We start from the raw sequence: 288,358 nt of genomic DNA, 5'->3' as shown, positions 1-288,358 counted from the left end.
ATTCTCTTCATGAATTCACTTTGGGTTTACATTTAAAATACTCACTAACATATAATGCAGTCTTCCAGATGAGAAGGATTCATAGCAAGTAGAAAAAGATGCATTTCAGGAAGGTAAAAAAAAAAATGCTATAAATATTCAACAAATTTGGTATATAAGAACAATTTTTGCAAATTTTGTCTCTTTTATATATATATATATGCATCTTATTGTATCTCTTATATATCTCCTATATCTCTTATCATAACTCTTTGCACCTGCTAGGTCGATTGGGTAATAAAACTGTATGTGAAGAGAGGGCTGATTTTTATAACATAACTGTTAAATACTTGAAGAATACTCAGAAATATCTGCTTACATCACCTCTCTTTGAACAGGCAGTTTGTTTGTAATTCTATTCCTTTCAGCATCATAATATGCACTAAACTGCACAACATACTGGGGCTGGTTTATGATGTCTTACATTTCTTTTGCAGCATATTTGTTACTAGGAAGAATTAATAATGCAAGTGATATTTTTCCTGTCTAATAGAACTCTTTTTTCTTTCCCTATTCCTCACCTGCATCTCAGGTTTGTACATCATCTTATTGCTTTACATTCTGTCATTTTTTAAAGACATGGAAACCTGAAGTATACAATTCAAACTGTGATTTTAAAACCAAAAATATTTCTTTCTTTTGGTCTTTCTCTTTCTTCCATTTTTATTTTTTCTCTCTCTTTCTCTCTTTTTCTTTGTTTATTTTATTAGGAGGATTGGAGCACTGTATAATCTCTACAAATATGAATCCACCCTCTTAATATGAATAATAATAGAGAGCTTTAGAAAAGAGAATGAGCTGTTATGAAGCTAAGACTGACCATTTCTATATGATAGATTGTTCTATGAGCTGTTTTTCAGAGAAATACTGCTACAAAATGACATGTCCAAGCAAATGTCACATTTTCCCAGTGCTTTTACTGTGAAGGTTTGTCAGTTTCAGTTACATAGAGAAAGCTGTGGGCAGAGTTATCTCCAAATAGTTTCTAAATTATGAACTAGGGTGTTGTCAAAGTATTCTTTGGATTAAAAAAAAATGCCTTCAGTGTTTTGTTGCAGACCCATCATTATTTTCATTTTTATTTATCTTTTTTGTGTCCTTAGCATATTTTGAAAAGTATAGAGGGATTTGTGAAATGTCAAAAGGACATTCTGTAGTATGTAAAACCACGTAGTTTTATGTGTGCATCATAGTTTCTTCTGCTTAGATAATTCAAATATTCACTCCTTGAAAATCTGCTGTTTAATACCAAAGTCAGCAGTAAACAACAGAAGTAGTAAATAAAAAATATGTATTTTTCAAGCTGTATATTTGTTTAGCAGTGTTTCAAAAGACTAACTTATTGGTGAGAAAGTTCAAAGAGGTTCAAAGAAGATGAAAAATAAAAAAAACCCTGAAGCTAAACTGGGAAGATGTGAATGAATTTTCATCAGTGAAGAAGCCTGAAATAATTCAGTGATTAGAAATCAGTACCACTGAGCTAAAAGATAGGTAAATATGAGCTGATAACTTGTGCTGAAATTATTATTTTACAAGATACCTGTGGCTAAGGAGATTTTGGGGAAATATTAGAGAGTTTAAAGCTATCACTGTTTGTTTATTACTACCTCTGTTTCTAAATTTAGTTTGTAATTTTCTTTTTCAAAAGGGAAACAAAATAGGATTTAAAAATTTAAACTCTGAAAAGGAAAAGTTACTATACAGTGAATTTATTATTTAGGGAATTCCAAGTCTGCTGCCACAATTCTCTTGAGAGAATTGGAACAGTTCTTATTTTTGGTGTGTTTCAATGTCTCCAGCTACAAAATTAACAACGTACTTCAGTAATGAGGGTAATATACAAGCTTGTGTGTTATTTCAGATAGGAAGAAACTTTGTGGAATAATGGATAACATACAGCCATTAAGAGATAGTTTTGTCTTTTAGTTATTTGTCGTACAGTATCAACAAAACAGAAAATAGAATACATTAAATTATTTTCCTGCAGAATATAGAGATACATAATTTGTACTCAGTTATGCAATATTTCAAAAGTACTCTTCAAAAAGTCGATTTGACCTACTACAGATTTGGAAAAATTACCAGAGAGAAGTTGACTTATTTTATGAAACTCATTTCAAACTAAAAAAAAAACCAAACAAAAAAAAAAACCCCAAACCTCAATCTGAATTTTAATATCAGATTATTTTATTGAACAAATTATTAGGCATCAGTGGCTTGCTCTTAGCTTGCAGTAATTCATAAACATTTTAAGTGTGAGGGTAAATAAAACGTTGTGACTGATCATTAAAATTATGGAAGATTTCTAAGACTTGGTGAAGTATAAAACAATAATTTTCCATCTTAAAAGATGAGAGAAAGATCTCCTTGCATGATATGATTGTATATTAGAATGTATATCATAGTTCTTATTTTCAAAACGAACTGGTCTTGACATCTGCCAGGACAACATGTTAATAAGGGCTGCAATGGTAAATTCCTGTGTATTGACAGGAGAGAAACCAAAGTAGTGGATTGATTTATCCAGGCCATGAACTCCAGATGACAACCTGTCGTTGTTTTTATGGCAGATGAAGTTGCTAAGTCACTATTCATCCTATTTGAAAAGTCATAGCAGACTGGTGAAGTTCCCAGTGACTTGAAAAAATGAAACATAGCCCCCATTTTTAAAAAGAAAGAAGGAACAGCCAGAGAAATACAGGCCACTCAGTCTCACCTCTGGTTTTGGGAAAATGATGGAGCAGATCCTCCTGAAAACTATGCTAAGGCACATGGAAAAGAGAGAAGTGACTGGTGACAGCTGTCATGGCTTCAGTAAGGGCAAATTGTGCCTGGTAAATTTGGTGGCCTTCTATGATGCGTTACAGTATTTGTGGATAGTGGACTTATGCATACCATTCAATACTGTCTTGCAACACCATCCTTGTCTCAAAAAAAGAAAGACATGGAATTTGATGGGTGACCCACTCACTAGATAAGGAATTGGCTGGATGGTTGCATCCAAAGAGTTGCAGTCAGTGACTCACTGTCTGGGTGGAGATCAGTGAAAAGTGATGTCCTTCAGGGTTCTGTATTTGGACCAGTACTGTTTAACATCTTTGAGGGACTGAGTGCACTCTCAGCCAATCTGTGAATGACACCAGGCTGATATTCTAAAGGGAAGGGATGGCATCCAGAGGGACCATGACAGACTAGAGGGTGATGAGTGCATTGAGAGTAGCCCTGCAGAGAAGTATTTGGGGGTATTGGTGGATGAAAACTGAGTATAAGCTGGCAATATAAGCTCACAGCACAGAAAGCCAACTTGCCATCAGAAGAAGCAGGTGTTTATTGCCCTTTTACGTAGCTCTCATGAGACCCCACCTTGAGAACTCTGTTGAGCTCTGGGGCCCCAGAATAAGAAAGACATGGACCTGTTGGAACACATCCAAAGGAAGTCCACAAAGATGATCAGGGAGATGGAACACCTCCCCTTAGAGGACAGGTTGAGAGACTTGAGCTTGTTTAGCCTAGAGAAAACAGGAAGACTTTATAGAGGCCTTTCAGTACTTAAAAGGGGCTTACAGGAAAGAACTGAAAGGGCTCTATCAAGGAATGTAGGGGTTATGATTTTAAACTGAAAGAAGGCAGATTTAGAATAGCTTTTAGGAAGAGATTCTGCACTATGAAGGTTTTGAGAGACTGGAATGGAACAAGTTCCCCAGAGAAGTTGTGGATGCCATATCTCTGGAAGTGTTCAAGGCCAGGCTGGCTGAAGCTTAAAGCAACCGCATGTAGTGGAAGGTGTCCCTGCCCATGGGAGGAGGGCTGGAACTATACGATCTTTAGAGGTCCATTCCAACACAAACCATTCCAGGATTTTGTGTTCCTTATCAGTCTGATGTAGATGATGGACATCATCTACATGGACCTGTGAAAAGCATTCAACACTGTTCCACATGACATCCTTATCTATAAATTGGAGAGACATCAGTTTGATAGATGGACCACTTGGTGGATAAAGAGCTGGCTGGATGGCTGCATGCAGAGTTGTGCTCAATGGTTCAGTGTCCAGCTGGAGACCAGTAATGAGTGGTGTCCTTCAGGGATTGGTGTTGGGACTGGTTTTCTTCAACGTCTTTGTTGGTGACATGGACAGTGGGATTGAGTGTGCCCTCAGCAAGTTTGTCGATGACACCAAGCTGTGTGGTTTTGGTTGATATTTTATGGAGGGAAAGAATGCCATCCAGAGGGATCTTGACATGCTTGTGAGGTGGGCTGATGCCAACCTTATGGAATTTAACCTTGCCAAGTGCAAGGTCCTACACCTGGGTCAGAGCAATCCCAGGCACAGCTACAGGTTGAGCAGAGAAGAGATTCAGAGCAGACCTGCAGAGAAGGACTTGGGAATGATGGTCAATGAGAAAATGAACAAGAGCCAGCAGTGTGTGCTCACAGTGCAGAAAGCCAACTATATCCTGGGCTGCATCAAAAGGAGTGTGACCAGCAGGTCAAAGGAGGTGATCCTGCCCCTCTACTCTGCTCTCGTGACACCTCACTTGCAGTACTGTGCACACGTCTGGTGTCCTCAACATAAAAAGGACATGGAACTGTGGGAACAAGTCCAGAGGAGGGCCACGAGAATGATCAGGGGACTGGAGCACCTCCTGTATGAAGACAGGCTGAGAAAGCTGGGGCTGTTCAGCCTGGAGAAGAGAAGGCTGCGTGGAGACCTCATAGCAGCCTTCCAGTATTTGAAGGGGGCCTACAGGGATGCTGGGGAGGGACTATTCATTAGGGACTGTAGTGATAGGACAAGGGGTAATGGGTTGAAACTTAAACAGCAGAGGTTTAGATTGGATATAAGGAAGAAATTCTTTGCTGTTAGGGTGGTGAGGTACTGGAATGGGCTGCCCAGGGAATTTGTGAATGCTCCATCCCTGGCGGTGTTCAAGGCCAGTTTGGACAGAGCCTTGGCTGACATGATTTAGTCCATCAGTTCCGTAGCCCTATCATAGAAGGCCACCAAATTGGTCAGGCAGGATTTCCCCTTAGTGAAGCCATGCTGGCTGTCACCAAGAACCTTGTTTTTCATGTGTCTTAGCATGCCTTCCAGGAGAATCTGCTCCCAAATTTTGCCAGGCACAGAGGTGAGACTGACTGGTCTCTAATTTCCTAGGTCATCCATTTTCCCCTTCTTGAAAATGGGGGTTATATTTCCCTTTTTCCAGTGTCATGGTTTGAGCATGTTTTGAGGGTGTTTTTGTTCAAGGTTTTTTCCAGCCAGGTGGAGGAGGGGAGTCCGGGAGGAAGGAGAGACAGGACACCTGACCCAGGCTAGTCAATGAGGTATTCCATACCATAGCACGTGATGCCTAGGATGCATACTGGGAAGGAGAGAGCTGGAGGGAGAGAGCTCTGGAGGAAAATGGAGGAGGGAGCACGCGGTGCTCAGCCGGGCAGGGTGGAGTGAGTTATGGGTCGGTGGCTGGTGGGGTGTTGTATTCTTTTCACTTGCTGTTTGCTGTATCATTATTATTTGTAGTAGTAAATGGCAGTAGGGGTTTTGTGTTATGCCTTAGCAATTAAACCGTTCTTATCTCAATCTGTGGGGGCTACATTCTTTGGATTCTCCTTCCTAACTCTCCGGGAGTAGGGGTACTTGGTTTAAACCACGACATCCAGTCATCGGGATCATCACCTGACTGCCATGATTTTTCAAATATGATGGCCAGTGGCTTTGCAACTTCATTCACCAGCTCCTTCAGGACCCACGAACGGATTTCATCAGGTCCCGTGGGCTTGTGTACATTCATGTTCTTAAGATTGTTTCGAACCAGATCCTCTCCTACAGTGGGCCTGGGGTCATCATTTTCACAGTCCTTGTGTCTGCCTTCCATGACTTGTATGGTGTGGTCAGAGCATTTGCCAGTGAAGACTGAGGCAAAGAAGTCATTAAGAACCTCAGCTTTCTCCAAGTCCAGGGTAGCCAGTTCTTTTGACAACTTCTGGAGAGGGCCCACATTGTCCCTAGTTCGTCTTTTATTTGTAATGTAACTTTGTAAAGTCTTATTAAAGATTAATTAAGTTGTTGAAAGTAGGAAAAAAACCCCAAAATCTTCATACTAAAAATTTACCAAAACCAGCAAGTAGACTATCCTGTTCAAATATACCTTTTGCTTATCTTCTTTTTAATGGCAAAATAATAAGTAATGCTTTTCTAGTTGTCTACCATTTCTGCCTCTACTTGCGTTGCAGGATAAAGTCTAAAATACAAAATAATACTTTAAGCAAACAAAATAAAAAAAATATAAACTTTGAAACCTTTGAAATTGGTAACTGGAAATAGATTCTGTTTGAATACTGGATGGTAGAAGAAAAGAGATTAAAAATTATTTAAGATTTTAATATTTTACCACTGCAGCTAGATCAATATTGGGGGTCATGGGGTGGTAGGAAGACTTTGGGATAAGCAAATGCTTATTTCCATCCGAGCAGTTCCAGAAGCTATCTGTTAAGGAAAAATAAGATCTGTACCTAACCTGGTGTAAAGGAAAGAATGTTTTATAAAACGTAAAAAATTAAGTCACATGGAAATACACACTGGAAACATTTTTTCTCACTGTTAATAGAAGGAAAAAGTACTGTATTTCTGCAAATTAAAACAGTAACAATTGTCATATTGCTAACTAGGTTAGAAATGTTTTCAATATGCTGTTTCTCTGGGTGGAAAAGAAGTTTGTTAAGATTCTGTGTTGCTCTCTGTGCTTTTGTTATTTACTATGCACAGAGATGTATTTTCTGATTGGGAAAAAGAGACACACATGAAACAAATACCTGGAGAATTGCAGCACTGCCGTTCTCTTAATAGTCTCTTTAAAATCCACCCCAAATGAAAATATATATTCTTATCTGTTTTGTCATTAGTAATAAAACACCTCAACAATATTTCTGCTTGTGTCTTCTTAAAACAGGCCAGTTTTAATAACAGATTCAATATATAGCAACTTAAAATCTGTATGAATCTTTTATTAGCCCTTGTGAATTATATAAAATTGTGTTTAACTGTGTTGTAGACTTAGAATTTTGTAAATTCTGCATTTTTTGAAACATAATTAATACCTTGCATATATATTGATCCAAATTTCTAAATCGAGATGTTGGTTAAAAACCTACACCACTAATTTCCATCTTACAGAGATAATGGTGGTTGCAGATGAGGACCCATAACCTGCAATGGAAACCCTCACTGCATTTTGGTCGTTTTGTTATCTCAAATGATATTAAAATCTTTGGTACAAAAATGAGTATTGTTAGGTCATGAAAAGTGCTGTGATCAGTGAAGAAGCTAGATGAGCAAAAAGGCAGTTTCTGAAGCACTCTCTCTCAACCTTCCCCTCTTCCCCCCATATTGATGCTGAAATAATTTCTAAATCAAGGAAAATGACAAAAAATCTTGCAGGTGTGTCCATCTCAGATGTATTAAGCTTGTTTTTCTTGAATTTGGTTGTGTACTTGGCTGATAGCTTCTTTCTGTTCTGTTTGTATAAGGCCTGTTTTTTCCTTAAGCTTTTGCTCAAATAAGTAATTTAAGCAATATTCAATGCTCCATGTTGTGGCTCTAAGTCAAGAATGCTCTGGTGAAAACCAGTGTATTACATTTGTGTGTTGGAGAGCTGAATGCTGAAACTTTTGAATAGATTTGCTAATTAGACTTATCAGAAGTAATGCCTAAGGGATGTAGAAGGGAGGGAAGGTCAGTTTGGACATTGTCACAGGTAGAAATTTCAACTGCTTTGTAAATTTAGAATTGCCATATAAGATTTTTTTCTGACCAGGAGAAGAATTACATGTTTGATATAGGTTTGACATTAAAAAGAACATCCAATCTTCTGCAGGATTTAATTTTGTTAGGAAGTTAACATTGCTGCTATGTCCAGATTCTCTCTCATTCATGCAGAAGGATTTTACTTCAGGCAAAATGAATGAAGGCTCAAACTGTTAAAGTTCTTAGACCACTGGTCAAACTGAAAGTTGGAATTATTCCACAAGACAGGTTGCACTGAAATCTCTCCTTCTTCAAAATCTCAAAATTCGTAATTCCGTTCAGTCTAAAATTTAATTCTGCTTTCAAGAAAACTGTCAGAAAATCTTCTCTTACATTAGGCAGTGAAGCTTTCAAAGTAGCTATTCAGAATATTAGTATAAAATACCTATTGAACTGAACTAAAACTCAGCTATTGACATATTGGAGTCCATTTTTCTTAACAAATATATGCATGAACTATCAAATTACCTCAACCCCAAATCAATGTTTAACTGGGGAAATAAAAATGAGCCACATTTTTCCTGAATTCTGAAACACTGCAGTGTTCTCACTTTAGAAAATGGCTAAGTCACTATCCTGTAGCAATGAGGGGGGTGGCTTGAGAAAGGACGCCTGTGACACTGGAGCGGAGCCGGGGGAGATCAGCATCCAGAAACCTCACCACAGAGCGACAAGAGCCACTGAGGAGGGAGCCTCAAGTCCTTGACAGGACTTGCAAAGAGCTCAGCTACCGCGAGGAGGTGACTCACCGGGGGCGGAGACAGGAGGCTCGGTGGAAGATTCAAACCGGCCATCAGCGGCCATTGTTAGTCACTTGTTGAGGGGGGTGGCTTGAGAAAGGACGCCTGTGGCACCGGAGCGGAGCCGGGGGAGATCAGCGTCCAAGAGCCTCACCACAGAGCGACAAGAGCCACTGAGGAGGGAGCCTCAAGCCCTTGACAGGACTTGCAAAGAGCTCAGCTACCACGAGGAGCTGACTCACCGGGGGCGGAGACAGGAGGAGGGGCACCAACTGTGAGTGGTTAAAAATCTACCCAAGGAGCGCGGCGACAAGGAGCGCAGCGAACAGAGCAGGCAAACAGAGCAGGTCGAGGCAGTTTGCGCGGCAGCAAACAGAGCAGGTCGAGGCAGTTTGCGCAGCAGTTCGCGTGGGCAGGCGAGTGGGATGGTGAGCACTCGCTGTATGACCAGGGTCTGGTCTGGGAGCTCTGCCCTGGCCACCCCGGTGGTGGCCAGTGTAGGCACCCAGACAGAGCCGGTAAGTGGGGAGGTTGCGGTGCAGAGCTTGGAGTGTAGAGAGTGCCTGCACTGGTCTGGTGAGGGAAAGGTGCAGAATGGGCAGGCTGCGCTCGCTGCTCCCTGATGGAGGTCCTTCTCCAGCAGGTGGCTGAGCTACGGGATGCTGTCAGTAAGCTGCAAGATGTCAGGGAAGCTGAGAGGAAGCAGGACTGCTTGCTCCAGGACCAAACAGCACAGGGGCCTCAAGATTCCCCTCTAACTCATGGAGGAGAGGAGGCTGTTGATCAGGGAAGCTGGGAATTAGTAACAAAAAAAAAAAAAAAACCAACAAAAGGAGGAAGAGAGCAATTAAAAGCAAGGGGCTTCCTCCTAAATCTGCTGTACCCACCCAGAACCGCTTTGCTGTCCTGCAGGGGGCTGATGAGGAAATGCACTTGCATCAGAAACAGTCGGCTGGTGTACTGGTACAGAAGATCTCTACTGGTGCCGCCAGGAAAAAGTGGCGGGTTGTAGTAGTAGGGGACTCTGCCTAGAAAGGGACAGAAGCGCTCATCTGTCGGCCTGACCCGGTCGCAAGGGAGGTGTGTTGCCTACCTGGGGCATGGATCAGGGATGTTGTGGAGAGGCTGCCTCCTCTAGTAAGTCCCAAGGACTATTACCTGCTTCTAGTGATACATGTGGGTGCTAAGGATATAGATAGTAGTAGCCTGAGGAGTATAAAGAAGGACTACAGAGCTCTGGGAGAGGTGGTCAGGGGTTCTGGAGCTCAGATAGTCTTTTCGACAATTCTCCAAGACACAGGGGAGGACCTTCCAAAGGCAAGGAGGATTGGACAGATTAATAAATGGTTAAAAGGGTGGTGTCATAGTCAAGGGTTTGGGTGTCTTGGACATGGGACCCACATTTGTAGGCCAGGCCTACTGGGGGCTGGTGGAACTGCTCTGATAAAGAAAGGGAAGAGTGGCTTTGCTGGGAGGCTTGCCAGACTAGTCAAGGATGCTTTAAACTAGTTGTGTTGGGGGAGCAGAGCATCATTCCATCCCAACACACCCAGGCAGTTGCCAGCACCTATAATAAATACTCTGAGCAATGTAGTAATATTCTAGCCGCTCCAGCCACTGAGCTGGCTTCATTTGGAGCTCGGAACAGATGCCTCTATACAAATGCCCGTAGCATGGGGAATAAACAAGAGGAATTAGAGATGTGGGCACATCTACGGGGCTATGATATAATAGGCATCACTGAAACATGGTGGGATGGCTCCTTTGACTGGAGTGTTGGAATGGAGGGTTATAGGGTTTTTAGAAAAGACAGGCCTGGTAGGAGGGGAGGGGGAGTTGCCCTTTATGTTAGGGATAGGCTAGAGAGTATGGAACTCTGTCTGGGGACAGGTGATCAGTTAACAGAAAGTTTGTGGGTCAGGGTTAAGGGGAAATCGGTGATGGGACACATTACTGTGGGGATCTGTTACAGACCACCTGATCAAGAGGAACCTGTGGATGAAGAATTCTACAGACAAATAGAAAAAGTCTCACGCTCACAGGCCCTTGTTCTCATGGGGGACTTCAACCACCCTGACATCTGTTGGGGCAACGGTACGGCCTGGCACAAGCAATCCAGGAGGTTTCTCGATTGTGTGGAAGACAACTTCCTTCTGCAAGCAATAAAGGAGCTAATGAGGAGAGGTGCCCTGCTTGACCTCATGCTCACCAACAAGGAAGGGCTAGTTGGAAATGTGACTCTCCAGGGAAGTCTTGGATGCAGTGATCACGAGATGGTCGAATTTGAGGTCCTCAAGACAGTGAGAAGAGCGTGCAGTAAGCTCACTGCCCTGGACTTCAAGAGAGCAGACTTTGGGCTCTTCAGGAACCTGCTTAGCAAGGTTCCATGGGATATAGCCCTAGAGGGCAAGGGGGCCCAAGACTCTTGGTTAATACTCAAGGATCACCTGCTACAAGCTCAGGAGTGTTGCATCCCGACCAGAAGGAAGAGCAGCAGGAGGGCCAGGAGACCTCCTTGGATAGATAAGGAGCTGCTGAGAAAAATTCACAAGAAAAAAGAGGCTTATAAAAGGTGGAAACAAGGACAGGTGGCCTGGGATGAATACAGGGATGTTGTCAGGGTAGTTAGGGACCAAGTTAGGAAAGCTAAGGCCCAATTGGAGCTAAACTTGGCAAGGGATGTTAAAGATAATAGGAAGGGATTTTATAGGTATGTAGCGGCTAAAAAACAGACTAAGGACAATGTAGGCCCCCTCTGGAAACTTTCAGGAGAACTGGCTACACAGGACTTGGAGAAGGCTGAGGTTCTGAATGGCTTCTTTGCCTCAGTCTTCACTGGCAAAGACTCTGACCACAGCACCCAAGTCTTGGAAGTCAGACGCAGGGACTGTGAAAACCTAGGCCTTGGGACCACTGTACATGAGGATCTGGTTCGAGACCATCTTAAGAACCTGAACGTACACAAGCCCATGGGACCTGATGAAATCCACCCACGGGTCCTGAAGGAGCTGGCGAATGTAGTTGCAAAGCCACTGGCCATCATATTTGAAAAATCATGGCAGTCAGGTGAAGTTCCTGATGACTGGAAAAAGGGAAATATAACCCCCATTTTCAAGAAGGGGAAAATGGATGACCCGGGGAATTACAGACCAGTCAGTCTCACCTCTGTGCCTGGCAAAATCTGGGAGCAGATTCTCCTGGAAGGCATGCTAGGGCACATGAAAAAGAGAAATGTGCTTGGTGACAGCCAGCATGGCTTTACTAGGGGAAAATCCTGCCTGACCAATTTGGTGGCCTTCTATGACAGGGCTACAAAAGTGATGGACAGGGGTGGAGCAGTTGATGTCATCTACCTGGACTTGTGCAAAGCGTTCGACACTGTCCCACACGACATCCTTGTCTCTAAATTGGAGAGATGTCAATTTGATAGGTGGACCACTCGGTGGATAAAGAGCTGGCTGGATGGTCGCACTCAAAGAGTTGTGGTCAACGGTTCAATGTCCAGCTGGAAACCAGTAACAAGTGGTGTTCCTCAGGGATCAGTGTTGGGACCGTTCTTGTTTAATATTTTTGTCGCTGACATGGACAATATAATTGAGTGTGCCCTCAGCAAGTTTGCTGATGACACCAAGCTGTGTGGTTCAGTTGATATGCTAGAGGGAAGGAATGCCATTCAGAGGGACCTTGACACACTTGTGAGGTGGGTTGATGCGAACCTCATGAAGTTTAACCATGCCAAGTGCAAGGTCCTACACCTGGGTCAGAGCAATCCCAGGCACAGCTACAGGTTGGGCAAAAAGGAAATTCATGGTAGTCCTGCGGAGAAGGACTTGGGGGTGTTAGTCTATGAGAAAATGAACATGAGCCAGCAGTGTGCACTCACAGCCCAGAAAGCCAAGCGTATCCTGGGCTGCATCAAGAGGAGCGTGACCAGCAGGTCAAAGGAGGTGATCCTGCCCCTCTACTCTGCTCTCGTGAGACCTCACTTGGAGCATTGTGTTCAGTTCTGGTGTCCTCAACATAAAAAGGACATGGTACTGTTAAAACAAGTCCAGAGGAGGGCCACGAGGATGATCAGAGGACTGGAGCACCTCCCATATGAAGACAGGCTGAGAAAGTTGGGGCTGTTCAGCCTGGAGAAAAGAAGGCTGCCTGAATACCTCTTAGCAGCCTTCCAGTATTTGAAGGCGGCCTACAGGGATGCTGGGGAGGGACTCTTCATTAGGGACTGTAGTGATAGGACAAGGGGTAATGGGTTGAAACTTAAATAGTGGAGGTTTAGACTTGATATTAGGAAGAAATTCTTTACTGTTAGGGTGGTGAGGTACTGGAATGGGTTGCCCAGGGAGGTTGTGAATGCTCCATCCCTGTCAGTGTTCAAGACCAGGTTGGATGAAGCCTTGGGTGATATGGTTTAGTGTGAGGTGTCCCTGCCCATGGCAGGGGGTTTGGAACTAGATGATCTTGAGGTCCTTTCCAATCTTAACTATTCTATGATTCTATGATTCTATTTCTGCAGTTACTGTGGGAACACCTTATTTTATCCGTTGATGATTGATTGACGGCTTGGCTTCGCAAATGAAGATTTGGAAAGGGCTCTACCCATGCTTACTGCAAGTACGATGATGACCAAAAGGGCAATGTTGGATAGGCAAATCCAGTTGGAAAAAAAAGGCTGTTTGGTCATTCACGATGTTTCCAAACAAGACTGTCATCTCCTGGGTCAATCTCAAGTGACTAATGTCTTGAACCACCTGCATGCATGGTTGAGTCTGTGGCTTCCATTGCATATATCACCTGCTGTTTTTTCCCTTGCCTGTTGCTACAGGTTTTTGCAAGTGTGAGTAAACCCTTTGGGCCTGCACAGTGGATTTTTTAGGTGAGGCACAGCATGCATGGAACTGGGCCCACCCTTTACATTTTAGGTTTATCTGCCAGGGCCTAGCTAGGACGGTGACAGCAAAGTCCTCAGGTCGTAGGTTTGGTTAGAGTGTCGTTCTCTTAGATGGAAGACCTTACAAGGCTAGATGAGCTCCATCTGCCTGGGTTTGAAGTTAGAGTTTTTCTTTTCCTAAGATGGTTGCCTGAAGGCTAGTGAGCAGGATTGATTGATGATGGCTTGGCTTCATGAACGAAGATTTGGGAAGGGCTTTACCCACACTTACTACAAGCACGATGATGACTAAAAGTGCAATGTGGGACAGGCAAATCCGGTGGGAAAAAAAGGCTGCTTGGTCATTCAGGATGTTTCCAAACAAGACTGTCATCTCCTGGGTCAATCTCGAGCGACCAATGTCCTGAACCACCTCCATGCAGGGTTGAGTCTGCGGCTTCCAGTGCATGAGCAGGTTTACTATTGCAACAAAACGTCATCAGTAGGATTTTACCCATTACTCACTTATTCATATGTAGTAACACCCACTAACGAAATCAAGACATTCTCCTTTTGAACTATATCAAACAATGCTTAGGTATGCTTCTGTCAGATGAGGATCTGTAATTTAATCACTGTCATCTTATTTCAGTATTTCTCTTGAGACTAAAACACTTGCTTTTCTGAAATATAAGTTCCTCATTCTCCCATGGGCTTCTCTTCAGCCTATTAGCCTAAACTATCTGAGAGCCAATACAGCTTTGCCCTGTCTGCAGTGTCTGTCAGCTTCAGCTAAAGCAGTGTTAGGCCAATGCTTAGTGGTTTTGAAAATCCCTTTTGAAGAGAATTTCATTCCACCCAGTTGATCAGCTTTATGACAAAGAACCAGCTTCAAATGCCATATTTAGCCCTCTTGAGTTGTACACATGACCACTGAAACAATAAGAAGCATTAAACATTATGTTTTGATGTAGACAAAGCATTTGACTCCATCGAATGGTTTTACATTTTTTTCCTGCTTTAAAGGTTCTGTTTGAAAAGTATAAGAAGGATAAAGTTCCAGTATATTTGAAAAAAAAGTTTAGATCACCTATACCTTATTTTGATTCAACTGCTAGCGAGTTTCTTTCTGAGTATCTGTCAGAACAAGAGATATAAAGGGCTTCAGTCTGCTGGCACTGCCAACCATACTTTTCTCCAAACTGATAATCCACTCAGCTACTATCCCAGCAAACTCTGACCTTTCACAAATGCATCTAACTTGTCTGTAGAATGATTTGTTAACTGGTGCAATACACAAAACCCAATTATTGCTTGCTTTTCTCCTAAATTAAGCAGATTTTGTAGGTAGGATATATTAATAGCAATTTTATTGATAGATAGCTATGCTATCTGAGGTTTCTTTGTAAAAACTGTCATTAGAGAACACATTCTTCCACTAGCAATTTTTGTAATGCTTCTCTTAAGTCTTTGTTTACCTAAAAAGAGAGGCTATGGAGTATGGACATAGAAAAAAATTTTGTCTGATGTGGGAGGAATGGTACAGAATATGGAGGATGAAAAGTCATGATGAACATGAGGGGAAAACGGAAGGCACAGAATGATCATCCAAAAGAAAATCAAAAGCGTGAGGCATTATGCTACGTGAATATCACTGCCATAGAAGCTTGAAATAATGTAGAAAGGAACAGTTTATGCTAGTAGAGGCCACAGCAGCAATGAGGAAAGCTCAAGTGTTTGGTGGAAAAAAAACTTTTAACCATCTGGTGAAGACTTGAAGACAGAGCTGTCTTTTATCACTGTTGAGAAGTACTTCTTTCCAAATTTGTCAGCAAAATTTTTGGTGACTGCCACTGTAATTTGCTGCTCTAACACCATATAATGGGTAGGGGACAGGGCCATTAATCTTGTGCACTGAAAAAAAAAATATTTTTTTTCTGATGTCTATATGAATCATTCGTTTTTTCTTTTTCACAACATTAAGGATGATTTTTTTTTTTTCTTCTGAAGGAGCTGGCAACAACTTTTGCCATATAAGGATAAAACAGAAAAAATAAACTCTTAAAATAAACAATCTGCTCATGAGTTAAAACTGCAATTTCTTTAAAATTTAATTATTTTTTTAATGTATTGTTATATTTTGTCACAACAGCAAGGGTATACATAATTTATATCTTGTTTATAAGCCTAACAAATGTGTTTTCCAGAGATAAGGGGTCTGTTTCTAATACCAGTTATTCTTTGCAAAGCAGCACTTTCCTGAAAGGTTTATGAACATTACTTGTCATTATTTGTTGATGGTGCTTCTTTTTTTAATTGTAGCCCCTGCCTTGCTTGCCAGAAATCCCAGTGCTTATTCACTTCATTTGATGACCAGCGAAGATCAGCTTCCCTTCAGATAATTTCACAGACAAGCAGGGGAATTCAGCATCCTGACACTGCCCTGTAGATGTATAACTCTGTTAAGTAAAAAATTCTAATACTTAATTACTGTTAGCAGGTATTTAGCTATCAAAAACCTGGGTACAAGATACTTGTCACTGAATTTACCCAGATATTTTTACCTTTGTATCCCAGTAGTTTACAAACTAATCTATTACAAAGCCCAGTGCCAAAAATCTTTATTTCATTGAACTATGGTGACTATTTTACCTAGGTTTTCTAAATGGCTTAATTTTTCCTTAAGCATTGTCATAAAGTGCCATATCTTAAAGAGAACCAGCACTGAGAGCTCAGCTGTTGAAAAAAAAAAACCACATACTAGTGTTTGTTCTGTAATTAAACTGGTGAAACCATGGGTAAAACCTTGGCCTCACTGAATTGGGTGGCAGAAATTCTCTTGATTTCAGTGAAGTTAGGATTTCACTCATCAGAATGGAAGGATTTTTAAAAACTCTGGAGTTCAGTCTCTGCCTCTTATGGGGAGAAACAAATTGCTGATTATTATAGTCTTATCCTTTCTTCTTTCGTTCTCTGCTCTGCAGTGAAATAACACTCACTGGTGGCAAAATAGGTTTTAGAATTATCACTCAGGGAGATGAATGGAGGACTTGGGTACTTTACTCCTAGATCTACTTTTGTTGCCGTTGAGCTGTCCGCTCTCACAGGCACCACGGTGTGTTTCCTTTTGCGGTATTTTCTTCACCGTGATAGATTCCACTGCTGGGAACTATGTTGAAGTGACCCCAGCTTGGGAGATACCCTCTTGGTAATCTGCAAAATTAAACCTCTAAAGAGCCAAGTGGCCTCAAGAACAGATATGAAGTGTGTTGTTTCTTATCTTTCAGGTTTCTGCACACAGAGCTAGTTTAGCGATCTTCCTCCTGGTCCCTGATGGTTATGAACAAGCCTATATATGTGCCTCCAGGTGATTTTTCCTTGAACAGAGCTGATACCAGTATAACAAGATATGCTTTATGGCTGAGAGAGTGGGGTATTGGATTTGGACCAAGACAGGGAGAAAAGAGTTACTTTGCCTTTTCTGTCATTGATCTCCTTTGGGAAAATTGGTTTGCCTAAATAATTTCCCCTGTGTGTAGAAGGAGAATAATGCTTCTTTAGAAAAAGGACTGTTTGTTCTTAAGTTATCTCAGGTAGGGCTGTGACAGAACATATCCTGGCTGAAACACAGAAGTACATGGGAGGAGAAGTGACAGTTCTTGGAGACAGCAGTAGCAGAGGAGACATAGAGGTAGCAGTTCTTGTCCTTGTCACTGACTCTACAGATAACCTTGAGAAAAGTCACACATTCTCTTTGTGCTTCAGTTTCCAGGAGCTTTCCTCTATTAAACGATGATGTTCTGAGGACAAATTAATTAACTTTTGTGATGCATTCATCTACTACAGAGATTGGAAGTAGATTTCTCTTTCACTTTCACAAAGCAGAGGTACTTCACAGGAGAATGCATGTGCAGCACAAGTGAGAAGCAGGGCAAAGGGTCTCTTGTCATCCTTGCGCTCTTAGTGAGTGGTCCACAGTATGCTAAAGTTCCTTCAGAAATTATAGCTGGAAATGAACTGCCCAATAAATATGAGTTTGCTATTTAGGATAGAAGAATACATATCTAAGCTCTTTTTGAGCTCTTTTTTGAGCTTTGTTTTTAAAATAGTCTTAAGTTATATAAAGATCCAATATGCATGAAAAATCTGCAGCCAGTCAGATATTATAATGGAAAATAAAAGTATATTTCCAATGAAAAGCTAATGATCGCCAAAACAAGAAGTAATGAAAATTCAAGCAAATAATTGAAATACATAAATAATAGATCGCAAAGATTAGCTAGGGAGCTAGTATTTCTATGATGTAATTATATTTTTGAATCAATTGCCAAAATTTGTGTCATGTTATTTGTTTCATTTAACTCAATAAATCCATGATGCAAATATTGTATGTGTACAAAAAAAGGGTACATATTTGTGGGATTTTGTACACACCAGTAATTAAATAGCAGCAGAAATATTTTTGTTTAAAATTGCAAATGTCTTTTATCTAGTCAGGCCACTCTTTCACAAACTTGGTTTGCCTGTCTGCACCACTCACTGAATGTCAGTTTCTTTTCGTGTTTCTGCTGTTTCTCACCTATTGCACTGTCCTGGTTTCATCTGTAACAGGTTTTTTTTTTTTTTCTCCTTCCTAGTAGCTGATACAGTGTTGTGTTTTGGCTTTAGTCAGATAAAATGCTGATAGCATACCATGTGTGTTTTCATGATGTTTTAGTTGTTGCTAAGTAATGCTCACCCTGATCAAGAACTTTTCAGTCTCTCATGCTCTGCCAGTGAGATGGGGCAGAAGAAGCTCTGAGGAAGCGGAAACAGGACATCTGACCCAAACTAGCCAAATGGGTACTCTATACCACAGCACATCATGCCCAGTGTATAAACTGGGGGGAAATCACCTAGATCACTGCTGGGGTCAGGCTTGATATTGGTCAGTGGGTGGCAAGCAATTGTATTGTGCATCACTTGTGTTTATTGGGTTTTGCCCCCTTTTTCCTTTTAGTTGTATATTCTCTCTCTCTGTTATTACCCTTATTATTATTAGTAGTAGTATATATTTTACTTTAACTTTTAAACTGTTCTTACCTCAGCCTGTGAGGTTTACATTCTTCTGATTCTCCTCCTCATCCTGCCCAGAAGGGGGAAACAGGAAATGGGAGTGTGGGGTAAAAGGGAGAGTGGAGTGGGTGAGTGAATGGCTGTGTGGTTCTGACTTACCAACTGGGTTTAAACCATGACATGCATGACTGTAACATTGCCATACAGTTATTTACCCACCTAGGATCTTATTAATACCTAACTATTAAGGCATTATTAGTATGTTAGGAACCCCACCACTCAAGTCTGCACTGTGGCTGTCCTCTCAGTGGCCTGCTAGTGTATGCTACGATATGAAGAGCATATGAAAGGATCTGGACATTATGAGCTGTATTTTCCATATGGACTACTTGTAGGCTGTTTTAATTCAAGCATAGGACAGTATGCATCTAAAGCCTGTCTTCAGGATGGGGGCTGGATGGGATACTAGAAATGTTCAAGGCTAGGCTAGATGAAACTTTGAACAACCTGATCTAGTGGAGAGAGTTCCTGCCTTTGGCAGGGGTGTTAGAACTAGGTGATCTTTAATGTCCCTTCCAACCCAAGCCATTCTATGACTCTATGATTTGTTTGTTTAATGCATTAAGCCTCCATGAGCCAGTGATCCTGCTGCATCATGCTTCAGATCATGTGTACCACACACATCTGAATGTGTGGTGGTGCATTAACAGTGTTTATGATTGGTGAATTTGGACTTGAGAAGGGACCTTGGTAGTCTGTTTAAATGGATATTTAGACTAACCTTGTCCTGTTACAAATCACATTGCTTAGATGCTGATGCTGCAGCAAAACATTGCATGTATACAGTCTGTCAGCAGAAGATGACTTGTGCCAGATTACCCTGTTCTCTGAGAGCTGGTCAGAGCTGTGCTGCCTGCAGACAATCCCTCCTTATCCAAGCAGCCCTGATGACAGCATGAAGGGCTGAGGCCGTGAGCATTGCAGCAGGGCTGGGTGCTGGGGGCTGTCTGTCTTCTGGTCAGCAATGGCTGGCCCCTGGCACAGCCATATTTCTTCAGTTATCACTGCAGGAAGGACCATCTAAGCACTACCTCATTTAACCAAGGAAGACCGTCATGTTCAAAAGCTTCTCTAAATACCAGAACAATCCAGGGTAGAAATACTTCAATGCTGCAATGTGCAAAATGAAAGTATTATTTACCCTTTTATTTTTCCAGGTTTATGTGAAAAAGTTGTGTGGCTGCAGCAGTTTCTCAAATGACTCGATTTAGCAACAGTAAATTGCTGATGTTTGGCTAAAAGGTTTTTTTTTTTTTAAAAAAAATAGTGGAGGATTTTAGATATTCTGTTAATTTCTTAGCATTACAGCAGTCACCGCCATAAATCTTCTGTTAAGACTGCCTGTGCTTTTCCCTGGCTGCAGGTGGTTGCTTAGCAACCTCCTTGGTTTAGTCATGTGATAAAAGTACTGGGATGACAAAAAAAGTTCACGTTAAAATTATATATATTGAAAAAAGAGGGAATACTTTTCACTTCTAGAGCATACTTTTCAAAATGACCGGCTAGGTAAAAAGAAAACTAGATTTGAACAACCTAAAAATTTGTTTTCATTGTGCTCAGATACTTGAGGTGTAAACATTCACTGAACCGCAAATTCCAAGCAATTTGTTTTGAAACTTTACAGACAAATCCACTCCAGACTTTCAGTGTTCAGAAAAACACTTCACTGGTTACACTGTAGTGCAATCCCCTTGATAACAGGATAAAATTGCATGTATCTGCAGAGAGAATGAATGGCATTATGACATTTACTGAACACATAAAGTACTTTAAAGTACTTAAACACATCAGAAAATATGTGTCTTTGTAAAGGACTTCAATTTTTAAATGTTAAACTCTCTTTAAAGCAGATTTTTGAAAGCCTATTTGGAGGCCTAATACAAAGCTTGGTACAATCACTACCTTTTCTTAAATGAATGGTTTTGGTGTTTTGTTTTTTTTTTTTTCATAGAGTCTTGGTGGAGCCTCCATCACAGAAATTTTGATCTGGTGCTATTGCCTTTCAGAATTTCAGAGGGCAAGTGTGTAATGAGGTAAGTTTTGAGTTTTCAAGCTCACATCACATGACAGAATTCTTGATGCTTTTTTCTTTTGATTATGTCAAATATTCAACTTATTTTTTTTTACAGAATGTTGAATTGACATGTTTATAAAGAACTTGACTAAAAATTCTCATGTTAGTGTAGATGGAGACAAAGAAAGGAAAGCATATTAACATAAAAGGACCGATTCAAACTTCTTTTGCTGAAAACCTAAATTCTGATGGAGATGTTATCTAGAAGGTGATTGAAGAGGTATTAAATATGTAGTTTCAGAAATCAGATTACTATTAGAGGATTACTGGTTTTCTTTTTGTAGTATATTTTGGCTAGGTTCACCCATATTGTGACTTCTTGTTTTGGGGAAAATTCCTTCCCCATTTTGAGGTATCAGTGAAATAAAGAAGACTCTGATGGATATGTTGATTTGCTGTTACAGCTTTATGAACTTTTAAAATGGAAAATTGTGTTGCTAGGCTGGTGCCTCCATTTCCTTATAAAACTTCATTGTTAATTTAGAGATGTTATCTCATTCTCTTCCGTTTTCTAACCCCACTCACCAAGCTGTTTGTCAGTGCTTCTGGCTTGTGCTGATACCTGTCCTGTTAGTAGCAGACCACAGCCATTGTCTTGTTCTGACTGGTGGGAATGTTTTTGCTTTCCTTACCTTCATTACTCTCAGTTAGTGAGTCAGTCCCCTTTGTCCTTGGTTCTGCCACATCTCTGTTTGAACAAGAATATATTTTCCTGGCTGGTGAAATGATATCTTGCATCTGCCTGCTGAGCCTACCCTTGATTTCCAAATAGAGCTGTATTTTCCACATACATTTGATCCCTTATTTCATGGGATATTACAGCATCGATATTTGCTCCTTGCATATATCTGCAAATGTACATTTGTGTTTTTTAAAAAAATAATATCAAGAGCTCCTTTTGCAAAATGACTAATATCTGAAATCTGAGTGGCAGCTCTGACAAACAGAAAGACAAAGTAAAGGCTGACAGCCAGGTTTTATAGATATATGCATTTATTTGTTATTTGAAGGAAGGATGAATAGTTACAAGGGAGGAGTATCCTAGCAGCTTTATATATCTGATGCCCTCAACATAAAAAGGACATGGAACTGTTGGAACAAGTCCAGAGGAGGGCCATGAGGATGATCAGGGGACTGCAGAACCTCCCATATGAAGACAGGCTGAGAAAGCTGGGGCTGTTCAGCCTGGAGAAGAGAAGGCTGCGTGGAGACCTCATAGCAGCCTTCCAGTATTTGAAGGGGGCCTATAGGAATGCTGGGGAGGGACTATTCATTAGGGACTGTAGTGATAGGACAAGGGGTAATGGGTTGAAACTTAAACAGCAGAGGTTTAGATTGGATATAAGGAAGAAATTCTTTCCTGTTAGGGTGGTGAGGTGCTGGAATGGGTTGCCCAGGGAGGTTGTGAACGCTCCATCCCTGGCAGTGTTCAAGGCCAGGTTGGATGAAGCCTTGCGTGATATGATTCAGTGTGAGGTGTCCCTGCCCAAGGTAGGGGTTTTGGAACTAGATGATCTTAAGGTCCTTTCCAACCCTAACTATTCTATGATTCTGTGAGATACTGCTTTCTTTTTGCTTCTTGTGGTCAAGGACAACAGTCCAATTAGATGAACAGAGGTCAAAATAATTGACAGAAAAAAATACTGTTGAAAAACCCCTCTGAGTTGTTTTGCAGGATCAGACATGGTAACTCCCCTGACTTCTCATTTCTTTTTCATACTTTAAATACACAAGGCATGGCAGGGATAGTAAGATGATTATCTGTGATTTAAGAACACTGAGAAAAAAATACATTACTTACAAGCTTTATTCCTCCTGAGATTCAACCAATACATTTTGTCTAGTTAGCATAATATTGATAACTGGAGTAAGATTGGCATAAGACTATTAATTTGCCAGTGTGTGCATTTTAGTGGTCTTCAGAACATGTTTTATTAAGACTGCCTATAGATATAATGTTCACCTTTATCCTTCAGATAAAAATTCAGGAGATCTGAATGAGTGTTTAAAAGGGCAGGACTTGTTTGTTCTCTCACAGTCCACTGAAGACTGTGAGGAAATTACGTGAGATCAGACCCAGCTTTTCAATTTATGAAGTTAAAGAGAGCTGTGTCAGAACAGTGTGGAATTTCATGACACTCTATTGGTTATATTGGAAGGGGCTGGAGGGGAGAGTAGGAAGAGCATATAATTCACTGACATACTTCATCACTTCACATACAGACATCACATTCAATTAACTTGACACATGCATCTAGGGAATGTCACAACCCCCCAAAATCAACATTCATGTTATGATGGGCTAACAGCTTACCAACTTAGCGAATGTCCCCTGATTTTACCTATTCTTGTTTCAGAACAGTGCAATGTCCTTGCAGCATGAACAAACTTAATTAATTGAGGGATATAGCTGAGCACAAACCAAGAGTCAACAATTCATGCAGCGTTTAAAAAAAAAAGAAAGAAAAAGCTGCATAAGGAAATTCAGATCATCAAGAAACTAAAATATAGTGCTATTAAGGAATCTGAAAATACCAGTTCTCAGTATCCAAGGAAGATAAAGTTGTGTTTGTATATAAGTTATCCAGACAAATGCAACTTTCCATCTGGAATTAAATCACAATAGACCTAGGGAAGAGGTTATGAGTGCTACCATGTTATTACCATTTTTTCTTCTTCTGATACATAAGAACATAAAGTCACTATGCTACCCCATAGCAAAAAAGAACAATGGGGTATCTAGCTTGCAAACTGCATCTTTGACAGTGACCAATACTATATGAATGAGAGATAAAGGTTAAACATGCTTCTTCTAAAACACTACTCTTTATAGTAGCTCAGTAGGTGTACAGTACATCTGTGAAAGAAGAAGAATATGTAGGTTATCTATAGTGTTAATTCTACCACTGTTTAAGAATCTTTTAAGGGATGACAGCCTTATGCTCAGGACTCTTCGTACTGTGTGAGTAGTCTAATGGCAGGATGTGCATAGTGGCCTTGTTTATGCTGAACAGAATAAACTGGTCTCTAAAAATTGGACATCTTTTTGTGAAGATAAGCTTCAGAACGAGTTTGTCCTTTTGGATCTTTATTTTGGCAACTTGGTTCTACTTAAAAATACACATCTGAAATAGCAATAATTTTGCTTTGGTAAGTCTGAAAATGCAATATTGGCTATTTCTGATGTCATATAACTGGCCCATTCAACAGAAGCTTTAGTATTTAAATACCATTTCAAAGTGCTCATAAGAGATGCAGTAAAGAGCACAAAAGCATTCTTATGCAGTGCACAAAAAGGTCGGATATGTTATTTATCATTTGTACACTGCAAATGGCTCAGGTATAATACCTGCTGCCTTAAAAATATTGCCTTGTAAAAGGGCTATTCACAAAATTACTGAATGGAAGTATTTTAGTCTAAACCTCCCTCCTCAAGATAGAGCTGGTTGCTCAGAAACATGCCCAGATGGCTTTTGAATATCTTCACAGATGGAGACATCACAACTTCTTTGAGCAACCTGTCCCGGTGTTTGATCACCCTCACAGTAAAAAAGGGTTTTCTTCTGTTCAGATTGATTTTCAGGTTTTTTTTTAATTTGTGCTGTCAACGAACATTACCAAGAAGAGTCTGGCTCAGTCATCTTCATTCCTTCCCATGAGATTTTTGTGCACATTGATAAGATCCCTCTGAGCCTTCAGTTCTCCAGTCCCAAATACTTCATAAGACATGCTCCAGTCTCTTAACCACCTTAGTGGTCCTTCATTGGACTCTCTTTAGCATGTCCGTATCAGAACTGGACACAGCACTCCAGCTCCACTTCCTTGCTGATACTCCCCCACTAGATGTAGGTCTTCCTAGAACCAGACTTTCCCTTTCCATTTTATTTGTCAGCTGTTCCCTTGCTTCATTCAGCAACAGGCTCATGTTTTCCCTTGACTCCCTTTTGCTATTTATGTAATCACAAAATCATTTCCTTTGCTAGATTCTACTTCAAGTCAACTTTTCCTTTTCTAACCTCATCCAAGTACAATGGGACATCAACTCTATGTACTCTTTCTGGGTTACCTGCTCCTGCTTCCTTTACACACTTCCTTTTGTGTCTGAGCTCTAGTAAGATATCTTTGCTATCCATGCAGGCCTCCTGATGCCTTTGACTGGTTTCCTACTTGTTGGGATGATATCTCAAGGTTTCCTACTTGGAGGATGATATCTCTTGCAGCCTTCTTTACTTCCAGGGCTGTATCCCTTAGGATCCTTCCAGCAGATCTCTGAAGAGGCTGTAGTCTCTTCTCTTGAAATCCATGGCCACAGTCCTGCTTTTTGCCTTGCTGTTTCTTAAGATCCTGAACTCCCTCAAGTCACGGTCACTGCAGCCAAGGCTCCCTCAACTTTTATATCCATGAGCAGTTCATCCTTGTATGAGGTCCAGCAAAGAACCATTTCTTAGTAGCTACTCAGTCACCTGTGTCAGAAAATTGTTGTCAATGCATTCTAGAAATATCCTAGATTGGATGAGCCCTGGTGTATTGTCCTTCCAGCAGATATTAGAGTGGTTAAATTCCCTGTGAATTTATAATAAAGAAGCAGGGCTCTTTATTGTGAGTTTTCTTCCAGTTGTTTGAACAAGACCTTATCTGCTTTGCCTTCCTTCTGCAATAAAGCAAACGAAGTGACAATTTATTGATATATTGGCATTTGGTTATTAAGAACTATTTCAAATACTGTGTTTCAACCATATGTCATGTAGAACAGTTTATTATTTTAGTTTAGCTTATGTTGTATTTTAGTAATTCTAATTTCTTGTAACTGTTTGCCATGAACTGGTCAATCTTTATTTTTCACCTTTCTTCATGTATTAAGTAGAATTTTGCTGTCAGTTGTTCCTATACTGTTGACTCAAGACTGCACTTTCTTTCATTAATGCATCATGTTGCCTTTGTTGTTTACATGCACTTAGGATGAAGATCCAAATCTCTATATGTATATACATTATGATATATAGATAATACCTGTATTCATTTTCTAATGTATATTTTAAGGAAAAAATAACACAAAGAAGCATCTGCTTTCCTTAAGTATTATTCTATTTTTTAATAAACTGATGTTTGTTACATTTGTCACCTACAGAGGAATAAAACCTATATTTGATTGTCTCCATGCAAGTCTTTAGAAGATATTTTGCTTGCACTGTTCTAGGATCCTGCTAATTTAACATCCAGAAGGAGCTTTATGGTCTGCAAAATGCAAGCATAGTTGCTAGAGAGTCTTCAGGAGCACAAATTTGCAAGCATTTTGTACTCACTTAAACTTAAAAGGAACAAAGTGTACACTAACAAATAAAGCCTTTAAAAAGTTCACTGAACAGAGCTCCTTTAAATTTTCAATAAGGCTGCTGCTCCAATATAATATTAAAACAAATAGAATAAGTCAGATTTGCTGAGTGCTATTTTAAATTGAGAGCAAAGAGGGGAGACTTTATTTTCTTATTATGAAGTTAAATACAGGCACACAAAAATAACTTTTCAAGGTCAAATAGCAAGTGAATTGCTGATCCGGGCAGGGAGTTCAGATTTCCTGCCATGCGGTCCTGTGTATCGTGTAATAAATCATAGTAAACCTTTTCCCAAGGATGAGCTCATTAGTTTGGAATTATTAGTACTGCACCTTTTGCTAATAAAATCTGCTTCACTTTTGGGTTAAAAAGGTTGATGCTGTGATGGAAGTTTGTTTCAGACCACTTGATTGGGATGCAAAATCATATGAAGCCTTCTGCAAATAGCTTGGAAGGCTCTGGCTCTGAAGGGATAGCTGTGCTGTCTCTGGTGTCTTCGGAAAAGAAACACAGAAAAACTTAAGGAACTCAGAAGATTTCAGAAGGATGTAAGGGCTAACTTCTCAACACAGGTATTGGGTAGTCTAAGGGTGATGCACAGGCAGATCTGCTATTCACAGACAGGGAAAAACTGATTAGGGGTAGAATAAATAATGTTAGCATTGACTATAGTGACCATGAAATAGTGAAATTAAATATCCTGAGGTGAATGAAGAAAACAAGTAGCAGAGAATTTACCCAGAAATCTAGGAAAGCAATTTCAGATCACCCATGGAACTTCCCTTCCAATAGAACTGGTTCCACACCATGAGTGGAGGTAGGAATTATATGGTAGAAGTAAGGCGGGAATACTGGTTACTGAGACAAGCAAATCAGGGAATCTGAGTTTGTGTAGGATACCTTCCAGTCAGTTGTTTTTCAAGATTTGCTTCCTCTGGCACTGTGTTTAGCTTGTCATTTGAAGGTTTTGTCTGGTGAAATGTTGGTTGTCAATATTTAATTTCATTTTTGATATTCTGTTTATTCTGGAGACTTCTATAGACACTCTAATGCACAATTCATTTGACTAATAATGGGTAGATAATTTATGCCTTAAATGCATTTATTTTTATTATTGACTAATGGAAAGCTAATTAATAAACTCAGAATACAGATATTTAATATTAGGTGAGATAAATCCCATCATTATAACATAAAACTAAGCTGGACTCATGTAATATTTTTATGTCTCTGACTGGTATTGTCTATCTTGTAGTTGACAATTTGCATAAAAAAAGGCACTGTATGGAAGTCTTGACACAAAAAAAATCCATTCATTAACATTCAGAATACACCTGCACTCTGCTTGAGTTGCTTTTTTTTTTCTCTCTAATGTTGCACCTGTACATACACCACATTCTTTTATCACACATGGCTTTTTGGCATAAAAGCAAAGCCATGGAAATGTTACCTTTGTTAGAGAAAATGAGTGGACATGCTCTATTTTGTCAAACCAAGAAAATACTTGCCTTGGGGCAGGAGACAAGAAAAAAGAAGTACAACATGGTGAAACAGTAGGTCCCAGCTCACTGGAGCTCACTGTTATGTGCTTGAAAAGCTTTAGGAATACTAAAAATAAGAAACATAACCATGTTTGGGAAACAGAATAGGAGCAGCTGATGTCCTTATCACCTCTCATTTAAATCCCCAAAAGCAGTACTATTTAGTTTCTTGTCAATAAATTTTTTTTCCCAGGCATTTTTATATTCTTGCCCCCCTCCGCCCCCCCCCCCCCCCATGTAGATGTTTCTAAAGAAATATCACTGATAGATGGTAAATGGGTCCCACAGCAATGAGTTTTCAGTCCTTGCTTTTTCATCATGTTTTGTTTAACTAGAGAAACCTAAATGAATCTTCCTGCTGTGAACAAATGTTTCTGCTCATATTGCTTAAATTTTGGCAATGATCGCATGAAAAAGGAGACTGAGGTCAAATACAGAAATGATGCAAGAGACTCTTAGGCTCTCTTTAATGGTTTGGCTTAAAAGCAGCAAGCTCTTACATCCTTTGCCAGTTCCTAAGCATGAAAGTTAGAACAAATAGCACTTCTTTGAGTTCAATTTCTGCAAATGCCTCATTTACATGCAAATTTAGCCATGATGGTTACTGCAACATTTGCTATATTTTGCACCTCTTCTGAACTGTGATTTCACTATTTAAGTGGGATGCCAAAAAATTTCTTCCTTCATCTAAACGATATCAGTAACTTCACTGAAAAGTAAGCGCATATAGTGGTACAGAGAGAAAAAGAGAGGATGTAAGACCATGTTGTTGTAAGAATCCAGAGTAGTTGATGCATTAGAGTGATATCTCAATAAACTATGCATAGGCTGCACAAAAATTAATAGAATATATAGAGAAGTGAATTATATTTGTATGAGAGAAAAGTTAAAGGGAGTCTGACTTACTTGGAAGCAATCATGAAACTTTTCATAGCAGCACTACTACAGGTACAAAATTATATAGTTCATTTAATACAACATTAAACTAAAACTCCAACTAGAGAAGGATGTAGCAGTTCTAATGCATTAACCAAATTGTTTTTTTTTTCCCAAGATATAACAAAGTGAGGATCCATTTGAGTCACAAATAACTTTATTTACATTTAGTTGACTGGTCTCAGGCAATAACTTGACAGAATGGAGGACAGCAACTGATCAAGAAGCTCAGCTATATGCAGTACTGGAAACTTAACTTTTGTTAGCTAAGCACATTCTTCAGTTACAGACATCTTCACTATCTGCCAAAAGAGAAGTCTGTCACATAGGGCTAGCATGGGTTTGGTGGTGCAACCTCACTGGTGAAAGCAGTCGCATAGTGAGGGATTCACTACATAATTACATAAATTATGTAATTTAACAGGGTTTTTTTTAAGACTTGAGGAATCCTTGGTTAAGACTTCTGGCTATTCCAAGTCCATTAGAAACTATTATGTATGAATTAGTGTTGCCATTATTGGTGAACGCAACATAAGACTGTTTACCTGGGAAAAACAGAATTAAGGATAAAAATGTGGCTCTGCGGGGGCAGGGTTAGGCTATGTCCCATACAAATGTTCAAGATGATGTATGGCCTCACCCCATTGAAAGAACTGTAATTGTAAATCAACAAGCTTTGTTTATATTGTGTAGCTTGAAAAAAAAGGTGTGTCATTTGCTGGTTTTCCTTTTGCTGATTTTCTGATAGAATTTGCTGGATTGCTTATAGGAAATACATATCTTTAAAATTATCTCCTTGCCCCCTCCAACCAATTTTTGACACGACCAAAATAAGGTGCTTGCTTTGTATCATGTCTTTACAATGCATTTTGCTAGCAGTGATTTTGAGTGTAATTCAGCTCACACTGAGTAGCAACAATAAACAGGTACCCAACTAGCTAGGAAGAAGCCTACTATGTGTATGTGGGGGACTAGTCTTACAAGGCTGTTTTTAAAGTGAAAGCAGTCAAGGATATTCTGCCTGTGGCAAGGTCATGCAATGGCATTTAATTTCTTTTCTGTGATAAGGGAAGACATCTATTGAGCATTAGAACAAGTGGATGAAGGGTAGAAGAATAGCTTGACAGACACTTTCAGGCATATTTAGATTTCATGCCTGCAAAGATTTGCAATAGCTGGATGATACAACTAGAGAGTATCCATACAGAAACTAAACCACTTACAGTCAAAAGTGGCCAGGTCCCCAGTGTCAAAATATAAGGCAAGAATTCTTGGATACTTGCATGTATTTTAGATTTAGAAATTGTTTAAAACACTGTAAGATTGAAGCTGGTTTATGAAATGACAAAAACCCTTAGAAAAATGGAATAAAATGAAGTTTAGGAAATATACATATTAGGGAAATATAGAGAAAAATGTGGTTATGAGACAACAGTTTCCTTTATGCAATACATTGAAGGAAGGTCAGTATGTTACATATAGGATGGTAATAGGTTATGATATAACACAAGGAATGAGCTTGACTTAGAAAACATTCAGGCTTGTTAAGCATTATTTGATTCTAAAATTACTGTTACACTGGATTTATAAAAGTGAGCTAAGAATACTTCCCTTGCTGTGCAGAGGCTTGTCTTATAGTATCAGCAGTTTCTTCAACACTGAAGAAGCATTCTGACAAGTATCCTTTATCTCTACAGGATGCACAAGGAGAATAAATTTGAGGAAAAGGGAAAGAAGGTTGTCATGATTTTTCTCATGCTGCTGTTGTCATGATCACATTGTAAAGCTGCTGACTATGCGATTACTAAGTGAACTTTCATTATTACTTTCTTCTTTTAAGGCAGACTAAGAATTTGGCCACCATTTGCTCCTATTCTGTCAGCTGTGACATTTGAAGGCCTGATGCAAACATGAATCTGGTTTTGTCAGATGTTCTTGCAGTTGTATTTGTGGAGTTGTTGATTACTGTCTACAGCTGGAGTACAGCAGAAGCATTGCTCCTCATTATAACTACTGATAGTCTGAATTGGGTCAGTCTGAATGCTGCAGGGCTACATGGGCTATTGAGTAAAGTAGAATACTGATAAATGTGATTGGGAAGGGTAGAATAAATAGGTTATGTATTTTTGACTTCTAGACTTCAAGGCCTAAATACAAGCAATGAACTTGTAGCAAACTCTCTTTACACTGACTCTGTAGCCTGTGATATCTCACTGTGTGTCTGGGTTACCTTTATCTCACTAACTTGAAATTTGCTTAGGAATAAGGAAATTAAGAAAAAAGCAAATTTGGTGGAATATTTGTGACTGGATTCATCAAATGATCTAATTGCAGTGATGCTATTTCAGATAAAATCTCAAAACTTAAACACTTTGAGCATCCTGCAGAATGCGCGAATAGAGAGGTAACTGCCTGAGATTTGGATTAAACCAGCCAGTCTTCATAAGGTAGAATAAAAAAGCTAAGTAGGTTTTCTAATAGTAGTCAATCGAAAATGTTGGAAATACAGCTGGATCTGTTTTCTCCAAGGTTCAGACATTTTGTAGAGTCAGGTTTAACTCCATGGCCTTTCCTCACCAAGCAAGCAAAAAAAATTCCAAAACCAAGGCAGGAAATAATTCTTTTGAGTTTATTGCTGATGTTTGGCTAATTCACCTTGTAGAGGATTTGGTTTCTAGAATCTGTTCGTTCATTTCAAAAGATGTTCTTTGTAGTTTGGTTGACTTTATATCCAAGAAGTTATTCAGACATTCAGTCACATTTCTTCTCAGTCTCCCTCCCAATGAATTCTGAATACTTTCATGTGTAATGGAAAGGATTGAATTTTTTTTTTCTTCCATTACAGAAACAGCCTACCACTTTGTTGCTAAGGTGTGGAAGTGGAGTTTAGAATTTGATGTTCCTTGTGAAAGCAATTGGATCTGAGTCTCCCAAAACATACCTTATTCTACAAAGCACAGGACTATGGAAGAAAGGACATGGTTCAGGCTGATTTCAGAGAAAATGACACTTTCTGTCTGTCGTGGTCTAAACCAAGCTGCACAACTCATTCACTCACTCCCCCCTTTCTCCTCCAACTCCCAGATTGTTGGGGAGGAGAATCCAAAGAATGTAGCCCCCACGGCTTGAGATAAGAACAGTTTAATAACTAAGGTATAACACAAATCACTACTGCTACCACAAATAAGAATAATAATGATAAAGGAAATAACAAGTGAAGAGAATACAACACCTCACCACCCGCCGACTGATAACTCACCCCACCCTGCCTGACCAAACACCGACCGATACCTCCACCAACCCCCCAGAGCACCAGCCCTTCCTGGTAACTCTCAGTTACATCCTGGGCATGACGTGCTATGGTATGGAATATCTCTTTGGCTAGCCTGGGTCAGGTGTCCTGTCTCTCCTTCTTCCCGGCCTCCCCTCCTCCCTGGCAGAGCATGAGCTCAGAAAGTCCTTGGACAAACCAAACATTTGAGCAGTAACTCAAAACATACTTGCTATCAGCAACGTTCCCAGCCTGGAAGTCAAAACACTGCACTGCACCAGCTACCAAGAAGGAGAAAATATGACTGCTACTGCTGAACCCAGGACACTGTCACATTTTGGGAATTTCTTTTCAAGGTATGCTGTATTGGCAGGTGTGCTTTGAAAGCCTTTGCTAGGTTATTTTCCTCAGCATTCAGATAGAGGATTATTTAATTTCAGGATGCCAGTATTTTGTTCTATCAGTAATGAAATGGTTCTACATCCAATATGCACAGAAGCAGCAGAGCATCTTCAAGGAAAGTCAAGCAGTACATGCTGTAAAGCTGCAGCTCAGATATCTGTCATGATTCTGATCCTAAATCCTTTGTCAGCATCATAATTGCTGTTATTTTTATGACTATCAGTGAAAATATTATCCCCTAGTTTGTTCTCTGCATTTTTATTTTTTTCAGGCTATCTTCATTTTGGGGAGTTTATGCCTTGTGGCAACCCTAATGTTGTTTAAGGTAAACGCAGATAAAGTAAATTGTTTTGTTATCATTCCTTAATGTTTATCCAATAATAATGAGATGCTGAATCCAGAAAAATATTTGCTTTCATACTATTGAATACAAACGGTTACATCTTCTTTGTTACTGAGCTTGCTGCAAATGTTACCCAAAGGCTGGAGCTGGTATTCTGAATCTAGTGCTTAAAGATTGTGGGCTCTCTTTAAAGTATATTGTACAACATTAAGAAAGTATTCTGATTCTTTTGTTAGCTTGTTTTGGAAGACTGATAGGTATAAAATTGCTGGATGTAGCAAATATTATGTATTTGGATAATTAATTTGGTGTGACTAATTAACAGTCTTCAGAATAAAGTGGGAGCTACATGTCACACACACTCCATAATAAGAAGAAAGCGACAAAGTGTGTTACCACAGTCAAGCTGTTTGTTGCACTTACTTCAAGAAATATAAGTTGGATTAAATTACTTTTGTTACAAGGCAGTATTTTTAACATTGTTTCTCAGACAATGAAAAGGTTAGGTAAGAGAGAGGGTGCCCCATTGACAGATTTCAGCAGGAACCAGGTCTGATCCTAAGATCAGTAAGGTAACTACAACAATAATGGCTAAGAAAAGCGTGATTACTTTCAAAGGCTGAGATATCTACCTTTTCTATGTTTGTTTTGAGTCTTGAAGTTCCCTCATTAACTTGAGTTTTAAAAGTCATTTGTTATTCTACTACTAAAATTTCACTTATCTGTCCTTCTCTAATAGAAACAATCAGAGAAATGTGCCACATAGCTTCAAAAATACTGCTGCAGTTTCCCCATATAAAGTAATTTTATTTTTCTAAATGTTGATCTGTGATCTCTCGTAATACAAGAGTAGAAATCTGTAGGGGAGTGGGATCTTCTTCTTTTGTAATTATATCTCTAGCAAAGAATGTTTATCCCTAATACAGGCTTCTAATACTATCATACTTTAATCAATCTTTGAATACTTACAATATTGGCAGGTTCAAAACCAGAATGGGTTTACTGTGTAAATATGCTGCCTTCTTCTCAGAAATCTGTGAATTAAAAAGCAATAGATCAGATTCCAAACAGGAAGGTGCTAAGAGTAATCTGCCATCAAGATTGCTCAAATTTGTCATTTAATATCTGCAAATGCCTTAATCCATATTAATATATTCCAAATTCTAAAAAGAATGTGAGTTTTAACACATTACAATTGTGTACCTTCAGGTGGATTACACTGATCTAGTGAGTGGAGCATTGGTGCTGTTTATTAGGTCTTATTAGACTGTAGCAGGGAAAAAAAAAAAAGGAAAAAGGTACTTCATAAGCTTAAAAAACCCTTAACAATTTATCAAATTTTGAGAACATACTTAAATTTTTCAATTATTTTGAATCCCATTATTAGGGCTTTCTGAAAGAAATGCAGTGATTAAAACCCCATATTATTCTATCTTCAATATACAACAATTGCACCATGAAAACTTCAGAATTTTAAATGAACATATGGAAAGGATGATACTATTATTAGTAGTTACAGGTTTTTAATATGTGTTGGATTAGGTTCAGCACAGTTAGTAGTTGTATGGTAGTCAAAAACAAGAATTTACACTTCCTTGGTAAATTTTTTCTCCTTTCTGCTACTCATGTAAGCATATCAATATACTCTGTCTGAAGCTAAGAAGCAGATAACAGTTTTAATAGCTGGGCCCTTTCATAGTTATTTATTGCAACAACTGTCCTCAAAAACACTGTTAAGATCCAGCAGGTAGCACACCTGAATTGCTTGTAGGCATTGATATGGTTCATTGCTAAGTTTTTTCAACAGTGTCAAAGAAAAATACAGGGATTTTGTTAAATATTTATACTTGTTCTGCAACATTCATGTGCAAGAGTTAAAAATGCAAATTACCTGCAACTAATATGTTTAAATGAAAACTAAAAGCTAGAAATCATGCCTACAATACTTCAGATAAGTGCTGTGTAAGTTATTCTAGGTTTGTATCTCTCTGTGTTTTCCTTTTTTCTTTTTTTTTTTTTTAACTTTGGAACATGATAAATTAAATCCCTAAGTGGTATATAGGGCATATAATTTATTTACTGGGTATTATGCAGCATCATCACTATTAATTACCATCCACAGTAAATCTGACTAATGCTATTTGTTCTCTCACTCAAGTTCTACTTAACACTTGTTTTCTTAAAAGTTTAAAATATTAGGTCCTAAAATAATTAAAATTGAAGAATGTAACTTTCATGGTTGAACTATTTTTTGAAACGATTCAAACCATATGTTTAGGGTTTTTTTAAAGCCCAATACATGATTAGGATTTGCAGCAATTCTGCAGAAATATGTAGTCTGCTAGCATTTAATTGCACTATGAACAGCAGACAGAAATGACGAATGATGACAACATGTTCTTGCAATTACTCTGAATTTCTATAAAAATTTATTTCCAAATTTGTTACATGTAAAAGTGGCAAAACAAAAGTACTGGAATTTAACTTTATAGGTTTATATTGTTCTTAACATTTGACTATCTCTCTGTCTTCTAAAAGAAAGTCACCTCTCTGATGCCAATATATTACTTTCCTAGCTTTGAAAAAATATTTCAAACCAACAACTGCACATGTTAAGAAGGTAAAATATTCCACACAGTAGCAACTGACTAGACCCAGGAAATATTAAACTCTGCTGAGAGGGCAGGAAAATTTCCTGAAAGAATAGGGTACCTTCTTATTTGTGAGAAAAAGTTTCCTGTGGTTCTGGCTGAGGTATGAGTTTGAACACTTTAATAAGGCTTGTATGCCAATGCCTAGTCAAAGGTTACCTTTTCTTCCACTTCTTGCTATGAAGGGTTCATATACACAGTCCCACAGCTCAGTGGATTTTAAAGGTTTTGTTTGCTTGCTTGTTTGTTTTAATGATTTCTGAGCAGAATAAAGGTAAAGGTCATAGAAAAACAATTTAAAATTCACCTATATGCATATTTCAGTGATCCTTCAAAAGAAAACAGATACCCTGCAAACTGCACCTTTTGAAAATATTGGTTCCTTCCTGGATTTGTCTTTATTTGTTTTTAACTCTCAAACTCCTTATCTTTTAATCATGACTGCTTTCTCTGTTTGTTGTGTCCTTCAGCCTCAGATGGCTGGAAAAGTCCTTGTAATGCTATCTATGACAGTTTTTTTTTCCTACTAATCCCAGGCTGCTTCTTGGCTTGTCTAGAAGCAATTCTCATCATACATACCTGTTACTTCACTTTTTTGTTACTGATTCCAGGATGTTGCTTTCATTATATGCTTTCTGATATGGTTGTTAAAGAACTAATCTGTGTTTTCTGCATAATGCTTTTTTTTAGCACAGCCCTGCTAAATTTTGTCACACACTGGCCACAGAATCTCTCTATTCAGGGGTGGGTAGGAAGGATGACTGAAGTAACAATAGTTATTGAATGAGAACAAAAAGCTAGTTCTCATTGCCACACAGTCTTGAGAAGTTGGCAGAGATATTGATTTACTGGGATAGTAGTAGACTTGAGCAGATCAGAACTGTTGGCAGCATGAAAGATTGACTGGAAGGAGTGATCAGGAACAGGAATTGGAACAGACTTGTGGAACAGGATTGTAACACTGTACGAGTTTGTTATAATAGTCTTCCTAAGAGGACGTCTGCACCCAGAACCATAAACTGGACACAAGAACATTGAAGGGCACTGAAGGAAAAATGGGGTTGTATTTACTGCTATTAATTCCACCCAGCAGGTATCATCTCACTTTAGTTATATAGTTACCCAGAAAATAAAGTTGTTGTTTTGTTTCTTTAGGCCTCAATTCAGCAAACACTTGAGCATATCATTGACTTCAAAAGAATTCTAGTTACATGCACTGGGACTTAGATATGTAATTCATGTTAAGGATATAGTTTAGTGTTTCTAGAATAGACATGGAATTCAGTCTTGTCAAGTTCTTTTCATTTTGGTTCAGTGCATTCAAGGCAATTTATTTCTGTTCCGTTTTATGTTCCCAGCTCCATTTTAATATTATTGCTTCTTTTCTTTCCTATTTCAGAGCTGCCAACCACCCCAAACCATTCAGGGACATCCATATTAAAATAAAAAAGACTAACAATTTTTTCAGGGAATGGAGGATTCTGTGACTCCTTTAGGTCTGTGTGTCTGCAGAAGGCAACTTCTCTATTTTTCAGTATTCTATTTGGTTTCACTATAAATTATCATCGACAGTAAATCTGATTAATGTTATTTGTTCTCTGACTCAAGTTCTGCTTAACACTTATTTTCTTAAAAGAGAGAGAATTTTCAGGCAAAAAGGGTATACCAATTTTCCAGGAATGCTTTTAAAATTAACACTTGGATAATATCCATGATAAAATTATTTTAGTTGTCCTTAAGAATTTTATAAACATGTTAATATTGTCTGGAAATAATCTCCTGAAAATATCAATAAATAAATTGTAAAAAGACAAAATTATATAAGGCTTGCATTAGAAACTATGTAAATAACATAGAAATTCTAATATCTAAAGACTTCTCGAAATAGTAACGGGCTTTTTATGTGTGTTCTAGACCAACATAAAAAGCTTGGTCCTTCATAAACTCTAGTCTTTAACCCAGAATACATACAGTCTACTTCCTGTCATCTGCTAGGTCAGATAATGCCACAGAATCAGTATCTGAAATTGCATATAAACCTCACATATGCAGAAAATATTGGAACTGACTGGACATATAAGTTGGTATCCCTCAAAGATGGATTGTGGCAGTGTGCTTCCCAATGATATTTTTCTTCAAACCCAAGTACCATTTGGGTTTCTGCTAAGATATTAATTGAAAATTAAAAAGCAGATCCAGCTATATAATTACCTAAAATAAATAGACATATTTGAAGATTTTTAATGTGGATTTGTTTTTCTGGCTCAAGTGACAAATCGTTTGCCAGGTTTTCCTTAGAAATCATCAGAAAAACAATTCCCACTGCCATTCTGGCACAGCATAAAACCAATGAATGTTTCAGCAACAGGAAGAGGTGAATTATGTACACAGAAGTTAAACCTTAGTTTGCTGGATTAGAAATTATTTTATCTTAGAGCAAACAAATATTAACCAGCAACTAGCAGAGGAAGTCTCTCATTTTAGAAATACTTTGAAAACTCAGGTTTTTGTGCAAGTATTTGGTCTTATTAATGAGACACAATCACAAATGCATTGCAGTATCTATTAATTTTTTAAAACTGCTTTTAAAACTTTTGATGAGAAAAAGTTATTAAAATTATAAACTAACTTATCAGTTATAAAATTTAATTAAGCTTTGGTAAACATTATGAATGGGTGGAAGTCTTACAAGTTACCAGACAAAGGTTTGTCATTAACTGGAATGACCAAGATCCAGGACTAATCACAGAGAAGACACAAGTATTACAGAGGCTGTTTTTGTAAATGAGAAGAGAGACATAAATATCCTTTCAGGAAAAGAACAGCAGTAAGATTTTTCAATATTTTCTGGTAAGTATGACAGAAAATGTGGGTGCACACAGTCCTTTGGTGGACAGCAAACAAAATAGTTGTGGAGAACAGTAAAAAAGGAAGAACTCTTCAAGGTCATTATCAGGAACAGGTTCACCCTACGGTGATCCCAAGAGATCTGAATGGAGTGTAATGAAGATTCACCTTGCAGGTGGTAAAGTAAAAACAAACAAACCAAATTGTGAATAAAGGGTTAGCTAAATGACAAAGCCATGTGAAAAATTTAGATGATCATAAAGAACAGTTCAACAATCCTCCCTTATGAAATAAAGTTATCCGAATAATTAAAAAATGAATTAATACTATTTCATAAAAAAAGTTGACTCTATTGACAAAGTTTTTTAGGAGCCATTGGGAAAAAAAAGCATATGACAGCTTGATATGCAGTTAGTCTGATGATACAAGGGGTAGGAGAGGCATGCATTTACAAACAAATGACTATTTAAATAGCAACTCTAAGAGCTTTTATAATAACTGCAATGCTTGGAATATTATTTCTTCTATTGCATTTACAATGCACTATCTGTACTAAATGATCTTTTGTGGTGTTAATAAAAGGACTAGTGGATTCATTAAATGCATTTTTTTCATACTTGATAATTACAGCATTACAGCTTAAATACCATCTTAATTCCAAAATATTATTTCTTCATTGCCTCGTTTTCTGCTATTCTTTTAATCTGAACAATTCTTCTTATAAGACCTGGACCAGAATTAAATAAGAGTTGTGTTGTGGTTTTACCCTAGCCAGCAACTAAGTACTGTGCAGCTACTTGCTCAGTTCTCTCTCTATCCCCAGAAGAAGGTGTCTGGGTTCAGCAGTAGCAGTAATTTTTCTCCTTCTTAGTAGCTGGTGCAGTGCTGTGGTTTTGACTTTCAGCCTGGGAACAATGCTAATAACACTGATGATTTTAGTTGTTGCTCAGTAATGTTTACCCTGACCAAGGACTTTCTGAGTTTCATGCTCTGCCAGGGAAGAGGGGAAGGCAGGAGGAAGCAGAGACAGGACACCTGACCCAAACTAACCAAAGGGGTATTCTATACCACAGCACATCATGCCCACTATATAAATTGGAGGCAGCTACCCGGAAGGGCTAGATCACTGCTTGGTCGGGCTGGCTGGTGAGCAGTTGTATTCTCTTCCCTTGTTATTTCCCTTATCGTTATTATTGGTGGTAGCAGCAGTGGTTTTGTGTTATGCCTTAGTTACTGGCCTGTTCTTATCTCAACCCGTAGGAGTTACATTCTTTCGATTCTCCTCCTCATCCCTCTGGGAGCTGGGGGAGGAAGTGGGGGGATGGTAAGGGAGCAGCTGAGTGGTTCTGGTTTGCCAGCTGGGTTTAAACCACAACAGAAGGTAAAATCTGCAGGTTAAGATAAGAACAGTTTAATAACTGAAATAAAATAAAATAGTAATAACGATTAATAATAGGGAAAGAGAGAGAGGAATAAACCCAAAGAAACCCAAGTGATGCACAATACAACTGCTCACCATCTGCTGACCTGTAACCAGCCCGTTCCCAAGCAGCAATCAGCCCCTCCCAGCCAACTCTTCCCCAGTTTATATACCAAGAATGATGCTCTATGGTACGGAATACCCCTTTGGCTAGTTTGGGTTAGCTGTCCTGGCTTTGCTCCCTTACGGCTTCTTGTGCCCTTCCTAATTGGCAGATCATGAGAGTCTGTAAAGTCCTTGTTCAGGACAAGTTAGCAAAACCTGAAATATTCGTGTCTTATCAACATTAGCAACAAGTATACTGTCACCACTGCTATTCTCCTCATGTTTTTAGGAGGTAGGAAAGAAAGGAAAGTCAAGCATTGAAGGGGCACAAAACCAGCAGCCTTGTTATTCAAGACTCACAGTCATATGGAGTAAATAAACTTTCAGAGCATTTCTGAAGCTGCCAAAAGAGCTCTTCCATTCCATGATTATACTTAATTGTAGCAAGTTTTTGTTTTATTTCTTCTGCACCCAGATTGTATAAGATTTTTAGTCTTCTACAAATAGAAAATGACTGTGCTGTCACAAAACATAGCACCCAGGTAAAAAGACAATTACAAAGAAACAAAAGACACCTAAATCTGTCAGTGGAGTTCCTATTTTGTGATGGTATTGTCACTGAATTTGCCTTTGTGGTATATTACACTTGCAAGGTGTAATTTTTAGAAAGTCATTCATTGCTTCCTCTAAGCTTGAAATACTATTTATAGTCTTTGTGACTCTGGACTTTGGCTTTCAGGACTCCTTCTTTCTATAAATTTTAAACTATCTTGGTGATGGGATCAGAGCAGCGTCCACCTTCCATCTCTGCCTAAACTAGGTTAACAGTACCTAAAAGTGGCTGGAAATGGGTGGTCTGGTGAATGCTGAAAATGGGAAATATGCACCCTAGATGAGGATCTAACCTCAGTTTTCTGTTGGTTGGTGGTGGAGGAAGCACATGATCCCCTCCTTTTCTGTTTGCATTCTCACAGCTGCTTGTCTGCTTCCCTCAGTTCCTTGCCTTCTAGATGGGATATGAAGGTTGATTGGTTGCTTGTTCTTTATATAGAATTGTCCTTTCATTGTTATAAGCCAGAATTATGTCTTCTTCCTGATTCTAGCTAAAAAAACAGGTGTGTTGGTTGTGAAAATAAAAGGTATACTCATGAGTGGCTCCCAAGTTACATGAAACTTTTTACTTAGGGAAGCAAAATGTCAGGATAAAAATCCATTGGGAGCAACTGAAAACTTTTCCTACTCTTCAATTGATTTAAAATGCCTTTTTGAGATACTTAGATAAGCAAATGTTTTGTTTTTATTGTTACCCATTACTAAAAATCACAATCCCTGCTTTTGCAAAATTCAGACTGAAACTGTGATGTATTTGAGTTTGCTAAATACATGGCCATTTGTCTTTCTGCACCATCAAGTAATGTCCTTATCATCACAAGTTTTGATGTACAATAAATCAAAATAATTTTGAAAACATCATCTAATAAGAATCTAATGAGCACTTTGAGTAAAGCAAAAGATAAAGTTCCAAATTTCAAAATAAATGTATTTCAGGAAGTTGTGATAAGGTAAAATACCAACTTAGCAGAATGTCACTAATAGATAACTAGAACATGAAAAGAATATAAAACTTGTGTGCCAATAGACCAAAGCTTATCAACTGGAAACCAAAACTTTTTCTACTTTTCTTCTTTGACAAGAAGAAAAAACTTAAAACTACCCAGCAGGAGAACAAAGCTACAAAAGGACTAAAGAACTAAGTTTCTAAAAAAAAAAAAAAAGCAAATAGTTGTTCATGAAACTTGAAACACAAATCAGTGACAACACAGTAGAAAAAGATGACAGTTCAAAAAAAGTTGGGCTACAAATTGCTTTGAGGTGTAGAAATCTCACAGGGAAACAGAAGGACCATTTGTTCCTGTAAATTGACCTAGCAAGCTCTTCTCCAGAAAATCACAACCAGTTAAAAATAGATCAAGGACACAGCTGAATTCAAGAAAAACTATAAACTAAGTATTCCAAAACCTTTTTGGAAAATGAAATAAATTCCACTAAATCCATTTCGTGAAATAGATATTGTTCCCTCTTTGGAAATTAGCATCTTGTGAACTTCTGCTTATTTTCCAAGAAGTTTTGCTTATTTGTTTTGAGATCTTTGGTGTTTTTTTGAGGATTAAAAGTCTGACAGGTCTAGTTCAGGAATACTAACTGTAAGAATCACTAGCCAAGACTGCTGAGCCATGGTTTATTAGACAGACTGCAACTTATAACACTTCATCTTATGTGATTGACAGTTCAAAACTATCTGATCTTAGCACTGGTTTGTAACAGTGACAGACATGCACTCTGTTTTCCAGGAGATACTCTTGTCTTGTTTAGTTACATAACAAGTCTGAAACTAAGAAGCAACTGGGCTAGATATAGTACATCTATGCCTCAAAGAATATGTTAAACTGAAGTCATGTTCAAACTCACACAGCCAAGGACCAAGTGACCTCTTGCACTCATTTAATTGAATTATAATTTTGCCACAGCTTTTAAGGACAGAAAAATCAGGTCAATGGAAGGTACTGCTTGTGCTTTATGCAATGACATTGTTTTTAAATAAATTATGGTGCATGGTTGGCAAAGACAGTGTTGTTACGATTGATGAATGATAAAATGGCTGGTCAAAGGTGGATTAAAGCTTCAAGATTGTGTGGTTGCTTGCATGTCATGCAATCGGGAGCTGTTGCCATTGGAACTGAGTTAGAATCATTACAGGTTGAATAATGTTACATTGTGGATGGAAATGTGTAAGTTCATCATGCCCTCAATAGATCAGACAGAGACATTCAGAACCACGAGTAAAAAATGTCGAAACAACATATGTTTATTAAGAAGACCCTCAATTTATCCCCCCCTTAGTGTATTTTTTTTAAATATCATATTAATGTAATATTATATATTATAAATATATATTTTAAAATATGTATATTTTAAACATATGTTTTAAGTATATATTTTTAACAATCATGTTAGTATAATTTTAAAAGTATCTGTTTTGTTAAATAGGAACAGGGTGCCACAAGTTTTCAAGAGAATTTTAAATTTTGGAAAATTTGAATTGAATGAGTAAATAAAATCTCCTCAGATGTCATTTTACATTAATAGGAATGTAACACAGGGACAGTCCCTGTGAAATGACAAAGATACTTGTGGAAGAGAGGTGTCCTAAAATCTCACAGATTATGTTCATTACTATTATAAATGTGCAAAGCAATTATTATCTCTGTTGTTTCATTTATATTTTTTAAAAGGAGATACTTTGTGTGTATTTGGAGAACAGATGGCTTCTTTGGTATTTAAAACGACAGTAGGAGCATTGATGCTGCCAGTAGAAACTAGGAAAATCAAAACAAGAAACTGAGCTTTTGTACTTGATTGAAATGTCACTCTCAGGTTTTATGTTTTGTTCATTTGGGTTTTTTTGTTGCTTTTAAAAAAGAGAAAAAAGAAGGCAGCATCTTCCAAAAGCTGCTGTAAGCAACAAATAAACAAATGTTTATTCATTGTAAATACCTAATTTTTTAAAATCATCTAAATCTCTACGGCTCAGTCAGGAAAGGGAATAAGGCACCTCAAGTCAGGCTGCAGGAAGTTGAGCGGGAGCAGGCTATGGAGTGCACCCTCAACAAGTCTGCAGGTGACATCAAAGTGGGAGAACCACTGCCATTCATAAAGGTGTAAGAGGCTGGGGGAGTGGGCCAACAGGAACTTCCTAAAATTCATCAAGGCTAAATACCAAATCTTGTACCTGAGAACGAATGATACAGGCTGGAGCCTGACTGTCTGGGGACCAGCTCTGCTGGAAGGACCTGGGGAACTGCTGGTAGATGGAAAGCAGGACAGGAACCAGCAGTGTGCCCTGGTAGTAAAGATCATGAAAGAGCAACCAGGGCTGTGCTAACTGACAGGATCACATCTAGGAGGTCCAAAGGGTTGATTATCCTCCTCTCGACCATACTTGTCAGATCACATCTAGAGTCCTGTAATCTGTGTTTGTTGCTCAGTACAAGAAAGATGTTGATTGGCTGGTTTTCAGACATGGAAAGCATAGCCAATTGAAAGAATAAAAATAATTCTTACAGTTAGAGTAACATTTGTTGTGTCTGTAGATAGAGAATAATGAACTTTGGCATAAATGTGAAACTTCTATAGTTGGTTTTGATACTGATCATGTACCAGTGCCACCAGTATTCATTTTGCTAGACTAAGTAACTAAACTGAGTTGTATCATAATTTTTATGTTTCCAAGCTACCTAAATGAGTAGGGAAGTTGATAGTCAAATGTTCTCAGCATTGAAGTATGATTTAGTAAGGACTGGTTTGGTGAGGTTGCAATGTCTTCTGTTGAAGTTTTTTCACTTATGGAATACAATTCCAGAAACAGCAGTAAAGAAAAAGAGCTAATGTGATTAATTCAAGAATTTTTCAAGAGAAAAGCCTATTGTAGCCACAAAGGTAGTGGCTTATGTAGGATTGTATCCAAATAAGAAGGCAAAGCACATGAAGAGGACTAAACATTCAGAAACCCAGGGCTCCTCTGTTTTAATGATGTTCTGTGCCCTTGGCTTTTCTTATTTCGTAATTAAGCATTTACTGTTTGAATGGTAGAATTGTCTATACAAAATTCTTAGTATTATTGCACATTTACATGTTACACTTTTTATTTTAATTGAAATGTTTAAAAGCCAGGCATATGAAGTAATCTGTAATATATTTGCAACTGGTTTGCAATTTATGAACAGTGTTAGTCTGGTGACTGGGATATTGTACTGTGTAAATAAATTGTTTAATAAGAAGCTTACATAAAAAAACCAGTTTAGGATAAATCATCCTTCAGAAAGTATTTGAGATTTATTGAAAGTAAGCAGGAATAGGAAAAGGTCCTTGGACATAGGAGGTAAAAGAACCTTTCAAAAGAACAGTATCAGAAGTGAAAAGAAGGCAATTGTTAAAGAGAAAGTGACTGAGACACCTGCTGTTTCTACCACAGTAACAGCAGATAATAAACCTTGAGGTAAGATAGAGGGCTGTTTATAGTTTTTACATCCATAGCTCTGAGTATGCCGTTCTTACTGTTGCAATCTCTTTAAGAAGATTGTTTCATCTGGTCACAGACTCAGAATAACAAAACCTCCATAGCCAGTAATTTTTACTGTATCAGCAAAATGAGTGCATTGAGAACTGTACCCTCAGGCTTGGCCTAGGATTCCAAAGTTGTGCAGTTTGTGTTGGTACTTAAAAAGGAACAAGGCCTAAAATTTGTGAATGAGGATAAATTTGTGTGACTGTGGCAAAGTTGAAGCATATATTCAGAGATTTATACATTGTATCTGTGAATCCTTTAAAATCCACACCACTGTATTTATTTCAACAAGCAAAATATTCCAATTAATATTTTGACTTAATAATAGATTAATCCTCTGGGAATTAAAAAAGTCAAAATGGAATTCAGATTTTTTTTTTTTTGTGTGTGTGTCCAATGGTTCTAATTGAATAATTCCTTTTCACAAGGTTTGGGAGGTAATATTTTATAATTTTTTAATTTATTTACTTAATTCATCAGCCAGAATTTCTCACAGGAGTTACTTTTAAAACACACAATGAGAAATATTGATGAAAAAAGGGCTATTGTGCTCTATCCCTGCAGTAGCACTTAATGTAAAGTGACATTAATTGCTTAACAATGACTGTATAAATTGCAGTTGGAGTTTCAAGGAAACAGCAGTATTCCTATTTCTCATAATTCAGAGCTCAATAAATAAGATCAAGTTACAGCCTCTCTGTTTCTGACTAATGCCCAAAATGTGCTGTGTGTTTGTGTGTCCAATTGATGCATCTCTAGTAACATAATTTTAATTTAAAACAATATTAATGCAGGTCCAAGTAGCTCTGCTAGCTTTATGTCTGCCAGCATTTCCATCTTAAATGCCTCTTTTATACAGATTCATAACCAAGCTGTAAATCTGCTCCAGCTTGAAACCTGGCGTGTCTTAAGACGGAGCATTTTTCACAGAATTTCAGACAACCTGTTTTAATCTGAAGAAATGTAATTCAATAGTTCAGACTTTTCAGTACTGTAGAGTCTAGAACACTAGATGCAGTCTGGCAAAACTAATTTTGTCACTATCTTTACAGTTAACAACTGAGCATGATATGTTCCATATATGACAAAGTTTAAAAGGGAGGAGTTTGGTATATTGTGGTCATTAAAGATACCTTTTTTAATAGTAGGCTAAAGTAAGGTAAGGCTTGCAAAGGGGATAAAGTCATTACTAAATAGAAAGCAGCACTTGGAAACAAAGAATCTGGAAGAAGCCTCTGATTTAACAGTTCAACTTTCAGACATTGTGAGAAAACAAGGAAGTAAACATTTAGACCAAAAAGCTTTACAGAATATAGTAATCTGGGTCTTTGGTACTGCCTTAATTTCTTTTTTCTTCTACATACACAATAATAACTTTTTTTTTTCCCCCCCAAAAAGGACCAGTGACAGAATGAGTAAGATAAAAGACATAATCAAAATCTCAGGTCTTTCCATAGATGCTGTGGATTTATTTTTTTTCCTTCCAGAAAGATTGCACAAAATTGCAATTTTAAGAGAAGTGAGCAAAGAAATATGTGGATATTATCATAAAATATATATAGTGTAGGTCTTTCTTCACTTCCCTTGAAGTAGTTTGACTTTCATCTGTAACTTTAAGAAGGGAATACTAGCATTTCAGATAATTTCTGTTAGCATAAAAATTCTAGGCAGGGGTGCCTTTTTGAAGATTTTCTGCACTGGGGGCTTCTAGAGTTGCACCTGTGACATCCTTGAAAGCATGAAGCAATGGTGTGCCTTTCAAACCTGTTTCTTTAGTTTCCATGCTCTAACTTTCACCATTTAAGCTTTAAATGTCAAAAGAAGTGATATGAACTAAAGGAGAAAGCAAGTGCATAGAGAAAAAAGTGAAATATACTGGCAGATAGAGAAGTTAATCCTGAGAAATTCTGTAAGAAACTGTTGTAGTGAATTTAACTCTTACTAGAGTAGTGCTATAGAGTTAAAAGGATATACAACTTTTGCTATCTGTATTTTTACCAATATAATCACAAAAACTGAGAACAACTTCAAAATCACTTGTTAATGCATTTAATTTTAAAATATTTAGTGTTTAGGATTGCATAAAGACTTCATAGATAACTTTAACATTTTTCTGTTTCTGTTGTGAGTTGACCCCAGTGGACAGCTAAGCACCATGCAGTGATTGCTCATTACCCTTTCCCCCAGTGGAATGGCAAAAAGGTAAGAAAGAATGAAAGCAAAAAAACTTTGGAGTCAGGAACTTTTTGACAAGTGAAAGCTAAGTGGAAGAAGGGAGAAGAGAAGAAAACAAAATGAAACAAGTGATCACAAGTAATAGCTCACCACCTCCCATGGTTAATTGATGCCCAGTCAGTTCCCTAGAAAAAGGTGGCTAACATTCCTAAATGCCCTGTTTTCCCTTTCTTGTTGAACATGACATTACGTGGTATGGAATATCACTTTGCTTACTTTAAGTAATCTGTCTGGTTGTGTCCCCTTCCAATATATTGTGTCCTCCCCCCCAGTCTCTTCACTGTGGGGGCAGAGCAACAAAACCATAATGCTATGCAAACACTGCTCAGCAAAAGCTAAAAAGCTAAAACGTGTGTTATCAGTACTGTTTTGGTCAAAAATCTAAAACATGCTGCCATGAAGAAAATTAACTCTGTCCTAGCCAAGACCAGTACAGTTTCCTGTGCTAAAAGATCAATTTTTAGAACAGTATTTGTCTTTTGCAGGAAGTTAATGTTTTCACATTGTGCTTAGAAACTCAAATTGCTTTCATTATATCTGTGAAATGATATTGAAGAGAATTCATTCAGAAGCATTCATGAAGTTAACAAAATTTTACATGGTTTTGATAAACATTTTCAATACTGTACTTATTTTAAAAGAAAGAATCATTTTTGTATTTTCATTGTCAAAAGAAGAGGTTTTCCTATTATGAAACCATTTAACTTCTGAATGATGCATTCATTAGAAAATAATGCTATTTTAATCATTTTAGTTTTCATTAATATGGCATTCTTCATTAATATAACTTCATGGTTTGAAATTTTTTATTCTTTCCACTTTGATTTTAATAAGATGTGCAAGTGCTATGTTAATTTTGTGTTAGAGGCTAAAAAGAGCACTAAAGATTATGCTAGAAGTGATGAGATTTGCAAATTAAACATTTTTGCCACAATGTTAACTTGGAATAATTTCAGTACCTTTTAATTTCACTAATATAAATGTTATTATGAAAAAATATTGATGCAATTAATAAAGCAGGTAGGGTTATTTCTATGTTTTAAAAAAATAAATTAAATGCATTAAGTTGTATATTAATGTCTATTTAAAAAATAGAGTTGACATTAAGCAAACCACCCTAAAAGAAGGATGATTTCTGAATGTAAATTCTTAATTATTTCTTACTTTTTAAAGAAGTCTAAAATTCACATCACAAGTCAATAACTTCAGCAATTCTCACCTCTCCCACAGAATTTATTGGTCTGAGGAAAAATGCTGAAGTCAATTAAAGATTTTCTTTAATGCCCTTTTAGGTGAACACTGAATTTCCAATATATATCTCATTAGCTTAAACATATTTACAAGCCTTCTATTTTGTGTGGTTCCAACTACTCTTCTATGGTGGAGAAATTCTAACTGAATAGTTTAAAGTTAATGTTATATGAATGAGGAGAAAAGTGGTTTTAAGACGCTTCACTCATTTTTCTCAGATTCTGTATTTACCTCAGAAGTCCTTTTGTCTGCATATAGAAACACAGATGGAGAAATGTCACTATCTAATACTATCTACTAAGAGGGCATTGAGCAAAACAAATCTTATATAGACTTCTTGCTTTTCATCTTAATTATTTACCTTTACAAATGAAGAAAATTTATATGAATTTCAAAGAGACTTTGCTAAAATGTATTTTGCTACAACTGTGGTTTTGACTGAAAAAAAGCAAAACACCACAGTATAAATTTATGATACATGATTTATAAAAAAAAACACAACACAGGTGAAAATAAGAACTCTACATTTCATTTCTGAGGAAAGTCTTTGCAAGAAAGATGGCATGTGAGGTGCACCCCAACGCCTTTTGATCATACAGTCAGGAAAAAAAAAAGTTTTAGTAAGGAAAGGTTGGTTTGGTAGTATGAGAGATCTCAGAATTCAAGGTTTTGGAAGGTTTTCTAGCATACAGAATAAGCTCAGATCAAATCTACAACTAAATACCCTGATTTAATAAAAAGAGAATATTCATGTATCGTTATCATTCCAGGTTTTATTAATACGTAAGTCTGAAATGGCAATGCTGACACATGAAGAAATTAATATAAGGTGGTTGTGAATACTAACAGTGAATATTAAAAGAAGTTTTGTGACTCAGATAAAGTATTTCATCCCAAATTAGACATGTCAGATTCTGGAATAGTCATACTGTAGGGAAAAAGATTCTGAATTGGTTTAGCATGAAACTTGGTGAATGTGTAAAATAAATTCTATTATGGAATTATTTTTGCTGGCAAGACATTGCCTTCAGTTGCCCTGCTCAATGTTTTTTCAGTCTTAAATATTGAAGACAGTAAAAGTTTATGCAAATTTCCATGACTGTTTGTCAAGTCTCAGGTTTGGGTTGGAGGTTTTTGGAAGCTAAAAGCACTAAGAAGTGGATAGGCAGAAATCTGAATTAATCCCTAGTAAAAATCATTCGAACTACAGACTTACAAGAAAATAATCAGGTTTCCAAGTGAATTATTTTCTTCATCTTCTGAAGACCTAAGATATGAAAATATACTAATGAAATAACTAACATAACTTTTGGTAATTCTTTTACAGAGCTACTAGTGGATTGTTTGTTTGGGACGTTCACATTGTAATAGAATTTTTTGTGTAATTGTGCTGGAGATAAGAATAAGACAGATTCTCTGCTAAACAGTTGGAAGAATAGTATCTTGGATTGGACAACAGATGGTGAGACAATTATGGCTCTAACTCTGTGTCAGACTACCCTTTGCCAGTTGGACACTATCTGTATTCCAAGTCAATTTAGTTAATTTTTACCAAGTTCTTCACATATTTAAAATCAATATGTCTCTTGATATCACCTTCAATAAGCTTTAATATGAAACTTGATTTCATTTATAATTCAGGGAAATAGTGAGAAGTTGCCAGAAATTTCCTAAATACATGTCATGACCTCTTCCTTGATCCTCTGGAGCTTTCACAATTTAAATGTCAGAAAAGGTGTTGGATGGTGGCATGCACAATTAGTTTTAGTTGATACTATTTTGCTGGGTCAGAGAATCTGGCAGTTGGAAGTTTGTACTTTGCAAATGTAAAAAAATGAAGACAATTTCTCTTTTGTTGTCTGCTTTTTGAGTTGCTGTAGTTTTATGATTTCATGGGTGATATGTCTATATTGCAATTAATAAGGAATCAGACAGTTATATTCAAGCTACTTATAAGTAAGATAAAATTTGTCTTTAGTAGCTTCTTTTAGGTTTGTTAGGGGGGCGAGAGGGTGTCAGTACATTGCAGCTTTTTTTCCTGGCTGCAGGATGTCAGTCCTTGGGATGCTTGTAGACACCAAATGGAACACGAGCTGAACAGCGTGTCCAGAAAGGTTGAGGAGTCTCAGCCTTAGGGAAGAGAAACGTGAATCTCTCAGACATTTTCTAAGTATCATTTTTTTGCTTGTGTAGTGGGGTTATTTTGTTTGGCTTTGTTTGTTTGTTTTGTCTTGTTTTGGGACCATGAAACTTCCTAAGATTAAAAGCAAAACCCAAAACCAAACCAGCAAAACTTTATGTGCCTAATCAGTGTGGCTGGCTTTTCATCTCATTTGTTTTTGGTTTTTTTTGTTGGTTTGTTGTTTTTTTTTTTTCTCCTACTTGTGTATAGAATACGCCATCAAAGGAAACAATGAAAGATAAGCAGTTTCTGAATATTCAACAAATGGATTTCAGGTAGTGATTTTGTTTTCAAGAGGACAAACCTCATTATAGGAAAAGTCCAATTCTTCAGCCCCACTGTAGCAATATTTACAGCTTGTTCCTCAGATGTGCAAGTCTGTGTTGTAACAGTAGTTAAATAAATCTTTAATTATACACACAATTAGTTGCTATTAATTTTAACATAAAATATCCATTCTTTTAAAACTTTAGGTCTTTTAAAACATCAGGTCTGATTCTTATTCATTAAGTTTCACAATTTTCAATTGTTTCACAAGGCAATTCAGTACTGGTTTGATGTGTAAGTAATCTTCAATAACTATCCTAACAAATATGTGACATTAACTTGCAACAGCCTTTATAAGTAGAAATACCCTGCTGCATGCTAATGCCTTCTGTGGATAACAGACAACAGAATTGCTAATTTTTTTTTCTATTTTTTCTCATCTTCCCCTTAAATATTTTTCTTTGGAAATTAATATGACCCTTCAAAGCAGAGCTGGATGTATCCCAGTGTTTAGGTCATACAATACTTCTGAAAGCTGTAAAAATCCAACAAGGGTTTCAGAGTACCACACAACTTTAAGTTATGTGCTCTGTTAAGGAAGTAAAAATTATAATGAAAAGGAAATAAAAATTGACCAAGTTGGTCCCTAATTTTTTAATTTTCTGCTGTTGTTAGAGACTACTACAATGACTTCTCAAAACAATGGCAGGAATAATGAACAATAGTATTTTCCTTATATCTCATGTAAAACTATCTACATTGTATTAAAGTACTGTGTTAAAAAAAACAACAACTGCATGAGAATCATCTTCCCCATTGAACTGTGCTGCTGCCTATTTACAGTGGCAAATAGACAGCTGCCATTAAGTACACCCATTCCCTGGCTATTTCTTTTTACTTTCAGAAGTGTATACATTTGACCTGTACCCTTTCCATCTGATCATATTGAAAGGACATTTCTTAGAGCCATTCTGCCAAATGATGCTGACCTTAATCTTATCCCAGGTTTCTTTAACTTGTATGTCTTATCCTTTTGTGACAACCTTCTTCTGCTTCAGATATCTTTTCAAGACACAACTCTTCCTTAGTATTTGCAGAAAACATGACCTTGCAACTCCCAAGCACACAGCACACTTCTGTCACTGGTTTTGAATATGCTGGGTGAAAAATATTTTCAGGTTTTTCATATGTCTTTACATATTTTTTTCTTCAAAATATTTCATTACCATAATTTCAGTTCAGTTCTTTACTAAGTTTCTGTATTCATCTAAAACAATCTTTTTCTAATAACAATTCCAGGTTTAATGAATCAACATGTTTTAATGTAAAAATATTTGGTAAACAACAGCAACTCATATCTGATTCTGGTTTATCTCATTATGTGTGTTGTCATGTTTCCTTGTTCTTTGTGTTAACATGCATGTTCTGCTCTTCTAATGGCTTTCTCCGGTGTCAGAAGTCTGGAAAAAGGGCTGCTTTTTATTATCTTTGTGCAGCAGCTGCAATAATGGGCCTTACAACAGCTGGATTATTTAGATATTTCAGTAATAAAAAAGATGTAAGTAAATACCAAAATATATGACATCAAAAAACCTAAAAGAGATTTCTGAACCTAAGAATTTCAGAAAACAGGAGCAGTCATCATAATTGTTGATGACTACATCAACAGCAAAGGTAATAAAATTTGTCCTTGTTAACAGGACAGGATGACTGCTAACCTGAAAAATCAGCTTAACAGTAAGATAACCATCATCCCTATCAACTTTTTTTCCTCAAAAAGATAGATAAACTGAAATTGCTCACTCACCTCTGCATCCACATTCTGCAGACTGTTCTATACATAGCACAATGTATAAAAAGATTCAAGTAGAATGTCACTTTACACATTAAGTTTTTAAGAAGCTGTTGCATAAGAGGTGGATCAGATCTGAAGAATCTGTTTTAGTTTTGTAGATATGGGGAGATAATTTGTTTTAGGATTAGAACACTGGAATGCACAATTTACAAATAGATCCTGCTATTAAATCCTCCTCTCTTTGTTTATGTAACAGCATAATCTCTTTCAAAACAGAAGGCTATTGATGCTGACCTACTGCATGTTTTGTAAGTTTATTAATAAAGTTTTCAGAATATAACAAGAGTATATTATTCCAGTTTAAATAATACCTTACAAATCAGTCATCACCAGCTGCAAGAAATTATTTGGGAGGGTAATAGTTTGCACAATAAAGGGAAGTTAATATGCCTAAATCATTGTGATTAAGAACTGGATTAGATGCGATTATTATTACTAATATGCTTGCAGAAAGTGGCTGGTAGAGATTAAGATAAATGTGGGCATTGTTCCAAAAAGAAAAGGAATCACCCATGTTGTTCACCCAGGGATAATGTGAGTGGCACTTTATTTGGCCATATAATGGACTTCTGTTGCTGTACCTCTAAAACTTTTTATGGGCATGGCAAAATTTATACACTTCATCTGTTTTACTGAACTTTGACCAGTTCAGTAAAACTAATCTTACTGCAGTTGTATTTTAAAAACATACTGTGTCAATAGGAATATGAGTTAGTGCTATAACTCATATGTGCAATAACATCAAGGTATTTTTTAACCTATCTTTGGAGTATTCCATCCTGATAATTGTAATTGGCAACATACGGAACACATTACACTCAATCATAAGGAAAATTATTGATGAAAGAATGTTAAGATAAAAAATTCAGTGTTTTACCTGGTGAGAAAGGCAATGTCTCACACTTCAGTGGTATTACCATATGGATGCATCTTTAACAGATATTGAATGCTACATGTGTTGTGGCATCCCCCATAATGGGTAGTGCCAATGTTGTAAGAAATACTCTATGCCCTTACTCAGGTTTAAGATCCCGTCATGCACCTTATGTCAGTCAATTGTCTCCAAAAATCACCCCACTCACAAGATATGTGTTTTCTTTTCACAGATGCCTTAATTTCTTCTATTGTTTCCTTGGACATTTTTCCTATAGCTGTCCTCTGATTTGTTCTTCTTTGCTTCATTGTTAAGCATTTAAGTGCTCTAAACTCCTTCATGTGTCTCACCTTGTTAAAAACTAAGAACACCTGAGACAGCACTTGTGTATTTGTTCACGTGAGTATCAGAATAGTTTTAATCTATCCTAAGAAACCTTTTGCTGACTTTAAATGGCTTGGGAAAAATATCAAGGTGTTTACTGGAAGTATCCAAAAGAACACTGCTATGTTAATATCAGCCACATAACTCTGAACTGGCTTTTGAAACCTCAGATCTTTCCTGGTCACCTTTTTTGTCAGAGAACTTGAGAATGATGAATTGAAAATGTCAGGGATATATTGGCATCTCAGAGTAAAAATCAATATTTTTATAAGGTGGAGATTAATTCAAAGCTTTTATTTGAAAAGTGAACAGTGCTTAGAAAAGCTAAGTGGCATTTATTTAATTATTAGCTGTAATTGTATCTGTTCCATCTGTGTCTTCTTGCAGCTAATGGATTTTTATCGCTGAAGATGTGTCAGCAAAATAAAGGCAAAACAGGAGCAAATGAATGTACATTTTGCACCTAGAAGAGAGGTAACTAAAGTTATGGCCCAAGTGTTTTTTTTTTCCCTTAAAATTTGTATATGGGTAACTATATCTCACTGCAGATGCGTAATTCCTTATGTCTAAGATCTAAAAGAATCATGTTATAGTTTATTTGCATGTTTTTTCTTATTTGCTTAATCTATTATACATGTTTTTTAAACTGTTACATAGAGTTTCTATTGGACTAGATTTTCAGTGTTTAACTCAAAACTTGGTTAATGCCTTATTCTGAAGTCAGTTAGCACACAAAGAACACTGAAAATCTATTTGTCACTTGCCTTATTATGACAATATTTAACAACAATTTGTAGCACATAATATCAGGCATGGATAGGCTTTCAAAACTCTGCAAAGTTACAAGTTAGCTATAAAATAGAATACTATGCAGAAAAACTTGGAACTCTGCATGGATTTCCTGATACAATAGTAGTAGCATATTTTCAGAGAAGTGATTCTGAATTATTTTGTTAAAATAGCTCCTTCCCCCAGTAAATACCTCTGCTTGTCTAATTCAAGACCTGCAGGCTATAACTGTAGAGCATGCACAGGTAATGAGTTTCTAGTGTAGAAAAAGCTTGAGAGCTTGCATAATGAAAACTACTCTTTCTGTGAGATATTTGTTTACGTTAAGAATGATGTAAAATCTGAGGAATAGATTATGAATGAATTCCAAAACTGAAAAAGACTTAAATATCTGATTTTGAAGAACTAAATAGGATATATATGCACCTAAAGATTTGAAAGAGCCTATTGTTCAACATCTTCTTGTAGAACTGCAGAATAATAAAAACATTTAATAAAATACCTTTTGAATTAACTGTTTTCCTTTGTGTGTGTGTGAAATTATTTGTAAATCAAAGACATCATTTTTAAAAATCAATATCAACGTAACCATATGAGTATTTTTAAAGAGACTGAAATAAAATTCTTCAATTTCTTGAAATAGTGTCTTTTTTAAATTTTATTTTATTATAATGATATACAGTATGCTAATACAGGCTTTAGTTCAGTAGTAGTGGTAGCAATTCAGTGGTAGTAATTAAAGAAGTAATGAGTGTTAATCAGTGTAAATGACAGAGGAATTCTTAAATCCCTTTTAAAAGGATTTTAGGGGACTCTTAAAACACAGCTGTACTCTTCAGAAATTAAATTACTCAAAGTAATACCTCAGCTTTTTACTATCTGTTGCACTCAGACTTTTTCTTTATTATGGAGCCTGAGTTTAATTTAAATCCCATTTGATTCCTCTCTTCTACTAAATTGTCAACATTTTTCCAAAAATGTTGTATTATTGCATCATATGCAAGAAAGTATCTGCTGCTGGGGATGGGGGAGCAAGATAGAAACGAACCAAGATACTGAAGAGCTTTAATTATAGAAATAGAATATCATTTGCTTTGGAGGACTTGGACTATATAGAGGATGTCATAGTTTAAACCACAAATATGCCAATGTATTTTTGTATTTCACATTGTCCTAATGACTTCTCCTTTTGAACAGAAGATTTGACAATAACTCTTTTTTTTTCTTAATTTTTTTCTTTGTCTTATTTTTATACTAGACTAAATAGATCTGAATTTTGTTCTTTGTAAGAGCATAATAGAACTAACAGGCCTTATGAGAGAGTCCTCCTGACTAAAATTTTTGCTGTCAGAGACAACTGTTTCTACTCAGATTGCTTCTCAAACATTGTCAGGCCTTTTGCTTGCACTGTTTCTAAGATTTTGAATACATTAATTTTTTTAGACATCAAAAAATCTTTTCCTAGGCGTATCTACCACCTATAATTTTGTTTGTCGAATTACTAAAATCAGTAGAAATTAGGCTTTGAATGCTTTTGGAAAACTTTCCATTACGTATTATAGCAATTTTACAGTAAAATATCTTTCTAACTTAAAAGGCCAGAAATATCAAAATGATCAATAAATACTCCCTTTTTATTTCCTTACTTATCACATCATTGCATTTTGCTTGCATTTCCTTCTACTGAACTCAATAACTTATACACTGGCTCAAACAAATATTTTGAAAAGAACTGCACTGTTCATCTGACTTTATAGTTTATTCCAGCAACAAATGATCATGTGGACAAAATATATCCTAATGGCCATTATGACTTTCCTTATGTATCCCATTATGTTCCCCTTCCAGTCAGGTTATATGTTTTTTTAAATTAATGCCCTTGAAGAACCAAACAGCAATTTTTTTTGTATGGATTTTTTTTTCGTTTTGTCCACTCATAGACACAGCAATGGCATAATCTTCAATAAAGATGTGAAGTATAAATTTAGCTACTATTGGATACATTGTCTTTAAGATTTTGAAAAATATATTTAGATAGAAAAATATATTTAGATATCATTGCTTCAGAATTCATTCATAAATATTTATGCAGTTAAGATTAATATAATAATATTTCCAGTATCCTGTTATTTTATGCAAATTGGAAAAAATCATATTGCCCGCCATTGTTTCTAATTCTGCTTTCTCACCTCTAATCCCAGGTGGAAGTAAGAAAGGAAAAAATGAAGTTAGAATTCACTGTTTGAAACAAAAATCTTTAATGGCTTTTCTCAAGTGCTGGTGGTTCAGTTATGCCTCAAAGTAGTTGTTGATTTTATACATTGAATAGTTTCTGTAAAAAAAATGACATTCTTCCTTGCACAGCAAGTTCATTGAGTCTGAAAACTTTGTGTCTTGTTCAGCACAAGGTAAAAGCTGCAGCAGAGACCAATGTAGCTGCTGTATGCAAGAGATAAAGAGATTATCTGAAAGAATGTAAAAGCCAGCTTAGCTGATTGGGTCTCATCCCATAACTGTTTCATTTCCAATTCTCCATCCCAAATAAAGAAAATATAAAGCTAATGAAAACATAAAAGTAGCTTATAGATAAAGGACTTCGTGTGTTGAAAGTTTTAAGTAAATTTATAGCCAAGAAGGAAGCACACTTTTGTCAAACAAAATTCTGAGGCAAATACATGTATCTCTAGCAAGTATCTCTTAAGTCTGTCAGGATGAAAGCTTTGTTCTCATACTAAAGAAAGCTTATTCTTTTGAACATAATATATTCAGCTATTGGAATGACTGCCTTTTGAAAACAGTTTATTAAAATACATTCCTAATGCATAGAAATATTGATTGATAAAAAACTTGTATAAAAATGCTTTTTTTTTTCTTCACTGGAAATATTGAATATGAACTTCAGTTTTATTCATCTCAAATAAAAATTAGATTTATTAGTCAATACTTCTAAGAGATACCATGTCATTTAACTATTTCATGGTGGATTTTTTTACTGTTTGGGTTTTTTTTACAAACATACAATATTGTAACTGTACTTGTTTGCTGTCCACAAATTCCACTATTGGTGAACTATTCATCTTCTCCGTAAAACTGCCACTGCACTTTTTCTTCAGATATTTTAGACTGTAAGGGTGTTAGTAGTCTCAACCAAAATGAGTTAATTTTCTATGTAGCATTTAGCTTCTGGAAGCAGAATTCAGATGCTTATAGTAGGAATTGGATTCCCTACACAGTGTGAGAGTTAGTACAGGATCAGGAGCAATAATGCTTAGTTCTTCTAGTAAGCAGAGCATAGAACTGCATAGAACTAAATACTAGGAACACTGAAAATGAATCTTTCTGAAATTTCAAGCCCCATTACAGTTTGGATATCTAATTCTTGCCTAGATGAGATTATCTGGTTGGTGAGCCGGAGATAAATGACCTCAAATGATCTTCTCAGAGTAGATGGCTCTCTCTTATTTCAAAGAAACAAGAACGTTCCCTCCATCTTTGTAATATATCCAGTGACAGTGACGGTAGTGATACCATTGTTATATTATTTAATTCCTACATTAATAACTTTATTTAGTATATGGAAACCTGAACAAGATTGTTTCATCTTCAGCTCAGTAGATATAAATGTAGACCAAGTATATCATACTTCAGATGTGAAGATTGTAAAGGGCTTGAAGCATTTGAAAAGTGCAAAAAAGCAGAGAGAGCTCGGCTTGTTTAGCTTGGAGAAGAGAAGGTTCAGGGGAATCTCAGTAATATGTATAAACACCTGATGAAGGTAGTAAATGCATACCATTAAATTACAGGAAATTTCAATTAAACATAAGAAAAAAAAACTTCTTACTGCAAGAGTGATCAAGTACTTGAGCAGATTGTCCAGGGGGGTCATAGATTATCCATCTTTGGAGATATTCAAAAGCCATCTAGATGTGATCTTGAGCAACCAGCTCTAGGTGGCACTGCTTGCACAGGGTAGCTGGACAAAATAATCTATGGAGGTGCCTACCTTAAAATTTTTGTGACTCTGTGGCTCTATGATTAAACAAAATAAAACTGAGCTCAGTAAGCACTCTCAATTTTTGCTTTCTCAGGACTATTGGTGCTTACTTTGTTGTAAAGAAACCATAACTTTTCTTTTGGCATGCTAAGCTTGCAAAGCTACACTGATAACATTTATTTATTGAAGATGTAAAACACAAATTTACTCCAAATCAGACCACTTTCCATTCCCAGGACAGAAATTACATACAACAAATGCTTGGCCTTCCTTAAAAAAATGTTTGTTTAATGTTTTGTCTAAATGCTGGTTTGATGTCTCATCCAACCACATGAACATCAGAGCTTTGTAAATTCACAAAGTATCATGTACTGAGCATACTGAATATTCTTGGCATTTGAAGAACAGAAAAAGCTTATGATTGGAAAAATCTGTAGAGCAAGTGCAATTCTTTTCCTGCCTGTGGACAGAACCAAGGTTTGATCATGCATTACTGTCATGGGTTCAGCCGTAGCAGTCATTTTTCTCCTTCTTGTAGCTGGTGCAGTGCTGTGTTTTGACTTCTGGGCTGGGAACAGTTGCTTGATAGCGAGCATGTTGTGAGGGTGTTTTTGTTCAAGGCTTTTTCTGAGCACATGCTCCAGCCAGGTGGAGGAGGGGAGGCCGGGAGGAAGCAGAGACAGGACACCTGACCCAGGCTAGCCAATGAGGTATTCCATACCATAGCACGTGATGCCCAGGATGCATACTGGGAGAGAGAGAGGAGGAGGGGGGGAGCTCTGGAGGAAAATGGAGGAGGGAGCACGTGGTGCTCGGCCGGGCAGGGTGGAGTGAGTTATGGGTCGGTGGCTGGTGGGGTGTTGTATTCTTTTCGCTTGTTATTGGCTGTATCATTATTATTGTGTTGTGCCTTAGCTATTAAACCGTTCTTATCTCAATCCGTGGGGGCTACATTCCTTGGATTCTCCTTCCTAACTCTCCGGGAGTTGGGGGACTTGGTTTAAACCACGACAATTACAAATGAGAGACTTGATTAGATACATGAATCTTGAATTATCGTTACAGTCAGACTTACATAAAAGATTGAAAACTTTAAAATATTTTTATCAGGATATTGTGGATTCATACTAAATACAAGATATAATGGGTTTACACGCTCACAAGCTGTAGAATACTATTTTCTTAAAAAAAAAAAAATGCCAGCAATACTCTGTAGTTTCCTCTGTTTCAGTTTGCCCATTTAAGTAGATTTAATTCTGTCCTCCTTTGCCATGCTTATGCTTAGCCTGTTGCTCACTGGGACATTAAGGACCTTCATACTTCTGCTTGGATCACTTACTAAATATTTTTGTCATATTTGTAGTCTTCTACAATTCTGTGTTCTGGTACTTCTGTGAGAAGAATTTAGAATTTTTCCCTGGCAACTGAATGATACGACTAGCACTTTTCAACAAACTGCTGCTGTGTTGAACAAACAACCTACTGGTGTGAGAATGCAATTTTCATTAGGAAATTATGTTTCTTGAGAAATATATTGTTCCATTCTGTAACCTTTTTTTAGCCAGACACTTCCTGATGCAGTGCTTCTGGTATGTTTAATTCTCAATTAATTTCCCTTCCACTAATCTTCCTTTAAATATATTTGATGCTTTATCACCCACAATATACTCTAAAGGGGAATTCCACAGCATAGCCAGAAGCTGTATGAGAGAAACCATCTTTGTTTGTTTGTTTTTGTTTTGAAGCTGCCATTTTTCATCGAAGATCTTTTCTTGTACTGGTGAGACAGTGAATGAATAAGGTTTTAACAGTTTATATTTTATGGATGTTTGTCACATCCCACTTTCTCCTAAAGCCTTAACTCTTCTTTAGACTGAAGCACCCTACATTACTCAGCCTTTCTCTGCATGGAATATCCAATACTGTATGCAATATCCAGAAGAAAAACTGAAGTGTTTAGTGAACCTGCATTCTTAGCCAATTTCTTCAGGAGATAATTTGGGGTTTTAAACCAAGTTCTTGGGTATAAAAATGTCAGTTCCTTCTTGATGAAGAACAAGTATGTTCATTAGTGTCTTTTTCTGAAAGTGATTTGAGACATGAATTATACAGTATCTTTTTAGTACATTTGTTAGTTTTGAGGATTCAGTTTCCCTGAATGGTAATTACTGTGGATTTGGTGTATTTGCAGGGAGTGTTAGTGTACACTGAGAAATGAGAGACACAACCTTCTGAAAGGAGACGAAGAATCTGAGATATTCAGTACAAAGAATCATAACAAGAAGAGCACTCATAGGATGTGAGAAACCATCTGAATTCTTGAGAATTGGATAGTGTTCTGAAAATGTTTTCTTCAAATCCTATGAATACTTTCTTCCACTTTTATGTTTAATCTGCCTCAGTGAAGGTATCCCAAAAGCACTTTAATGATAAAGTTATTATCCATATAGAACTTAATTTCTAAATACCAAACATAGGTCTTTATTTTCAGCACAAGGGAAAAATTACCTGAAACAGCTTTTGGTATACTTCCATATGGCACAGACCTTTAGCATTTCTTCCGGCTTTTTTCAGTATATAGAGCATATCTGAGACTCATGCTCCAAAAAATACAAACTGTGTAATAGTTTTAATTTAGACTAGAATAATTTTAAACACTTTTAAGACCAAAATGAACATAGATTTCATCAGGTTAAAAGGATTGAAAACCATCTCTTCATTAGTCAAGTTCCCTCCTATAACAAAGCTTAGACAGGCTTATAGCTTCTGTGTTTTCTTCAGCTGTAATTAGAAACTAAGAAAGACAGATACATTTGCTAGTAGTCCTTTTTGTATACATATATATTGTAAATTAATTTTCTGACAGCTCTTGTTCAGAGATACTAGCTACTACAACAGTGTACCCTTGGTGGACAGAAAAATTACATGTGTTTTTACAAAGTTATGAAAAGAGAACCTAGGACAAGGGGAGGAGAGGTTGTTTTCACTAAAACTGGTATTGTATCACTGGGAAAGCATTTGAGACTGGTATGTGAAGAAAGTGAAATATGGGATACAGAAATAATCAGAAATTATTATTATAATTATGTATTTTAACTTACATGATGTCAGCTTCTTCATAGTAAAATATTTTAACATTTAGTTAAACTAAAATTAGATTAAGAAATGAGCTGCAAATATGCTTTTATGCAAAACAACTGATCAGGAGTGTCCTTTCCAACAAAGCAGATGAAAATTACCTTTTTTCCTCTAGTATATACGACTCCACAGTTTAAGTGTTCCAGTAATATGAAGAGAGAATTGGACTTGGCTTTTCTCAGAGGAACAGCAGTCAGCAAAAGCCTCTTAGTCCTCTTCGCCTGAGGAATATCTGTCTCTAGCAGATTGCCAGGGAAGATTAACTGCTGCAGGTAGCACAGCTGCTGGTTCAAACAATTTTGATCTTTTTATATCTTGTGCTCATTCTGTTTCCACATAGAATTGGTCTGCTTGTTATGGAGAGCCACAGGTAGCACAGCTGCTGGTTCAAAAGACTTCAGTCCCTTATATCTTCTGTGCATTGTTTCTGCATAGAAATGGCCCAGTTGTTTTGGAGAGCCCCAAGGAAACCACTTTACAAAATAGTTTGCTAACCTTTTCAAGGAGTGAAATGTGCTCCTACTTTTTTTTGTCTTCATAGTGGAAAAGCTTGTTCAACAAAACCAGTATTTACTGTTGTTTCTTTGAATAGATTTTCCCAGGAGAATAGAGACACAATTTAAAAAGATTAGTTTAAGGGGGAAAAAATGTATAGAAATAACCATGCTTAACCATTTCCCTGCACTTACAGGGTCTGTGTTCTACATTTCAGGTTTTCAGTAGGGTTCATGGGTGTGATGATGCATTTAACCTAACCAGCCATTTAGAAAGTAGATGACTACAGTAAATTGTAATCTAATGACAAATCAAGAGAAACAAACAGCTGCATAATCAGCTATCTTGAAAAAGATTGATAAGCGGGGTTAATTTTCCCTGTGATGTGCTTATGTCCTTTCTTCTGATGATTTTAAATATCTTGAGGTGAAACGCCTAACTTTTAAATAGCTAAAGTTACATGCGATAAATCACCCTTTAGTAATTCAGAATTATGTTGTTACGGAGACAACCTAAAGATCATAACTGTGCAGTTATTCAAGCTGCGTGTGAGTTTTGGCATATTTAAGTTAATTACCTTGTGAGAACTTTTCATTTAATGACAACAGGTATGCAGTTTCACAGATTTAATTTCCATAGCTTAATCATTTCTATGGGCATGCTACTATTGTTTAGTAGGTGGTAAAAATAAATACAAAAGAGTTATGTTTAAAATAAACTTCGTAAAATAGGCTTTTTTTGAAGAGTAAGGAGAAAATGTCTGGTGAGAAAAATATGCCAGTGATGCTTTCTAAGCTGAAGGAAATTATATTTTGTTTCTCTTCAAGGCAGTTAGTATATCTTTTCTAGTCTTCACTAACTGTGCAGATGCTGATGTCTACTTTTTTCCAGATATCTCTTCCTAATGTTTTTCAGCCATTCTTCAAAATTCCAGAAATGTGAAACATCAGCAAATTATTCCACATACAGACAGAATAACAGTGAAGATGAAAGATAAACTGTAATAAGCATCTGTTACAGACCCTAAAGACTGCAGGGAAAGGAAAACAAACAAAAGAAAATACTGGACCAGGTATTAAAGATCTCAGGACAACAAGATTATTTGCTCAAGGGGGATTACAATGAATGGGACATCTATTGGATAACAAATACAGGGAAGTGCAAAGAAGCAAAGAGATTCTGTAATTAGCTAAAGGATGTCTTCATGATCTGGAAAACAGTGGATCCAGTCATGACCGAAGCCATTCTGTATTTACTTCTTCCCAGCTGGTATGATTTGAAACTGTTAATATAACTGATAACCTGCAGATAAAGGGCCTATTTCTCAAAGAATGAAAAAACAAGATTTAAAAGGCAATAGAATATAAATAGAAATTTATGACTTTAAAGGAAGGTGTTCGGATCCATACAGCTTCTATGAGCTAACAGAAGGTCACTTTCTACATCTTAGTTGGAAGTTTAGGTGTTATCGTGAGTGCATTCCTGTATTCACAGCTCCTTTCTCATCCAAGCATTCTTAGAGTACGTCCTATGCTGATCTACTTTTCTTAGTCTGTGCTCTTTCTCCCAGCAGCTCATTTTTCAGTTTTCTTGTTCAGCATGTCCCTCTTTTTTTCCTAATCCTACCTTTGCTTTAACAGATCTCAAAACTCATTCTCACATTCTCACAGCTGATTCACATCCAAAATTTTATCTTCTTGTCTCTGTCTTCTCTGTATCACTATGAAGTTTCCTTTGTATCGTTAATTAGCCTACTTGTTCTTGTGCATTTTTATAACCCAGCACATTTAAATACCTCTTAGTAATTTCAGCTTAGGACTGGAGCATACTCAATTATTTTTTGAAAAAGTGGAGGCACAGTTTAGCAAATTACAATTTAGTGACTGCCACGATCTGTGAGAACCTTGGACATGCTGAATGATTTTGTAGGCACATCAGCAGGCAAAATCAATTAAAAACCTCATGACTGTACGATCTTTAATATTTTGAGTTCCTATAATTTGGCTGTATTTTTGTCAAATTCATGAAGATGAAAGTAGGAAAATATTTAATACAGAAGGTACCATGCAAAATGTCAACTTTCTGCTCCAAAGTTGAAGGCTTTGCAGTTACACAAAGAAAAGGTTATCAACTTTATTACATTGGCCACACAATGCAATATTTTCTTTCATTTTTTGACTATGTCAAAGATAATTGAACAATTTTAATTGCAGCTTTCCCAAAACACACTCTGTAAGACAATATCAGTCATGAAAAAATCAGCACAAGTGTCAAAATTTGGCAATTTCTGAAGCAGTTTGAAAGAGAGTTCAAAGTAGAATTGACTACTAGCTTGCTTCCAATTAGTAATGATGAGGATTCTGCTTTTCAGAAGACTTATTGCAGTTAAACATTGACTCAACCTGTGAAGATATTAAACAAGGTTTTATGAACCAACAGATTTTATTTGGAAGTGTGAGCATACACACTTCCATATGTACATATACATGCCTGTATATTTTTTAAGAATTTTAATATGCAGTCACTACAGAGGTGACTGCAGCTATAGTGTAGAAAAATCCAAACTACACTTGAAGTATTAGCTGAAGGACATAGCAGTCCAGGTGATAGCACCAGATAATTTAGCAAATAAAGTACTACAACAGACTCCTCTAATAAAAATAACATTAGTGTAAAGTCTTTATTCAAAATTTCCAAATGAAAAAGAGTAACTTAGTGAGAAAGCACTGAAAAAATCACTGAAAAACTGATTCTGAACTGTTCATCTCAGAACATTTTATTTGGACAGGAAGACAGAATATACTCTTTCTCTTTTTATGGATAGATCTTGAGAGGCTCTGATCATTTAGAAACACAGTTTTCTAGAGTTTTGGAGGTAACATTCTGCCAGACTTATTTACAGTGAAGATCCATCTTGTTTCTTTAGAAGTTTCTAAAAATAAATAATCGGAATCACTGCCCATGTAAGAAAATAAGCATTAAAGGCAGACAGAATCTGTCCTTGCTAATTGTTAATTTAAGACTCAATACAAATTTAGTGAAAGCTGTTTATTTAAATAGTACTACTTTATCCAAAACTATATTGCTGATGTTATTAACCTTTCTTAAGACCTTTGATAAAAGAAGAAAATCTGAAGTTGCACAGGAATTTGAAAAGTATGTTATGAACCTCATAAAAGAGATCAGTTTCAACAACTACCTGTCATACACTGCCATAAAAGGAATGAAATTGAAATAGTCCACTAGGAAGGTTTCTGAGGTTCCAGTTAGTCCTCATGTAATTGAAAGCATTTGGCCATGATTGATGATCCATAAATTGTATGGATATTTTTGGTAAGAAGCTTGACAAACTTCTCTGGGAATTAATTCTTCTCTGATGGTTAAAATGACAAAGCTCTGTAGCATATTTCAGGATTCTTACTTCTCTTAGAGAGGCTCTTCTCTCTTACTGCAAAGAAGGAGTAATATATATATCTGTTGTCTGTTGTCAAAAATTCTTTTTTATATATCTGCTGTATGAAAAATTATGACATTACTCATGTAATCCATTTCTTTCACAAAAATAAATTTGTTTTTTTTTAATTATTAGGAGAGTTAAATGTATATTTTAACTATAATATTTCAGATTTTAGGACCTAACAGTCATCCCATGCCCTGAGGAATCATAAAAACTGTTGGGTAAATTCATCTTTGGTATTACAGTGATGATTCTGTACAGTGTTCTGAAAAGGCCATGTATGTCAAAGTATAAAGATGAACAAAATGGCTTTGGCCCTGTGCAGCTGTATTTTTGTCAAATGAAAAGTAACCTTATGGTAAGGTCAGAATAGAAAGCTTCATGTTTGGTTAAATAATTCTGGATGGATGGGATTACCTGTGCTTCCTCTTGCTACCCATTTGTCCTGGGTTCAGCAGTAGCAGTCATTTTTTTCTCCTTCTTAGTAGCTGGTGCAGTGCTGTGTTTTTGACTTTCATCCTGGGAACAGCACTGATAACACCAATGTTTTTAGTTGCTGCTCAGCAATGTTTAGTCTGACCAAGGACTTTCTGAGTCTCATTCTCTGCCAGGGAAGAGAGGAAGCCAGGAGGAAGCAGAAACAGGACACCTGACCCAAACTAGCCAAAGAGGTATTCCATACCACAGCATGTCATGCCCAGGATGTAACCAAGAGTTACCTGGAAGGGCTGGTTCACTGCTTGGTCAGGCTGGTTGTCGACAGGTGTTGAGCAGTTGTGTTCTCTTCCCTTGTTATTTCCCTTATCTTTATTATTATTGATGGTAGCAGTAGTGGGTTTGTGTTATACCTTAGTTACTGTACTGTTCTTATTCCAACCCATGGGAGTTACATTCTTTTGATTCTCCCCCCTATCCCTCCAGGAATGAGTGAGATGACTGCGTGGATGACTTAAGGCCCGGGCTTAAACTGTGACACCATTTTTAAGAGATAAATAATCAGCTACGTGCTACCTTGATTGTTCCCCATTCCAGTTTCATCCATCAAAACTTTTATTCACATCCTTACTCTTCACTTGACGTTTAATCCCACATTGAATTGAGTTACGTTAAATTTTCTTCAGACAACCACACTAAAGCTGATAGAGATAGACTTGTTTTACACTTCACTGAAAACCTTCAATAGGTATGACACAAAGACCTTTTACTGTTAAGAAATTTTACAAGTGAGAGACTATTTGTCATCCCTTCACAAATTTAGTCTAATTTTGATCAACTTAATTGGAGTAACTCTAGATATATTCTAGTATGAATAGAAGTAAGTCAGCATCAGAAGATTTATTTAATAGAGTTAAACTATGCCAAAATGAAGGATGAACATATTTTTCTTAATGGTAGCTCCAAATTTTCCATTATCTTTAGAGAATGTGAATGCAAAAAGTCCCTTCAGTGTTTTTTTTGTGAAAGATACGTTTGAACTCAACTGGAAGTTATAACTTTTAGGGTTGAATTAGGAAGAAAATTCCCATTGAGAATTATATGTAGGTATCAGAACATATAAAGAAGTACCTCTTTCTCAGCATCCTTAAATACCTAAGCATATCTTAAGATACTAAGAATTTTTCAGCATAATAATGAATTATTTGCAGGTTTTTTAAAAATTAGATAACTAGTAGGCTATGATGCAGAAACACAGTGCATACATTGCAATAATTAGAATTATTTTTCTAAGTGTTAATATGTACACTGTATAACTGTATTATGTGCTGCAACTAAAATATGTACTCACATACACTTTATAAAAGCAGTAAATGCTAAATGTGTGATTCTTATTTTTTATTTCTTTCCACTTTTGTGTTTCAAGAAAACAGAATGTGGGTATATCCAACTGTTTGTGTCCATTAATTAGATGAGTATTGCACTAGAGGCACCTAACCATGTATGAAACTTCTGCTGCTTATGTGCCAGACAAGGAACTGGTATCTACATATTCTGTACTGACTGATATCAAACTACTTTTTGGCACAAGGATGCTTGCAGTAGTTGCCAAATATGCTGAGCAAAGGTATTATGAGCCAATATCTGTGAGAGCAATTAATATGCTTTCACATAAAAGTACATTCTTGAAGCTTATTAGAAAATACAAACAGTAAAAATTATATATTTTTGATATATATATACTTTACATATATTTATATGTTCTATATTTATAAATGCATGTTTAGCAACAGGTCAGCTTTTAAAAGTCAGATACTCCACAGGTATTAACACTGAACTGCTTGGGTAATCCTGCTCAAAAAAGGTGTGACTATGAAGTATTGAGAAAGTTTGATAGAATCCGGATAGATTCCACATAGCATTGATAGAGTGTAAATATATTTGTTACTACTAAACAGTTATTAGGAAATACACTGTGTGGCCCGATATATATAGTCTGTATTCCTAGACAGTAGTGGCCATATGAGAATACACAAGAGAGGAAATTATGAAAGTATTGGTAACCAAACACTTTACATTGCAATCTGATATATGATGGGAGATGGTTTCTACCTAATAGTGCTTTAGCCCTCACCCAATCAAAACTACATAATGTTGTAGTAGGAGTGTCTGTTTCATTTGTCCTCATCATCAGGTGTTACAATGGATCTAGTTGAGAGGGTGACACATGGTGTGATTTTTGAAGTTGTACGTGGAGAGTGCTTTCTGAACCCTTATTTCCTCATGTTCTGAATTTATTAAGCAGCTTAAATGCCCCAGGTTTTTAAGAAGGTTGTGACCATTGCAGTATTCCATGATTTAGAAATTGACCCAGTGATGGCTCTTTATGCATGCTTTTATTCAGAAGACACATAGGAGACACTGCCATTTTATATTTTAGAGTAAATCGTACAGCTGATAAATTACTATACCCCACTTTCCATCAGATATCAATAGTGGAAATACCCAAGTAGCAATACAGGTCAGATTTTGTGTGTACTAATCTATAAATATCATATAGAATGGTAAATCATGCCTGAGTCAACAAATTCCAGTATAGAATATAAATTCTGGAACACCTGTAGCTAGGAAATGTTATAATTCCAGGTACTATATAATTTGATATATAGCAGTCCAAAGAGAATTTCCCAGTTGTTACCCACAAGGAGGTTTAAATAAAAATTAATTTTTTAGTAACCATGAAGTAAGAATATAAAGTTAATATTCTGCTTCTTTTTTTTCTTGTTGTTTCTTTAGTATTCCATTCTGACACACTGATGAAAGTACAGCTAGGTTCACAGTGATGAAAAGTCATTTTATTTGCCTTATTTCTCACTTTAATATTCAGAATTTGTTTTTGGTACATTTCTTCTAATTTGAGAACTTAATTTCCACTTTTACAATACCCTTTTCATGAGTTTTTAATTTACATACTTTCATTCTCTGACAAGTAATGGAATGAGTTATTACAGGAATGAAGTTTGTTAGTATCCCTTTCCACACAGACCCACAGTGTGGTGGGTGTTGATCTCTTCTCCCAAGGGACAAGTTATAGGAAAAGGACCTCAGGTTGCACCAAGGGAGCTTAGATATTAGGGAGAAAATCTTCACTGAAAGGGTTGTCAAGTATTAGAACAGGCTGCCCAGGGAAGTGGTTAGGGTTATCATGAGTCATCATGCCTGAATGATCTGTAAATGTGACACTTAAGGGCATGGTTTAGTGGTGGACTTGGCAGTATCAGGTTTACGGCTTGCAGGTTTAAGTCTATTTCAATCTAAACAATTCTATGAATCTATGTGTTGTTTAGAAAGCTTGGTTTCTCGTAAAATCTTGCTTCAAGACATTGGGAAAATCAAACCCTTTTAAAATGATCTAGGTACTGCTTTGTATTGAGAACACTGAAAATTAAAACTGTTGTTCCAGCTCCTCTGACTTGCTCTTCTTATTGTGTCCATTAATTTCTTTTTGTGATATTGCTTCTTCCTCTGCTATGAAGTCTTTCATACAATGAATGGGCCATTAACTTTTTTGCAGGAGTCATTATTACATGGCCACAAATTATAAAGGGAATAATATATAAAAGTCGTGCTGAATACTCATGACTAAGCACTTCTGATTTTGTTACTAAAATACCACAGAATGGGTGAGAATAAGTATTTGGTTTAATACATAAAAGAACAATTTTAGTAAATTTACTACTGAAAATTAGTTCCATTGATGTTTTGCATGTACTCAACAACTTCAAAACATTATGATGGTGGAGTATAATGGGTATTTTTTCTACTGTACTTTAGGTAAATGTTTGTTCTGAAAAGTGGTTTATCAACATGCTCCCCCTAATACTATTTCATGAGGTATCCTCATGAGGTATCCAGTACTCTAACATATTATTTTACTTTTAGTTCCTTTTTTGTGACAAAATATGTATTATTGACCTCTATGTCATGCTGCACTATTTTATTGATGAAGTTCTGAATGATGTTTAGTGAAACTTTGCACATTTTTATCTCCAGAAGACCACTTCAGTTTATGATCTCAAATTAATCAAAAATAAACCCATTTGACCTTTAATTTAACTTTCATTCTAATAATTTCTTTAGGATCCAGAGCTTATAGCTATCCTCAGATAAGGGATATATTACCTGATACATTCTGTGCATTTTTTTTTCCCCCAAGTCAAAACTATACCTCATTGGTGAAAAAATATGGGCAGATATTTGAATTTCTTATATCTTCTTAATTTTATCAGATCTATTTACCAATTTGATATCACAGTCTATCCCAACTTAGTATGAATTATTTTTTTAACATCATTCTTTCTCAGGAAATGGATAGAATTCCTCGGAAATCAGTTTCCTAATGCATCCTGCAGGGTTTCCAGACTCCAGTCTCAAATTCAACCATCCATGTATGACTTTATAAAAGTATTTTTTAATATCTCTGAAGGTGCATTTTGTACCAGATACTTAACTTAGTTATTTAATCTTGGATTAAATCTCTCTACAGTCACTTTTCTGTGAAGTACATTAATTAACATTTTTGTCCCTGTTCTAATATTTCTGGCATTCCTTCTGCTAACAATGGCTAATTTAATTTTTTTTCCTAATGAGATCGTAGAAAATTGCATCTTCATTTACTTACATTCATTTTCCAGTCTCTGAATAGGCCTGTGTAGTTTTCATTGCATTTAGTCTTGTTAAAGTCCATGCTGGTGGAGTGTACAATATTTCCGTTGATACCCTTCAGTTTTGCCTGGTTGTCTGGTTGTTGGTGCTGGTTTGCTTACCTATAATTAGACTCATTTCTGTGAAATGTTTTTTTCTGAAATGAACTACTGCTTCACATTTCATGTCATTGAGGATACATAAAAGCATGAGCATGTGCTTTTTAAATTGAATTACCTCTTTGTACTTAGAAAGAAAGTTGAAATTTAGGATAAAGTTCTAAGGCCTGCTTCCCACTTCCCCCACATGCCTTTAATCTGTTCCTAAGTTTTTCTCTGATAGTGAAACACTGAAGCAAAGAATATGGCCAGGTTTAGAGGTTCTTTGGTGAAAGTCTCCAAGAGCTGTACTGTTGCTATGCTCTGCTGAAAACATCTGTCACTTTGTTTTTCCTTCAGTAATACAGCTGTGTAACTTAAAAAAAAATCAAGGTTCATTTTCCAGTGTCTTTTAACTGTCAAGTTTCTACATAATTGCCATAATTGTCTTTTTAACTTTATACTTTTAGTGCCTTTTAATTCCATTTTAAAAAGACATTTCTTCTTCCAGGAAATACCAGTTTGTAGTGAAAGCCACATGAAAAGGGCATGCAGTGGGATAAGTATCTGTTGGTGAAAATCCTGCTGGGCTTACATTAACCACAAATGGACTGTACTTAAAATTTCATAGTGGATGTTTTTGTCACCCAGTTGGTTTCCTTTCAAGTAAGCAGAAGCAAAGATCAGAGAATCTGTAGTTAGACCCTAAAACCTAGGCAAAAGAAACATTTCACCTAAAAAGAAAATCATGTATGATGGCAAGGCAGATAGTGAGCTGCTCTTCGAGGAAGCTCGGGGAGGAGGTGTAGGGGAGGGGATGCTGCTGCTGCTGCAGAAAGGTAGCTGGCAAAGGCTTTTACTTCTCAAAAATTCTAGCAGTTTTGAATGACCTCTTTCAGCTACTCCAGAAGAACATTGTGCTTTGACCTCTTGCCTTCAGCTGACACCTGATAAGGGAGTGTCAAGTACCCCTTCAGCTGGTGGTATAGAGCAAGTTGTAGAAGGCAAACCTGGAGGAGGGGTGCATGGGAGGGAGCTGGAAACCTGATGAAGGCAGTGTATGAGGGCTCAGCTATGGCTGTGACATGGCACAGGGCAGGTGTTCTGTCACTGACCAAAACAGCTACTCCAGGTACAGCAAAAGCCTCTTTTCAGACAGAGTGAAGGAGCGATAAGGTATAGAAAGTACCTGGCCTCTTCCTGGGGCTAGGCTCAGGGGAGATGAGCCCCTTGCCTGCAGGATGTGTGCACTAGTGGCAGATCTGTAGGACTTGTGGGAGGAGGTAAGCAGCCTGCACAGCATCAGTGAAAATGGTAAAAAACATGTTCATAAAATTGACAGCATGTTCACAGAGACCCTGAAAAGGCAAAAGGTTAAAAGGGAGAGAGAGGAACAGCCAGAATCTCTACTTGATGCACTGGCAAATGGAGAGCCCTGTGATGGGAAAAGCTGGAATCCTGTAACTTTTTGCAACCTGAGTCAGCTTCCTTCTCCCCTGTAGATCTGCCACTACAGATTAAGTTCAGTGATTTTGTAGCGGATGATGGGAAATAATTCTGGCTGAGGAGGCATTACAGCTTGGCCTGAGCTGTATCAGCACCAAGAATAAGTTGCAAGTGATGGCAGAGAGAGGTTTCTTTCTTAGGAAGATAGATGGCTCATCATAAAATTTGCTGTCTAATGAAGTTACTGGTTGACAGGCACCCAGATCCAAGAAGCTGCAGGGACACAGACACAGGTTTGTCTAGTTTTTGGACTATTACCCTCTGCTGTCCCTTCACACAAACTGCCAGGGAAAACTTTAACCATATCAAAACTGACTACTTGACTTTGGAGGTAACTGTGAAGGGCATGCAACCTATCTGATGTTTCCTTCATCCTGCTACTGAAGGAGAAAGGCTGGATTAGAAGTGGCTATATCTGGGAATTCAATAACTGGTTGCACAGCTGATGTTGCTGGCAAGGATTTGCTTATTGTGACCACAAGATCTCTGAGGATCAAAGGTAGCTGAGGAGTGACGGGAATATGGGAATCTGGTTGACACAGTGGGGCAAAACCATTAGAAGCAGGGTGGCCAACATGTCAGGAGTTCTCTAAACCAGTAACATCAAGGGAGAGATATTGCAACCCACAGCTAAGTGAGAAAATGATAGGCAGTTGTACACAGGGAAGGAGGCATGCTGGTGGGAAAAGGAGAACAAGAATGGTAAAAAAGGGTGAAAGACACCCACCCCAGGTATATGCAGCCTGAGAAACAAACAGGAGGAACTAGGGCTCTGTATGAGGTCACAGCACTGAAACATCTCTGGAATAATGGCAGAGGCTGGGAACTGTCTGGCCAGGTAGCATCTTTACTGAAAAGGACCTAAGAGTGCTGGTAGATGGCAATTTGGGAATAAATCAGCACTATGTCCTGCCAGCAAAGCAGGCCATGTATAATAGCAGGAGCACATGTAGAAAGTCCAGGGAAATTACCATCTCCCTGTCTTCAGCACCTGTGAAAACCCACCTAGAGTCCTATATCCATTTTTAGGTCCCCAGACAGAGGAAAGTTACTTATGAACTGCAGTAAGTTCAGGGGATGGTCCCCAGGCTGATAGGGAGTGAAACATGTGCCTTGTGAAAAGAGGCTGAGGGAGGTGAGCTTGTTCAGCCTGGAGAAGAGGTGGCTTCAGGTGAACAGTAGCCCCCAGAACCCATAGCTAGTTATGAAGGAGACAGAGCAGGGCTCTTCATAGTGGTACATGGTGGTGGGGTGAGAAACAACAGGTATAAACTGAAACAATAAGTAGGCAAAAGAAGCAATATTGATCTAAGACAAAAGTGCTTGCATGGAATGAACTGATGCTCAGCATGGGATGTCTGGAGCATAAAACTTAGCTGAGCTCTGAGCTACCTTCCTTTCAGTCAGATAGAACACTGACAATCCTACTGTCACTGAATGTTAGACTTCTGAAAAATCTGGTGTATTTCTGATTTTCATACTTCTATATCTGTTCATAAATGAAAAATTTCTCTTGCAGGGAGGTTGGACTAGATGATCTTTCAAGGTCCCTTCCAACCCTTGGGATTCTGTGAATAGTTCATTTTTGCAGTAGTTTTTGGATCAAGTTTCCAACTGAGTTGAAAAGTAAGAAGAAAAAATATAACAAGGCATTGTAAAAAAAAAAAAAAAAGAAGGAAGAAAACCTTAAAACTTAACTGCATCATATTTACCAGGCCCCTTTGCTATTATGAGTATATTATTAAAATACAGTATATTTGGTGAGAGTCTTTTAATTAGAGAGGTTCTAAAGGATCCAAACAATCACATTGTTTGTTTCAAAGTTAATTCAAAGTTTGAAACAGCCGGATGGTGTTGTTATCTTTAGGGTGTTTTATCTTAGTTATCTTTCTCTTTGTGCATATTACTTGTATTTAAATAAGTTGGAGGAAGAAGTTGTAAGTAAAGAACAAAGGCTGCTCCACTTCATTTGTTTTTTTGAAAGAGTTGCAGTAATGCGAATAAACTGGGCTTTTCCTTTGAGACTAGCTGTATTATAATCCGGATTTCTACTTAAATAGTAACTGAATATTAATTAGAAGTATTTTTTTTCTCCTCTTGAATTTACCAGGGACTTAAGAAAGCCTAACTATTTCCATTAGCACTTTTTCTTCATTTTGTAGTTTAACATGTATTAGAACAGAATCTCTTAGAATATTTAAAGATTAATATGAAGCATTTAAGCACTCTTATTCAATTTTTAAAATTATGCAAGATATTACTTGAACCTTCAAAATGCATTGCAAATGGTACATGGTTGTCCGCAAAGCCATATAACAGAATTATATTTTTTTAACAATTTAAACTGGTAAGAACAAAGCGTCACTTAACTTAACATGGCATAACTCCATGTACTTAACTGAATTATGATTTTTCTACATCATTTTGAATATCTTCTTTGATCAAGGGAAACCAAAATGGATGGTGAATCAACAGTGGTAATGAGAAACAGGTAATCGTACAGTGTCACATTCACCATATAATTTTTATATCTTTGGAGAATGAGTTAAAGCATGTAAAAATCAGTGTTAATCTTTTCAGTATTGTCACTTTGGTATTGCAAGTACTAATGTGATGATGAAATCTGTTGATGATGTAAGACTGTGTGGCATTTTAACAACACAGAGAACTGGAAGAATATTATAAAGGAAGAAATGAAGGAAAATAGTGCTAGTATAAGAAATAATAGAAATTTAGATAATTTAGATAATTATCTATTATTATTATGAAATAAATAATTATCTATTATTCTAAATTAGAAATTTAGAAACAATATCATACAAATGCTTTAAATTAGGTGCTTATTTGGAAGAACAGTGGAAAATATTTTGATCACCACGTGACTGAGACAATATTATAACTCATCATTGAAGAAGGTAATGGAATTCTAATCAATAATCTGTGAAAGATTATTTCAGTTAATATTTTTAATATATTTTTTGCAAAAATTCCTGGTAAGATTGCTTTTTTTTGTTTAAGATAAGACTTGATAAATCTACTATGGAACTACATATAATTCATGTAATTTACTCAACTCATAAGATAATTTAAGAGTTTATGATAATTTTCATAAAATTCTTTAAAAAAAGGCTTGAGATTGAGCTGAAGTATTGTATTACTGTGGAGTATATGAGACACCATGTAGATACCCATGTTTAGTAAAGATTCCTTGACATCTAAACATTTCATGAAGAAAATGTAATTTTTCTGTGCATTCCTTCCTACGGTTGCTGGGAGTCACACAATTTGCTCTTCAAATGTTTATATAATTTAACAGGGTGGTTGTAGAGAATAGTGCTGAAAGCTGACCTTTGAAGCACACTAATTTTCAATGCTGTCTTTTATGTGCAGTTTAGCTCTACCTTGTGATCATGCTGCATATCACTTTATTTTTCAGTTAGCCATGTCACCTTCAATAAGACTATTCTGTGTCTGAAAGCTTATCCAATGTAAATTTAGTATGCCATTTCATTCCTGAGTTTCTTTTCAAAATCTGAAGGGATGTTGCATGTTTTGATTCATTTTATGTTGCATTATTACAAAGACACAGACTACTATTCAGAAACTCTACACCTCCCAGAAATAGGTCTTAAATATATATTTGCAGAACTGGCATAATGGATAAAGATATTTAACCAGATTGATTTAAAAAGTAAATTCAAAACTTTAAAAAAAGCAGTGATTACGAGGAGGTTTTCAGAGTACTCCTCTGCCATAAATCTTATTTCACCCACTTTCATGAAGGATTTAGGAGCAGAATGGTGGCATTATTTCATCCATTAATCTGATTAACTGACTATTATATCATTGTCCTGGGTTCAGCACCAGCAGTGATTTTTCTCCTTCCTAGTAGCCGGTGTAGTGCTGTGCTTTTGACTTTCAGCCTGGGAACAGCACTGATAACATTGATGTTTTTAGTTGCTGCTCAGCAATGTTTAGTCTGACCAAGGACTTTCTGAGTCTCATTCTCTGCCAGGGAAGAGAGGAAGCCAGGAGGAAGCAGAAACAGGACACCTGACCCAAACTAACCAAAGAGGTATTCCATACCACAGCACGTCATGCCCACATATAAACTGGGGGCAGCTACCTGGAAGGGCTAGATCACTGCTCGGGTCAGGCTGGGTATAGGTTGGCGAGTGGTGAGCGGTTGTATTCCCTTCCTTTGCTATTTTTCTTATCATTATTATTATTGGTGGTAGCAGTAGTGATTTGTGTTATACTTTAGCTACTGGATTGCTCTTATCTCATCCCATGGGAGTTACATTCTTTCGATTCTCCTCCCCATCTGTCTGGGAGCAGAGGGAGGAAAGGTGGCGGGGGGGGGGGGAGTGAGCAAACTGCTATGTGGTACTGAATTACTGTCTGGGCTCAAACCACAACAGTCATGCAAATGCAAAATAATGATGCACGTATTTATCCTTTACTAATGCAATCTGAGTAGCTGAGTGGTCTTTTTTCCCCCTCCTTTTTGGTCTTCTCTGCAGTGTTTAAGTACTATTCACTAAGACAGTATTGCAAGTCACAGAATCTGGGTTGTGTCTACATCTATGTTTTGATTGTACAGATTACTACACTCATGGAACTGACTCTCAGATCATTCCAGTTTACCACATACTGGTTTGGCCACCACAAATATTTGGTGTGTGCAAATAATTCTCCTTCTGGAGAAGCTGGAATAGAACACATGTAACATGGGAGCAACAAATACACTTTCACTGTGAAGTCCTCCCAAGTGTAGGGAATGCGAATGTGCCCAGAGAAGGATTTAGAACTGTTGAGTGCACCCTGAGGTGTTTCTTATGCTAAAAAAAAAGTACCAGATGGTGTCTTTGTAGCTTTCTCCTCCACTTTTCATCTGTTTTTTCCCTTTGTCAGTATCCTTTCTCTTCCCCACACTTTGCTGCTGTCCTGCTTTTGCTGAATTCCTTGTCACTTTTTTATGAGGTGTGACTATAAAATTTATATGAATAGAAACAGTGCATTGTTTAGGAATTACACAGAAATGCACACAGTAATTGTTTTTGCAGGCAAACCTTTCCAGTAAAATAAGATATAAACTACTATTGTATGTACTGGGTCTGGCTGGAATGGTTAACTTTCTTTGTAACAGCTCACATACTGCTGTGCTTTGGCTCTGTGGCTAAAATAGTGTTGATAAAACACCAGTGTGTACATTTTTCCCACTCTGCACCCCCTTCCCAGTGTGATTTGACTGGGGGTGGCAAGAAGTTGGTAGCCACACATCTGGGAGAGCTGACCCCAAACTGGATGAAGGGTGGTGCTTGTCCAGAGACTGGCTGAGTATCAGTCTGCTTTGGTAGGTGCTGAGTGATTGCCTTTGTGTCACTTGGTTTTCGTTTCATTCACTTATTAAACTGTCTTTATCTCAACCCTTTCTTCAGCTTTACACTTCTTATTCTATTCCGCATCCCACTGGGGTTGCAGTGGGTGAGCAGTGGTGTGAGTGCTTATGCAAGGGTTAACCTACAACACTTTATCTACTTTTTCACAAAAAGAAGTCTCAGTTTTATGAAGTGGTAGAATTTAGTCCTTACTGGGCAAGAATCCAGAAATGTACTCAACTCCAAGTCTGATTTTGACGATGTTAGTCCAGGTGTGTGGTGGGAAGTAAAAGTGATTGTTTGTATGTTTAAAACTAGGGATGCATAAGTATCTTCCTGAATTTTGTCCCTACTAAATGTTTTTCCAGGACAATTCTGGGAGCAAGATGCTCATTACAGAATCTTTTGTGAACTGCTTTAATGAGTTCCAAAATACACATGCATACATAAATATGCATGAGGAAAAATAATTTAAATCTTACAAATGTTCTGAATATTTGCATGGTCATTAACAAATGAGCTCCAGGCCATCCATTGAAACAAGCATAAAAACAACAGCAGCAATCCAATCCTTCTTTCCTCTCTTATCTGGTAAAGGCGCATACTTCAAGATCATTAAGCTTCCTGTGTGAATATGGGACGTGCTGATCACACTGAGTTCTGTACAGTTTAGAAAGAGAAGTATGAGGTGCCTTTCTCCCATGTACCCATATATAAATACACAAATATCTGATTTTTTATGCATAAAAAGGTGTTTCTGGATGTATAGAAGCTATTTATAATGGTAATATAGGAAATAGAAGACAACATCTCCCTGTGGTAGAAAAAAAATGTAAATTACCTCATAGTATAAAAATAAATCCAATGATTAATCTCTGTTGTTCCCCAACACCTTACTGCAATTACATCTCAAGCAGATTTCTTTAAATAATGCATCTATCTGCTTTCTCTGATGATTTGAGAGCTTTTGGAGCAAAGGCTTAGATAAGCACATTAGAATGGGATCAGTAGATATATAAAAATATAAAACTACTTGTTTTTATAACTTATATTATATTGGAAAGAAAATAAGATAAAGATGACAGTGCTGACATCACAAATCAAATAGTCTCTCTTGTGTTTCTTTAATATAAAAATGTTGCTATCAAAAATTTGAGAAGGTAGTAAATATATTTTAAATCCACCCACAGGTTAATAACTGAAAGTAAAATAAAAGCAGTAACTTAAGATTCTGCAGATCTTGACCCTGCCAACATGACTTGGAAAACCTGGCAAAAAGGTGTCCTCTCATTGAATATTTTGGCTCACATTTTTATTCACAAGCATGCTTTGCTTCAACATTTGGCATGAATGCCTTCCTGTTTCACCTCAGGGACAAATGCATCCAGGGCAACAAGTAAAAAGAACAGAGTCCCACTTTCTGTTACACTTTGAGATAACCTTCATGATACAAGCTACTGTTGCAGGTCAAAATCTTATTTTTATACCTGTCTGCAAAGATTTGTGTTTTTTTAGAGATCCTAATTGAAAGTCCTTTTACAATGGTCTATAACAGTCAGTTGATTTCAGAAGTGCTTCATTATCATCTGTGCTGTGTTTGGAGCTAATTATAGGTTCTTCTTCCTGGCCTGCTGCTGTCTAGATGATGTCTGGCTACACACTCTAATGTGTAGCTTTCAGTCTTGTAACAACTCAGTGAAAATGGTGAAGCATGATTCCACCTAAGTAAGCCTTATCTGCTTTTTAGCATTCAAATGTTTCTGCTGTTGATGGAAATTCTGAACAAATTCACAGTACCCATGTTTCCATCCTCTCCTACAACGTGCTGTGAGCTTGCTTTTCACAGCCTGCAAAAACAAAAGCAAATCACCATTTAAATGCTGGACAGTTTTGGTAGAGGGAAACTGCTGGGAAGGCAGTGGTTGGTTTTCAGGTAGATCAATACCTTTTGGTTTATTGGAGTGGAATAATTATGGTGTTGTAGGCAGTCATATCACTACAGATAGAATGTTAACCTTCATTAATAATACAAAACCTATGAATCTGAATTCCAGACTCCTTCTAATCCTCTGCATACGTATTATAAATGTATGAATAGCTTGAAGGGTTTGAATATGAGCCAGTAAAGCCATATACTTGATCAATGTTTTAAATAATTAAAAAAACAACAAAAACACTATATTATACCATAAGTTAAATATGCAGCATAGCTCCATCACTGATTTTTGCTAGTGTAAGATAGAAATTTTATGTTACCTAAATATTATTCTTGTCAATCTTTTTTCACAGGCAATTCGTAAATCTTCAGTGGAATGCTGTAAGATGCATATAATATACCTGAGATGCTGGAACAACTTTTTAAATGTTATTCAAATCTCTTTGGGAAATATGTATCAGCACACTTTGTTAAAATTAGTATTAAATTACACGGCCCACAGTGCTGTAGTTGTAAATATCAAAAAACAAAACTAACTTGCTATGTTGCATCTTTCACCCTGAAGGGACCAAAAAGACTTTTTCAAATTATTCACACCAGTGTGTAAGCTAGCTTTGAAATATAGATCTCTTTGTAGTTAGAAACCCATGAAAGCAAAATTATAGTAACAAGAGGTGGAGACAATGGGGTAAACCTCTGGCAAAAAGTATTAACTGTATAAGAGATTTGACTGATGGGCTTTTACTGTCAAGAAATTGTGTGAATGTTGGTTTTGAAATTCATCCAAGCTAAATATCTAAAACGTGAATAAGCAATATTGTTCTTGAGTACTCATGTTTGCAAGCTTTATTTTATCTAAGTAATTCTAAGAGATTAATTTATTAGCAACATAGTTGTTACAATGGTGTGGATGCAAACCATATACTGAATATACATAAGATTTGGGGGGGGGGTTTAATATACAAAATGTCACTGTCTCCCAGTATAATCTACTTGGTCTTCATAGTGTGTATTCAAAACTCAAGAAGAATCTGTGCATGATTTCATACCACTACAACATTCCAGTCCCAGCTTACAGGTTTCAATGGGCCAGTATGGAGCACAATGATAAAAGAAGCCAAAAATAAGAATGCGAGCTTGGTATGTACCTGCACAAGACACGATTAATCTGCTACTAGCTTATGAACAGAGAGAAGGAGACATCTAAATAATACATGTAGACAACTTTTTACAACAGAATTATGATGTTTAGGATGTCTGAAGGTCTTCCACATTTGGAGGTCTTTGCCTTTTTCTGCAACCAGAGGAGCTGAGTGGTATTTCCTTCAAGAAATTTCTGCCACATCTTTGTCTTCATGAAAGATTTGGATCATTTTTTTTGGTCAAAAATCCTAAATATTGGATTGTTCCAGAACAGCAGATTAAATATAGGTCACATTTGAAAATATGCAAACAATGTCTCCTCTAAATACTGTAGAATAAGAAATCTTATGACACGTCATATTACATTCTTCAGTGTAGAAATCTGCATCTGTGCAACATATGACTGATATTAATTAATTTTGCAAGATACAGAGTTCTGTCTTAGAAGCCTCTATCTTAGAATACTGTAAAGCAGACTTACTGCTTTAGAGTGTACATGATGCATTACCTTGAAGAATTCCCCAACAAAAACTGTTAGAGTGTCAGACAAATAAATAAATGATGGTGTTGATCTTGAACTTTGCTAACTGATGATAAAATTCATCTGTGATGTTTTAGTGACCTGCTCTGCTGTGTGAAGTATGTTATTCAATTTGCTTTTCCTTTGAATGTGAAGCTTATTGGCACTAACATTAGTTAGTGACTTACCTTTTGTTTTATACACAGGAGGTCAGGTGACAAAAATAGGTTAACACTTTAATTTTTTTGTTTACTAATCATCCTATTAATACTTGTATATAATTATATATATTACATATATATACAATTAATATATTTTCTGTTGTTTGGGAGATAATTGCATTTAAAGAATTCTGTGGTAGACCAAAACTCCATGTCCACTATCATCTCGGATACAGAAAAACTTGTTCCAAGTATGCATTATAGTACAATTACAAATATATCTTTAACTCCCAAGTATATTTGGAAGATGGTGTCTATACAGAATCACAGAATGTCTGAGTTTGGGAGGGATCCCTGGAAATCACCTAGTCCAACTTCCCTGCTTGAAGACAGATTTGGTAAGGCAGGATGCTTGGCTATTTATACACAGAAAGAAGATCCTCCTGAACCTTCTCCAGATAAAACAGTTCCAGCTCTCCCAACTTCTTATTGTATGGAAGATGCCTCAACCCATTAATCATTTCAGTGATTCTTCACTGAGCTTACTCGAGTATGTCCATGTCACTCTCGTACTGGGCATCCCAGACCCGGACACACCCCTCCAGACATGTCTTGCCATGGTTACATTGAAGTGTTTACCTAATTTATAGCTACTGAAAAAGCTTTTCTCATCTGGCAATGAAAATTTTGGCTATTTCACTCCTCTGTAATATCACCTTAGTGCTAAAGATAGTCCTTTAAGAAAATTATTACAGTTTTCTGAGAGAAAAAAGTGAATTTTCTGATCTGAGAGTTTCTCTTTCTGCACAGTTTTGGAGTGTGCCGTATCACTCACAAATTCCTGCATGATCTTTCCACCCACGTAATATGCACTGTTGATCTACTTTCACTTCACACTGATTACAAAATTCTTTATGCTTACATTTGCTTTTTTTTATAAACCCTATTGATATTTAAATTCTATAATTCCCTGGACCTGCTCACAATGCTTTTAACTAACTCAGCCTAGCAAGCTGTTGGCCTGCTTTGCCACAAAGCACATTGTTAACAAAAGAGCACTGTATGTGTTTAACAAAACTACAAGTGTGAATGAAGAATCTAATTCTTCTTAACTATTGTTTGAAATAAAACAGAACAAGAAAAAGTTATCTTTTAACTAATTTAACCAATTCCTTGTCTCTACATAAATTCACTATTTCTCAGTTTGGATTTACTGTGGATCTGCAGAGAATGAGTGTACAAAGTTCATTAATCTCTTTATATAATTTGGTGATGTGAATCAGGGTTTCCATCCATCTATCCAGTTCTTACTTTTCTATAAGCCAAAAACTCTGAATGATGAATCTCTTATCTTTTATCCTTTCTCTTAGGTTCAGTTTCTAATAAAAATATTTATATTTACTAGGTTTGTCCTGGTAGACTCACTCCCACTGACTTTTGTCCAGCTCAACTATTCAAATCAAATAGGCATTGAGTATAGCTATTAAAAGCTTAAACTGTCAACCATCCTTCAGCATCTATTCCATCCTTGAAAAATCAAACATTCATGTGGAAATATTCTGTCCATCCAAAACATATTCAATGTTATTTCAGTGCTTATATGACAGTACAGAACAGAATTACCATGGCTACATATAGTTCAGTGTCAATATAATATAAAAACAGGAAAAAAAAACCAACCCAAAAATACACTGGCTAAATGTCCAGTCTGATTGCATACACTGAAAACATTCTGTATATAACTTTCCTTAAGCTAGAGTTGTGATTAACTGTCATGTTTGATGCAGCTGTACTGTCAAAGAAATGTTTGCCCCAATGAGCTGTAAAAACTATCTCAGTAAGTATATAAGTAAATTCATAAATACAGAATTGTTACACTAGTTGTTCCAATAGAGTAAAGCACAGCTCTAATGATGGGCCATTTTATAAGCAAATTGTCTCATAGTTCTCTCAAGTGATACTAAAACCAGCATAAAGATTTTCTGGTGGAAGACAGACCAGTTTGAAACAAAACAGTATTTCTTGAGCCAGCATATTGAAAAGGCAGTCTAGAAACTAAAGCTGATATTACTATACTCCCGCTCCCCCCAACTTTGCAAACCTGGTGATTGTAGGAGTGACATGTATTTTATGCTTGATGGATGAAAAGAGACAGTGGAAGGCAAGAGGAGCTAATAACAGTAAAGTCTGTATCGAATCAGAAATGTGTTGAGGTACTGAGATGAATGAAGATATGTGCTTCAATTATTAGAGTTTGTCACAAGTGAGGTTTGTTGGTTGATGTGCTGTTAAAGTATTGAGAGAAAACGGTCTTAGAGCAAGCAGGTATGCAGAAAAAGCGGCTTAGGACTCAAAGGACTGAGTATAAATAGAAATTATAAAATGAAAAAGAGTAATAAAGTTGGCATTGAGAGAAAGGCAATATTGATCTAGACTTTAAAAAAAAACATTTCTTTAGACACTTTGAAAAATTATCTTTGTTTATGCTTTCTTAAAATCATTACTTTTTATCATTAGAAGTGTCTTCACCTCTCTTAGAAGAGGAATTGATAATACTTAAGCTGCATATGTCTTTTAACACTATTCTTACCCTACCTGCCTGTTTTTAGAGCATAACATACTATCTTACAATTCCGGATGTAATCTAGTTCTGGATTGGTCTGCATATACATTTTCTTACATATAAACCTAGTTACATTGAAGAGTTTACCTAATTTATAGCTACTGAAAAAGCTTTTCTCATTTGGCAATGAAAATTTTGGCTATTTCACTCCACAGTAATATCAGGTTAGTACTAAAGATAGTCCTTTAAGAAAATTGTTGCCATTTTCTGAGAAAACAAAGTGAATTTTCTGATCTGAGAGTTCATCTTTCTGCAAAGTTTTAGTGTGTAGTATCACTCATAAATTCCTGCATGTTCCTCACATCGCCATAACTAGTAGAGCTAGTGTGTGAATGTTTTCTAAACTCCAGAGTTTGTAGATAGTTCATTTATTACTTTTTGCAGATCAGGCCTTTAAAAATCCTCCTTTTGCTTTCACTCCTCACTGGCAGAAAAAAGGAAGATTCTGTCTTGAAAAAGAGGATTAGGGTACTGTGCTGGTTTTGGCTGGGATGGAATTAATTTTCTCATGTGCAATGTGAAAATCCAGGTTGAACTCCATCTTTAAAACCACTTGGGTCTCCCAAATTCAGAAAAGCACTCCAAGCTCACAGAAAGCCACTCTACATCTTGCATTTTCTGCCAGATACTAATTGTTTGTTTCCTCACTTCATCAGAACTTTAGCAGAAGCTGCAAATAAACAAAGGCAGCTGTGCAGACTTTCCCTCTAAAAGGTGCAATGTGGATGCCTGTTCTGCAGTGTGGTCTCTTCCATGGGTTTCAGGGAAATCTTTACACCAGTGCCTGGAGCATCTCCTCACCTCCTTCTTCTCCAGCCTTGGTGTTCATGGGACTGTTTATCATTTTTTTTTTTCATTCACTTCTCTGTTGTGGAGTGTTAAAATATATTTCCTTGAGGGAGCATAACTTTTGCTGCTGGACTCAGATGTGCTCCATGGTGGGTTCATTGTAGCTTCACAATGGCCTCCCTGCAGCCATCCCCCTGAAAACAGTGCAGGCACCAAAAGACAACGCAATAACAACAGGCAGCTGAAAGAGCTAGCTGAAGAAGTACAGCAAATCAGGTACCAGAATACCAGCTCTTTAAGAATCAAGTGGGACCAGTGCAAGAGGTGCACTGTCAGCCAAGGGTTATGGTGCTGGAAGAAAGAAGAAACATTCAAGTCACCTTTCATGTGGATGCCTAGTTCCTTATAGTAAAAGCTGTCCGAGGTTTGCACGATCTGCTTCCAATCAGGATGAAAACAATGGTCAGAAAATGTGAAATGAGATTGGGCAACTACAAGTATCAGAGTGATAATGTGAGACTTCAGGTATTTCAGTAGACCAAATCGATGCTTTATGGGGGTGTGATGCAGAAATAAAAAATTCAGTCAGTAAATGACTGCTAACTGCAACAACTTGTCTTAGCACTCACAGAAATTCAGCCTATATGGAATATTTGGCCTAAGAGATGCAAAGGGCATAGGACAAGAAGGATCAGTGAGAGAGCTGCTCTGTAATAGAAACTACAGTGCAATTACTTTTAAGAGTGCAGGGGGAGTAAGTGAGACAAATATATCAAGCAAATTGATGTGTGATCTCAAGAAAGGGAACTGTAAAGAAAGAGAAATTTTCAAAGACAAAATACAGGCAAAAAGCCTGCATGCAGCATGAAGGCTGCTATAAATGCCATATTAGAAACCCAGTTAGAATGTGCACCATAACTCAAAAAGAAAACAAAGTGATCCAAAGATCCCTTGTGCGTCTTCCTGGGAAGGTTAAGAAGACTGCTGCAGCTAATAGTTTGACCTCTAAAAAAATCGAAAACTTGTTCAAATAGGAAGAAAAGGAATATGGATAAAAATGACAGGTCAAATGTAAAGAGGAATTTTAAGACCTAAATCAGAATGGTCAGACCTAAGACCTTGCAAAACATGCTCAAAATGACAACCAATCAGTACTTTAAACACATCAAAATCAGGAAGCCAGCTAGGGAATTGGTGGGAATGCTTGGTGTTATCTACAAATTCTTTGTTTCAGACTTGATCCTGGCTCAAATTTGGGGGAGGAATCAACAACTGACTTATTCTTTATTGGTAGCAGAGAGGTCAGAGAAGCTGGATCAGATTGAAACAAATATGCAGGATTTACTGCATACCTAGGCAAGTCAGATGCCAAGAAATCGTCATGAACAGGGGGCGTTCAGTTAAACGTTCTGAAATGTCTCAAATATGAAGCTGCTGGTCTGCTAGCCAAACCTAGCATTACAACCAGCCACCATCAGGAGTTTGAGACTGACAACATTAACTCAAAAACTCCCAAAGATGGGATTCTAGAAACTAGAGATTGGTGACTGAATTTTGTTACTAGTGTCATAGAAGAATCTTTAATAAAAAAATAAGCTTTAGAAGCAGCATGGCTTCTACTAAAGCATGTGGTGTCAACAGGAGGTGTCAGTGAAAAATTTATGAAGGGGATTCAGTAGGCATAAAGTATGTATATTTTCAGAAGCATTTGAGAAAATTCCATAGTGAAAGTTATGAAAGGTACAAATCTGCCAGGGTTTTAGAGAAAGATCCTTCAATGGATCCAAGTTGGTCAAAGGATGGAAAACAAAGGATTAGGTTATAACAGTCTCTCTCTAGGATGGTTCCTTAAGGATGACTGTGAGTACATGTTCTGCTCAATGACCTCACCAGTAACCTGCAGAACAGTCACAGATGCCACAAGGCTCTTTTAAGTGTTCAAATGTTGTGTCAATGTCAAAGAAGTAAAGAAGAAGTCCACAAACTTGGGACAGCAAGTAGAACTGTGGCAGATGAGCTTTATAAAGGTAAACATAAGGGAATCTCTGGGGAAAAAACAACCTGAGCCTTATCCACCCTGAACTTGGAAATGGCAGTACATTTAGGAGATCTTGAAATCCTAATTCACAGCTTTCTGAAATAATTGGCTTGATATGTCAGAGCAAACATACCAAAATTATGGACATCACCATAAAAGATATTGAAACAGAGAGCATCATTTTGTGACTGTGAGTAATCATGGTGCACCACTTCTGAGTAATATCAGCAGTTATCATCTCCACATCTCTGAAATGCTCAAGGGAGTGAGAAGGGAAGCTGCAGAGATGGGTAGCTCAAATGGTTGAAGCAATGCAGTGGCTGCCTGATGAAGTGAGGTTAAGAAGTCTATGACTTTTCTTGGTCTTGGGTAAGTAAAAAAGCTGGAAAAAGCATATAATTGGGGTTTGCAAAATCATGCAGGTAGAGGATCAGGTGAGGACAGAACCTTCATTAAAGGAAGGATGACTAAAGATTCACTAAATACTACAATACCAGAAGCAGGGTCATGCAATAAAACTCACAGGAGCTTAGTTCACAACAAACTTAGTGATGTCCTTTTTTACGCAGCAGGTAGTAAACTTCTGAAACATGCTGACACAAGAGAATGTGGAGACAGAAAATATTAGCAGGCTCAAAAAGAGATTAGACACATTCCTGGGCAAAAGGTTCACAGATGGGAACTAAAAAGACTGTTTAGTGTACCCTCATGTACACTAAATTTGGTTGCCTAAGAAAGAAGAGGGAACAGATTGCAGAGAGCTGTTGGTTTGCAGACATTCTCCAAATAGCATCCCTTCATGCTATTATGAGAGGCAAGTCAGACAGGCCATTGGTTTAAGCAAGAAGAACAAATTTTAGAGAATGAGCAATTAATTTATGAAGTGAGATTTAAGACCTGCAAAAGCAAAAGCACACATTCATTTGAGGCACAAAAAACATTCTAATTAGATTTAGTAACTACCTTTGTGCATAAAACTTTGAACTTCATTTATTTTCCCAGATTTGGTCTGGAATGTTTTAATAGAATAATGGACTAAAACAATCCTCAGCAGGTCATCTTTTCTATATTTGCTGCCTAATACAAAAAAAATTCTTCACCATTACTGGTGGTTGTTTCCTTGATTGCTACCTGTACTACATCGTCTTCTAATTTATTCTCGTGATAAATTATCTTTAAAGTTGCTATTCTTGTTTTCTCATTTTATCTAGTCCATGATGCTACCTTCTATTTAGTCCTTTCCTTATAATTTAAACCTGATTGGACACAAAAATGTAATTATTTTTCTAGCCATTTTTCACTAAATATTTAATTGTTGAACATATTAATGAGAATCTTCCAAACATTTGATGCATTCTTCTTGTCTGGCAATGTATTAATTGATAATGGTTCTTTGCACATGACATATCAATTAATCTTATACTGTCTCACAATATCATGACCATGGTTTTGTGCATCACATGACAACCTCATAAGTAGCTCATTTTTATCATCTCATAGTCAATAAGAGGGCTGGAGTACCTCCTGTATGAAGACAGGCTAACAAAGTTGGAGCTGTTCAGCCTGGAGAAGCGAAGCTCCACAGAGATGTCATAGAGCCTTCCAGTATACAAAGGGGCCTGCAAGGATGCTGGAGAGGGACTCTTCATCAGGGACTGTAGCAATAGGACAGGGCATAAGGAGTTTAAACTTTAACAGGGGAAGTTTAGGTTAGATGTAAGGAAGAAGTTTTTTACTGTGAAGATGGTGAGGCACTGGAAGAGGTTGCCCAGAGAAGTGGTATTTAAGGCCAGGTCAGACAGAGCCTTGGGTGACATGGTCGAGTGGGAGACATCCCTGCTTATGGCAGGGGGCTTGGAACTAGATGATCTGAAGGGCCTTTCCAACCCTAACCATTCTATGATTCTATGATTCTATGACTGCTTCTTCCAGTCCTAAGTCTGTTGTTCTGCTTCTATAAATGAGGATACTTTGATGCTTGTAAGTTGCTTTCAACTGCCCAGTTTATTATCATACATGCGCTTAGAAAGTTTTCTTATTTTCCTCTTTTTCTGCTAAAAAATTAAGTAAAGTGGTTAAGGCTGTAATTCCATAGAACTTTGCCTTAATACAAGGCTGGGGGGCTTGACAGCATTTTGAATTATTTCTTTCTAATTGTATGTCAGTAAAATATTACATAGTTTACTGAAGTCTTTCATTAATTTGATATGTTTCATATACACTGGTCTTGACATCTTTTATTAGAATGAGCTAAAATAACCTGAGATACTTATTACCTTTAAATCATTTATATATGGTATTACTGCTAAGTCTTTTAGAATGAAATAAAATGTATAAGATCACAGCTAGAAAATATGTAACAGAAGATAGAGTTAATACTCCTCAAAAGGTAAATTTTTGCTACCTGTCATCAGTCTTTTATTATAGATGTAAATTCAAACAGATGAGAGAAGTAAATGTATTGATAAAGATCTGGAATTAAATTTTCCTTTCCATTAAATATGTTAGCATATTACGTAGGTTAATGTCTTTATTATAAGACCATGAAATTCTTGGATAACTAATTGAAATACAGCAAATACATTTTTATTTAAAATTACTTACTGTATGGAAAAAAATATTGCATTTAATAGCTTTTTGAAGGAAAAAATATCTAAGCCACATTGTGGTATACTCTTTTTATGAATTTTAAAATGTTTAAATAGAATGTTATTATCAAGATAAATGTTCTATTACCCTACTTCACAGTTGGATAATTGTAGTTGAGAACAGTATCAGCTGCGTAAATAGTGGGTCTATACTGAAAAGTACAATGATATATATTTGCAATCAAGAAATTAAGGGCTTTGATAGAGCATGCCCTGATTCATGTGTAGGTTGTGCTCTTAAGTTTTCTTTCTAAAGAGGATAGAGATTGGTGTGTGCACTGTTCTTATTCTGATACAGTTGAGATAAACTAGGGTACATTTTCCAGATAAAGGAGCTTATAAACTCATCTTAGTTCTCCATTTCAGACCAAGAAATGGTATCTTCTGTTAATATGAAGACAGATAAAAGTACAAAGGTAAAACAAGATTGAAAGGGAGTCAAAATCTTCAGGAAGATAAGTTGGAAAAAAGGTTAAGATTGTTATATGGTGTCAAACTGACAATATTGAGAGGCTTAGGATAAAATTCACTCTTATTGACAATTTAGGTTCAAAGAGGTAATAAGAGTACAACCACTCTATGTCTATTCGAAAGATCATTTCCAGGGCTGAAACAGACTGCTGTTTCTATTCCTGTTGTTTTGTAGCTTTTACTGAGAGTCCTTGTTTTGTTAGTAATCTTATGATGTAGTCTGTCATTTACTAAAATTAATCTGAAATCACCAACTTGTTTTCAAACAAGACATCAAGCAATGTTCTTTAGTTATTGTTGAGTTCTGAGTGTTAAAATTAATGCAGACTGCAATTTAGATGTGTTTGTCAGATCCATCTGTCATTATATGCATCTGCAGTTTTTGTTAATATGAATGTTTTCAAATATTTATGTAGATCTAACAAAAATGTTTATACTCTGAAAGAAAGTGCTTCTGTTGGTTTAGTTATACAGTAGTTACATAACTCAAATAAAGGACTGGAGGATACAGTTCAATACTTCTCTAAAAATGTTTGATGAAATCTTCACTAATATAATGTTTATCATAAAAGAAAATTAGATGGACCTCTTTGTATCTGTTGAGCTCTGTGATGATTACAATTCTGCAAGTGCTAATAAATTTGACACATGTAATGATAGAAGAATAAATATTATACAAATTGTTGCAATGACTTATGCACAGTAAATTCAGTTTGTGGTCTGCAAACTAAAAAAATAGTCTGTTTATGAATAAACACAAAGTAAAAATGACCTAGAAGTACAAATTTTGCTAATAAAAATCAAGTTTTCCTCCACTGCAGAGCTATTCAATGATCGTTTTTGATTCTAAATCAGAGACCAAACAGGAGATTTATCTGAATAATAGTCTAATTTAATCTTCTTCAACAGAATTTGAAAACTGAAATATCAGATTCAATCAATTTGTTTATACCTTGCAGCTGATGTCAATTCAATTGATCTGTTCTGACTTATTTTGTGCAACTCCACTTGATTACCTTCTGAAGCAAAAAAGAAAAAAAATCTGTCACTTCAGCAACAGTAGAAACATCTACTGTTTGCTTGTGTTTGTGAATGACTTTTTGGAATGACTTTAATAAATTGACCAAATATTAAGAAACAAATTGTTTTTTTTAAAAAAAATTTAAATAAATTGCACTTATTTTTATTGGAACTGAAAAATCTTTCAGGAAGGGGACTGTATTAAAAAGTTAAAAATTTGTGTGTAATTTCAGATATGCTGTTTTGAACAGCAAAAGCTTAGTCACTTTAACAATTCTGCAAGAAGGCTCTCAAAATGTTCTCCTGTGTTGCAGTATGAGGACAGTAACCTAGAGACTAATTAGAACAAATAGAATTACAGATCTGAAGAGTATATGTTGAACTTCCCAGTGCACATCCTGAAATACTGCCTCCATCTCTGTGACAGATTACTTTTACCTGAACAAGTTTTCGAACTAAAGTAGCCTGAATTTTCTCTGAATCTGTGATAAGAGCCCAAACTTAACTTTTCTCTATTACATTAGGGAAAAAAATACTAAGGTGGAAGGAGGGAAAACAAAGTGCAAGGTGCTGAAAGACTGGAAAGATGTGTTTGCTGAAAGATGGGGAAACTCGTTGTGGTAAATTGAATACCTTCATTGCTGCTATAAAGTGCAATGAAAAATCTTTTTTGTTTATAGTTGGATGATAAATCAAAAGGATTAGCATTAGGTTGTATTTTTTGTATGCCTTGCCTCTTTATTATGTTTCATCATACTAAAACTGCCATATAGACTTGAGTGGAAGCTGTCTGAGTTGACAGTATATTGTTGGCCATTGTTTTATGAATGTTTTTAATCTCATTTTCTTTTTTCCTGCTGATATCACAAATCAAAAAAGTTCCTCATCTAGCTTTATCTGTGAGATAGCAGCAAGACTGAGAAGCAGGAAACTTACTCATGTTTATGACCTATCCAACCATAGGTATCATTGTAGGGATAGTCCATTTTAGTTTCTAAACCACTAAGAATAAAAAGGACAGTGACAATCACTTAAAAATTTCTTCAGGAAAAAATATTTTCATAATCTCCCATTTTGTGAAGAATGTGCTTGCACCTCAAATTCTGTACATAGTCACCATGGACCAAATATCCATACAGTTACAAGAATCATTGGAAGAAGTCAGCACTGATCCTGGGAGACCCCACGTCAAAGATATTTGTGGTTGTTTTTTCAGTCTCTTTAGTCTGGAATAATGGTAGCCACTGTAATTCACCTTCTTTTCTCTCTCTCCTTCCCCCGCTTTAATTCTATTCACAACATCTTTACACCTTATTCCTCTCTCAAAAGCGAATACTCTACTACATGAAGTAAGCACTTTTCTAAAGGGGTTTATCATTATCTGCATAGGAAAAATGTATCCTCTAAACTCATATACATGTGAAAAATTAGTTTGGGTGTATACTACCCAATTGGATTCTCCATCTAACCAGTGCTAACAGGAGTCCTGAGCCTTCTTCAGAGAAACACCCACATATTTAAGGGCTGCATGTATATAGATAGACTTAAGCATGTGCCAAGCTATTTCCTTTTCACATCATGCAATATTTTGAGATACTCTGCCAGTCACTTGTCTTATTAGGCTTATTTAATTCCTCCATTTCTGGTATAGGTGAATACTTTGCATTCACCAAACCCTCCTTTTCCCTGCTGTCTTGGTGGCTGGATCTACGATTCTAACTCAGCTAAGTTCAGCTTTGTTCTTTTATTTTGCCTTCTCTGGATTCTATTTTCTTCCTTACTCTTTACTCATTGGATCTTTTTTCTCTTGTACCAGTTCACTGCTTCTACCCATTTCTGCTTTCCTGTTACTTTCTCCATTGTTTTCCTGATCTCTGCTTCTTATTCTTTCTGGTCCTTTGCAAAATTTCATTACTTCTGTTCTAATCTAGACTCAGATATCACCTTGCTTCATCCTTCCACTGCAAATCTATCATTTTCCCAGCTCTCTTTCACTGCATACATAGGGATCCAAGTATAATAGTGTATATGATTATATTTGTATCCTAGTGAATCAAACAACTTGAATGTTTTCCTCTGACTACTGATTTAGACTAAAACATCCCTTCTTTAAGTTTACCTTTTTTGTGTGTGAACAAATTGCATATATAGTGGGGGAGGTTTGTCTGCATGACAGAAACAACAACAAAAAATAACAACAAAAAAACTCCAGCTGGGTGCTGCTAGCAAAATGAAAATAGAAAGCTGAAAAATATAGAATATCAGGTGAAAAATGCAATCAAATGTGGATTGCAAGCTTATGATATTCTTTTGTGGTGTAACCTCTATGACTTCAGCAGTGGTAGATACACTTTTATTGCAAATAAATTGCATGCTGCAGACTTGGTGTCTGTGCTCCTAAGTAAAGTTTTTCTTGCTATTTTCATTTAAAATTAGCATTATTATTGAAATACATGCCCTTATTTTTACCACATATTTACATTTGCATGGCCAGTTGGTGCTTACAGTGCTTTTTTGTTCAGTCTGAAACTTGAAGAAAAGAAATTCATGTACAAAATAAAGACTTCACCTTGTCTCCCTGAAGTACCGAAGAGACTTTTAGTTGATGCTATAAACTAACCTCTAGTGAGCATTTTATCTTGTTCTTTGAAAAAAAACAAAAAACAAAAAACAAACAACCCCCCTCCCCAAAAAAAAAAATAAACACCCCCCCCCTCCCCCCTAGCCTGTGTCTAATGGCTTTAAAAAGATAACATGATCAAGTATATTAGAGAAACTGATAAAAATTTTCCAGGATTATTAAGTTGCAGGTTTTGTTTTCAAATATTTAAAAAGGACCTTCTCAAAGGTGATGTGCAAATGTCTGTTTTCACATTAGAAACCCGTTTCACTGTCAGTTTTCTCCACTCATAATGATATCAATAATTCAGAATTAGAAATCTTACAATTTCTATTATTAAACTACAGAGATAGTATCTCATGATATTTAAAATGTACACTTCCATATCTTTGTTACATTTTTTTCCCTTGAAGTATTCAAGCCCATTGTCAAATTTTGAGCTCTAACATTTTTACATTTGAGAATAATCTCATTGCACAGGGAAAAGTTATATTTTCATTATGAAGGTACAAACATCCAGTTTGAGAATAGCAAAAATGATCAAAGTAAAAACTATTTAAAGAGAAAGAACATGAGGGATAATTCAGCTAAATCCCTTAGTATGTTTCCATGTTTCTACTGTATTTTATGAGCTTCTTCAGAGAATCATCTTAACCTCTTTATTACATAGATTAATTGACTGCACAAAGATTTTTGAAAGTTCCATGTATAATGTTGGCACTTTAGCGATACAGAAACAGTAGTAATGCTTTCAATTGTGATTGATTGCAGTTTGCCCATTTCCAAAATTAGGAGTACATCAGCAGGAGATATAATAGCAGGTCTAATGATCTAGAGGACTAAGCTACTACATTCAGTTTAGCTTTTATATAAAATGTGAAGTAAGGGAAATAGTTTGTAGGACTTTTGGTTTTGGTGTTTTGGTTTGTTTGTTTGTTTCTTTTTTCTGTGAGTGATGCAGAGGTAATTAGAAAAAATGGAAATCTCCTCTTTCAAAGGTACGGTATCCCATATTAGCCCAGGTAAGAGGAAAATGTATTTCTAGAAGGAAATATACTTATTTGGGGATTAAATTTAAAACTCTTTTCCTCTAAATCTAAGTTTCTTCTGGTACAAATTGGCACCTCTCTTTAATACCAGTTGCGTTTAAGGTGCTGTTTCTTCTTTTTTAAAAAAATATTTCTGTCATTCTATTTCCTCCAATCTATACTCTGATTTTTCTCAGTCTTCTGCCACTTACCAGAGAGCCTCCATGATCATGTTGCATATATTCCCATGTATTGTCTTCAAAATGGTGAACACTTGGTCTTTACTAAAAATAGACAAGTTTTAAGTGATCTGCTGCATCTTCCCTAAAACATGCCCTAGAAAAAGCCCTATTTCCTCATAGATACCTCACAAACTTTTTTGGGGAGCCTGAAACATGAGATATTAAACCATACTATAATTCAGTTTTGTATTGATTATACAGATATCCTACAGCACCCAATACTTGACCTGCATAACACATAATAATAATAATTTGTACTGTCTTGAACTTGTACTATCTGAGAGAAAAAAGCCCATATAATTCTACTTTAATTTTCTATCATATTTATTTTTTTATGAGACAGGCAGAGAAATAGTATAAAAAAACTGATATTAAGTTTAGAAATTTCTTGGATGGTGGATGATCTAAATGAATGCTTTACCATTATGGATCAGCTTCTGTGCTAACTAGATGGACTTCTGTGCTTCTTCAGATTGCATATTGATGTGTACTTTTTATTGCTGTAAGGTAAAATATTCACAGATAATTTGGAGTCACCCTTGTGCACAATCTGAGCTATCTTCATCACTGGTCTTTTTCATGAAGCCCAGAAAGCACATATAATGCATAGTGAATACAGAGAACCAACATTTTTCTTGAAAAGAGAAGGTGTTGAAAAAGGGGATGAAAAATTAAATGAAAAAAAAGATCCAAAAGGTCATTTTAACAGGCATCGTTAATTATATACGACACAGAAGTAAGCAAAAGATTTTGAATGGAGAAATTTCTTAACCTTCAAGATTCTCACTGAACAATATTGTGTTTATCTACTTTTGGTAGAAAGTTCAATATTCAACGTATGTTTTTGAAAACCCCTATTTTTATCCTTACAACAAGTTTTCTTTTAAAAGCAGTTGTACTGAAAACTAGAATATTAAAAAAAATCCAGATTTTAATCAAAGTCAGACTACTCTATATTACATCCAAAAATAGATTTGCAAAATTAGCAGCCAAGAAAAAAACTAAAGTGAGCTATTTTCTTTTTTAAATCGTAAGATTAAAAGTCTTTGTTTCTCTTCTCAGCTTGTGCTACATCTTCACATCTGGGCAATTATGCAAACCTGTAAATTACTTTTTTCCCCTCTGAGTTAATTGGCATAAAATTATAATGAAAAGAATTCAAAGTCTAGGTGCAAAATTATGGTCTCACAAAATTAAATTGTAAACATACTGATTAGCATGCAAAATTTTAATGAGACTGTATTTTGATAGAAAAATCTTCAAACTGAGGTGTGCAGCAACTTTCAGCAAATATTTTGCTTAATTAATGATTTTCAATAATTGATAGTTTTACCCCAGACTTAAGTACCATTACTGAAATCACCTCTCTTTTCTTATTTTTTTAATAAGACTGCAGTAAAGAAGTGTGAACTTGTTTAAAATATACTCCTTTTCTTCTGAAAAGGCTTGTTACAAGAAACCTGATGTCCTAGTGAAAAACAGAAGTGTCATTAGTAATTTATGTTGATTCTAAAGCAAACTGTGGATGGCGGAAGATCTCAGTTATGATCTCTGAAAAATACAGGCATTGCAATTTTGACCCTGGCAGAGCTTCCTCATTATTGTACAGCTGTGGTCCACTTTCACAGGATTATAGGTGGATGTTCTTGCCTATGCTCAGGGAATTCTACTCTTAAGAATGTCCAAAAAAAAAAATAAATGAAAGTCCAACAAAAATTCTTATGGCTTTCACACAGAGAAAAACCTAACACATATAAGGTATATGTATAAAGGTTAGATTATAAACAATAAGAAATTGACTCTTAGATCTTTTATGCTCAACATGAATTGAATGTAGAAGTTTTTAAACCATTTATGGAGCAGTTTTGTTTTCTTTCATTACCTCAGGTAGCACTTCTGCTGTCACCAAAGGTATCAGTGTTATTGAAAGCCTCATTAGCATCAAGGAGACTGGTGGGATGACTCCTACAATTGGAGTGTTGGAATGGAAGGATACAGATGCTTCAGGAAAGAGGGGCTGGGGAGATGAGGACGGGGTGTCACCCTCAATGTCAACTACCAGCTCAACTGTGCAGAGCTCTGATGGAGAATGGCTGAAGAGCCAAACAAGTACTTATGCATCAAGACTAAAGAGAAACAGGGGACGTTACAGTGGTGGTGTGCTACAGGCTACCAGCCAGGAAGACCAAGTGGATGAGGCCCAGACAGATGGAGGTACAGATAGATATGGACTCACATTCACAAGCTCTGGTCCTCGTGGAGGACTTCAACCACCGAATATCTGTTGGAGGGACAACAGAGCAGGGCACAAGCAATCCAGAAATTTCCTGGAATGTGCTGGTGATAACTTCCTTCTCCAAGTGACAGAGGAACTAGCGAGGAGGGGGCTATGATAGACCTTTTCCTCACCAACAGAGAAGGGCTGGTGGGGAACTTGAAGCTCAAGGACAGCCTTGGCTTCAGTGATCATGAAATAGTAGAGTTTAAGATCAATATTTAAGGATCACCTCCTCCAAGGTGGTGGAGGAGTGATGAATCCTAACAAAAAGGAAGTCAAAGAATGCCAGTAGGCCTGTGTGGATGAATGAGGAGCTGCTAGACAAACTCCAGCATAAGAAGGAGGCCTGCTGAGAGTGGAAGTGGGGATTGGTTAGCCTGGGAAGAATATAGAGAAATTGACTATTTCTCTGAGCAACCAGCCACCAGGTTAGGAAAGCTAAACCTCTGTCAAAATTCAATCTGACCAAGGACATTAAGGGCCACAAGAAAAGCTGCTGTGGATACACTGGGGATAATGAGAAGTCTATGTGAAACACAGGCTGCCCAGTAGCAATTGTTCTACCCAGTGGAATGTAGAATACAGAAGAACATGCACCATATCTGACTTGAGACAGCAGTAGAGATGCTTGAAATAAATCGGCTTTTGGTGAGGTAGGGTTATAAATATTTTGGTGTGGGTCTTTGAATTATAATGTTTATAAGTAGGAATCAATCATGAGGGAATGGAAGCACCATTGAAACATTTTCCTATTACTTCCTTCCTGCTTAACATTTTCACATTAATGCTTTCGTGGGAAAAAAAAAATACAGCTATGTGGCTGAGTGAGTTGATTACCCTAAACTTGAACAGGTTGTGGCATTTTGTGCCATATGGTATGCATGTCAGTGAAGGAAAGGACATGCCTTGTCACATCGTATCCCATAATGACTTTTTGGGGAGTGAAATATCATTTCCAACTGAAGCGAGCCTTTCACTTCACTGATCTGCAAGTTACATGTCTCAAGTAACACAGCTGTTTTTGGAAACTAACCTCCTGTCAAAGCAAAGTCTGACTTGACAGAAAGCCTAGCCTTTGATTTATGAGATCCTAGATCTTAACAACTTATAAAACTTCATGATAGTAATTGTTCAAGATGAAAGTAATTTCATAATGGTCCAGTTGTCTTGATATGTATGTGACAAGAGCTTTCATTCAGAAGGGTGATTTCAAATAGCTAAGATGGGTAGGTATACTCTTAGAAAAAAATAGGCTTGGTTCTTGCCTGACCTAGATGGGTTGCAAAAGTAAGTGGTGAGAAATAGCTTATTTGCTGTTTGTGACTTATATGAGAGTAATTTTTCATTCTCAAAAAAATAAAATAAACATTCTGATTATCTGTAATCTTGTGGAAGATGTCAGCTAGTGAAACGCAAATATAGTCTAGCTCATAGAATCGTAGAACAGTTAGGGTTGGAAAGGACCTTCAGATCATCTCGTTTCAAGCCCCCTGCCACAGGCAGGGATGTCTCCCACTAGACCATGGCACCCAAGGCTCTGTCCAACCTGACCTTGAACACTGCCAGGGATGGAGCTTTTACCACTTCTCTGGGCAACCCATTCCAGTGCCTCACCACACTCACAGTAAAGAACTTCTTTACATCTAACCAAAACTTCCCCTGTTAAAGTTTAAACGTCTTGTCCTATTGCTACAGTCCCTGATGAATAGTCCCTCTCCAGCATCCTTGTAGGCCCCTTCAGATACTGGAAGGCTGCTATGAGGTTACCACGCAGCCTTGTATTCTCCAGGCTGAACTGCTGTAACTTAGTTAGACTGTCTTCATACAGGAGGTGCTTCTGCTCCCTTATCATTCTCGTGGCCCTCCTCTGGTCTTCTTCTCACTGCTCCATGTCCTTCTTATGTTGAGGACACCAGAACTGCACAATCACAGAATCACAGAATCCCAAGGGTTGGAAGGGACCTCAAAAGATCATCTAGTCCAACCCCCCTGCAAGAGCAGGGTAACCTAGAGTACATCACACAGGAACTTGTCCAGGCAGACCTTGAATATCTCCAACGTAGGAGACTCCACAACCTCCCTGGGCAACCTGTTCCAGTGCTCTGTCACTCTCACAGTAAAGAAGTTCTTCCTGATATTCACATGGAATCACTATGCTCCAGTTTGCACCCATTGTCCCTTGTCCTGTCACTGGATATCACTGAAAAAACCTAGCTCCATCATCCTGATACTCACCCTTCACATACTTGTAAACACTGATGAGGTCACCCCTCAGTCTCTTCTCCAAGCTAAAGAGACCCAGCTCTCTCAGCCTCTCCTCATAAGGGAGATGTTCCACTCCCTTAGTCATCTTTGTGGCTCTGCGCTGGACTCTTTCAAGCAATTCCCTGTCCTTCTGAACCATTTCCCTGCCCAGCCTGTAGCTGTGCCTGGGATTGCCAGAACCCATGTGCAGAAACTTGCACTTCACTTTGCTGAACTTCGTGAGGTTGTCATCAGCCCACCTCACAAGCCTGTCAATGTCCCTCTGAATGGCATTCCTTCCCTCCAGCGTATCAACCGAACCACACAGTTTGGTGTCATCAGCAAATTTGCTAAGGGTGCACTCAATCCCACTGTCCATGTCACTGACAAAGATGTTGAAGAAAACCAGTCCCAACACCGATCCCTGAGGGACACCACTTGTTATTGGTCTCCAGCTGGACATTGAGTCATTGACCACAACTCTTTGAGTGTGGCCATCCAGCCAGTTCTTTATCCACCGAGTGGTCCACCTATCAAACTGATGTCTCTCCAATTTAGAGACAAGGATGTTGTGTGGTACAGTGTCAAACACTTTGCACAAGTCCACGCAGATGATACCAACTCCTCTGTCCCTGTCCATCAGTTCCGTAGCCCCATCATAGAAGGCCACCTTGATCAGGCAGGATTTCCCCCTAGTGAAGCCATGCTGGCTGTCACCAAGCACCTTGCTGTTTTTCATGTGCCTTAGCGTGCCTTCCAGGAGAATCTGCTCCATGATCCTGCCAGGCACAGAGGTGAGACTGACTGGACTGTAGTCCCTTGGGTCTTCCATTTTCCCCTTCTTGAAAATGGAGGTTATATTTCTCTTTTTCCAGTAATCGGGAACTTCACCTGACTGCCATGATTTTTCAAATATTATGACCAGTGGCTTAGCAACTTCATTTGCCAGCTCCTTCAGGACAACATGGGTGGATTTCATCAGTTCCTATGTACTTGTGTACGTTCAGGTTCCTAAGCTGATCTCAGACCTTATTCTCATCTTCAGTGAGCCTAAGTTCTTTATTCTCACAGTCCCTGCATTTGTATTCCAAAAGATATTTGTCTTCTATGTTTTATTACATGAAATATCTAGGGCTTTGGCTGGTTAGGGTCTAGGTAGTCCTGAGGAGTCATATTAAACAGCACTAAAAAGGTAAGATGGAAATTTTGGCAGATTTGAAGCTTTTAAAGTTGGTTTATATCAGTTCTGCTCTGGGTAAGAAAACAGGCTGCTGAGTTCTTGGTGAAGGGGCATGTTATTGGCATGACAGTCTTCTACCTCACTGCAGTCTATTGGAACAGTTTTGCTTGGAAGCCACTGTGGTATGGATTGCCCAGATTTAATAATACAAGGAGTTGTATCCCAATTAGCCATAGATGAATAAATTAGTATATAATGATATAAAAAAGAAAACCAGAAACTGATTATAACAAAGGGATCCTAGAGCTGAAGACCAGATGAACAGTTTTATTCAGAGACTTTGACAGGATGCACTGAGATGCTCTGCCAGTGTCCCTCACTGACCCAACAAGGAGAAGCAGTATGAGTGCAGAGGCCCTTTTCAGACCCTGATGAGAATATTTTTATAGTTAATGTACCATGAAAGGTGAAGCTACTGCAATTTTTAAAAAGTATTGACAGGTTTTTAAGGAGTAATTAAAACCAATACACTACACTGGTATCCAGAAGATGAACCAATTCTCTGCTGACAGCAAAAGGCAGCTGATAATTTCTGGCCATTCAAGTAGTAGTCACTCAAAGGTTAGTACTAGTAGCTGGACTATGCAGTTTGCGCTGCTGCTTTTAAGTTTATAGAAATTATGTAGATTTAGTCTACAACCAAAAGAAAATCTAAATTTATACCTTATAAGTAGAGAAAAATAGTATAAACTGAAATGATTCAAATGGATGAAGGCTTTTATTAAAAAAAGCCAAACAACAACAAACTGTAGAAGACTAGGTAGATATTTATGTCAAATCTTAGTAGTTGCCCTGCTTATATCCCTGGCTAAAAGTGAAATGTATTATTATACTGAAACAATATGACAATAAAAATTGTTACGTGTATTTAACTGCATACAGATAATGCTCATAATTTTTGCCAGCCTTGAAATGAAGTACAGCCATTTTTCAACATCTCATAAGATCTGACTTATTAATTAAAGGGTTATTTTTGTTTTCCAGTTCTAATCTTAGGGTAATTAAAGTTCAAGCATAGATTTAACTAAGAGCACTATTTTGGCAGATACTATTGCTCCTGGCACATCACTATAATGAAACTAGATCTTATTGAAACTGAAGACAACTTGGACAGCAGCTCTGCATATGATTTAGAGATTATTTGAAAGTGACTGTAACAAAAATGTTGTGAGCTTAAGCGCTTCCATTTCCTCATTATTTTAACTCTCTGTGGCACTAATAATTTCTTTGATATGGTGCAATGGTGCAGATTCTACCTAATTCCTTCCATGCCAGGAAAAGATGTAACACTTCTTACTAGCACGCTGAGGTATATGACATCCTTCTGTAGTGATAGTTGCAAGATTTAAGGCATAGCAGTGAGGAATAAAATGCCACCATTATGTGACCCAAATGGAAAAAGTGATGCTGTGCAACTCAAAGCAACAGATTTAGCCTCTTCCATTAACATCAAAGTTGCATCTATCTTTGGCCAAGGTTCACTTTTTAAAGAAATAAAGGTCCTGAACATAGTGAAATCAACAGATTAGAGGTATCTTCCTACAACTAGATCCCCATCCACTTCAATTAAGCTTTATTTTTAAAGTAACTGAAAATGTATTGCTTTTTACTAAGAAAAAAAAATGCAGGTTTCTTTGCCGCGGAAAGGACTCAGTCAGAGACCAATATGATCAGACAAAAAGCCATTTATTGCAAAGCATTAACTCCTTATATACTATTGCTTACACACACCTACAGCAATTTGGCATATCATGATTGGATACTTGTCTTGAGGACCCTTAGTGACTAACATATAATTGGTTAAGCACAGGTGTGAGAACTTGTCCTCGAACGCTTGCCAACAGTCCACAGTTCTCATAAGTCAGTGAATTACAGCTTCTTCTTATCTTGCTTGCTTATGCTTCCTCGGGCCTCCCACTGCCTTGCTGTATCCCTTGGAGTTATTCAGAGCTCATGTACCAAATATTCATTTTCCTGTGAGAACACTGTCTCCACATTTCCTGATACTACTTTTTCATATTACAATAGGGTTTCAGTGTGGAAGTGGTTTTAGTTCAACAGCTTGTTAGATTGCAGTGACTGTTCATTAGGAAATGAAGATAAACAGCAAATTTGTACCTCAGAAGTCTGAGAATATCTCACTCAGTTCTGCTGTAATGAGAGCTACTAGGATACAGACTTCAGCATGGCTTGGGTATTTCCTGCGGGCCATTTTATCTGGATTTTGTTCAGTGTTTTACTTAAATTTTCTGTGTAATTTTTATAGTTGCATAAGCTGTCTGTTGAAGACCAGAATTTTAATTTAAGTGCCAATTAATGCATTTCATCTGTAAGTACATGTTACGTATGCAACCTGTCATCTCAGTTATCAGTTAAAATAGACCGGAAGACACACTGTCACACTTCAGCTCTTATCTGGATCACATTCTTTGGTTTTATTTCTGGTCAAAGGGTAGAAGAGAGGTTTTCTGTGGCCAGTTCAGATCCTCACATGAGGACAGAAGCTTATCAAAGCTATCATCAGTTAGACCTTTAAGTAAGGATCTGAAGCTAATTTAGATTTTCCTTCTTTCCCTTTCATGATAAATCTTGTTATATGCACATGTAGTTCTGACGTGACAAGAATGAAAATGGCATTCGTCAAGAAAGCTTGTAAAGAAAGACATTTACTCTCTGTGGGCAAGAGACAAAATATGCCATAAAGAAGCAATTCTGGAAGATCTGTTGGGCTTCCAACCCATAGACTTTGGAACTGGGAAAGATGTTAAAGAAATAATTGTAAGAAGATGTCAGTAGCAATATATCTGAAATAGTAACAAATTCTACAAGAACCTTTATTTGCTGAAAATTTTGAGTCTCATAGCTACCAAATTTGTCCCATGTTGATCATTTTTCATTGAAACTGTGTGACAGATACCTTAAAATATAACTTGAAACTTCTTATCACAGCTCTCTACTGAGTGTAGAAAGACAGAGCAATTAAAAAACATGTTCCATCACTGAAATTTCATGGTTGGAATTTAAATTGGATTTCAAGATCAGGGGAAATAATGTAATAATGAGTGTTAGTATGCAGAAAGTCATAGAAAGTTAATGGACTTTAAAAACTGACATATTGCTCTAGAAGAGTCATTAACACATTCCTTGGCTTCGTAAGAGAGCTAACTAAAGATAGATACATTGAATTAATTAAAATAAGGAACTCCCAGCACAGAGATCCATATGTAAGGAATGCCAGTGATAAACTATTAATTAAAGAAAAAAAAATAGACTTTATTAAATAAGAAAAAAAGATTCTTGGATTCAATGTACTTTGATAAAACTCTTATGAGTTCAGAAGATTTTGACATTAATATTTAAGTCCTTTGAAATTTTCACTTCTGAAATTGCATTACACTGTATTGAAGCATTAAAAGTTTTTCAGTTATCCCTGAACCTTAATTTGAAGGAAAAGGCACTACCATAGTAGCATATCTGCATATTTCATGACAGTGCTGCCCAAACTCAAGAGATTTCAATATTATGCTTGAAAGAGTAAATTACTTAGCTGTAATTTTTCTCTTTTAAAGGTGTCATTATATTAATTCTCATTACGAAAGCTCAGAACTCTACCTGGGGAACTGGAAGGCAAATGGGGAGGAAAACAGAATCTTTAATTCTTCACACTCATGACAAATAAACACAGTCATGTTATAAGCCTAAAGCAATATCTTCATGTAAAAAGAATGTGAAACAGAGAAATAGTTGCATTAAAGTTTTAGTGGTGACTTACTGATAAAACATATGATAACTCACATAAGGTCCAACCTGCAATCTGACATATTATAAAAAGCCGTGAAATATTTTAAAAAGGTCATGTAAAGGTGATACCCTACAAAATTGTATCTCTGGGGAGCTGCAGAAAGTCCTATGCTAAAAACTGAAGATACAAATACACCAGTAACAGGTTTTACACTATTTGTAAAGAAGCTTCTCTCTCACATTATCTGTATGTGGCAAGTATCATGGGATGATATCTCAGTCTTGGACAAAAAGTGTTTCTGATCTTTTACATAGTTTTTCCAATATGTTTTCTCATTCTTCTATTCAGGCTTTCCAACTCTGTTCTTAAGCACCAGGGTCTGGTGTGTACAACTGCCACTACAGCTTTTGTTGCAGTCTAACCCTTACCACATCTGCCTTCACAGGAAGTTTTGTTATGCATTTCAGAGTTTCTACATTCTACAAAACCTAAGCCTGATTAATTTCATTTTATGTCTTTTACTTAGAAGTGTTAAAAGCAGATTTAGAGCTGTAGATTCACCCCTTAAGCAATTAAATTACTCAACATGTGCCTTTCATCCCTGGAAATCAGTTAACATTTTGCATCCATGAGGGATACATACTAACCACAAAGATGTGTTCACTACTTCATAAAGTTAGGCAGGTATTTCTTACCTTTTACAAAATTGTTTTTTCAGCCTTCTGTCTTATATCTACACAAGGATTCTATTTCTCACATTAGCTAAGGATTTAGACATCTTTAAGATGTAATTTTGTGCAGTAAACATAAGGGAAAAGATATGTGAACTAAAAAAGCATACAAAAACTCAAGCAAATGGGAGTTCTTTTTTGTCACAAAAAATATAACTGTACTTTATAATTTTGCAAAACATGCATAATTTGTCAGATTCAGTAATTCTGCTGGAGTTACAGGAATTAAAAGTTCAGATACATATAATTGAAAATATAATTTTCCATGCAAGAACACTCCATAAGTGTAAACCATGACCATCATTCACCCTGCCAAGGAAGGAGCCGAAAGATAATACTGCATTCTGTAGAGCCAGCAATGTTCAGGTCTTCCAGAAACAGAACTACCATATCTAGGGATTATAGAAAAGGAGGTATCACTGGGGGAATGCATTAAGGAGTATTATTTCTCACTCAAATTGTGTGGTTAATTTTTGAGGGTTGGCTGCAATAAAAATTGTCATACAGAAGTTTTTTATCAGTATCCCAAAGAGAAAGAACCGGCCAGATGCACATATTTTATAAGATATGCTAAAAATCTTAATGTTTGTAATACAGAATACTCATTTAAATGTTTCACAGAAAAAAAATAATATAGGAAAACACTGTTAGTGGAATGGCTAGGTATGTATTTCTTTTGAAATGTATAAAAACCTTTTCCATAAATATATTTGACTAATGAAGGCTATTTGATGTCTACAATAACAGAAGTTAGGAAACGAGGTAACCAGTCATATGCCTTTTTTTAAACAGTGTGGGTAATTTTAAAGAAGACTAGACTACATAATTCAGTGTAGCTGCCCATAACTGGGAAAGCTTGGAAACCATATCGGTTGCTTAGAGTTATGCTGGCAATCTATTCACAATGGCCACATTCAGGCCTCACAGCAGGATCCCACTGGAAGGCCAGTCATGCATAAAGAGGAGAAGTATTCTCGCAACAGGAGCACAATCTTTTGGAACAACTGGCAGATCAGCAGATTCTACTTGCTCATATTTCATAAAGAGTCACAGCAGCAACTCTGTTTAACCAGCAGAGTTCAAAATTTGAAACCTCGTTCTCTACAGAAATTGGTCAGAGATTGCTCCCAAAACTGGCCTAACAATACAATAACCGATCAGTCCCCACAATGTTGTGCTATTATTACCTTGATGTTTCATTTAATAACTGGATATTATAAAGTATTTTTTGGCATTTTGTCTGTCAAAGAGGTCAAATTGGAGAGTAATTTGTAACCTTACAGTTTTGGAAACTCATCACTGAAAAGGCTTTCTTAGGTGTATGATATTTTCATGTAAATATAGTCATAAATAAAGGGAAAGAAAAACATTAAAAAAGAAAGTCTTTTGGAGACATTGCAAGGATCTTAAAATCCTTTGTCTGGCATTATTCCATGTAAATATTATCAGTGCATTGTAATTTAAAAATATTTTCAGTGAGAATGTCACTGTTCTTAACTAAAATAAATAAATAAATAAATAAACAAATAAATAAATATGCATATATCTGAAGTGAAATAGTAAGATTCTGGTTTTATTTTTCTCCTCTATTTGCATCAGATTTATGCAATATAAAGCTACAGTTTAAGCCAGGTTCCATTAAGAGCAACCCTGGTACAGAATAAAAAAGAAAAAGAATGGGATCCCTAAAATCCATTGCTACTGCTCGTGGTAGCGTACACCAACTCACTATATTTCCTTTTAATTTCTGACAGAAAACTGACAGTGTGACATAGAATCAGATTTCAGAGACTGTTAAATATAGGAATGGAAACATTTGTTCATGGTTTTCACTATGAATAATTACAATGATTTCACCAGGTGAAATCAAGTCTAAATCATTTTCATTTTACTATTATAAGCAACATATTCAACAGGTTCTATACACCTTCAGAACAGTGTCAACAGCCTAAAGAGATAGTGTCATGGTTTAAGCCCAGATGGCAACTCAGAACCACATAGTCACTCAATCACTCCCCCCCTTTCCTTCCCCTGCTCCCAGAGGGATAGGAAGGAGAATCAAAAGAATGTAACTCCCACAGGCTGAGATAAGAGCAGTCCAGTAACTAAGGTATAACACAAACCACTACCACCAATAATATTAATGATAAAGGAAATAACAAGGGAAGAGAATACAACTGCTCACCACTGCCCAGCCGATACCCAGCCTGACATAAACAGTGATCTAGCCCTTTCAGGTAACTGCCTCCAGTTTATATAGTGGCTTTGGCTAGCTTGGGTCAGGTGTCCTGTGTCTGCTTCCTCCTGGCTTCCCCTCCTCCCTGGCAGAGCATGACACTCAAAAAGTCCTCAGACTAAACATTGCTGAGCAGCAACTAAAACCATCGATTTTATCAGCACTGTTCTCAGGCTGAAAGCCAAAACCACAGAACTGCACCAGCTACTAAGAAGGAGAAAAATGACTGCTACTGCTGAACCCAGGACAGATAGTAAGGCTCTCTTAGCTGCAACAAAGCTGTAAACGGTAAAATTGTAAAAATCTGGTACTAAAAAGGATTGCTGTGAATGCAAAATGGTGATATCAGATGAAGAATGTGCAGTTTCTCTTAGGAGAGTGTTGAAATACATGGTGAGGCAAGCTGGACAAATGAGGCAAGTAGAAAGGATTGTGAAAAGTTACACTTGTTACCTACCACAGTGATCTTGAAAAAATTCAAAGGAGGGAATACACCTGAATGAAATTAAAGAACCTTTGCCCAAAAGAAAATGATTACTTTTATATTAAAGTGATAAATAGAAGGTATGACCCACATGGATAGTGCACTTGGTATGCATTAAAGGTGCTGGGGTTTCATTTTTATTTGTAATCAAGTGAATCTTTATTGCTTGAATTGAATTGAACAGGCAATTACCAATAAAAAGTCTGCCCTACCAAAAATGTTTGGGAGAATGCTAGAGACAAATTGGATAATATTACTACTGATAAATGATTCACCTATGAACATCCTTTCCACATCACTATTATCATATGCAGGAGCTACATTATCAGAAGCAACGCTGAGCAAAGGTGGTGGTTTTGCATATGCAGTACTGTGTGGAGATATTAGCTGCTGCCCTGAAAACAACATAGACAAATATACAGTCAGACTGTGATCATCTGTGTTTGTTTGAGTCCAGTACTCTACTGATGAAACTATTAATTCTTGTGGTCTTCACTAGTATTCACTAATGAAACTAAGATCTATTGTGCAATTCAGGTAAGTCTTTTTCATTCTGGTTGAAGTTGACTAGTTAGTCAAGCTAGAGAGAGATTAGAAATTTTAAGATCCCTCCCCTCTTATTCTCTGAGTTACTTATTGGAAACTATTTAGTTCTGCTGAGATTATTCTGCATTAGAACACAGCAAGTAATATTGGTAAAGACATTACATAAACATTTACATTACAAAGATAAATGTTTCAATTAATATTTACATGTTGTCCAAGTTCAAAACAGTGTCAATATTTGCAAACAACATGCCATGTATGAATAGTACTTTGAAGGCTGTTGTTTGTCTCCATTTTTCTCAGTTGAATATTCAAAGTAAAAAAAAAAAACTCCTGTAGATATAATTGTGTCAATGCACAGAAATCTACACTCCAATAGTCATGTTTAGGCATCTTGACTATACAAAATGACTGAAGATCAAAGTTAAAGCCTGAAAGGTATTAGAATCATCTATAGCTTATCGAGGAGAACATGGACAATTGCCCTGATTCTTTACATGGATTTGTCTGTTTATGTTGCCAGATTTAAGTAATTTCTATGTTTCTTTAGTCAGTTTTTACTAGACCTGCAAGAGATCCATTTTTTTTTTCCCACATGCATTAACCTTAATTTTGCTTTAGCTGTCTAGATTGAAATGCTGTACAGGACATGAAAACCCGCTTGCCACACCTGTAGCTTAAATAATATTGTCTGTGTTTAGGTTCAGAAAGATTTAGCTACATGTAAAACAGACTCTTCTGAGTTTTGTCATGAATGTCAAGCAAAAATCTGGCAGTGACTGCTGAAAAGACTATATTGCATATAAACTTAATTCAAGCTCTGGAACCTGCAGAAATCATCTAATGTCATTGATGATAATGGTAACAGTACATGAGGCATGAAAACATATGACAGGATATATACCATGCAGAAACTATATTTTTTTTGTTTTAAGTGGGAATACTAATTTTTATTTAGACTATTTTTAAAGTACTCATAAGCTTAGGCATTCTTCTGTTGTGGAACAAAGACCAATTTAAAATAACTAAAAGTGAACAAGTGAATCTAAACAAAATAATTCCTTGGTTTGCTGTAATCAATAAAGTATGGAATTCAAGGTATAATTTGTGACTACATTTACAATTTGTAGACTACAACAGGATGAACAGATCATACTTTATAGTGCTGCTGGACTCTTCCATGTTAGCATTAGAAAGTGATAATTTTTTTTATGGCAATATTCAATTTATAGACTTGCTTATCTTCTCACACTTGTGTAAATCAAGAGTTATTTTACTGAAATAAATTGTTATAACACTGTAAACATGTTCAAGTTCAAGAAAAGAAAGTATCTCGGGGTCTATCAGAAAGATTTACAATAAATAAAAATAAGAACATTGAGATGTCAGTAGATAGGAATAAATACAAAATAATCACTTCGCTCACTATCTATGTCTCAAAATTAGAGAGTATAGATTAAAAGTGCAGTCTTACCGTGTTTTCTATAACAGAAAATTGTAGGTAGGAAGAGTTCCAGAGGTCAATCTCCTCAGGAAAAAAAAAATAGTATAATTAAATATCCTAATCAATAGATTGCAAGCTGACTGATGTGAGTAGTGAGAAGTATCTAGGAGAACCAGAGAGAATTTCATTGCTTGTGCAGAATCTTCCTCAGAAGGAGGACAGCAGAAAGGTTTTCCTAAGTATTAAGAAACATTCAGACACTGCAAAACTGCTCTTTTTCTGAATGAAGGTAGACTGAAGGCATTTTTAAGAAAAGGAGAGAGACTTTATAAGAGAGAAAAAATCTGATCTGGGGTATTCTGCTGACATGTAGAAGATATCTTAGAGTTTCAAACTGTTTATTCCTGTTTTGTTTGATTTAAATTTGAATATAGCCTTTTTGCCAGACTACTCTGAATAATTTAGTAATGGCAGAAAACGGAGCTAATAAAGCTTAAGTTAAATTCCACTATCCAGTACATAGTTACTGCCTAGATTGTAAAAGGTTTGGCAGAACTCTGATCTGCAGTAGCCAATTGTCAACCTGGACACCCAGATGGTGAGAAATGTATTACCACAGCCAGGATCTGAACAGTCCCCAAACAGGTATCTTCTGCATGGCTTTTGAATGTTCTGATCCCAGAGCTGTTTTCTGTTGCCTGACACGAAATCTTATTACTGTTGTCTAGACTAACTGAAATGCTATTATCAAGCTGGAAAAACATGCTCAAGGCTCCTACACTAAAGTAGTCTGACTAAAACCTCATTGTTCTTAACACACTCATGTTTAACAGACACTAGTGTTAGGATTGGCTACATTACTTTTTTCAAAACAGTTGTTAAGATTGACATATAGCTAAACAAGACTTGGAAGACTTTGGGGTTTATTTCAATTCACACAAGTTTTCTGTTGTAGACATATATAAGCTAAAGAAATACAACTATTTATGCTAAGAACTATGGTAGTAAAGGTCTCAAGTTTAGCATAAACAGCTCTTATTACTTAGATATAATTGCTTAATATATATCAGATAAGATAATTAAACTAGTATATTGTATTTCTGTGTATTAATTTTCTCTTACAATTGAAACTGTCATTAAATTTATTTTAAAGCCTGTTAATTTTTTTTGCAAGCTTTGCAAATATAGTTTTGCTTGTAATCTAGTAACCTACACTGAGTTTCTTACAACAGATTTCCAGAGGTTTCTGATATGTCTCTAGATTGTAAGTGTAAAGTTTATATATTTGATGGGATTAAGTAATGACTAAATCTGAGGGTCTGTCAATCAAATTGTGACACGACACATCTGCAACTGTGATGCCCTTTCTTGTAGCTATGCAAAGAGAACAGCAAAATCTCTCAGGCACTTAATTTCTTCCTGCAGAACTTAAATATCTGAAGAAATCTTTTCAGTTTCATATTCAGCTGAATCAACTGAGCTTAGTCAAATACATTTGACCATCACTTCTGCTTTAAAGTTAGTGAGCATTTTGAAATGCACAGTCTTTCCCTGTGTGACAGGAAGGTCTCAGTGCATGCAGAGATCTGCAAAACATATGGCTCACAGTTTCTTATTCTTCTTTGCCCTGCATATTATTTTCCGAATTAGGGAAAAGCAGTTAAATGTTCTATCCAACTGTACCTCATGCTTCATGTAGATGTTTTGAACACATCTATATTTGCTGGAGAAATGTGTTCATTACTATAGGGGTAAGAGATTTTTTGATTTTTTTCTATAGTATGTAACATAGCATAGGATAGCAATGTTCTCTTTTCTAAAGGGTACTGTGATGATACTACCGTGCAAAATAGCTTCTAGGAGGAATGTTCATCAGATTGGATGTAGTTTTGCTTTAATACACATACTCTGCCTTGTACGCCTGAAGCTGCACTGTACCACTGGCTGTATGCAAGCTTACTCGGATATAGTAAAAGGATCCAATGTGCAAAGGCCAGACATGCCAAACTAGATGCTGTATGTTAACTCTGCAAATATGCTAATCTCTTTTGAGTCAGGACATGGGTATTCTCATTTGTATAGATAGTGTATAAATTTGTATAGCAGTGTATAAATAAACTATTATAAAAATTAAATTGTACTCAAAAAGTGTGCACACTGAATTCAGGGGTTTGATTTTTTTATGTTTTTATAGTTTCATCCTTTCTTAAAATGAAGGAAAAAACCCCCATAGTTCCAAGAAACATTTCACTATTTTCTTGTCAATCCTGAATCTTACAAAACCATATATTAGATTTTGTGCTAGACTCAAATTTAATTCTTGCCAATGCCATTAACATGCTATTAGCTGTTCTGAAGGTTTACTAACATCACTGTCTTGTCACCACTCTTTTTTTTCTGTATTGAACAGAAAATGGTGGCTGTCACTGCCTTTTATAGGGAATTTCTACTGTTAGGCAAGCTCTGAAAAATATCTGCTAGATTTAATTGTTTGTGTGATACAGGCAGATCTGGTGAAGTGGTGCCACTACTTAATACAAATAGTTTTCTGAAAAAAAGGGGCAAAGATTTTCCTCCTTCCTCTTCCCCTGAGGGTATTCAAAACAGGCTGTTAGTATGGAGCTCAGCCTTTACTATTAGTGGAAGCTGATAAGAGACCCTTAAGTTTATCTACTGAACTTTCTCCAGATTTAGTTATGCAGCTCCAGTCTTGGACAGTGAAATTGTTTGGACGTGGCCTTTGGTGATCCTGATATTCTGACTGGGAAAATAAAGTCACTGCTGTAGATTCAGGAGGCCCTTCTGGCTATCTGGATCTGACCTTTGCTGTGTCTGATGTTATAGCTGCTATCCTTCAGCCAGTGGTAAGAAAAAGCAGTCACATAGCTGTTGAAATGCAGCAGAGAGATTTTGCAAAAGTTTCTCATTTGAGAAAATGTGAGAGGCAAATATCATATGTGATGGTGGAATAAAACTCTCAGCAATGCTGCGGAAGTACAGACCATAACTGATATAAACTGCAGAATAAAGAGTGCAAAGGAGAGGTCAAATTGTTTTCCCTACAGAACTGTGAAGATGAAACATAGATGAAATATTTCAGGAAGCTATGTTTTTCTTCTGTGTCATTGTTAAAACTCTGAGACTCACCGAGATCAGTCTCAAACAGTAATTGTGTTACTGTTACATACTGATCTTGGCAAATTATCTGATAAGGAAAGAGGGCAGGAGTGTTTTTTTTTTTTTAATGGGAAAATACTACAATACTTTCACTCTTGAGCTTCATTTTATTCACTTTCCAGCAGATTTGTATGAACAAGAATTATAAGAGTTAGAGCACAAATTATCATCTCCCTCTTTTTCACTTTTGCTTTGAAAGCTGCCCATAATGAATATGACTAGGTGTGCCTGGTGTTTCTCATTGTCCTTTTTAAACATCAGCTGGCTGTTATGGCTTCCCCGTTCATGTTGTAAGCTGGAATCATGCTTCAATTAACACAAAGCTAGTTTAGTGTGTTAGCTGAGTCTTTCCTACTTTATCTTAAATTAAAAAGTGCATTAAAAACACTGATGATCACACAATTTCTAGCCTAATAAATTTGAGGGCTTACTGGGGCTAGGTTGGCATTCAGTGTGATCCTGGTGGAATAAGCATATCAACAAGAAAGTTAAACTGTTTTATAGAACTGCTGAAGCTGGAATTAAAGGAGCCTCTGATAGAGGCTTTTAACTCAGTATGTGACAAAAATCAGTTATGTAGTGTAAGGACTTCTCTGAGGCAGCAATTTAGAGACAATATCAGGTGAATAGTAATTAGACAACGACAACAAATGCTGGAAAATGGCAAAAAGGGTTTATATGAATTTCCCAGATTAATTCTAAAGGAATCTCATAAAAGGTGAGGTGATCTGCAATGCAAGAAAGAAACAACATTAAACTAAATGTTTCATCAAGAACTATAGGAGAAATCATGGTTGAGGAACACAAGCAGTCTGCAGGTAAAATGTTCATGGCATGTCTGGACCTTGCAAGTTAGATCTTTCCATTACAATCAATCAAGACTATATATATAAGCAAGTAAGCCAATGCCACTTCAAGCAATATAAAATTATTAAAGAAATGTACCAGGATATTCTATACAAGTAATATGTAAAAGACTGCTGTGAGCCTGTCCAATTGAAGTTGCTAGGCTCTAAACTAGTTCTATTTTCTGGAAGTCATTTTAAGACCATGAAGAATTATTTTTAGTGAAAACTTTCCTTTATAGGAAGATGCCCCTATACATATCTTAGAGTTACATGAAGAGAAAAGGAAATACAGAAAAAAAAGCATATACTAAATGTTATTCATATTGTAGAAGAAAAAGAATAATCTGAATAGCTAAAAAATAATGTCCAAATCATAAATGGCAGCTCTTTTGAAGACTCCTACTACATAAATAAATATTATCTTTCTGCAACTTTTACACTTCTGTTTTTAACTTTATTTGAATTTGATTCCGAGCTAATATTCTAATTAAAAATCATTGTCCTTAGTCAATTAGATTTTCCTTTCCAAAGTCTAAATAACCTCCAGATAGCAGGTAATTTTTTACTTTGGTAGAAGACAATTGAATATATGCCTTTCTCAGAGCTTAGAAGCCCAAGAACATCTATCTGCAGTAAATTATACTTAAATATTTTTTTAAGAATCTTACTCTTTACCCTTTTTTACCTTTTCTTCTGTAATTGCTAGGGACCTACAGATTATTAATTTCTGGAAATGCTGTTACTTTCTTCAGGAAAAAAGAAGGAAAGTCACAGTGTTCTGTAATAAAAATAGACTGAATCACAAGTCTTGGTGTAGAAGTCTTTGTGTGAAATTTTTATGACATATCATAAGCAGTGTACTCTTATATTTTGGTGCTGATAGTTGTTTTAGCATTAACAGAGGGTCTACTAATGACAGCTTGCTAACAGTACTAATCCCTTGGACATCAAGCTGCTGCTAGCATGAAAACTTTTTGGGTTTTTTTGATATCACTTTTTATGATAAGTTTCAAAGACTGAATTTGATAATACACATATGATTTGATAAAATAGTGGTCTTTTGCTTTTGGGCAGTAGGGCTTTGTACAAGAGTGAATTTGTCAAATATTTGGATACAAATGAGCTTTTTTCTAAATTGAACTTTAAACATTTGTTCTTTTCACATAGGCATAACCTTAAGATTTCTTAATTGCATTGCATAGATGTCCTTAGTAAGTAGTGGCTGACATGTATACTTACTCCATAATTCTAAGTCTGTGCAAGCCAATAGGAAGAAAATATTTGCTTAGGTAAGAAGTGGAAAATGTGATATTGATTAATCAGTGGAATAATCTGAGCTAGCAAATTCTCAAGTTCCCTTGAGGTCTTCAAGAACAAATAGGTTTCTCTTCTGATACGGATGTTTTAGCCAAGTTACTGAGATAACTAAAAAGCTGGATAAAAATTCAATAGGCTTTGACAGAGAAAGCCACACTAGTTTAAATATTGAATTAGAAATTACTAATCTTGTATGAGGCTGAATTACGGCAATCAGTGTCTTCAAACAGGACTGCTTTTGGAAAATGTTCCTACAGTTAGGTTGTATTTATCTGATTGTTTTAATTGCTTGCTAGTAAGCACCTTAAACATTTAATTCCTGCCAACTGATATCCTGTTAAAACACCTGTAGAAATGTGGAATACCAAGTGTATCTAATGTGTGCATCTAGTGTAGAGGCACTTGATACAAAAACCACAGGAATTTAAGAGCTGTGGGTCTTAATTGAGATAATGAGAGTTACTAAAGCTGCTGATGGAGGAACTTATAGAAGTTCTATTCTGCAGCAGTCTGGTGTTAATCACCTTTACCAACAAATCTATCAATAAATTAAGACGTGTGGTTTCTGAAAATGATGTAGCATATTTGCATGTATGTGATTGCCAACAGAAATAAATTCTTGCATGTTATCTCTCTTTAAGCATCGGCACATATTTAAGATTCTTAAAATATTTATTCCCATTTCTAGAAACATTCTACAATGTGTGTTCTATGGATTTTATACGGCACAGCGTCACAGTCCCAGGTTTTTAATTCACTAATAATTTTAGGAAGAATATGCTGTGTGAAGGAAAAAGACCATTCCAACATTCAGAATTCTCTTGTTCTCAAAGTAGTGCGGAATTATCTCATGAAAAGAATCTATAAGCTGATCAGTAAATAATAGTGATAGCAATATGCAACATGTAGTTTTGGTTTTACTGTCTCCTGTGTTAATTCATTTCATGTTATATATGTACTAATAGTAACAAATTGTTTCACGGTAGGTTAGAAATGTTACTAATTACTACTCATCATAAAGACCCCAATTCACTGCACATTTTGAAGAAAACTTTTTTTTCCTCTTCTTTTGATGGCAAATTTAGAAGTAGTTTATTTTCATACATGTGTTTATATGCATATACCTGTATGCAGTATTAGAAACACATAGATCAGATTACACCAACTAATGCTTCACCTGGTCCAAAAGTTGCAGAGACACCCATCACAGCTTGAAATGCAGACAGAAGGGGGAGTAAACTGTAAAAATAAAATCACCCTTTTGGGATCTCACAGCTGTCTGGCTGGAATTTCTGATCCTTGCTGGCCTTTGGGAAGTGAAGCATGATATGTTTAGCAGTTAAAGTCTTTTCAGTTTAGGATGACAAATTTCTGAACAACCTGACAAAAGTTAATGCAACTTTTCCAACTTACATTGTAGGACTGTTGATTTAAGTGATGGAAATACCACCTGGAACATTTATTTCCTTTACAAAGGGACTTACTTGCAGTTAAAAACAGTGCACAGGTGGGCATTCAAAGAGATATATGAAAGTTCATACACTCTGTTTACAACTTATCATGGCATAAATCCTGCTTGCTGTAGTTTCATTGCAGTCCTGACAGCCCCATGTAATCTCTGTAATATAAAGAATGTGTGGATTAATGCTAGAGAATTAGATGCTATCCTTAACTCAGAGCAGCTGTAATTCCACTGCTGCTGGAAGATAATAGTTTTGAGATCTATTGCTTAAACTTTAGGCCACAGGTATGGTGATTTTAAGCTCATATTTTATGATGGCTGGGAGATCTACCTTCAGTTTAAAAATGTCACATAATACGTCAGTATTTTCTGTCATTTGGTGGTTACATGGGTAAAAGACAAAACTGTAGGGATTTAAAATGAACAGCATAAAAGAGTGTTTGATGTTAGTTTTAACTCATATTTGAGGAAGTCATATAGCGTTTGCAGTCAATTTAATGGGTCATTTTTCAGTCTTTATCAGAAGTCTCAGTATTTCTGAATCCCATATCTGTGATTAGTGTATGTGATAATTTTAACATGAATATTTAGCAGTATATGTGATGTGTGTGCAGATACATTACTGACAGTCAAATCTGAATTAGGTAATAAAACAAAAGCTAAGAAAAAGAGCAAAACTATCATAGTGAAGAGGAATAAATGTCTTTGCTCATGTTACATTTTGTAATAGCATATAATAGCTGGCGAATGAAGTTGCAAAGCCACTGGCCATCATATTTGAAAAATCATGGCAGTCAGGTGAAGTTCCCGATGACTGGAAAAAGAGAAATATAACCCCCATTTTCAAGAAGGGGAAAATGGATGACCCAGGGAATTACAGACCAGTCAGTCTCACCTCTGTGCCTGGCAGGATCATGGAGCAGATTCTCTTGGAAGGTATGCTAAGGCACATGAAAAACAACAAGGTGCTCAGTGACAGCCAGCATGGCTTCACTAGGGGGAAATCCTGCCTGATCAATTTGGTGGCCTTCTATGATGGGTCTACAGAAATGTTGGACAGGGCTGGAGCAGTTGATGTCATCTACCTGGACTTGTGCAAAGTGTTTGACACTGTCCCACATGACATCCTTGTCTCTAAATTGGAGAGATGTCAATTTGATAGGTGGACCACTCGGTGGATAAAGAACTGGCTGGATGGTTGCACTGAAAGAGTTGTGGTCAACGGTTCAATGTCCAGCTGGAGACCAGTAATGAGTGGTGTCCCTCAGGGATCAGTGTTGGGACCGGGCTTGTTTAATATCTTTGTCAGTGACATGGACAATGGAATTGAGTGTGCCCTCAGCAAGTTTGCTGACGACACCAAGCTGTGTGGTTCGGTTGATACGCTGGAGGGAAGGAATGCCATTCAGAGGGACCTTGACACACTTGTGAGGTGGGCTGATGCCGACCTCATGAAGTTTAACCATGACAAGTGCAAGGTCCTACACCTGGGTCAGAGCAATCCCAGGCACAGCTACAGGCTGGGCAAAAAGGAAATTCATGGTAGTCCTGCGGAGAAGGACTTGGGGGTGTTAGTCTATGAGAAAATGAACATGAGCCAGCAGTGTGCACTCACAGCCCAGAAAGCCAAGCGTATCCTGGGCTGCATCAAGAGGAGCGTGACCAGCAGGTCAAAGGAGGTGATCCTGCCCCTCTACTCTGCTCTCATGAGACCTCACTTGGAGTAATGTGTTCAGTTCTGGTGTCCTCAACATAAAAAGGACATGGAACTGTTGGAACAAGTCCAGAGGAGGGCCACGAGGATGATCAGGGGACTGGAGCACCTCCCATATGAAGACAGGCTGAGAAAGTTGGGGCTGTTCAGCCTGGAGAAGAGAAGGCTGCGTGGAGACCTCATAGCAGCCTTCCAGTACCTGAAGGGGGGCTACAGGGATGCTGGGGAGGGACTATTCATTAGGGACTGTAGTGATAGGACAAGAGGTAATGGGCTGAAACTTAAACAGCAGAGGTTTAGACTGGATATAAGGAAGAAATTCTTTACTGTGAGGGTGGTAAGGTACTGGAATGGGTTGCCCAGGGAGGCTGTGAATGCTCCATCCCTGTCAGTGTTCAAGGCCAGGTTGGATGAAGCCTCGGGTGATATAGTTTAGTGTGAGGTGTCCCTGCCTATGGCAGGGGGGTTGAAACTAGATGATCCTGAGGTCCTTTCCAACCCTAACTATTCTATGATTCTATGATATCTCCCATAGAATAGTTTTAAACAACTGCTAGAAATACTGCTAAGCTTCTTCAAAGCAAAGCAATCTGCATCACACTGCAAACAAGTTTAACTGGTCCACTTGGATCTTTCATGGAAGATGACAATTTAAACTGCATTTCTTTCCTGATTTTGCAGCTGTGACTATTCTTATTTCTTGTTTGGGATGTTGCACTGCAGCTGTCAGTGAATGACCTATGCACTATGGATTGATAGAAAAACCCCAGGTTTTGAGTACACAGGGGAAATATCTGCATATAGCAGTCTGGGGCCTAGCTACCTTAAAAGGCCATCTCTTGTTGCATAGAAATATTACAATTCTTTGAATTTTTCACTGTACACTTATATCAGCCTCTTTTATAGTTCAATTGAAGTTTATTTTAAAGGTGTTTAAGTGAATTGTTTATCTACGTTTGTAAGTAGTTTTAACAATGAAACTCTGGAAAAACTGAAGAACATTGCCTGGCTTGAGCAATCTGAAAATTTGCTGATCGTTGAGTGTCTTGGTAAATCTCTGTCATTATGATTTTCATTAATCAATTTTTTAATGTAGCAAATTATTTCCATTTTATGCAATATTCTATTTACAAAGTGTTCTACCCACCTGCACATCCAGCTCGTAATTACAACTAACAGTACTCAAGTTTAAGCAGAGATTTGCTGCCTAGAAATTATAACATCACAGAATGCCATGATTGATGAAATTACACACTGCGCAGCTAAATATCTTAATATCCTCCAAGAAGAAAATTAGGCTTTTTTTGACAAGACTCATTCTGTGTAGCAGTCGATTGTCAGCTGACAGAGAAACAATACTTTGAATCGGTGGCTATGTGTTACTAATGTCAACCTAATTTAGTTTTTCATTTATTTATATTCCTTCTGAATACTGGTACAATATTCAAGAAAAGTAACTCAGCCTTTATTACTGCTACAAAGTGGCTGGATTGGCTCACTTGTTACAAAACGTGCCATTGCATAGTGCTGAAAATATATTCCCTCTACACCCTTATCTGCACTTTGCTCTCTCCTTTTCCTTTGGATAAATCTATGCCTTCAATTTCTGTGTTCTTCAATGATCCCATTTTTAATTTACTAAAACCTGACTCTGGTGAGTTTAGCATTCAAATGAATTAGTGTATAGAAATTCTGAAGTTTTAGTTGTAGAACACTGCTGTATGATACAGGATGCCTTTTACTGTGCCTAGGTCACTCAAAAAAAGTTGTACTGACCATAGCATCTCTGATGACAGAAAACAATCTGGAATGTTGTCTTCAATCACTGTCTTTTTCTCTGTTTCACAGTAGCAGGATACATCCCTTTTTCTCATTTTTTTTTTTTATTTACAAATTCAGACGTCCAGCACCTGGTGTGAGTTTGCAGAAGCCATGTTAGCTCCCTAATAAGGATGAAAGCAGAAATGGACACTGCCATACTACTTTTCCTCTTTTGCTGATCATCATGCCTTGGCTAGGGTGGCTGGATTTTTTGCAGCCACAAACCTATTAGGCTGATTTTGGAAATAGTATCTAGAAGTTACATAGGTCAATAACAAACCACAGCTGCCCAGTCATCTCAGCAAAAGAAATGGGTCTGTGCTCCTGAAGTATTTCTTAAATCCAATGCCTTCTAAAGGTGAATGATATAGCTTTTAAATTTCATCCTGTTTAGTTCTCTACCTGCAAGCACTGTCTGTAAGTACAGTCCCATGGTGATATGACCACAGCGGCCATGGTGGCGTATTTACCAGTTTGTATTCATCTCAGCAACTCCTTAGCACTGTATAATGTTTTTTGAAGTATTCTTTAATGTTTGGGAGTAAACATGAACACTGAAAATAACGTGGGGAGAAAAAAATTGTCAGTCAGGAGAGAATGATGCTTGTTTAGTGCATGACTGATACAATGAATTTTCCTATTACTGAAAATGCTTGCCCTCTTATAACACCTTACTGAATGTCCCTGCCAGCAGAAAGGTCAGGTTATAAGATTTGACTAATACTATTGTCAAAGAGCTCATATATTTTAATGTTATTTTTTTTGTGCCTTTTGTTTGGCACATATTGGGTGAAAACAACGTGATTTTTCATCAATTTTAAGGAGTAGATAATATATAGCACTCGTTTGGAGGCACCATATTTTCCTTAAAAGCCTTTTGTGCTAGGTGGATCATACCTATCTGTTTTCCTTTCATTTTTTTTTTCTTTTTTTTTTTTTTTGTGAGAAGTTGCTTAGGGACACCATGTTACTGACAAAGAAAGATTTCCCAAACAAGTTAATGTACAGAAGCCTGTGGGTAAGTCGAGTACTTCTTCCCTATTTATTCTGATTTTGACACAGCATATGTATTGCTTATTTTCTTGACAGACACCTTTTGTAAAAGTACCCTGAAGACAGTACATCAGCAGATATCAGCAGGTGTTGGTAACCCCTTCAGGATGCTGACTGAAGGGGGTTACTTCATAATAGTAGTGTCATCATGATTGATATAAAGATATCTTCTGTGTGAAGGCAACTACTTGGAAGATGTCTACAGGTATCTACTGTAGAAAAATCACATCCTTATTTCAAGCCATTTTTTATTGAAGACTAGGACTACAGAACAATTCACTGCAGTGTCCAACTAGGTAGAAGTGGTTTTGGCGAGATCTGCATTCAATAGCAGAAGACCTAAAGTGAGGAAAAAAGAACAACTGTTCTACCCTGGTGTGTGAAAACTTTTGAGCTTAGAGATCCCATAACGAGTATTGTATGCACTCTTCCTCCAGGAAGAGAAAGAAAAATGTCCAGGATCCAGGCTGAGAGTTTAATTTGCAAATAGCCTTTCTTACACACACTGACATAATCTTTCTAAGTCAAAATGTATTTTTCTCTCTGGTAGAAGCAAATTTACTTTTGTTATCTATTCTTTTTTGTTATATTTAGACAGGAAGTAAAGTTAGTGAGAGAGGATGCTAAGCTGAAAAAAATTTTCTCTTCTGCTTCCATTTTAGCAAAAGTTCCAGATGTGTTTTTCATATGAAACATTTTTCTCCATTATTTGTTCTGCCAGTACCTATGAATGCATGTGCAGAGTATGAAGGGTAGAAAGTATTATAGCATTTCATAACAATGGTACTTACAAACACTACAGTTATCTATTACAATCCACTTAAATTCTTACTGCAGTACAATAATTCCTTGAAGAGTAGCTACAGAAGAACACTGATTGACAACAATGAAACCCTGGACTTTTTAAGATAATATTTTTTATTCTAACTCAGAATTCAGCTGCTAGTCCACATAAGTGATGGTTTAGGTACTTATTGACTAAATTTCCCAAATTACCTTCCCCCACACACCCACTTTTGATTACTCCAGATAGCCAAACACTTTTGTCTGAAAGGCAGGGAGGAGTCATACTATTCTTATATTTTGACAACTGAGGATTTAAACATGAAAAGTTTCCTCTGCCCTGAGGAGACCTTGTTGACACTTGGGTGGTGAGGTACTGGAATGGGTTGCCCAGGGAAGTTGTGAATGCTCCATCCCTGGCAGTGTTCAAGACCAGGTTGGATGAAGCCTTGGGTGATATGGTTTAGTGTGAGGTGTCCCAGCCCATGGCAGGGGGGTTGGAACTAGATGATCCTGAGGTCCTTTCCAACCCTAACTATCCTATGATTCTATTCTATGACATTACTACAATAAAGTGGCACTAACTATCATCATGTTAATATCAAACTAGGCACTAAATCTTAACTGTCATTGCTCCAAAACTCAATATATTCCAGTACCCAGTAATAATAACAACAAAAATGGGATTTTTTTTTCTACAACTGCAAATTCAGTTTTACCTTTCTATTAACTCAAAGAATATTCCACCTTTTATACTTCACTGTGCTTTTTTTGGTATACATTTTTAAAAATTACAGAAGTGGACAGTACAGGAAGGTAATCCAGAAGACTAGATTTCTTTTGGAAAGTGAACAAGAGCAATCATCTTTGATGCATCTTTTTCAGACTACAAACCCAACCATCCATAAGCCTGATGGCTTGAGACAAACTGGCATTTCACCCTGATCTGTTTTGGGCTCACAGACCTTTTGGTAAATAAGATTAGAGAAAAAGAACTGCAACATGTGTGAGTTCATGCTGAGGGGGCAAAAATAAGAAAAGGAAGGAAAGCAGGGAGAGAAAGAGGTAAAGAAAGAAGGAAAGAAAGAAAAAGAAAATGAGGGAAGGAGAGAAAAGGGGAAAAAATACAAATAGGGAAAAGAAACAATGGGGAAAGCTTATAATTCAGACACAGCACTTCTGAGAGGAAGCTGTGGCCAGAAAACCATCAAGCTAAATAATGCAACAGAACTCAAGCTCACATCCCACAGTGCTCACTTGACTGTGGTGCAAAACCCAAGGAAACAAAAGAACCAAAGAACATTGTACATTTGTCAGCAGTTAAGAAATGCATTTTCAAGCACATGTTAAAGGATGTCTAGCTTGGAAGTGAAGGGAGTCTACCCACTGCCAGAGAAGACCATGAGTATTTCCTCTTGCTATATTATAATCTTCTCTGAGTCTACCATGTGGCTGTCCAGAAAAATCTGGAGCTAGTTCTGGAATGTAGCCACGAAGTCAAAATGGATCATTTCAACACAGAGAATTTCTGAATAGGTTTAAACTTTTCTGTAATTGATCCTAATGGAGAATAAAGGGAAGTGTTAATGACTGTGAAATGGAGCCTGGAGCATCAAAGACTTTTGTTAATGTGCTCAAGTAGGAGCTACTACAGTAATGGAAGTGGTTGTTAATTATGCAATGCAAGCCTTGAGATATGAACTAATATTTAAGTCTTCTATTCACACTAAACTCTCGTGTTATGATTCCTTGCTGGGGAGTACTGTATATTCTGAGTCCACCATTTTGAATCATCTTTTCTGAAAGTGGCCCTGCAAATCAGGATGTATTATAGGAAACTACCAGTAAATTAAAATTTTCACCCCATGGAATTAGGAACATTACAATGAATATGACCACTCAAATATTATGATGTGCTGTAGATTTCTGGAGAAAAAATAGAGGCCTCTGAAAATCAATAATTTTTAAAGTTCACTTTATCTAAGTCTTAATTGTCCAAAGGGAAAATAAGATTCTATAAAAACTAAGCAGAAAGCAGAAATGTAAAAACAACATTCCACATTCAGATAAAAAAACCTCCCCAGTTATAAATGTGGTTGTCTATCTTCTGTTGAAAGCAGCAGTTTGTCAACTCTGTTTTGCCCTCTCCGTTTTTTTTCATTCTATGCAACAGCTCAACTTCCCTAAGGTATTTGGCCAGCCAGTGAAAAAAAGAACCAACTTTTTTTTTTTTTATTTATCTTTAGGTGAGCATTTTTCCATATCTCTACTCTCTTCTTATCCTGCACTGCTCATTTCTGATAACTTTATTTTGCTGTTACCGGATACAACACTGAAAAATCTGAACAGTTCATTTTAGAAGAGTTTGTGGGAGCAGTTCTGCATAGTTTTCATCACAGTGACTGTCCTTCAGTCCCTTTCAGTTACATGAAGATTGAATAAACTGAAACCATCAGAGGTTATAAATAAAATAATGTTATTTCACAAAATTTCAGTGAAAACTAAATACTGATTAATAAAAATACCAATTGGCTAAGCTTACCTAGATCTTCTTGCATAGAGTTGGATTAAAATTGCAAAAATTTGCAAAGGGAGTCTATGTTTGATTTTAAAAAGATTTGGTTCTTCAAAGTTTAGATTCTAAGGAAAAATGTTCCAATACTGTGGAGTCACAAAATAAGAGAAGGGGACAGCAGAGAGACAGGAAAGTATAGAATTGTCCCAGATATATTATATTTGCATATTTTACCTGAGATTAAAGATGATGCTGCCATCTCAAAAGGACCAATTACAAATTTCAGCAACATCTCAAAAGGATTCAATTACTTTTGAGTGGCAGGGCCATTTCAGTATGATGTTGCTACTGAAATTAGCTTTCCTAGATAAGAAGATGGACTGACTGAATTTGATTACTGATGGTGAATAAAAAAGGAGTGCCTAGCAAAATCTCTGGAAAAGTATGTCCCAGGATCTGAGGGAGAAGATCCTGACTAGATACTATTTGAAACTGCTTTTCCATGTATTAAAAAAATGTTTTGGGAAATTTTGTCAGCTTAAAAGCAGAATGTTTTCTTTTGAATTGTGTGTGTGTGAATTATTGTGATTTGTATATATATATACTTTTTTTTTTACCTAGCTGTGGGAATCTGTGTTGGTTTGTTATGTATTTTTTCTGAGTGCATACTTTGTATCCAAGTCTCTTCCATTACTTTTTGCCATATCACAATATACTTATCTCATCTTCTTTGTTATTCAATACCGATCTAATTTATTGTGCCATGTGGAAAGATTATTCAGTCTTTTTATGACTTTTATGCATATGATAAATCACTCTGGATGGCATTTTTTTCCAGTTCAGAGCAGTGCTCTTTCTTCCATATCTGACAAGTTTATTGATAACTATCACTTGATGAAGAGCTGTCAGAATCCCAACCTGGTTGTAACTGAGCATGAATAGTTCAAAATGTAAACACAGTATTGAAAATACTTTTTAAAATCTCATTTTCTGTTATGTAACTGGAGAAACATTTAGAACTTTCAAGAAACATGAATTCTGAACTATAACATTACTTCATTTTACTACCATTTTGGAGAAACAATTTTAGGTTGATAGAGCTTGCAGAGTTCCCACAAGATGGTTTTGCAGGAAATGTATTTTAAATATTTAGAGTGTCAGGACTTAAAAGCATGCTGGATAAATTAGGGTTTTATTGGTGTGAGAAGGTGATCATTCTCAAAGAATGAAAAAAATGTAGATCTTTTTTTCATGTAAAACTTTTAAAAATGAGTCTCAGAAGGATGGGTGATCATTTCTGCAGTGACTGCAGGTGCAGTAAGCCTTGAAACATTTGTGTGACTTTACTGCGTTTTAAGTTAGTTGTCCCTGTTTGCCTCATTGCCACCAAGTGTTATTGAAATGTCATCACAAAATGTCATCAGGATATAAAAATATAATTTCTTTTCAACTCTGGAGAAGTTTAAAAGATGCATCATTTGGTGACAGTCATTGAATGAAATAACATTTTCAAAATCCTCAGAATTTTGAAAATATTTTTGTCTGATGGAGGCAAAAGTATGTCCAATTTACCCTTTGTCCTCTGATTCTTGTAATCTTTGTTTTAGCAAGAAAAAACAAAAAGAAATGTAAGAATGGTGAACTAGTATTAAATATCTTTAAAATCATCTTTTCTATTTTTCTTTAAAATTGAAATTAACTTCACTTGTGATTTCCTTTTTTTCACCCAGTTCAAGTTCTGGGAAGCAATATCTCCTCAGCTTATACCTAAACTCCATTTCCCTTCTCTCACACACCAGAATCAGACAGCAACACTGAAAATGCAACTACGAATCCAACAGTGGGAAGCCCTTTCCCTTTTCCCATCTGTTGCCTCCCCTGTGTTTGTCCCCGTAGCTTTGTTAAATATCTGCGCCACAGGAGGAGACAACGTAATTAAGAAGGGTAGCTGGCTGGGCATGCTAATTGCCAGCCTGCCCCTTTTTCCAGCCACCAAAATCCCCTTCCCTCTGCATGCACCAGGAACAGATCAAATTACAGAGAACCAAATTGTTCCAGCTTTAATCTAAAATTGCAAGTGGTTAAACAGATCTGTTTGGGCAACCAAGAAATACCCAAATCACAGAATCACAGAATCCCGAGGATTGGAAGGGACCTCAAAAGATCATCTAGTCCAACCCCCCTGCAAGAGCAGGGTAACCTAGAGTACATCACATAGGAACTTGTCCAGGCGGGCCTTGAATATCTCCAACGTAAGAGACTCCACAACCTCCCTGGGCAACCTGTTCCGGTGCTCTGTCACTCTTACAGTAAAGAAGTTCTTCCTGATGTTAATGTGGAACCTCCTATGCTCCAGTTTACACCCAGTGCCCCTTGTCCTATCACTGGATATCACTGAGAAAAGCCCAGCTCCATCATCCTGACACCCACCCTTTACATATTTGTAAACACTGATGAGGTCACCCCTCAGTCTCGTCTTCTCCAAGCTAAAGAGACCCAGCTCCCTCAGCCTCTCCTCATAAGGGAGGTGTTCCACTCCATCATCTTTGTGGCTCAAATGTTACTACTATTTTTACCAGTGGCAGTTATGAATCCCCATTCAGATTTAACACAAAACAGTGATGTCTTCTCTCAAGCACAAAGGTTAAAATAGCTCATGTCAGTGTTTACTATAGTAATACGCATACAACTGGGAGGTAAATAGCTAGTATGTCAAGACATAAACCAGAAATGCCAGACCACTGCCCAAAAAAAGGCCCTGTGAAAAAGCAGTAGCTGTGGAAGACAGTGTAGCATTTAGACAGAAGACAGGTTTCTGAGAAAATAAAAAGTGATACTATGACATGAGTTTTGTGGTCATTCATAAATTTACTATAATCTGGAGGCTTATCAGACACTTGATATTTGCACATACCTTACTTAATATTCTCAAGGGTTCCAGTTAGGCTGTTGGAATACACATCCTTACTCAAATGAAGCATTTCAACTGGAGATCTGGTCTACTCTCCTTCCTGTTTGCAACAACAAAGGCACTAAAATCTGGTTATAAACTAACACATTGATCTAAGGAAACTTTAAGTGTCTTTATGGGGAGCACAAGTACTAAGTAAACTGAGCAACCTGGAAAGAAGGTCAGCTTACAGCATAAAGGCAGGCAAAAGAAATGGTAGTTACTCACCTGGGAGCAGTGATGCTGATCAGGGAACAAGGCATGCCTGTGTAAGTCATTAAGTCTTATTCCCTCTCAGATTTTGAGGGTATCAGGTTAAGAAAGTAATCAGAAATATCTGACCCACTACAGTTACGTGATGTGTAGATACAGTAGGCAATTACTTCCTATAGCCACAGAGCTTTCAGAGTTTTCTCATCCTAAATTCCCTGACACTGTTTCACTCCTGTTATCAGATTCCTATTTTGTGCCAGTATGCAGAAGTGTAATAGCTGGACAGGCACAGTACACTGATCTTATAACAAGCTTTGTTTAATATAGTATTTTAACCCATCTTCCTGAATGTCCAAACCTATCAACAAAACCTTAACATAGTAGGTTTTCTTGATTAACAAGCTTAAGCACTGAGGCTCCCTGGCTGTTCTAGGAACTGTAGTCATAATGGCTTTAGTTTGAACACCAAATCCAGGAGTTTCTGTATTCCAAATTAAACATTTATACCTTTTCAATCTTTTCTAACATTATTACTAAACTAATAAATGTTTTAGTATCTTGAAATATTTCCAAACTTAAAATCCAGTGTTAGGTCCATATATTACAAACAACAACAACAACACAGGAGCTGACAAGTAGTGAATTAAATAGAATTAATTTCCTCTCAGCTTCCCAGTGAAATCATAAACCAGTCAGACCTTTTTCTTCATGTTATATGATACCACCAACCCAAAGTCCCTTTGTGAAATTATTTCCTTGTAAATCATTGCAGTCTATCCATTATACCCAAGAAATATGATTTTTTTTTCAAGTGGCAATATCAAGTAGAAAAAATATGTGCTGCTTTCCTTCTGATATCTGCAGGAACCCCGGGCTAATCTAAGGCTCAAAGCTTCTAAATACTAGAAGATTTAAAAAAACTAATGAGTACTTAATATAACAGAATATGAAAAACTAATGAGGAAAAAAAAATGAGAGGGAACAAAGCAGAGAGAGATAATAAGAAAGCTTCTTTTTCTCCAGCCACAGTTGATTAACATAAACGTGTTTTACCATTAATTAAAGCTTACTTATATTTATGAGTAATCACTAAATAGAAAGATAAAGATCATTTGTCTTACTGAAGGTTAGAGTGTAGGTGTTCCTGCTCGTAATCAGAAACATTCAAATTAAGTATGGAAGGAAATGCCATGATCCATTCAATCTGGCAAGTAAACCTACAGTCATTAACACAACAATTTGATATTTCATTTATGGGTGTACTTTATGGAAAGTAAAACAGGTTCCTGTCCTGTTGACTTGAAGGAAGGAAAGAACACTTTTTTCAGCAAAATTACAAAACTTTCACGGCAAATGACAGGTACCTTTACACATCCTGGTGGTCAGCTGGACTCATGGAACCAATATATAGCCCTGTCAGAACTGCTTACTGGTTTAAGCTTGAGCAGTGACTGTAGCAGGCTACAGCTCTTCCTCTCTGAAGTTTTTTCTTTTTGAGATTTTAATCTCCCAACATGGCTAAGAGTGTCCACAATCAAAAGCCTGGCATTCTCATATCCATGTGTAACATCTGCAAGTTCTTTGATTTGATACATGTAACTGTACTTTTTAAACAGAGGTGAGGGGGTTTAAGTGGTAATATAAGGTGGTTGTTGCCACATCAGAAAAGCTTCATGATTGTAAGCAATATGTTTTGCTTTGTGTAATGACACATATACAGCAACTCATAAAAAAATTTAATATTCTTTCAGTATTTGATAAGAATTATTGGAAGGTAAAGGTTCTCCTATCTCCTTTTGATACTTTATTATATTCATGCTAGATAATATTGTTTTCTTGATAACCTACATTCATGTTTGTTCCAAAGTTTAATTTCCTAATAATTTCTGAGAACATGAAGAAAAGTCTGAACAACAAGAATCATTTCCTTTCCTTCCATTGTCACCTACAGTTTTATCTCACTTGGAGCTACATTTGCAATTTCTCTGCTGCCCTCTAAAGAAGGCAGCATGCAGCTGTCCTTTCTCAACGGGGAAGGTTATTAAAACTGTGCCTCAGAAAGAGATAGTCTTCTGGAGGTGCTATGTAGAGAAAATTCCATGAAAAAAAAATTCTCCAGTGACTGAGCTGGAACATACTTCTCTCTGCTGAAGACCTAATCGTTCTACCTGAATTGGTGGGAGGGAATTTACCAAAGACCTGTCTTACCCATCCATATGAAATACTTTTTCTAAGACATTACAGAAAGTGATATCCCAAATAATTAGAGCATAATGAGAAAGACTTCTGCTTCGCATGCTGGATTCAATTTTTTAGGATATTCATATATTTCACTCGGGCTTTTTGGTATTTCAGAATTTTGGAAATTGAGCATTGTGGTTCTCTGAAGTGAGGAGTTCAAATTTGTTTATAAAAAAGAAAAGAAATGCTTCTGGAGTTCTAATATATAATAACAAAAATGAAACGAATGCTTCCAAGGTATCTGTGGACCATTGTGCTTGTCTAGCTGTGACACCAAGCAGTAAGAGTGAGATTAATTTGGCTTAATGATGCCAAAAATGTTTGTATTACCAAAAAACTATTGACCGTCATTGAAAATACCCTGCTTCATTGCTGAGTGATGAGTTTGGACATTGCTTTTAAGCCTTAATAGAATTTAAAATCCATTTACAAAGATTCTTTTTCTAGGAGTTTGCCTAGTGAACTTTCATTCTTTTTGATTGTCAAACATCTCACTACTTCATAAATTATTTGAAGGGTGCCTGGAGGTACAGTTAAAGATGGCAAACTTCTGTTATGAATGCATGTTTCTTACAGCTCTACTAATGAATTGGTTTCCCTGTAGGGTAATGGAGACAGTACTTCAGTCTAATGAATGGAAATCATTAAACTTCAAGTATCTTTTTACTACTTTTACACTACACTAAAAGTATCTTTTTGCCACTTCTAACACAAAATTCTGAAGAATAAGAAAGCTGAGCAAAGGGTCTGATCCTGTATTGCTCTATGCTGCTCTACGTGCCTGAGTAACTCCCTCCTTGAAAATGAAGCAAAATATAAACAGTTTTGTCTGTAAATGTAAAGGGAAGGGGGTGTGGGGGCTTACATCTGGAAACATTGACACTTTGGTGATATATTTTGCTCTGATGCTGAGGTCCTCTGGCTGTTGATTCCATTTCGAGCTGTGCTGCTGTGGTCACTGCTCATAGTTCAAAGGGGGCCTCCTGGAAAGAAAAAGTAACCCAACAAAACAAAAAAAAAAAAACAAACCCAAAACCAAACCCTAAAAAGCCAAAAATAAAAACACAAACACACGAAAGAAACAAACCAAACCAACCAAAAGCAAACAAACAAAACTAATGCAAAACCAAACTAAACCAAACCAAAAAAAAAACAACCCAAAACCAAAACAACAACTGCAATAAACCCAGAGGGGTATGGAAAGGATTCTCAGAATATTCTACAGTATTTCTTTCAGTTAGGGGGTTGTGCTAATTAAGGATAAATTTTCCATAGCTAGATCATAGAGGAACGACAAGCATCTAGTCTCATACTCCCAAATGAAAAGCAGTATCATACATAAATGCCTGCTGCCGTGATATAGAATTGATAACAACTTCACATACACAGTTTTCCACTGAGGATTCAATGGCTCCAATTTGCTCTATTCAAGCACGTTTTTTTCCCACCAAGTGACTAACTGCCCTCTTTGATTTGAAGAATTCAAGTCTGCATTAATACTTTGAAGAATAAAGTCCCTTAGAATTCATGTTTATAGAAGTTAGCCAAAGTGTTAAGTACTGAACAACATTCTTGCTTAGTACTGTGACACGTGGTAAACAGATAGATTTATGCAGATACATATCACATTTTTATAAAAGTGAGTCCAGATTGTTGAGTCATTTTACCTCTTTTCTTTCACAGAAACATTTTGAAGAGACTTAACCATGCCAAAATTGCTTTTCTTTTTTCCCCTGTTTTTTCTCAGCCAATAAATCTTAGTTTCTATTTCCTCCTGTTGTCATTTATGTACTTTTTTCCTGCACAACTTCATTTTCAATTCTTCAATTTGTTTGAATTTCCATTTCAAACTGATAACATCAAGCATTCATAATGTCTTTTCTCATAAAGCTGTTTCTGAGAACGAGCTCAATGCAGAACAGTATCACTATAAGGCAAAACTTTGATAATGGTGGAGAGTAGAATGACTTAACATTTATTACCAAATTAGTGGGCATAGGATGTGTTTTTAAAAGTTGCTAAGCAAAGTGTGCATACCACTATAGAATATGCTCAGCTAAGTTTTAGAGGCAAAAATCTTGGGGCATACTTCTAGTAATAGGTGACTCAAAATCAGAAAGAGGTATTAATGGAAATGGCTGGCAAAAAGAACAGAAAACGGGAAAAAGAAAAGAACAGATGTCATGGTATATGTAGAATTCATTCCTTAGTTAATGAGTCGGTTTATTCTGTATATATAATGCCATTTTTTTCCTTCCTTATATGTCAGAAAGACTCCAATTTGTTCTAATAACCCTATGAACCTAAAATAGAAGTGTGTAATAAGTCACTGTCATGTGTGATAGCTCACTGTCTAGTCAACAGGGAGTGCTCAAAATTCTCTGCATGTAATAGAGACTGCAGGATTCTGAATAAGTTTCTGATTATCTATCTATTAAAATTTGGAGATTACTTGAAGTTCCATCCTTCATTTATGAACTGGGTAGACTAAATCCAAGCTAAAAGGCTTCATGGATACCTTGCATCTTCACAAAGGAAATGGAACACAGAAAAGATAGAAATTAAGGTATGAAAAAACATGACATAAACTCATAATATTGTTCCGGTTAATATTATTGCCAGATAGAGTGTAAGTTATAGCTTTAATATTTCTTTTTTTTTTTAAGGATATAATAAAGGGAAAAATTCTAACAGAAGTTTTCAAAACCAGTAAGGCAAAGATAAGACGTTAGATGCCATTTCAGAATAGTCACGTCCCATTTCTTTCTGCTTTTTTTGGTCATCTATATTTGAGGAGGACCAACAGAATGTAGGGCAGTTTAGAGGCAGAAACCCTCTAAATCCTCTAGGTCATCTCAAGGCACCAGGAAGCAACTCTAAAAGAAGCTTCAAAAAGGTAACATCCTAGGAACCCAGAAGAGTGGTTTAACACAGAATATCAGTAGAATGGTTTTGACTGACTTAAAACAATGAAAGATCTCCAGGTTTCTATGAGCTCAAAAGTGTTCTGGAGCATTGGATACTCAAAAAATATTTATAGCTTTTCTTCTTATGCAATCAGTTTCCCACCACAATCTCTCCTTCTTCCTTCCTCACACTACAGGCATCCAGAGAATTTTGTACCTAACAAGCATGATTTGTTTTCCCCTGCAGCTACTGCTCACACTGGATATACTTCCAGTCTGCAATGGTGTATATTCCAGATGCAGAGATAACTGAGATAACCAAGACCTAAGGAAATTATGCAGCAACTTTCAGCTCACACCCAGACATAATTTGCCTTTCTAGGCTGACTTTAGACAGACTTAAGCACCTTTCTTTTCACTAACATGTTTAGATAGAATTTAAAGTGTGATGACAACATCATGCATCAGTGGATTTACCATTTCAGATTTTGACTAGCTTAAAAATTTGTGTTAATACTCTGTTTTGGTGATGCTTTCAGTGTGTGATCTATGGCTACAAGAAACAACAAATCAATTTTGAGGATAACTTGTTTTCAGGCATTTGAGAAGAAGAGAAATTCCATTAACTCCATCAATCACCTCCTGAATCATTTTCCCCTTAGGAATGGTGAAATAACTTGGTGTCCTGATAGATGCTTAGGGCCAACATAGAAATAAACAGAAGGGAAAACCCAGAAAAAAAACATGTTTGTGGTCACTATTATTATCGGAAAAATGATTTGTTAGCTTTCTGATCCACATCTAGATTTAGACTATTGTGCCTATGCATGTATTTCTCTGTGTTTGGGGAAAGTAAAGCAGTGAAACACTTTTTTCTTTTCTTTCTTTTTCCTCACATTTCATTTGAGAGCTGAGGTGGTGCTGGCAGATACAGCATATCACCTAGACTTGGTAAACCAGGACTTTTCAAGATCTCTCCTTGTGCCCTTCTTGTTTACTCATTCTTGAGCATGATGCAGCACAAAACCTATGCATTGCTCATGTCCTACTTAAATCTTGGAATTTATATGTACTATAAATTTCTTATTAAAATTGCTGAATTCTAAGTATAAATAGATGTGATAGTTGAGTGTGTAACGGCTTAAAATGCTGACTTTATCTCAGTATACAATAAGACCCCTACATCTAGGCAGAGCTAATTTTTTTTTTCTCTGTTATTGTTTTCTGGTAGGGAGAGACTATTTATAACCTCTTCACTATCTACTTCGTCACAGGTGGCTGTCATTGCATGGAGAGAGGAGAGATGCAGAAACAAGAATGATTCAGGTATCTGGAAAACATAGTTACTACTGAAGAGGATACTTTTATTTCCGCATTTCAATGTGATTACAAAATTAAATTACAGGAGTGAAAAAGTGGTATCTATCTATTCTCAACTTGTACTGCAGGCAAGAAGCAATGACAGTGAGTGAAAGAAAAAGAGCATTTCTGCAATGTTTTCTTTATTCAGACAGTATCTTATACGTTGAGAGATGGTTCAAGGCAGAAACAATAGCAATAGGAATAAATATTTCTAATAAATGAATTCTATAGTAATTATCTCAAAGGACTGGAGAAATCTAGACATACGGCCAAGTTGTTTTTATTTCTCACTAAACTTCACACGGTTTCATTTCTGAATTATATTTTCACTTGCATGTTTTTCTTGTATTTGTCTGATTAAACAAGATTAAATTGATTAGATTTGGATCTGTGAATGCACATTTACAGTAAATTTCAAATTATTTTTCAGTGCCATATGTGTATAAATTGTAAATACTATTAATATACATAAAATGATACTGTCTTGCTGCACTGATACAGCGGGCACAAAAACTTACCTTTTAGAAGATAATGCAAAATTCTCTATTATCACTCAATGGAAAAATAACCTCCAGATTTTTTTTTTCTAGGGCAGCTTGCACTTTTTTTATTATCAAAGAAATAGAGGAGAACATAAAGGTAAAAATAGGAATGGTCAATGACTTGTCAATTATTACAGAGGTTTTTTTCATAAATTGTATGATTTGACTTACATTCCAAGCAAAACATATACTAATTGATGAATTACACTATCTATGTAAGGTAAACACCCTTCTCATGAGATTTCCTGGAGAGATGAGTGAATGACTGGTTAAGAAGATGGAATTCTTTTATTTTTTTTATAATAAGTACTTGCTTATTTTATATTATTTTTTCTGCTCATCTCAGCTTTCTTGTGGGCTCCATAGTTCTTTCTTTCCCTTTTCAATAATGGTATTACTTTCTTTCCCCTTCAACACAGTGATAATATTGTGTTTATGCTTTAGCATTTTCTCCCTTCTCCAGTACCATCTGTTGCCTTCTTGCTTTTCTTCATTCCTGTTAAGTATCCCACATAGTTCAGTGCTGTCCAACAAATCTTTTACCAGGTGTGATACTCACCCTGACAAATCTACTACTGCTCTATGTATGTAAACAGTAGGATAGCATGAACTGGGAAGCAAGGTTACAAAGAAAGGTTAGGAGCCATAATTTACCTTACAAAACTGAATAAACAATATAGGAAAAATATTAATAAAAAGGAAAAACCTGTGCAACAAAGAGATCAACCTGCTGCACAGGTATTGAGTATATAGATACTCAAATAAGGGATTGAAGTATTTCATTGGTAGGCTTCTTGAAGAGGCAAGTTTTAAAAAATCACTTATTGTGGTTTTGAACCAGTAAATTGCAGATACTGTAAAGGTGAAGCTGCAAGCTAGGAAAATTAGCTAGTAAACTGCTGAGTTGATTTCTGTGACTGTAAACACAAGTGGGCAAAAATACTGTAAAAACCTCTGTCACTGATGTTATTCCATGTTAGTTCTGTGGTAAACCATACTTCTTCACTTTCATGTCTCCATCTTCTTGCTCTTATGCCTTCCTTATCTCTTATCCTGTTGGCTTTTTCTGCTGCATCTGCACACTGCTCATTCATATTGAGATACTGTCCACCAAGACCCCCAGGTACCTTTCCACAGAGTTGCTCCCCAGCCAAGTAAATCCCAGGGATCTTTTTTTTTTACCTGGTTCTTGAGCTCTTTATATGCAACTACAAAGTGTCCTTTTCTTAGAATCCCTTCTGAAGCAACCTTTCCTTCTCACAGTTAATAATACGTACAGCTGTTCATTCTGTGCCTTTTTCCCTCTTTCTTGTCTGTGTTTGCTTTTTAACTCAATTGAGGACAATGGAGGGTTTTTTATTCTTTTCTTCCCCACTCATATCAACTGTATTTTGATGCTGCTATATTCAGATATTCATATATGGCTTGAGTTCAGTATGAACTTCAGACCATCTTTCTTTAAAAATAATAGAAAGAGGCTAGCATAGATTTAAAGCAAACAGATATATGAATGGAGTAAGCACCAGCTGGAATCCTAACTTTACCTGCTTTCTTTTGGCCAGAATAGCTGACTATGTTGGTAGGGGTTGCAGAGCATACACAATTCCTTTTAGGAGCCATGATACAAGGGGATGAAGTTATATGGGGAAAGTATGGTAAACACTTACTATACATCTGTAGCAGCAGAGCTTCTGGGATACTAAATATGATGTGATATGCATGGCAACATGTTGGATATGCAGGACAAAAATGTTTACTCAGTGTAAAGCATGCAGTGACAGAAAAAGCATTTTGCCAGTAGTGTGAATCAGAGAAAGGCTTTTCAGACTGAAAGAGCAGTAGAGTAGTACCTATCAGCAGAATGTGGAGCATTCAGGTAGAGGTGGCAACAGAATGCAGAGATGGGGAATATGAATGTTTGCAGGAGTGGCATAGAAGCTACGAAAGTATGTGCATTTTTTTACAGAATGAACTTCAACATGTATAAATTTTCACTGATCCTACCTTTGTGTCAGTAGAAGTGTGAAAAACATGGGTAAGATATTGATTTTGTTACATACATAATAGTTACTTAAGTCTTTTATGACAGAGGTAAAAATGAGATGCCACGTGTCACAACTTAACTAAGGCCTTGTCACAATCCCAGTGCTATCCTCATTAGTAGTCTACGGAAGCATGTTAACTGTCAAGAGAGTGGAAACCCACTTGAATAACAGAAGTCATTGACTAGCTACCAGGGGACTCATTGTCACAATGGAAAAATGCATCAAATAACATTTTATCCTTGCCCTTTGCAAAGTGTGATGCAGCAGGTATTCAGTGTTTAGACACCTAGATGAAACTGTGATGAACAGGACAGGTAGCGCTATATCGTTATAAAAGCAGCAAGAGCAACATAGCATAAAGTGGCTATCAAAACATTCCTTCTGCAGATATGTGTTGTTCCTCATCATGATAAAAGCTGACAGAGACATTTGGCTATTTGTTCACCAACTGAAGGGGGGAAATAAAGACACACCATGGAACATGTTCATCTTCAGTATCTCCCTAATGTGTTGTTAGTACATTATGTGATTTTATACTCTTTTAACTAGGTGATATTTTTGATCCTCATTACAAAATTAGTTGAAATCGAGTAAATGAGAACATCAATAAATAGACATTAAATGACATAAAATAAAGTAACAAAACATATTCCTTTCTTGTTTCAGTAGAACGGGAAAACTAGACTGAAGAGTTAGGTGGATTTTTTTTCCTGATGTAAATACTGAAAAAGCTTGCAGCTCTGCAAGATTGCCTTTTTCTTGTTTTCCCCTGAGTTTTCCAATCCTATAAAATATAAATATCTCTTTCCCAGTTAGTTGTCCTAAAATCTTCTGGTAAATGCACCAGTAAGCTAAATATGGCTTTAAATTAACAAGCAGCATATGTCCAAACCATGGTGAAATTCTCTGTAAGTCTTTTATTTCTCACGGTTTAGTAGACATTCTGTGGTGGTCTTAAAATGCAGTTAGAGTCAGTTTCCAAAAGTCTGAAAATACTGGGGGAAGTGAGGTGGGGGGATGACGACAAATGTCTACACTGTGTAAATGTTATGACTACCCTGCAGTTCCCAGTCATTAGGGAGGCAGGACATGCAAGAGGAGGCATGACATGAAAACAAGTCTGTGTTTCATTGTATGAATTAAAAATGGAAATGTTATTTGCTGCTGGATAAGTGAATAATGATTTAAATGAAAGTAGAGCTTGATGAATGAAGAAAGAAAAGGCTTGACTAAAACTAGGTCTATCTAGAAATGATGTTTTAGCATGGAGAAATTAATTGTCTAATTGGAATAGTAAAATAATCCATTAGAACAGAGGTTATAAAAAGCTTCTTTTAATTTGGTAAACATGACAAATGGATGATGAGATATTGCAATGTTATCACTGGAATAGGAGGACGGGAACAAAGATTTACCTGGATAACATAGAAAAAAAGCTGAATTAGGCGAAGTAGAATAATCTTACAACACTTAAACATTTTTGTCCAACACAATTTTGAATACATACTTTGTAATATCTCCCAAATCTATTTTTGTTTCTACTGTTTAGACAGAGATTGGTGGAAAATAAGGATGCCATCACAGAAGTTTTAAGGGTGCCTTACTCTGTAAGACTGAGTTGATGAGACTTAGGACAATGGCTCAAAATGGTTGGAGACACCTAAGCAATAACCAACTGAAGTCACCTCCTGTTTGAAAGAGCATTATTGAATAAAGCACAAATAACATCTGTACAGGCAGAATATTGCAATAAATATTACAGAATCCAGTACAGATCTACTGGAAATCCTGTTTTCAGTTAAAAATATCTGGGTTTATCTTTCATGAAATATTAAAAAAGCTTTGTATTGTTATTCACTATTAATCAATACAGACTTTCTCAGATTTTTGTTTGTGCAAAGAAGTATTCTGAAAATACCATCAAACCATTAGGCCAAGGTGAAGTAGTTCCTTGTAGAGATGAAATAGGTCCTGGTGGCCCTGATTGCACCTTGGCAGATACCTCTGATCTAGAAGTTGCATCAGTTCTTTTACTGCATAGTGAGGAGTCCCAGAACTTTCTTTAGCGAAAACCGGTGAGTGAGTGTTGAAGAAAGGAGCATGCTGAAACAGTTATTGCAAAAGAAAAAAAAGAAAGAAAAAGAAAATAAATAAAATAAAATGAAAGAAAGAAAAGAAAGAAAAAGAAAGGAAAGGAAAGGAAAGGAAAGGAAAGGAAAGGAAAGGAAAGGAAAGGAAAGGAAAGGAAAGGAAAGGAAAGGAAAGGAAAGGAAAGGAAAGAAAAGAAAAAAGAAAAGAAAAGAAAAGAAAAGAAAAGAAAAGAAAAGAAAAGAAAAGAAAAGAAAAGAAAAGAAAAGAAAGGAAAGGAAAGAAAAGAAAAGAAAAGAAAAGAAAAGAAAAGAAAAGAAAAGAAAAGAAAAGAAAAGAGAAGAAAAGAAAAGAAAAGAAAGATAGCTTTTCACATGTGCATTAGGGAGTAAGATTTGTTTCACCTGCCAAGTAGATGGGTGCCAAATATAGTGAATAGTAGGCACATAATATGCACAAAAATTAGTACTTTTCACTCTAGAACCCATTTTCTAAATACCTTGAAAATGGGTAAACACAAAAAGGAAAAAACAGAAAAACAAGACAAAAAACAACAAAACAGAACAACAAAACAAGCAAACAAACAAAAAAAACAACCGAAAAAACCAAAACCAATCCTACCTAGCTCATACTTTCAGAACTACCATTTATACTGTTTGAAAGGTGAATTGAAAGTTTTAAATTATTATGGAAACTGAGATCAAACTAGTCACAGAATAAAAATGCAGTTCTCCATTGTATTTGTTCCTAAGACCATTAAAGTAACTTATGTTTCCAAGGCTAGCAGTGGTTAACTGATTAAATGCATTGCAACAAACAGCTACAATTAGGTCAGCTTGTTATTCTCTTGAAAACTGCACAAAGAATAAATTTCAGCAACCTTTACAAAGGACTGTTGATTTTCTAACTTCTTCCTGCACTAGAAGATCCTCTTGTAAGTCCTGAAATCTTGAAAGTTTGATGGGTCTGGCAGTGATGATGTAATCTGTGGGTAAAAGTTACATACAATTTCCATTTTCTTTATCTTCTTTGGGAACAATGTGAGGACAAACCTGAAACAGAAATACTTAGGTAAATGCACCGGCTCAACTGCAAATATTTGCCAGTTCTACTTCACTGTGGTCCCAAATATCAAGACCTTGCTGTGCTCTATGTAAATACACAAGGATGAAGGAAAAATAGGCCTGTCCCCAGATAACTGGCATTTTACAGGAAGGGTCTGCATAGCTGTTTGCAAACAAACACCAGTCTGGGTGCTACTCTAACAGCTAGACACTCCCCTGAACCAGAGGCTCCATCAACGTCTGGCCTCACTTTGCATCTGCTATATGAACCCTCCCTGAGATCTAATCTGAGGAATGCTCTGTATCTTACCCTAAGAAAAAGATGAGAAAAAAACATGCCTCAAATAAAAGTTGCCCCATAATCTAGGACAATAGTAACAACCAATCATCTGTTACAGGAGCAGCCTTTTGTAAATGGTTCATCAAACAGACATTTTTCATTCAGAGATGAATGCCACATTGGTTTGTTTGTTTTGAATTCATTTTTCTATTTCCAGAGAAGAGAGATGGTCTAGCACCTAGTATTTTACAATACCGCCTGCTGAACAAAACCAAAAGCAGCTTATTGAGTTGAAAATTCTATTCCTGTAATGCATATAAAAGGTAAAATCAGGGAATGACTCATAAGATTATAATAGTCATTATGCAATCAGGAATATAACTCGTTAGGCATATAAAGATTTATCATTTAGTACAATGTGAAGTATTTTTCCTTAATTTTTGCAGATTATAATGCTTATAGAAACAAAAAATTATTGTATGGAAACAAGATAAAATTGCATGTCACCTTATTGAAGTTTTTAGTTTCTATCAATATAGCCTGAAGAATAATTCTAAGGGAATTTGAGCTATATAGGGCCTGTAGGTAAAATTTAATTTTCAATTGCTTATTACCTATTTATATTCACAAGCACTAAATCAACTCTTATAAAAATTGTGAATTAAGATATGCATCAAGTAATGCTTGTGTTCTTAAATTATTTTTCAAAGCCAACCTCGTTTAAAGCTTGCTTCCTGGCAAATTATGTAAACATGTTTACATACAAGTCCAGAGGAGGGCCACGAGGATGATCAGGGGACTGGAGCACCTCCCGTATGAAGACAGGTTGAGAAAGTTGGGGCTGTTCAGCCTGGAGAAGAGAAGGCTGCGTGGAGACCTCATAGCAGCCTTCCAGTATCTGAAGGGGGCCTACAGGGATGCTGGGGAGGGACTATTCATTAGGGACTGTAGTGATAGGACAAGGGGTAACAGGTTGAAACTTAAACAGCAGAGGTTTAGACTGGATATAAGGAAGAAATTCTTTGCTGTTAGGGTGGTGAGGTACTGGAATGGGTTGCCCAGGGAGGTAGTGAATGCTCCATCCCTGTCAGTGTTCAAGACCAGGTTGGATGAAGCCTTGGGTGATATGGTTTAGTGTGAGGTGTCCCTGCCAATGGCAGGGGGGTTGGAACTAGATGATGTTAAGGTTCTTTCCAACCCTAACTATTCTATGATTCTATATTAATATTTTCATAAGGCAAATATCTTGTAGTCTTACACCCCAGTGTTCATGCTAGAACTGTAAGAGACCAGATTAAACCTTATTTGAGTGTCACTGAGCAGGAAAAAATACACACTGGGGGTGGATTATTTCCAATTTACACAACACAATTCAAAATCTATGTGACAAGAGGAGGGTTCACTTATTTCTTTTATCGTGGTAGCACTTACTTCAGGAAAGTGAACATAAAATGTGATTTGTTAAATCTATGCTTTTAGGATAGCATACATGTTGTCACCAATTTGTTATCTATTTCTTCTAGGTTTAGGATCCTCTGCTAGCACACATAAACTTTTCTTTATTTCCAAAACAAATACTTTCAATGCAGTAAATGTTTTAATACTCCAATTCAAGTACAAATTGGATAAATTAAAAGTTAAAATCCTCTAAAGCCAAATTAACAATATAGTTTTTGTTTCTATTTGCAAATTCATCTTGTTCCTGTGCTTATTTCTACACTCTGCCATTGTCTTGTCTTGCAGTTTTTGAAAATAAAATCCCCTCTGAGATTCAAACCAGGAAATCCTTTATAATATCTGCATACAAATCCTGACAAGCTGCTGAAAATGTCCCCACATCATGTTGTTATTATAGTTTCATGACATGATACCGAAACATATGAAAAAAACTGTTGGCACTTAGATAGTCTGATGGACCAGAATAGGGTTACAGTTAAGATGAATTCCTTACAGGTTACTTTGGAATAAAATGAATGAAATTCTTTTAACTATTTCACTATTTACAGGGTAGACCCTTAAATGAGCGATGGTTATCACAACAGCAAATATGATGTTATAGATCAGGAAAAAAAAAAACTGTGTTTATGTAGGAGAGGAAGTCTAGTAGTATTGTAATTGGATAGACATTCTCAACCCTTCCCTTATCCAGCACAAAATGGTGTGGCTCATGTCACTTACCAGGGTCACAAGAGTGCAATTATAATGTTTCCCTAATTACAAAGTTTCCATAATTACAAAGTTTCCCTAAGTCTGCTTTTGCCACCTACATGTATGGTTAGGCATAAGATTCTGAACTATGCATTTTTCACAGTATTTTCTATGGTCTTCTTATTTAAAGCATTGTAATTTTTGTTTCTTGATTTGCTGCTTTTGTTTTTAGTAGGATTTGTTTTGAGGGGGGTGTGTGTTTTGTGTTGATTTTGTTTTTTTTGTTTGTTTGTTTCAAAAACATGGTACTGATTACAAAATAAAAACCTGAGCAATAGCAAAAAGCAGATGTCATGACATTTTTTTGAAAAACTGTTAACATTGAGAAATGGCCATAAGTGAACTTATTTTAAAAAATAAAATAAAGGATAAATTTATTATCTTTACTAATTTTACTTTGAATGCAGTTTTCCTAGCTCATAGTCATGCTCAGGGCAACACAATTCATTAGAAAAAATAACTGAACAATAAATAAAAACTTTAAATCCTCCTCCTGCATTTCAAAATGGGTAGGAATTAAAACTACAAATTCTACATCTTTCTTAGGTTATGACAGCTAGAATAGTGATTTCATAGGTACAGTTTATAGCATGAGGAACTTCATTAAGACAATATAACTGTTTTCAGTGGGAAACCTGCCCACACAAACTTGTAAAATCAGGAAAAGCTGCTCGAAGAACTTTTTTCTTACATGCCATAACAATGAGCTATCACCTTAGCCACTCTGGGGAAGATTCTGCCTCTACAAATAACGTTATCTTATTACTGCAAGATTGTAAAAATTAAAATCCCAACATTCTGTATGTGATCAATTTACGTCCTAAAGCATAGTTTATTTCACTGATGTTACAGGCTATCTTGTGTCCCAGAATGTAATGCTTATATTCACTTAGGGAGAACAGAAGCAAGTATATGGGATGAACCTGCTGGTGATCTCCCAAATCAAAGTGTATGATAAGGAAGACTCTTTGATTTGGCATGTTATTTAATTTTATTGCGAGTAACTATTTATCAGATGTGTGTGGTCACAGAATAGGAGAAAGGACCTCTGAAGCTGAGATGCAACAAGAGAGAAGTGTGAGGCAGAACAGAAACTATTTGTAATAGCAACTAAAGATATGGAGCACCCAAAAGCTATGGAGCATGGAATAAGGTGTTAAATGAACAAGAGATACAGATTTCTTTCAGCTACTGTATTGCTTACTGTTGATATTCCCATACACCATATGCTTTAAACTCAGACTACAGGAGAATATCAAAAGTAGATAATAAAAACCACTTCATATTTATCAACCTTGTACTGTTTGTGCTTTATCAGTTATACTGTTACATCAGCATATCTGTCACCATTCCTTACATTCAGAAAACTATTTCTGCCTTAAAACTCACAGAGTCAGATTAGACTCTTCTGCAATTGAATCAATTCTCTGTGGGTCAAATGAGCAATGGGACATCTCTCTCTCATCAGTGAGTTATGCTAGCATGACGTTCTAAATATCTATATATTACTCAAGTTAAAGTTTAAAAAGGTTTTAATTTTAAAATAACATCTATGTAAATGTATCTTTGCACTACCTGAATTGCATATAGTCATACAATCTTTCCATAATGAACAATGATATGTCAATGAAAGTGTTTGGAATTCTTTTGTCATGAAGGGCAAGAGCAGTTATTAGGATCTCTTCTGGGTCAGCTGGCAGTGGTCTCGACATACATATTCACCACACATTATATGACTGTTTATTAGTTAGCTCAGGGTGATCTGAAATGCTGGGGTTTACCTTCAGGCTACAGAAAAAAATGTAAAGTTGTTAGTAAGAATGCCATATATAGATCAATAGTCCTAAAAATCGTTTGATACAATGAGCAAGATCATAGTCTTTCTGCAAAAAAAGGTAAGGGGTTTCACTCTTTTCCAGTGCTAGACAGCCAAAAGGACAAAAGCTGAGTAATAGCTGAGTGCTGCCTTGTAGTTATTTGGTAGAATAACTATTGTCAAGTGGAAGACTAGAAAAATGGATGGTGTCTCTTGTCTCATATGGAATCTTAACATTATAGTCTTGTGTGACAGAAAGTTACAAAGGGCATTTTTCTTAAACAATTACAGCAAAGTGAGCTTAATATTGTGATATCATCCTGCTAGATAAATAATACTGTAATATTTACTGACATTCTTGGAAGGTTTTGACTTTAGTTTGACTATGAGTAAAAAAAAAAGAAAAGGAACATAAAATAAGAACAACTTCAACTGGTATTAAGCTGCTAACCAACCAACTAAAAGGTTTTCTTGGAAAATCCTTCAGAAACAAAGGACCACATAACTTCTTGGGACTGTCAGTACATAAAGGATTTGATATTAAGGTAAGTCTCTTTCTGTTCTTCAGGTCATGGTAAGACACCCTTCCTCTCCTGTACCATATGTCAGATACCTAACAATTCCCTTTGCTTCTGCATGTGTTGGTCTTGCTCCTATATATTTAGTAGTTTTGGACTTATTTTCATCAGAGAAAGAAAGAATGCTTAAAATCTATTGTGAAACAATAACTTTCCATGATAATGTCCAGGTAACTAAATATGCTTTTGTACTCATTAATGTATAACCAAAACAAAGTTCAAATAAGAAAAAAAGTGCCAGTACCTACTTCTTGCAAGTTGGATAAATTACTCTTACAACTGAATATCTATAAATAATTAACATATACCACCTTCAAATATACTTCTTGTGAGGAGAAGATTGTTATTCAGTCCATTATTTGAAAGACACAAAATTACACACCCAAGGTTATTTGGCAAAACAAGGACTGACTTCTATCTTCAACTCTCGTTCCAGTGCCTAAACATGGACATTTCTTTCTGCTTTGTCTTATACAGATGAGGTAATAAGAAATGTAACAGTATTTAAAGAGGCTATGGGGAAACTTGGGAGAGACTGTCACTGAAGTAAGGAGAGACAGAGCCTCTGCATTAGACACATTCACGGCAGTAATAGAGGTAATGTCTTGCCATTTGTTTGAACCTCCTGTCCTCTTCTAGTTTCTTAACTAAGGCCTGAACAGAAAATAAACTTACTGCAACATCTTGAGTGTCTTACAGTAAAACATGATGAAAAAAATTCTAATCCCTTTTTCCTTAAAAGGTTAACTTGGCTACCCTGCAAATGGTGTGTATATGTACATATATCTCTATATCTATGTATATATACACATATACATCTTTTCTGGTGAATACATACATCTTTATGAAGATCTGCATGTGTGAATTCCTGAAGGAAAATATATGATGCCAGTGATACAGAAATTTGTTTAATTAATATGAAGACTGGATAGCTCTTTATTTTGTGTATATGCATGTACAAGCACTTTTTTTTTATTAGCAAACAGAATCTTAAAAGCAATCTTTGTTATTTTTAAATATCATCTTTCACTGGAGAAAATAGACCTATTTCCATATTCATTAAATATATTTTATCCAGATAACTCAAAACTATGGTGCTGCATCTGATTTCTACAAGCAGTGAGGTCATTATGTTGAAAATTTTGTACAAAACTATAATATGGATTGTCTACATTTAGAATAAACTACATTAGGAACTGGTAGAGATTTTGAGCCTTAGGCCATAAAATTCAAAAAATGCAATCATTCTTCTGGTAACACTAGTTACCAGTTACTAGTTAAGTTTTGGAAAGCTGAGTAACTAGGCACACTGGTCATCTCTTAAAATTTAGTATATTTTGATAATCACCACATAATTGAATCTGAAATGTTTCATTTATTCTTTATTCTGCAGGGATGGTATGTCAAATCAGTATGATTTAATTGTGCATAAATTCTGACATTTTAAGGACAATGACTATGGAAAAATTCACTAAATGTTATGGCATTTTTCAAGTTTGGTAGTAGTCTCTTCCACAGTTGATCACAGACCTTCTGTGTATGGAGAAATGCAATAGTAGTGGATCAGCTGGTGGAAAACCAGTTGATGTCATCTACCTGAACTTGTGCAAAGAGATCGAAACAGTCATGACATCCTTGTCTTTAAATTGGAGAGACATCAATTTGATAGGTGGATCACTTGGTGGATAAAGAACTGGCTGGATGGCTGCATGCAGAGTTGTGATTAACGGTTCAATGTCCGGCTGGAAACCAGTAATGAGTGGTGTCCCTCAGGAATTGGTGTTGGGACCGGTCTTGTTTAACATCTTTGTCAGTGCGCTCGCAGCAAGTTTGCCGATGACACCAATCTGTGTGGTACGGTTGATACGCTAGAGGGAAGGAATGCCATCCAGAGGGACCTTGACACGCTTGTGAGGTGGGCTGATGCCAACCTCATGAAGTTTAACCATGCCAAGTGCAAGGTCCTACATCTGGGTCGGAGCAATCCCAGGCACAGCTACAGGTTGAGCAAAAACGAAATTCAGTGCAGCCCCGAGGATAAGGACTTTGGGGTGTTGGTCGATGAGGAAATTAAAATGATCCAACTGCAGTGTGTGCTTGCAGCCCAAAAAGCCAACTGTATGCTGAGCTGCATTAAAAGAAGCGTGACCAGCAGGTCAAAGGAGGTGATCCTGCCACTCTGCTCTTCTCTAGTGAGACCTCACTTGGAGTATTGTGTGCAGTTCTAGTGTCCTCAACATAAAAAGGACATGGAACTGTTGGAACAAGTCCAGAGGAGGGCCACGAGGATGATCATGGGACTGGAGCACCTCCTGTATGAAGACATGCTGAGAAAGTTGGGGCTGTTCAGCCTGGAGAAGAGAAGGCTGCGTGGAGACCTCATAGCAGCCTTCCAGTATCTGAAGGGGGCCTACAGGGATGCTGGGGAGGGACTATTCATTAGGGCCTGTAGTGACAGGACAAGAGGTAATGGGTTGAAACTTAAACAGCAGAGGTTTAGACTCGATATAAGGAAGAAATTCTTTGCTGTTAGGGTGGTGAGGTACTGGAATGGGTTACCCAGGGAGGTAGTGAATGCTCCATCCCTGTCAGTGTTCAAGACCAGGCTGGATGAAGCTTTGGGTGATATGGTTTAGTGTGAGGTGTCCCTGCCCATGGCAAGGGGGTTGGAACTAGATGATCTTGAGGTCCTTTCTAACCCCAACTATTCTATGATTCTATGAAATCCAAGGAATTCCATTAGTTACTACTGTGTTTAATTCCAAGCAGCTACAAAAGGCACTGAAAGATGAGAATATAGCAGATATTTTATTTAATATTTTCTGATATTAGGTATCCTCTACTTCACTTGCACTGAAATATGATAAATTCAGCACCCCAGCATAGCATATCATTAGATTATTCCTTTCCAAATCTAAAAGTTTTCCAGGGTGCAGCAGGAGTGGGGCTGCTCCATAAGGGAAGACAAACCAGGAGCCAAAGGAAACACAGGCAGGGATAATGCTACCCCCAACCAGCACAGACCTGCCGTGTGGGATGTCAGCAGGGTGGGGAAAGCAGGATGCTGACAGTCTTAGACTGTCCTGGGCAAAACAGAGTCAGGTCTGTGGTCCTTCCAAGAACTCCAGAAGGAGACAGGACTGTCAGAGAGATCTGAGGACAGGACAGAGGCAGAGGCAGGGCTGGAGACTGAGTGAGGCACAGAAATTCAGACAGAGCTCAGGCACGGGCTGGGTGCTGAGGGATGTGGATGGGGATCCCAGGTGGATCTGGTCAGGTTAAAACCTCCTAGTGAACTGAAGGTCCCAACAGTGCTTTTTGTAATTCTACAAGTTAATTGCTATTTTATTTTTGAGTTGAGAAACATGAAATAGACAGATGACAAAGAGGAATATGATGTAGTTGAAGAAAAAAGGCATAATATGTGCTGACTTGCATACTTTATCACAAGTAGAGTAATTAAAAGATATTTAGTTTTTATGTATATTGATAACCAAATTAAAACATCTAAAATATGTTGAAAAAGTACAAATATTTTTATTAGTGTGGCTTTGATGTGTTATGTCAAGTACCTTACAAACTTAAATAAAGACTTTTCTTTCTCTAAGCTGCTGGAAAAATTCCCAGTGTTCATTAAAGATTGATATTTCAAACAAGTTCTTCAGCTACCTCCAGAGTCATAGTCAGGGACGTATCAAAACTCATACCTGTCAAGTCACTGAGAATCTGAGAGTGATGCAAGCTCTGGGACTTTTTTACATAGACCTGTGGCCATTGTCATCATTATTGATCAGCCTGACAGCTATCAATTTCTAGCAGAAAGAACTAGGATTTACCAGTATAATTCCTTCTTTACTGCCCATTTTTCATTGATGCATCTTTCTGTTGAGTTAACCATTTTCATATAGAGCCCTCTACCTTCCCAAAGGATAAGTACTTCTTCTGAATAGTACAAAAGAAAGTTGGGGTTTTGACATGACTGTAAATATCCTAGTCATAAAGTCAAATCCTATTCTCCCAGCTAATACATTCAGTGGTGCAGGAATGTCTACAGTTAGTGCAACTGAATCACAGAGAGCAGTGGCTGGGGAGAGGTGTGTTCTTACTGCTAGGCTTGACTTTGTACACCAGCTACAAAGGGGTGCTGATAAAGCCTGTTCATACAGTGCTTTTGCCTTCCCTTTTTTTACCTACCGGCTACCACCAAAACATGGGTTTCTCCTCATGTTGTTGTATTCCAGCAACCTCATATCCTTGTAAATGGTATTATGATGTTTCTTTTTGTGCTCTCCACCTTTTGTTTATCAGCCCTTTCATTATTTTAGAGTATTTAGCTGTTTACTGGTTATCTTGTCATACATTTGAAAATGAGTAAATACATTTGCAGTGATGTACACACCCTTTGTGGTTACATCTGAGTCCACATTCTGGAACAGACAGATTCCTGACAATGTCCTTCTCCCTGCTGTGTATTTTTTTTCCTACTATCTACTCTCTTTTTATCTCATGCTCAGCTGTTTCACACAGATTTTCTGTCAAAGAAGAAAGAAAAGGTAGGATTTTGTATTTTATCCAGCTTTGCTTTCTATCTCTCCTTGCAAATATTTTTTCTAGCAACTCCCTCATTCATAATTTGCATGTGATCCAAGTGTGGTAATGGAAGCCACGAGTACAGACCTGGGAGGTGAGCGGTTCTGCCTATGAGCTTTTCAGGGTTCATATGCTCTTGTAAACATCCCAGCAGGTGTGTATTTTCATGTCCAGACATACATATTTTAAAAATATACCTCCAAATGCCATGGTGGCAGGAAAGGGAAGGTAGTCAAATTGCTCCATCAACTTGCAGTCTTCTACATCTCTGGACGTAGGAAAAGGAGACAAGTACTCCTGAGAGGAAAACCTATCTATTAAGTTGTGCCTTCTGGGAAATATTTCCAGTGAATCTGTTATGATATCCTGTCTCCTTGCCTTTTCATAGAATAGAATAGAATCATAGAATAGTTAGGGTTGGAAAGGACCTTAAGATCACCTAGTTCCAACCCCCCTGCCATCGGCAGGGACACCTCACACTAAACCATATCACCCAAGGCTTCATCCAATCTGGCCTTGAACACTGACAGGGATGGAACATTCACAACCTCCCTGGGCAACCCATTCCAGTGCCTCACAACCCTCACAGTGAAGAATTTCTTCCTTATATCCAATCTAAACCTCTGCTGTTTAAGTTTCAACCCATTACCTCTTGTCCTGTCACTACAGTCCCTAATGAATAGTCCCACCAGCATCCCTGTAGGACCCCTTCAAATACTGGAAGGCTGCTATGAGGTCTCCACACAGCCTTCTCTTCTCCAGGCTGAACAGCCCCAACTTTCTCAGCCTGTCTTAATATGGGAGGTGCTCCAGTCCCATGGTCATCCTTGTGGCACTCCTTTGGACTTGTTCTAACAGTTCCATGTCCTTTTTATGTTGAGGACACTAGAACTGCACACAATACTCCAAGTGAGGTCTCACAAGAGCAGAGTAGAGGGGCAGGATCATTTTGTGCAACATCTTTTTTTAAGAGATGGGGTTAATTTTGAATTGGATGTCCCATGTCCCGGTATACACAAAATACAGAAACCAAGAGGTTTCCAAATTGTGAACATGAAAGAAAACATACTGGGTTTTGCAGTAGAACTATAATCATTCTTCAGCAAGGCAAGCAAAATCTTCTTGGGAATACCATCAGGAATCACAGAGTATTGTCTGAGTTTGTGCTGTGATATATCATTATACAACTTGAATTCTTGATGCAAAACTCTAGTGTAGGACGGTTGCTAAGTGAATGTTATCCTGATTTCATATGACCTGACAGGAAGACTTTTGTTCTTTAAAAAACAGAACAAGTGGAGATACTGGTTGAAGAGGGGCCTCCAATATAGTGCTAATGCTCACTGAAGTGAGTTCAGCAGAAAGACCCCAAGCTGGCCAGGGGCTGGACTAGTTGTGCCACCAGCAGTTGCTGAGGAAGCTGAGCTTATTCAGCCTGGAAAAGATTTTGGGGGAACCTAACAGCAGTACTTCAACATGTACAGCTGGTCCTCAAGAAGATGGAAAGAGGCTTTTCATAGCAGTGCACAGTGGAAGGCTGAATTGAAATGAGAGATAGTCTTGTCAGATGCAAGGAAAACCTCGACCTCTGTGAGGACAGCCAAGCTATGGAACAGGCTGCCCAGAGAAGCTGCACTCACTCTGTCCTTGGCAGATTTTCAGATTGCCCTGAGCAATCTAGTCTGACCTTAGAGCTTCCGTGTTGTGAGCAGGAGACTGGACTAGAGACCTCCTGGGGTCCCATTCAACCTTGGATGCTGCTTTGGTCACAATTTACTTCTAATTTAATGCAGTAATAATATTATAGTTGGCAATAATATGGTTCATAATGTATTGTTCATAACAATACAGCTCATATAAATCAATTAAATTGATGTAAGCATCAGTGAAATGTTTCATTTTAAACACAACCTACTAATGTGTGAGCCTATTAGCCTAACAGAGGGACAGAGAGCTGGAAGGAAGGAGATCGAATGAAAAACCAGAGAAGTACATATTCAAAATCCCAGGTGGAGACTAAACAAACAAAAAAACAAAAAAACCCCACCCTTTTTTATCTTTTATCTTATATTTAAGACAGAAAAGATATTTTAAGTCTCAGGACACTACTTTTCAAGGCACATAAAATATTCCTTTGAATTTTCAAAAGCAGTGTTTTAGATTGAAAATGAAGTGGCTGTAGTGTCATTTTAGATTTAAAGTAAGAGCTAGAGCAAATCATTCTGTTGCACAAACCGGATGGCTTACACATCCTGAATAAACAGTGTGTGACAGTTTAACACATGAAATTTCTAAGAAATTCTTTCCTGAGAGTTAAGCCAGAGACAGCAATCAAACAGTTTTACTCCCCCTCTAAGTTCTAAATATATATTTAATGTATATACAGATTTGGTGGGCTCTGGAAAAGTGCTGGGGTATTAAAAAAAATAATTTTGTTCACATCCTGCCTGCAAAATTGCCATCAGTTTGTTCATTCACAGCTTCTAAAACAGCAAAAATTTTTCTGCTCCCCCTAAAGCATTAATTTGCTGCTTTGGATGACTTTTTAAAGCTTATAATTGGACCATCCACAGGAGCTAATCAGCTATCACAAAAATCCATGCAGATGAAGATCAGGGAGACAAGTTCATGGCTCAAAAGCGTATATTTAAGAAATCCTTCTCCCTCTATAATAAAAACAGCAATTAAAATTATCAGAGCAGTTTAACTTTATCCTTTTCAAAAGGCTTTAGACTCTGCTTGCGGGTGAAGAGAAAGGCAAAATAATATCACCCCCCTTTTCCCGGCAGACAGCCCGAGCATGGAGCTCCCCGCAGGACGCACGGAGCTATAGGCGGCGCTGCCGCACCGCGAATGCGGACGACAGCCGAGCACCCCCCTCCACTCCTCTGCCTTCACTCCTTTCCCTCCTCCCCTTTGGCTGCAGGATGAACAGCTCTGCTGCTCACAGCCCGTGCACCCCGCAGCCCTTACCGGCTCTCTCTTCGTTATCGTAGACAGGCCCCCCGACCCATCTAAGTTCTTATGCCCACAATGCCAGGAGGCTGGAAAAAGACACTCTGAAATCTTTATTTTTTCAAGAATCAGCTTTCAAGCTTATTACGGCTTTCTTGTCCTGACATTGCTGATGCTTGCTCTAATTTAAGAGGGAAAATTTAATTCAAGCTTTTACTCTAGCTACTGCCATACTTTGCATTAAATCATACAAGCTTTCCTGTAACCATAGGACAAAGGCATTGTCTGCTGTCGTTTATTGTTGTCAACAATAAATATTGGTTTATTTATATCTTGATTTAAAAAATACACATATTTCTTTTATTGTGGCATGGAGTGCATTCCTTTCTTAAGAGAGCACAAAATAATATCTTTTCTTATAGTGCCATTTGACTGAATCTACCATCTGTGTTCCTTCTACCTTAAGATGTTAATATGAAAATAAAATACTGCTTAGGAGCTGAATTCACATGATTGACAAAAAAGCTGCTATAGTGTAACCCTTTATAAAAGAAACGTCTGTTGAATTTCTGCCTCATAAATAAGTGGTGTACTTGCAAAATACTTGTGATCACACCCCTGAAAATAAATTGCTGTTACAGGTATTCCATCCTTTAAAATAGCATAGTGTGTTTATACATTTGACAAATAGTGTGTGTATTTCCTGGTGACAACAAAAGAACTAGGAGATTATAAGAATTTCTGGATATGTTATTTCCCCCCCCCCCCATTTTTCCTTAATACCAGCTGTCTTCATTTTCTTCTAAGTTTGCCTCACAGCTGTAGGATGCAACATAGGCAATGAACTTACAAGGTGGCATAGTCTAGTCTGAATTTGATCTGGATATTTTCATGGTTTGCTCAAACACACTGTGTTGAAAGGAATAGCTGCTAAACACCCATGGATCTCAAGCAGCTCTCTCCAACCTTATTTATTTACATCAGTAAGGTAAAATAGGCTCAAAATATAAAAGATTACTGACATATGGCAACACAGATTAAAAATCTAAATTTCATCCAATCTGCCTTCCCTTTACTTTTGCTGCTCAAATGCACTGCCAGTATGTCAGCTTTTGGATTGTCTGATTTAATTTTGCAGCTTCACTGCCTAGCAAAGGCTAATCTTCCATGTGAAACACAGTTCCCCATTGAGGTAGTGCCAAGAACACAGAGATATATAACCCTGGTTCCATAGTCATACCACCTCAACATGTACAAATCAAAAAGGTCAATCTTGGAACATCTGCTGGTGTTCTACACCCCAAGCAGAGAGCATGAGTGCTTACGGAATGCTAGATACTAACAAATGGATGTGAGTGTCATTTCTGATCCCAAACTAATTACAATGCTCTAACTTTTTTATTCAACATCAGAACTAAAAACTGATGCTGATTCATCCATGTATTCCCTTAGCATTTAAGCATAGACATTTTCTGTGTGCTACCACTAGTAACAGGTGCTCAACATAGTTTTTCAGAAATCAGGAGATATAGCCACCACCCTTCATTTACACTAGCTATGAGAAACTATTCAAGCTTAATTGTCAAATTATTTAGATGAAACAATACCGCCTTCCCCCTTTGTCATGAATGAGTGGTTTAGGACCACTCAAAGAATCACCATCAAAGGTTTTAGCAAAAGTAGTTTTAACATGAATTAAAAAAGTGAGACTTAAGAATGTTCAATGGCTAGGTTCACCAAATTATTTAGTACATGGATGAAATATACAAAGGAAAATTGAGGTAGAATTGAGCTAAAATGACTTATGTAGAGACCGAGGATGCAAAAGGGGAAGGGAGACCATCCTTTAAGTCATGAGGTTCAGAGTGGACACCTTACTTACTAAACTCATGAGGAAGGTTAGGTGTGGCTAGGTTTAATCTTAGTCCCAGACTTGGTCAATGGTTTAAATGCCCCGTGTCTAAAGGATTACATGTGTAATAAATTAGGATCATTAAGGTAACAGCAAAAGGTGATCATAATATGATGTAAAAGTACCACATCATGACAGACAGGATTTTTACAGGGCTTTTGACCTAGCAGAATTTGCAGTTTTAAGGTGGATCTAGCAGCTGTCTAATGTGGATCACTGTCATGATTTAACCCCAGCCAGCAACTGAGTACCACACAGCTATACATCTCCCTCCCCCCAACCCCAGGTGGGGATGGGGAGGAGAACTGAGGAAAGGTAAAATCCGCAGATTGAGATAACAGCAGTTTAGTAACTGAAATAAAATATAACAGGAATAATACAAATGATAATAATAATAGGAAAAAGAAAGATGAATAAAACCCAAGAAACCCAAGTAGTGCACAATAAAATTGCTCACCATCCACTGACCAATACCCAGCCTGACCAGAGCAGCGATCAGTCCCTGATCTACTACCCCCAGTTTATATAATGAGCATGATACTCCATGGTATGATATACACCTTTGGCTAGTTTGGGTCAGGTGTCCTGGCTCTGTTTCCTCCAGCTTCTTATGGCCCTCCTCATGAGAAACTGAAAAGTCCTTGACCAGGGTGAGCATTACTTGGCAACAATCAAAACACTGCCTTATCAGCATTGTTCTTAGAATAAAGACAAAACACAGCACTGTACTAGTTACTGGGAAGAAAACGAACTCTATCCCAGCTGAAATCAGGACAATCTCACAAATATGAACATTTACAATGTTAGTCAAAAGGACTTACCACAGTCACAACAGTGACTTAATTACCGTTCTGACATGACAACATTCACACTATAATTGCTATTGGGTTTCTAAATTAATTCACACCTATACAAAGGTATATATATGTGTATAAAGGTATACCTGTTGGAAACTCTCCTTAAGGTCTGTGAGATATTCACTTCAAATATCCTCTGAACTTCACAAACTTGAGAGTTTGTGAGCTCTGAGAGGTGTCATACTCAGAAGGAATTGCTGGTCAAAGCCCACTGCGGTCTAGGAAAGTTCAAAGGGCCTCACTTAGGACCGTTGTTCATAGGGTTGCAAGGTGATTTGCTTTAATCATTAGTACATTTCCATCCTGGCCAGAATCTGAGTCAGTAATTACTGGAATTTTTAAAGTTCCATTTACAGTGGTACTGTTCCACTCGGGCTACAAACAAGAAAAGCAATGTTCCAAGGCTGTCAGGGAATAATTGATTATTCCCACCCTTGCTTCCCACCTTGACGGGGCCACAGGATTTCTTGGTAAGATCAGTGCTGCTTCCACCTTAGCCATGCAAAATTACCTGGTAAGGTCAAGAGCTGCCTCACCACCCAACTCATTACACAGAGGCCAAGGCCTGATGGGAATTCCTGAGATTGTAGAGTGGCCAGGGAAGGTGTGGAGGAGGAGGTGGACACGTAACATCACAGCCTTCTGTGTTTGACTAGACATTCACAGGCTAGTGAATTCATAATCATTCGTTCATGCAAAGCTTTGAATGTAGAAATGTTTGCCTGGGAAAAAAAAAAGTGTCTAAGATACAAGATATAATACACAATTAGTAAGGTACAGGAGCACAGGAGAATGGCTGTGAGAGCTGTAGAAATCACAGAAATTAGACCCAGAAGGATCTTGAGTTGTTTATCCTTTTCCAACTGATAAATGTTTGTCTAACATCTAAGAAAGAAAATTTGCTCTCAGTGCCAGCTTGAAAGATTTTTGGAGGAATGATCAAGGAAACTGTTGTTTGCTTTCTGCAGCAGTTCAGAAGCTTGCTCATTCTTTGTAAGTAAATGGATTACATCAAAGGCACATGACTCCATCACCACCTTCCTCTTAACAGAATCAATAAACAGTGCCCTGAGCTTTGACCAAGTACTCTGGTCAAAGACAGTAAAATTACTCTGTGAAACTTCATTTTTACTTTGATTCCACTGGATGATGATTTCAGTATTTTTCTGCCAAAGGTGACTAGTCATCTTCACATCACAGGAGAGATGTCATAGTTGCAGTCTGTGGATGAATGAAAACTACAGGGTAGTGATAATTCCTGACATTAACTGGATGCTGGCTGTGGATCAAGATCCTTCAGCTTAAGCTGTCTTGCACCATTAACAACTTAGAACTGACTATACTTTGTAATGGGATAGGCAGAGATTTTCATTAATGCTACTGCTTTTAGATTAGGTGACTTTTATTTATGTAAAGGCTATGCTGTCACCAGCAATTCCCATAGAAAGTGTTGGTGTGCCTCTTCACATGACAGTGACAAATGCTGGGAACACGTGAAGCTAGCAATTCACACAAGTTAAAAGCAGATGGAAAAACTTCTGTCACTGTTTTAATAAAAAACAGTGGGGTTAATTCCACCCTCTCTGTTGGAAAAAAAAAACAAACAACAAAACAACTATCTGATAAAGGTAAGTGCCTTCTCTTGTTTCCACAAAACTGCTTTAAAAATTCATTACTGTTTCTCTCTCACCAAAGCAGCCAATAACATACTCACCTGCTGCCGTTGGATAGGCTTTTAATTTCCACATTGCTTACTGTTGCTCGTAACTTCTTTCTCCAGATGTAGTTATACTTTGCAAAATACTGGTATTCCTCTATTAACTTTCCACCTGCTTCTAATATGTCATAATGTATCCTGGTTCTCTTGCAGCTGTTATACTCCTTCAATTGCTGCTTTCACAGACTTATGCTCTTAAATACAGTCTGTAGTAGGTGTTATTTCCTATGCTACACATCTGCTTGTGTGATATAATAGCTTGGCAATATCTTTTGCCATATGGAGCACTGCAAGCTATTGATGACCAGCATTGCTGTCCATGAAGAATTGTTTCGAAGATGCGTCTTTTTTGGACATAAATTTAATGTTAAAGGGTAGAGATGCCTCAGATTAGAATTTCAAACGGTGAAGTTGTACTAATTTACCCCAGTGAGGCATCAAATATTTCAAGTTTTTTTTTGTGTTTTTATTTTTTTATTATTTTTTACCAATGCATACAGTTCAAAACAACCTAGCAATGAGGATAAACTTACTGTTCGGTGTCCAATAAAGCCTGTAACTTCCATGACTGTCAGGAAGAGATTCTCAGCTACAGTATATCACAGTATAAGCTGCACAGAAAATTCTTCCTTTAATTTTTTTGTCTAATCTGTGAAGTGTTACATCCACAAAAACATTACTATGTTTTCAAACATAAATATAACAAAATGGCAAGCAGATTCTAGGTAAAATAATACTGGCCTTAGTCTGCTAGATTTTATGTCAGTTGAAAAAAGTAGAAACTCCTGAGAATCCAAAGATTGTTCTGAGGGAAAAATAGTGGGAGAACTTTCTGTAACATAAAAGCCTGTTAATTATTAATATTATTTAAATAATGGTGATTCATCTTCTGTCATTCTCAAATATTAGTTTGAGAGGAGCTATGTTTTCACCTTTATTGTGGGCTGCCTTTCTTTTTCTTTGCTTTCATACTATATCCTACTCCCTTCCCTGTTTTGTTTCACATTTATTTGTGAAGCAATATCACTGTAGATGATACAAAGCTAATTATACCTTCATTAATATCAGGAAAACTATCTTAACAATAAATAGAACAATCAGGAGATTTAAATAAGAGGAAAGCTAAAAAGCCAGTCAAATATGAGTCTTTTAAGAAAAAAATGCATGCCCAGAGGAAAAATCAATAATTATATATACTTTAATCTTTGTGGGTTTATGCAAACTGGGGGGGAGTGTCTTTAGCAATATAAATTAACAAGAAAGACCAGATATTAAGCATTAAATAGTAATCCCAAATGAAATATGCTGATACATACTCTAAATATAGCTAAAAATATTTACACAGATGTATACAAATTAATTTGGCAAATAGGCTGGGCACTTGCCTTGGTTTGTCAGCATTGGCATAGACATTGCGATGCAAAGGGCTAAAGTTATCTTTGTTGATGATTCTGAAAATGCTAACTGTGTGCTGGTGAGTAGTCTCCAATGCCATAATAAATGGTCTGTATCCTGCTTGTGCTAGTCTTCAAGAAATTTCAAAGCTGCTATTGATGTCTGCAATTGTTTCAGAAAGTTTTACTGATACAACTTGATTCCTTTCTGTGTATCCTGGACTAAGACATTTCACTGAAATTCATTACTTGACACATTGTGTTAAGGCATATCCTTTGAAAATACAACTTTGGTTTTGAAGACTTAAACTGAAGGGCAGACATTATATCCCAGAGTCATTTGATTCTGTGTTTAATTATCAAGTTGGAACAAATCACCAAGGAAATTAACCCATGTTGTGAACAAAGTCCATTGTGTATTCGATGAAAGGCATTACTCCCTCAGGAAATAATGTGATTCAAGGAGTAAAAAATGGAAGCTGCAATCTGTTTTATACAAAATTCTTGTTCATTGGTACTAACTGATCCATGACATCTTAGTCTTATTTAGAGGGGGACAAAATGTTTTTAATGGGTTGAATGTGGAATTTTTAAGTAACAGTTTTCTCCAAGTGCTTGTAAGTAAGGCTAATAATTATACTATTTGTCCCCACCATGCCTTATTATTTCACTATATATAGGTAATGCATATATTGTATCATTATATTTATATTTTTTATTTAGAGTGCATATATATACTTTAAGAAGGGGGAGGAATGGTGAGAAAGAGGGGTTGAAGGACAACAGGGAATTCAAAGCAAAGAACAAAAGTTGAATCACTAAATATGGTGTTACGTTGTTCCTGAATTTGTTGTGCAGTTATCTGCACATGACACGTACCTTTATTATCTAAATGTAAAATTTAGATTGGATTGAATCGGGTTTTGTTTTCCAGCTTGGAGTCTCATCCCACTAATAGGACTTTTGCCACTTATTCCTAGATGAGAAAAATAAGATTTCTAGCTGTTACTAGTCAGCTCTATGGCTTTACATTTATAATAATCACGCTGTCTGACACAACAGATTCTGGAAAAAAATTGTCTAGAATATGCATTTCTTTGGTTAAATGGCTTAAAAATCACCAAATACATATTAGTATAGATTCCATGACTGGGACCACCATTGGGTTTTTAATTTGTTTATTGCCTTGTAATAAATTCCTCCAGAGTTCCCTCATACTTTTATAGCTGGTCTGTCTTAGGTATGAGTGGATAAGAATGTCCAAGGGCACCTTCACAATACAGTATAAATCTGCAATACACAGATTATGTGGTGATAAAACGACTTGATAGAAAAAGAAATTGTAGTTGATGGCGAGTTGTATTTCTAGGTTTGAGAATGATTTAAAACTTTATAGCTGAAGCTTGTGTGGAGTTAATACTCTATGCACTGGCAGCTAGAAACTCCGATCAAAAAACTCCAGATAATGAATACATCACTTACAAGTTAATTTAATCTTGCAAATGCTCTGGAACTTCTCAAAGTAGCCATTTTTTAAATATTGCATAGTAGTAATGGATACAGTAAAAGTAGTTGTACCAACACTGTAAACAGTCTATATTCATAATTCAAAAGGAATCACTGACTCATTAAAATGCAGTCTTGCTAGTGTATTTTTAATAAAAACTTATAAAAATGCCAATCTAACTCCTCCTTTCTTGCTTACCATCAGATTAAGACATATTTTTGTTGTTTCTGAAACACAATAAAGTTACAGGAGAGATCCCAGCACCTAATAACCCATACAAAATGTATGAAAAAGCTTTTTTGTAGTTTGTCAGGTGAATAAACAGACACGTTGTCCAGTGTTTCTAAGGTTTTGAAAGACTGAAGAAACAATCAAGTTATTGTGGATAAAAGGCTGCTGCACAGAAGCTGATAGTCTCAATTCGCTAGTGTGTGAGTGCAAGCAATTCAAGTGGCTTTTTTTAATCTTTCCGTGTAGATTGCAGTAACTCCAATTACTTTGTTTTCCATGATTGACTGATAATACCTATAGAAAGATTTACCATTTTAAACTGTCATATGGCAAATTGTTCATGTAGCTAAACTATGTGAACTATGTTCAAAGTCAAATTGGAAGGGCTTGAGCAACCTGAGCTAGCTAAATATGTCCCTGCCTATGGTAGGGTGATTGGACTAGATATCTTTAAAGATCTCTTTCAACCCAAGCCGTTCTATGATTCTGTTTAAAGATCATTGTTTTTAAATTACACACATGGTTTTAAACACAAATTCCAGGTATGTTATAATCCTTTTTATAGTGTAGAAGTCTCTAAGGGGACATTGAATGCATTACATTACCACAGAAGTGGTAAAGGAAAATTTGTAATGAACAAATCTTAGGGGGTTTTATTTTTTTTCAAGGAAATCTCATTACCAATTTTAAAGCACTTCAGCTGTATTTGGATTGCTAACAGCATAAGTGTTTTTATATCAGACATACCTGATTCTGCACAGAAAAAAATGCTGAGTTTATAGTTTTGTTGTTGTTTTCAATAACAGTTACTGAAAAAAAAAAGTCTTTGCAGATTAGTTTATCCTAGAGCATACGCTAGAGCAATATTTGACTTGCAGTTACATTTCTACTATGGGCCAAGTTGTCCCTGTGATTTCCCATTAGCTTTATTAATATTCTGTAAGAAATTAATCTGGACCATTTTTTTTTCTATAAATTCTGTTTGTGAATGGATATCTTGCTCTAGAATGCTGAGAGGGCTGGTCAAGGAAAATGTTAGCAATGTAATTCTATTAACTTGGCCCATGTCATATGACTTTAAAGTGAATTATATAGCTGCACTGGCAAACTATCTACATTAGTTAAAGTCCTGGTTTGAGTGTAAATTAGGAGACTTAAATTATTTGTTGGTGATATAGGCTGCAGTAAAATTAACTGGACTTAGTTTCCGGTCATAAAATCTCAGAAGTCATGCTGATAAAATAAAACACACTGTCAACATTGGCTGTAATTTAAAGGAAAAGTGGTCATTTAGGGCAAGGGAGGGGAAAATATCTTGACCATAATTGTAACTTAAAAGCAGAATTGTAAATTAATCTATACTTAACACACCTCAGCATCTGCATGCAAAATGAGGTCAGGAGAGTTTCAATTATTCTCTTAAGGTATATTCTGTTTTAAAATCATTTTATTAGAAATGGAGTTCTGTAAATATGCTCCATTAAATGTTACATCATCTAGTTGTTAGAGAAACTGGCACAAATTGCTGTTCAGAAGATCTAAAAGGACAGAAGATGGTTTTCCTGGAAATGAAGTTTTCATTTTAATTTAATTATTACTAGTGGTTGTTAAACAACACAAAGCATGCCACTGTGTGCCTGGCTACATCTTCCCTCCAAAATATGTGTATTTCTGTGAAAACCTGAGAAATGTTCTTCCCAGTGGCTTCCTGAGGGAGTCAAGGTAGAGACAGCTTTTTCCTCAGTATTGAAGTTACCTATGTGTTTCCTCAGACACGGCACACAGTGCCTGTACACAAATGCATACAGAATGGGGAACAAATGAGGCTATGATCTCGGTGGGGTCACAAAGATGTGGTGGGATAACTCTAACGACTGGGGTGTTGTGATGGACAGATGCAAGCTATTTAGAAAGGACCCAGCAGGATGGTGAGGAGGGGAATCTGCCCTTGAAATGAGAGACCAGTTGGGGTGCCTGAAGTTCTGCCTATGGGTGGGTGATGAGTCAGCTGAGAGCTTATGGATCAGTGTTCTTGTGGCTATTTGCTGCTGACTACATTATCAGGAAGAAGCTGATATGACTTTCTTCAAACAGATGAAAAAAACCTCCTGGGGGACTTCAAACACCCTAATACTTGCTGGAGGAACAGCACAGTAGGGCACAAGTAATCCAAGAGGTTTCTGGAGTATATTGGGAACAACTTAACAGAGGTAATCAATGAGCCAGTGAGGAGTAGTGCTCTGCTGGATAAACAAGGAAGGATAGGGTGGGATGTGCATGTTGGAGGCATCCTTGTCTGTAGTGACTATGAGATGGTAGAGTCCAGTATCTCAAGAAGAAGGGCATAAAGGACTTCTGAAGAGTAGACTTTGGCCTGTTCAGGGACATGCTTGAGATAGAGTTTTGGCAGTATGGCATCTTCAGTATCTCTAAAGGAAATAGTCTTGTAAAGAAATGAGATCGAGAAGTGCTGAATGATTTTCAAGGATCATTGCCTGCAAGCTCTGCTAAACAGGGAGTACCTGTCTAAATTCAGACAAGAAAAGTAAGCAAACAAAGGGTGAAAGCAGGAACAAGTGACATAGGAAAAATATAAAGATATTGCCAGAGCATAGAAGGATGAGATTAAGAAAGTTACAGCCCATCTGGAGTTGATGCTGGTGATGCGAGAAGCAGCAAGAAAAACTTCTACAGGTGTATAAGCAGCAAGAAAGGCTACGAAAAATGGAAGTCTGCTATTGAATGGGACAGGGGATCAGGTGACAAAAGACATGTAAAAGGACAAGGTACTCGGTGCCTTCTTTTCGTTAGTCTTTATCAATAAAGATTGGTCTTCAGGCCCCTGAAATCAGACGTAAAGTCTGAAACAACGATGACTTATCCCCAGTGGAGGAGTTCACTAACAATAAAAATTGTGAGAGGTGGTTGATGTACTACCATGTATTTTCATGCCAGTTGTGAACGTTATTTTCCCGTTAAAATTAATTCTGGTTATTTCTGCATGGTTTTTAATTTTGGTGTTCAGACTGTTTCTTAGTCCGTATGCTCTTTGATATTACAGTTACTGTTTTCATAGGTGGTCAGACTGAACATACTGAATTTGTGTAATTTCAGCTAGTAGCTATACTAAAGGAAAATGTAGTTGACCATTGGTCCATATATTTTCTGGTGATAAGGACATAGAATAGCATAATGTTTGGTGCCACTTACATTTACTCTATGAGCAACTTGTCCTATTCATAAGCCACATCTGGAAAAATACAAAAAGTAACATGGGTCAGCAGCTGCCTCAGATAAACAGAAATATTGGTGGATTGAGAGAAGACAGGAGCATACTGCATACTGTTTGCAAGCTTTTTCAGCTAAGTGATTTTTGAGGTTACTTGATATTCATAGGCATTGTTTCTTTCAGTATGACTTGATGTATATGATGCACTATTGCAGCTTTATTGAAACCTGATCTGTATATTGTTTGGTTTGCATTTTAATATTACATCAGTTGTTCTCATGAGAACACAGAATGCAGGGTCAGGACAACTGCAAATAGTAATTACATTTTTGACAAAAGAAATCAGATCTGCTAAGGTTTCTGTGGGATGAGAAAAAGTCACCTTAACTTACTAGAATGTCACAATTCTTATTCATTATGAAAAGCATCATAACTGAAGAAATCAGTTATCGTAATGTCCTGGCTTCAGCAGCAGCAGTCATTTTTCTCTTTCTTAGTAGCTGTGTGTAGTGCTATGATTTTGACTTTCAGCCTGGGAACAGCACTGATAACACCAATGTTTTTAATTGTTGCTAAATCGTGTTTACTCTGACCAAGGACTTTCTGAGTCTCATGCTATGCCAGGGAGGAGGGGAAGCTGGGACGAAACAGAGACAGGACACCTGACCCTAACTAACCAAAGATGTATTCCATACCACAGCATGTCATGCTCACTGTATAAACAGGGGGCAGTTACCCAGAAGGGCTGGATCACTGCTTTGTCAGGCTGAGTATTGTTTGGCGGATGGCAAGTGGTTGTATTCTCTTTGCTTGTAATTTCCCTTATCATTATTATTACTGGTGGTAGCAGTAGTGGTTTGTGTTACACCTTAGTTACTGGACTGCTCTTATCTCAACCTGTGGGAGTTATATTCTTTCGATTCTCCTCCCTGTCCCTCCGGGAGCTGGGGGAGGAAGGGGGTTGGGACAGTGGCTGCGTGGTTCTGAGTTACCAGCTGGGCTTAAACCATGACACATAACTATATACATCTTTGAATGTGCTTCTGTCTTTGAGGAAGAATTTTTTAACAATTTTCATGTGTGGTTCTACACCATAGGCTCCAGCTTAGCCTTTAAATGGACTTTCCATAAGCTACAGCATTACCCTGTTGGGTATAACTCAAGATTCAATCAGCTGCTTTACAGTTTTAGACTGCTGTTTCAGATCAGGTTATATCCCTTTCATATTGCCAAGATAAAGGGGAAGTTCTTTTTACAACCCCAGAAGTAAAGGTAGATTTTGCTAAGTCCATTATAACTGAGGAATTCAATGACAATTATGATTATATAAGGCAGTATTATTCTCATGCAATTAAAGAAAAAAATTGAAATGCAGAAAAATAGTCTCATTCCACCTGACACAGGACAGAAATATTAATAATATCAGCCTCAAGGTAATATACATTTGAGATATGTAAAAAGAGCAGTAGCTTAGGATAGACTTTAGTACACACCCGCTCTCTCCTTTAATTGTAGGTATGAATAGTAAATCTTATATGCAAAACCCCTATACAAGTACACAAGCCATTGAGGTCTCATTCCCACATGGGATGAAGTTTGCTCAAAAGTAATAACCTCAACACATATTGCAATGTTTGTAGTGATATTGTGTATTTAGACTGTAAACGTTTGGTAGCAAGAACTATTGTGGTAGTAGAATTTTTGCCTAATGGTACCACCTGTTACAGAAGCAACCAATAACACACTCCATTCAGAACCAATGACTACACATATTTTGACATGTAAATCTTGCCTGACATATTCTGTACACATCTAATGTGTACACTACTTTTTACATTTTTGAAAAATTTGTTTCTTTTCAAATAGACCTGATTTTCAGTGGACTGAAAGAATGGAAATGAGTAAATGGATGTTAGTTTTCTTGGCATTTAGGGATCATTTTACTTCTATGTTTACTTGTTTGCCTGTCTTTGTTCTATTGAGTTCTGAAAAGCACAGTGGGAATTATTTCAAAGACTCAGTAAGAGACAATAAAATTAACTTCTGTACTGGTGACAGCACCTGTAACTTTCACTGAAGAATTCAACAGAAGTTGCAGGTGCTCAGCACCAATTTGGATTAGTCACTAAGAACATGCATGGCAAATCTTACTCAAGGTGAAATGGCCAAGTAATAAATCCCTTTATAGAAAAGATGAGAGAAGCTTAATGATGGTGGAGTGAATGCTGCTGCTGTTATAAAACTTTCATTCCTTGTTGCAGATTAATGTGTACACTTAAAGTAAAATGTGTCCTTATTTTTGTTAAATTACATGATTTTGTGATGGTAGATGCATATTTATTTATTAATCATTCATACTACTTTGAATTGATACTGGCTAAATCCACCTCTGTAGAGGTGCATTACATGATTAATCCTTTTAACCTGTGATTTAATTAATTTCCCTTTCACTTAATAAAATACCTTCACCAATAACAATGCTATGTTAAAACATATAATGATACTCCTACTTTTCCAGTGAATTAGTCTAACTAGCCTATTATGTTAATACAGGAGTTAAGTCACTCATTAATTCTGTCTGCAAGTGTGACACCCAAGGAAGCAATTTGTGTTTGGTATAATTGCTGTCATTTGAAAAGCCATTTTTATGAAGCAAATTATTTTTTAGCACTTTCACTTCCTTATTATCAATCTCATAACTGATAGTATTTTCTACTTACTCTAGCATCTCATCCCCCAGGTTTGAGATTAAATTTTGCTGACGTATCACCTAAATCCTTTCCTTGATTTATACCTTGCCTTCTGATACTAAATCAACCTGTAAGCCACTACACCGTTTTCATGTCCTTGCCACGCTGGATAGCGTTGTAGTCTTAATGTTTTAAAAAACATAAAGGCATTCAGCATCAATTACAGAGTTGCAAAGGTGCTATCAGCTAGCTGTGGCTGATCAATAAAAACCTTCTATCTGGAGTTCCCCTATGACAGAAATACCTTGGCTCTTGACCTTACACTTTGCACTTCATTCTGTGACATACTACATGTCAAGATATAGCAGATGGTAAGGGATGCAATGGGACCTGACTACATTGCACTCTTCTTTTGACTGTCTTTGACACTAACTGCAGCATTTATATTACTCTGCCTTTGCCTCATCAACTTGAGAACTGAAAAGCTGTAATTGGCCCTCTATCACCTCTGACCATCATTCTTCTGCATTAGACTCACTTGTTTTTCTGTTTTTTTCTGTTTTCCTTTCACATAGCATTTCTCTCCTGCATTTTATTTCTTCTACTAATACATATTCCTTTTTCTTCTCGATAGGGTATTTATATTTGTGTGTGAAAATTGGTTCTTTTGGTGAGTCAATTTATTGCGTCTTTAGAGAAGATGTTCTCAGTTGCAGAGAAGGGACAAGTCATAGATTAGCTCTGGCCATACAGTCCAGCAAGAGAAGCAATAGCAAAAAGTAAAACAAAATAAAAAAATCTATAATGCAGTTTTCATTATGCTTTGTCCCTGCAGCTGAAAGAAGGGAACTGTAGATCAGTATTTTCATACCCTTAACCGCAAGTTAAATAAGGCATACAGAGTAAGCAGCAGATATTATTTTCAGGAGCATACGAATAGAGCACAGGTACCCCTTATCTTTAGAGTTCAAAATAAACGTTGCTGCAGCTGCTAATGAGACTGAAATGCTGCTATGTGAGTAAAAGTGCCTGATTAGTGTAAATTGCATTATATGCAAATTACAGTTTTCACAGATTACACTATTGTTACACAGCTGTTTTTGAAAACTGAAGCCTGTCTTTCTCTTCTCCTTCATCATAACTAGGTAAGCAATCAAGTGAAATTCATAAAACACACTGCAAGGTGAGGGTTTTCTAAACAAAGACCTAGGATTTGGCTATGTTACCTCCAGTAACACCATTGCAACCACATGGCTAAATCCCTAATTAGCACTTAGAAAATGTACTAGCTGGTGTCAGACTTATTAGCGTGATTATACATGAGGTGTTAAAGAGGGAAGGTAATCATACCTCTGCATAATTGTTTTTCTCTAACATGGATAGCACTGGCTTTCAAGTCGAACATTGAAAAAATGCCTGATGTATTCCCCTTATCACTAAAGGGAAAGTAGAGCTTCAGCAAGTTGATACTCATTGTTTCACAGTTTTTAGAAGAATTAGGACTACAATTCTTGCAGCATTCTCAACACAGGCTTCAATATCTGAAAAAGGAAAAAAAAAAAAAAGCTATAAACCAGCACTTCGGCCATCAAGTTTAGAAAATCCTTAAAATACCCTCAACAAGAAAAAAGCAGAATGCAGTAATAGTGTAAGATGATGCAATCTGTAGGGTGAGAGGAAGAGAAGCTAATAAAACTGATCCTTATTTCACTAAGGATTGAGAATTTGCTTAAATTTGTGTAGAAAAAGTGGATGCCATGCTTAAACAACTGGAGGAGATCAGTCCTGTTTACATTTTGAAAACCAGCCACTCTCCAAAACTGTAACAAATGTATGATTCTATATGCTTACATTCATAAAGAATTAAATAACTGTTTATAATAAATTCTTTATCTCACTCATATAATATATGTTGTTGCAGGTAATGGATGTGCAAATATGCATGAATCCACAAAAATCTGAACGAAACACATGAGAATTAATTGCAGAAGTTTGAGAATATTGGATTTTTTTAATCTTTAAGGAAGAAATTTCATGCATCCCATCAGAAACAGGTATAATTCTGTATTACTAAACTGACATTAAAAAAAAAAAAAGAGGAGAAAAGGTAAAATCCTGTCGTTTTGAAGTCAAGACCAAAACTCATCTTCACTGTGTTGAAACCAGTATTTCCCAGTGATTATAAGGAAACTACACTATGTAGAGCAGGCAACATGTGTCCATTGAAGCAGATACACAGTTTACTGACAAAGTGTGCTACAGGTAATCACAGGCTATATTGCAGGTAACAAATATCTGTAAGAAAAGGAAGAGCAAGGCAATAAAAATTATTAATTTCCCAGCCAATGACTTAGACTCATAATAAATGCTCTCTGGAACAAGGTCTGCCAACACATGAAGGAATACAAAAAATCTTTGATAAAACATGACACTTTTCTAACTTCAAAAGTATATTTCCATTGTGAAACACAATCTGGAAAATAAGAATTTACATTCACTGAATATAAATGGTCCACTAATTTCACTATCCATACAATATGCTGCTTCAAAAAAGTGAGATTGACAAAGAAAATCTATCTTTAAAACATGTTTAACTATGAATCTGATTCTTCCCTTGACTTTTTTCTAGTAACATTGTAAATTTTCTAGACATGCAAGATGTTCATAAATATATAAAATATAAATTCAATGTAATGATTTAAAAGGTGACAGCACTATGGGGATAAAAATGTATTTTCACCTAGAGTGCTGATATTATTCTCACATGAGACTTAATGATTTTTTTGTACACACTTGTTTGTCTGCTATATATTTAACCCTATCAAATTAACTTTTGAAGAACAGGTGATTCCCAAGGCTTTCTTTCAGATGTACTTTCAACCTGTGAAGTCTAACTAGCCTTAGCAAATTATAGGAAAATTTGTGACATTTACTAACAAGTAAAATCAGAACTGCAACAAGGATGTATCTGGTCTCACACACTTCAACTTTGAAAGTTGACTTTTAAGTGAACTTAATCAGCAGTTGATCTTGTTTTGACAGCTTGTCTTTGAGGGCATGCACAGATGTGTCTTCCAGGAAGGGAATGTAGGGCACTTACTTTCAGGTAAGCTGTGAATTTAATATGTTTGAATTATTCCTCCTTAAGGTTCTTGCTTGTAAAATTAATCTCCAGTCACTTATGAAAGCTTTTGCTTTAGGCACTAAAACTAAGTGACCAACACCCAACTGAAATGTTAGAAAAATAATTTCCCCAGGAAACTGTAGCATTTCTGATTGTAGTGAGTGCAGAAAAAGATATTTCATTGATTCCACTAGAAATATGGTTAGTTGCTTTGTGATCAGTACCTCTCAAAGGCAACACAGTCCAAAATCAAACTGTGAGGTTTTTTTTCCTATATATGTTTGAAGACTGAGCCATTTGGATTGAGGTGATTCTGCTTATGACCATACACAAATTGTTCTGAGTCTGCTTGCAAAAACTATTCAAAAGCCTTTGTAATACATGTTCTTGCTGAATGAAAACATACTGAAGAGCTAAATATACCAATTCATGTTACAGAAAAATAAATAACTGCAGATTTAACAAGACTACTAGTCCTGTTAAATGTTTTTCAAAGAGTATATAGATGTCTTCTAAGAGGGATATTTCTTCTCTTCCTTAGCACAGGTTTTAATACTAATCTATTTTTAAAAAAGCAGTTATGACATGTTTGTTTTACAATACTTATCAGTCAACATTCTGTTTTAAGATGAACACTTCAGTACAGGATGCCTTATTGTACATGGCTCAGGCTTTTCAAACAGATTATTATAGACATTTGGGAGGAGAAAAAAATCTCACCTGATTAATTCTCAAAATAGTGAGCCTTTAAGGGACTGCCATGTACTACTTTAAAAACCTTCTGTTTATGAAATGCAATCCAGGGTCAAAACAGGGGTGTAATAAATTTTTAACTGTGCAAAATAGGCTCGTTTTCCCTTTCACTGCTCTAAACTGTTATAGTGGGATCAATCTCTGCCTGTTTTGCTAGTAATTTATTTTTAACAATACAATAAATCATCCTCTAAGTCTCTGAATCAGGTTTTCTGAAGTCAGGGAAGAAATTTGATTTGAACACATTGGCACCATCAAACATAACTGCTTCATAACATATTTGCATGCTGATCCAGTATATTGTTCTGTCATTTAATCTATGTGAAATAGATGGCAGCATACTATGCAAGAGCAAGTTATAGGAATAGTCATTCTTAGCAGGGGAAAATTCAGAAAGATTTCCAAGTAATTACAAAGATAGATAGACAGATAACAAGTGTAATTTTTGTAAACCAAATAGAAGCATTTAAAATAAAATAAAATTATGATTAAAGCAGTTGAAGTTCAGTTAAAGTTGACTTGAGAAATGTCAGCTCCTATGTGGGTACATTTGTAAGATTTCTTTGTCTTTCTATATGTTTTTCGGATAATATTTCTGCTGAAGACCAGAGTGTGTCTAGGTTGAGAGAAAACGTAGGGACCAGAAAATACTTTTTTTGCTTTGCAATTTCTTATTATTCTTTACCTCCTAAATACAGATGCTGATTTGCCAACCCTGAAAGGACAGGTTTATTATCTCCTCTTGTACCTACCTGACATGTATTATGGAGTACAACTGAAAGGATGCAATAGAAATTTTTATCATGATCCAACTTCTACATAGCACAACTTTTGCTAGGGATTCTTTTTATATAAATTCTCAAGAGGGGATAATTAAGGTACCAACACAGATTTAACTTATTCTTGTCTTTCACTATGCTGTTGATAGTGTCTTTAGATATTAATTTTTACATCCCATGCTCCACTTGCATTTTCCAACGTGCATTTTACAGCACAAAAATGCTATTTGGCTTGAGAATATGAGCTGGTCTTTAATAACAGAAGATTACTGTTCCCATCAGGTGTAATAGCAACAAGGAGTGTTGGGTTGCTGCACTGCCATTCAATTGCACTGTCCCTTCAAAATGCAGGAGGCCACGCCGACAAGGCTGCAAATAGCATCATAATTCCCAGATATTTAAATGAATGTGACATGGATTGCTTTTCATCATTTGAACGTTTTAAAGCACAGATGGAACAAACGTGTTCAGTAAGCATGAGTTACCTGTAATTGTGTGGGCTGCAGGAAAACTACACCTGGCTTGATAAGTCATAAAAGTATGACAGTGAATCTGCCCAGGATGTTAGTCCATCCAGAGAGGTCAGTACTGCTAAGTGGATACAGACAAGACTCATATTAGGTGAAAGAGGTGTTTTGACTGCTGCTTTGTAGAAAACAAATTGCATTTTTAAAAGCATAGACTTCCAGTTGGGTCTAGCTGTTTGAACATTTGTTTTTATGACTCATGTAGCCAGTCTGAGTTTACCTGTATTTTACAGGGTTATAGGTACCTAAAGATCACTGAGCCATCTGTGCCTGGCATATTTTAATGGAATCAACTGGTTCAATGAACCTGTATACTGTATTTAAAAAGCCTTTAGCCAGTTACCTAACTAAAGGCATGAAGGATGAAATACAGAAAGGCTAATGTATTGAATTATTTTCTATTCTGTAATTCAGTCAAATACCTGAACTTCCCATTTCCTGGTTAGCTTAAATGGCAGACTGTTTCTGAGCTATGAGACTAGGTGGAGAAAAAAAAAATCTATTAAAACTTCCTCAGTAAAACAACTCAGAATAGTAGTGGGAAAATATTACATTATAAAACTTGATATTCAGCAATTTAATAAGTGTAAATAGAACACCCAGGTTGGTATACTTTAGCACCTGTTATACAAGAAATTAATCTCTAGAGAAACAGAATACTGAAAGAGCTCTCTTAGGCACACGTAAATTTAGGATTTTCCTAAAGTTGTGAGTCCTGTGGTAGCAATATCTGTTACAGTCTGTAAATTACTTAATTCACAGAGAAGTGTAGGTCAAACCAAAATATGATGTTACTATCAACTTTCAGCAAGTAGGAAAATATTGGAGCTAAGGGCACTCTTTAGAAGTGCAAAAAAAACCAATACACTGGATTCCAAAGCATGAAGATAAACCTTTAAATTAGGTTCAGCAGCCTTAAAAAACACCTACAAGTATTAGAGGACCCAGCAAAGAAATCTTATACATTGGATAAATTCAAGGCAGCATCCTTAGTATCTATTTGGAAGAATTAAACTCTCTAAGAACAAACAGGAGAATAGAGATGATAGAATATGATATTTTTCAATCAATTCTTTTACACAAATTTCTATGCAAATATTCAGTATCATCAAAATCCTTGCTTTTGTCTTTCATTAATTTACTAGTATTTTGTGATGCTGGATTACTTGAATATACACATCCATATATATCTGTGTGCATTTATATAAATAGCAGAATTTTCATAGCCAGATTCTGAATGCTGTATGCTGGCATTGTAAAAATTGCTATTGAGAAATACACCCTTGGAAACTCAGCACTTAATATCCACACATTTAAAACTCAAAGTAACTGAGAAAAGCTATGAAATCTAAAGAAAAGCAGATTCCTTTCATCCAGACTTATTCCTTTGAATTATTATATGAACTCTATAAACTACACATAAAAGTCTGAAAAAGGTGGATTGCACAGCAATATCTGGTATTATTGGCTGAGTTCAGCCTTGACAAAAAGACAGTATGTGGATAATGCCACCTTTTTATAGATTGCTTTTCTTGATGTTGAATTGTCCTTGCACAATTTGGATAAGGAGTTACACAAGCTAACTCCCACACTCGCTGGCACCACTGCAATAATGTCATTTGCACTTTGAATAGCTTCTCCACAGAACTGCAGTCAAAGAGTGCATGCTACACTGCATATATTCTTTGTGTCACAGCCATTCAATTTTTTTTATTCACTTTTTTCCTGATAGAACCATGCACACTTTTTTGTCTAAATTTTCATTTTAAATTAAGCCTATACAGATGCTAAAGTTTAAAAATGAAATTAAAATAAACAATACAGTGTGTGTAAGGGAAATAGTCTGACAGCAATTCTTCAGATATTCTGCACTTGAATATCACATCCTAGCACTCAGATTTAATTCACTGTAACTAAATTTGTGCTCTCCAGGTCTACACTGGAGGAAAAAATCAGAACCTTAGAGACAATCTAAAGTATATCAATCAATATTTGCAACTATAAAAGTCCTCAAATGGATTCTGAGAACTTAATTTTCTTCTATAAAGCTTCTCTTGGCACATTTTGCGCATAGCTCTCTAACTACTGATACATTATGTTACTGGCATGGATCTGTAATTTTTCATTAGCTAGTGATTCAATATTTGCAGTTTTCTTTACACCAAAATAGAAGGGATGTTCTTCAGTTATTGCACTGAAAAATGCTCTTGGGTATATTGTACCTAAAGGGAACAAATTCATTATATAGCAGCACAGTATAAATCTGCAGTTACTCCAAGCTGACAATTATATTTGAGATATTTAAGTTTCTGTTTTGATGATGGCCCCAGTTTTATTTTTAACAGATAAATCCACAAAATTTCATAATAATATGCAAGATACTCAACTCACATTCCTCGTTTGTATTGACTTTACAGTGACTCTTCAAAGGATATAAAATATAATAAAAGGAAGATGTTAAACAATATTAGAGCTCATATTCATTCTGGGTATTTGCCAAGTGTAACTCCAATATGGTAATATTCTAAATAGAAAATTGTATTTTTCATCTAAGATATATTCTCACAAAAAAGGAAACCATAATCTTGGGTCATCATGTGTTTTCCTACAGAGAGGAATGGGAGAATCCAATTCTGATTCAGAAAGCAGCAAAAAAAAACAAAAACAGGAGGATGAATGGATCTGGAGCATTTTAAAACAGCTAGAGGTGAATGTGTAGGTGCATAAACATACACAAACTCATATATGTAATTGGAGATTGATGTGGCAGGGCTGTTTAGGAGACAGACATCTTTAGAATTCTCAAGCGCAGCCTGATCTTTCTAGGCTGTTGCCCCCTCCCCTGCTCCCAACACTGCTAATCTGTTCCCCTCTGGCCTTAACCAACAACTCCTGGCTCCTGCACACAGCCTCTGTCCTTGTCCCTGCATGGGCCCTGTCCGGCTCTGTGGGGTGCTCCCACACTCCAGGTAGATACACACTTTAAGCGTCATAGAATCAAAGCGGTAGGAAAAGACCTTTAAGATTATCAAGTCCAACCATTATCCCAGGATTGCCAAGACCACCACTAAACCATGTCACTGAGGGCCTCATCTTTTTGAAAACTTTTTTGAAACACTTCCAGGGGCAGTGATTCGACCACTTCCCTGGGCAGCCTGTTCCAATGCCTGACTAAACTCTCTTTGAATAAATTTTTCCTAATATCCAATCTAAACTTCCCCTGGTGCAGCTCAACACCATTACCTCTTGTCCTACTACTTGTTACTTGTGAGAAGAGGCCAGCCAGTTCCTTGCTCCATCTTCCTTTCAGGTAGAGAGTTATAAAGTCCCCCTGAGTCTTCTCTTCTCCAAACTGAACACCACAGTTCCCTCAGCTGTTCCTCATCAGGCTTGTGCTCCAGACCCTTCAGCAGCTTAGTTTACCCTTCTCTGGCCCAGCTCCAGCAACTCAGTATCTCTCTTGCAATGGAGTGCCAAAACTGACAATAGGATTTGAGGTGAGACCTCACCTGTGCTGGGTACAGGGGAATGACCACAGCCCTGGCCCTGCTGGCTATGCTATTGCTGACATGGGCCAAGATGCCATTGGCCTTCTTTGCTGCCTGGGCACAAGGTGGCTCATGTTCAGCTCCATCAATCAGCATCCCGAGGTCCTTTCTGCTGAGCAGCTTTCCAGCGACTGTCAAGTCTGTAGCACTGCATGGAGTTGTTGTGGCCCAAATGCAGGACCTGGCACTTTGCCTTGTTGAACCTCATACCATTGGCCACAGCCCATTGATTCAGCTTGTACAGATCCCTCTGCAGAGCCTTCCTATACTTCAGTAGATCAATGCTCTCACCCAACTTGATGTCGTCCGCAAATTTACTGAGGGTGCACTCCATCTCTTCATCTAGATTTTCAACAAAGATATTGCACAAGACTGACCTGAATACCAAGCCCTGAGGGACACCACTAGTGACCTGTTATCAAATAGGTGTGACACCATTTACCACCACTCTTTGGGCTCCAGCCAGGTTTTTTACCCAGCATAGATATATCTATTCAGGCCATGAGCAGGCAGTTTCTCCAGGAAGATGCTGTGGGAGATAGTGTCAAGTGCTTTACAAAGGTCCAACTAGACAATGTCCACAGCCTTTCCCTCAACAACCAGGAGGGTCACCTTATCATAGAAGGAGATCAGATTGGTAAAGCAGGACCTGCACTTCATGAACCTATGCTGACTGGGCCTGATCCTCCCATTTTCACACACATGCTTTATGATGAGCAAGTCCAGAGGAGGGCCACGAGGATGATCAGGGGACTGGAGCACCTCCCACATGAAGACAGGCTGAGAAAGTTGGGGCTGTTCAGCCTGGAGAAGAGAAGGCTGCGTGGAGACCTCATAGCAGCCTTCCAGTATCTGAAGGGGGCTTATAGGGATGTTGGGGATGGACTATTCATTAGGGACTGTAGTGGTAGGACAAGGAGTAATGGGTTCAAACTTGAACAGGAGAACTTCAGTTTAGATATAAGTAACGCACTTTGGCTCCTCTCTGGAGAATCCTGCTTTGGCTGGTCCCGAGAAAATACAGCTTTGGTTCCTACCTGAAATGTTCCGCTTTGGAACTCCCCAGAAAAGTCTCGACCCTTGGAGACCTTTCTAGATATTGCTGGCCACGTCTGACATAGGCTGGGCCCCCGCATCAGAAGGAGTGTGCATTTTTGTCAGTATAAAAGCCCAAGCCTCATGCAATGCAGGGAGGAAGAACTCCATGCCACCCAGGTCAATATTGCCTCCACAGGGATGCCTGCTAAGGTTGAGCCTGCCACCTTGCACTGTGATGATGATCCTCAGAACTCATTTCCTGATCGTCTTCACAGGGTCCTTGGGGTTAGTAAGATATACACTCTTCAGAAATATCTTTTACGGTACCTGTTAGATTCTCTGTATTTTTCTATATTAATAAACTAGTTGAGAGTTCTCTATTTGTCTCTTTTTCTCTCACCTAGAATCCTTGAATCTCTGGAACAGGGTCCCATCCTCTGCCATCCAGCTCAGGGGACTGAATACACTGAGGATGGCTGGTGTGACTATTAAAAGCTGATGCAAACAAGGCATTAAGTACCTCAGTCTTTTCCTCATCCTCAATCACTAGGTTTCCCTGGTATCCAGTAAAGGATGGAGATTCTCCTTGGCCTTCCCTTTATTGCTAATGTATTTGTAAATATATATACATTTATATTGAGTTTCAAGACAAGCCATGACTAATTATACCAATGTTACAGGCCTCTCTTTTTGCCAAACAGCTTATTTTAAAGGAAACTTCAGATCATGTCACTTGCAACTAAGAATTGTTATAATACAAAACAGATTAGCATCCTGTAACTGAATGCCAAGAGCTAGAGATAACAGGAGGAAAGAGACTTATCTTAAAAAGTGTCCATTTTCTTTTCTTAACTATCCCCATCCCCATTCCACCAGCTTGCATGGCAATACCTCCCATCATCCAAATGCTTTCAGTTCTACAGTCATGCTGTGGCTTCTTAATTTAAGGGAAAACTGTCTTCTCTGATGTAGCTGTTCCATTTTTTTAGAAGTGACTATTCACTGGTTTAGACAGTATGTAAGAATAGTCTTATGCAGGTTGGTGGTATGGCTTTTATTTAACAAACACACCTGGGGTGTAGGCCTCCTAAGGAAGGAAAAGCTCTAGCTTATAATAGCTGTAACAGCTACTGATGAGGCCACTCTTTATGAAGCAGAAAGTCTCCAGCTCAGTCACAGTTCTGATCATGGCAATAGTAAAATTTGAAACTGAGTTTCATGGAGACCAGCAAGTGCCTAATTATTAAACTCTAAGGTATAAAGAGGATTCTCTATTTTACCAATAGCAGTTAGATCCTATTCTGAGTTTAGTAATTTTAAAAAATTATTTCCTTACTTAAAAAGAACTATGAAATAACATTTCAACTTGACATGCCGTATTTTTTCTCAAAATAAACAAACAAAAAATATTCGCATATCTGTTTCCAAATGTGTTAGGGAGCAAGTAATTACCAAAGTATGTGTTAAACTCAGCATCTTTGTATTACAAATTTGAAAATAATTTTTAATAATGTAGATTTTTGTCTAGTAAAGTATTATCTCTTATTAGAACACATGGCAGTGTAAGAATAGGATTGAAGCAAGATCTCCCACTTCTGTTCATTGTTTGAGAGTCTACTCAGAAAATGCTCAGAAATACACATGCTTAAAAGATGAGCTCATGTTGTCATATACTTTTATCCAAGATAGCATGACCCAGCAATAGCTCTGGTTTAATAATCTGGTTTTGACTCAGAATGTTATTTGCCTCTGAAACCTAGACACAGAATACAAGATTCAGGGAGATAAAAAAAATACCAGACAATTCATGAATTAGCAGCCATGCTTTTAACCTTAAGTCGGCTGTCATTTATCAGATTTATTATCGGTTTTATCCCCTAGATGGTAATCATAAAAGGAATAAAAAATATTGGAATTCAAGGATACAGTCTTCTCTGATGACTGGAGTATCTTTCAAATAAGGAGAGGCTGTGAGAGGTGAGACTGTTCATCTTGAAGAAGAGGATGAGCAGGGGGGTTCTTATTAATGCACATGAATGCCTGCTGGAAGTCTGTAAATAATATGGAGCTAGGAGCTTCTCAATCGTGCTCAGCAGCATAAGAGGAATTTGGTATAAGTTGAAATTTTATGTGAAAATCTTCTTTATTGTAAGAGTGGTTGAACATGGGCACAGGTTACCCAGAGAGGCTGTGTTGCCTCCATTCTTGGAGACATTCAAGACCCACCTGGGCATGGCCCTGGGCAACCTGCTGTAGGTGACGCTGCTTAAGCAGGCAGTTTGGCTACCCAGACTGTGATAAGTCAGGTTGAAATACAAGAAGTTCTGTCTGAATTTAAGGAAAACTTATTTATTATGTGGATTGACAAACACTGGAACATTCTAATTTCCTAAATCTCTTTCTAAAAACTGTGCCCAGTTCAGCTGGTTTTATCTTCTGATAGCAAAACTGATTACACTTACTCATAGAAATCTACTCTGTTTCAAAATTCACCTTCATTATTTTTTCAGAACATTTCTTCAAGCTGACAGAAAAAAGATAAATAAATCTTTTCCTTTAATATTCTAGCATGTCTGCTTATCTTTTTGTTATGCACAAATCAAATTAGCTCATTATATCTCTCAGGTCATTAATGAAAATACTGATTAGAACTAGACACCAGAAACATTTTTGAAGATACATCTCAAAATATCCTTTTCTGTTGGAAGTAAGCTAACTACTGTTGTGCAGTTATGCAATCATAACATTCCATGTAAGTCTTCTGTTGTTATTGTTGTCCTTCTCTTATAGAGAAGGGAAATATGGACTCTTATGCACCTTGGCAATATCAAGAGACAATAAATAGAGACAATGTTATACAGCTTTATAGAATGTCCACCTTTCTTCTAGGAATGATATTCAAATCCATCTCTATTCCAATCTTCTATTCTCTACTAGCTAAATCCTGTGTGTGTGCTTCGCAAGCATGCATGAGTGTTTAAACAACACAAACATGCACTGGAGTTACAATACTTTTATCAAGAATTTAGTTTTTCAGTTCAGAAAATTGATATTCAAAATGGCAAAACTACATTTTAAATTTTAAACCCATTTTTTTTCTGATCTCAGACATTACAAGGGAATGCATTTAATTTATAACTTGCAAATAACAGTGAATTCATGTCACTGTTTCTAATTTCAATCTGTAACAGAAAATGTAATCTTTTCATCTATAATTAATTACTTTAGTATCAACCACTATCCAGAACTAGTTTGTAAAGTGAAAGCAGTATCTCTCAATAAGGTTTTATTGCAAGTATTTGAGAGATCATATTTCTTACAATAACAGAAGTGACTGGGTTTTGGAAGTGTCATCTTTCTCCTACAATCTTCTGCAAAAATACCTTAACTGTATAAATATCTGTATGAAAATAAATCGTATCTCTTCATCTATACTGGTATTGTAAAGGCGATTTTTCCTCTTAGTCAGGAGTTAGTTAGTCAGGAGTTAAACTGTAGCCAAGAAATAAGATGGACAAATATCAGCTTATAACGGTTTAAGCCCAGCCTGTAACTCAGAACCATGCAGCCACTCAATCACTCCCCTCCTTCTTCCTTCCCCCACTCCCAGAGGGATGGGGAGGAGAATCTAAAGAATGTAACTCCCACTGGCTAAGAACAGTCCAGCAACTAAAGTATAACACAAAACCAGTACTGCTACCACCAATAATAATAATGATAACGGAAATAACGAGCGAAGAGAATACAACCACTCACCACCTGCCAAACGATACTCAGCCTGACAAAGCAGTGATCTAGCCTTTCTGGGTAACTGCCCACAGTTTTACCTCCTGAGCATGACATGCTGTGGTATGGAATACTTCTTTGGTTAGTTTGGGTCAGGTGTCCTGTCTCTGTTTCATCCCAGCTTCCCCTCCTCCCTGGCATAGCATGAGACTCAGAAAGTCCTTGGTCAGAGTAAACACAATTTAGCAACAACTAAAACCATTGGTCTTATCAGTGCTGTTCCCAGGCTGAAAGTCACTAACGCAGCACTGCAGCAGCTACTAAGAAAGAAAAATTACTGCTACTGCTGAAACCAGGACACAGGCTCTCTTTTCAGATGCACACTTGTTTTCATCATTATGACTTGTAAAGTCAAACATTTAGATTTTTCATTAGCCTGTTGAAAGAATTTTCAGGAAACCAAACCCCCCCCCCCAAAAGCCCTTGTAATATAATATGGGAAGCAAATAATTTTATGTTTTAAAAGCAAAATAAAGCAAATAGGCCAGTGTTGTTTATATGTGTGTCTAATGGATGTTCAATTTTTGTCACCTAGTTACAGATTTACTTTTAAACTCAATCAAGAAAACGTGATACATAACAGGCATCCAAAACGGAGCAAGTTCATCAAATAGAAGTATGTTAACTTCACAAGGAAAGCACAGCAGATACAAAAGAACTGTGGTTTTGAGCACTTGAAATACAAGCACCAATCCAATAGAACATTGAAAATACATTTTTAATTTTTACAGCAACTCATATTTTGTAATTATTTTATTGCTTGAATATGTATCAGACACCATAGTTTTGACATAAAATTGCTTCCTTTCAGAAATATTTAGTTTTCATGTAATACATTCAAAGAAAAAACAAACAAACAAACAAACCCAAAAAATACTTGTTTTTTGTCACTGAAGAATGCTCCTGCAATGTACAATGATTTTGGGTATTTATCTTTAAACATTGAGTTTTCTTTTTTTTATACCTACCACAGCTACTGAAGTTAACAGTCTGTAATGGAACATCAATCTATTGGTTTTATCATACCACTGATCACCATAACACACAACAGCAGCGGCAGCATTTTCTGCTGCACCCACATAACAGAACATGACCCAGTTTACTAGCTGAGGTTGGGATGTCATTTTTCTCTATAACAGTCCATATGGTTCTATGTTTTAGATCTGTAACCAAAACAGTGTTGGTAACAGATCAGTGTTTTAACTGCTACTGAGCAGTGCTTACACTGCTAAAGTCTTCTCTGTTTCTCTCACTGCCCCTCAACAAGTGGGCTAGTGGAGGGCATGAGGCTGGCAGTGGACACAGCCAGGACAGCTGACCCAAACCTGACCAAAGGATATTCCATAGCATAAAACATCATTCTCAGTCATAAACTTGGGTCGGAAATTTTTCCAAAGTATCTTTTGTTCAGAGCCTGGCTGGGCAGCAGTCTGTTGGTGGAAGGTGTGTCCTTGCACTGCAAGAAATCCATGTCACACTTTCCTGGTGGGATTTTAGGTTATGGCTCTGTGTAATCTAAGCACACAAATGGCATTAAACCTTCAGTGTATTAGTTACCTTTTCATATAGTGAGCACTAGCTGTAACACAAAATCCTCATCCACAGTTTGAGCTTCTCAGTCTTGATTCAGAATCTCCTTTGCGTCTTCTAAGATGTGTGAATTTACTGGAACTGACTTTAAAATTTTTCTTTCACATTTGAACAAAACTGGAACATCTTACTTCTTAATCTTTATATCACAGTTTACTGGCCCTTTCCGGTTAGCCTTGTAACTGTTTGTTCTTAGTAGGACAGTCTTTAAAACAGCTCTGTTGAACCACAGATTGCCTCTCTGTCTAAGCAAAATAGATCACTAAGGTGTGACATTATTTGTATCTTTATTCCACCGTTTATGCCAGTTTTGGGCTCTGTCATTTGTAGCTTCTCACCTCAATGGAATATATGAGAGCTCTTTTTCCTAGTTTTTATCACTACAGATGCATTAGAAATCAAGATCTTATTTTCTTAAATCTCAAAACATTTTGTTCTTAAATCTATAACTGCAAGTACTTTCCCATGCAATGCTGATCAGTTAATGCAATCAACTCTCACCTTCTCTAGACTAACATTCACCTTTTATCTCCAGGAGGAGAAGAGCATTCTGATCTTGCGATGTATACTGGATATATGTAGGTATTTATATCATAAAATATATACAAATACAGGCAAATGGACTAGGAGGGATGATGCAGGAAACAAGTTATTTAAAGAATGTTTTCTAGTCCTTTATCTTTAGCACACTGGATTCAAGTCAGTGATGTACTATTTTATTCATGTCAATATTTAATTTAATTTGAAGAGAAACTGTTCTTTATTTCATCATAATTGGTATCTTGTGGGAAGAATAGAGCAAAAAATAACTGAAACTTCAGAAAGCTATGAGCAATATAGGAAACAAAGATTAACTGGCTTAGAACTAAAGAATAAGGGAAAAGAAACACAGAAGAAATATGTAACGGGCTGATTTTTAAAGTTTTCTGTAAGGCATCATTAGTAGTGCTTTTCTTCAAAAAGTATGTAAATTAGTATTGCATCCTAAACCTCCTTTCCATAATTAAAAAGATAAAATGCTGTTTATAGGTGTTATTTACATATTAATACATGTAAATTATGAATCAAATCATAATTCGGCAAATGAAAGTGTATAGTGTTTACAGTTCATTGTGTGTGATGCTAGAGCAACTTGGCAAGGGAGCTGATTAGGCTTAGGTCAACTCCTATGGTCATCTGGATTATGCTACTGAAATTTATGAGATTAATTAACCTGAGAATCCTAATTACTGTGAACTGAGGATCTTAAAGTGAAATATGTAAGAGGAAGAAGGAAAAGCATTGAATTAGAAAATGTCCGAAGTTCCATCAGTATTCTGAATATCTTCAACAACACTTGTTTTTTCATCTTTAATATAGTGTAAACCCTTTCGCTGCTGAAGCTTTTAACTATGTAACCAACCAATAACCAGAAACATAGCTTGCTCTTACTGCAAAACATCTTTGCTGCTAAAATACTGTGTCTACTATGTCACGCTTCCTAAATGTACTTATACCAGTGCAGTACTGGTTCATAAAAACACCTGAAAAAGTATGTGCTTTGTTCACAGCAAACCCCATGGAGTTTCACATTATATTTTGCCCTGAAAAGAAAGAGAAAAAAAACCAAACTCCAGTATTAGCTTATTTACGTATTAGGGAAATTGCTCCAATTTAAATACTGTTTATAAAAACTCAAGTGGCTCAACAGAAAAGATTAAGGACAGCAGAGCACCATATAGTTTTGTATTGAAAGCATGACTGGGAAAGATGACTCTTAAGTGTCATCAGGCAAAACTTCCATATACTGAGAAGATATAGCAATCACTGTGTTACTGGGGTGCTGCTGCCTGTTCTTTCCCTCTCCACTATTTTAAGGAAAAGGGCTGGCTACTGCACCTTATTTGGCAAAAGATTTAGATAACAAATCTTCATTGGGAAAGATACCCTCATGGTCTCTGGGGTTAATGTTACAGCCACAAGCAAATGAGTGGGACATTAACCATACCCTGGCTTGAGGTTAAGTGAACTGTGGAAAAGTACTAGACTTGACATGAGAAATTGCTGACAAAAGTTACAAGTAACTTGAAGAACGTTTATATACGGCTGATAATACATCATAATGTTGTACATGGGTACGGATATGTTAAACCTGGGACAAATAGTGGAAAAGAAATTAGACACAGGTTGTTTACTTGGGATAAGACTGGGGCTGGCAGATGAAGGTACAAGGATGTGAATAAGGACAGCCAGATAATGCAAATCTTGTGGCCAGTGTTGCCATCTGCTGCTAGTCAAGAAACCTTGCGCTTATTTATTACAGCTCAAACAGGTCAATAAACCATAACAGCTAAACCTGCTCTTTTTTGTCAGAACTTGAATGGAAGTGCTGGGGGACTACCATCTCATACTAGCAAGTTTACACCCAGACAGAATGAGTGAGGATTTTCATATCACTGTGCTGGTGCTGCCCCAGACCGTTTGTTACCCTCCACCTTATAACAAGCATATTTCTGTGAGATGAATGTGAAATGGTATATTCTCCTCAGTATATCCTGCTGCATCATTTAGGCAGCTCTCAGCTATGCATAAATGCAGCAACTGGTAAATCCTTCCTTCTCCCTTGGCTCTGGCTTTCAAACATTTCATTAAGCCATGACTTTATTCTGTGCATTATACTGAGAATCCAGCCATCTCATCTGCACTTAAAGATCCTACTAACAGCAAGCATACTTCAAGCAAACATTAAGTGCTTGCAAGCAAAATGCTATAGAATACCCACTTTCTGGACAACCGAAACAAAAGGAGCCCATGGTTGCTGGATGATGTTGAGTCTTTCCTAGGACCTCCAGTAAAAACTAACTAGGTTTACTCACTGACATTGGTGTACATTTCTCCTGCTCTGTATATAACCTCCTTTCCACTTTTCCACATCTGAACCTTCACTCCTGTGTTTCATCCCACCATTTACTTCACTTTATACTTCTGCCCCTCCCCAGTGAGTCTGCTGGTATAGAAGTCTTCCTGCTCTGCCTCCTCAGACCACAATCTATCACTGGACACAACAGACATTACTGAAGCCTCTCTTACTAGCTCTCACTGAATCTTACGGGCTGCCATCAGTTTTATCTATATCACAGACAATTTAACAGGGGTTTCCTGGGTCATGTTGCACATCCTAAACCCCCAATCTTTTTCTCAACTCCACCTATGGTAGATTTTGTTTTTTATCAAACTATCCACTCTCAGAACTAATGATAATAAATGTGTGATATAAGGACTATATTACTATAGGTAAATAATAATAACTAGTAATATCATCATAGACAAAATAATATTTCTAGGTTATGGTTGACTTCCCAAAAATTATTTGGAAATTAGTAAAGTGTTACTTGGGATAGTTCTCAAAGTTATTACAAGATAGTTCTGTAGAATATTGTAAAGAAACCTGTGACAGGGTTCTGTAAGAAACACGGATGTATGACAGTGCAGTTAGGCTTTCCAACATCTGATCCTAAACTATATTTTTCAGACAGGTACTAGTGTTCTGTAGATTTATGTGCATGATTATCTTTGAGTATTCTTATCAGAGGCATAAAAATTAGTCTACTGGCTTTTCTATGAAAATGAAAACAAAGTATCTTCTCAAACAAATATATCAGAAAAGCCAGCTACTCCTTATTCTTGAAGGACATAATCCAACAGAAAACAAGAATATAATTCTAAATGCCAGCCAGTCCAGGTATCACCACACATACAGGTTTACTGCCTGCCCAAAATGAAACCAAATATGAGCACGTGCTTTGCTGTTCCAATTTCTTGTAGAAGTACTACACACACTCCAGTGCTCTATCAAATCAAAACAAGAGGCTGAACACACTGCAGAACTTCAACAGCTATCTTCAAATGAGAAGAAACAATTTTGCACATTCTTTAAAGCAGACTGGCTTTGTAAGTAAGTTGGCTGTTTTTAATTGTGGTTGTTCTGTAAGATAAAGAATATAAAGAAATCTGGCTATGCTACTGTGATTTTTTGAATGTATACATCCTTCCATAGGATTCATTTTGATTTAGCTAAACTTTAAATCATGCTGTAAAAGGGTGGGAATGATTTATTTGTGTTCTGATTGGACAGTGTGTTTTTTTTACTCTTTTGTTATGGACATAGTAACTCTCATTGTTCATTCTAATTGTTTGGTTTTATTCCTGATAATCAGCCTCTGAATTTATTTTTTAGACAAATGATGTAAAAATGTTGGCTTGGAATAATATGTATTTATTTTAATAAATTTACAAAATATATTTCTTTAGTATACCTACATAAAATATCTATGCCCAAGTAATAGCTCCATGCAAACTAAATAACTAAAAAGATAAACAATGAGATGGAAGGAATTGCATATTGTTGTTTCCTTCTCCTTATGCAGAATATATCTGTTTTTTATAAAATTTATGCAAGTTCCTTATAAAAAAAACAGGTTCTTATTATCACCAAATTATCCACCCATGGTATCATAATTTCTGCTGTAGTAATATACTGCTGTGGTCCACCAGACAATGGTTAGCTCCTCAAAAGAACCAGAAATTAGAAATACAGGGCAGTCAGCTTCCCTGAAATGTGCAATACAAAACACAGCATTCTTTAAAGACTTTGGTTGAGGGTTTTTTTTTTTAACTGTAAAATGCAGAAGTGAGGTTAGCGAGTTAAGGGCACTGCATCAAGAGCTGATTAATATCCTGTGAATGAGCAAATATGTGTCTGCCATCCTACAGCAAAGGCCATATGTTACACTATCACTTTCATTCCAAACTGCATCTTAGCCCAGTGACAAGAATAATTTCTGACAAGCAAGGAATTCATCTAATACAAGAGATATCATAATTTGCAACAGCAGTATTGCTGAATGACCTATGGACCCGAGACTTACTCTTAGGCAAGGTACTAAGGTTTTATCTAATAGTGCCAGTGTTTGTCAGATCTGAAAGGAGCTGAAGAAAATGTCATTCAAAGTCAGCATTTCAGAGTGCTGATTGCAAGACGTAAATTAATGTAGCTTCTTCTGAATCAAATAAGCCCATGGTAGATATCTAAGGGGCTCAATAAATGATGAAAATTGCTTTCACTGCAGAAATAATAATGTGCTGGAGAAAGTGTTAGAAACAGTTTTACTTTTAGAACTAAACTACAAATTCTAAGATGTCAATAAGTTGTTTGAAGCGAGTACAGTCTATTTACCCTATTATGCATACAAACTGTTTTGCTTTCAAATCACACCGGTTAAAATAATACATTTTATTTTTGAATGCACAATTCTGCAGATAAGTTACTTTGTTACTATATTGCTTTTTTCCCCCAATCGACATAATATTAGATGTAACAGATCCAATTAAATGAACAATTTTATGTTTTAAAAACATGAATAATTGAAAACTGGTCAGAGAAGCTTAAGTTTTGATTATTGCAGTGAATGTAGTAATTATATTCACTGCAATAATATCTGAAATTGAAAGAGACAGGAAAGAGATTATTTTTTGAACTAGTGTTTGGCTTAACCCAGACTATAACTTGTGAATTCTAAAGCATTTACATTAAGTTAACCCAGTATTTTCATTCTGGTCATTTAATAACATCAATTTGTCTAGTATGCTTCACAGGACTTTTGCTGTTTAGAAGGTCAAAATATCTTACAAGGCCTTTGACATCTCAGGATTCTCTGGAAACACAGACATGACAGAAAACTAACCAGACTTTCTATAACTTGATAACCGGTATTATATGTGTCTCAGTGTACATTTTACATAGATTCAATGATCCTGAAATTAGTGATTGTCATCATTAGAACAGGATTTTTTGATCAGAATAAGAAGCATTTATTAAAAAATTTGTTCCTACCCATTTTGTCTACTAGATATCTTTATAAATATCTGCAGAAATCCCAGTATCTCTGAAAGGATACAAGCTAACTCAAATTTCAAAAACGCTTAAAGAAAATATATATATGCACAAGGCCATTACTTCCCTTTACCCCCTCTCTCTCACTTCCCATCATTTTGTGTGGTAAAGGTAGAAAAGATTCAGATCCAGGAAGCATTTGATGCTGCTTTTATTGTTGAGAACTGGAGTAAGAATGGTGGCAGAATGGAAAGGAAAACAGTCTGCTGGAATCCTCTGTCCTGAGTTAAATGCTTAGGTTCCATGTAAATCACAGCTAATGCTCCACCAAAAGGAAGCATACCTTTCAGGCTGATAGGAAGATGTGTAAGTTAGCTAAGCATTCATTAAAAAGGAAAGAATAAGGCAGATTTAAGAGACTTACTGGTGAGAGGAAAGCATCTGCTTATGGCCAGTCAGGAGCTTCCACTTGTGTACTGTCCTGGTTTTCTGAGTCTGTACTAATCTCTACCATGAGTTAAGCCCGAGCAGGTGTGCTATGCCCTGAACAGCTATGATATATGGGATTTACCTTCAAAGCCAAGCTCTGCTTGATGTGGAGAACGAATTTTCACTATTTCTTTGTCAATTGCTATACAGGAGATGCCCTGACAGACTTCTCTATACCATTGCATTTGGCTTGCTATTCAGTGATTTCTGCAAATATCAACTAGAAAAACCTCCAGGGCTGCATGAGATCTAGATGCCTATGGCCCAAGATGGCAGCCTAGCCTGATTTTCAGTACACGCGCTGGATGAATTCCCTCAAGTACATTTGAAGAGCTGGACTTCATATGTACTCCACTTCCCATCTGTAAAACAGAAAGTAGCACTTCTCTGCTTAGCTCACAACACCATTCTTAGGATAAAGTAAGCATTGTAATTCATGTTGCAATCAAAAGTAGTGTTTCTGTGCCAATCAATAAAGGCTGAATAAAACAGAATCTATATAGCCTATGAATTCATTGACAACACAGTGCTTAGGGAATGTTAAATGCTTAGACTGCAGGATTAACACCCCAAGCAAAAAGTCAATTGCAGTAACACTCAGAGAAAAGTTGTAGGCAGAAAGTGACAGAATTTTGCCTGGCCCTGGACTCCTTTGTGCTCTTTGCGCAGTATAAACACGGGATCAAGAAAACAGCTTCTACATAGAGTGCTTGCCTTAAGGGTGGAAGACATGGTACTTCGAAATCAAGTACCGTACCTGCAAGGCCCCAACATTACAAAATCAACAACCTGATTATTAAAGTTATTTGTCCAGCCTAACTATGGAAAACTTACATGGCTAATTAGCATTGCCACAAGGCAAAATAAATAAAAAGTTCTTGGAAATGGAACCTTTCACTGGAATCTTTGTCCTAGGGAGGATGGAAATCACGCTCAGCTTTTTTTCTGCAAGAAGGCTACTGCCCCCTTCATATCTGCTATTAGCAGGTTCCTTCAGAAAACATATTGGCTTGTGGGTCACATTTGCAATTTATATCTTTAATAATCTAAATAAATTTGACAATAGTGCTGGCATATTTCTAACACGTAGAAAAAAATCTCCTCCAAAAATGATTTCCTTGTTTAAATACCTGGCATCAGACTTAATGGATACAGATGCATAGAAAAAAGCCTTGACTCAGAAATGATGGCGGGGACACCAAAATTCTATATCTAACTTTTTATTACAGATATGCCAATGACAAAGCATAACAGATCTTACTCCTATACCAGAATTAAGAATTTCCCAAGAGAGTTGTCTGATTTCATATTAGCTTATTCCCTCTCTGAAGCAGTGATTACTTCACGGAGTGATACATAAAACTGGGAAAAACAGCAGGCTTCATCAGCTTCAAAGGCATCATCATTACTGGCTTTCCAAGCTAGAAAAATATGTCAGCAATGACAGTGAATTAGGATAGGAAAAGTATATATTTCATATGCACGTAATATTTATGTACTCCATGTGCAACTTCTTTTCAGATTATCTGTATTTTCTTTGAATAAAAAATAATTTCTTTTTGCATTTTGTATTCGAAATACAGCCTGTAGTTAGTTTACATGTCATCTATAATTCTGAGTTTCAGTGCCACCAGCTAAAATAATAAACATTTCTGCCTGAAATAGAATCTTTTCAGAATCCATATCTGTAATTTGGCAAAGCATTGTTCAAAGATTAAATAAATGTTGCCCTGATTTGAGTGGTAGTTATATGGATTTATTCATAGAACCACAGAATCATAGAATAGTTAGGGCTGGAAAAGACCTTAAAATCATCTAGTTCCAACCCCTACTCTCTATCCCCCCTCCATGGGCAAGGATGCCTCACAGTAGACCATGTCCACAGGCTTAGCTTTGTTACCAAAAAGTGATTATAATTGTTTAACTAATGTATCTCTTTTGACTTCCATTTCCTGACCATGCTATTAATTGTAGCTGTTCAAATTCTGAAGTTTAACAACACATATTTCAAATCTGTAAGTTGGAAAGTTTCCACATTGAGAAGAAGATCTAGTAAGAAATTCAAAGGTTATTTGTATAGAATAGGGATGAATATTTTGTCACACAAGTATACTTACAGCGCTGTGTATTAATCAGAATTCCATTACAAGTTAAGGTCAGCATTAGACAGAGTAGTTCAGAAGGTATTTAGTGCACTATATACAATGAGTCACAGCATGGTACAATATAATTAACATTTAATTGTTAGTTTATCACTCTCCAGAGTCAAGTAAACACCTTCATTTTCAGTGTTGATGCTAGTTTGTAAAGTTAAGATCAGTTTTGTGGTACTTCATTGAAAAAATCTATTTTACCTTGCAAAACAAGTAGCTTTTAGTATGCAGTATGCAAAAAATCACAGCAGGAAAATTGTATTCCTAGCCATCACAATATTTTCATGTTTGACAAGTCAGAAAAATTATCTGTGACCTTTTCTGGATAATAGTGCCCCAAAATTTGACCGTGTCATAGGAAACCATTAAATCCTTCACAGCTAGTGAAGGAAATGTTTTTGTGGTGTCTTCAGAAAAATCCAGCTACATAATGATCTTAACTTTCTGAATTTTTTCCTTACCCTATATACCAAACTCTTAGAAAATTGGTCTTTTTTTTTTTTTTTTTTTTTTTTGTGTGTGTTGTAAGATTTCCAGTCAGAATACTTCTAATCAATAATATTGTATTTAGACAAGGTCAGCTATAAAAAAAATATTTTCTTAACCTCTGATGTTTTTTCTGTGTTCATCTGTGGAGCCTCTTGTGACTGAGATAAATTTTTGTGCAGACTTTTGAATTATAAAGGGAAAAGATCTATTTTCATTCTAATTCTTGCAGGACCATATCTAGAAAACTGTAATAAACCTAGTATTTCCTAGACTTGTTACACTGGAATAAAACATTGTTAAACTAATGTTTTCTAATTTAGAGTGCTATTGAGCCTTTCTAGAAGAAAGGTAATCTTACAGTGGATGTAAAATATATGAGTGTTAATTCTAATTGTGCCAGTCACCTTGGCATGGAATAATTGCACAGAGCAAAAAGTAGGTGGTCAGGGTGGAAACACTATTTCTAACAGGCAAGATATGGTCATTTCAAGATATGCAAATCTTTTCTCATGTGAAGTCTACATGAGAAGTCAATTAAGAGTAAAAAAATCTAAACAACAAAACACAGAAGTCATTGAGGCATTTCTTCAGATATTGCTTAAAAGTTTTGTTTCAGTTTCAGTTATTTACATTTGATTTTTAAAATACAATCACCTTAAATCTTCAAATGCAAAGTTGTTTTTATAGCAAAACTGGCTGTTTTGATTCAAAGAGAACAAAATAAAAGTTACTTACACCGAATCAAGAATAGTTTGGGTTGGAAAGGACCTTAAGATCATCTAGTTCCAACCCCCCTGCCATGGGCAGGTACTCCTCATCCTAGTCCTTGTTGCCCAAGTCTCTGTCAAACCTGACCTTGAACACTGCCAGGGATGGAGCATTTATCTCTTCTTTGGGCAACCAGTTCCAGTGCCTCACCACCCTCACAGTGAAAAACTTCTTCCTTATATCTAAACTGAACTTCCCCTGCTTAAGTTTGAAACCATTACTCCTTGTCCTATCACTACAGCCCCTGATGAAGAGTCCCTCTCTGGAATTCTTTTACACCCCCTTCAGATACTGGAAGGCTGCTATGAGGTCTCCACGCAGCCTTCTCTTCTCTAGGCTGAACAGCCCCAACTTTCTCAGCCTGTCTTCATATGGGAGGTGCTCCAGTCCCTTGATCATCCTTGTGGCCCTTCTCTGGACTTGCTCCAACAGTTCCATGTCTTTCTTATGTTACACCAGAACTGCACACAGTACTCCAATTGGATTCACTTGGATATCATACAGTGCCAGCCTGTTGTTCTGACAAGCTTTGAATTATCAGTAATTCAGATAGACCATTTTGGAGGATACTTAGTCACTGATAAAACCATTCACATAAATCCACAAAATTCTTCCACTGTTCTTGGAGAATTGAGAATTATGCTTAAATGAATTCAGGTACCTCTTCGAGAAGAACATTTTTTTCTGAAGTAATGCCTGTGTAGAAATGGTGAATGTTAGACTGATGTCTCTTTACTCCAGCAGGGCATAACAATGTATCATCTGTATCTAACACTGTAATGATACATTATCACATACAGCTCCTTCTACATTTTAGATGAGATCTTTGAAGAATGTGCAAAACTTAATTGGCGAACTCACCTTTGTGTCACAGTCCAGTTAGGTTTCATATGGGTCAATCAATTACTCTAGATCTTAAATGAGTATATTTCCTGCAAAGCAGAGTTTAAAGCTTCCCTGTTACCTGCATTTAAATTTGCAATATTAGCAAAAGTAGTAAGAAAAGTAAATTGCTTTTTATTAAGAAGTAATGTGCAGAGAGACCAATGACCACAAACATTAATCTTCTGACAAAAAGCAACTTTCAAGATTTATTATGATGTACTTGAGTCCTCAATAAACATAACTCAATAAAAACTTATTTGTAATGCAGAAAATTGGCTGATGGGGCATAATGCCTTACCATTGTGTTCAGGCTTTAGCCACAGATCAGAAAGAACATGCAACATATAAACATATAGAGACATGTCAACAAAGAAAAAATGCAAACTACTTGATTTTAAATGGAATTCTGTAGAGCACATATTTAAATTAATGAGGATTTTTGTATATTAACATTTTTTGTATATGTACTAAATTTTACTCAGAGGTATAAAGCCATGGAGTGTGCTTTGATCATGAAAAGAGTTTTATTTCCTCCCACATAAACCTCCCTAAATTTCTATTCTATTTCTGAGTTGAATACAAAAATGAAGCATGTTATTAAAAAGGTATACCTGTATGGAAGTTTCAATTCAGCTAGTTTTCATCTATACTTTTTCTTTTTAGGACCACAAAATCCTATTATTCTATCAAAACCTCACAGTTAATTAAAATTGTAGTAATTTTAAAAATATTTGGAGACCCTCTTGGATGGAGAGGAGCTGATGAGAAAAATTCACAGGAAAAAAGAGGCTTATAAAAGGTGGAAACAAGGACAGGTGGCCTGGGATGAATACAGGGATGTTGTCCGGGAAGTTAGGGACCAGGTTAGGAAAGCTAAGGACCAGTTAGAGCTAAACTTGGCTACGGATGTTAAAGAAAACAGGAAGGGATTTTATAGGTACGTAGTGGCTAAAAACAGACTAGGGATAATGTAAGCCCCCTCCAGAATCTTTCGGGAGAACTGGCTACCCTGGATTTGGAGAAGGCTGAGGTTCTGAATAACTTCTTTGCCTCGGTCTTCACTGGCAAAGCCTCTGACCGCACCACCGAAGTCTTGGAAGGCGGACGCAGGGACTGTGAAAATCTAGACCTTGGGCCCACTGTACGAGAGGATCTGGTTCGAGACCATCTTAAGAACCTGAACGTACACAAGCCCATGGGACCTGATGAAATCCACCCACGGGTCCAGAAGGAGCTGGCAAATGTAGTTGCAAAGCCACTGGCCATAATATTTGAAGAATCATAGCAGTCAGGTGAAGTTCCCGATGACTGGAAAAAGGGAAATATAACCCCCATTCTCAAGAAAGGGAAAATGGATGACCCGGGGAATTACAGACCAGTCAGTCTCACCTCTGTGCCTGGCAAAATCTTGGAGCAGATTCTCTTGGAAGGCATGCTAAGGCACATGAAAAACAGCAAGGTGCTTGGTGACAGCCAGCATGGCTTCACTACAGGAGAATCCTGACTGAACAATTTGGTGGCCTTCTCTGATGGGGCTACAGAAATGATGGACAGGGATGGAGCAGTTGATGTCATCTACCTGGACTTGTGCAAAGTGTTCGACACTGTCCCACACGACATCCTGGTCTCTAAATTGGAGAGACAGCAATTTGATAGCTGGACCATTCGGTGGACAAAGAACTGACTGGATGGCCGCATGCAAAGAGTTGTGGTCAATAGCTCAATGTCTGGCTGGAGACCAGTAATGGGTGGTGTCCTCCAGGGATTGGTGTTGAGACCGGTCTTGTTTAACATTTTTGTCAGTGACATGGACAGTGAGATTGAATGCGCCCTCAGCAAGTTTGCCGATGACACCAAGCTGTGTGGTTCGGTTGATACGCTGGAGGGAAGGAATGCCATCCAGAGGGACCTTGACACACTTGTGAGGTGGGCTGATGCCAACCTCATGATGTTTAACCATGACAAGTGTAAGGTCCTACACCTGGGTCAGAGCAATCCCAGGCACAGCTACAGGCTGGGCAGCAAGGAAATTCAGTACAGCCCTGCGGAGAAGGACTTGGGGTTGTTAGTCAATGAGAAAATGAACATGAGCCGGCTTCAGTGTGCACTCACAGCCCAGAAAGCCAACAGTATCCTGGGCTGCATCAAGAGGAGCGTGACCAGCAGGTCAAAGGAGGTGATCCTGCCACTCTGCTCTGCTCTAGTGAGACCTCACTTGCAGTATTGTGTGCAGTTCTGGTGTCCTCAACATAAAAAGGACACGGAACTGTTGGAACAAATCCAGAGGAGGGCCACAAGGATGATCATGGTACTGGAGCACCTCCCATATGAAGACAGGCTGAGAAAGTTGGGGCTGTTCAGCCTGGAGAAGAGAAGGCTGCATGGAGACCTCATAGCAGCCTTCCAGTATCTGAAGGGGGCCTACAGGGATGGTGGAGAGGGACTCTTCATTAGGGCCTGTAGTGATAGGACAAGGGGTAACGGGTTCAAACTTAAGCAGGGGAAGTTTAGACTGGATATAAGAAATAAGTTATTTCCTGTTAAGAGTTGTGAGGCACTGGAATGGGTTGCCCAGGGAAGTTGTGAATGCTCCATCCCTGGCAGTATTCAAGGCCAGGTTGGATGAAGCCTTGGGTGATATGGTTTAGTGTGAGGTGTCCCTGCCAATGGCAGGGGTGTTGGAACTAGATGATGTTAAGGTCCTTTCCAACCCTAACTATTCTATGATTCTATGATTCTATATATTATTCTTATATTTTTATTTTGTAAAATGGGAAGTATTAAACATACGTATATATTTATCTGTTTTTTACGTGGAGAAATTTAGAAATTAAGGCAGAAAAATATTAATCCTATTTCAAACTGGAATTAGTAAGAAACAAAGAAAAGAGGAAATGAAAGAACCATAATGAGAGCTATGTTCATACCGGATTCTGTATCTCTACAAACCATTGGTAAAGCTCATAGCTTTTATGTTACAAGTGCAAAAGTATCCTTCCCGGTTCCAGATTTATTTGCTTTTCGAACATACAGTTCAAAAATACAGTACTAATACTAAGCTGATAAAATTTGATGCCATAGGAAAGAACATGGTCTTCATACATTTATGTTATAATTCTAGAGGTATTCTTGCAAATTTAGTTAGAAATAGAAATAAATTATATTTCAGTTTTAAGATACAAGAGCAGTAAATTACAGATGAAATTGGCTTAAAGGGAACAGAAGTGTTTGTTATTTGCCCTTTTACAACAGTAAGTTCAAAGAAAATATAAAATGCTACAAAGTCCAAACAGAAGACTGAATTCTCAAGGTGATGCCTCATCTTCATTTAGGCAGAAATACCAGGAATGCAAATCCTATAACTTTTACCTGTTCTTCTCAAAACGTCTGAGTAACTTTAGGCTTTGTTTCAAACCCCTGATTCTTTCAGATCCCAAACATCTGTTCCAGCTAAATGATTAGTTTGGCTTTGATCTGTATTACAAGTTGCATTAAATTGGGTGCTTTTCATATAAATTCTCTAAAGAGTTTGATTTGGTAGGGGAGAACATATCACACAGTACCAGTATTGGAACTGAATTTTACAGAAAACAGAGATCAACATCTCCCTGTTTCAGAAAAAGAGCTGTAGGAGAACACTTAACCCAAGGAATCTTTTAGAGTGTAGAGATATCTTGCAGCATACTTAAGGCTGTGATTATGCCAAGTTCTACAATGAGTTGCACATATCCATATATTAGGGAAAGGGAGATATGAGATGGCTTGTCTATATCAGGTTTTATTACACTTACTCTAAAGGAGCTGTAATTGGGCAGTTTAGACTGTAAGTCTATAACATGAAATAGAAGATAAGCTATGCTAATTCTACAAATGCATGTTATGACTGATCACCTTTATTAACTTTGCTTCATTTTAAAATAAATAAAAATGGTTTATTTGATGCAAAATATAGGACTCAGTTCTGTTATATTCATTTTACTGAATCTAAGGTCATCAAAAAGATTTCTTGGATGGGTGAAATTAGGAGGGTTTTAGGCATATATTACTTTTTTTTTTTTGGTGCATCTCCAAATTACTGTCACCTTAGCACCTCATGGAAACTTGGATGTGGCAATTATGAATTATCATTTACTTAGACTCTTGATGTCAGAGGGATCAAAGGCCATACAGCTTCTTACAAAGGAAGTTCTTTACTGGCTTACAGCACAAGACCTGTGTGAGACCTGTGCTTTAACAGAGCAGCTCCGTCTGCCTGCCTGTCACTGTTAATGATGTGTAATTTATAGAAATAGTAGATAGTAATTCCTAGTCAGCAAAGCTGCAGCTAATAATGCTGGAATGTATCATATAGAATTGATGTCAGATTTATGAAAAATTGAATTGACAAGTAAATTTTCTCCTATCAACAGCTGTAATATCTTGTTTTGTAAAAACATTCAGTCTGTTCAGTAACACACATAAAAAAATGGTTAAAATCTTATTCTGCTTATTAATTATTTATTAATAAATACATCTAATAATTCTTGGACAACAAACATTCAGTGCATGAGTGGTGTGCATTATATTTGAACATTTTAAAATGCACATTTTAATTCTTAATATATGAACTAATATCCAACTTAAAGTAGTTATATGGAGTAATAGGAAATGAAAATTCTCTTGATCTTATATCAATATATCTTGGATTTTCATTACTATCTATTCTAATCACGACAATGAGCAAAAAAAAGTATTAAAAATAATACATTGCTATTAGTACTATACAACTTTTTTGTGAAGGTTGTATGGATAGAAGTTATTTTTTGAAACCACAAGAAAAGGTTTCTGCATTCTCACCAATTCTATTCCTTAAGCTATGTGAAATCAGTATACAAACACAAGGTTATGAACTGAGCTATGCATTGTCACTTGTTCTGTTCTTCAATGTTATCAAATTGCCTGGCATATTTGAGGGTCACTTTTTATGACACATAAGTCAAAGCATTTGGGGGATCATTATACTTTGATATGACAAGCTTGATTCAACTGCTCTTACTTCTTCAGGTTAGAAGTTTCTTATTGAACCAGGTGACTAATCAGTTTTCATTTCCTAACTACTCCTTCGCCAGCTTGCTAACAAAACGCTGAATACCATCATAGGTAGAGGATGTAATAAAGATTATATTTGTCTCTACAGTGTATGTTAAAAGAGATGAAGTCAGTATCTTAAATATGTCTCTCATTCTGAATTGGACCATAATACAGAAATGTCTAGGAATGTAGGGAATTCAGCAAACAGACTTTTTCGTTATGTTTACTAAATTTATTCTATTTACAAATTTACATATATGCTTGTATATAGTTTGAAGTCTGTTATACAAATCTGCATGGAAAGTGGTTGAAGTAAAACTTGCCTATAGCTTACCATAAGCCCTCCAATTAGATAATGTAGATCACATTGTTAAATATTCAGGGCTGACACATGTACCCAAACTGCGCAAAATATGGTAAGTATTTTTAAAGTGAATCATGTTAGTCATTATAACTTTGGGCTGCATTGAGAAGAAGACAAATGTTTTCAGCAATGACAGTGGAATAGACAAAATATGACAGTGATGGAGTGGAGCAGATTGTTCAAGCACCTTGACCGATTGACTGTATCAGATATCACTAGTCTGAAATAATCTACAGTATCAACACCAGCTGAAAGCAATTCCAATATTTGTCTGATTTCTGTAGAACGCAGCTGTTTCAGGACTGAGAATCTGAAGCTTTTGAAAGTTTAAATAGGGTTATATTCATAATGAGGTATATAGGTACGTTAAGATGAAATAAACACCCTGTATCTTTTATGTGTTTCTGTTGTCCCTGTTCTTGTTTGCTTACTTGCTTTTAGGAAATATGAATTGCCTTTAGAACCAAGCATTAAGAGATGGGGAGATTCTCAGAAAATCCAAGCTGGATACCTTTTGAATAATGTGCTTTTGATACAATACAGGGGTAAACTGGAGAGAGTTCTAAGACTTGTAACATTGAATTTAGCAAAATAATGCAATATGCCAACTGGTACTGAAATTTATTGTCATAGTTGCATTTTGGCTTGGTTATTTGTGGTGTTTATTTAAATCCATCTTTTCTTCATATAGTTCTATCTTTGAGTTCTTGTGTGTTTGTACACTAACCAAGGTCCATGAATAAAAGTGGCCATAACTTACAGTTAAGTCGCCTGAGCCCATGCACAGATTTTTGATGTGGTCTTCAATTATACAAATGGAATCCTAACTAATAGGAATGTAATCTAAACATCTTTCATTAGTGAATCATTCTTCTCTGCTGCTAAAATGATAATAAAAATCTACAACAATACTGGGAATGTAGATAGTGAGCTAACATATTACTGTTGGGCTGTACCAAAATCAATAGGAACTTGCTGACTTGAAGGAGCAAAGCATCAAGTCTGCAATGAATGTCTCTGTAGGCTTAAAAAAGCACTTTAGCCTTTATTACAGAAGCTTTATTTTAAAATATGTACTGAAAGAATAAAGCATGCTACTTTTTATAGACTGGTAATCTTCAGTAGGTCTTCAGCTGAACAGAAAATTGTACCAATGAAAGGCAATGTATAAGTGGGAAGAAAGAGCACAAGATTTCATAGCACTAATTAACACAGGTTTAGATCAAAGCATAAAGAAATGCCAAGTACAGGAATGTATCTAAAATGCTGTCTTCTTCAAGGGCTTTAGTATGAGGTTACATTGTCTGAGAGAAAACTACAGGTAGGAAATTTATCCTAAAGGTAGGGATATAAAGCCTGCAATAGTGGTACTCTATTTTACACAATGGTCTAGTGACTGGAACAGTCATCTAGAAATGGAAAATCCAGATTCAGCTCCCATTCTAGCAGCTGGGATTTCAAAACAAACAAGCCATTCTTTCTTTATAAAAACCCTGACTAATAAAATTATTGGAAAAGGGTTAAGCAACATAAGCAAAGGGATTTGAGTTCTCAGTTGTGGATTTATGTATCTATTTTCTATTTCAGCACCAATTTAGGCAATGAAGTCCTTCAATGATTCAGTTCTTTAGGGCCTAATTTCATATACTCATACAATGTATGCCAAAACTGCTACTTAATATATTTTGTTCTGAAATAATACTAACTCCCTGCTTTTTGTCTGCATGTGTTTTATTTTCTCTGAAACAGAAGAAGAGTGTGATTATTCTTGTAGGAGATCATAATGCTTGGGAATCTCAGGTTCTGATCTCTGATTTATATTAGGTTTTATCTGGTGCCCACCTTAAGAAGGACGTTTCTACAGCTTTACTAGTTTTTAATATCTGCCAAAGAGCAAATGACAAACGTGTCTTCTGTGCACTAAACCACCAATCAGAAGTGTAGTGTTGTTAAAGCTGTAATAGTCTAGGGATGTTAGTGAGGGAAGTTTCCAGAGGGAGATAACATCTTTTACAGAATGACGGAGAAATAGATTTTTTTTTGGGAAAAAAGCCATACAATGCTTCAGTCTCAGAGTGCCTAACTGCCTGTTTCGGCCTCCTTCTCTAAAGGTCAAGGATTTTATCACCTCTTCTCTTACTGTTATTCTCTTCCAATAACTATACTATTTTGTAAAATTGCCTGGCTACTTAACCAAACGCAATTGAAAGTGTTTGTTCTGATGTACTTTGGTTGGAATTGTTTGAGTCTATTTCAGACCACTGCTAGGAGTTCATTCCTTTTCTCCAACTGGAGAGAAAACCAGAAAAGCTTTTCCAATAAATTATACCACTTCTCCCTTAAAAATCAGAAATGTGACTGCTTATTAACCAGATTTGTAAGTAAATGATTAAGTGATTACTGGTCATCTTGTGTGGAGGAATTCATATGTCACTTCCGAAGCTAAGGCACTTTGTAAGCCTCTGTACTCAATAGGATGATCTTTATGCAAAAGAACAGAATAGTCAAACTAGAGATTCTATTTGTTTTTCTTTTCTCAATAGTAAGCCTTTTCAGCTACAGAAACTTCACCTACCACAAACTACATTTAGATATTTCATGACATAACAACAATGGGATAGCAGTGTGCTGGAACATCTAGTCTAGGTTGGTCATGCTTTGCCTAAAAAGGTTGGACCAGATAATCTTTGAGGTCCCTTCCAACTTGGTATTCTATGATTCTACGGTTTAATACTCTTTGTAGCTTGGTTGTGTCACAGTTCAACAGGCACAACAGCTTCCACAGAGTTTCTACTTGCAATGGTAATGTTAAGAGGGCTAAGGGGACATCAGACCTTTCTGTTCCCAGCCTTTTGTATTGATGAAATTGAAAACTACATGACTTTCAAGGACAAAGAGGACTGAGTCATAAAACTGGTTTGCAAATATCATTCACTCAAGGAAGATCATAAGACTGCAAGTGTTTAAAAATTGCATTACATTGGAAAGGTATTTCAAAGGTACTTGCAGCATTAATAGCAGCTGTGTAAGCAGTTAAAACAGCAAGGCTATAAAAAAATTGGTTGTAGTGCTAATGAAGCTCTTTCAGGGAATGTCTAAAAGTTATTTTTGAAATACCATGCTTATTCAATAAAACAGTATTTCTTGGTCAGGCAGTAACCTAGCTCTTCGGTGAATAAATTTAAAGACAATTACCTTATTGTAAAGGGATTATTGCTTTATGGAAAAATACTGTAGTTTTTAATATAACAGAAACACAAATATTTGTGCTAGTAACTTTTCCTGCTGCTTGAAGAAGCACTGTAAAGAAGTCAAAAACTCTCATTGTAAAAATGGAGCTGAGAAACCATCTGGGAGGAACACAGTGTAAGCTAGGCTGGAGTGGACTAAGCATCTGTTCTGGAGTTCTGCCTGTGAACAGTGTGGAGGGCTTGAAAACACTACAAAGAAAAATAAAACGATACTTCAAAGTTGAGTTTTGTATAAGTACACCTAAATGCTCATGGAGAAAAACTGAAATTAGTCTATTTGCTAAGAGACTGCTATTAAACATCCTCTGGACTGCAAATAAAATCATACTGTGAACTGGTTTCCATGTTTTTTCTTTTCCATGAAGTCCCAAAGCCCAAGATGCCTCAAACACCCTCATTCTGAAAGTTCTCATGAGCAATTTTGTAAGTATCAACCTATATGAACATTTAAGAAAAAAAAAAAGAAAAAAAAAGAGGCAAATTGAAATATTAGCAAAACACCATTGTGGGTCAGGGTAATATTTATCATACATTTAGAAACACAGAAATGCCAGTATCAGTGGTAAAATAATCCAAACTGCTTCTCTGCCAATTACAGAGTGTGACACAGATCATCATCCAGTTTTGCAGAACAACTGATGTATTTAATTGCTGCCATGCATAGATCTAGGGCCTACACAGATCTAGAATAATCTCGCTCCATGTCCTTCTAGGTGTATAGTTTGCTTGATATAGCCTGCTTCTTGCAAGTGCCATGTCATAGAATTATGGAATCATAAAATAGAATCATACAATAGTTACGGTTGAAAAGGACCTTAAGATCATCTAGTGCCAACCTTCTGCTATGGGCAGGGGCACTTCACACTAAACCATGTCACCCAAGGCTTCATCCAACCTGGTCTTGAACACTGCTAGGTATGGAACATTCACAACTTCCCTGGGCAACCCATTCCAGTGCCTCACAACTCTTAACAGGAAATAACTTATTTCTTATATCCAGTCTAAACTTCCCCTGCTTAAGTTTGAACCCGTTACCCCTTGTCCTATCACTACAGGCCCTAATGAAGAGTCCCTCTCCACCATCCCTGTAGGCCCCCTTCAGATACTGGAAGGCTGCTATGAGGTCTCCACGCAGCCTTCTCTTCTCCAGGCTGAACAGCCCCAACTTTCTCAGCCTGTCTTCATGTGGGAGGTGCTCCAGTCCCCTTATCATCCTTGTGGCCCTCCTCTGGACTTGTTCCAACAGTTCCGTGTCCTTTTTATGTTGAGGGCACCAGAACTGCACACAATACTGCAAGTGAGGTCTCACTAGAGCAGAGCAGAGCGGCAGGATCACCTCCTTTGACCTGCTGGTCACACTCCTCTTGATGCAGCCCAGGATACTGTTGGCTTTCTGGGCTGTGAGTGCACACTGAAGCCGGCTCATGTTCATTTTCTCATTGACTAACAACCCCAAGTCCTTCTCCGCAGGGCTGTACTGAATTTCCTTTTTGCCCAGCCTGTAGCTGTGCCTGGGATTGCTCTGACCCAGGTGTAGGACCTTGCACTTGGCATGGTTAAACTTCATGAGGTTGGAATCAGCCCACTTCACAAGTGTGTCAAAGTCGCTCTGGATGGCATTCCTTCCCTTCAGTGTATCAACAGAACCTCACGGCTTGGTGTCATTGGCAAACTCGCTGAGGGCACACTCAATATCACTGTCCATGTCACCGACAAAAATGTTAAACAAGACTGGTCCCAACACCGATCCCTGAGGGACACCACTCGTTACTGGTCTCCAGAACCAGATTCTCTCCTAAAACGGGCCTAGTGTCTTCATTTTCACAGTCCCTGCGTCTGCCTTCCAAGACCTGGATGGTGCGGTCAGAGCCTTTGCCAGTGAAGACTGAGGCAAAGAAGTTATTTAGAACCTCAGCCTTCTTCAAATCCTGTGTAGACAGTTTTCCCAACAGCTTCCTAAGGGGGGTTATGTAGTCCCTAATCTGTTTTTTATTTGCTATGTACCTATAGAATGCCTTTCATTGTTGCTCTGTAAGGCTTACCTCTATGCCCAGAGCAAATATTTCTGGTTGCATCTACACTTGTAGGTAGAGTTAAGCACTTTCTACAAGCTCCCAGTCCTCATCCAGAAAACTAACAAACTGAAGGACAGCATGGCTCCTGTGCTGTCTATATGGATTCCTTTCCAAAGTATTTTAGGTGAATTCCGTTTTTGAGGTTTCACCTCGTTAGAGCTATAGATCACAACACTTATCCTTTTAGTCCCATGTTTTTAAATCACCATTTTCAAGGACTTTGTTTCCCCCTTACACTTTTCTGTATGATGGAATATCACCCTTGATTCTGTAAAGCAGACAACCTCTTTTCTCTTCTAAAAATTTTCCTTCAAATTTTGTTCAGTCAGTCTCAGCGTGTTGATCTCCTTGCCCCTGTTACTCCAGTCTTATTGCACTCCCAAGACTAGTGCTCTTCTTGTAGCTTTGTAGAAAGGGGTTAAATGATGTTTTACATGCCAGGTTGCAAGCTCACATGCTTCCTAATCCACTGCTGAAAAGCACTGTATTCCTGTTTGACAGCAGATGTCCTGCCAGAAGCCTATGACAGGCAATAGGCTGAGAAATGTTGCTTCCCAGGAAAACAAAACAAAACAAAGAGGAGTTTTTTCACAGTAGTTATTGGATTCACCAGAGAGACAACTGGTTGAAACTAAAGGGCCAATGCATCCAGCAAAGATTGGCTTAGACTACTTAATTTAATAGCGCTTTCTTTTACATTTTTGTTGTACTTTGAAGCATTATTATTAATGAATTGCATATTATCTACAACTTCTAGCTGCATATGATTGAGTGGCTTTTCTTTATTATCTAAGGAGAGTTTCTAGAACTCATCATTATAGAGAATAATTGACTTTGGCCCATGTGCTGCACAAGAACATATGCCTTAGAAGAGTTAGGAACTCTAATAGACTGTCTTCTTGCCTGGAAAGTTCCCTTGCAACATACTGTGTGTATGAAGACTGAAAACAGTCACTCCTTTCTCTTGGCAGGACATGAACAAGAGTTGAAGAACTTTATTATCTCTGTTGAACTTGTCCTCTGCTGTGGTGTCAAGAGGGATATAATAACATCTGTGGCTTGGGGTGTAACACAAGGTGAAGTGGTTTATACTTTACAAAAGGTTTTTGCTCCATAAAATACTCCCTTGTATGCTGAGAGACTCAAGGTAAAAGAAAATGCTTCCTTCAACATTGTCCCTTACCTTAAGAACCTTTTTTTCTTGAATTAACATGTTTATTAATCTATTCTAGGCAGTGTTTAAGTCCTGTTATGCTCTTACACCTATTTCTAATTCCTTCTGTAAATGTCACTGAGACTTATTTTTCAGGCTGGTGCAGATGTCTAGACTTTAATCACAAACTAGGCACAAGCTAATGTGTATAGAACTGGTAAATGAATCAGATATGGAATAAAATATCAAGTAACAGAATCTCAGGTGAAATATAAATAAGAGTCCAAGAAATTACCAGTATGGTAATTAAAATGGCCAAAAGCAAGAAAAATCATATGGAGATCATTTTAATTAAGTTACGAATGAAGAAAATATTTCCCAAGATAACATTTAAAGGCAGCTTCAGACACAAAAATACAAGAGCTAAAATTTATATTAAAAAGTTTTTTTTACTATTACTTTGAAGATGAGATTGTACTCACAAGTATAAAACAGATAAAATAAATCTTTCCAGAAATAATGTGCTTCAGGGTTGATGAATTAGCAACAATTAATACATACACACACTGTAATAAAATGTTCATGAAGTTTATTATTTGCCATTCTTATCAAGTAATTAAAAATATCTTCAGGGTTGGATGTGTAATAAATGGGTTGGAGAGAAATAAAGAATGGATATAAACACATTTTCTTCCCTTGAATGTCACAATGACTGTTGACTCATGGCACATTAATTCATGCTACAAAAAAGAGCAGTAACAGTATAAAAAAGGTCATATATTATAATATGAACTCTGGGTATATCAGGCACTTTGGCTGAAAGTTAATTTTATATGTTGAGATATGATTAATGTGCTGAATTATACTTCTAACGTGGAGCCCATGTGAAACTACTTGGTGCTATTAGTTAGCAATAAGAAATGAGAGTTTATTCTGCTCCCTTTCAGCAAAACTGAGAGACTAAAACTTATTATCTTTCCCATTTGTGTAACAGACTAACGAGTTCATGAGGTTCCTATCCATAGAGATTTGATCATGTCTTTGGGAGCCACTTTCTATGGTGACACTTGCCAAGTAAAATAACTATTTTCAGGGCAAGCTTTCCAGTGATCTTTATAGTAAATAAAGAGAAATGTGCAAGACTGAACAGAAGAACAAAGTCTTCATGAGTTAGAGCATATGTCAGTTCATCTTATCCCTGTGATACAAAGTATGCACATATAGTCAGTCCCCTGATACTGTTTCCCTTTCTGAAACAAACCTCTTGTGAACACTGGGAGCTGAATTTAGGTAAGGAATTAAAAGTCAGTTTATCTATTAAGTTATATTACTCTTTGTGTGTCAGGGTGGTGTTGATCTGAGTAAAATATTAGTGGTGACAGGGCTGATACTTGCAAATTACCAGTTTGCATAGAATTATTATTATTAATCATTATTAACTATTAAATAAAATTGAGACCTTTTATAATAATTTTAGTGAGACCTGCGAGAAACAAACTTAACAGCAACAACTGTTAGTAGACATGTATTTTATTTGAAATCTATGAACAGCCCAGTTAGAGAAAACAGTTCTAAAAATTGCAACGTCCTATTTCCAGAAGCTCATAGGGCCTTTCTTTTTACCCTGTGTCAGGGAAAACACGTTTCAAGCAGACCAGTGGTGTACTTGCTATGCAATCTATTTTATATGTTTAATTTCTGTCCAAATGTGGGAGGAATAGTAGGTAGAACTGTAAAGACAGTTGCATAGTAAATTAGGGATTACGATCCTCAATCCCACCCTCCGAAGTAAGGTGTGATGTAATGTCCCTAAATGTTCGATCTCTTCTGAATTATCACTGCTCATACTTTCTCTACTAATGAAAACAGGCAGAGGAAGGACATAATGAAGTTCTACAGAGAATAAATTATACAGCTGGTAAATATAAAAATATAGGGATCCAAAAACTTCCTGAACAGGTGATATGTATGTGTTTTAGTGAAGATAAACTTAGTAAGGATTTTAAGATTAATACTTTCATTCTACTTTTTAATAACACAAAATCTTTTACCTGAACTACGGTACTAGCTACAGAAAGAATGTGAGTATAAAAAGGATTATAAGGAAAAAATATCCTTCTGGAGAGATTATCATATTGCTGAAAAGGCCATTAAAAATAAAAGGATAAAAAGGGAAATGAATCAGAACTTAAAGGTAAAGTTTATAAGCTTATTTCAGTTCTTAGATTTTTAAAGTCAGAAAGTAATGAATTATCTTCAAAGAGTGGGGAAAGGCATTAAACAAGTCAAAAGATTTCAAGGAGAATGAGGTGTATTAGCATACAGGGAGGATATCAACTTTATATCAGCTTAACATACAAAAATAGTGAGCGAGCAGAAATTAATGTGATTCAATACTAAGGGTCTCTCTTGAATGTTGGATGAGTAGCGCAATATGAACCAACAGAAGATCAGCACTTATTATGATATTGTACAGAAATGTTCAAGAGAGTAAAGTTGTTCACTAGCATAGAAATGAATACTTGCTGAATGACGGTAACTGTCACCAACGACCACTGTATCCTTCTGTCCAATCAGAGGGAAAACTATATTTCAAACCGCTAGTTTTGCTTCAAAAGGGACTGTGAGATAAATCCTAATAAAAACTGTGCACCCATATGAATAAGATAGACTGCAGTATGTCAAGGCCCTCTATTGTTCATTATTGGATTACAGTAAAAATCACCTATGTTGCAAAGGACTTTTACTCTTCTTTTAGGTATCTAGAAATACAAGCCTCAGAAAGGTTTTCAGAACAAGTGGAAGGTAAGTAGGGACTTAGTCAAAAAGAAATATGTCATGAATAAAAATTACTGTTGGTTATTTAGACATCTGTGTTGGGAAATTTCTTGACTTACTTGGGTGCCCGTTCTTAGAATTTGTGTTCTGAGCATTAATATGTACAGCCATTCTATAAAAATACAGAACAACAGACCCATGGGGTCAAATTAATTTCCACCAGACCCCAATTACCTGATTATTTTCCAGTAGGATTGCTCTCCCATCTTGACAATTTTGTTGGCACGATCAATAGAAAATACTGTTCTCTGCTGGCCATCAAGGAGCTCACATCTCTGAGAATGTTGCATATTTTTAATTCATTTTTTAATTAAAAAATATTTATAGAGAATGACATTTATTAAACAAAGTGGTATAGGCAAACTTGGGGGACAAAAGAAACTCTATATATCACAATCAGGACCAGCAAAGATCCTAACATTTACCTAACACAACATTTAAAGTTTCAGCTCACACCTTTAAACTATCCAGCTACAACTATCCAGCTTCACATGTTTAACAACAAAGACATGATCATTACACAGCATGTTATGCATCAGAGGACTAGTTTTTTTGTACCGCCACGATGAACATATATGCACTTAGCATTTCTGGCAAGCTCAGAGGATACTGTGATAGACTCCAAGCTTTTTTAAAGCTGTCTACATACTGCCTACAAATTCTGTCTCTAAAATGCTGCACATGCAACCAAGAATCATTGTGCCTATTGTCTTTGGTAGTAAGAAAATTGTCAAGAAGTTCTCATTATGTAGCTTATATAATGACAGCTTTTCATTTCAAGTGATAAGGAAAATGTTTTTCTTCCCTTTAACTCTTCCTGCACTGATTTAGTTATTTTAATGACATGTCCATTCTATAATTCTCAGGAACAATAAAATGAGTATGTTAGATTTCCACACACCCGCTAAGTCAGGAATAAATAAAAAATCCCCACTTATCTATATTGTTTGATGAGCCATTTGATTGAATTGAAGGTAATGAACAGTATTGAACAGAACATAAATTCATGAAACAGTCTTCACAAGAGCACTAATGAAAATAATACATCCTTTCTTTAAACTAACACCAAGCATGTTTCATCTGATAGAAAAAGAACTAGATACGGTTTTCTGTATTTCAGTTAAAATATATCTAGAAGACTATGCCTATGGAGACTAAAATCTGTTTGCTCCATATAGTTCTACTTATATGTGTTATAGAATTATAAAACATCATCCTGATATTCAGTTGTAAGCTTGCCTATTGCAATTTCTGTCTGTTTTGTCTCATCCTATCATCATGCACATCTGACAAAAGACAGGTCTGCCTCTGACTTTTCCATATCCTTTGATCAAGGTAGTGTATGGACCAAGTTCTTCTTTGAGCTTTCCCTTCTCTAGATGACATTTCCTCAACTTTTTTTCACATATTATGTACTCTAGACCCTGACCATGCTGGTGGCCTTGTTCCAGCATGTTAATATCTAGTGGGAAGCCCAAACTGGACACAGTATTCCAGATCCAATATCAGGAGTGCCAGAAATGGACACACTGGCTACATATTTACTAATGCATTTAACAACACAGTTGAAATCTTTTCTGAAACATGGATTTAATTTTTTTGTAAAGTCAATATCAAACATGCAAAAAAGAAATAATGTAAATTGCTAACTGGCTGCACCTGACATCACCCAGTGAAGTACTTTTCTGAAACTATCCAGGTACAGTCTAGATCTACAAAAACATAGTCTCCCAGCTCTTCAATTTAAATTCTCAAAACCTTTAGTCTACAAAAATCGAACACTGAAAGTCTCAAGTAAACTTAAAATAATCTCTAAATTTTTCAGGAATAGAATGCTCCAGCATATGCCATGCATAGAACACTGATCCATTCCCACTCCTCTCCACAGGATCACTTCCTAGCCTGTCTAAGGAGTATCTGGGCAGGTATACCTGGCACTGTAATAGCTAAATAAATTCCTGTTTAGGCCTTGGGAAAATATAAACATTTACTTATTCCAGGTTCCATAACAAAAAAACAAGTTTGGTCAAAACAGATCAAACTTGTTCAAGAAGGAAGCCTAGTATGGACCTGAGAAGTTGCAGTTTGGATGAAAGGCAAGACAATGCTGAATTTACTATCTGTGCAGTTTACATCTGAGAATTATGTGACATCAGAATGTATAATTGAATTTAAAAGGATCCCCATCTATCTCCTCTCCTCTCTGCTCCTCAAAACATTGTCAGATTTAAAGCTGTGACCTGATTGCAACTAATGCGATAAATTATCTTCCAGCTTGATCATACAAGCTACTAACTGTAGGACTCATTGGTTTCTTGGTTGCTTTTGTCAGACTCTTCAGTGATAGATCAAGGTACTCCATAACCTGAAGAACTGAGAAATTCTTCATGCTGCTGCCATCCTCTTTGGAAGATCACCTACAAATGTGCTTACAACTTTGTAGGAAGCATTGTAGCCGATTCTTTTTCCTGTGTCCTTTACAGGAACCACTTCTGGAGGGATGTGTTCTGCTAGTGAATTCCACTGTTGACCACCAGCGGCACATACAGAGTTTTCAGTCATGAAGAGCCACCCACATTATACTATATCAAACTGACTCACTGGCTTTGAGGTGGGCATCCTGATGAAATGAGTTCATGTAACAACTGCACGAAAAAGCACCTCCCTTTCTGTGTTTTGAACCTGATATTTCCTCTCATGCTGGATCATTCTTGTTATCCGGAACATCACTGACAGAAGTGCTCAGGACAACAATGCAAAATAATTATCAGAAAGTTACCGTGTTACTGGGCATAAAGATAGAGGACTGATCTCCCCTGTTGCCATAACTGTGGAAAACTTGCAGGGTGAGAAAGGGACAGCAAGTTACTGTGCACCTGCTGGATGGGAATAGTTTTTGCTTCTGTTATTTGAGATGATAGTATACTAGTCAACATGTCTGAAAAACAACTTCAGCATTTCAAACTAATGAAGCTTCTTATACCTGCTTACGGTAGAGTTACCACAGTGGGTATAGATCATGAGTCCCAAACTTTCTTCTTGGATCAGCTATGGGGCCCAGAGAATCAGTACACATCAAATCAACTCTGACTCTGCCATCCCTTTAGAAGGTCCTTCCCTGGTACTATAAAATTTATAGGTGGGGAAGCCAGAGGTTTGTAGACATAACTTTGGCTAGACACAATCCCAGGCACAGATGTTTGCTCTAGCCCGTGAGCAAGTTCATTAGAGAAATCTAAGGACTGTTGTAACCTTTATATCTGACTTTAAATCACTTTAGAGGTTTATACCATTGAAAAGGCCACCATCCTGGAATTTTACAACTCCTTGTTTCTCTGATTACTTTGCAGTGTTTGAGGAAGAAAGGTTGCATTTTTAGCAGCCATTTTTTTTCTGTGTGCTGTTCAAGACTGTCATTCAGTAAGAAAAATTTCCACCGGTTTGCAAATCCACACATATCAGGACAAAAAGCCTCTTCAACCTGTTCATTTTAGATCTATAAGTGCATTCCTTTTTTGTGTTGGAAAAACCACAAAATAATATTAATTAACAAATGGCAATGGTAAAGATTGCAGTGGTGATCACTGTATACTGAGTTGCGTTGCTTGTGTACTTGTTAGTATCAGTGATGATCATATTATGATAAGGGAAAATAAACTATCTAATTTAATGGTTCTGCAAGAAAGTAACTTTTAAGTAGAACAAGACTAAAATAAGTACATGAGGATTTTAATTTTTAGTGTTTACAGAAATAACTTTTAACTAGAAGAAAATGCAAAAATATCTGCTGAACAAGTTGCAAGATGAAAAATTATGAGTTCTGTAAGTTGGACATTCTGAATGCAACGTATTTAATGAGACCATTAGTGAGACACCAGTTGGATACAGTATTGTCACACTTCTCTATCATAAATGCAGTTGATTAAAATCCATCTTTCTTGAACACTGTACCTAAATGTAAATTAGACCACTTGTCCTCCATTGCAATTGTTTTTATTAATAATAATAAATATTTACATAAGAAATGAAAATGTAACATGTAGACTGTTATATACTTTTCTTAGTAACTTCAAATCTATACATGAGTTCAAAAGCCAGTTAATGTAATAGATAATAATGTATTATCCAACGTAATATCTGCACATGAATCTGAAAGCCAATACTACTTAACATAATGTGACTATTCTTATTGACTTCACCAAAAAATATTGTCTACATATATGTATGTTTAAAATTAAGTCTTTAACTGCCTTCTGATTGGAACTACTGATCAGGGGAAAAATGAATCACTGGATGCCTCATCTTCATTGCTGTGTTAAATCAAACCACTACAGACCCTTCATTTCTGACACTTGCACTATCACGTCAGAGCCTAGAATATCAGCTCCAGAGTTTACAGTAAGCAGGCTGTTTAGTAGCAGCAAAGCACAAAGTGTTAGAAAGTCAGGGACATATTTTAATACTCACTGACTTGAGTCATTTCCTCTTAAACCTATGTAACTTTTGAAATCTATATAAAAAATAGAATTCTTCAGTTTGTAAGTAGCAAGATGAATGATGAAATATTTCTCTCTGGCAAACATACATTTACACTCCTTTACTACTGCTTTCACTGACGCATATTCAGGATTTCCAGATCCACTGATGATAGAAATTACAAGGTAGTTCTTCACTCTTTCTTGTAATAATTCTGTGAAATTCAATCTTATCAGCCTAAATAGATGACAGAACTTACTGACAGAAAAAAACAAAACCAAAACCCAACAACAAAAAAACCTACCAAGTTATAAAAACTGAATGCAGTGGCCTAAAAATATGCCTGTACACAAAATAGGGTTTTTTTTTTCCTTTCAGCCATTCCTTTGCTAATACAAACAAACCTCCGGTGTTTTTCCAGTATGATTTATTTGATCTCATCTGTCTATGATTCAGCAATAGCAGTCATTTTTCTCCTTCTTAGTAGCTGATGCAATGCTGTGGTTTTGACTTTTGGCCTGGGAACAGCGCTGATTTTAGTTGTTGCTAAGTCATGTTTATTCTGACCAAGGACTCTGGGAGTCTCATGCTCTGCCAGGGAAGAGGGGAAGCCGGGAAGAAGCAGAGACAGGACACCTGACCCAAACTAGCCAAAGAGGTATTCCATACCACAGCACGTCATGCCCAGGATGTAAAACTGTGGGCAGTTACCTGGAAAGGCTAGATTACTGCTTGGTCGGGCTGGGTATCAGTTGGTGGGGGGTGAGTGGTTGTATTCTCTCCCCTTATTATTTCCCTTATCATTATTCATGTTAGACTTTAGTTACTAAACTGTTCTTATCTCAACCTGTGAAAGTTACATTCTTTTCAATTCTCCTCCCCATCCCTCTGGGAGTGGGGGAGGGGCAAGAGGGAGAGTGAGACAGAGACTGCGTGGTCTGATTTACGGCTGGGCTTAATCCAAGACAACACCTCAGAAACACTATTTTCTCCTATCAGTGGTATGCCTATTATGCTATCAGCCTAATCGGGCAATGCAAAATTATTTCTTTAGGTCTAAGACAGGTATCTGATTCCCAAAAAATTAAAAGTGTTCATATGGATGTCCTTTAGTAAGTGATATAAGCCAATTGATTTTTCTTTCAATTTCTCAAAATTTCTCTGGAGTATTTTTAATTTTGGAGGGGAGGGATGAAATATCACTTTTTTATCAGGTTTTGTCATATGGAAATTATCGTTGGAAGATTTATGACCAAGTGGAAAACCAGGTGCAGGATTGGAGCCTTCAGCTATTTCACTGTGAGCTATTTTGAGTTAATGCTGTATAAATTTTAGTGTCTATTTCAGTAATGGAAATACAGTTATGACTACATGCACAAGATACACCATGGTGAACCAGAATGCAGAGTAATTATGCATATTTATTCCCTTGACATATCTGTTCACAGGTATAAATGCGTTTGCCATGTCTGCCACTGGGATACAAGTTATCATTTAGCATGGGCTAGAAACATGAAATAGTTAATGTTGATCTAACAATACGTACTGAAGAACCAACCTTAGGGTTCACTATTGAAAATGCATGACATTGACTAACACTCATGTCAGTAGCATTTAAAAGAATTACAAAAGAATTCACAGAGATTTTGATGGAAAAATGCTGTATTATCAGTAAAATGTAAAGGTATGAATATTTAAGAGGGCTTTTTCATAGAAAAGATTTCTGAAGTTACAACCCAAACAATGAAACATTTTTTTGTTCTCTGTTGAAGAGATAGAAAAGAATTCTACACTTCCAGAAGCATCCTTTCAAACTCTAAAACTGGCCAAAGCCTTCGTGTTCAATGAAGTTTCCCCTTAAAGTGAAACAATGCTTTCTGACACTGACTTTACCCAAACAAAATATTGTTTAATCTCTGCCAGTTTCTCAGGGGAAAAGATAGTTCCAGCAGTGATTCTGCTTAAGCTGTTTTTTGAAGAAACTTTAACACTGGGGAGGGGCAAAATAACCCTCCAGTATTTTCTAGAGAGAAATGATATAATAACTCATTCCCAATTATAATGCTCTGCCAGTATAAAAAATATCTATTGTATGTATGTAAATGGCTTGCTAAGAGCAATCTCACCTTTGATTTTTTAAAGAAAGACTGTAAGCACCTATCATCAGGCAAAGATCCTGGTAAGGTACACAAATGTGAGAAATCTGAGCAGTAAGTCTGAGCAAGGCACATGAACAATAATTCTGAATAATGCACCTAAATGCTACAGAGGGGCAGAACTTAGACACATTACAATTGACTAGCTCTGACAGCTTCCTACTACACAGTACTGTCTTGCATCCCTAGGAATAATAAATGTCTTATTGAAAAATTACATACATTCTTGAAAAGCTGACTCACTAGGGAGAGTTAAGGAGTCATAAGGCAAAGAAACTAACTCAGTTATAGTGTTGTATTGTAACCTAAAGGAGTTGATGAGACCGACAAAAGTGGTAGTAGCGAATATGAATGGAGTAATTTTATGTCTTTATACAAGGCTGGAGAGAACAGTATCAGGATAGCCATCTAAACAAATACAAAAAGGGAAACTATTGTCTGGATATTAATTTTACAGAAAAGAGCTTCAGTATCTACTGTGAATGTTAAGCTGAAAACGAGTGAAGGGCTGTGTTGTTGTAAAAATCAAATATGTTACTTTAAGGGATAACTGGACTGTAAAAAAAATCCTTATGCTCTGTTCAGCATTAGGAAGGTCTTACCTGGAGTATCATACCCATTTTAGTTAGAAGATTTACTTTCTAATGCTAAAGATAGTTAAGTGTTGGAAAAGATTGCCTAGAGAGGTTATAAGGCTCCTCAGTGGTAGAAGTTTTTAAGAAAAAGTTAAATAAATCTGGATCAAGAATGTCTACAGCTGATCCTGCCCTGGAGTGGTGGATGTACTGGATAACTTTGCCTAGTATCTTCCTGTCATGGTTTAAACCAAGTCCGCGCAGCTCATTATTCACTCCTCCCCCTTGCTCCCCCAACTCACAGAGAGTTAGGAAGGAGAATCCAAAGAATGTAGCCCCCACGGGTTGAGATAAGAACGGTTTAATAGCTAAGGTATAACATAAATCACTACTGCTACTACTACTACAAATAATAATGATAAAGCAAATAACAAGTCAAGAGAACGCAACACTTCACCAGCCACCAACTCATAACGCACCCCACCCTGCCCGACCGAGCACCGACCGATACCTCCTCCATCCCCCCAGAGCCTCCAGCCCTTCCGGGTTTCTCCCGGTTACATCCTGGGTATGATGTGCTATGGTATGGAATATCTCTTCAGCTAGCCTGGGTCACGTGTCCTGTCCCTGCTTCCTCCCGGCCTCCCCTCCTCCCTGCAGAGCATGAGTTCAGAAAAGGCCTTGGACAAGCCAAACATTTGAGCAGTAACTCAAAACATACTTGCTACCAGCAACCGTTCTCAGCCCAAAAGTCAAAACACAGCACTGCACCAGCTACCAAGAAGGAGAAAAATGACTGCTACTGCTCAAACCAGGACACCACCACAGAGGCAAAGCCATGGGGCAGCTCAAGACGTGGCCATGCCGCTGTGTGCAGGAGTTGCCAGGCCGGGCCCCCACAGGAATGGGGGCTGCGAACCACGGGGCTGAAAGGGACAGATCAGCAGTGGCAGTAGAGGGGGGAGGAAACCTAGAAAGATCGGGCGTCACCTAGCAAACCCAGATGAGGAAAAGGAGTGGGAGGACCTCAGCTCCCACTGCGGCAGTGTGGGTGTCACTCCGGTTCGCCCGCACTGTGGCCACTTCTAGCGAGTCATTATGCTGAGATAACGGTAAAGACTGAGGTCTGCATTTGTGGTTTATTGTGCTTAGTAGGAACCAGCCTTTAGCAGCAAGTTTTCTCGTGAAATAGTTCAGTAAAGCTTCACTTTAAAGCTCAAAAGTGACCTCGTCTTTTACTCCCATCACATCAGGGATTAACTTTTAAACTAATACACATATGATAAAAGTACATCTATTTGAGAGAAGACATGCAGTTCTCTTCTTGCATGCCTTCCTTACCTTGAGAATCATTGTAGCCTTGTTCATGTTTAAGTCTTCATACACAACGAAATGCCAGTTTAAGAATCGTTGTAGCTCTAAGTCTGTATACAGTGTGAAATACTAATTTAACTCGATATCAAGTGGTAGTCAGCTCTCTTCTTTCCTGCAGTGAAAACCTGCAGTGGGGACACTGTCTAGCTGGAAGAATAATGGGAATGGGGGGCGAGGAGGGGAAGGCAAGAGTTGGTTTAGGTAGTCCTTTGCTGTTTTACTTGGGTGGAAGAGTGTCACCAAAGCCTGTAGCTCCTTGTTTACTGAGGTGAATTGTCAACTGAGAATAAAGGATTTGTCCAGGCAGCAGCAGAAGACGGAACTGAAGCACTTGACAAGGCTTAGAGGAATTTGTTTTTCAGCCACTTTATCAAATGGTCAGGTCTGCTTTCCCAAAGTGCCCTGGGGCAGGAGGGGTTAGAGAGGAGATACAGTAACCTGCTACAAATTGAGGAAAAGTGAGATAGGATGCTGGAGTCCCACCTCCTGAACAGGCAATGAGTCCTCTGGAGTTGTGTAATTAGCCTTCTGGAGCTGTTGAAAGGTCTGCCCCTGCCATAGGGCTCTCTGCTGGCACACAAACCGAATCCCTCAAGGCTGGCGGTTGTGCATGGGTGCACAGCTCCAGCACCACCAAGGAATTTGGTGCCTCCTATTTTCCTGTCGCACCCTCCAGTCAGTGCTTTCCTACACCTGTCTGAGGCACTGCACCCACTTCCAGCTTGGGGGTCAGGCTCCGGCTGAAGGCGCAGGTGGAGGCAGTTTCCTGGTGGCGGGAGGGCAGACAGCAGGGTGACACTTCTCCCTCTGCTTGTCTGCCCATGCCCACAGCGGCTGAGGGAATGCTGGGGAGAGAGTCCAGTGGCTCCCGAGAGGACTGCTTTTCCAGTGCTATGGTACTTACAGTGTGCTGTGAGAAAGTATGAGGTCATGCTGTGCATGTAACTTACACTGCCTAGAAAAGGAGAATAAATGTGTGGTCAGATCGGGTACAAAGTGTCTTCCTGAAGTCAAAATTATGTTGACACTGTAAAGTTTTCTATCTATTCTGCCACTGCACCTGCTTCTCTCCTCTGCAAGACAGGAATGCTGTCCATCCTAAGGTAGCACTCCCAGTAGTGTGCCACACTTGCCTTCCTTTTAAAGGCTCAGATAACCCAACATATTGTATTTTAGATACGACTTTCAGTTGGCAATAGAGGAGTCTGTGGTAGTGCAAATGATAGCATTTGCTGTCCAAAAGTGTTTCTGTGTTTTCCAAAGTCGAGCTCATGAAAGCTGCCACACTAGCAGAGACTGAAGATCCACCATCTCTGTTTCTTGACTGACAGTTTAATAGTAATAGATTTCCAACTGTTGCTGCTGGAAAAGCACTCAGATTTTTGAAAATAAAATTTCTAACTAGCAGTGAAGAGAAAATAGGTATTTTAAAGTTTATTTCTCTTATGTATTACCTTTAAAGTTACAGTTATGCTGTATGTAAGCAGCCTAACAACTTCATGGGTTCATGAAAGAACTCTTCAAATACTATGAAGCTGCATTATCATTAATGAGAATGTAAAAAGGTGCTACATTTTTAGGTATTATTCTTTCCTAGTAATTTAAAATCTGAAATAATCAGGGATTAATTTTAATTTTATGTGGTACAAATATGTACTTTTTGAATTCCGCAGTGAACTGCTTTTAGAAATACACTAAATATTGCATGAGCTGTACAGACTGTATGTCATTCAGCTTTTTAAATTAAAATACATGTGGTGTAAATTTAACAGCTTGTAAATGATGCTTCATAAATTGCAGTATTATCACCTACTTTGGGTTTGGATTATATCCAGGAAAGACAGAAATTTTAGGTAAGTGATAATGAGAATTCAGGGAACACTGGTTGTTAAGTGCCTTGTGGTGATTGGTGTATGAGGGAATTCCTGTTTGTTTCTTTCTTCTTTTTTTTTTTAAGTATGTAATTGTTTTTATTTTTAACTCTTGTTTGTGACCTATTCAGGGGACACTTCTTGATGTGCTTTGTTTTGCTGCCCTTGCCAGTCAATCAATACTCTTTTCCTGCTGCTGCTGACTCAGAGATGCAAGAGTAGATTTGATCAATTTTCACCAGGTATTAAATACCGTAGCTCAGCAATTTCTGCATAATTTAGATGCATGGAAGAAAACACTACCTACTACATGGACTGTAGTGCTACAACTAGAATGCTGTTGCTGGAAAGCTACTTAGGGTATGTTTTAATATAATGATGAAGAACAGAGTCAGGGTGAGCTCTGAAATGTGGGTGAAAACTGACAAAAACTGGAAAATTGTCATTGATTTCTGAGAACAGTAGGATCCATGTCAGTGGAGTAATTAGCTGTGCTGTATAGGTATGGCAATGTCAGGATACTCAGTCCCAGCAGGTTTTTCAGACCTTGTATTCCATTTTTGTCTTAGCTGGAAAAATCTGCAGCTGTCACAGCTCAAGCTCGGTGATGGCTATTTGGGTAACTTTGAGAGGGTAAAGCTTGCTTGTCAGCTAGAAATAGCTGATAGTTCTCTAGGAACCTGAACACTGCAGGCAGTAGAGATGATAGCAGAATGAAGGCAGTAATTCTGCAAGAGGAAAAGTGTCAGCATGGAGAAGCAGTGCCAGCAGTTCAGACAGTTTTGCTTCCAGTAGTTTGGAGGTGCCTGTGGGGTTCCTGTGCAGCTGAAATTCTAAGAAGAAGGCAGAGACATACAAAAAAGCAGATAAAGGGCATGCATATTCTGTAGCAGGTCTTATTTCTTCCGCTGGAAGAGCTGGGCCTGGGAGCATAGTCCAGGTAGCTGCACCCAGGCAACTTTTTCAGCATAAGTTTTCCATCTAGGAGCACTTAGAACCTGGATCTGAGTTTTTATCCCAAAAGGCAGGAGGGATAATGTAAAATTGTGAGTCCTTAGACTCATCTTTGCAGCAGTAATAATTTTTCTATAGTATGACAGACTGTGGCCTAGTTTTGCCTAGATGGCATTAGCTGTTGTTTTACCATCTTATTTTTTCCCAAAGTACAATCACCTGCAGTTTTTCCTGGGGACAGCTCAGAGCTTTAGGGAATAATAAACCAATGAGAGATTTTGTGAAGGGATGATGGTGACGAGCTATGAAAGTATCAGGAACCCATGAAAATCCCATGACTGTTACATAAAGTGAAGTAGGTCAGCCTTAGTATCTACAAGACGGCTTCTTTTCTTTTACCTGCCAGGTGGGAACTGGAGACCTGAGCATGCCATGAATTATGCTGAAACATGGAAAAAGCCTCACAGAATAAAGGAGAGAGGCCTAAGGCTCAGACATACAACTTGTCATGAAGCAGCAAGCTAGGTAACTCAAATCTACAAGTGCACTTTGTGAAAGCTTAAATACAATATGATTAATTCTACTTCATCAATGGAAGAACCAAAAGTCTAACAGAAAAGATAAAAATGAAGCTTTTTTTCTAAAATTCCTATGGGAAACAAATAATTATTTGCACTAGTACTATACTGACCTGACCAAGTTGTAGTTTCTATTAAGTTTTTTGTACAATGCATTATGACCATTCCTGCTTACAAATTTAAGATATAGCTAAATCTTCTACATTAAAATTCCGGCATTAAAGAAATAAATGAACACATGATGGATCAGTTATCTCTTTCTGTCATATCTGTTTTCCTGGTGGACATTAGTGCATTTCAACATCAGTGTCATTCTAAAAGTAAAAAAAATTTTATCTCCATTACACAAGAAAAAATTGGAACTCAAAAATGCTAAGGACATGTTGAAATGTAACTTTCATTGGGATCTGGAAGTATATGGAAATAAACTCTCAGTGATTCAGCCAGGAGTGCGCATGGAGGAAGTTACAGAGGTGGAATGTACTGCCTTAGAAACCTTTATTTGGACTCTCTAAAACTGCTTAACCTTACTTGCAGTAGGTCTTGGAGCTAGTACCGGGATTTTACAAATTGAATTAAAATTTGACACAAAGACTACATTCCAGTGTACATTCAGATGAAGAAAAGCATTGTGTATTCTTTCGTGCTGGAATGAAAGAATGCTCCTTCCGTGTGACATTTTAAAGTCTGTTATTTTAACTTCATAGGCAAACGTGCCTACGTCAAATTGGAGTCAGAATATATACAATCATTGGTTCTTTTGATCTGTTCTGTTTGTTCTCACAAAATCGTGAGACAAACCCACAAGTCGGGCACCTCTTATTGTTTCTTTGCCATGTTTAAATCCTTTCTCTTCTTTTTCCCCTTCCATATTGTCCTGGTTTGAACAGTAGCAGTCATTTTTCTCCTTCTTGGTAGCTGGTGCAGTGCTGTGTTTTGACTTTTGGGCTGAGAACGGTTGCTGGTAGCAAGTATGTTTTGAGTTACTGCTCAAATGTTTGGTTTGTCCAAGGCCTTTTCTGAGCTCATGCTCTGCAGGGAGGAGGGGAGGCCGGGAGGAAGGAGAGACAAGGCACCTGACCCAGGCTAGCCAAAGAGGTATTCTATACCATAGCAAGTCATACCCAGGATGTAACCGGGAGAAACCCGGAAGGGCTGGAGGCTCTGGGGGGATGGAGGAGGTATCGGTCGGTGCTCGGTCGGGCAGGGTGGGGTGAGTTATGAGTTGGTGGCTGGTGAGGTGTTGTGTTCTCTTGACTTGTTATTTGCTTTATCATTATTATTTGTAGTAGTAGTAGCAGTAGTGATTTATGTTATACCTTAGCTATTAAACTGTTCTTATCTCAACCCGTGGGGGCTGCATTCTTTGGATTCTCCTTCCTAACTCTCTGTGAGTTGGGGGAGCAAGGGGGGGGAGTGAGTGAACAAGCTGTGTAGACTTGGTTTTAAACCACGACACATATCTTCCCCATATGTAACTGACTGCCAAATGTAAAATTGGGTTGCAGATGACAGAATATTGTTGGAGTAGACAAATGAAAGTCTTCGTAGCTGTTAAAAAAGTTGGTAATGAAGCTGATATTATCTGTCTGAAGTTTAGATAACCCATGTTCCTCGTAGATTTGACTCCTTTTTGAAACTGTTTTTAGATTCCTTAGTTCCCGGTTAAGCATAAGTAGCAGTACAGTGGCAGAGAGAAATCCTGGTTAGTTTGAACCAGAGAGAGGGAATCTTTAAAAGTCCTAGATGGCATCTTTAAAAGTCCTATATTCAGACTCCCACAGGAGAATACAGCATGAAAGTTTATTACTCTGATGTGAACTTACTGTGTGCTGAACCAGAATTAATGTTTTCCTTGAACTAGGCACATTCCAGGTTTGGAAGCAGTAATAATACAAAGACTTCTCTTGCCAAGTTTTGAGAAATACTAGCTCTTCTTCTTACTTTAAATAATGGGCTTGTGAAACAGTTTCTTTATTACTATCATAGAAGCATAAAATGGTTAGGGTTGGAAAGGACCGTATAAAATCACAGTATCATAGAATCATTCCAACACCCTGCTAGTTCAGCTACTTCCAGTGTAGATGGCTGACAAATTGTCAGTTAACTTCAGCTCTAGAGAGTTACCTTCTATGTCGAGAGTTTGAGAAGTGCTCAATATTGCATTATAAAGAACAATTAAGAAAAAAAATCCTACCGATGATCGATAGTCAGTTTTAGAAAATAACAATTTTAAATTAATATCTCAAAAGCCTGTTTACTTGATCTATTACTATACAAATTTATTCAGTGCTCAAAGACTAATATCTGACTTTTATAGTTTGTTTTGTTTGTGGTTTTTTAGTGTTTGGTTGTTGGGTTTGTGTTTGGTTTTTTGTTTCATAAATCAAAGCATGTGGAGGACTGGGGAATGGGATTTAAAGGGGGACTTGACTGACCATGTATGAATTCACTCATTCTTGAGATAGAGGTTAGCTATCTGCTACTATCTGTTCTTGTCTCAGCTGGATGACCTGCTCTCTGAGGTGCTTCAACAGTTTTTGTAATGGAAGTTACAGAAACATCTGAATTCATATTCTTACTGGTGTGAATGATACCTGTCTTTGGTCACTTGGACAATCTTCTGTTCAGGAAGAAAAGGACAGAAGAATTGTCATTTCTACTACCCAGATTATTCTGTGAATATTTCACTTCTTACAGTGTACGATCAGTTGCTGGGATAAGGCTAAAACCGTCTTTCACTCTTCAGGAGAAGTCTCCTAAAGCTTGAAGGCAAGCAGTGGGAGAGAAGAACTAATTTTCAAAGTGGACATTGCCTAAATATATGAAGAGTGGAGATAACTGTACTCAGAGATCAAGAGTGGTTCTTTGTTTGTGCAAAGTACTGCAGAGTGCCACCATGCTTTATGGACTCCATAGTGGAAGTGTGAGAAGGTGTGGAGCTCTGGACATTCCTGAGGGGTATCAGGGAGGATAAAGAGCCATAGTGCCTCTCCCCTCAGCTGTAGTCCCAAGTAGGTGTCTTTTAGTCATCAAGTTTATTACACCCAATGCTGTCTACCAAAATTGCCCTCTGTGAACTTCCAAAGTTTTGTTACTCCTAACATCCTCCTAGTCGGGCAGTCTACCTCTTCTAGCAGTCTTTCCTTTGAAACTTTATTTTATCAGTACATGATACAGAGAACATGTGTAGAACACAGCATTCCTCAGGATGGTGAATTAAATGTAGCATGAGGAAAGAAGTAATTCTAAATTTAACCAGTATTTGAAGAATGTTCAGCTTCTAATTAACAAAAAGGCAAGGGCAAACTGGATAGTTACTAATTCAGTTACTCAAACATCAGCTCTTATTGTATAAAAAGTATTCTTGATATCTTCTGATGTTGGAGTAGTGTCCCAGAAACTTTTTCTAATTTTAATTTTTTATTAGTTGTTTTTGGTTTGTTGGTTCTTTTAAATAAACATACTAAAAATATCCATTTAATGGAAGTATATTGACTTAGGTGAAGTCTGCCAGTTCCTGGTAGACAATACATACTTTTGACATAAATAGAAGCAGCGTTTGTCATCTTTATGAGATTATATCGTTTTATATAAGGACGTACTTTCACAAACACAGGTGCTCGCTTTCTAGCATAGATAATGCATTAATTCGGGCTCTAAATCCTAATGTATCTTTAAATCCCCCCACCTCAACCAGTGTGAAAAGTGTTGGAACTATTCTAATTTCCACTTAGTGTCAGACAATCCTGTTGATTTACAGAATAAACTTCACAACTCTCAGAGAGTTATAAAGCAGGTATGTTTATTGTGGAGCCAGGCGCAAGGGAGATCGATCCTCCTAACTCACACACCAAGAGCTCAACAAGCTGGATATTTATTATACACAAACATACATATTCATTAGGTTCCCAAAAGTTCAGTGGGGATATTACAATTAGTTTAGGTATTCATTATCATAAGTCTCCTCCCTTTTGGCGCTTGCTCACTGCCCTCCGATGGTCGTGGGCAGGAGTCTTCAAGATGAAGTAAGCAGTCTTCCTCACATTGCATTTTTCACCCTTGGCACAGTTTCCCCAGCTAGCAACCTCATGTCTTATAGAAACTAGTCGAAACAAATTCCTGTCAGACATTCATCTTCTTGAGGGAAAAGAGTCTCTGATTTTAAACAACGTGTTTTGGCTACCTATTCTATTCTGAGTTATAGTTTAACTGGTAAGAACAAGAACATACCTGTTCCCTATTCTAAGTTAAGACAATGTATAGTTTGAAGAAAACTCTTTCCTTAGTCCGTTACCATTCCTTGCATCATTCCTTCCCCAAAGAAGTCTAGTCTTTAGAAAAATTCTTAGCACCTGAAGAAGCATTTTACGTAAATATTGCATAAATATGGAAGAGCTAGTATTTCTTCTGCCTTCAATGATGTAAGCAGCAAAGCTAAGGTCAGTTTATAATACAATGAAAAAAGTGCCCACATGTGTGAAAGGGCTTTAATCTTTCTATGTAGATGTTCAATGGTTAAAAAAAATCTTCACAACTATATTTTGTGATGACTTAAGGTTGTTTTTTTTTATTTTAATTTACAGCTACTAGTTCCACATGTGTGTATTTTAATGATATGCTGTTCCAAATGATACTTACCAAATTAGCTTATTGCAGAAAAAAAACATTAGGAGGTATTCTTGCTCAGTCAGCCTTGTTTGTCGAATTGCTTCCAAGTCTGGGGAAAATGCAGATACCACTTTTGATTACTCTTAGATAATTAAATAATGAAAAAAGTTTATTTTACTAAATTAAGCAGCTTTAGCTCGTATTACCTTTTGATGTATTAACTTCCATTAACACAGCTTCGAATATTGAGAGCTTCAAATATTCTCCCTTTTTATTTCTGATTGTGGACTTGATGCTAAAGTGTTATAAAGCTTTTATATTATTAGAGAAGATTTTGCAATCAGTACATCTGTAACATTTTAAATCAAGTGTATACTGACATAAATATTACTTGGATGTTAAACCTGAACTTTTCAGTATAATCATTTTAATTATCTTTTTGTTGCATGATGTTGTTGAGGAGATCTGATCTGGGACTGTCCCCTTCATGAGGTGTTTGCAAGCTTCCTGTCAGGCAGGAGTACCAGAGTCTGATGTCTCTGGCACTGAAATAGGATGTTAATGGGTGCTCTCTGCTAGCAGCCGTGTTTCCTGGCAGGTCTTTGTCTTTCTCTCCCTTTTCAGAGCTTTTGCAGCTGAACCAAACTTAGAAGTCAGAAATTCTTTCTTTACCTAAATTCCTTAGTATGGTTTTAGATTAAGAATATTAATGATTGCAGTTTTATTGAAGTTACTAGTCTTGTTTGATTCGAAGGAGGAAATTCAAACAAAACACTGAATTTCACATGTAAGTTTTGGAAAAAGAAAAGAAGGGAAAAGGGTGAAATAACTATGTAGGAAAAAAAATAGAAAATGGAACTCCAGTAAGAAGAGAAAAGGTAATTAAAAAAGGCTACAAAAGAAGATAAAGCAAAAAGAAGCAATTAGATTGAACCCTCCCCAGTACAGATTTTCTTCTCATTTGCATGAATGGAAATCTGCTAGGACTACAATGGATGTTCTTATTTACAAGTAATTTTGAATGGCTGTGGGAGTAACACTGCATCAGATCTGACATGTGTCTGGCCCTGAATGGGCTATGAGAGAGCAAGCCTGAAATCCTGTACCTCCTTCCTATGTGTATAGATCAGGTCCTTGAAGGGAGTGCTAACTCCTCTTTCTATAAAACAGAAATAAGAGGAGTACATGAGTTTTCTGACTAATTTCTTAAATGACTTCTGAGTAGTCTACTGGGGAATAGAAAATAATGATGTTATTGAATGGCTGAATGTTTTGGTATAGACAGGACATACTTATACTTAAGGGGAAAGGGACCTGGGGGTCCTGGTGGATAGGAGGATGACCATGAGCCAGCAATGTGCCCTTGTGGCCAAGAAGGCCAATGGCATCCTAGGGTGCATAAGAAAGGGTGTGGTTAGTAGGGCAAGAGAGGTTCTCCTCCCCCTACTCTGCCTTGGTGAGGCTGCATCTGGAATATTGCATCCCGTTCTGAACCCCCCAGTTCAAGAAGGACAGGGAATTGCTTGAAAGAGTGCAGTGCAGAGCCACAAAGATGATTAAGGGAGTGGAACATCTCCCTTATGAGGAGAGGCTGAGGGAGCTGGGTCTCTTTAGCTTGGAGAAGACGAGACTGAGGGGTGACCTCATCAGTGTTTACAAATATGTAAAGGGTGGGTGTCAGGATGATGGAGCTAGGCTTTTTTTTCAGTGATATCCAGTGATAGGACAAGGGGCAATGGGTGTAAACTGGAGTGTAGGAGGTTCCACGTTAACATCAGGAAGAACTTTACTGTGAGAGTGACAGAGCACTGAAACAGGTTGCCCAGGGAGATTGTGGAGTCTCCTACATTGGAGATATTCAAGGCCCGCCTGGACAAGTTCCTGTGTGATGTCTTCTAGGTTACCCTGCTCTTGCAGGGGGGTTGGACTAGATGATCTTTCGAGGTCCCTTCCAACCCTTGGGATTCGGTGATTCTGTGATTATACAAATATATTGCTGGAGATTAGAAGTTACCACTGAAGTCTGTGGAAATACCATAGTGTGAAATTAATACACTGATTATGAAGCCCAGAGGATCTCATCCCGGTTTGAATTTTGTTTCAGGGAGGTTCATCAAACTTGAGTTTACTGAAAATGAAACCACATTACCTATTTGTTCTGTGAGCCCTTTATGGTGATTGTGTTGAAAGTCTTCTCTTTTGCTACTGTCGAGTTTTTCAGAAACTACCCTGTGTGAACTTTTTTTTTAGCATATGATAGCATCTTTTTGACATTCCTGTAGCATTTATCATGACTAGTCTACCTCACATTTTTCCAGCTGCAGCAATTGCTGTGAGACTGTGATACATGCAGAGACTTACTGCATTCCCTTACTTGCACTGTTCTCATTACATATTTTATTCCTTGAATAGAAATAGGATGACCAGCTTGACACTGGAGGCTATGGGATTTGGTAGGGAAGGTTTAATGTGACTGAGTAACGACAGCTGTGCGCAGGACAAGGAAATTATAAACTGCTGTAATTCTGATGTGTTTGAACGTTTTTGAGCACAGGCTTTTGTATTACTTAATATTTAGTTAATATAAGTGTGTGTTGAGTGTGTGTTGGCTACCTATACTCCCAGCAGAAGGTATTCCCCTAATGTTAGCAGTATAGAGAAGAGAGGTGTTCAACATGCTGGGCAGATCTGGACATCTTTAGACACATACAAAAAAAGTGGAGTGCCACTCTGCAGCAACATGGATCGAAGTTGGCTGTCAGATGAGTAAGTGAAAGTATGTCTCCAACTTATAATTTTCAGTAGGTTTTTTCTGAAGTTGACTTAGATTTTTAATAAGTTACTGCCAGAATAAAGCACATTTTCTGTTCATTAATCATTATAAATAAACTTATATTTTTAATTTATTTTTAATAAGTAAAACATACTGTGAATGATTGTTCTTTGTTTATGGATGACTGCTAAAGCAGCTTGCATTTTATAATAATTCATGAGAAATTAATAAGCAGTCATAATGAATAAATTTAAGGATAGTTTAATGTCTATTCATCAGCAGTTCATGCACAACAAATTCAAATGTTTATCAAAGATGTTCATAAACATAGTGCACAAGCAGCTTTAATGAACTGATAAAGAACATTAATGAACATTCATTATGAATTTCCCTTTGCTGAGAATGACATCCTCAGAGGAGAGCTAACATTTAAAATTATTTTAATTTTAAGGAAAAGAAACATGAGATGGGTGAAAAATAAATACAAATTACTTTTTTTTTACTGAGACCAGGAATAAGTTGTGGTAGAGTCTAAGCATATCTGCTCTTGTCACAATCCACGTGAGTGATCTTTGAAGACCATTTTGCCAGAATTCTGCCAGATATTTATAGAGTCATCATCTCATGCTTTGTGGATTGGTACCTTCACTATGGATTTCATGGTTGTCTATTTTCCACAGAATCCAGAAAGCCAGAAATGTTGGGCTGCATTAAGCAGGATAACAGTATGAAAAAAATTTAGAGGTGAGAAAAGCAACTCACAGAAAGGGAAATTATTTCTACAGTTGCATCTAGGTACTAAAGGATATTATCAAGTTAGGAATGGGATTGGAATGGGACTGCATGTTCATGGACAAGGGGTCCATAAGCAGGGGTTTCTGAAGTGAAATATGTAGGGATGTACTCTCTTAAGATCTCAAGTGATTCCCTCATATCATGAGGGAAACATACAGGTTTTAGGTGCTTGTATTATTCTTAAATAGTGTCCCATTGCTACTGTCAGAGAGAGAATAAAGATCATTGATCTAAGCCAGTAGAGCTTTTCTTATATTCTTAAATTATATTTGTAGTGAATTAAGAGTTTACTCTTTGGGAGGTTTGTGAAAGATATTTAAGTTAGAGTATGATGGGTAACAGATTTTATGGCTGAGAAACTATGATTATAATTGCTTTCACACTATGTAATGAAGAGTAGAGGATTTACATTTATATATATATTTAGAAACTTGTAGTACGTGTTTTGGTAGTAGACCATTTGTAATCTCAGCAGCATTTATTTATAACCTAAAATTTGGGAAAAAATAGAATTTGAACTTTCAGGTCTGTATTTCTGTACTGTCAATATACAAGTACTGTGTGGTGTAAGAGCTGCATATGTGTATGGAAACTTCTTTCAGTTCATACTTTTTTGAATAAAATTATTAACTCCTCCCCCAGTCACCTCCACCACCAAATTTATGGAGTAGTTACTGGGTAATGGAATCATAGAATAGTTAGGGTTGGAAAGGATGTTACGATAATCTAGGTCCAACCCCCCCCCACCATGGGCAGGGACAACTCATGCTAAACTATGCCACCCAAGGATTCATCCAACATGGCCTTGAACACTACCAGGGATGGAGCATTCACAGCTTCCCTGGGCAACCCATTCCTGTAACTCACAACCCTAACAGGAAAGAATTTCTTCCTTATATCTAATCTAAATTTCCCCTGCTTAAGTTTTATCCTGTTACCCTTTGTCCTGTCACTACAGAACCTAATGAATAATCCATCCCCAGCATCCCTATAGGCCCCCTTCAGATACTGGAAGGCTGCTATGAGGTCTCCACGCAGCTTTCTCTTCTCCAGGCTGAACAGCCCCAACTTTCTCAGCCTGTCTTCATGTGGGAGGTGCTCCAGTCCCATGATCATCCTCGTGGCCCTCCTCTGGACTTGTTCCCACAGTTCCATGTCCTTTTTATGTTGAGGACACCAGAACTGCACACAATACTCCAAGTGAGGTCTCACAAGAGCAGAGCAGAGGAACAGGATCACCTCCTTGGACCTGCTGGTCACGCTCCTTTTGATGCAGCCCAGGATACTGTTGGCTTTCTGGGCTGCAAGCACACACTGAAGCAGGCTCATGTTCATTTTCTCATTGACCAACACCCTGAAGTCCTTCTCCGCAGGGCTGTACTGAATTTTCTTGCTGCCCAACCTGTAGCTGTGCCTGGGATTGCTCTGACCCAGGTGTAGGACCTTGCACTTGGCATGGTTAAACTTCATGAGGTTGGCATCAGCCCACCTCACAGGCGTGTCAAGGTCTCTCTGGATGGCATTCCTTCCCTCCAGCATATTGTTGTTTATTCTCATGCTGTATGTGCTGTTCTCCTCATTCAGGGTCATAATGCAGCATAATAGATGGGAGCAGTTCTATAAGAAGACCTTTGAGAAACACGCATGAGCACAATGACAGCTGTTTTCGATCTCTGAAGGAAGATCTCCTAAGCTGTTTTATTCCCAGAAAATTCTGTGCAGTAGGTTCTATCTTACATGTTAGTGGAAAAGATGTGGTATTTTTTTCGCCTACCACAGAGCAGAATGTTACATAGGAGAACTATTCTATAGCTAAATAAAATTGTAGGTTCAGGAAGCCATCTTAGCACTTTTCAGTTTTATGATTTTGGTTAAACTTACAGGGGAAAAAATAAAAACAAACTGCAGTTAGGAGCTATGTATTATTCCTCTTAATTATCATTTCACTGTTGAAATATACTGTACATGTTACATTTTATTCAAATTGCACTCAGAATCCAACATAAAAAGTGCGTATTTATTATTTAGTATGGTTAATTTTAACTGGCGATGCAGTGAGAAGTAGCCTAATTTCTGTTCACATTTATAAAATACAGCTATGGGTTCCATGTTATTTCTAAGTTTCACCAGCATAGTGATGAAGGCATGGATGAAACAGTTTGACTATATGCTGGTTCCTTTTCACAGCAAATTAAAATTATATGCACAGCATATTAATCACAGTTTCACTGCAGAAACATTGGAGGTCAACAGAATAAAATCACAGTTATCTGCAGAGGAATTGGAGGAATAAAACACTATTCCTTCAACTGGGATATGCTTTTTTATTTCTAATTCATACTTATTAGAATAAGATGAAAGCTGTACTAATCATTGCACTGAATTTTCTTTGCATACAGAATAGCTAAGCTGCTTCTAGTTTTACAACTACTAAGAACTCTATAGATACTCATAACTTGTTATGCTCAAAATCATGTTACAGCAGAAAGGAAACTTACATAAATAAAGCCAATAATTCATTATTAGTATAATTGAAATCTTAACAGTCTAATCTAGGAATCATTATTTGTCCAAATCTAATTATTGAAAAAAAAGGGAAGAAAGAGGAAGTGGATAAGTCTCAATAATAGCAATCCAGTTAAAGCTGTTACATACAGGCTTGCTGGTAACTAGCCTTGTCCTGGTGTTACAGCCATCCTGCTACTGCCATTCTGGGTTCTAAGGTGAACAATTTCAGTCTCATGTGTACATGCATGTTGGGGAAAGGGGGGGGAGTGTTGTGCAGCTAGTCCTTTGCTGAGAGGACTGTGATGTTGTCAGCTTTTTTGTTATTCTAGGATCGACTTGTGGTAGTTTTTTATCCTTGTTAATTTATTCTTTGTTCGCTTAATTACCCCTAAAACATTGTTTTGGGCTTGCATTTTTGTTTTTTCTTTGCCCTTTTATTTTTGTTTGTTTCTGTTTTGTGGTGGTGGTTGTTTTCTTGTGGTTTTTTTTTTCCCCTCAGCTCATGTTTCTTGAATTGGTCATCAGTGACATCCCTGTCCTTGGGGTCTCCAGTGTTGGCTGGGTCTCCATCTCCTATCATCCCATGCCTGTAGTCCTGCACACCATGGCCAGTATTCCCACTTCTGAAGGGCTCTGCCAAGCCTGCTCACTACATTATTATGTTTTACACAGAATAGCTACTTGTTCCTCTATTTATAAAAACTGCGGTTGTACCATAAAAAGTTCAAGATACGTTCAGACAGAGCAGGCTGAACAACTCTTAGTCCTGAGGCCATGTAGACTCAAACTATGGCCTATTATTATGCCTCTGGTTTGAAGGGTTACAGCCTTAACTGCTAACTTTTAAATTTCTCTCTCAAAATTAATACACTTAATTTTGAAAGAACCCGATCAAAAGTAGGTTCACTGAAGATAACATGGTTAATACTCAGTTTATCTAACCATATGAACCTGTCTTGATTTTCATTTGTTTCTTATTGCTTATTACTTCTCCACTCAATTCTTCCATATCCATGCACCAGAACTCTGTTAGGAGAGTGGGTAGCAGTGAGGGAAGCCTCCATACTGATACTCAACTAGGCATTTAATCTTGACTGGTATAGTTTGGTGAAGGAGGTTGCCCAGTATATAAACTGTGGGAGTCACCCAGAAGGGATAGATCACTGCTCGGTTTGGGCTGAGTATCAGTCAGTGGGTAGTGGGCAATTGCATTGTGCATCATTGATGTTTATTGTTTCTTTTTCCTTTCCCCTTTTAGTTTTAGATTCTCTCCCCTTGTTATTTCTCTTATCATTATTATTATTGGTAGTAATAGCAGTTGTTTACTGTACTGCATTTCAGTTACTAAACTGTTCTTATCTTAACCTGGAGGTTTTAATTTCTTTTGATTCTCTTCCCCATCCTGCCTGGGGAGGGAGAAAGGGGAGAGTGAGTAAGTGGCTGTGTGGTACTGAGTTAATGGCTAGGGTTAAAACATGACAGTGTGATTTCTGGTGTATTTCAGTATCTTGGTTCAGTTGAAAGTAAAGGGTATTTTCAATGAAAACAAGTGTGGTTTAGAATGTGTGAATAGTCTATGACATATTTGAGGACGCAATCTAGACTTCATCAAAGAAAGTGAGTGCTTCCAGAAACTTCATGGGATCATTGGATAATTCAGATTGGAAGAGATCTGAGAAAGGGCAGTTGGCCAACCTCCTACTCAAAGCAGGGCCAGCTGTGAGATCAGACTAGGTTACTCAGGGCTTAGTCCAGCTGAGTCTTGAAAACCTCTAGTATTGGAAAGCCCACAGGCCTTTGGGCAGCCTTTTCCACTGGCCAGTTTTTACTTGTATTCAGCAGCCGCAAAGTTTTATTTCGTATCTAGTTACAATCTCTCTTGCTTCAATGTCTATTGTCTCAACCTCCCAGTATGCACTGCTGTAGGAATTCTCGCTCTGTCTTCTTGATAATCTCCTTGTAAGTATTTGAAGATTGCTATTAAATGGATTTAAGAAATTTTCATACCCATATTGAAAGGAATAAAATATTAATTCTATTTCAGTGTAGAAATTAAGTGTTAGTGTGAATCTGATAATACTTCCTCCCCTCTGCACCCCCTACCCCCAAACTGCAAATAAAACTTTGTTGTTAAGTAGGTATTCTATTTGCTTGCATGACCAAAAAAAGTTTTACCTTGAAAGGGTCATTCTTACTTTTCATCAAGCTAAATTGAAGATCTGTGGTTAACCTTTTTTATGTAATGGATGCACACTAGACAAACAGATTTCTTAAGAATACCATAATTTAAAAAGATAAGTCTTTTGGGCAATGCATATTCCAAATCTGGAGAGGTTAGATCAATAACATAATAACTGTTCACTTTTAATTTCATCTAGAAGATCCTGACTATCTACCACAGAGTGTTGCCTGCCATACATATCAATGTTTTAGTCTTTGGCACCATGCCTGAAGTATAACATGTCAAGAAGAATTTTTCTCTGAATTGTGGAACAAATCAGAGGTAGACAGGTATTTAAAAACAGATTTGATTTGCTATATTTTGCAAGTTTTCTGAAGCAAAGTGATAAACCATAGGAGCTTGAAATGATATGATGACAGCACTCTATCACTCTGCATACACTTAACTCTGTTTCACTGTCATGCTGCCCTTAAAAAGTGTTTATGAGAAATAAAAAGAGCTATCAGTTTGATACAGATATGTAATATCAGAAATGCTGAATCATGGATCCAAATGAGATATGGGTATAAAAGCATTACATGTTGAATGGGCTGATTGTATATTCCCTGGAAACTTCTACAGGTAGCTGTTTTCCCCCTTGATGCCCTTACGAAAAATTTAAAAGATATGTGTTCGACTGGATTTTGTTGAGAAATATTATCAGAAACTAAACCAGAAAATCTTTCATTTTAAACAGGCCTCAGTTAACTTTCCTTCTTCACTGGATTGTGAGGGAAAGACAAGCGTTCTGGTAAGATTTAAATTTTGATGGAGAGTTTTGATAACAAAACCTGTAAGTTTTAAGAATCAAAATCAGAAGTGAGTTAATGAAGTAGGAGGAAAACAGCATTCAAACCTCAGTACTCAGTTTGCAAAACCCAGGTGCCTAACACTGAACTTGTGTTAGAACATTGTGTGCATGACAAGCATAAAAAGATGCCAAGATAAAAAGGACACAATAAAATTACACAGAAAGAAATCTTGAGACTGATTCCTTGAACATACAAAACTTCACAAACACAAAGATTTATATTCCATATAACCAATGCTAATAATTTGTGTAAAAAAAACACTTAAAGGTGGTTTTACTTTGCATTTTTGGCTGGGATTAGAAATTAATAACACATCATAGTCAAGTCCTGCTGGAAAGGTATCCTCTGTAGGTTAATTACTTTAAAGAACTTTGTGTCTTTCAGATCTGAAAAATATAAATATTAATATAAATATAATTTAAATCATAGAAGTTTGTGACATTTCTTAGCATAGGATTAAGTTCATTAAGTAAGAGCTGATAGCAACAGACAGTAAAAGACACCTTTCTTTGAGATATGAAAGGTAACAAAACCTCCAGGTAAAAAAAAAAAAAAATGCAATAAAATTGAATAAGCTGTTACCTGCTCAGAATAGATTGGCATTCTTTATTTTTGGGGTGGGAGAAATACATAAGTGCTTCTGAAGAGTAAATCCACATATAACTTTCATGGGGCAGGAATATGGGCTTTCTAAGAATCTCACAGGGGGATTAGTGAAAATCCCTGTAGGATGAAGAAATTAGGCCTCCTCATAGGTGATGTGAAAGAAGAAAGAAAAAATAAAGTAGCTTACTCCAAGGAGAAATAATGATTGCAACAAAAATTTGTCCTCAGAGGATGTGCTTTAAAAAGATGTCTTTTCAGGTCTAAAAAAATAAATAAAAAAATAAAAAAAAAAATTAGATTTATGTCTCTCTGGACCAAACCATTAGATTAAAAAGCTTTCATTTTGTTAATACTACTGAAAAAAAATGAATCTTGGGGCAGTATTATTTTTGTATAAATTTCCTCAATTCTGAAGATGCTTGGATTTTGCGAGTTTTGTGAGAATTTTTCTTTCACTATTCATCATATTTTTCTTTCTGAGAATTTTTTTTAGTAGTTAACTTGCCTTTCTTGTTCCTTAGACTGTTTTTTTCTGTTAATGTACACTGAAATCTTCAGGATGTAAACTGGAGTGAACCATAGTGCACTGCCTGGAATCTATGCAGTCAGAAATTAACAGGGATGGCAAAGGAAACTTCCATTTCTTCCACGTCTTTCTTCCCTAATAAAACAGTGAGTTCTTACAGCAGGGAGTACTATTGCACAGCTGGTGTTCTCTCCACCTTCATGTTCTAGAGGTAATAAACTCGAGTGAGCCTGAGCAGATAATGACGGCTAGACTTGTTAAGTCAACCTATTACCTGTTATCTTGTCCCACAGGTCCACTTTCTTGATCTGGTATGTCCTGATAAGTGCTTTGTGGCAGAAATGAGGGAGTGTCCTTTTGCTTTCTCTTCACATCCAGACTGACAAGATTCTAGTGAGAACATATTGTAACCTCTAATACATACAGACATTCTCACTTCATTTGACTTATTGTATAGTTCTTTGCCATATGCTGAAGCTTCAGCAAGAGAAGTTGAAGGAAACTGGAAGAATGTCCTTGAGGAGATATGAGATGCTGGATCAGATTGCCCCAGAATGAGGAGTGAACTGATGCTGAGTCCTGCATTGCTTGCAGATCAGTTCTTTAAAATAAACTACTTTTTCTATAAGAAACATCATGTGTAAGCCTTTATCTTCATAGGAGGGTTCAGAGATACAAAATCAATTGATTCACTCACTGATTGCATTAACAAATCTGTAAATACCAATCTCTTCTATTTTTCTTCATATTTTCAGTAGTATGCAAGATATAAATGGAAAGCCCAGAATGAATGAAAACTAATGATTTTAAACAATTGCTACAACTTAATAAACTGAAGGGAGCACAGTTCTGTTCGTGAAGTCTATTGAGACATGGTATTACAAAGATAATGCTCTATGAACAAATCTTTTAAAGGTTTCTGAGTCCTCTCTAATATTGAGAAAATGATAAAATGAGGGACTTTTTACAAGGTTATATAGAGATAGGACAAAGGGGAATGGTTTTAAACTGAAAGAGGGTAGATTTAGATTAGACTTTACAAAGAAGCTCTTTACTGAGAGAATGTTGAGGCACTGGCACAGGTTGCCCCAAGAAGTTGTGGCAGCCTCATCCCTGGAAGTGTTCAAGGCCAGGCTGGATGGGGCTTTAAGTAACCCAGTCTAGTGGAAGGTGTCTCTTGCTATGTCAGGGTGGTTGGAACTAGATGATGTTTAAAGTCTGTTCCAATCAAAACCAGTCTGTGATTCTATGACTGAATTCTGTAATCACTGTTGGGTGTTTTTTTCATTGAGGGGTGCATATATGTAATATCCAACTTCTGAGAATTATTTTCTATATAAGATTTTGCTATTTCTTATAACTAAACTGTAGATAGAACTGAAAATGCCCCTTCATTGGTCTGAAGGTTATGTTTTATCAGGTTCCTGTGGCGGGGAGATGGGGAAGCAAAACAGCAAAAGCACAACAACATTGTTCTCAGAAAGCTGTCATTCATTCACCTTGAACAGGCAATAGCAATAATCTTCAGTGAAACTGCCTTTCTTTTTTTTTTTTTTCCCTTTCAAAATCTTTGGAAAGATTTGACTGTGAGCTTTTAAGCAGGTCTGAGGAATTACTCATGCCTTCATCCTGCTCTTGTCCTGTACTAATGTCCCTGTAAAGCAGTAAGTAAATCCAGGAATGTTTGGTGCAATATCCGTGCTCTTGAAATGAATCAGAACTTTCATCTAAACCCCGAGCCTTTAACAGAGATTATTATATACAGTGACATGCTGAGGGGAAGTTGTACAATTTCTCTAAAAATGAAACAGTATTCCCAGTATTTATATATTAATGACATTACAAGCAGTTAACATATCAGTGAGATCAAATAATAGCTATGAACATCCCTAAAAATTGGCTTTCCCCTGCAGTCCAGAATACTTCCTCATGCTGAGGACTGGTTTCTGACTTGTGTCACCTTCAGTTCCTAGCCCTGCTGGACTGGTTAGGAGCTTTTGTCAGGCTCAAGTTATTCTTCAGGCCAAATCATTTTGCAGTATTTGTTTGCATAGTTTGGCTTCTTTTTGCTTTGACCATTAAGGAAATGATATTTTCTGTTTGTTTTTTTTTTTTTTTAAGTCCCTTCTCTACAGCCACCATGACGTTTAGCTAATCTGGTTTTGATTTTGGTTGTCTCATGACTTCACCAATTTGGTAGCAATAAAATTTGTTTTCTGGTGTGAAGATGATATCCCTTTCCTATCCCTCATCCCTTGCCAGACATGAACATCTTTTAGTTTATTAATCCCTGGATTATTAGGCCCTGAAGAACATAGCCACCCTGCCCATTCAGGCAGCAAGTGGGAGAAAACTGGGGCATTCCCTACCCCTCTCCCCCATTCTGAGCAGCTGTGGCATGTGAGTGTGGGCCTGTCCCACTTTAGACTGAAAAAACGGGTCTCTTGATGTAAAAGTAATTTAACTCTCTAAACCAGCAGAAGTCTTAATTAGAAGTTACAAAGTTTTCCAGCATTTCTATGTAAATACGGCTTGATCCTTTTGCTTTTAGACAAGAATCTGTTTTTTTAAACTTGCATCAGCCATTTTTTCTCCTCATTACTGAGGCTAACAACAAAGGGGCAAATGAATGTCAATTCTGATGAGCTTTCTTAGGTACAGATACCTGTCTGCAAAGGAAAGGATTGATGCTGCTATATCATCACACGCAGCTCACAGAAGAACCCACAAGATGATGAAGCCTGAATTGCTATTGAGCTGTGAAGCAAACACAAAGGTAGTAAAAATATCCAAACAAAAAATGTGGTACTTAACTTGTCATTCTCTGTCCTCTTTTATACTGTTTATGGCATGAGTTTAAATATGGTTTTCCACCATCCTATTTTTCCTGCAATTGCATGTCAACTTCATGGTTTTGCTATTTCAGGAAGGGGCAAAACCTATTTCTTTCTCACAGGAGATCATACCAACCTACTTACTTGTTTTTTTTTTCTACTATAACAGAAGGCTGTGGAATTTATGCACAGGACACTGCAACAGACCCATTTTCTTGAGCTATTTTTCACCACTGTACTCATCACCTGTTTTTCCACAGTGTATATAAAATAGCCTATTTTTTGTCAAGTCATTGTCACTTGTAAAGCACCCAATGTAGTAAAACATAACTGCTATATTTCTTGTGGATTTACAGAGTTTCGTCATTTCTGCCTTTGGTGCAAGCCATATTGCATTTAAAGGACTTGATGCCTGGGATGTGGTTTGAAAAGAGTGGATCATTCTTTTGAAAAGCTTTGATCAGTGCAGTCATATTGTTGCACCTTTTATCATGCTGGTACATTGATTTTAGCCAAAGATTGCCTTTCATGAAACTCTGAACTTTAAAAGCACTTCAGTTTCAAGAAAAAATATTCTGTGAAAAGTCTGAAGGCTCAGTTTTGATCTTTTCATGTGCATATTCTAGCTTACTTTCTGTGGAACAGGTGTATAATGTGTGTGCTTCTGAAACATGAATTACTTGCTACCAGTACGGGAAAAAATTGAGAATTTTAAAGTGTATGAAAATAATCACATAATTCTGCCTTTCAGTTGGGATCCGCTTTTGCTTTGTAATTTTGGGAGGGGAGTTCTTAGATAATTGTGCAAACAGCCTGTGGCTTGATGTCGTTACTTGTATTGAAACCAGGATTCAAGGGGTGAATGTATATTATATATAATTTTAATTTGTTTTCCTAATGTCTGCTATGCTTTGGTGATCTCCAGAAGTTTCCAAAGTGGACTACATAAAAAAACTTGTATCTTTTTACAGATGTGCTGAAAGGTGCAAGGAAATCCATGTCTAGAAAACAGAATAAAGATTTGAAGAGTGTGCTACAAGTGTTATTATTACACTGCCTAATTTTTAGTATAACTGGAAGATTAACTAAATAGACATAAGATAAAGACAAGAAAGTATGTTTGAACTCTGTGACTGATTCTTGTTTGTGCTTCTGGGTTTGTAGCAATAAATCTCATCCCACTGGCACTTGCATGAAATTTTAAATAAAAATAATCAAAACATAATGTCAAACTGTTAGGCTCACTATATAAATTCTAGCACAGCATGAAATGTCAGGAGAAAGCCTTCACATTAACTTTTCTCTTAACAACATAAATCTGAACAAAGCTGTTCTGCAAAGGCACTGCAAAAATATATGTCTGGCAACTTCATCAGAACAACCAGTAGGAAATGAGATGTCTGTGTTAAGTGGACACTAACTCAGGGTCAGTCTGTTCTCCGAGAGCACTCCTGTATCAACATTAAGAGTCCCTCTGAAGTCTTAATTTTAGCCAGGAAATGTTCCCAAATGGTGATTGAATGTGAGAAGTATATGGGACTTTCTGGGGCACTGAAACTTCAAAACCTATACAACTGCATGGACAAATTAATGTCTTGATTTTATATTTCTGTGTAAATTCATATTCTTGAGACTTTATTTTCTGAGAGCATCTTACATCTTTTATACTTACTCATGTCTAGAATTAAATGAAAGGGAGAGAGCTTTGTTTTATGTCTCAGTTGCCTAAGGGTTCCCTTAGTAATGCTGGACATAAACTATTTGAACAGAGGGAAACATAAACTAATGTTTTAAGATGCATCTAAGTCTTGCTGTTAAGCAGTGACAATTTTGTCATTAAGAGTAATATCTAGGAATTAAGATAAATTTCCCCTATCTTAATTGAGTGATATATAAATGCATGATTCCATATACAATTGAGGCAATGTTTTATTCCTTTTCCTTTCAACAGTATGTGGGACTAAGATCTGAGCATCAGTTGGAAGGAAGTGAATCGTCTACCTTTTAATTGTCAAATAATTGTTGAATTGTTTGCAGCTTCTATTTTTTTGTTGTTGTTGTGGAACAGTGAAAATCAGTTCTAACTCATCTATGAAGGCAGTAGCAGCTTTATCTGAGTGCTCCCACGCTAGCTCTTCGATAAGTAGCTCTCATGATTACAAGATACTCCTCAGACTTGAAATCTTGGTTGTACTATAAGCTCATTTTGCAATAGCTTGGTCTACCTGTCTCTAGTTTCACCCTCTATGCAGTTAAAGACCTTCCAAAAGCCAATGCATTGCTAGGCAGTATGTGCTCTCTCACCCCTTCTTTGTCTTTGAGTATCTTTGTTTGACTTCTATATTAAATGTCAGGCTCAATAACCTTGTTTTTATCAGAAGGGATTCCAGTTTTCACTAGTATTTTCCTGGGACTTGCAGGTTTGTCTACATTCTTTACTCATTTTACATTCATATTTGCAGGTTTGGGTTTTGTTCATAACATTTGCAAAGAATTAATTTATTTCTGCATATCTGAGATGTAGATTAGTTTGTCATATTATTTGTTAGGAATTAGCTGTTTAGCAAAATAAAGGCTCTTAACCCTCCTTGTGAAAGCTCATTAACACCTAAAATCTCTGGCAAGGTCATATGAAACAATTATTCCATCATAGGATTTTCCTGTTGGTTGCATCAAGATTTTACTTTTAATTTCTTCTTACTTATGTTGGTTAGTCCTGTAGACAAAGGTGACATGAACTTAACCTAAGAATCAAGCTTCCATTCCAAGCCAGTCTTGTAAGCACCTTCAGTCATATAGACAGTAGAGAAATGCAAGATTTTCAGTTAGAAAATAATCTCACTTTCTTAGAACCCTATCTTCAGGTGGATGGAGTAGCATTCCTGGGGATGCTATCATTGCATATCTTGTGATAGAAACAACAGCTGTTCTCCATTTACTTTGTGTGCTCCAAGCCACATTTACATTGTAGAACTGTCATGGTTTGAGCATGTTTTGAGGGTGTTTTTGTTCAAGGTTTTTTCCAGCCAGGGGGAGTCTGGGAGGAAGGAGAGACAGGACACCTGACCCAGGCTAGCCAATGAGGTATTCCATACCATAGCACGTGATGCCCAGGATGCATACTGGGAAAGAGAAGGCTGGAGGGTAGAGCTCTGGAGAAAAATGGAGGAGGGAGCACATGGTGCTCGGCCAGGCAGGGTGGAGTGAGTTATGGGTCGGTGGCTGGTGGGGTGTTGTATTCTTTTCACTTGCTGTTTGCTGTATCATTATTATTTGTAGTAGTGAATGGCAGTAGGGGGTTTGTGTTATGCCTTAGCAATTAAACCGTTCTTATCTCAATCCGTGGGGGCTACATTCTTTGGATTCTCCTTCCTAACTCTCCGGGAGTTGGGGGACTTGGTTTAAACCACGACAAGAACCAAATCCTTTATTTATGGAACAATTTCTTAAAACATGATGCTTTTAGAGATTTTTTTAAAAGATTTTTTTTTCTTTGTTTATTCTAGGAAATAATCAGTTCAGTAATCATTAGAACGCAATGTCACACAATTAATCTTTCCCTCATAATAATTCATAAAATCAGAATGCAGATGGACAAGAATGATAAAAAAAAAAGTTTAAAAATGATACAGCAATGTTGAATGTAAAAAAAAAATCTGTACTGCAGACATTCTTGGACTGCACTCATATACAAAATGATGATTCCAGACTTGGAGAAAGATGTGAAGCATCCAGATTTAGTGAAGGAGAGGCAGTATTTTGATGCCCTTGTGATGCCTGTATTTGTTAGTGGAACATAATGATTCATTCTAGTCACAGTTCTATACAATACACAGTTCCCTTAATAGTAATTCCAAATACTTTAAATTTTGTTGTTTGGCAGCTTCTGAATGCTCAATAATTCCATTGTAACAGAGCAAAATTTGTAAGGCAGGGAGAAACTAAAAAGGTCATAAAGTATTTTTAGCATTGTTCAGGGTAGTGCATGTGAGTAAGGAAGAGCTGGAGTGCTGTGCATTCTCACTGCCGTTGGCCTCCCAGCCTGAATCATCAAGACTGTGGCATTTTCACCCACATAAAATACTTGTAAATCTTCTTATGGTGCAGTGAAGATTTCTAGGCCAGTTATTTCCAGGAAGGAATCTTTTAAATCAGACCACAGAGAGCACTGTCAGAACTTAAGCATCCCATACCTTAAGCCCATCTATTAGTTGCTGCTGCTGCCACTAACAGTCTGAAACAGTCTGAACCTGAACACTGGTTGAGTGCTACTAATATCCCTGACTGCTGTGAAACCAGCTCCTGAAGCAGTGCAGGAAAGATATGTTGGGCTGTGGCGATTGCAATTAGGGCAATCCCCTTTTGCAGCTGATCTGGGAATGCATGTGGCCTCCCCGATGTTTCCTTAACAGCTGGATGTGGTGGAGGGGCCCACAATTATGGTGGAGGGGAGCTCATCCACAACTGTCACATCTCTCATCCACTCAACACTAACCTGCAAACAGGCCCTTCATCTTTCTACCTTAAAGAATAGGGAGGGTCCCTCAAAGGACTCCTTTACAGCTGCAAGGAGATACGTGAGAATTTTGGGTGTGGATTCTTAAAGCTTTTTGTAATTTTGCTGACAGCACATTTCTGGAACATCTTTGAAAATACAGCTACCGTGTTATCTTCATGCATAAGCAGGGAACCCATTCCTGAAACAAGGATAGTTTTACAGGGGAAGAATGGGGGCTCAAGCACTATCTCTTGAATTCCCTAAAAATGTTAAGGATTTTATAAAACAAACAAGCAAACAAACAGCCATTCTCTAACAGTCATTGGCTCACCATACTTTTCATATTTAGGCTTTCTGGAGGTTTTAGAATTCTTTGATGAAAAGATTATCTTTTAATTGAATGTGTGCACAGTGTTTACTGATAGAAATTCTTACTCTGCCTACAAAGAAACTGCCCTTTTAAGCAATTCTTGCATGAGTGAGCTAGAACTGTTACATTATTCAGAGTCACACTACTCTATTTAAATTCAGGTACTCAATCAATGAAACCTCAATCACAATTCCAAGCAAATCTTGAACCCAACCAAGTTACAAGACTAAAGCCCAGTAAGTAAGCACCCAAAGTGGAAAAGTCATACTGCTGTTGAAATGTTAACAGCAGGAAGAGTTACAGATCATGAATTTATTTCATTCTGACAAGCAACTGCTGCCAGTAGAAACAAGACAAAAAAGCAGTGTTTTGACTGACTGAAGTTGGGCTCTTGTCAGTTACTTTGTCAGACAGAAAAATGGTAAGATGTCATTGTGATCATGAATAGGCTCATAAATACTCAAATCTCCACCTCCTGTTCTGGAATACTCACTCAGATTCGAAACATGAATATCGTTGGTAAAATGGTGTTATGCTGATTTGTTGGCAAAGTAGTTGATTACTATATTAGGCAAAACTGCTAGAGCAAACCTACATGAATGTCTCTGGAGTTCCTCAAAATGTTAAAAATTACAATCTGATGATGATCTCCAGAGGTCCTGTGATTCTGTGACAGCAGCTGGGGAGACAAGTCCAAATTTGTGCACAGTATGCAGTCTTGGCTCTGTTCACAGACTTACGCTACTGTTTGGTATAAGGAGGTAGGTGTGCCTACAGTTACACTGTTGTCTGACCATGGCAGCACTTCCTCTGTCACATTCATCACAGCTGTAGTCTCTGGGCAGGTGAGGGAAGAAAAGCAGAAAGCAGTGGGAAGAGTGTCACCGAGTTTGTCTGTGCCACACCATATGTGTGAGTCCCAGGGAACTGGGCAAGGAGGCAGCCTTTTTACCTCTGCAGGAGAGATTCAGCTATTGAGAAGGGCATTAGACCTCCTAGTGTGTACAGCTCCCAACCATACTGGGATCAAATAAGCAGCAGATTAGGCTGATGGATCAGGCATGTGAGGAGTTAATGAGTCTCTGCCAAAGGAAAAATGGGTTTTGAAGGTTACAAGAACTTTGCAGTGTTACAAGCCTAAAAATATAACTGTTATTCAGCAGTAAATAAGCTTTGTTCAGACTAAAGGTTGTCTTATTTTGAGAGAATTTCATAACACACCAGTGGGGTAATTAATGTGCAGGTTTTGGCAGGATATGAAGGCTTTTGAGTTTCAACAATTTGCAAAGCAAATCTGATGTGCTAAAACAGTTATGAAATATAAGTCAGTGTAGATGTCTTTAACAATATAAATGGGTCATAATGGCATTTTTTTTATTAAAACTCTGCCTACTGCCTTATGCATATGTAGTTATATATGCTTACAAAAAAACTGACCATATACCTCCTTAGGCTCCTGGAAAAAGAAGAGGGGTCTAAGAATACACTGCTAATAAAGAAGAGAGTTTTAACAACCATGTTTGTCAGGAGCATTAATGAATTTTAACCACATGCTGTAAAACCTTCCAAATCAATTTCACCTTGGTACCAAGCCTTCTGGAAAACTGCAGTGGTATGTAGAATAAATAGAGGTATAGTCTGATCCTCCAGTCTATTTTGCAGCATTAATAGTAGAAACAAACCCCAAAAAAGATGCTGAAGTTTGTTGCTACAAATATTATAGTAAAAAATTGCTTAATGAAAGCATTTAAACATATCCTGATATTTCTGAAAATAGAATAAAAGATGTGTAGGTATTTGCTAGCTGCAAGTGAACCCTGTACATACTAGATGCTTCTATGGTACATTCTTTGTTTTCTGAAGCTGGATTGGAACCTTACATTTGGAATTAAAACAAAATCCCGCATCCAACAAGGAGTCTTACTAAACAGATGCCACCTTGGAAAATAAGGATTAAGTCTCACAGAGATACTTTGCTCTGTCTTCTTCAGTTTCTGTGTTAATTCAGGGAGACTACTGTGGAGATAATAAGAATATAAAAAAGCATGCTCAGGTTATGATTTTCAATAGATCACGAATATTCTGGTTCCTGTCTTGATATATGCAGTGCTGATCACATATTTAAAGATGTAACAATTAATGTGTTACCACTTTTCAGTGTACAAAGGCACATTCAAAGGAGCCAAGAAAAATCTGGAAAAACCTGGAATGGATTGATAAGAGCGAGTTTTGAGTTGAAATTACTTTTCATAAAATACTGTTCATGGCTAACTGTTACAAGCAATTCATCTCTGAAGGACAAAGGATATTACAATTCTAACTTGATCAAAAGTTAAAAAGAAACCCTGCATGTGATTTATGCTTTACTCAAGGAGCATGGTGTTACTGAAGACTTTACACTTTTAACTCAGGATCAGTTAACACTATTAATTTGGCAGGGTTAATGTCCAGGAAGGTGGAAGAGCATGTCCACTTGCCCCTGTTCCTCCTCCATTAAGCAACAAACCAAGCATACTAACTATAGAACAGTTTCTGATAATCTATCAACTAAGAAAACTTGTAAACTCTTCTCCACTAGCTTGTTGAAAAACGACTCAAGAACCAGAGACCTGTAAGTAAAAAATGTTTTGTGAGATCATGACGGAGATATATTTCCATTCCCCTTCTTTCTGGTTGTCCATTCATTGAAGCAGTACTATCACTCCAGCATCCCATTGTAGCTGCTGTGGCAGACACAGATATGAATGTTAACATTCTTTTTTTTTTCTGCGGAAAGACTGTGCTGAGGACCTGCTCCTAACATGGCACAAGTGTGGAGCTGGACTCACTTTCCCTAATATCATCACCATCTCCAGTATGAGGGAGGTAAGACTAGAGAAACCGAGACCTCATTAGTATTTCTGTGTTGGCTTAGGTGCAGACAAAATTGGTTTGCAATTCACAGAATCACAGAATCCCAAGGGTTGGAAGGGACCTCAAAAGATCATCTAGTCGAACCCCCCTGCAAGAGCAGGGTAACCTAGAGGACATCACACAGGAGCTTGTCCAGGCAGGCCGTGAATATCTCCAATGTAGGAGACTCCACAATCTCCCTGGGCAACCTGTTCCAGTGCTCTGTCACTCTTACAGTAAAGAAGTTCTTCCTGATGTTAACATGGAACCTCCTATGCTTCAGTTTACACCCATTGTCCCTTGTCCTGCCACTGGGTATCACTGAAAAAAGCCTAGCTCTATCATCCTGACACCCACCCTTTACATATTTGTAAACACTGATGAGGTCACCCCTCAGTCTCGTCTTCTCCAAGCTAAAGAGACCCAGCTCCCTCAGCCTCTCCTCATAAGGGAGATGTTCCACTCCCTTAATCATCTTTGTGGCTCTGCACTGCACTCTTTCAAGCAATTCCCTGTCCTTCTTGAACTGGGGGGTTCAGAACGGGATGCAATATTCCAGATGCAGCCTCACCAAGGCAGAGTAGGGGGAGGAGAACCTCTCTTGCCCTACTAACCACACCCTTTCTTATGCACCCTAGGATGCCATTGGCCTTCTTGGCCACAAGGGCACATTGCTGGCTCATGGTCATCCTCCTATCCACCAGGACCCCCAGGTCCCTTTCCCTTTCACTACTTTCCAGCAGCTCAACCACCTACCTGTAGTGGTGCATGGGGTTGTTCTTCCCCAGATGCAAGACTCTCACTTGCCCTTGTTGAATTTCATCAAATTTCTCCCTGCCCAACTCTCCAGCCTGTCCAGGTCTCGCTGAATGGCAACACAGCCTTCTGGTGTGTCAGCCACTCCTCCCAGTTTAGTGTCATCAGTGAACTTGCTGAGGGTACACTCAGTTCCCTCATCCAGGTCATTTAGAGGGTATTTTAGTAATAAAGATATTCAAGAGAATATGGCTGGATATTTGTTGCAGTTAAGGACATGATGAAGACAAATTCTAAGTTTCTATGCACGGATAAAATGAATTTTTTTTTGTTTGAAACTTTTTTAATTTACAGAATGCATGGTGTTATGCATTGGGATAGTAAAGTAGCAACCAGAGGAAAAATGTTTAAAAAAAATGTAGAAAAGCAGAGAAAAGGACTGTTAAATATGTCATGTGCAATGATGTTCTAACTAAATTTGTATTTCTTTAAGACCAATTTTTCCTTTTTATAATTTAGATGTAGTATTTACCAGATACTAAATATTGAACTATTAAAGCTCTAAGAAACATTGATTTTTTTTTTTTTCTTTTCAACTTTTCCTGTATTATTAAAGATCTGAGTGGACTGAGAATTGGTAAAAGTTTGGAAATCCTTTGAATATTCAAGTGTTTAGGATATCATGATGATGCAGAATTTAATTTAGGGTGTTGTCATTTGGCGGTTTCAAAAGGCTAGCACATATCCGAGATGTTACTCAGCTGTGCACAAGAAACTGTTACCTGTGTGAGAGAGAATGTCAATGGAAGAGATGTGTTTCCAGGCAAGTGATTAGCAGGCAAAGGCTTTCTGAACTAAGGAACAGCAAATGTAAAAAAATGCCTATGGAAAAGACTAAGAGCAAGTACACAGAGGGTGAAGAGGGAGCATGGTATCTGTGAGGATGAGAGAAAAAGTTGTGTATATGAGAGGATATGTGTATATGTGAGGATATGTGTATATGAGAGGATATGTGTATATGTGTATATGAGGATGAGAGAAAAAGTTGGGTATATATCTGCATCCAAAAATGCCAGACAGGTCATTCAGGTGTGTTCACAGGGAGAAACAAAACATTCACTTTCAGTTTGGATTTCTTCCTGAAAACCTTTTTCCTGATTATTAATGATGATATACAATAATGTTTTTTTACCCATTTATAATAGCTAAGGTAATGGACAGGGTTAAGAAAACAGTATCAATATCACTAGTTGTTTAAATGTAAAATGAAAAATGCGATAGATGTATCAGTGATCATGTTGAAGGTAGGTTTTTAAAGGAAATGATATTAACTTTATTTTGAATGAAGTTTAAGAGGTCAGTGCAACCCCTTGTATCTTCAAAAATAATAAAAATAAACATCTTAAAACTTTTAGTATGTGAGCTGCAAAGATGGTTTTCAGCAAAGTTGAGTTGAGATTTTTCAGTGTTCGTTGAGTTTATCTGACACTCATGAAAGAAGTGAATTTGATAAAGGATGGAAAGGGGAAAAGGACAGACAGAAAACCACAGAAATCCTGGGAATATATCATAGTTAATAATCATGGTTTTTAAAAAAAGTAAATATTATTATTTTATTCAATCTCTCAGGTCAATTTCCTTCACATGTTCATTCATATTCTGTGATTCTAGAATCTGGAGGAAGAAGTAATGTTTCAGATATCCTTTAGTCTGGAATTCTAATTGGGTAGAGGAGGGAAATTTTTATCTGATACAGCTGGTTTCATGAAATAGAATTTGTAAGTCTGAACAGAAATGTTGATTTTATGAGTGACAGCTACCCAGGGCTGTCTTGTCTGACATGACAAAAGTTGTAGAAGGAGATGTGTGAAGAGAGAAGACCAAAACAGAAGACCATGTAAATGTTATAATGGATATGCGTCATATATTCCATGGAGGGGAATTAAAAGTTTAATGATAATCCCTGTTTACCAATACAACACACTTTATAATTTTATATGCTTTGTCAGCAAAGGGAAAACAATGTCTAGGGGATCATGGGGGGAAACATAAAAACCTCTGACATCTGTTCTGGTTTTCACTCATGAAATAAGCCCAGAAAGATGAATGGATTTGAGAATGATTGCTAGTTGTTCTACACTATGGCTCAAGCTCAGGGGCACAATAAACAGAACAAGTGCTTAGAAACAGATCAAAGATCCAATGAATTATTTTGCATTTTCAACCTCTGACCAAGCACCATATTCTGAATATTGTTGCTGTTAATTGGAGAGCTTAAAAGATAAGTAGCATATAGGGGCAACCATTACTATAGGAAAGTAAAACTGTGTGATTAATTATGGCATATCCCCTTGTCTATTCAATATATTTACGTAAAACTTTTTTTATTCTTTCAGTAATAATATTAGAACTTTCCCCCTATTGAATAATAGTTAAATTCATACATATGCAAATTAAAAAGGTGAGAAGGTACATAAATGTCAATGTGAACTTATTACTATCCACCTAAAACATTAAACAGAAACCAGTGAAGGCTGTTTATTATACTGTATTTCTTACAGTATGACAAAAGCCAAACTTATTTGTAAACCTGAGTCTATTTTGAAGAGATCAGCACTTCTGAAACTCCATTTTCAAGTGGCGTTATTGGTCTATAACCCAATTATATTCCTTTAAAGTCCATGAAAAAGTCAATGTGCTCTTTTCAGTATACCCTGAATAGTAAGATGGCTCTGGATAAAGTCAGATATCTGTTAAATCCTGATGATCAAATGATTTCTGTAAATTTTCCCAAGATACGTTGAATAATTATATATGGGTTGCAGACATTTATATTTGTTATTTTAGTCAGTCATGGTAAACACTGTGCAACAAAAAAATGACTAATACTCAGAGGCTGACCTTTATTCGCTGCTGTTATTTGTCAGCCTAAAGATTTGCTTCTTTTCTTTGTTTTAAACTAAAAAGTCCTGCTTCACAGAATTAGTAGCCATTCAAATATTTATGTGAGTTATTTTCCCATTTTTAACATAAGGCCAAGTAAAAAAGGTGATTGTTTCATTAAAATATAAGTAAGTCAATTGAAATTTAGGTAACAGTACTAATGATTTAATCAACAAGATGAAACCACTTATGGGAAGGTCCAGTAATACCAGTCTGAGCACACAAAGCAACTGATTTCAGTGGAGAAATAGTGTCATTGAAAAAGTCTTTTCATACAGTCATGAGACTGAGTATTTAATTGTTTATCCTTAGTGAATACATTCAGGGGAAAATAAAACCCTGAATAAAATTGAAAGAAAGCTATCAACTGTATCACATTTTCAGGTTAGGCAATTTAGATTTACTTAATTTTTCTAAATAAAGCTTTGATATGTTTCATGAAAGAGAAGTGCAATTTACTATTACATTGGTCTATTTAAATAGGTTTTGAGAGGGATAACTGTTCTCAGTAAAAAAGTAGGCACTTGTACTCTAGGAAGCTGTGAACATTAATGATTATCTGCCAGATACATCTAGCAAATTCATTTCTCTTCTGTTATTCCAATAGAGTTGTTGTTTACCTCAGAGTTGAATTTAGCTTTGTGCTTCAAAGCTAATTGCTAAGTCTACAAAAGATGTTAGACCTCAAGCACTGATATTAGGCATATAAATTTTAAATGTAGGTCCTCAAAACATTTGTCCATTTGTCTTGTAATTGTAGTTCCCCTACAGCACATAGGCAAAGATTTTAAACTTTTCATCGGTAAAGTGTCAGTTTTTCAACATCTCTAGAACTGTTAAAGTATTCATACTGCTTAATGCTCAGGTTCCACAATGGTGGCTACACATAGTTGTTGCTAATATGTGCAAACATTTTACTTCAGTTTTAGGCACATGCAGTGGCTTTTAACAAAGGTTTGAGCATTTTGTTTGGTTTCATCACTTGAACCCATTGGCAAAGTGATGTCAATATGGCTGCGAAGGAGGTCTTGCATAGACTGAATCAGTTGCACTCAGGGCCTGTATCTGAACTAAAGCAAAAAGGTTTAGTTAAAGCTTTTCATAAAGCTTGTTGCCACCAGAAAGATGCATACCTAAAGTTTTTGTGGACAAAGGAGCAGGGCATTTCTTTAGTATTGATGGACAGCTCACATCCCAGTGAGGTTTCCAGAAAATGAGAATTGTTTGTATAATGTCATTTATGCACATAGGTTGCCTACTAGGATCTCCAAATAAGTTTTGTGCAAATAAAGACTGAGGTTGGGCATCTTTCCTACTGTCATGACACTGACTTTCACTACTTTGTGCTATGCCACTGTTGTCTCTTAGCACATTATGATCCACAAACAAGGTGAGCTCATTTGCAGGCTCGACCTATTAGAATAGCAGGCTTCACAGAGTATCCTGTCCTGTGTTGGACAGGAAGATGAATTAAAAGTGTCCTCTTGAAATTCCTTTCATGCCTGTTTTATAGACATATCTATATTTTATGTACTGTCATGATGGATGGGACCTTGGGAAGGACACAGGTGAAGTAGTTGTCTTTTATTTGATACACAGGGAGTTACACCAATGAGAGAGGATATGGGAGTTCAGATTCTTGTTTGCTTCAATAACCTGAGTCATTCTTCTTACAGTATAGAATAGTATTTTAAACATCACCTATTATGCATTCTGGACATTTATTTTAATCTTGCTGGTTAGTAAATAGCTGCTTAAAATGGGACAGTCTGATTAGTGGGTGGATCAAACATGCAGTTTTGCCTTTTCATGATTATTGGAGTCCATTAGTAAAATAATATGAAAAGAAACACAGATTTCACATGACTAGGGATTTTTTCTACTAGAAGGACTACTGGATTAGTAAGGCCCTAAATAAATCTGTGGGTGAAGACTTTTTGTTAGGAATACAGAGAGGTACTGAGGGAGTTAGAATAAGATGATCTTTAAGGTTCATTCCAACCCAAACCACTGTGTGATTCTGTATAAATTGTTATGAGATTAGGAGTTACTCAGCTGTAGTTTTAAGGTGTCTGACAGAGTGTAAGTGAGGTCTGCAAGAATGTTGACAGTGGGCTTTCTGATGTATCCCTTCAGTCACTTCAGCAATACTAATACCTTGAAAGCTGCTCTATCTAGATGAGACAAAAATCCTACTATATAGGAAAGACAATTTTTGCAACACATCTATATTTCCCTTTCGTAATTGTGAAGAATTATCATTGCTAGAGCAATGGCAAGTAAAGAATTTATTTAAAGTACCAGTGACAAAGTCTGTTCCTAGTCAGTTGAAATCTCAATTTAAGATTTAAATCAAATCCAACCCTGTGAAACACAGCTCAGCCAGAACAATGTTAAAAAGTATTTTATTTGTTTCTAGAGTACCATACTTACACAGTATATGTAAACACAAAGAGACTCAGAGAACATTTAATAAATAATAATATTCCAGTGATAGAGATATTCTTAAACTACTGTCAAATCAATTGCTGCACACTTAGATTAGTCTAAAATAAGAATAGGTTCTCAGGTATTGTATGACTACTCTTTAGAAAGTTACCACACAGCAGGATTGTTGGCTCATAGCTTTTACTAAATTCTAGCAGTAAGTGCTGATAAATGTTGGTTCTTCTACTGATGATGTCTTAATAGCAGTCACTATACTTATGTAAATTTCTTAGTCTTTTTTAATCAGCACTGAATAGAAAGAAATAATTTTTAAATGAACAGTAAAACTCTATTACATTTATGTTACTTCACCAAAATTGTCATAAGACATAGAGTTTCTAAAGACTGCTCATTTCTAGCATGACTGTATTTTAGGACAGTATTATTCCAATTGTTCATCTCTCAATATGCAGAGATTATTTAATACATTTCAGTCAAGTTGTGAAAAGAGCAAAACTCGCTGACTCTTCTGAGACATTTCTATTCTCCAATCTCTTGATTATAACAGTTTCTCCTAGGTAATTGCTCTGAAATTCATTTTCTATTCCTACAGTTTTCAATTGTTGGCTAAAGACTGTATTAGGAACAAGAGCCTGCATCCTCAGTGGATTCTCTGGACTTACATATTGCTGTTGTGTTAGCAACTATGCACTAGTTGTCTTTGACCTTAGTTTAATTGCGGACAGTGGTCTATCATAAGAACGCTGAATGAAATGTAAGCAAATGTCAACTGGCATATTAACAGGTTAATTTATTCATTACAATAATCATTGGAAAACAAACACAGCACTCATTAATAAAAACCAAACTTATGTCAAGACTGGGAAAGCACTGCTGCTGTGTAGTCATTTCAGTAAGCATACAGACATGTGGAGTTACAGCTCTGGCAGAGAAGAAGCAAAGGAATGGGGGAGAAAAATTAAAGAAACCAGAAGACTGTTACTATGCTGTTAGTAACAGAGTTTCTCAGTGTTCAGCTGGGGAACCAATTTAATTTTTTTTTTTTTTCAATAAGCACACAAGTATGAAGTTCTACTGAAAACATTAACGAGCAAAATCGGGGAACACAGAAGACAAAGGATAGAAATAACCATCTGGTCAGAGGTGAATGATCTTCAGGGTAATCATTTTCACTTTAAACTAGTAAGTAGAGATGGGATAGTATAAAGTGCAAATCATACACGTAGGGAGCAGACAAATGATTCCTAACCTTCAGGCAAAACGCCCTAGTTTAACTTAACAGTTCTTTGTTAGCATCTGAATTAGACTGAGATGGATTATGATGGAGCAGCTTTTTAGAATACATTAGGGAGAAGTAACCTATGGGGGAAATAAAGTAACCAGTAGCAGGAGTCAGTCACAGTGCTTAGGCAATTTCAGAAGAAGATGCATATCCTTGGCCTTGGGACTACTTACTTGTCTGAATTAATGCTCTTTGTTTAGGCAATGTGATATTCCACCTTAATGCAAACGTGAGCATTGTAACACTGATGACCAAACTGTGCTTATTATAAGGGGAAATCTTTTATGTTTTTCGGGCATCTCAACAACAAATATTTTTGTCAGTTCATTTGATTCCTTTTGTCCTAGCATACTAAATTGGAATCAGAACAGCAAATCTCAGTTGCCATGAATTCTGTTAATATATTCTGCTGTTAAAATTAATGAGCAAAATAAGTGAACAAGGAGGCATTAAAAATAAAGTGGCACAATTATACCAAGAACCTAAAGTGAGATAATCCATACTGGCAAGAATGTGAAATGTGTGCCAAATACGTTTGACAATGAAAGCATAATGGATATTTCTCACTGCAAACAATGATGGAACTATGTAGCAGCAAACATGGTGTATTGTAATTGATTTTGTTTATAAACACCTAGGAACAAAACAGGAAGTACATTTTCAGTAACTTAGAACTAAGGAATCAAAGTGCATGGATAAAATTTCTGAGGAAGTAAACATTCACAGCAGGAAGTACATTCTTATCGTCCAGAATATCTCTTGAGAAAGTATACCAAAACCCCATAAAATCTCTTCCTAGTCATCCAAAAGCTTTAAACACTGGGCTTTCCAAACATTTTGTTAACTTGCTGTAGAGAAAAACTCTCAGGCTGCCTGGCTTCTTTTAAAGGGTAAAAGGTGAATGAATATATCGTAAGTACTATTTGTTCCTTTCTCATTCCAGTGGGGAAAGCATGTAGTACACATTGTCCTTCAGTCAAATGAGAAGCATTATTAGTGACTTTCACTGGCAAAGGCTCTGACCTCACCACCCGTCTTGGAAGACACAGGGATCTGGTTCGAGACCATCTTAAGAACCTGAACATACACAAGTCCATAGGACCTGATGAAATCCATTCGTGGGTCCTGAAGGAGCTGGCAAATGAAGTTGCTAAGCCACTGGCCATCATATTTGAAAAATCATGACAGTCAGGTGAAGTTCCCGATGACTGGAAAAAGGCAAATACAACCCCCATTTTCAAGAAGGGGAAAATGGATGATCTGGGGAATTACAGAGAAGTCAGTCTCACTTCTGTGCCTGGCAAAATTTGGGAGCAGATTCTCCTGGAAGGCATGCTAAGGCACATGAAAACCAACAAGGTGCTTGGTGACAGCCAACATGGCTTCACTAAGGGGAAATCCTGCCTGAACAATTTGGTGGCCTTCTATGATGGGGCCATGGAACTGATGGACAGGGATGGAGCAGTTGAGGTCATCTACCTGGACTTGTGCAAAGCGTTCGCCACATCCTTGTCTCTAAATTGAAGAGACATCAATTAGATAAGTGGACCACTCAGTGGATAAAGAAGTGGCTGGATGGCCACACACAAAGAATTGTGGTGAATGGCTCAATGTCTGGCTGGAGAACAGTAACAAGTGGTGTCCCTCAGGGATCGGTGTTGGGACCAGTCTTGTTTAGCATCTTTGTTGGTGACATGAACAGTGGGATTAAGTGTGCCCTCAGCAAGTTTGACGATGACACCAAGCTGTGTCGTTCTGTTGATACACTGGAGGGAAGGAATGCCATCCAGAGGGACCTTGACACACTTGTGAGGTGGGCTGATGTCAACCTCATGAAGTTTAACCATGCCAAGTGCAAGGTCCTACACCTGGGTCGGAGCAATCCCAGGCACAGCTAGAGGTTGGGCAGAAAAGAGATTCAGAGCAGCAATGTGGAGAAGGACTTGGGAGTGTTAGTCAATGAGAAAATGAACATGAGCCAGCAGTGTGCACTTACAGCCTAGAAAGCCAACCATATCCTGGGCTGCATCAAAAGGAGCGTGACCAGAAGGACGAAGGAGGTGATCCTGTCGCTCTGCTCTGCTCTCGTGAGACCTTACTTGGAGTATTGTGTGCAGTTCTGGTGTCCTCAACATAAAAATGACATGGTGCTGTTAAAACATGTCCAGAGGAGGGCCACAAGGATGATCATGGTACTGGAGCACCTCCCCTATGAAGACAGGCTGAGAAAGTTGGGGCTGTTCAGCCTGGAGAAGAGAAAGCTGCGTGGAGACCTCATAGCAGCCTTCCAGTATCTGAAGGGGGCCTATAGGGATGCTGGGGATGGATTATTTATTGGGTTCTGTAGTGACAGGACAAGGGGTAACAGGATAAAACTTAAGCAGGGGAAATTTAGATTAGATATAAGGAAGAAATTCTTTCCTGTTAGGGTGGTGAGTTACAGGAATGGGTTGCCCAGGGAAGCTGTGAATGCTCCATCCCTGGTAGTGTTCAAGGCCATGTTGGACGAATCCTTGGGTGGCATGGTCTAGTATGGAGTGTGCCTGCCCATGGTGGGGCGGGTTGGAACTAGATGAACTTAAGGTACTTTCCAACCCTGACTATTCTATCATTCTATGATTCTATGAAAATGAAACACAGATCTGCCACCTGTATGGAATCTAATGGGTCAAGGTTAAACTAGTGTTTGGAAAAATCCTAGTCACCTTTACTTTGCCTTAATTTTCTTCTCTATAAATATGTAATTCTAAAAAGTTGTAGTGAGGATTTTGCTGAATTCCAGGCTTCATCATAGAAGTATTACTCCAAAGATACTGTAGTTACTCAAACAAAGATTAGAAATACATAAGATACCAGGTTAAGGTGGTTAATATTCTCACAGATCAGCTGGACAAATACTGAATTGTGACAGCACAGGTTTTTGAGCAACAGCATTCCATATTGTCCACAGAAATCAGTAATATTTGTGGTTATCCAAAATCTAGCTGCCAAAGTGGTAAATCCCCGTTTCTGTCACATATACTAAGTGCTATATAAAAATCTATTTAGCAACAATATCACTGAGCCCTGTTTTACAGATATTTCCATGAGCAGTGAATACTGTTTCATGACTGAGGAAAGATTCAGGGAAGAAACCTTATTTTCTGCAGTGTCTAATCATGTAAAGGGTTTCACAATCTATTCAGATTCATTTTCCAGTGTTGCTTCTCAGACTATTTCTCTGTAAGCCTGTTTAAAACACTAATATACTTAATACATATTTGCAATACATACAGTGTAATCTAGACCATTCAAACTCAACACACGCTAATTTTCTCAATAGTCTTGAACACTTTATAGTACTAATTATGTCTATTACTGTCATTTACTTTGAAATTATATGTGTGCTCCCTTCTGAAGTAGAAATCCCTATTTTTGGTTAGTAATGAAGAAAGTTTTATTTCAGTAAGCCTTTCTGATCTAGTAGCTCTGATTTAATTTAGAAATAATAGGTTTACTTGTACAAAGAATGGTGACACATATGTTTAATTCAGATAACTGACTTCTTATCAAATTTGTTATAGACATTTTTGTATTATAGGATTAATGTAGACACTATTGGGACACTGCACAAGAAGCATGAGTATTTCGCAAGTGAGATGATTTTGAAAAAGCAATTTTGCATTCCTTCACGCTGTTTCTCCAATGTACACTGGCTTAAGTATAGTACTAAAAATAGTCAATGTCACTAGAATAAAGCTGGGAAACCTTTGAATCTATTTAAGTCTGAACCTGATACATTGCATATTCCTGAATCTGTCTATGTGCAGCTATGAATTTGTTCATTTTTTCATGAACATGGATCCCAATTCAATCACCTTTTGTTAAAATGCAGTAATTTACATAATTGTGCACCATAGTTCCCATTGTGAAACACCTTTTGAAAAACTGAATTACTAGAAAAACAAGTCTGTCCTTTTGTCTGAGAACTAGACAAAATGGCTTTGTACTTGAGGTGTTGTTTGCTGAAAAAAAAGGCTTTATGTGCAGTTGTGTTCTCATACTGAAAGCATGGCTAAAGAGGAAGGCTCTAGTCCTAACCAGCGTGGGACCTTTAAATCCTGAAAAGAATCTGGTGCACTTAAAATGTTGTAGGTATCTTTCTGTTTTGTTTTGAGCTTATTTTTGTCAGAGAAAGCTATTTCCTTTTAGTAAGATAAACATGGAATAAGTAATCTTCCAGTATATGATGCCAGGAAGCTGATGTATTTAAAATCTTTCTTTGCTCTGCCCTGCACTGCAAAAATACCTGAAACTCATTTAAGGCCTAATAATCATCTATGCCAAAATTACTGTAGAAAAGGAAAGATGGAGGGAAAGTTTCATCTTTCAAGAATGTTAACAACTACATGAATGAGGAAGGGGTGAATTGTTTTTCATGTGCATTTTGGATAAGGCTGAGGCTAGAAAGAGTTATGAAGAATTCAGGAATTTTACAAGGAAAAAAAAAGTTATTAACTACTTGGTTCTAAAAGGCTGAAGAAAGCAGGAGTTTACCAGAAGGAAGCCAATCCTATAAGTCACATCACAGTAGGATAGAGATTTAGGAAAGAGGGACAGATGGGTACAGAATATATTATCTGCTTTCTGTTTGTGTCTAGTTTGGGGGCGTTTTTTGAGTTGGAGATAACAGGGTATATTGTTTCAAAGGTACATACTCCAGTTGGAAATAAAATCTAAGGAAAAAGATAAGAAGGAGGAAGAACAGCACTGAGAAATTTTTGGGAGAAACCATATAAACAAGGAAGCATTAGGTTTTACTGATGGGAAAAAGGAGAAAAACTTGATAAGTTTCATCAGTTAGTTTTTCTGAGAATGTCAGAAATGCCTGTTTCCTAGAAGAATAAAAAATGTAGAGGTAGACAAATTTTAAGAGGAATCTGAGAAAGCAAGCAGTGATTTATGCAAGTCACCAAATGTACTCTGGCATTCATTTATTACAGTGTGATAACAATAAATATATCTTGCTGACCTATGCTGTATGATAAAATTCACAGCCTGAATCATTTGCATAGAGATTGTTACATACATATGTATCTCAAACCAGTCTGATCTCTAGCAGGGGGGCACAGATGATAGGATATCATAAACACAAAAGAACTCTAAACCCTCAAAGACTAAATTACAGAAGGAGGTGGCTAATAAAGGAGGAGAAGCATAATGAGACAAGTAGTTGAACTCATCTTTTTTTTAATAATGTACCATAGCACCTGTGAGTAATTGCACTTAAACTGAGCCAGTAATTGTTAAAATGTTATATAAAATGAATTAACCGAAAGAATGTCTGATTAATTACTTTGAATTACAACAGATTAGAATCGTACACATATTCATTGTGTATGTATCAAGTGAGGTGTGGTAAAATATTTAAGATAACTTGATTATAAATGGTGGTCTAATTTATGCCATAAGGGTTCCTTGTTGTGCTGTGTTTGGCAGACTCGCGAAGAAAACAGTTGCAGTTTTGGGTCCAGTACAGAATGCCCAATCTAGTATGACTGCCAAATTGTGATGCATTTAAGCCTACTTAGCTTACAGTACATGAAGTCCTAGTGGAGTCAAGGTGACTCTTTGCGAGATAAGTACTGCTAGTGATGAATGAGGTCACCACAGTTAACTGCTTATCTACATGTCACTTTAAAAATAATTCACTTATTATTAGAAAGTAACAAGATCACATCAACCTCAACAAATCTGACATTTGTGCTGAAGAAAATGACAGTAACTGGATACCAACTTTTGCTGGAAAGAAGATAATGCTTTAATATTCATCACATTGTATGCAGATCTAAAAAATTGAAACAGTTGATTTTACTGAGACCAACTAAAACAGAAATGGAAAAAGATACATTTCCATAACAGGAGGATTCTTTAGTCCAATAAATATCATAAATAGCAGAAAAGGGAGAAAAAAGACCAAAGTGCCAAATAAGGTAATAAATTAACCAGATGCAGGAAAGAAAAAAAGCAAACCAAAACCAACCCAAAAAACCCCACAAAAACCCATCTGTAAGAAAATAACTTTTTGACAGAGAAAGATTAAATGTCTTAATTAAAAAGTACTGGAGTTATTAATTTAAACAGCTTACATTTTACCTAGCAATTGGAAACATAGCAGGATTTATGAAGTACAATTTTCTATTAAAAGCAGTCTGTAGAAGCATCAGGAGAAAATGCAGAGAATGCATATTTTGTATCCACATAATGATATCCACCACATCCCTGTAGGGGTACTAGAAGGAGATGTTTAAGTTGTGTATCTCATTTTGCTGATAACACTTTTTGTCAGAAAAGATGAAACAAATGTGACTTTCAAAATTTAATCATGAAGGACAAGGACATTGGATAACAGTAACCACTTTAAATGTCTCAGGAACTCGCGCTGTGAATGTGCATGTTATCAACTTGAAGGCAGACCAACACACTTCAAGGCAAAATACCCAGGTTATTTTAGCTCTTGAAGAAGGAAGGACACATAGTACTTTAAATGTATTATACAGGTTACAAGAGAGGCATATTCTCAGCATCACATAAATATGAAACAGCCTGAGGTGAAAAACAGCTGTAAGCAGAGGCCATTAAACTGCTTTTAACTGGATAAATGACTTACACCAGAGCAAATATGCAGCAACTCACAAAAGGTACAATGCTGCATTCGTAATATGCCTGAAGTGGACAGAATGATGGTATGATGGCAGCTAATACTGGACAGAAGAAATAATTTTTAAACTACTTCCTAAATTGCAGAGCACAGTTTTGCAATTGAAAGATACAAGTGGATTTGCAAGAATGCTAGCTAAATCAGAGAATAATTAACAAAGATCTTACTAGAAAAAAACAAAAATTATTCAATGAGTATGAAAACCTGACTGTAAATATGACAATGATACAAAGAATAACAGTAATCTCTTAATACGCTGCTGAAATACATATTATAAGGTACCAGTTTATAAGAAGAGCCAAAAAAACCTTTTTCTTCTCTAGATTTTTAGCTAAATGGAAAAGGAAAAAAAGACCACTGATTCTGCCATTCTTTTGGGAAAAAAATCCCTGACTAGAAAATTTTATTGAATTAATTACACTGGCAGCTGGATAATAAAAATAAACCAGAATAAAGCATGGTCAAGTATGTATGTAAGAAAAAAAAAATCCTCATTAGGTGCATGCTTCCTCCTCTACAACTGTGAAGTCAGAGATGGCTATAAATGGGGTCATAGGCAAAGTGTATACACATTAAATTCATGTACATCCATGTCACTATCTGTATGTTTTTCTCTCATGTTTTTCTCACTTAGGCCTTCTTACAGACATTTATTCTTCTGCTTGATCAGCATGAATACTTCTTCCCACATGAAGTGAATTATTCATATATGCACATAATTAAGGACTACAGCAATATCTTCCTGAAATGGAAGGCATTTATCCCAGCATTGAGACTATAAAGTGTACAGTTTAGATCTAGATCCAGGAACTGGTCTACATCTTCACCTAATTCTCCATCTGATCTTCGACAGAGCTAGTTTTGATGTCTGATTTATAGCTAATTCATTCTTAAACATTGTTATTTCTTGCCATTTCATGGTATCACTATACTGGTCAGGATGAAGTGTATCCTAAAAGATAATCTGACAGATTCAGTCTTTTGTCCTTCCCTCCAACTGTTTCTTAAAAGAAAACCTGTATCCATGACACTTTAGGACTAATATTGTAAACTTGACAGGTCCAGGTAAAACTTCCTGATTTCTTTTCTGAAACTTAACCATTTTTTCTTCATCCTCACTACTATTGTAAATATTTAATACACTGAACAAAATCATCATACTATTCAAAATTAAATGTTGAAATGATGGGCAGGATATATAAATAGCATTAAATGACTTGGATGGATATATCTCACTAATTTTCAATATGAAAGTACTAATCCCCATATATAGCTTTAATTCTCTAGGACTATCAAACCATACTCTTGATGAAAACTCAGAAATTTTATGAAGATAGAAAACCTGGTCTCTATAATGCATAACTAGAAACCAGACATTCTACCTCAGTGGTCTGAGCTTTCTGTAACATTGCAATATTTTTATTTCCCAGAGTAGGTTACATACAGAGTTGTAAAAGAATTGTCAATGAACAGAGATTCTCCCCTCACTCTTCCATTTCTGACAGAGAGAACAGACTGAGGTATTTAGGAAAAGAATAACAGAAACAGGACATGTATAAAGGTATCTTTTACCTAAGATGCCCTCTTGGCTTCTAGCAGTCAGCACTTTATCTGAACTATCACTATGCAATTTGCAAACAGTACCTGAAGGGAGAAGTAAAGATGGCAAAGCCAGACTCTTCCCAGTGGTACCTGGTGGCATGACAAGAGGTAATGGGTGCAAATTAGTAAGACAAGAAATGCTGACAGTATATACTGTCAGGTTAGTTGAATACCGAGCAGATGGCACTAGGAAGTTGTGGAGTTTGTCCTTTAAGTTACTCAAAACCTAACTGAACATGATTCTGAGTAACCTTCTGTAGCTCATACTGTTCTAAGCAGGGCGTTTTGTCATATGAGCTTCAGAGATGCCTTCCAAATTTGTGATTCTGTGATTTACTTACTTAAGGGTGAGATTTACGGTGTCCACAAAATGCTAGACTACAGAATTGCAAATGGTAGCAAGTGCACTAGAGAAAGCAATGTTTATGCTACCTTTTAGATCTCTGCCCAGGAGTAGCAGAAGTCTAACTTGCACCCTTAAATATGCTTCTCAGGCAGAAATGTATTGCGTAGCATATCAATGGCATTAGCAAAGAGAATACAATTCAAAAAATACTAAAACACCAGTCTGAAATAGATAATAGCCTCTGCCAATAATGGTGCTGAACCAGAATCATTACTCCCCTGCTGTCACTTGACTATAAATGTAAAAAAAAAATTAAAAAAATGGAGCAATGCTGTACTAAAATGATAACTGATTTTCTTTTCACTCATCTGTAGGAAAATTATCTCAAGGTACAAATAAACAGTTCTGTAGAAAGCTGGAAGAGATAAACTCTTTGAACTAAAAAAAAAAGAAAACATTAAAAAAATGTTACAAACACGTGCAATGCACTCCTAAAATAAAAAGTTCTAAGTAGATGGAAATCTAAATAGCTGAGGAAAGGGTAATGGTGTGTAAATCCCATATTAGACACCTCAGGTGGCCCATCTAAACCATAGAGTTTTCCTGTTCATACTCTACTTTCCTACTCATTACTGCAATCACAATGGAAAATTTAATTAGAAAGATTTAATTAAGAAATGTTAGATCATGTGTAGCTCTCATGTGTAACCTTCTGGAGTTTTAGATTCTCCTTTTAAAAAGGAAAAGATTTACAGTACTATAAGATTCATAACTGAGGAGCATACTTGAGATACTGTCTCTATCTCCTGTGTTGAAGATCTTCATTATAGCACTTATATCCTCAAACTATTTATGGGAGTTACCTTTCTTTGAACAGTGTTGTGGTTTAACCCCAGAGGGGAACTAAGTCCCACTCTCACTCTCAACCTGCTCACTCTCCCTTCTTTCTCCCCTCTCCGGTTGGGATAGGGGGGAGAAGCAAAAAAGTTTAAAACTCACGGGTTAAAATAAGAACAGTTTTATAACTAAAGTACAATCTTCTAATGTAAAACTACTACTACTACTAATGTAAATAACAAAGGGTGAGAATATAAAACTACAAGGGAAAAGGAAATAAAACAAACCCAAGTGATGCACAATACAATTGCTCACCACTCACTGATACCACTGATACCCAGCCTGACCCAAGCAGTAATCTGGGCCTTCTGGGTAACTCGCTCCAGTTTATACTGGTCATGATGTGCTGTGGTATAGAATACCCCTTTGGCTAGTTTGGGTCAGGTGTCCTGTCTCTGCTCCCTCTAGCTTCTTGTGCCCCTCTTCACTGGCAAGCCATGAGAGACTGAAAAGTCCCTTAAAAACAGAAAAAAAAATCACTATTTAAATATCAACACATTATAAAGATAGTTAAAAAGTAGAAATCAGAAGACATATGGAAGTGCTATTGTGGAATAGCAATATCTAGTTTTGCTTATTATTTCCTGTAGAGAGTGGCAAGATAATACATTATGCAATAACCCCAAATTATTGTTAGATGCTGTAAAGTACACAGAACAAGAGATAGACTTTTGTCCTAGAGTTCACAGTCAGACAAGAGAGAGAGGCTTTGTTTCTGTTTTGAAGAACAATTAAATGGCTTGTTGTTGTAGGACTTTCTGATTATGCACAAATTGGATTCAGATTTTCTGAATCTCTGTTCTCTTCCTGACATACTCTTGTTTCTCTGTGATCTTTTGTACAGGACACCTAAAGAAGCAATAAATATAGTTTAGAGAAAAGGAAAATCTTTTAAGCTTTTCAACACAGATTTCATGATAGATTTAAGACAGGGTATCATAACAACAATAATACTCCTAATGTCAGTAAGAACTTCAGAGAACTATATCAAGAAAATATGCTGAATTAAGAAGTGCATTCTTAAAACAACAGATAATATAATTAGGTATCAGTAGAAAAATTTATCAATTTTTTTTAATGGTGTACATAAAATGATGAAATCATGTATTTTGTCTTATTCATGGATCAACAATAAAAATTAAAATAAACTTCATAAACTGAATTTTAAAAATATTTGGACTGAAACACCTTGGCAACTGCAAGCAGAATAATGATGAATTATGCCCGTAGAATCTAAGCGGTGCAATTGTAAAACTCTCAGAATTATCTGAATATGATACATTTGTTCTACTACATAGGGAAAAAATAAAAAAGGAACTGCATTCATCTAATGGAGTTATCCCTTTTTCCTTTTAAAAGACAATTGAAAATAAGGACAGTCATCCCTCTGGGCAGTTTTAAAACACAATGGCATCTGAAATAAGTTAGTGAATATCACTAGAGAAATAGTGGGAAATAAAATGTGCAGATTTTTTGGTAATAAAATGACACACTGGGTTGCTATCAAAATCAAATGTCAGTCAAAGTAATAGGCTTGTCAGAATTATGACTAGAATTGGACATGGACTGCTGAAGATAACAACAGTCTTGGATTAAAGGTAAAATGCAGATCTTAAGAGACTGTGTCTACGCAATCAATTTAAAACAATTCTGCAATAGAAGTGTTATATTAGAGGGTACTAAAAAAATAACATTCATCCACTTTGACCTTGAAAGCATCAAAAAATTATTTGCACAGGACAAAGTATTGGAGCATGCAGAAAACACTGGAATTAGTAGTGTAAGATACTGCATTAGCAATTTACCTGATTGTCATTGGTTCAGCAGTAGCTCATGCTCTGCCAGGGAGGAGGGAGAGATAGGGCGCCTGGTCTGGGCTAGTTGGGGAGGTATTCCATACCACAGCACGTCCTGCTCGGGGAGGGGACTGGAAGCTGGCCGGGAGGGAAGGGGTTAACATGCCGGGCTGGGCTGGGGGAGGCAACTGGAAGCTGGCCAGGAGGGGAGGGGGGAGCTCGCTCTCTCTTCTGGGCTGGCCTCGTGGCGGCGGGTGGTATTGTATTCTCTCTCCCTGTTTGTCTCCTCTAACATTGATTTGTTATTGGTACAGGTAGTTATTTCTGTTATACCTTGATTGCTGGACTGATTTTACCTCGATCCGTGGGAGTTGTATTCCTCTGGCTCTCCTTCCCATCCCTCCAGGAGTGGGAAGGTGAGGGGGGGGAGGGGAAACAAAGGGGGAACTGTGCAGATTTAGTTTAAAATACGACAGTTTTTGGTGCCCAGCGTGGGGCACAAACCCACAAAATAACAAATCTGACAGGATTTATAGTCATTTGTCACAATGCTGTTTTATTGGCTCTCACAGTTTTTTCTCTTGATCTCACGGTTTCAGGATTTTACCAATTACTTTTCATATATATTAGCTGTGTTAGTGTTTATCAAGTATGGGGTTTGGGCTAAGGTTCTCGTCTCATTGTACTTTATGTTAATGACTTGTAATACAATAGAAGCATTGATCATGAAACTGATCTGGTTTATGCTCCTGGTATGGTCACCAACCTTATATTTTGGGAGGTATATAATAGAAGTGTTTAGGAATTTCACATCTTTTTTCTCCTTCTCGGGTGGTCAACCTGTGAAGGAGACATTCTTCTATCCTCCCAGTGTTCTCTCCAGATGGTCTACAACATCATTTGAGGGTTTTGAAGTTTTTGAATGGCCTTTTAATACTGTTGAGACTTGTATGCTGATTGCGATGGGGATCACCATAGTAGCACGCATACAGAGTGTGTTTTGCTCACAGTTATTTCATCTGATTTCAAGAGTTAAGCGGAGTCAGGTCTGGTCCTGTACTGGGGTTAAACGACGAAATAGGAGGACCAGGAGATCTTCCCAGAGGCTGGACAGTCATGAGTGGCAGGGTGTGTGGGATAGTATGGGCAAGCATCTAGGTCAGTGGGCCCCTCCAGTACTTTGGAATTTTACTTCCGAACAAATGAAGAATCCGGAAGAATTAGTGAAACACCTAAATGAGGTGTGTTGTCGTCCTGGCCATAACAGAGATGGACAAATTACAACAACGTGCTGGGGGCTTGACCTATGCTTATAGGGCCTCGATCGACACTATCCAACACCTTCAAAAGGAAAAAAAATGTCCCTGGATCTGAGTGCAACACAGAAGTCAGCATAGCTGTTCCAACTCCAAGTACAGCAGCTACACCATCCCCAGCAACAAGTACAGTTGCTACTCAAACTACAGTGATAATCACTGCAGCTGAACTAGAGGACCAATTCATACCAATATCGGTTGCTCCTGTACACAAGAGAAAAAACAGAAAGGAGGCAAGAAGGAAGAGGCAGGATGAAGAAACTATGCATCCACTACCTGGTCTAGTATCTGATCAGGGGCCATCATCACACGACGAAGAAGAAGAGGTGACTTCTCGATCTCGGACCTCAACTGAGCTGCGGAATATGCAAAAAGATTTCACCCGTCAATCAGGGGAGCACATCATCACCTGGCTGCTCCGATGTTGGGATAATGGGGCCGATGGTCACAAACTAGCAGGTACAGAAGCCAAGCAGCTGGGATCACTTAATAGAGAAGGGGGAATTGACAAAGCAATTGCAAGAGAGAAAAAGTCCCTCAGTCTTTGGAGGCGGCTTTTGGCAGCTGTGAAAGAGAGGTTCCCATACAAGGATGATGTTATGAGTCATTCGGCCAAGTGGACTACTATAGACAAAGGCATCCAGTCCCTGAGGGAATCAGCTATCGTAGAGCTGATCTACCACACCAAGCCGAATAATGGGAATGTACCCGTAGACCCAGATGAAGTCGAATGCACACGACCCATGTGGCGAAAGCTTACACGAAATGCACCGTCGTCATATGCCCATCCATTGGCAACGGTAACCTGGAATGACATAGCACCACTAACATTGGATGAAATGGTTCATAAACTCCAAGAATTCTAAGACAATCTTACCCCTTCCATCATCTCAGCTGTGGAAAAACTGTCTCAGGATCTCAAACAGTTGAGGGACGATCTGTCTGATTTATCTAGCTCCTCACGTGTGCCAACACGCATTTCAGCTATTAACAAAAGGCGTCCTATTGGTCGACAGAGAAAATATATAAGATACACACCACGGGCCACCCTATGGTTTTACCTGCGGGATCACGGAGAAGACATGACAAAGTGGGATGGAAAACCTACTTCAGCCTTGGAGGAACGTGTGAGTGAATTGAAGAGAGGAGCAAGGGCCAAGACTGATCACCCCATGAGAGCTGCAGCTTCAGTCTCTGGTGAACAAGTTCCCAGATGGAGCGGAAGAGCTGATTTTACTCCAGCTCCTGTGATAAAGAAGAATAATCCCTTTCAACACGACTTAGGTGTCCAAGATTGTGACGACGATGACTATTAGAGGGGCCCTGCCTCCAGCCAGGTGGATGTAGGGGACAATCGTATTTACTGGGCTGTGTGGATCAAATGGCCTAGCACATCAGCCCCACAGAAGTATAAGGCTCTAGTTGATACCGGTGCACAGTGTACCCTGATGCCATCAAACTGTCAAGGGGTGGAACCCATCTATATTTCTGGAGTGACAGGAGGGTCCCAAGATTTGACTGTACTAGAGGCTGAAATTAGCCTGACTGGGAAGAAATGGCAGAAGCACCCCATTGAGACTGGTCCAGAGGCTCCATGCATCCTCGGCATGGACTACCTCAGGAGAGGGTACTTCAAAGACCCAAAAGGGTACCGGTGGGCTTTTGGTATTGCTGCTTTGGAGACTGAGGAAATTGAGCAGCTGTCCACCTTGCCTGGTCTCTCAGAGGATCCTTCTGTTGTGGGGTTGCTGAAAGTCGAAGAAGAACAAGTGCCAATTGCGACCACAACAGTGCACCGGCAGCAATATCACACCAATTGAGACTCCCTGATTCCCATCCATAATCTGATCCGTAGACTGGAGAGGCAGGGAGTGATCAGCAGGACCCGCTCACCTTTTAATAGCCCCATATGGCCAGTGCGAAAGTCTAACGGAGAGTGGAGACTAACAGTAGACTATTGTGGCCTGAATGAAGTCACACCACCGTTGAGTGCTGCCGTGCCGGACATGTTAGAGCTGCAGTATGAATTAGAGTCAAAGGCAGCCAAGCGGTATGCCATGATTGATATTGCCAATGCATTTTTCTCAATTCCTTTGTCAGCAGAGTGCAGGCCACAGTTTGCTTTTACTTGGAGGGGTGTCCAGTTCACTTGGAACCAACTGCCCCAGGGGTAGAAACACAGCCCCACCATCTGCCACGGAGTGATCCAGACTGCACTGGAACAGGGGCAAGCTCCAGAACACTTGCAATACATCGATGACATTATTGTGTGGGGTGATACAGCTGAAGAAGTTTTTGAGAAAGGGAGGGAAATAATCCAAATCCTGCTGAAAGCTGGTTTTGCCATAAAACGGAGTAAAGTCAAGGGAGCTGCATGGGAAATTCAATTTTTGGGAATAAAATGGCAAGATGGACGTAGACATATCCCGACAGAAGTAATCAATAAGATAACAGCAATGTCTCCACCAACTGATAAGAAAGAAACACAAGCTTTCTTGGGTGCTGTGGGGTTCTGGAGAATGCACATTCCAAATTACAGTTCAATCGTAAGCCCTCTCTATCATGTGACCCAGAAAAAGAATGATTTCAAATGGGGTCCTGAGCAACAACAAGCCTTCGAGCAAATTAAACGCGAGATAGTTCAGGCAGTGGCCCTTGGACCAGTCCGGACCGGTCCAGATGTGAAAAATGTACTGTACACTGCAGCTGGGAAGAATGGTCCTACCTGGAGCCTCTGGCAGAAAACTCCAGGGGAGACTCGAGGTTGACGCCTTGGTTTTTGGAGTCAGGGATACAAAGGCTTGGAGGCCAGCTATACCCCAACGGAGAAAGAGATATTGGCAGCTTATGAAGGGGTTTGAGCTGCTTCTGAGGTGATTGGCACTGAAACACAGCTCGTTTTGGCACCCCGCTTGCCAGTGCTGGGCTGGATGTTCAAAGGCAGGGTCTCCTCTACACATCATGCAACTGATGCTACTTGGAGTAAATGGGCTGCACTAATTACACAATGAGCTCGGATAGGAAATCCCAGTCGTCCAGGCATTCTGGAAGTCATCATGGACTGGCCAGAGGCAAAGATTTTGGAATGTCACCAGAGAAGGAGGTGATGCATGCCGAAGAGGCACCACCATATAATGAATTGTCAGAAAGTGAAAAGCAGTATGCCTTGTTCACTGATGGGTCCTGCCGTATTGTGGGAAAGCATCGGAGATGGAAGGCAGCTATATGGAGTCCTCAGCGACAAGCTGCTGAAATTGCTGAAGGAGAGGGTGAATTGAGTCAGTTTGCGGAGGTGAAAGCCATCCAGCTGGCCCTGGACATTGCTGAGCGAGAAAGGTGGCCAATACTCTACCTTTATACTGACTCATGGATGGTGGCAAATGCCCTGTGGGGGTGGTTGCAGCAATGGAAGCAGAGCAACTGGCAACGCAGAGGTAAACCCATCTGGGCTGCTGCATTATGGCAAGATATCGCTGCCCGGGTGCAGAAGCTGGTGGTGAGGGTACGCCATGTAGATGCCCACATACCTAAGAGTTGGGCCACTGAGGAACACCACAATAACCAACAAGTGGATAAAGCTGCTAAGATTGAAGTAGCTCAGATGGACTTAGATTGGCAACATAAAGGCAAATTATTTTTGGCCCCGTGGGCCCATGACACTTCAGGCCATCAGGGCAGAGACGCAACGTACAAATAGGCTCATGATCAAGGGGTGGACTTAGCAATGGACACTATCGCCCAGGTTATTCATGAGTGTGAGACATGTGCTGCAATTAAACAAGCTAAACGGTTAAAACCTCTTTGGTATGGAGGACGATGGCTGAAGTATAAAAATGGGGAGGCCTGGCAAATTGACTATATCACACTCCCACCAACCCGCGAAGGCAAGCGCTATGTGTTTACCATGGTGGAAACAACCACAGGATGGCTGGAAACATATGCTGTGCCCCACGCCACTGCCCGGAACACTATCCTGGGCCTTGAGAACCAGATTTTGTGGCGACATGGCACCCCAGAGAGAATTGAGTCAGACAATGGGACTCATTTTCGGAACAACCTTATAGGCACTTGGGCCAAAGAACATGGCATTGAGTGGGTATATCACATCCCCTACCATGCACCAGCCTCTGGGAAAATTCAACGGTACAATGGGCTGTTAAAAACTACACTGAGAGCAATGGGTGGGGGAACTTTCAAGCATTGGGATACACATTTACCAAAGGCCACCTGGTTGGTCAACACCAGAGGATCTGCCAACAGGGCTGGCCCAGCCCAGTCAGAACTTTTACATATTGTAGAGGGGGACAAGGTCCCTGTAGTGCACATGAGGAATTTGCTAGGGAAGACAGTCTGGGTTACTCCTGTTTCAGGCCAAGGCAAACCCACTTGTGGGATTGCTTTTGCTCAAGGACCCGGATATACTTGGTGGGTAATGCAGGAAGATGGGGAAGTCCGATGTATACCTCAAGGGGATTTGATTTTAGGGGAAAACAGCCAATGAACTTAATTATACGTTGTTGCTTGCTGTGTAATATTTTTATAGTCTATCAACTAGGTGTGTTCAGGTCACCAGCGACTGGCCCTGACTTCCCTCTAACCATCGTCCCAACAGAGAATGAACTTTGATAGAACCAGATGAGTTCTGCAGTAAAGGGATGATCAACATCGGCAGGCAACAATCCAGCACTGCACACAGACCCTCCTGCTACAAAAGACTATTACAAACTTAACATCATGGACCAAATGGACTCAATAGCATTATAGGGATTGGTCCATGTATTAAGAACTTATCTCTTTCTATCTGTCTGGGTGTATGCAGATGTATATATATATATATATATATCTATATGATGGTATATTGAAAATGTGGGATCTGAGCATGACGTGAATGGTATAGAATAAGGGGTGGATAATGTCATGGGTTCAGCAGTAGCTCATGCTCTGCCAGGGAGGAGGGAGAGATAGGGCGCCTGGTCTGGGCTAGTCGGGGAGGTATTCCATACCACAGCACGTCCTGCTCGGGGAGGGGACTGGAAGCTGGCCGGGAGGGAAGGGGTTAACATGCCGGGCTGGGCTGGGGGAGGCAACTGGAAGCTGGCCAGGAGGGGAGGGGGGAGCTCGCTCTCTCTTCTGGGCTGGCCTCGTGGCGGCGGGTGGTATTGTATTCTCTCTCCCTGTTTGTCTCCTCTAACATTGATTTGTTATTGGTACAGGTAGTTATTTCTGTTATACCTTGATTGCTGGACTGATTTTACCTCGATCCGTGGGAGTTGTATTCCTCTGGCTCTCCTTCCCATCCCTCCAGGAGTGGGAAGGTGAGGGGGGGGAGGGGAAACAAAGGGGGAACTGTGCAGATTTAGTTTAAACCATGACACTGATATTTAAGTGTTAGCTAGTACATGTGAAGGTATGGGATAAAGGAAAGAAAACATCAGAACACAGTAACCAGGTACAGAGCTTAATGTAACAGGAGATTTGATTTAATACGTTATTTGCTTTCTTAAGAAAGCAAGAATTGAAAGGCTAGAATGAAAAACTTTGTAATCATAGTAAATGAGGAGTAGTTTCATCAGACTATGGCTATTTTCCCTACTCTTTATCTGACAGAAGACTGTATGTATTACTCAAGCCAGAAATTATCCGTTCATAATCAAATCTCCGGCTTATCTACGAAATGACAAGCAGTTAAAATTTCCAAAAGGAAGCTTTTCCTCAACATTCTCTATGGGAGTGTTTGAAACAGCTCTAATTACCAGTTCATGTTATTTGCTCATTAAGAGTGAAGCTCTCAACTTTACAGACATTATGAAGATTGAAGGAAAATTCTTATTCCCCTCTTCATTAAGGCTGCAGAAGTGACCTAGACCTAGAGGACAGCAAAGCGAGTTTATGCTTATGGGAATAACACATCTTAGAAAATCTGCCTTTTACATCTTTAAAGCACTTTTTAGATTATTAAAAGCTCTGTACCTAAAACTGTTCAGATCAAGTTTTTGAAATTTGGCCTGGAGAAAATTGTGAAATAAAAAACCATACCCCACAGCTTTTCTTCTGAAATTTGGTTTAGGTTTGGGTGACATGTATTATGGAATTGTGTCACACTTTTGCCAAAGTTCTGATCACGTGTTAAGATAACAGAGCAGGAAGGGTATGCACCAAGACAGTCTACAAACCATCTGAAAGTAACTGCAGCTGGTAACACTGGTTAGGATTTCTGCTCATGAATAAATTTTATTTTTTTTCAAAATCCAATTTCTTAAACTTAAATGTTGCATTTAAAGATCCTGAAGCTCAATGACCTTTGTGCCAAATATCTTTTCAGGTAGTTTGTGTGAGAGCTATTCAGTTTACACACAAACAAGCATGGAAAAATAATACATTAAAAATAGTGGTAAAATAAACACATATCAACTAAACATTTTCCTTTTATTTTTACTTTTAAAAGAGAGAGGTCATTCCCAAGAAAAAAATATTAAAAAATTACACACCAGAAGTCTGATATGACAAAAAGTTCCTCCTTTACTTGCCAACATCTGAGAACTGATAGCAATTTGCATTACCAGTAACAGAAATCCACCTAAAAATTAGAGAAATCTGTGATGTGTTAGTAAAATAGCTAAAAAATGGTTTTCTTTGTGCCTTTGAGAAAAAAAAAAACTCATAGATTATAATATTTTACCTTAAATACTTGATTTTTATCAGGAAAAAATTTTTTTTTGAATTTGTGAATTAAACAAAAAATAGGCACTAGCATAAATGTTACTTGTTTTTGCCATGTAAATAGTAACACAATATCCCACACGATGGCACACTTATGCTTATGATCTGATTAGATAGATCTGTCTCTTCTCCGAATTTCTACCACCTACATCACTACACTAGAACCCATACATTCCTGATGGCAGACAGGCAAGCAAGACCTGTGTGTTGGGGGTTTATTTCTAACACAGAGGCCACAAGTGACATCTCATGTAACTTGTGATGTTCCCATATATTAATTCTTTTCTCCCTTCTTCTAACATGTGGCACACTCAGATAGTGAGGTGTGCATTTTGTATCAGGAACCAAAAATCCTTCTCAAAATTTGTATTTCACAAAGTTATTTTGCAAAATCAGATTGAATATCTGTTGCATAATCAGGAATTTGTGTATTATAGCTTTAGTATTGAGTACTCCATCTGCCCAGGCAGATGGAGCTCGTCTAGCCTTGTAAGGTCTTCCATCTAAGAGAAGGACACTCTAACCAAACATACGACCTGAGGGCTTTGCTGTCACCATTCTAGCTAGGCCCTGGCAGATAAACCTAAAGTGTAAAGGGCGGGGCCAGTTCTATGCATGCTGCTCCTCTCCTAAAAAAATCCATTGTGCAGGCTGGAAGGGCTTGGTCTCACTTGTCTGTATGGACAGGCGAGGGTCGAAACAGCAGGTGACACGGTGCATGGGAAGCTGCAGATCCAACCTTGCATGCAGGCGGTTCAGGACTTTGGTTGCTCAAGATTACCTCAGCAGATGACAGTCCTGATCGGAAACCTCACGATTGCCTAAACAGCCTTTTTTCCAACCAGATTTGCTTACCCCACATGCCCTTGGTCACCGTACTTCTAGTAAGCGTGGGTAAACCCCTTCCCAAATCTTTGCTCGCTAAGCCAAGCCATCAATCAATCAATCGAGTACTATTTGACAGTTGCCAAGGCAGTAACGGTGCAATTCCACTTGCAAGAATTCTTTCTTATGGGATTACTGGAACTCAGTTGAATTTGGGCTTCTGTGTTTTAGTTAATTTGTTTTCCTGTGTGAACTTCAACCTTTATAGTTGCACAGTACTACCTTGAAAAAGGATATAAAACTTTGATGGAAGATTGTCACAAAATCCCCTAGAACTCCAAACCAAAAGAACAGCTTGGCTTTTGTTCGACAACTGCAGTTTATTTAATGGAAAGATAAAATCAGGTATCTTTGATGACTGTCAGTATAGTGTATACAGGTATGTACAGCACTGTGGTTTTATACACATATGTCCCTAACTGAGGTCAAGTGGTGTCTACTTTTCATGGCAAATGTTTTGTAAGAACCTGTGTTTTCTACCTCTACTAGAATTGTTCCTGGTTTTGTATCCATCTCGTTCTAGCCTAGCTAGTCTGTCTTCTTCATCAACTGCTGTTTTGTGCAATACTCTGCCCTGTGTGGTCTGAGTTTTCAAGGTTTTGGACAAGGCTGTGTCACCTCATTACTCATTTGAGTTTTCCTTCAGTTTCAAACTGGTTGTGAGATAACTTATTCTGCTGCAGCTGTGAAATAGGGTCAGATTGCGCACCAAGTCTGACATGCTCTGTATGCATTAGATGTGCAGAATATGTGCAGATCCATTGGGAACGTGCATCACCTAAAGCAGCCCCTTCTCACAGAGACAAATGAGTGCTCTACGTTTGCTCTATTACTCTTGAAAAGTTCTTTGCATTGAAATCACCTCTTACACAAAATGTAGCTATTTTATGATCCTAAAGATCTGGATCCTATTTTCTTTCTTACACCAGACAATCAAGCTGCAGCCCACCTATCTTTCTGACAAGCAGGTACTGTCAAATCACCTGCAAAAACAACAGAGTTCATTAAAAATAACACATTTTTCAGAAGGATGTCTCTATCCCCAGTGAAAGCACAAAACAAAGACTGCAGAATAAAAGGACATATGAAAAGAAAATCTTGAGGAATAGGCTCAGACAAGTGAGAAACACAGAAACGAAGAAATGAAAGGAGTTAATCTAGTAAACATATCAGAAACAGTAAAATTAGTCAAGACAGTTCTTCAAGCATAAATGAAATGGCAGAGTTAATGAGAGGAAAAGTGCTAAAAAAAAAAACCACTAAAAACAGCTCTCACGCATTTTGCATATGTGGCAATAAAGTAGAAATTACTAGAAAATTGTTTGCAATATCCATTTGGTTTGAGAATGCAAACTAGATTTTACTTCAAAAGCAATTTCATAATAATGACTTTTCACATGGCAGAGATAAAGCAATATTAGACAGAAAATTCAATACTGAAAGTTTTTCTTTGGTTCTATTCCAGCTTGCTTCTTTGCTTCCCGGATGCCTGCTTTTATTTTTTAATTTTTTTTTTGTGTTTTGTCTGTAGCAAACCTTTACTCTGTTTGGCTTACATTTTAGGACCAAAGTTACTGTACTTTTTGTTCTGTGATTGATATTTTCAAGACAGCAGGTGCTAATGGTGCAGAAAAGTACATATAAGCTTGAGAGATCATTGTTGAATCACAGCATGGATCCACAGATAATATGGATATATACACTCCAGTTTTACTGAAGAAGACTTTGAACTGTCATAGGTTTGGAAAAGAGTTGGTCAAATATTTCATTTCAAGGAAATTATTTTTTTGTGTGTGTGTGCCAAAAGAAAATATGATGTTAATCCAGTGAGACTTGGGCCCCACGCTGCTTCAAATAAGATTAAAGGGATTGCCTACCAGGGTGAAGTTCTATTAAGTTTATAAATATTCATTTCTATATTGAAAAGCTTAAAGCAGACTGAAATTCAGTTAATTGCTCACAGAAAGTAATCTTCTTATTTAAAAGAATACTGTTAATTAGATTTTTCAAGAAAAAAAGACTGGGAACCAAAGGTTTTTGTACAAAGAGAGGGCTTCAGGCAACCGAGTCTTATGAAACACAGAAGTGATCAGATCAATTATGAGGGTTAAATTAGTTACTAGTTTGGTATGGAGATATTCTGAAGTTACAAGACAGTATATTTTCAAAGGATTCATTGCAAATGAATGTCTCAACCACTCAGAAGCTCCTGAGTATAAGTTTAAAAGTTACAGAATCCCTGGCCACTTAGGACAAAAGTAAATAAAAAGACTGAGCTATATCATGCAAAACCACCGACTAGAGTTGTCAGTCAAACAGTCATTTGTATTAGAGGGGCAATAATAAAAACAAAATACCCTGCACCTCTTCCCTTCAACAAACCTGCTGCCCAGCATCACTAGACAGCACAGCTCATACTATTAGAGTGGCTATAATGTGCTGTTAAAAGCCAAAGAATCCCTTGTTAATAAATGTGTAAATAATGTTAACAAAGCAGTATTATAATGCCTTGCAAAGTGCATTGCTTGATTTGTATTTCCTGCAACAGCATTAACAATGCATACTGTTGGAATTCGGTATGACACCAGAAAATATCAGTGATAATGAAAAATAATGATATAATTTCTTTGCCAAGAATAGTATAAATTCAGCGAGTCCAAGGTTGGAAGCTACTGTTTGTCTCATTTGCTGTTTATCACAGGCTGCAATAATCTAACAGTTGTCCATACATAGAAGAAAACTGTGTTTGACTAGGCTTGTATACATGGGGAAATAAATGGGGAATGAGCTCAAACGTGAAATGATAGGCCACTAGCTATTCTTGTTAACTCTGCAGAAGAGCACTTCTAATCTGCTGTAAGAATGCTGCTGTAAAATGGATTTTGTTAGACTTGGGAACCGTATGAAAATAAAATACATCAAAGTTTTCTTTAGTAGGATGTTTTCTTTGCCAAACAGGAGGTTATAGAAAGCACCACTGTAAGAATGGCAACAGTAAAATAAACTCCTTCTCCTATTAACTTCCACATGTAGACAGTTTCAAAATAACATGTAGTTAAAATCTGTCACCCAGGGTATGCTGGTAGAAAGAGAGTCCACTTTGATTATTTACACTGAAGGTTAATAATCCTTTTAATAAGAATGTTCCTTTTCACACTTAGAATATATAAAAATCTTGTCTTTCAGTCTGAAGTTCTTTTTTCTTATTATTTTTAACTATTGGATTAAGGACCTATTTAGTAGTCTATTATGAAAATACACCCTGAACTGAACTGAAAATTAAAGTCAGTAGAGAAAGCTCTCATTAACATCAGAGAATTTGCAACTGCTTCAGAAAATCCTAAATTTTTTTTTCATTCCTTCATGAAGTTTCTTTTCCAATCTGTTGAATAATGTATTTATTTTTTCAACATTGCTGAAAAGGCACAAAATAAACCTGACTGGCTCTGAAACAATGCATAACTTCTGTGTTATTGATGCTGGTAGGGTTTAAACTCTTACATGTAAGCTATCAGTCATGCAGAAGTGTTCATTCACCTACTGGGCTGATCTCTTCTAGGTGGTTATTAATGTACGAGTAAGCCCAGGAGAAGAATATGCAGTTACATGGATCCAGTTGTTCTGATATTTCTCACAGCTAGTTTAGTTCTAGATCGTATGTGGGACAGATGTCTGCCCTGATACCAAGTAAAGGCAAGTTGTTGCATTAAAGATTATTCTGCTTGGGTGTCTGTTATACTGGAAATGAGCTTTGAATGATTCTGAAAGTGTAGTTTCCTAAATTAAGTTCTCTTTGAGTTTGACTTTGGAAGAAATAAAAACTATGCCAATCCTCCAGAATTAAGAGATGAAAAATCATATAATTTCAGTCATTAATATTCCTCTAACAATTACATAACTATTTGAATTGCAATGAGATATGTCCCTGTTCTTTGAGCTTTGGCTTAGAAGAACAGCAGTAAATCAAAGCAATATTTTTAAAGGTTTATCAGCCCACAATATCATAAATCAGAAAGGTGAAATAAAAAAAAAAAAACTCTCTACTTTGGTATGATAGCTATGCTTGTAAAAACAAATATTCCACATGTATATTGCTAGGTTTTCCTTCTAAAATGCAAAAAGCCATCTCTTTTCAGGTACCTAAAATATATGGAAAAGATCTCTTAAGATGATGCAATTCTAGTCCCTTTTCAGTCTTGCCTATGTCTAGAGAATAAAGTGTGCTGATTCTGCTGTGGTAAAATAATAATAAACTACTGTAAGACTGTCAGAGACAACTTCATGGTTTGACCTATGCCACATAAAATATTTTTTAAAAGTGTAATTGTTGACCTTCTTAAGTTAAAGAAAAACACTTCCCTAATGATTTCTAGTTCTGTGTAGGTAACAGATGTAATCACAAAATTATAGAATAGTTAGGGTTGGAAAGGACCTTAAGATCATCTAGTTCCAACTCCCCTGCCATGAGCAGGGACACCTTACGCTAAACCATGCCACCCAAGGCTCTGTGCAGCCTAGCCTTGAACTCTGCCAGGGATAGAGCATTTACCACTTCTTCAGGGCAACCTGTTCCAGCGGCTCACCAACCTCATAATGCAAATTAGACATAACACATCTCGCAGAAATCTCTGTGCAAGTATATTTACACGTCTGCATAGGACAAGAAGAAAGGTATTTCTGTGTGTATCTATATTAGTTTGTTTCCCCCCTCCCTCCCCCCCAGTAAATCTATTTATTATTCACAAATATTACTGCAAAAATAAGACTGTTTCTATTTTGTGGAAGATTTTTATTTCTTTCCATCTTGGAATGAAATCCTAAAATTTTAACGTCTTCCTTTGAAAGGGAATTGACCATAGATCGTATAAATTCTAAGGCCTCCAGTGCTAGCTTTATGCTGGCACACAATCCTGCAGGCTTTGAAGCCTGTTGATGAAGATATCTATGAAATGCTTGTGATATTTGCAAACACTGATCAGAATGAAATTTGAGAGATTTTAAAAATTGTTCATTAAAAAATTAGTTCTAGTTTATGCTTACCTTTTTCCTACAGCTGGTTCTTTTTTCCATAACCATTGATGGTGTTTCAAAAGAGGCCCTTTCTGCATTGTTTTCTTAGTTTGGGTACACAATTCCTTAACAAATGGATGTTCACCAGGAAAACTTTAGACAGCTATATTTTATTTCAGTATTTCACATAATTTTAATTTCTTACTTTTCAATTTATTTAGTGTATGCTGCTTTGATGTAAATATCACACTGATAAAGTTCTTAACATCAATACTTAATAATAAAGTAAGGTTCATTTTTTCACAGAAATAATCCATTTTTCCAGCATAATTTGGGATTTCAAACTCATTGCAACCCAGACTAAGAATTCATGCATTTGTAATCATAAGCCTTTTGGCCCTAACCTTCTTACATCTAAAAAACAGCTTAACAAAGTCAGCTGCTAATACAGTATTGATATAGTAATAAAGCCATATGGGACACAAACCCCAAACTACATTTATTTAATCAATATAATTGCATATTATAAAAAAAAAAAAAAACAAATTGTTTGCAGTCTATAATCAGCTTGACGTTTATTGCTCCTATCTAGATCAAGAGATGGACTTTTGTGTCCAAAAGATTATCTTTTTTCAGCGATATATTGTTTGGTTCATAGCAATTCTCTTTCATGAGAAACCTTTGAGAAAATGAAACTATTTGCTAATAAAATAATCTTTCTCTTCAAATAGGGTCAAAAGAGGACAGGAATATTCTTTAAAACTAGCACCGATGATATAAATTTCTGTGAAGGACTAATCATGCTGCCCACTTACTACAGGTATGAGAAGAACCTTTAACTGCACGGTCTTTTATAAGCAATAAGAATAGCACACAAATGCTTTTAGATGGTGTGAAATTTCAGAGGCATGGTTAGGAACATGGAGCATATTTGTGTGTAAGCATAGCCATCCTTAACTTAAGAAAAAGGCATTCTTTGTGACATTTCAGCAAATTTCCCATAAATTCACCAAATGTGTCCTTTCATCTTTTTCTAATTGAATAACACAGAATTATCTGAAAACCGTATGTATTAGAGTATTTAATCCTGCCTTGCTTAGTTTAGGTTGTGTGACATTTCCGCCTCATATATAAAATGGAAAAAAATGGCAAACTGATCTTGAAATTGTATGTGCTCCAATCACTAACCTTAAGAGTTGGAAGCAAAAATCAATATTTTGCTGGCTCTTTTGAATTAACACAACACTTTTCATTCAAATTGGATTACTATTCCCTTGGCAGAAACTAAAAACACATATCTGGATACATAATGACAAAGCAACAGAATATTTTTGAGGCCAAATTTTTGACATTAATTTCCTTCAGAGATTAACAATGAGAAATAGTCTGCACATGACAATGAAGCTAAATGTACTGCCAAATTCTTTTTACTTAAAGGTTATAGCAACTAAATATAATTTTCTCTGCAAAGAGAAATTTTGTAGAATTAGTGTAGGCTGTGGAGACAAGTGACATGTGAAGAGTTAACTGCAGCACATTCACTCTGTGTCTTTTAGTTAAGGACACTGCATAGAAGGAAAAACACCATCTGTTTACAGCCAGAAACAATTTCCAACTTTAGGTGTCAAGAAAACTGGAAAGGTAGCAGAACTTATCGCTAAGGAATATTGTGCAGAAATACCAAGAACTTCCTTTGAAGCCATTGAGAGATGTAGCTTTAAGAATTCCCAAAAATCAGACTGATCAAAAAATTAATTAAAATTATGCTAGATTAGCATATATGTCACACTCTTGCTTTTTCACAGAATCACAGAATCCCAAGGTTTAGAAGGGACCTTGAAAGATCATCTAGTCCAACCCCCCTGCAAGAGCAGGGTAACCTAGAAGACATCACACAGGAACTTGTCCAGGCGGGCCTTGAATATCTCCAATGTAGGAGACTCCACAACCTCCCTGGGCAACCTGTTCCAGTGCTCTGTCACTCTTACAGTAAAGACGTTCTTCCTGATGTTAACTTGGAACCTCCTATGCTCCAGTTTACACCCATTGTCGCTTGTCCTGCCACTGGGTATCACTAAAAAAACCCTAGCTCCATCATCCTGACACCCACCCCTTACATATTTGTCATGGTTTGAGCATGTTTTAAGGGTGTTTTTGTTCAAGGTTTTTTTCCAGCCAGGTGGAGGAGGGGAAGCCGGGAGAAAGGAGAGACAGGACACCTGACCCAGGCTAGGCAATGAGGTATTCCATACTATAGCACGTGATGCCCAGGATGCATACTGGGAAAGAGAAAGCTGGAGGGGTAGAGCTCTAGAGGAAAGTGGAGGAAGGAGCACGTGGTGCTCAGCCGGGCAGGGTGGAGTGAGTTATGGGTTGGTGGCTGGTGGGGTGTTGTATTCTTTTCACTTGCTGTTTGCTGTATCATTATTATTTGTAGTAGTAAATGGCAGTGGTGATTCTGTGTTATGCCTTAGCTATTAAACCGTTCTTATCTCAATCCGTGGGGGCTACATTCTTTGGATTCTTCTTCCTAACTCTCCGGGAGTTGGGGGACTTGGTTTAAACCATGACATTTTTGGCGCCCAACGTGGGGCCCGAGGGCTTGAGATAAGAACAGATCTGAACGGATTTATGGCCTCTTGTCACAATGCTGATTTATTGGCTCTTAGAGGTTTTTCTCTGGATCTCGCGGTTTCGGGATTTTTCCGGGTACTTTGTGTATGGATTGGATGTGTTTGAGGCTTGGGCTAAAGCTTTTGTTTCACTGTACTTTGTGTCGGAGGCTTGTAATACGGTGGGGCTCCGGCAGCAGGGGGGGATGGACGTGGTCGTGGACTTGGACTTGTACCAGGCCGTCCCGCTGCTCTTCGCCATCCTTGTCCTTATCCTCACTGTCGTCTGCGTGGAGCTGCGTGAAGCCGGGAAGGAGCGGCCCTGGGAGCTGCCGTCAGCTGAGGCTGCCAGGGAGAGCGGCACGGGGAGCCAAACGGCTGTGGCAGAGCAACGGGAACAGGCGGGGGAGGAGCGGAGAAGGGCGGTAGCTGAGCGGCAGGATCAGGCAGCGGGGGAGGTGAGTCCCGCGGCCTTTCCCGACCCTCCGACGGCCGAGAGTGTCCCCCGGAAGTCACCCGCCGACCCCCAGCAGGATGCAGGAGACTACGCAGCACTTCCCAGCAAGGCAGTGGAGGAACCGAGTCCCGCCGCCGTTCCGAGCCCCGCAGCTTCAGAGAATATTCCCCGGAAGTCACCTGCCGAGCCCCAGCAGGATGCAGGAGACCACGCAGCATTTCCCAGCAAGGCAGAGGAGGAAGATCCGAACTCAGGAGAAGAGAGGCTGGTGGTGGGAGAACTGGCAAGCAGGGCAGCTACATCAGCCCCAGTGACAAGTGCAGCAGCATCATCTGAGAGTTCTGATGGTTTTGAATGGCTTTTGGGTGCCCTTGGGACCTGCCTGCTGATTGTGATAGGGGTCAGCATGGTGGCACACACACAGAGTGTGTTCTACCCACAACCATTTTGTCTGATCCCAAAAGTTAAGCAGAGTCAGGTTTGGGTCTTGTCTAGGGTTAGACAAGGATATAGGAGCACCAGGAGACTGTTCCCAAGGCTGGACAGTCATGAGTGGCAGGGCATATGGGACAGTATGGCCAGGTATCTGATCCACTGGGCCCCTCCTGTGCTTTGGAAGCATTGGAAGTGGAAGGCAGCTGTATGGAGTCCCCAGCAGCAAGCTGTAGAACTGCTGAAGGGGACAGTGAATGATTTTGAGCCTGGTGGGCCCAGATACTTCAGGCCATCATTCCAAAGATGCAACATAGAGATGTCTCATGATCGAGGGGTGGACTTAAGAGTGATGGTGTATTGGAAATGTGGGATCTGGGCATGACGTGAATGGCATGGAATAAGGGGTGGATAATGTCATGGTTTGAGCATGTTTTAAGGGTGTTTTTGTTCAAGGTTTTTTTCCAGCCAGGTGGAGGAGGGGAAGCCGGGAGAAAGGAGAGACAGGACACCTGACCCAGGCTAGGCAATGAGGTATTCCATACCATAGCACGTGATGCCCAGGATGCATACTGGGAAAGAGAAAGCTGGAGGGGTAGAGCTCTAGAGGAAAGTGGAGGAAGGAGCACGTGGTGCTCAGCCGGGCAGGGTGGAGTGAGTTATGGGTTGGTGGCTGGTGGGGTGTTGTAATCTTTTCACTTGCTGTTTGCTGTATCATTATTATTTGTAGTAGTAAATGGCAGTGGTGATTCTGTGTTATGCCTTAGCTATTAAACCGTTCTTATCTCAATCCGTGGGGGCTACATTCTTTGGATTCTTCTTCCTAACTCTCCGGGAGTTGGGGGACTTGGTTTAAACCACGACAATATTTGTAAACACTGATGAGGTCACCCCTCAGTCTCCTCTTCTCCAAGCTAAAGAGACCCAGCTCCCTCAACCTCTCCTCATAAGGGAGGTGTTCCACTCCCTTAATCATCTTTGTGGCTTTGCACTGCAGTCTTTCAAGCAATTCCCTGTCCTTCTTGAACTGGGGGGTCCAGAAAGGGATGCAATATTCAAGATGCGGCCTCACCAAGGCAGAGTAGAGGAGGAGGAGAACCTCTCTTGTCCTACTAACCACACCCTTTCTAATGCAGCCTAGGATGCTATTTGCCTTCTTGGCCACAAGGGCACATTGCTGGCTCATGGTCATCCTCCTATCCACCAGGACCCCCAGGTCCCTTTCCCTTTCACTACTTTCCAGCAGCTCAACCACCTACCTGTAGTGGTGAATGGGGTTGTTCTTCCCCAGATGCAAGACTCTCACTTGCCCTTGTTGAATTTCATCAAATTTCTCCCTGCCCAACTCTCCAGCCTGTCCAGGTCTCACTTAATGGCAACACAGCCTTCTGGTGTGTCAGCCACTCCTCCCAGTTTAGTGTCATCAGCGAACTTGCTGAGGGTACACTCGGTTCCCTCATCCAGGTCGTTGATGAAAATATTAAACAGCACTGGTCCCAGCACCGACCCCTGAGGGACTCCACTAGTCACAGACCTCCAGCTAGATTCTGCCCCATTGACCACAACTCTCTGCCTTCTTCCTTTCAACTAGTTCTTGATCCACCTCACTACCTGATCATCAAGCCCACACTTCCTTAGCTTATCTATGAGAATTCTGTGGGAGACAGTATCAAATGCCTTACTGAAATCAAGAAAAACCACATCTACCGCTCTACCATCATCCCTCCACCTAGTCACTTCCTCATAGAAGGCTATAAGGTTGGTCAAACATGACTTCCCCCTCATAAAACCATGTTGGCTGTTCTTAATAACCCCCTCATCCTTGATATGCCTAGAGATGGAGTCAAGAATAAGTTGTTCCATCATCACCTTTCCAGGGATGGAGGTAAGGCTGACCGGTCTATAATTACCTGGGTCCTCCTTCTTGCCCTTCTTATAGACTGGTGTGACATTTGCCATCTTCCAATCCTCAGGCACCTCTCCCGTTTCCCACGATTTACCAAAGATGATGGAGAGTGGCCTAGCAATGACCTCCTCCAGCTCTCCCAGCACCCGTGGGTGCATTCCATCCAGACCCATTGATTTATAAATGTCCAGATTGCATAGCTGATCCCTAACCCAATCCTCATCTACCAAAGCAAACTCCTCCTTTGTCCTGACTCCTTCTGGGGCTATAGGAATCTGGGGAGCCCATGGAGTATCTGCAGGAGTATAGACAGAGGCAAAGAAAGCATTCAGCACTTCTGCCTTCTTTGTATCCTCTGTCTCCAGGGCAGCCACCTCGTTCAAGAGTGGGCCTATATTGCCTCTTTTTGTCAGTTTTATTTGCTATGTATTTGAAGAGACCCTTTCTATTGTCCTTAATCCGACTAGCAAGAATAATTTCCAAGGAGGCCTTAGCTGTCCTAATTGCCTCCCTGCATCCTCTAACAACTGTCCTATATTCCTCCCAAGTGGCCAGCCCCTCTTTCCATAATCCATAGATTCTCCTTTTCCACTTGAGTTTGCCAGCAGCTCCTTGTTTAACCACGCTGGTCTCGTAGATCCCTTACTTGATTTCCTACCCATTGGGATGCTCTGATTTTGAGTTTGGAAGAAGTGGTCCTTGAATGCTGACCAACTATCATGAGTGCCTTTACCACCTACTACCCTTTCCCATGGGACTTCCCTTAGCAGTTGATTGAAGAGGCCAATGTTGGCCCTTCGGAAATCCAGAACTGTGGCCTTGCTAGGTATTCTATTCCTCCCACACAGGATCCTAAACTCCATCATCTCATGGTCACTGCAGCCAAGGCTGCCATTGACCACCAACACTTCAACCAGACCCTCCTTGTTTGCAAGTACTAAATCTAGCAGTGCTCCTCTCCTAGTTGGTTTGTCCACCATTTGCATTAATAAGTTATCATCAATGCACTGGAGGAACCTCATAGACTGTGAATGATTGGCTGTGTGAGTCTTCCAGCAAATATCAGGGTAGTTAAAATCCCCCATGAGGATTAAGGCATGTAGTCGAGAGGCTACTTCCAGTTGCCTGTAGAAAGCCTCATCAACTCCTTCATCCTGATCAGTAGGTCTATAATAGATTCCCACAACTGTATCACTCGTACCAGTCTGTCCCTTAATTCATACCCACAGACATTCCACTTGCTCCTCATCTGCCCCTGGACAGAACTCAATACATTCTATTTGCTCTCTCACATAAAGAGCAGCTCCACCACCTCGCTTTGCTGACCTATCTTTCCTAAAAAGGACATAGCCATCCATGAGCACATTCCAGTCATGTGAGCTGTCCCACAATGTCTCTGTAATTGCCACTAGATCACAACCTTTAGACCGAACACAGACATCTAACTCCTCCTGTTTATTTCCCATGCTTCATGCATTGGTGTACAGGCATTTCAGGGAGCGAGCAGAGCACGCTGATGGCACTCTTGGGAGGTGGGAGGCCTTTTGGTCTTCATTAATAGTAGAACAATGCCTCACTAGTTCAGCTACGACCTCCTTGCACTTTGAATCTAACCTGAAGCTCTGTGAGTTAGCTCTGCTAACTCTTGTCCCAGTAGCTTTTTCACCTGTGGGACAGGGTCTAAACTATCCTTTCCCACAAATGAAACAATAGATTGATAGTCCTCCCTAGTCCGCCATCCTTCAAGCCCTAGCATGTTTCTCTTGGGCTTGTCCCTAACAGGCTCAGTTAAATCCCCTCCCCCCTTCATATCTAGTTTAAAGCCCTGTCAATAAGTCCTGCTAACCCCTGCTCCAAAACCCTTTTCCTCCTTTGGGACTGGTGTATCCCACCTGCCACCAGCAAACCAGGTGTCTCATACAGCAGCCCATGATTGAAAAACCCAAAACCCTGTCTTTGGCACCAGTCACGTAGCCATACATTAATCTGCAGACTCTTCCTATTTATCTCTTCACCCTTGCTTGTAACAGATATGGAGGCAAACACCACTTGCGCTCCAGACACTTTAACCAGCCATCCCAGGGTCCTGAAGTCTCTCTTCATTGCCCTTGCCCTCCTTGAGTAATAATTTCATCACTGCCAACCTGAGAAACCAGCAGTGGATAGTAGTCAGAGGGCTTCACCAGATCAGAGAGTTTCTTTTTAACATCTCTAATCCAAGTACTAATCCTGACACTTTTGTGTATTACTTGGCAGTGGTCAATGAGACACTGTACTCAAATTATTATTTAGATTTTTTATTAGTACAGTGGCAAGGGACCATATTAAAATCTGTGTAAGTCAACAGAAAGGAAGTCTGGTCTAGCAGATAAACACTGAAACATTGTTTATTACAGATAGAGGGGAACTTACCTAACATCCTCATTTTAAAAAGCAAGGAAAAATCTGCTTCAAAGTAAAATTTAAAAAGAAAAAAAAAAATAAAGAAGATAATCTATCTCCCAAGAGATAATTCTTTTCTTATTCTTTGATTTCCTTTGTTTTTAAAATGTGCATAACTCTGTTGAATATTATGATCTAAACAATACAGAACATGTCGTTAAAAAGAAGCATTTAAATGGAAATGAAGTATGAAAAAAAATCTTCTATCATGTGATAGCTGAGCAAAATAGTTTTGCAATATTAATTTTACTTTTCCATATTTGCTATAAAAATTTTCAGGGATGGATACTTAAATTTAATAATTTGTTAAAAATATCTTGAGCAAGGTTTTTAAATTTGTTGAAAAAAATGGGGAATGAAGCAAATTAGTTTCATTTTGGATAAAAAAAAAAAATAGAACTGGACAGAATGCCTTTTTCCACCTCCAGTATACCAACTTAAAGTTTAAAGAAACCCCAAGGAACTCAGAGAAAATTAGAAGAAAAAATTGTAGTTGCAGATCCTGATAGCTCAAGGTCTGGATAGCTCAAGATACCCAACAGGAAACATAAGCAATATATCTTTAGAACTAATCTAAAACTGATACATTTTATAAAGCATCTAGTATCAGCCAACCATCATCTTTTTTACTAGCTCTGCTTTAAGGTATCTGAAAAGCTTTGTTTCTGCATAAAGGAATTTGATTTGTAATAAACACAAAACCCCCTCAAGGTTGGACATCAATATTACATCAGAATGGAATAGGAAATAAATATTTTAAAGCAGAAGACTGGAGTTTATAAAATGAAAATATGCCACATACTTAGCATTGCTATTTTAAGTATGTACAGTGAGTACAATTATGAAGGTGTTTTCCATGAATTAGGAAGCAAAATTTTGCTTTAAAATCTCAAATGCTTCTGAATATCTTGCCTATATCATAAAAGCATTATATAATGTTCAGGCACTATATTGTGTACTATTTTCCTCCACCCTGTCATATTTAGCATTGTAAAACAATAATAGAAGGAGAAAAGAGTATCTGCTGAACAGCATTTATAACTAAACATGGTTTCTTATAAATAACAGTCAGTAGAAATTAAATACTAATTGTATATGTTAAAGAAAATATGGGAGAAATACATTATGTATAAAGCAATGTAAGCCCATACAAGAATCATATTCATTGCCTGGAGAGCTAATGATGAACTTCATTTTTTTAATTGGGAAATTCATGAATTCAAGAGATGTTTCCTTTTGTTTTGTTTTGGGGTTTTTTTTTTGTTTGTTTGTTTTTAAACATCAAAATGAATATTCCAATACTTTGAAAACAATTAGAACTTTTTCTTTCACAATAACTTTTTCATAAGTTCTTAGGAACCTTACAGTGTAAGAGAAAAGAAAACCCTGTAACTTAAAATGTTAAAGCAAAACTGGTCTGATGGGCCAAGGTCCTGTTTATTCATTCTTACAGTTGCATTTTAATTTGAAAATGTCAAGTGACTTTTACATCAGGACCATGGAATTTTAGAAACTTCTTTAACAACTGTGTAAGTTTTATCTCACAGAAACATAAGGACCACCACCATTTCTTCAGGTCTTGAAACAGAAGATAACCCTCATTCTTGTGATGCAATACAGAGAATGAACTGACATTATAAACAAGATAAATGTGGTGAATATATTCCTTTAAACTGAAGGCAAAGCATACCTCAATGTTGGTTTCATATCTGCGTGTCATGTTTAATAGGACTTATGGTTCAATGGTATTAATTTTTCCCTGCATTCTTATTTTAAGCTGTTCATGAATTAGTAATTTTCTCTTTTGGGTGAGAAGAATGAGACTCTGAGATAATATCTCTGGATTTTCTAACAGACAGTAATGAAAAATATTACAATAACTTACAGTTAAAAAAAGTAAAGTAACAATTTCTGAGCTTTGTCTTCCAGTAACATGATTCATGCAGGGTTTAAGACACTAATCTGTGGTATAAAGTTTTACGTTATAGCCTAAACAAATTTCTACAATATAATCATGCTTCCCTCATTTAGAAGAAATATAGCTTTGCAAAAATCAAGCCATATCTATTGTACCAAACCACAAACAATGCTCAAATCACCATGATTTCTGGCTTAGTGACAACAAACATTTTATTCCAGTTGCCAGAATGAATTTTTCACTCTCTGCAGATTCTCTTCATTTGTCAGTACTGTTGCTGAGGCAAAGAAGATGATCTTTATTCAACTGAGACCTGTGTGCCCCTGTAAAGTGGTAGTTGCAGTATTTACTGGTAAAAAGGTAAGTTTAAATCCCCTTTTCATCCTAGGAGAAAATAGATTGCTTATGAAGCAGCCAGTCAAGAAAGCTCTTGTGTAGGCTTTTCTGAACAAAAAAAACCCACAAACAAACAAAGTAATTTTCATGTCTATCTTTGCTATGCCTATTGAGTAAAAAATTAATTCTTCTATAATAGAAAGGCCAGATGTTTATGGCAAATGAACAGAACTGGAGTCAACTTTCCTCTCTTTCAGTTTTGCTGTCATTTAAGGAAAGCATTACACACACACCTGACACATCCTAGCATGGGTGATATGAAAGCTATCATAAAAAATACAAGTAACTGCAGAGAATGCAGACCAACAAAAGTCTGTTCCTTGTTCTCAATATACCAAAATTCACTGTAGGAACAGGTAATTCTTTGGTAATTGTTCTGGTTTGACATCTGTTAGTGTGATATTGTGATACTATATGTATAGAGATAGATAGACTATATAGAGATAATAAGGTTTTGGACCCAAGGCACTTCCTTTAGGCTTTCTATAGAACAGTAAATATCCTAAAGCTTTCCCAATTTTATCTCCACTAATTTCATGTATACTACAAAAGCAACAAAAAACAGAAAAAAAAACTAAACAAAAAAACCCAAGCAACAAAACCCCAAAATAAGAGAAGTATTCTGTTCTGCTTTAATTGCTGAAATTCCTGAAATAATTTTCAATTTCAGGTATTTACAATGGGGTTTAGGTAGCCTGAACTAGAATGAAAGGATATTATATCAATCGCTTTTACCTACTTTCTAAGTGTTTTAATAATTTAGTTTATATTTTAATGGCATTTTATGAGACAAATGCCATTGTCAGTATAATATTTTAAATGATAAAGCAGGATTATTGCCACATTGCTCTGTATAACTTTATATTAATTGTTGCGAATTTTGAAAAATACTCAAGAATATCCCAGTGTTTTAATTTAACTATGTATGTAATTATGCTGCTATGAACTCCGCCTGTAACATAAATATTCATGCAATTACTCAGAAGATATACAATATTATAGTTATTATGTGCACACACTTACAAGGTTATAGCTATCAGCCTAATTATTTAATGTTTCTGGTAGCAGCTGAAAGCTGTAAACATTCATTCCCAATTACCCTTTTTAACATAATGCGAAGATCTGGGCCCAAGTAAGCAAAATATTTTATATCTTGTTTTTGGGAGCTATGTTTTGTCTGAAGGACTTTCAGTATTTAAAACTCATCAGAGTATTGGGTGCTAAGTTGCTGCCCTGGCATTAAAAGGTCAGAAAGCAGGTGCATCTGTAAAATTACAGGAGTTCCCTCTCATTGGCATGTTATGGATGTTCAAAATAAATAAAGATGGGGGAGAAAGAAAAATAATATGTCAGGCACTGTATTCAAAGATTAAAATTAAGTAGAATTTTCCTACTCTATTTCTTCTTTGTCCTCTAATAGATTCTTTCATTACATGTACTTTAAAATAGCTTCATCAGATTGTTTTTATACCGAATAATAATTTAGTATTTTTAAAAAATTAAATCCAGTATGGAAGTAGTGCTATCAATATTGCATTACCTTAAACATTTCCCTGTTTACATTATATCATATCATATATCAGGGAAGTTTCAAAT

This window comes from Melopsittacus undulatus, chromosome 7 (genome assembly GCF_012275295.1).
Source record: "Melopsittacus undulatus isolate bMelUnd1 chromosome 7, bMelUnd1.mat.Z, whole genome shotgun sequence".
Classification (NCBI taxonomy): domain Eukaryota; kingdom Metazoa; phylum Chordata; class Aves; order Psittaciformes; family Psittaculidae; genus Melopsittacus; species Melopsittacus undulatus.
The sequence above is the reverse complement of the archived record's forward strand: the minus strand, read 5'-3'. Positions refer to the sequence as shown.